This window comes from Sparus aurata, chromosome 11, assembly GCF_900880675.1.
Source record: "Sparus aurata chromosome 11, fSpaAur1.1, whole genome shotgun sequence".
Taxonomy (NCBI): Eukaryota; Metazoa; Chordata; class Actinopteri; order Spariformes; family Sparidae; genus Sparus; species Sparus aurata.
The window spans coordinates 13,843,358-14,076,775 of NC_044197.1; the positions used below are offsets into that span (position 1 = coordinate 13,843,358).

Below are 233,418 nucleotides of genomic sequence, written 5' to 3' on the forward strand. Positions count from 1 at the left end.
CTTTCAGGAGACAAGACATGGGATAATTTGTACAGAGGCCTTCTACAGGAACTCTTATAGTTGTCTGAAGATCTAGTTTCATGTATTCTGACAATGAACATGACTCTGCAGCGCCGATTCGGAGGTGTCACAGAGAGCAGCGTCTGTTACTTTCTCATGCTGCAGGCCGGTGAAGACATTTTTAGCTTGGCGCTGTATTCTAGCAATTAAAATGCCTCCAGAAATGAGCAGCTAGTCTGTTGTTTTTCTCCTCCTCCCATTATAGACAGTAGTTGGTCTTCCCGTTCCATTGCCAAAAGTATTGCTTCTGCAGAAGAGGCCCACTAATCAACCCCTTTTTTATTCCGCACACAAACGTTCACACACATACCGATGTTATTAATGCAGGTTCGTCAGCCAGTGTCACGGCCTTGTGTAATTTGAAATAACAGCATGAATATGTTATTTTATAATTAAGCCCACCAGACTCAAATCTCATGGATTGTCTGCTCTAACCCGTCTGTGCAGAGGGAATAATTTTATGATCAGAGTTTTTGAAATCGTGCTGAGGTTCAATGTGTTACTCACAGACTGCATTTCAATGAGGCAGCTGCTACTGACCTTACATATTTGATCAGTTTAGGGCCCACATCCCCTGCTTTCTGAGCTTTCCTTTTAAATGTTGTGCGATAACATCAACAGGAAACTGTCATTTTACAAAGGTACACATGTTTGTAGTGTGGGAGCGTCATCCTTCAAAATACTCAGCTCATTTTTTCTACAGCTGCCAGGTAGCCTGTTTACATATAAATGGACCATGAAGTTTGTTCCTATTAGACAACATTCTAGTTTCCCTTCCATTTACAATGAACTCACTGAGAGCATTTTATTTTTAGTTTAATTTTTCCTGCCAACTGACCTGCAGCTGTTTTGCCCTCGGAACTGATCCATAGATTTAATCAAATTGGACGTATTAAGAGTTTTTGTCCCTTTAATGACCTGACACCTGTGATTCATTTTCCCTTCCAAATCCATGATTAGTTTGTGGCACCTTTATATACACAACTTAGCTATGGGAGAGTGACGATGAAACAGAGGAAGATGAGGATGAGGATGAGGATGAGGAGACTGGTGATGGTGATGATGATGCTGATGTGTGTTGTGTCGTTGGGTGTGTGTTGATACCTGGCTGCAACTTAATTTCTCCCCCGTGGGATAATAAACTTTGACTTGGACTTGACGACCACAACAATGATGATGAAATAAACATTTGCACTTGACAGGCCAGACTGAGTTAACGGCAGTAGGACCTTATGTTAAAGACTTTGTGTTGCAGAGATGTCTGCTGAAGTTAGCAAGGTACTCAGCCAACCAGCTGGCCCCGGCAGTTCCTGTCCACTTGGAAAGAGGCGACAGTCTCAGGTGAAAGATGTAAAAGTGACTTTTTCACTACTTAGTTTAAACAAAATAATCAAGAAAATGATATATTTTTTGCACTTTCATTTTTAACAAAAATATACTTAACTCTAAAACAGACTTATAACGAACTCAACATGAACTAAATTAATCTACCCTCTGGTTTGGTCAAAATAAATCTTCAAATCACTGAGTAAAAAATGTTTTCACCCACTGCCACAACTCTCTTCCTCTTGCATCCCCACCTGCAGTGTCTTCTTGTCCTCAGAGACATAGTCCAGATCAGAACTACTGTAAATCACCTCCATGCTGTATCCCCTGTCGTCAAACTGACCTCAGTTGTCTCTAAAGCCATGTTCAATCCCAGACTGTTGTACAGCCATGTTCATTGGGAGGCTGGTTGACTGAGCTCATGGTGACTTCCGTCAGCTAATGGCTACTTGCTAACAGCCAGTCACTAGCCAAAGACAGGAAAAGCAGAAAGTACCTTCCGACCTTTAAGTTCTGGCGATTTCTTACAAATAACACATCTAATTCAATGAGAAGCACAAATCGTTTCATTTCCTTCTGACACTTTGAATCAAGTATTTAATTTTCTTTAGATGCGTTGAACCACTAAGGTACAGTAATTGTTGAATGATGAGTTGGGGCTGGTTCTTTGGGCCAACAAGCACTAGTTTGCAGATTGGGACCAAACCTTTATGAAGACCCAAGAATAGAGCCTGGATATAATCAAGTGATTATATCTCCCTGCTGCTGCCTCAGGAGCACTTGGGCATCTCCAGGAAGGATGAGGAAATTGTCGCAGACAGGTTTATTTTTTTTGATCTGCTGATTTTACTTGCGATCTAAGCTGTGACCAGGACAGGTGTCTTATGGCAATGTATTGAGAAAAAAATATATTCTTGGCTCAATGATAATGTCAGGCTTTATGTCATTTTTTATCAAAATCGGATTATAGTTTGGCATTTGACTTTTTGCTATAATGCTCATATCTGGAGCATCTCAACAAAATGAGAAAGTTATACTTCATTGTCTGATAAGCGGTGAGTCAGAGCAGGTGGTTGCTGCAAAGATTTTTACATTAATGTAACATCAGAAATATATTATTCAGTCTGTTGCAATTCTGTGCCTCCAAGAGTGAGCTCAGGAGATCCTTGACAGGACTGATGAGACCGTGCACACACACACACTCTCATAACGTCATTTTCTAGAGATCAGTCCAGTTTGGACTCATCATTGCCCACACAGCCAGTGTGTTTTGCAAGACTTTACACTCTCGCTTGCAATGACTGGCTGGAAAGAAAGAAGTAGTGAGTGAAATGTAGTGAGCCGCTCTTGGCTGTAGCAGAGGTGGTCATAAACAGTCTGAGGAGGTATCTGAAGCTCTCCCGTCTCCAGCTTCCAGTCTCCAGTCTCTTGGCCTTTGCATGTTGTCTTGGACAGCAGTTCTGTGCTCGGGGGCCCGGCTGTAGGGGCCTTGTCGGATAATGGCACATTTCTTCCAGGCAGCCTTGGGAGTAAGAGCCAGAGAGGTAGAGAGCAGAGGCAGCTTATCTGGCTGCGAGCCATCCTCACCACTACCACCAGTGACCCCGATGAGGGATTTATATATTTATATATTTACGCTAACACACCGCTCCTCTCGCCTCGGCAAGGGGCTTCACATCACCCCCCCTCAACCCTGCAAGTCATTCAGGACTTTATAGATTTATGGTCGAGGGAAAAATGTGGCCCGCTGTGGAGCAGCAGCGACACTGAGAGGTAAACAAACCTCGGGCACATCGCTAGAGGCCGTGTGTGACAGGGCCTCTGTTGGGAAACAGCCCAAGGTCCTGTTTCAGACTGGAATGATGTCATTCCAAAGGGACCAGCAGCGCATAGTGGAGGCCACATCGATGAATACAGGCTGTGGTTATTAATGCACAAGAGTGATAATCAAGAAAGGTGGAGGTTTGTTTCTGAAAATAATATACAGTAACAAGCCATAAAGCTCACATGCATGGGCTCATACAGGGACCACCCATCTCATCGGCCGCGGATGGTACGAGCCTCTCACACAGCCAGGTTACAGTTTTTAACTCCTGACACTTTTATAATGCTGCTCTGTTATGCTTAAGTTTCCAGAATTAGATTGCACAGACGTCTGTATTATCTTATGGGGCCAGAGAGAAGATACAGGCCTAGCATAACATGTGTATGTGGATTTAACCCATCGGCGAGCTCAACACACTCGATGCAAACCCGCTCGCTCAGCATTGACACAGTTCAAGGGATGGTAATTCACAAACAGCAACATGTTTTCCTAAATGACACTTTAACTACTTTTTTGTGGGACTCAAACTGAACAGCCTGACCCATTACTAAATCAGTTACATAGAATGCACACTCACTCACCCCCGGTGGGGTACAAAGTTGTTTTATATCAACCTGAACTTGTCACATAATACTCCTGTTTATATAGTTACTCCAACTATGGTCTGTCTTTGTGATAACATTATTTTCTGCTGACTCTTGGAACAGATATCATTCTTGCAATAAATGAGAGTAGAGGACACATATTTTTATTATTTTATTTTGGGTTACTGCTAGAATAGGTTTACATGCTTCAATACTCAAAAAAACCCAGCAGTCTCATACAACAGCCCTGTAGACCCCCTCCATTCTAAACGTTCTGTTTTAGCTCCTGTCTCTTTAAGGCCCTCCTGAACACTATGTCTGCTCTGATTGGTCATCTCACACATGCCTGAACCAGCTCCACTAACAACAACAGAGCAGCTTTGCAAAATCAATTCTTACATGCCAAACAAGCCACCAAGGATAATTCATGCAAGTGCGTGACTCTGTGATGTAGTGATGTCATGAAGTCACAGAACTAAAGGCAGGACCACTGATGATGCATTTCAGGAGCAGTGTTTTTCTGTGGGAGAGAGGAGCTTCTGTTGGTATGGACTTGGATATTTTTAACTTTCAAGATCGTTCACAGGCACAAGAACATAATAACACTGAAGGAAAGGAAAAAGAGGCAAAATTAGTTTTCCTTTAAGATAATTACATTTCTTTTTTCTTGTGTAATTGTTGTCCGTGTCGCTGCAGCTGAGAGTGAAGGACCACAAGGGGAAGTGGGAGGCCTGGGTCTGCACCGAGACCGCCAGCTGGTCTCCCCTGGAAAATACAAGATGCCTTCATGTGCCAGAAATCTGCAGATCGAGAGGGAATAGTGAATGAAAGAAGGGAAAATGTTAGTGTGCACACTGCCAGCCAAGAAGGAGAAGGTGGTTCATATTCCATCAAATTCAACAATCCTCTGAAGAAGGGAAAGCGCTGGCAAGAACTGGAGGAGGAAAAGAAAGGAAAAAAACCTGTATTTACCTCAATGATAATAAGGAGAAGTAAAGAGAGACAAACAAACATGTATGTGGCTGAGTTCTCTTTTTGCATGATAAAAAGCAGCGAAGATGGCACTTATGATATAGACACTTTTGCTTTCCTGGACTGTGTAAAGTAGATGTTACAGCTCAAAATTTCTCTGGCTGCAATTTGAACTGAAGTTCTCTGCAGTTTGACCTTTTGACACAGCAATTAGGAGGTTAAAAAGAGAGTGAGAGCAAAAAAAAAAAAAAAACAGGAATCAAAACTACAAGCTGGCCCCCAATCACAGAATGTGGGAACAAGAGTGTCACCAACTAGATCATTTCCATTGTTCAAAAGTGACCGAATACATTTACTCAAGTTCAGTACAGTACAAATTTATAGTAGTAGGCCAGTTTTCAAATTCCCCCTTCCTTTGCATTGTCCTGTATTAATACAGTTGACACTGTATAGCACAATGAAAGCAATGAACGAACACGGATGTCGAGTTAGCAGATTTATGCTACTTTGCATTGCTTTTAACACCACTTCTTTGATGCATAGAGTTGCCGGTAATTTCGCTGGTTAACACTTTTAAATGTCTTCACCTTTAATGGTGGAAAGAGTTAAAGGGGAATAAAAAGTGTCACACACATTGGTTTCATTATAAAGTGGACAATGAGCTCACTAGTTTGTGGCTTCTGTAATTTAAGAGTTCGCGCAGAGATAACTGTTACACACAGCTTCACGTTCAGATGAGAAAGGAAAGGAAGAAGAAGAAGAAGAAGAAGAAGAAGAAGAAGAAGAAGAAGAACTCCTCTGGGACAGTACCTAACAACACAGCTGCTTGCATCTCCAACGCCTGGTACAATGAGATATGAACATGAAGTTACAGGTCACAAGTTTTAGAACATTTTTGACAAAGCCATCACAATTTTCATATTGTTACTGATGAAAATGTATTATAGCAATAGCAAGTTGACCAAACCTCACAATAAACCAGGATAGTATTTTTCTATTTGAAATACAATGAAATTAATTCAACAGAACTTTTTTATATACGTTTTACAAAAGGCAGCTTTTAAATGTCAGCAATTTCAAACAAAATCAAAGCTGTAACTCTTCGTAACATGACAAATATGTGTGCAAATGTGAAAGTTTGAGGATCTCACTGGGTGGTACAGAGGTTCTATAAATCAGTTTCCATTTAAATTCTGGATATATAATCCTGTCCACAGGCACTACATGGGTGAAGGGTAACAGTGAAGGAGCGAGCTAAGATTTAAATTCTATTTTGACTGCTGTCATTTCTGAACTATTATTATTGTTATTTCATTAAATCCACTGGGGTAAATCCATCAGCGGGCTTGTTGTTCGTGAAAACACCTGAGAGTAAATCATATGATTTAACTGCACCTGTGCATGCGTGTGTTGACTTATAATTGGCTACATATAAACCTGCACACGTCACAACTCCACACACATAAACACTTTATGAACATGCACCTTCCTGTCACTTGAATCCTCATAGACTTACTGTCAGTTTGGCATTTACAGCATAATGGCGACACCAGGTGGTACAGAAGAGTAATTGCAGTGTGCTGCTGGATACAGTAGCCTTTAGTCCGACCGTAGAAAGCTTTCACTATTCACAAGTGGATATTAAATATGTAGTTAATCTGCAGGCACAGTTAGGGGCTGTTTGTAAGTGTTTCCTGGACTTTTTTTTTGCTGTGCAGCAAGTAAATAAAACAAGCAGAACAAGACGTTGTTGTACCAACATTTGAAGTCATATAACCACGGATTACAAGTCCAAATTGCTTCAGATACTGAATAGTTCCTCTCCCCTAGCTTTAATATGAAAGAGTGCTGACTGTGAATTATGAGGCTACCTGAACAGCAGCACTGTCCTGGTATCACAAACAAAAGAAACATTGTGCACGCTTCCTGACAGCCTTTAATCTGGCAGCAGTACCTCTGTTGAGCAGCAGGTGGCAGTATGGTGTAGTGATGCAGCTTGTCCGTCCACAGGTAGACACACACACACACACACACACACACACACACAGAGAGGGAGACTCTTCATCAGCACAGTGTTTGAGTTTAGATATGAGGGACATCATTATATTGGCTGTGTTGTGTCCTTCCATTATTTAACATATCGCTCTTTAAAAAATGTGACTTATTAGCGCCATTATTTCAGGGGAAAGTTCAGAATCTCTAGTGTCATTTCGTCAACCACAAGCACACGTTGACATCTATCTTTTATTCATCATCGGGTGCCCGTTTTTTTTCGGTTTTTTTTTGTTAAAGAACAATGCTTTTTGCTCTCAGTTTGAACATTCAACAAATCGTTTAATTCTCTACTACATCCCTTACCCTCCTCTGCATGAAAAAAGATAATTTATGTATTCTCCTGCCTGTTCTAACACACAAATTAACACCTGACCTGCACTCTCAGGCTTGCCAACACTCATGTAAAGTGGAATCCTGTGGCAGTAACTGCACACATTTTGCCAGAGAGCATCCCTCCGCTGTGTGAGAGATGAGTGACAGCACGCGCAGAGTGCTGTCAGTAGCATTTGCAAGTCAATGCTCAGATTTAACCTCTTCACTCTCCCTTCAGTGTGGCTTCACTGCCTGAATTCAAAAACTCAGCCACCGAAGAGATGCTCTTTTTTCTCTCAGCGGCAGACTGTGCGAATATGAACCGTTGGGTTGACCTTGTCGAGAAATTCCACTGGCACATATGTAGTTTTTTTTTGTTTTTTTTTGCAACAAGACGCCATGAGGAAACTTTCCTAAAAAGTTCTCTTGCTTCATGGTTACATTTCAGGACTTCGGGGGCCAAATTGTGCAAGCTGGTGCTCTTTCACAGACATTTGGAAAGTCAAGGGGAGATTGTGTTCCACTTCACTGCAGAGACGCACAAATCATCCCATTGTTCTGACTTATTAAGAAAATATGCCAGTGAAAAGGAGAGGTGTACTTTCCCTCTTCCTGAGGTTACAACGGGACCTCTCTGCTAAAAGACAGAACTGTTTGGTAAATACCACAGATGCAGATGATTCAGTATTGATCTCCTCAGTGTTGTGTTGTGTGGCGCGAAAGACTGGGGGAGACTTTTTGAGCGGGGAGACAACGTTACGGCACGACACTGGAATTCCCAGATACACATGCCTGTGGGCGTAAATGTGTCAGCGTCTGTTTTATGTGTGTGTATGTGTGTCACAGAGGGTATTTATTTGTATCTGCCTGCAAGGAGGAGAGTGAGGTGTGTGTGTGTTACTACATCTGTGCGTGTGTGTGTGTGCGCGTGTGAGTGTGCGCATGTGAGCATAGCTGCTGCTGATGTGGGTCATTACTCCTTCCTTCTCCCAGGGGCCATGCAGCAGGAGAGGACAGAAGGGGAGGGGATGGATGGAGGGGTGTGGGGGCAGAGGGGGGATGGGGAAAATGGAGGGTGGTAGAGTGGGAGTTCAAGGAGGAGGAGGAGGGAGGGGTTTAGGATGTGTGTGTGCATGTGTGTCTGTGTGTTAGAGAAGGTGGGGATGGGGGGTGGAGGGGGAGGGGGGGTTACCCCAGAGGAGTTGAGACCAATAAATCACGGTGTGTCTCTGCGCTGACACCCTGCTTGTCTGATGAGGGACAGGGAATGGCTGGGGGGGGGACGAAATGAGGTAGGGGGTGGGGATGGCGGTGAGGGTCTGGGGGGGGGGGCAGCACTGTGACAACACTGTGGCCTTGTCTTCATGTCACTCAAGCCCACGCTGGGCAGGAGCCATTCCCGACCCCATCCCGAGGCACTGGGGGAATTGGGGAGAGGTAGCGGTGCCGGGAAGGGTGGGGAGCAAATAGGGACGCCACAAAACCAGGAGTTTATGACCCCAGCAAAAGCCCCATCCTCCAGTACGATCCTTTATCCCGTGGGATGTCATTTGATGAATTGAGCAAAGTAAAGGAACAATCCCCTCTTTAACTTGCCTCCAGGGCTCCATTTAATCGTATTCTATTGCTTATTTTGAAATGAAATGTCTTTTTTTTTTTTAGGTCTGTTGTACAGGATTTAGAGGGGTCTATCGGAAGAAGTTTAATATGGTATTGATCATTTTATTTTTCATTAGAGTAAAATCACCTGAAACAAAGAATCATTGTGTTTTTGTTACCTTAGAATGAGCCTTTAATACCTACAGAGGTAGAAGGTCCTCTTCCAGGGAGTCACCCATGTTGTGGTTATTGTTGTGGGGCAGGTGTGGCTCAGGGGTAGAGACCACAATCTTGTTATTGGAAGGTCGCTGGTTCTATCCCCCTGGTCTGCATTTCGAAGTGTCTTTGGGCAAGATACTGAACCCCAAACTGCTCCTGATGTGCTGGTTGGCACCTCTGCTAAATGCCCTAAATGTAAATGGTTGCACCTACTTCAGATGGGTAGTGTAGCAGCAACAAGCAGCCTTTTCAGCTAAATAACAGATTAAATTAAAGTATTTTCAAATCAATTTGAGATCTTGGGGCTTCCATAGAAATGTTTTAGGAGCCACTTGATGTTTTTCTTTTGGTTGTTTTCTTACATTTTAAAACACGTCTCCATCTACTTCTGTTGTTTAGGAGAATGCTGCAACAGTGATTTGCTGTGAAGCTCCAGAACTTTTTTGTGCGACTACAAAACTTAACTCCACTTCCCAAGACACAATGTAGACGCAATCTCAAAACACAGCATGCCTTGTAGCTCCAGTGCATAGCTGATGCACAGTTACGGGTCTGGAGGGATGGTCTCTGATTCTGAAGGGCCGCGTCCAATACCTGATGTTTACCCTCAGTATTTAACATAGTTGAACGCTTTCTGGAAAATCAATAGTACAAGTAGCTCCAGATCAAATATGCTGAAGTTATAGGGGAATAAACGCACCAGCAGCAACACCACTGCTCATTCTGCTGTGGTTCAAGTGTATTTTTCTTCCGAGCTTGATTTTTAGAGGGTTTCTGCAACTCATACTTTAGTTTTTTTGTTTTTTTGATGGGATTTCAGAGTACAATCCCACAAGCATCAGACAAGTGAAGCGTATTGATCCAAACTGTCTCGTGGTGCTGCCTTCCAATGAACAAAAGACATCATCAGTTCATCATCTGTCCAGCAGACCTTATCCTCTGTTATCAGGGCATCATCTAGTGCTAATACCATCCTCACGTGTTTGTCGGCGACCGCAAGGGGATTACGTTTCGTGGGAAGCAAACTTGTTTTTCATCACCTCATTTGAAAGACACTCCCACGATATGTTGTTTTTTTTTTTTTTTTTTTTTTTGCCACTTGGTAATAATTTGACTGCATGGATAACTGGTGGTTGTGGTTGGTAAGAGATGCTGCTGCCGCTCCCTCGGGCCGTTTTCCACAGCCTCGCCCTCCGAGACAGGTGTGCGTAGGTGAGCGTGTGTTTAGTTACACAGTTGTCTCTTTACAACCCGCACACGGCCGAGCTGAAACCAAAAGCTCCCGCAGCCTTAAGACCATTGTGTCCTGTCCCTACCGTGGGGCCACTTTGACGTCCCGCTGCTCTGAGAGAAGGGCACTGTGGACCTGGTGTATTTAATCACTGGAGCTCAGCCAACACACACACACACACACACCCAGCACACTCCTTCATCTGACCTGTCAATAGCAATAATATGTGTCCTTCACTTATCATTCTCTATCATCTATATTATTATGCCTCCCCCCGCGCACGACGCTGCCTCATACATCCTGTGCACCCCCAGCCAGGCAGGAACCCCCACAACCACCTCCAAAACACACACACACACCACCATGAAACATCTCCCCGTGCAGCAGCAGCAGACTGCAAAGCACTGCATTCCTCATGACTTTCTTTTTCTAATAAATGTGATCCCAGAAATCCGGGAGGGAGACCAGTGCTGTGCATTAAAATTCATGGGAAAAAATGGCAATAAAATTTTTTTTTCTCTCCCTCTCTCTCTCGCTCCCTCCTTCCCTCTCCCACTTGCTCCCCTCACCCTTCCCTCTTTTTCATTCCCTCACTTGTCTGCTCACACGCGCGCGCACACACACTCTTTTTTTTTCATCACCCGTGTGCACTCTCCCTCTCGTTCAATCTCTAACCCTCCTACTGGCTCGTCTTTCTCAGCATCCCCCCTGCTGTCCTTCATCCTTTATTCTCTTCCTCCTCCCTCCCTCCCTCCCTCCCCCCACCTCTCTGTCTCTTTCTCACACACACACATATATCCACACAAACACACACACACACACACCCATCTATATTTTCCAACTCCACCTCTGGCAGGTTGTGATTTCCACTGTCAGAAATTGCTTTTTCAATATCTCTCTCTCTAATTATGAGCCCCGCCAAAGGGGTCGTGCCACCAGAATACCAATTTTTCCACCATTTCTCCCTTCCTCTCCAGAATAATCCCCCCCCCTCCCTCCCCCACCCACCCTTTTTTTTGTATTCCAGGTAACAACAATGCACAGGTTCAATACATGGGCCATGCAAGCATCATCACTGCAGTTTGTGTGGGGTGTCTGGCGTGTTCTGTCTTTTCTTGTCCCGGTCAGTTCCCCTGTGATCATGATTAATTTTTTGACTTCCAGAAAACGAGCAGAATGATGCAGAAGTTAGAGCTCAAGTCTATTTATTTCCACATCAACGAAGACAAAAAATGATGGTGGTGGGTGGGTGGGGGGAGCGTGCGATTTTTCTCAATGCATTGACGGGCTTGTGGTGGAGAAAAAGGAAAACCACTGAATCCTGATACAGCCACCACCAACACCAGCCCCTCAATCACTCCCTGTGCCCAGGAAGGGGTTAACCTCACACAGCAAGTTGTAGCTCCGCTTGATTGACGTGCGGAGAGCTGTGCTTCCCGCGCCCGCCAATCAGCGAACGGTCAGCGCGCCCCACGTGGGTCCCCCTCGACGCTCATTGGCCCGCTTTGGCAGTGTTTACTGTGCCGAGGCCGAGCCCCACGTGGAGATTTTTCATTCAATCACTGAATATTTCCTCTGCAGCCCTTCGTCCTAAACACATTTCTGTGCACTTTCCCCCCCCCCCAAAATTAAAATTAAAATTCCCCCCTAATGCGTGGATTGATTTAAAAAAAATAATAAAAAATTCAATTAGCCTACACGACTTCACGAGGATGAAGCTAATTACAATGCAGCAGCAACGAGAGGTTTTCCCCCCGCAAACATCATGAGGCTATTTGAAGAGCAGCATTGTGTGATATTCTCTCAGCATTAAGGCTGGATTCGATTCTTCATGATACAAAAAAAAGGAAAAAGAAGCGCATTAGGTTACTAATTCTGATAAAACAAACTATGGAGTGAGTGGGGGGTGGGTGCTAAGCCAGTGTCTTTAGCTGCACCCCTCCCTCCTCCTCCTCCTCCTTAAAGAAAGCTACTCATATGTTATGTCCCATTGAGGATCAGAGAAGGGGGGAGTGAGAGAAGTGAGGGACTGGGGAGTGTTGTGTGTGTGTGTGCGTGAAAAGAGTGCAGAGACAAAAGAGGCTGCGGCTGCATTCAATGTGCCGGTGGTGTGTCCGTCTCCGAAGCCACAAGCAGAAACCACATCCCCCCCCGCTCTCTCTCTCCCCCTCTCTGGCCCTTTTTCATGCTACACACGGCGGCGACGAGGAGGAGATACCGGAGAGGGGAAACCGACTGCGTTATTCGCTGGAAGTTGAGGACTTGGAAGGGAAAAGCTTCCCTTCCTTAGGACCGGGTGTTCCTCCGCCGTCGTCGTCCCCCCACACTCACTACTACACGTCGAGCGGTGTGGCGCGGTGCGGTTTTGGGGTTGGAGATATAACCCAGAACAAAGGAGTGTTGGAGCGAGGAATGAGCGAGCCAAGACTAGCTTCGCCTCAGCCTTTGAAAGCGGGCCAAATGCCTCTCTGAAACCGACAAGAAGCGCATCGGCGGCCGCTCGCGTTTCTCGACGAAGAAGCCTTTTCCGCCCCGGGAAGGGAGAAAGAAGAAGGGCGAATTCGAGGGAAGGGACACGCAGAGAGGGAGACGCACAAGTCGGCGGCTACAATGTTCCCTCAAAACCGACCACCGGTGAGTAAGCTACGCTACTATGAAGCAGTCTAGCACGCCTTTTTTTATTTTTTAAAGACGGGTTATTGTTTCAAACCCGGAACCTCCGTAGAATACGACGTGTGTGTGGTGATTATTTAAACCGTATTGGAGCTCTAGTTATAGCCTCAGTGAGAAAGTACAAGCCGGAATTGTTTGTCTTTGTCATCCTTACTCTGTATTTCCGGGGACTCCTTTTTGTGTTGGGGGCTCCTTCATAGTCTCTAATGTGTGATCTGTGTTTTCATGAAGGTCAGGGAGGTTTATCTTTAGTCCACCTTTAAACGGCGTCCAACTTTGCTGAGTGGCTTTGTGTGTGTGTGTGTGTGTGTGTGTGTGGACCTCATGTCCTTGGTGCCCACCTCTGCCGGTTTAGAAACATGGAGCCTCCTTTCTATTTCCACACTATTGTGGAGTTGACCCAGATGATGAAGTGTGTGTGTTTGTTTGTCCCTTTTCCTCACACAGGAGGGGTGAGGAGGGTGGAGGGGGGGTGAGTCAGCTATGGCTTGTTGACACCTTCACTCAATGATCTGCCCCTCTCAAGCACCACTCATCCCCCCCACCCCCCCAAAAAAATCTGCCTCCTTCTTCTTATTCCTTCTTTTCAAAGGCTGGAAAGATCGGAAACTAGAAGCTAATCCAGTATGTGGCTGTAAAAAAAAAATAAATAAAAAATAAAAAGGAGAAGAGAGTGGACTGAAATCAGCATGCTGTCTGTGTTTGGAGACAGATCTCCACGAGAGAGATATTCATGCTGCACGGCTTTAATTTGTTTTAGTCGAGTTAGGTGGAGAGCTTTTGAGCGGACTGAAATACATAAACACTGGTCCTCCAGCTGTGTGAAGTATCAATTAAGACCTGCTCATTTGCCTAACCCTCATCCACATCCCTCCACCCCCACCCCTGACAGTGTTTTGACATTCATGTCCCATGCATTGGAGCCAGATTAAGCCCACTGTGACGTATAACTTAACGTGAATGTGTGTGTGTGTGAGAGAGAGCCACTTTAATTAATTCTGCATTGTTAGTGTGTTTGCACAATGCTTAAATTGCACTACCATGATGCATTGCAACTTTTATTTCACCCCATACTTCCTCAGAGTGATAAAAGGATCCTGTGAATCCCCTCTACGCAAACATACAGCACACACACACACAGCACACACACACACAGCACACACACACCAGCAGCAGCTGTGTATGTAGTGTAGTCGACTGCAGGAAGGCAGGGCAGGAGGCAGACTGTGGGTCTGTGGTTTGCACTGTAAACCCAATCCCTCTCATCCAGCCTCTCCTCGCTGTGTTCCTGTGAGAGCTCCAAACCACATCTTAATGTATGGGCAGGCGTCCCAGGGCGAGAGGAGCAGACTGCGGCGGGTCTGGGTGGAATGTTTAGGCCAGCGGCCTCGTTTCATTTCAACCTCTCTGCAGATCTCAGCAGCACCGTCAGGCCATCAGTAGATCTTGTTTGCACCTCGGAGTGAAGGGCCACTCAACCCGGCAAACTGTTTAATCTCTGAAATGTAAGACTGGCAGGAGCCTGTCATCACTGGCTACTGGTCTGCTGTGAAGGATGTGACCCATATATTACATAAATACCTGACCCATATTAACAAATGTATAGCTGTTCTTCATGTTGAAAATTATTAGGTGAACTTTCAGATCTTAAACAAGAGGTTGTGGCATCTAGCACCTAATGTAACTTGCATGTTTATCAATTCTGACAACAGATCCTCTCTTAAGATTGTTCAGGTAAAATATGAACTTGGTGATAACTTTTTTTCTGGTCTAAACTGTTTCCACCACATACAGCACATGTATAGTCATCATTTCTTTTTATATCTATGGTGTGAAGTTAGGACTGGAAGAAAACATTGATTCTTAGATGCATCTCGATTCTCCTGAATTGTCTCAATGTGAAGATGGAAATTTCCAAACCCAGGTCTCAACATCACAATTCTCCACAACAATTTTGTGCTGAGCGTTTATGTTTTTCTTATGACTGAACGAACTGGATGATGAACTAGGGTTGCAACTAATGATTATCTCCATTATAGATTAATCTAGATCTTCAGTCAATACAATGTCAATTAGGAAAACAATCTTCCTCCCAGAGTCCAAAGTGATGTCTTCCAAACGATTCTTTAATCCAACCAACAAACCCAAAGACACATAGTGTCATAAATGACCAAGAGAAGCAGCAAATTCTTATATTTATGAAGCTGCAACCAGCGATTGTTTTACACGTTGGCTCAAAAATGACTAAATCACTGCTCAGTCAGTTATTAAGATTATCAGAGTGGGCAATTCATTTAATTATTGCATCCTTTGTTAACCCATAGCTAACTTGAAACGTGTAATTTTTAAGTCGTCTTCAAACCTCACACAGCTGGCTTCCATCAGTGACCTGTAGCTTATTGCTTCGTCACTGGTAGTCTTCACACATTATAAACTAGGCCACTTCTTGAGTTTTGGTGAGAATGACTGAGCATGAGCAAAGATAATGGAAAAAATCTGTTTATTTTAATGATGGCATTTAAACAATGTTTTACAAGTACTAAATGAGAACATAAAACACAGAAATTATACATTTTTAGTTGCTTAAAGATGCATCAAGTATTGTTTTTATAAACGCATTGTTACTCTCTGATGAGGTGCCTAGAAATTACTATCCCTTAAAGTGCAATGCAAACATCTGTAATCAAGCATCTTGCAAATTCAGTTTATGTCCTGACTAAATACAGAAACATGCCCAAGACTCACAAGAGATTCATAATCTAATTATGTGAACAGACGCAATGACACTGTGGTGCCTACACGACATAAACACAACAGAGGAGCGTTCTTGAAAATGCTTCAGGCCCTCGTATGTGCTCAGATGGTTTTTGGGATTTTTGCCAGATAAAGTAAACTAGCTGAGAAGTGTATAGGACATGGCAGGCATGGCCAGCTGTCTTAAAGCCTTAATGTTCCTTCAGTTCCACCACAGTGACAGAAACCTACAAGGCTGAAAGTGGATGAGGAAGAAAGCATCCAAGCAGAATATATAAAATTATAATAAAAATCAGAGACTACCAACTTGTTTTGATGGCCTGTAATGATACTAACCATTGATTTAAAGATCTCTTTGTTGCCAAAGCGGATCTAATCTGTGGGAGATAATTTAATTGTCAGTGAGTGTTCAAATACATCCAACCCTCTCCAAGGTCACAATAAGATTATTCATAATATTAGCAACAGCCCGCTACAACCATGTTGTCCCGAACAGTACCCTCGGCTGGGGGAGGGGTTTGTTTGAAGGCTACTAATGTGGGTGAATCCTGGAAGTTCTTGCTGTCATTCATACCCATTTCAATAATGTGTTTTTAAACTATCATGGCAAACGGTGATCACACAGCGCTCTAAGACGTCATATCATTTTAACCACTGATTTGGTTGCTACCCAGACTGTCCTCTGTAAACATTCATTAAACTTTTCAGAGCTTCTTCTGGTTCAACATAGACTTAGCTGCTATATGTACAAATGGTAACTGTAGAGGTTGGTACACACAGTTTGGATGTGTTTGCTTCGGTCTTTTCTTCCAAATGCGTTGGATTGGATAATACACTTCATCTGGATTTGTTTATGACTGATTGTCTGACTGTTGCTCGTGCCTGTCCCAGTGGATTATCTTGAAAAGCTCATTTTTATGTAGCTCAGTCCCCAGGGACTTAAACACATTCAAATGCCAAAGTCAGACATTTGGCTTAATATTTGTCTTTATCAGTTCCTGCTCTAGCATTGTAGACCCTTTCTTTTTTATCGTATAATGAGTTGGCTTCACCTAAGAAGTGGAATCCAAAACCAAACCAGCAGTGCAATATTACAAATTGACTGTTCGCTGTCGAACAAATCTTGGTGGTAGTTTGCCGTTGTCCATTTTATCTGATATTCAAAGCAACACCTGGGGACTTTAGGCCGCATGTAGACCTTGGAGCACTGTCACTGTACTTATTATTGCAGTACTGTAACAATTAGCCAATGATGAACAATAAATATATATATTTTCTTTACGATTTATGACATTTCTGCATTAAAAAGGTTTAAAATCCACAAGACTGGTAAACTGTTGTGTACATGGATTATAAACACAGAGAAATTGGTAATTTCTTTCAAGGCAGTGGTGCCTTTGATTTGGTTGTGGTCGTGTAACATAAACATTTCTCCCCCAGTCACGTCATATAGATTTTCATTGACAATGGCAGCTTTTTAACAATGATACATTAACTTCAAAATGTCATCATACTACGTCTTTTGTTTTCATTGTTTTGATTGAGAGGCACTTAGCCGACCTAACAAGTTCTTTGTGTAAAGATCCAAATAGTTCAAAATTCTGAACTTAACACAGTTCCAAGTTGAGTTTCCAAATGCTGGTAGTGTTGTAAGCAAGACCACCTAAGAGTGTCATTACCAAGACCAGAGTGTATTGAAACAGAAACAAGACCAAGACTTTGATAGGTTGAGACCAAGTCGAGACCAAGACTAGTGCGAGCCCCATACTGCTTGACACGCTTACAGTAAAAAAAGTGAAGTGTAATCTATGTGTCTCCTCTTTTCCTCTTATCATCCCAATAACTTCAAGGATGGTTCTTCTAAATAAATATCTAATCAGTGGAGATAGATATGGTCAGGTAGGAGACACAGGCTGTTGTGGGGAGAGCACTTTAGTAGCTGAGATGAGATCTTTTCTTCTCTGTCCTCAAAGCGAGCCTCCACTCTCCCAGTCCTAGCATGCTTTTAGCTCTTTATCACCACTGTTGTCCAGCGGTGAGAGTGTGGCTATCGATCAGGAGCCCGCCTGCTTTGCTCAGCCACCGATTAGATTGGGTGAGTGTGAGAGAGAGAGAGATTGGGAAGGCAGAAGAAAATGAAGGAAAAGAGGCTGAAGGGATCTCGCGTTTACACAAGCTGTTGTGGAGTTGTGTCTCAGTGGAGGGAACAAACGAGCGGAGGGGGTTACCTAATAAAAGAAGGCACCTCCAGCAATTAAGCCAGCTGACAGGCAAACTGTGGCGCTTCGCTAATGTGGGCTGACAGCAGGGAAATTTGAATAACGAGGCTTGCGGGAGGAAGGAGAGAGGAATGAGGAGGTGGAGGGGTCGGTGGGGGGACTGAAGAAGAGAGATGTGTGGCGCTAATGAAACAGGTGCTTGGCAGCCCCTCCCCTCTAAGTGCAGGAATCATTGAGAGATTATCAGCATGCTTGAACCAAGCCGATAGCCACCTGATGTAAGGTGGGAGGATTGAGGTGGGGGAGCGATGAACCTGCGTCTTTTCTTCCTGCCCGCATGCCACTTCAGCGATCCAAATCACAGCTGAATGTTGACAGTTGTGTTTGAATGATTTGATATAATCTTTAACTTTGAACACTTTTGAGGAAGGACAGTGTATTGGGCTACATGTCTCAAGGCCCCTCAGAGACGGGGAGGTGCGTGTTTTTGGCATGTGGGTGGATACTCAAAGATGCACATCCAGGAATGTTATTCTGGGTTAGACCTACTGTCACTGTGTCCTTGGTGGTGGTTGGATGAGAGGAGAGTAGAAGAGGGAGAGCTTGGTGGGTGTTTACTCTGATGATCGACTCTGTGGGTAAGCAGTGTAATTAGTGGCCTGACTAATGAGCTATATGAAGGGAGGCAACAGCACAGCATCTTCCCAGCTAAAAGAGACAGACAGGGAGATCCAACTCCGATTAAACAAATAAAAAACTGTGATCTTAACACTTGGCACAGTATTTTTTTATTTATTTTTTTCAGCTCTGTTGGCAGCATGACTCTAGGGATGGCAGTGAGTCAGTCGATCCCACGCTTTGGTACAGACCGTAATATCTCAACAACATTTGGCTGGATTGACATGGAATTTTGTATATGCGTTGATGGTGCCCAGAGGATGAATCCTGAGTGTTGGCACCTTCTGTGGCTCCAGCAAGTCAGTTTCAATTAAAATGCATAATATTTCAACAGCAGCTGTACGATCAGCTCAAAATTGGAGGATGAATGTGGTTAATTTTAATGGTGCGTCTGACTTTTTATCCAGCGGCAGAAAGTTAAAATAGACATGCAGTCAAAATGACCTTTTCTACTGTTCAGTTGGTTTTTATTTTAGGACCAAATACCTGCAGAACTAAACATCTTTAAGATGATCAGAATTTAAATTTGGTTGCAAGAAAGCAAAATTTAGCTCAGTGCCAAACTTTATACATTAACGTTTACATGATTTTTCAAAAACAACCATGACATGAGCTGAGAGGGCTTTTGTGAGTTTGTATGGAACCACTTATACATTTTTCTGTTACGGTATTTATTAAGGTTGGTAATCACCAGTTTCATCATGATACCATTTCTTTGGATGACTATGATATTTGCTGGTGTCATAAAGTTTGCCACGATGCAATTTTTTCATGATTTGTCATATCATCATTTAACTCAGCCAGTTATAGAAGAAACTGCCACCACCTTTCTTTTCAGATTTTGGTGATAAAAGAGAAGAAGATTAATAATTGTGAAGCAAAGTTTATGTAAATCCACAAAATTGCATTTTACATTGCATAAATGAGCTCTGCGGCAAAGTGACTTTCATGCAAAATAAACTCACTGCTGGTTCAAATCACCACACCTCCTAGAAAAAAAACAAGATAGTACTGACATTAGTCATCAATCAGCTTTTTCCTGCTCCAATCTATCGTACCAGCCATCCAAAATCCACTGTTGGTCAACCGCTAGTTAGCTGTTACGATGTTGGCATTTAGCTCAAAGCACCACTTTGCCAGGACAGTCTCAAGACGCACTGGCATGGCTGTCAACTCTTTATTTATTGTTGGGAACAGGCGAAATTTGATGTTGAGTTTAAACTTGTTTTGCCACCAGTGGAGTGGAGTGTTGGTTTCATGCTTGGTTTTCTGATCAAAGCCGAGCTAGATCAGTGTGCAGCAGGATCTGTAATGAGGGACGCTATACAACAGAAAATAAACAACAAACATTACAAAGTAGTGGGAGCTTCTTGTATGAAAGAACTTGAAAGAGTTGTCTTTTTCTTCTTCATTGCTGCATGTGAAAAATGCATTTTCAGTGGTGGAAATTGCAAAAGAATGATGGGAAAATGTGAGAGGTCATCCAAAAGAAATCTACTTCCCTCCTCAATCCCCTCCAGCCATACGAAGAAGACACAGAAGGAGTGTTCCTACATGAAAACCTCATATTCCTCTGGTCACAGAACCACATCATAATGGTGATGGCCCCTGCCCTGCTCCATTAGCAAATTATGTGTAACTATGGGTCAGTGTGGCTAGTGCGGATTGGGACACATCTTGCGGATTCCCATTAATGTTGACGTAGGACCTGCAGTCGTGTGCGAATACAATAAAGTGCATGTGTGCTTGTAAATACTTGTGGAAAACTGTGTCGTGCACAAATCCACTTAGTGTTTGTAGTGGGCATGTGTGGGCGCGTAGACGCGTCTGTGTGTGTGTACGTGTGCACATGTTTTTGTGAGGGTGGGGGGTTGGAGCAAGGATGTGAGGTCATAGTGGTTTGATGCTTGCGGTGTAATTAGAGGTAACTCAAATGAAAACAGGAATGATTTCATTCAGTGATTGCCACACTGTTAACGGTCCCTTCATGTCACCCTTCAACATGTTTTTCTGCTCCTTTTTTTCATAAGCACACAATTTGCTGTGCATTCACATCGAGTGTTTCCATTCATGGCTTTGTGGCCTTGGATATAATGCATGTGAAGAACATATAACCTGATCTGTAGTTGCTGTTGAGCTGTTTCTCATCGGTTGGCACATGTAAAACAGTGTACTGGATTGTTTCCTATCCTCCACCACTAAAGGGATGTGAGGTCTGATTTAAATCATTTCTATTCCCGTAGATGACTCGTTCACACTCTCTCTCTCATCCCCTCATCATCAGGGCTTCATTTAATCATTGCAATTGACTTAGGCCCTCCAGGGCTGAGAGAGAGATTAGTGTGTGCGTGTGTGTGTGTGTGTGTGTGTATATGTGCTTGCCTAAACACCTATACATCTGATGTGACAGGGTCATATCTGGGATTTTCTTCATTTAGCTTGTGCAGTAGGTGCCCTTAAACCACAAAATTTAGCCTATAGCTTTTTCAGCTGGCTCTCAGGACTGGAACATGTCACAGTGGTGATGCTAGACTGCTCAGGGCCTGTAAACACCTCCCTGTTGATTACTCTAAACCGATGAGTAATCAGATGATCTCTAATCATATCAGAGAAAAGCGTATGCCGTCCAACCTCATGCAATCCGTCCGTAGTATTACAGAACCTGACTCTATGCCTGTATGAGCGGCAGAAGATGTAGCCTGTAATTGTGTAACAGCGATTTTCAGTCCATGTAAGCTTTGTTCAAGGGCAGACGGCATGTCTCTTGTTTGCCTTCGGGCCGGGACACGGCCAAGAGGGACGGAATAACTGAGTGTTGGATTATCAGGTGAGGCTCCCAGCCTTGATCCATTCCCAGAAGTCACCAGGTCAGCTCGACGACCTGACCTCTCATTTTAAAGCCTGCTCAGCTGTTTGCTGGATCAGAAGTCGGGGCAGACTAATAGCTGTGGTTGGTGGGAGGAAAAGGGCTATAAATGCTGGGATAGGTTCCATGATTTTCCTGTGTTTCAGAGATGGCATCCGTCACATGCGTCCAGTCTAGTCTGGTGTGATTCATCATAACAAACCTAACCAGCAGACTGGAGTTGTGCATACGGTCCTGAGTGGCTGAGCTAGCAGAGAGACAGTGGTTTTTCCATTACCTTTTAAAAACAAAAACCTGAAAATGGACTATTCGTGCCTCCATTTATTTTTTATTTTTTTTGAGGAAGATGCTCTCTCTCCTCTCACCTGTCCTCTGGAGATGTGACCATCTTAAAAAAGAAAGCCATGAAAAATGAGGGAGTGATAAAAAGGAGAGATGGGAAGGATGGTCGCCTCTTTCTTCCTCCTTCCATCCTCCTATAAAATGGCCTTGGTGCTCTTTTTTTCCCCTTGTGAAGAGTAATTGCTCTGTGTGTGCGTCTGAGTTGTGTGAAACAGGAGGGGAGAGTGTGTATGTGCGTGCATGTGTGTGTGTGTGTAATCATGGGTTTTTGTGTGAGGAAAGAGGTGTGCATGTGTGAGCAATACAATAAATGTGTGTGTGTGTGTGTGTGTGATGGTTGGTTTTGTGTAAAGGAAAAGGGGTGTGTGTGTGTGGCTGTGTGTGTGGCTGTCTGTGCTCTAGGAGGGGATCTGGCCGACAGATTGAGAGCAGCTTGTTAGAAAGAGGAACAATGAGGCCACAGCCCCTCTCCTATCTTCTCTTTTGGTCCTTTCTTTTCTTCTTCTCTTCCCTCTCTCTTTTTTCTCTTCTGTTATTTTAATTTCCTTTCAAAATAGATTCTCAGTCTTTTCGTCGTTTTCTCTGTATATTTTTCGACTTTTGGGTTAAAACTTGTTAGCCTAGCCCATATTATCTTTCCATTTTTACTTTCTATTTCATCTATCTTTTATTCCCTTCCATCTCGTCTCTTTATTCTACTCGCGTCTTTCTGTCTTTTTTTTCTCTCGGTCTGTATTTTCTTTGATAATGTTTGACCTGCTGAAACACCTTCTGCTATTTCTTTGTCGATGCATCTCAGACTGTCGCTTATCAAACTGTAGACGCTGGCACGCTCTGCTCTCGTCATGCCGACATGCAAATGCCCCAAACATCTTTCATATCCCCCCCCCCCCCCCCCCACGGCATTCTTTTTGGCACTGGAGTTGAGTGATGTTGTGATTAACTTGTTCATTAAACATCATTAACCCGTGACAGACATCGTTGATGTGAGACTTGTGTTGTTGCTGTCGTTCAGGCCTGCCCACATGTACGCCCACTGTCTTTGAACTCTGAAGAGTGGGCAGGTTGTTTTTGTGGCCATTTTATTCTCATCATCCCTTTTTTTTTTTTTTTTTTAAGCATTATGTCCTTAAGGACCCCTTTTCAACTAAGATGGTTCAGGTGCTGGTTCGGAGCCAGTGCCTACTCTGGGACCAGTTCTTTGTGTTTCGACAGATAAAGAACTGGCTCTTAGCCAGGACAACAGGTTCCAGATTGACTGGTGGAGACTGGTCTTTGCTGGTCTAGAACAAAGAACCACTTACTTCAGGGGCTGGGGGTTGGGTTATCAAGACCAAGGACCAACTGAAACTGCACATAGTCTCCATTAAAAACCAGAGATGGTGTATCTTGTTCTGACTTTGGGAGATTAAACCAAACATTTTTTCTCTGGATGCCGAATCAAAGCAGCAGCGATCTCACCATAGTTCTTCATAGCAATTCTAGGAAATTGGAAGACTTATAAAGTGAATGAATGATGTGACTATACAGTTGCTCTCATGCTGGTGGAAGGACCAACTCTGAATCAGCACCAGCCCAGAACCAGAACATGATTTGCCTGAGTCAAAAAGAAGGGGGGTAATTTCATAAATTGCATTGAATCAGGTAGCCCATAGGTTGATAGAGCTCCACTAAATGAATGTAATTAAATTGAAGTCTCTGTAGGAGTCGGCATGTGATGTATGAAAATGAAGGTGCAAGATGAGCAGAGGCAAAAGTCTCCATCTACTTCAGTTGATTAGTAAAATGCTGCAACCCTGTTTTGCTATGAAGTTCCAGAAATATTCTCTTCCTTCAAAACTTCAACGGCTGAGGTAACTTATTCTTTAAATAGGACAAACGAGCTCAAACGAAAACCAGTACCATTACCATTTCATTGTCTAGTCTGGCTACTTTAGTGTTTCATAACCTCCAAACAGACTGTTTGACAATGCTGGAATGAACGTCACTGCGGTGATCAATGTCTAAAAATTACAGGGCTGTATTTCTTGATTTATCAAAGTTGCACAAATGTGATTACAGCATGCGAACCTACATGTCTACAAGGTAAGGAGGCACATTAGAGATAAATTGGTTATGTCACCACATGGCAGAAGTGCGTGTGTGTGTGTGTGTGTGTGTGTGGGGCACTGGAATCTGCTTGAGTTCAACAAAATGCAGCTGGATTGTAACAGTGTCCACTTAACATGAGGCTTTAACAGAAATTTTGAAAGGCAAATGTTGAAATCTGTAAAAATTTAACTCGATCTGCATCATAAAAAGCCACCCGATTTTCATTTGCATTACAGGCTTATTCTTAGAACTTTTGATTATAAACTGTTAGGTAATACTCGCTATTTGGGGTTGTTATCAGATCAAGCAATCCCACTTGGCGTAGCATCTGACTCTGTCCTCTCACAGTCTTCACACCTCCCATCACAGGCTGGGAAAAGAGCACAAACTGTTTGAATCACCGGCAAGAATTTGGCCTCTAATAAACTAACGGAGCCACATTAAAAACCAGTTGGCGCTTCCCTGTGAGAAAATTAAAGTATATTACTATCACTTAACCTCACCGTCATACTTGACCATCATGAAGCCTGTGAACCGGCTGTCCCGGGCCCCTGTTGGCCTCTGCACTGTGTTATTTTGACAAAGATCCAAGTAGACTGACAGACGGACAGCCCCCCCACCACCCTCCTCATCCAGCTCTCAGCCCCCTTTTGTCTGCCTGTCCTGCAGCATTACCCCTATGGTTGTAGTCTCCTAATTGCTCTGAACCCTGCAGAGATGGGAAACTAAGCACAGGGTGGGGAGGGGTCTTCTTCAGCCATGATGGAGTCCCTTTTTTTCGCCCACTTTTCTCCCTCCCACTGCTCCATTTCTCTCTTTATTTCTTTCTTCTACTCAGACTCGCAATTAAACAAAGTGTGCTCATTTGGCTAAGAAGCTCTTGTACCTCTCAGCCCTCCCATCCAAAGCTCGGTAACACATTCACATCTGGCTCTGCTTCCAATGAGTGTCTCTGTAACAGCCCCTCACTATAGTTACACACAAGCATGATGGCGTGCATGTGCAGATGTGGTGCTCATGTTTACTCTCTATGGTTGTTTTATATCCTTCTCAGATGGAGCCTCCTGCTTGAGTGAAGCTTTTCTTTTTATAATATTGCACATAGATTTCCCAAGCCATTGGCCCAAGGATTTTGACACAGTTTTGAAGAATTTAATGCAACTATCATGTACTTTCAAGTCAAATCTCTCAGTCAGCTGCCTCCTTTTTTCCCAGGCACCTCTTCAGCCACCCCCGGGGTCCTCGGCTTCCGTGGTGGCAGCTGCAGCAGCGGCGGCGGCAGCAGCATCGGGGACACCCCAGTCATTGAAACTAACCTACCCAGAAACTTTGGACCGGATCAAGGAGGAGTTTCAGTTCCTTCAGACCCAGTACCATAGGTGAGTTGTTTTTGCAGCTTGTGCGCTGACGTTTCCCCTCAAGTATCATTTTTCGTGTCACTGAGAAAACAGTACTGTGTTAAAACAAAATGGCAAAGGTTGCTTCAGCTGCAGTTAAGACAGTGAGATACGATACAGGAAAGGCGGTTTGGGTTATAGATCCGTGAGTTTAAAGGCTTATCAGATGTTTATAATACAAACAAACGGGAGTTTAGAACTCTGCAACAAATGTTTTACACTCTGTAGTGGATTGACCCGAGTGGTTCACGCTAAAAAGAAACCTACTAGGAATGTGAACTTGCATGTAGTGGATTGACGAGTGCAGTGTGTTGTGAGATGACTGTGCATTGAGTCGTTGCCAAAGTTGAGCCAAGTTCAACTTTTTTTTTTTTTTTTGGACACTTGATGCAAGACTATGTGATGTTTTGACTAACCTTCTTGGCACAGTTTCGGGACCAATAGTTGTATAAAAGCTGGCTGTTCTTTTTGCATTACTGTACGGTGGGCTTGATGTGCAGGAATGTGCTCAGAATGCTTTTTGAATGTGGGATTTGGGCTGGCTGTGGAGGCCCCGCCTTCCTCCCCCTCCCTCCAGTCTCTGTTCTCGTGGCACACCTTCACACGGTCCCCACCCCCTCACTCTTCTCCTCTCATCCTGCTTTGATTTGTGCTGGCCAGAATCTCCCCTCCCTCCCTCCCTTTCTGTCCCACTTCAAACTTCTTTTGTACAGCCCTTGTCCACAGCCCCTCTAACCCCTGTGGCTACTGCTGCTCCTCTGTACACACAAATGCCTGTGTATGTGTGTCTGCGTCTGTGTGCTCACTCATGCTTCTGACTGTTCTGCTCACCACAAGCTCAACAGTCCAACTGAATCTAGAATTACTGAACCAACACATTCAGGTACTTTTGTACGTAAACAACTGAGTGACTGGACCTCTGTATCAAGATATGTTGCCAAGTATTTTTCAATGCGTTCTTGTTGAATTTTGTTGCTATTCGGGAATGCAATAATTTTCAAGAGAACTGTTTACTGACAACAGTTTCGCAAAGTGTTCCCAAGCCCACTTATTAATATCCTTTTACACAATCAACCTCGCCCCATCCTTGCTTGTGAATGACTGAACCTTTAGAAGAAGCTCCTTTCATACACGATCATGATACGATCACCTGTTACCACTGAAGCTGTTTTTCTGTGGAAAGTTCCACACAGGTGTTTTTGGAGCATTCCACAACTTTACCATTCTTTTGTTGCCCTTGTCCCATCTTGTTTGAGACATGTTACTGCTATCAAGTTCAGAATGAACAGATGTTTACAAAAATCAATGAAGAATGGAGAAACATTAAATATTTTGTCCTGATATTGTATGAAGACAGATAAGTAAGAAAATAAGCAAATTATCTAATTGTTTAATTGTGTTTTACACAATGTCTCAACTTTTTTGAAATGGAATTGTGTTTATTGAATATTTCAATATGTGGTCATTAAGGGTGGTAAGTCATTTAAAACAATTCATTTCATGGTCCTAAAACTCTAAACAGTATTTGCACACTATCTACAACCAGTACTTTATTCAATATGGATATGACAACTTCTTCACCGCAGATGATGGAAACATGTTAACCAGAGTGGTTTGAGGAAGACCATTTGTGGTCATGATGAGTCGAAGGCAACATGCACACCTCTTTTTTTTTTGTTTTTACTGAAATGGTACATTCTGCATGTGTTTTCTTTACCTCTGCATTGATTTTGATAATTTTTTTCTTGAGAATGTCTGAATGCCTTTGAGACTTAACAATGACCTTTTTTCAAAAATGAAAAATATAAGTCAATGCAGAGATAAAAAATGTGTGCAGGAAGAACTATTTCCATTGGAATTCACTGTTGTCATGAATGATGAAACAACTGGAAATGGAATAGAACCTGAAGAAAAAATAATGGTGAAACACGACCAGATTAGGTTATCACGGGCTGCAACTAACAATTATTTTCATTATTGATTAAACCGCTGATTATCTTCACGATAAATCCATTAATTGTTCAGTCATTAAAAGACAAAACATTGTGAAAAATGTTATGTTAAAATGTTACAATTTAAGTGACGTCTTCAAAATACTTCTCTTGTCCAACAGACGGTCCCAAACCCGAAGACTCTTCATCTGCTATCATAAATGACAAAGAAAAGCAGCAATCCTTACATTTAACAAGCTGGAACCATTGTTGCTTGAAAAATGAATTAGTTGTCTTTCCATTAGCTGAACGATTAATTGAATAATCGTTGCAACTATAATTAGACCCAACATGTTATGATGCTGACCACATCTCTACCATGATATCCTTTTTGATATCCGTTTGAATTTTGAATGAATGTGGGTGCGTGTTTTGTGTACTCTGTGAATCAGAGGAAAACCCACCATTATCACCCTGTGAGCTTGTGTGAACCCCCTTTGAGCAGCACTGACCCAGACAAAACAAGCCATTCAGGGAACATGAATCACCCCTGGATCCGTCGTTTGAGACGGCGTGATCAGCGCTTCTGGCAATGTTACACCTCATGTTACAAAACACCTGGATCGTTGCCCTCTTGCCAAGCACTGGTACTGAGAACTATCGAGCAGGATGAACAATAAAAGAATGATGAGATTAAAAACACAATTGGCAACAAGAGCGAGCTTGTGATCCTATCATCTTCGTCCAGTTTTAATATGACAGTGCGCTGTTGTAGCTGGCCTGGATTAGGTTTCCGTGAAAGATTTGTTTAACCTTCCTACAGGCTTCTCCAGCAATCGTCATACTGCATGCAGCCACAACTGAGAGCTGATTGTGTCACCGTGGCTCGTAACAATAACAACAGTCTTCATCAGAACAGATTGTGTAATCAGACTTCTTTTCACATATCTAGTGATGCATGTTTAACCTGGCAGGTAGGTTTGTGGGTATGAACCTTTTTAATTGGACTGACTGGCGTTTTTTCTCGCTGATAATTGGCATAGAAACAGTGCTGCCAATGTTATTTCAGAGAGATGGCAAGAACAATCTATGAGCTTCTATCACATAAAGGTACTGAGGTACGACTGCACGATACTATGTTATTATTTCTTTCTTAACAGACTTTTAGTGGTAGTGGGATGATATGATCACATAGTCTTCATCATTCATGAGATTTGACTCAAGACTTTTACATTTCATTCCATGTAATGTCGACTTTGCGTAATGTTCCGTGTGCTCAGTTGTAAGTTTATAACACCAATTTCTCACTGGACAGAAATCCCGACATCTGGATTTTCTTTTTAATGTGAATGAGTATAATCAGCATTGACTTCTGAGTCAAATGACTCTGCAGTATACTCAGATGTTTATCGGCTTCAGCACCGGTCGGCTGTGATGGAAACGCAAGACAGAGGTGGACACACTTATTTTCACCCCTAAAACACATTTAAGATCTGGATGCTGAATTTTTGATACTTTGGCATTAGTGTCTGTTCAAGCAGAGCTCAAACATTGTTCAGTCAAAACTGAAGTAAATATATTTAAAAAGAAAATACTGGTGGCCTCGATGTCACTTCCAGAGCCTTGTCTGATGCCTGATCGGTCCTGCTTGTGCACCTCTTAACTAGAGATGGGTCATGATTTTCAAATGTGGTATGGTTTTGTGTGGAAAAAAAATGTTTCAGTGTTTTGACCGGCACCTGGCATTTCTAGGCCTTGGTGTAATGGAAATTATCATCACCAGCCTCTGGTAAGATATTTGTAGCATGGTCTTTTCCACACAAGGTCGATAAAAGCATGTGTCACTATATGCTTTAGTACATACACAGCAGATCAATGTGTCTAATTCAGAATCTAATTCAGAAATATTTGTTTAAGTTTTTTCTGTCCTCTCTTCTGGATGTAGTCTGACGAGGTATATGATCAGCTGCTTTCTACTATTCCTTGATTTCTGTCGTGTTCTTGATGACAAATGTGACACACCAGGTGTATTCGGTGCAACTAGCTGAAAAATTAATGCCCTCCAAGACAACAGTCCTGCACTAAATCCTACATTAATTAAGGTTGTAACTATTTGCTGTTGATACAACTTTATGGGCATTGTTTTCATGCTGCTGTTCAAATGTGTTGCATTATTTCCTTTTGGAGGTGCTTCTAGTATTCTGTCCACCTGAAAAATTAGGTGGACTAAATATCAGCTAGGTATACCTAATATAAAGTGACAACTGAGTATATATGCTAATAACAGAACACATTTTGATTAATGGATTGACCCATTCATGCTGATGCTACTTAAAATGTGTGGTAAGATGTTTATATTACTTTATTTTTTATGCAGGCCTCTTGTTTATGTTAAAGTCAATCACCAAGCAGCCCAGTCATGCATGTGAACCTCTCTGGAGTCAAATGCTACTTTCACATCATAAACCCACCTGTAGAGATGTCCTTAAACATCACGAGCAGCACAGTAAACCAACTTTGGTGAAACCCTGAGAAGCTGTTACCTGTCAGGTTGCTCGGCGAACATAACTGTTAAAAACTCAGTTTGGCAGCAGTTTTGGAACGGTCCAGCCAGTGGGATTAACAGTGGCGTTGTTTAGTCCTGCAGCAGACAGTGCGGAGCTCAGATCCACATGCAGGCACCTTCATGTAATCAGAGCCTCTGGTGCACTATTCACACCGTAGGGAGGACGTGACCTGGACGCCCACAGAGCCAGACGCAAAACACACTGATCCATTCAGAGAGACTCCCAATCTGATGCATGTGCTTAACACACTTACACATATGCTAGGGCGTCCCCAATTACCCCCCCCCCCCCCCCCCCCACACACACACACACACACACACACACACACACACACACACACACACACACACACACACACACACACACACACACACACACACACACACACACAAATAGATGCTGTCCAGAAATAGCAGGGCTTAGTTGTGTATTTTGTCTGCAGAGAAGGTGGCTGGATTCTCATAGATGTTGGATTAGACGGCAGGAAAGAGACGGAGGGAAGGGATTAGAGCTGATGAGCTGCAAGTGTGTGTGTGTGTGTGTGTGTGTGTGTGTGTGTGTGTGTGTGGATGCGTGGGTGGCAGGGTGTGATTCTAAATTTGTGTGTCTCTTGTCTCTTTGGTGGCGTGTGTGGTTGGTACGAAGGGATGAGAAAGATTACTGAGGAAGCTAAAGAAAGGGAAGGGTTAATTAATTAAAGGGTCATTGGTTGGTCAGCTGCTCAGGTTTTTGCTGTGTGTGTGTACGTGTGTGTGTGTTCTAAACTATCTAAAGGGGCTGTAATCAGCAGACTAAAGGGAGATGGGAGGAGCTGCTGACACAGGGCTCTCATTACTGTAATTCTCTCTCTATAAACACACACAGCCATATATCAATCGTGTGTGTGTGTGTGTGTGTGCGTCTTTAAAATACTCAGCAGTCACCTTTAGCTGCTCCAGTTTGCTACAAGGGAGAGTTACGATATTAGCCAGATGTAGAGCACACATATTCAAAGTCAATCATATACCATAACTGTCACAGGTTACTCTCTGGTCGTCATTGTTCACAGTAGTACTGAGATAGTTTGTCCATTGAACAATTCTTTAAATGACAGAAAAATCTTGTCTGTAGTTTGTCGTTTGTCAGTGCTCGACATCAGCTAGTTCACTGTTTTTTATTGAGCACCTCTGGACTGTCAGCCGAACCCTTAGACGTTAGTTATCAAACACTTGTGACAAATATGTGTAATGGAGACAGAATATTTGCCAGTAAACCAATAAACTTTATCGTCTTAAAGGACATGAGTGCACTAAAACTGAGTTCAATGATAATACATACTCCCCAGTGTCTCTTTCTGCAATATAATATCAATTTTAAAAAGCTGTAGTGTTGGATAAAGGCAGACTGATACTTTTATTGGGCTCTAATTATAGTAAATCTAAATTCTTTAGGCTTTGGACTGGGGATGCAAAATGTGCATTCTTTTACGATACAAGTAACCAATAATTACCTGCTTCTTGCAACATGCAACATTTTTTTTTTTTTTTTTTTTTTCATTTTTGTATTCCAGGCTTATAGTTCATGTTCATCTGAGGGTTCAAAGGCTTCGATGTAGTTGGTAAAGATAATTAACTTAATATGCTAAATGTCTTGCCATCTGACATCACTGTTGCCCACAAAGAACAGATCGGACTCTTTAAATTTTGATTTATTTTCATAGTAAAACATCTTGAAAAATGTCAAACATACTAAAGCTTTTATAGAGCATTTTGCTCTTTTTGAATAAATGCTTTGACAACATCTGTCAAGTGACACATCCGTTGTTTTAAATACTTACAAATACAAAAGAGACTTTAACAAAACAGAGCCTACGGCTACTTTGACTGCAGATAAAACCATAGTAAATGGTAAAGATTTGGGATCAGGTGTAGTGCATGAGGATGAGGTAGCGAGGGAATACCTGGGTTTCGACTGTGCCATTAGCCAGAGAAGTCCTTGGTCCACAATCATGCACATGCATCCAGAAAGGCTGCGCGTGTGTGTACAGACGTAATTACATAAAATAGTCATGAATCTTCTAATTTTAGCTGCCTGTTTGTCACTCACCAAATGATGAAATTTATATTTGCTTTAGGGAGGCCTGAGGGTTAATTGTTTGCCTATAGTGTGTGTGTGTGTGTGTGTGTGTGTGTGTGTGTTTAATCATAGGTTTTTTTGTGTGAGAAGAGAGGTGTGCATGTGTGTGAGCTGAGCAACATTTATTACAGTGAGCCTGGCAGCAGAGAGGACTACAGTTGGCCTGCTGTTGTGCGACGAGATCCCAGCTCTGTTTTGTGTGTGCGTGTGTAGGTGTGTGTATTTGCTCTTGTACACACCCTTGAGAGATGATGAAAGAGCACACAGGCGAGTTGGGTGGGTCCCTGGTGTGCATGTTTGAGTGTGAGAGTGTGTTTAAAGAGAGAGAGAAAGACTGGGAGAGAAGCTGAAGATTTTTTCCAGCGGAGCAGCGGGGAGGGAAAGGTTGATCAATAGTTAATGTGATGTAAAGTGAACAGTCACATACCTGCAGGCGGGCGGGCTAAATGGTCCTGACACTGTAAAGGCACAACACCAGGGCAACCACTACATGGTGTGTGTGTGTGTGTGTGTGTGTGTGTTTTACTGGCTAGTAGCTCTGTATTTGTTTAGCACGTGTGTCACTTATGATGTCTGTTTGCCAAAGACAGCGCTGAGCTCCAGACGGCAGAACAAGTGATGGTGGATCCACACTTGGTAGCAGCAGCCAGGATTAATAAGCATCAGTAGCCATCGGTAGGTGTTGGCTGATCTGCCTGGTAATGTTTTCACACTGAAAATGTTCCTATTTTCTGATAATTATGTTTATCGGCATGTATGCTTTATTCTGACACAGTTGGTCCCTTTTTAATTGATAAATCATCAACAGAAATTGATACATAATAACACTGTTGGTAATCACTTGTTACTCATTAAGCAGAAATAGAAAAAAAAGATCAGTCTCTAGCTGTCAAATGTGATTTACAGCTGTTCTTTCTTTGTATTGTTGAAAATAGAATATCTGTATCAGCACCAAAAATTGAGTATTGATCTGGCCCTACAAATCACCAAAACAAAACCTCTGCGAGTGCATGAATATGTCACTAGGTAAGCTTGACACACAGTAAAGGGCCCCAGGTTGGGATTCTTACCCGGGGCCCTGCAACGAGGACAAAGCCTCTGTGCATGGGACGCTTGCTCTATCAACTGAGCTAATGGGCACCCTATTATGTGACTATTTACCTTTTTTTTAAATAACAACTTAAAACTCATGTTGATGGTACAGAGCTGTAACAGGGTGAATGGTGTTTCTGCCTGTGCCCCCATCACTTGTTTCTGCACTAATGTAGATTTGAATTTGAGTGTAACACAAACAGTTGTGTTACACTTTTGTTAAACTGTGGGGGGCTCCAAATTGCACAAGATGCCAATTTCTAGATAATGTTTCTTGAATGCCAGCTTCAGGGCTACACACACTTTCCAGTCCCAACTCAAAAAAGCATTATGTTTTTAGAAATGCAAGTTAATTATTTTTCCCAGTGATTAATCTGCTGATCATTTTTCCAAGTAGTAATTCTGGGGCTATGAAATGTCAATGAATTACCGAAATGCCAATCCGACATATTTTGATTGCAAAAATTCACATCTGCAAAGCTAAAACTACGACGTCTTTAACATTTTAGTTTAAAGTGAAACTCTTGCCAAAATGTAAGCTAGGGTCTTTTTGTGAATGTACCCGAGTCAAACATTAGTTTAAAAGCATAATTGCGACGAAAGCTCCACTTTTAAGATTGACTGTATTTGTGTTATTTGGGTCAAAACTCTAATCGCTTTCTGCTGTGTACCATATTCATCATAATTAGTTTGATGTCCTCTTTAATTCTATCTGTGTAAAATATCTGTTTTTGTTGGAGAAATATCCAACAACCAGAAGCAACGGACAAATGTTTTTATAGAACAGGAAAAAAAACTGAGTCTTTTTTCCTTTTTAGTGAAATAATCAATGAGGGAATAGTGAAAGTAAAAGTATTGTGAAGAAAAAAAACAAGCACTGGGAGGAGTTGACATTTTTACAATACCCAGTAGCCCGTTTCAAACGCGGAGACTAAAAAGCCAGTCGGCACATTTCTACAAAGTGCAGGATCTTAATTAGATGCTTCAGTCTCTGTAGGCCCTCGTTAGAGTGTGTGTGTTCTGCCTGTGTTTATTTAGCAGGTTTGTGCGTATGTGTGGGTTTACATACTGCACCGTGCGTGTGCTCACACGTGTGGGTTTTGTGTGTGTGTGTCACACACACACACACACACACACACACACACACACACACACACACACACACACACACACACACTTGGAGCATGTGCATGGCATTTAGGTGTGTTTTTGTGTGTGTGTGTTTTCAGTAGCAGTGCAGCACTGACAGAGCTGTCTGAAGGCTGGCAGGCTGCAGATTTGTAGCGCATTCGGCTGATCATCTTATCTCCTGTCACCGCCAGTGAAAGATTGGAGGAACCGAGCCCGACTTGACACGCGTGCACACACGCAAGCGCACGCGCACACACACAGTCATATCTGCTTTTTTTTTTCTTGCTGCTTCTTTCTCTCTCGCTCACTCAATCTTGTTTTTTTTTTTCTCTCTCTGTCTTTCTCTGCTTCCTCCAAACCTCCTCTCCCTCTCTCTCTCTCAGTAAATGGTGCTGAGCCAAACACTAATTATTACAGGCAATCATTTCGACATGAAATACCCACTTCCTGCTCACCGCTCTCCTCCCCTCTCTCCCCCTCATTTTTCTCCCTCCTCCAACTCTTTTATGCTCCTACAGTCACATAATGGCACACACACACACACACACACACACACACACACACACAGTAATTTCATTCCTTGAAGTCCATTTTGTGGGGAATGATTATTTCTTTCTGAGTGCGACCTTGGGGTCTTTCCTGTAACAAGAAGTGTCTGCCTGCAGTGTGCGTGTGTGTCTGCACAACAGCATTACAAGGTTGCAAAGCAAAAGTACACTCTCACACACAATTTCAAGAGCGCAGCGCCAAAAACAGAACTGATTTTAGAGGTGATTTTAGAGACATTGATTTTTTTTTCCTGCCGCTCTTTAGTTGTATTTAATAGAACTGCTGACTGCTACTCATTTGCTCCAGTAGAATCTTATGAGCTGAGGTGGTTTTGGGGATGTGGAATTTCCTCTCAAAATGGCCTGATGGTGTATGAAAGCATGCATCCATAAACCATAATTTGGAGCTGAAATGATATGTTGAAATGTGAGTTGATTAGTTGATCTGCACTAAATTAATTAGATGATTTCTTGTATATGTGTTGGCCATTTTATGGCTTTGTTAGATGAATGAGAATCTAGAGAAGAGAGGGGGAGACTAAGAGAGAATGGGTGTCGACAAGTAATGTCGGGTCCCCAGCTGGACTTGAACTAATGGGGGACAATCTTGACAATCAATTAATCATTACAGTTGTTTATCACATGAAAAAACAAACATTGTCTGGTTCCAGCTTCTTTAAAATGTGAGAATATGATGCTTTCCTCTGCCTAATAAACACAAACTTTGATTTTTTTTTGGACAGTTGGTCAAAGCTGTCACAATATGCTCCTCACTTTTGTGAGCATTTTATAGACTTGAGAATAAATATTGGGCAGCTCTGCAGTTGTCTCACAGCAAGAAAGTCTTGGGTTCAAGGGTTTACATGTTCTCACCAGTGCTGAGTGGGTTCTCTATAGGTACTCCAGCTCGCAATCCAAAGACATGCAAGGTTAATCAGTCACTCTACATTGCCTGTAGTTGTGAATGTGAATGTGAGTGTGAATCGTTGTTTGTCCCTGTATGTCAGCCCTGTGATGAACGGGCGACCAAGAGGTAAATGAATAGAGCCTATGACTGACGGCGGCATTACAGTCCATCATGTCAACTGTGACGCATGGTGTTTTTATTTATCACAACAATTCAACTTTAACGTGAACTATGTAGTTTGGAGGAAGAAGGGAACATTTTTCATTGATCGACTTTTTTATGTAAAGAAACAAACTCTTCATTTTCATGATTGAATAAACAAACTGACTTTAAAGGAAAACACAATTTCAAACTGTTCTACTTTGAAGCACTAAAGTTGGCAGAGTCCAGCAAATATGAACAGTGTTCTCCTCGGAAGACGGCTTGTTTATATAGTCCTGGAAATATAAATGTCTGATTGTGTATTATTACCTTATTAGTATTGTAAATATTACATTTCTGAGTTTGAATCACATTTCCAAATTTTGGTTTAACAACAACAAAATAATAAAATATGACTTCAGCTGAGTGAAAATGTAGATGGGATGCAACAGTTGCAACGAGAATCCCTGCACCACCTATGGGGCTGAGCTAATTGTCTATCCCAGGGCTCCTGCTAACTAGCCAGATGTTGCTAGTTTCTCTCCACCTAACGTTAACATGAACAACAAACGCTACTTCAGACGGTTGGCACAAATCAAACTGGTTGAAGCTCATATGCTAACGAAAAGTGATTAATCAAAAACAGTAATCAACTGATTAATTGCTTTTTAAAATGATCTTAAGTACTTATTGCAGCATTTAAACATAGGAATTTCACAACAGTTATTCTTATTGTCCCAATCAATAACTCTGTGTGTGTGCATGTGGGTGTGAGGTCATTTCTTCTCCGAGCTCATCCCAAGTTTGTCGTGATGAACACACCAGCAGTTGTGCGCACAAATACACATAGTCGAAGTATTTCACAGCCCGGCCGTGAGTGACTTCTGCCGAGAGGCAATTCCACTGTAATAAAATCTATAGGGTGGTGGGGGGGGGGGGGGTTTAATCCTCACTACCCTCCTCTCTCCTCCACCAACACCACCACCCTCTCCCACTTTTCGTCCTGCTTCTCTCCCTCTCCTCCCTCGTCCTCTTCTCCTCAACTGGCTGGCAATGATAAATGAGTCAATTATGTGTGTGTGTGCACGCAGCACTGGAGAAGGGGAGCGGATGGGACCGTTATTACCTGTTGCGGCTGGGGGTAATGTTGCGATATTAATCATATTCTAATTTTCCTCCACCAAACGACCCCACCACCCACCACCACCTCCCTCCAACATCCCACCTCACCACACAGCTAACCCCCCATCAATCTATCTGCTGCCAGCAAACAAGTCGGCGGAAAAAGCCAAAGGCCCAAAATATACAACCTCTCTTGGGAGATGGGAGTAGCAGAGGTAACAAGCGAGGTTTGAGGTTTGTGTGCCTGGACCTGATGTACAAATACATTTTGGAAATGGAGGAGTACGTGTGTGTGTTTGCAAATCCAGCCATTGGCATTATCCAGTTTTAGAGGACACTGGGGACTGGTTTGGGTGCGAGGACAGAGAGGCAGACACAGAGGACGGAGAGAAATATAGGACATGTGGGAGAGGTGTTTGGCCGCTATCACTTCAGAGATGTGTGACTCTGTGTGTAAGAGAGAGCTTCCACCCCAGGCCTCACTGTAGCTGTGGTAGCCTGACATGCTCACAGACTGAGCAGCGGAGACCATGTCTTGCACACAAGAACAGAGAGAGAGAGAGGCAGGTAACAGGAAAAAAAGGCAGATTTATTACACATCCAGACAGATCTGGCCCCCTTTTGACCCACTTAAAGCAGAAGCTTTGACTTCAGTGAAACTTGGCGAAGTGTGCTGCCGAAGGGGGAAAGAAGGTGGGGAACGGTCAGACAGACAGAGAGACAGACAGAGAGAGAGACAGATGGACTGGCTGGTAATTGGGGAAGCAACAAAATGAGGAGGAGTGGAGGGCACCTGAATAGATTGAAAATTGTCCAGAGAGAGACACCTTGGATGTGCCTGCCTGCAGTCTTGGCTGGGTTTCAGGCTCCGAGCGTGACTTCGTCTATTTCTGCTCTGCTCTGAGGTGATAATGGGCTGTCAGCACCCCAGTCACCCTGCTCCCTCCTCCCCCACTGAGTGTGAGGGAGAAGGAGAGGAGGCAGAGGGAGGGGGTGAGTGTGTGAGCCGAAAGTAATTTGTTGTCATGTTGCTAATTGCATTTTGTTTTGTTTTTTATATTTGGGATATGATAAACATCTAAACTCTTCTCTTTCTTTCACTCTGTTGCAGTTTGAAACTGGAATGTGAGAAACTGGCTACAGAGAAGACAGAGATCCAGAGACACTACGTTATGGTAAGAGAGAGAGACACACACACACACAGGCCATGTCTATACGCATTCACTCACAACAAGTGCAGTGCCAAGTCCACTGAATCCCTTTCATCTGCCAACAGCTGCCAAACAACACCCACCAAAAAACCACCACACAACCACACACCAGACCACACACACGACCACACACACACATAATACGGGACTGCAGAATAAACAGCACTTACATGGGCGTGCGATCTTGTGCATGCAAGTGTTTCTTTTTGTGTCTGAGAAATGTAGTCCCAGGCTGTGCTGCTGATGTGTCTACATTTGTAGAGGCCTGTGTAACCAACCAACTGTATAATACAGTTTTATGTTCAGGACCCAAAAAAGAATATAAGCCCATCCATGTGCTTTTGATGGAGATCCTTAAATAAACATAAACATACACAGTCTTTGACACTTTAAACTCTGTGGTTTGGTACCAAAGTGCTGAACGCTGGCATTCAATCTCTGCTTTGACTCTTACTCTTCTCTATACTTTATAGTGATCACGTTGTTGATTTAAATAACATTTCACCCTATTTCATAAAGAGGGGTCCAAAGAAAAGTGTAAGTTTGATATCTGTACTGAATCATAAGTATGACATGTTAGAACTGACATCAGCCATCTTTGAGTGTCTGTTACAGTTGGCAGCGGGGGCAAACTGGGATAATAAATCAGGCTGATAATCTAACATCAATCCAGGCAAACTCCACATTCAGTCCATTCACAACAGACCACTTACACAGCATTTTTGTCATTATTCTTACTAGTGCATTGCCCGTAGGAAGTATGTATTCCTATAGAAAAGTGGGAGGTTAAGTAGCTTTTTCATGGATGGTCAAATGAGGCTGTGTTTAAAGGTGAGACGTCAGGGATATAATTTGACTTTTTTTTATTTTACCAATATATTTCACCGTAAAAACTATTTACCTTGCCTTGTTTGGTGTCATTATTTTCAACACAACCTCACATGTGTGACTGTACAGTTATTTTTTCCATTCTGACATACTGTATTAACACAATGGACCTAAAATCACAAAAAACAAAATCCTAGTAGAAAGTTAGATTTTTTACTGTGAAAACCACAAATATGTTTAACGTACCATTTTTATTACTTATAATACTAATTTAAATTGTTTGCTAAATTTGTGCATACATTTTTGAAATTTACAACGTTATATGTAACTATTTACATTCAAATGCAGGCAATGCCTCAGACTCAGGTCTCTCTCAACTCCTCCCTGCCTGCTCCACATTCAACAGTCTCCTCATTGTTTAGACTCACATCACAAAAACGACTCCACTACACACTAAACACACCACACCAAACACTACAGAACACACTAACTATACACACGCTATATGTCACAAATTTCTCAACTCGCAAAACTCGCGATCTCTATTGCGGACACTTTTGTGACAAAAGCCCGTTTTTACCATTTCTTCCTGCACCAGACACAAAGCAAACGTGACCGCAATGTTCATGAAAAAGCGCGGCGGACATTATTTACCCTAAGTCCGGTTTTGGACGTGCCAGTGCGTCCGATCCGTTTACTCGGGAGGTGGGCCGATTGGGTGGGCTAGCAGCTAGCTACACACGAACATCCACAGATTCCGATTCCACTTTGTTGTCCTCGGCCCGAACTCGTTTAGTCTCATTAATCCACAACAGTCAGTTTAGATGGCCAGAACGGGACCGTACCGCCGGCAAATGCCAGTCCAGCTCACACCGCTGTAGGTATAAATCCGCTTGTTTCTTAAGGTGGGGGGTGGGTTTGAGCTCTGCAGCGATTGGCTCTGGTGCGCTCGTGGCTGTGGTGGCTACGGTTGACAATGCTAGCTGAATTTGTAAAGCATTTATGAAATACTTTATTAACGGTGTCATTGCAGTCCAAACAAATCCAATGTCTCAAACCCATAAACCAAGCAGCAGCCATGTTGTAAGTCTCAGGTCAGTCTGATCCTGATCCGCAGAGATATTTGAGACACACACACACACACACACACACACACACACACACACACACACACACACACACACACACACAGATTCCTTGCTTTTATAGCGAGATGGTCCTTGCATGCATAGTATGCACTTAAAAAAGTACCTCAGAAACTACACATGCATTTCATCATGGTGCACTGATGGCTCAAAGTATGATTTTCCCAATTCTTCTGCAGCCCACAGCATGATTACATTTTTTTTTTTTTTTTTTCTTTTTCTAATATCACTGAATCAACTTGGTTAATGTAGCTGTGATATGACGTGTTGAAGGCTGCCCTCCTATGTTTTTTCATTTTTTTTAAACACTAACCATATCCACTGCTTGTGATATCTGTAATTTTAGCTTTTATCCTGCAAACACACTCCTTCTTTTCTCTTTGTCCATTTCTCTCTTTCTCCTCCGTGGTGTCAACGTTCTCGTTATATCGCGGCCACCATCGCACTCCTCATTGACTGAAAGTTGGGTTTATTGATGCATATGTGTCAGTAATGTGCCAGCAATGGCAAAGAAAGGGAGTGTAAGATGGTAAACATTGATGTAAAACATATAGGAGTCAGAATATAGAAACTTGGATAGAAATTGTTTTATGAAGATGGATTTGTGTGGTTGTTTTGTTGAATAACATTGAATTTAAACATGTTTTATTTGTTTACCAGAAACTGCACAGATTAATGAAAGTTTCCATACAGTCATACATTATCTACAGTTGAGCCCAGTGGGAATCAAACCTCAAACCTTGGCAGAGTTGCTGATGAACTCTATCAAAGATGTAACCTGAGTTTCAAGCAAAAATCAGAGCCTTGAATTTTCTTCTTTTTCTTTTTTTTTTGCTGGTTTTCTTTGTCCTCTTTGCCTGTGCCTTTGGGTGTTAGACTGTTTGTTTGAGCTTTTAGAAATCACTGTGGACATTTTTCTTTAATCTTCATAATGTTATAAAATAATCTGTTAATGAAGACAATTATTGATGGTGAGAACTGTTGTTGCAGCTCTTTATTTCACCCATGGAGTGATGCAGACTTGTAATTGTTTTACTTGCTGTCTCACTGGTTGTCAGTCATTCCCACCCACACTGCTCTGTTAGAGGTTAGTGTTCACATGGTGTTTTCTCTGAAAACTGCTGCTTGATAGATGTTCCTCTTAAGTTTAGGCTTTTGCATCTCATCACTGAGGCCAGGAGACGAGCTAGACGCACTCTGTGTGAATAATCGAGGCTTTATAATCAGTGAAGGATACATTATCAGTAAAGGCAAAAATTCTTTGTCTGTCTGTAAACCGGCAGCCTCGATTTACCTGTGATCAGAGCCACACACAACCACAGCTGACTGAGTGGAGGCTGCCCAGAACCTGCTGAGCCAAAAGAGAGCTATGTGGCAATCTTGGCACAGAGCGGGGACTTGTGGGGGGATTGAAGTTTTAGTGATGGTTGGAGGAGGGGGTGAGGACGGGGGGGAGGGTTGCTGGCATCAAGCACAGACCAGGTCTCCTTTCCTGGCTGATGATTTGGGTTTGGATGAGTTTGGATGTTGCTAAGCAACAGGCAAAACTTGGCACAACGACTGCCAAGCAGAGCTGCCAGCTGCCTGGAAAGGCTTCTTTTATGGTGGCACACACACGCAGAAAGAGGAGCGTGTGCACACGCACAAAAAACACACACACACACATAAAGTACATAGATACACACGCCCACACAGTTGCAGGCTTGTGCCGCAAACACACACACCTGCTCACACACACAAATGCACACACGCATGTTAACTGCCAGGAGAGATGTCTGGAGAGAGAGGACCCCTGCCATCTCCTCTCCCGTCCTGCCAGCCTGCTCTGGCTGCCCAACTGCCAATCTCCTCTCTCCACAACCAGTCACACTGAAAAGCAAATGTCAGCCTGTCACTTTTCCGAGGCATCTGACTTTAAAATGGTCCCCCTTTTTTTTCAGTCCATCTCCGAAGGTAGAGAGAGGGAGAGACCCTCACCTGCCTGTCTCTCTCTGTGGCATTCATCTCCTCCCGCACTCCTCACTGCTCCTTGTACTTTTGGGTAAAAGCCAGGGTCAAATAGCTCGCATTAGACATGATTATTGCAATAGTCTGTCACCTTCCTCTGCACGGCGGCAATTTTCTCTGCCTCGCTTCTGGTTTCCGGCCCCTGAAATGTGCCTCAGGGTCAATTTAGAGCCATTGACTTTCAGCAGAGTCAAGGTGAAAGTAGTGGCGATGTGCTTTTAGGGACATCTGGGCACTTCAGAATGAGCAGGCGGGGGCTGGCATCATCTGACGCTGGGAGCAAAAAGAAAAGCCTGTGAGTGGTTCAGGGCTCACACTGTTGAATTTATGTGTAGAAACAATGACTGAATTAACAGCTTATGTAAATATGACCTCACACACGAGTTACAGCAGAAATGAGATGCTTCAATTCAAGTAGTTCATCATCTGCCCTCGTCTGGAAGAGAAATTATTTATCTAGGTGTTTTTGTTTTTTTTTTGTGTATTTTTAAGGTTGGTTTTCCTGGCTCACTTTTCACACTGGTTGCACAATTTAGGTGCACCCAATAATACTTTAATGTCTTGACAGATTGTTTTAATGATTAATAGGGATAAAGGTACAAATACATGTTTTTTTTTTCTTAATTGAAATCCCAGCACACTCAACAAGATATCACAATGACCTCAATAGTTGAAAGATTTGTGTTTATTTTTAGACCAATAAAAATGTTTAGTCACACCTGACAGATTTTTGGCTGCATATGCGTCCTTGAGGCCCTGATGGTGTTACTTATGTTAAAAAAGGCTTGCAGTATTCAAATTTCAAACCACACAAGTATTTTAGCCGCCAGGATACAAATAATTCCAACCATTATAGCAGATGTAGGTGTTCTTGTGCTTCAGGTGTTGTAGTCACTAAAGTTTCAATTTTGTTTGATTAAAAAGACGGTGTTTGCATATGTTGTCGTAAGGTATGTTTTATGTGCAATATGTATTGAGTATGTTTTTGTTTTTATTCTACACGAGTCTACATCCCCTTATATACCCATTATATTACAGTTTTAAAAACGCGTCCTTATATGTAGTTTGTGCAGGTCTTTCAGCTGATATTCTTGTTTGTGTATGATCATGTATATTAACTGACGCTCCGCTGTGTTTCAGTATTACGAGATGTCCTACGGCCTTAACATTGAAATGCACAAACAGGTAAGTGAGCGCCCTCTCTCTCTCTGTCTGCCTCTCTTTATGTCTCTCACCCCTCAAACTCCAAAATCTTTGCATTATCCTCTCGGACTATCCCTCGATCAGCTTTACTCAAAGTAACTAATATTTCTCAGGGAAGCCTGTCTCTCTCGCACTCTGTTGTTTCTCTCTGTGTCTCTCGACCACTGTGATGTCGGTCCCCCCTCTGATGGATCTATATGGCGACATTATGCTGTGGAGGCGTTAATAGGATCCACAAACAGAATTCATTTCACCACCACAGACAGACAGATGAGAATACTCTGCCCTTCTCCGAGCCTCCACAACAGCCTCCCCTCTCACCCGTCATAAATCCCAGTCTGTTACTGCCTCTGTGACCCCCACCACCACCACCACCACCACCTCCACCACTCCTGCCCCACTCCTCCATCCTCTATCCCTCTTTTCTCCTCTACCCTCAATTGCTGTCTTACTATGTCTTTTTTAATGCCCCCGTCTCTTAATCTCCATTTCTTCACCATCCCTGTCTCTGTGTCCCTTCCTTCTCCATTGATTTCTCCTTCTCTCTCTTTATCTCTTTTTTTTTCTTCACACACCCTCCCTCCACCTCTGTCTCCTCGCAGACATACAGTCCACGCTGAATTTCATTTTAAATCAGGTCACTGCCTTCCTGCTGTCTACTCTACCTTTCTCTCTCTCCCTCTTTCACCCTCTCTCTCTCCCTCCGTTCATTTCACCATCTCAATCGCTTCGCTTTTGTCGTGCGGCTGCCGCCACTTCACCCCCTCACCACCACCACCACCACCCCCCATCCTTATTTTCCTCCCCCGCCTTCCTTCTGTTTCTTCTTTCTCTCTTTCTCCTCTCCCTCCCACATCCTTCGTTCATTGGCTGTCATTCCCTTCAACCCAATCTGCCCTTTTCCTCCTCCTCTGCCTCCTCTCCTTCCTCCGCCTCCTCTGTTCATTTCCCAACTCCCATTTTGTCCTCCCTCTTTATCCTCTGTCTCCCGATTGCTCATGTTCTCTCTGTTTCCCACTCTCTCCCTCTCTCTCTCTCTCTCTCTCTCTCTCTCTCCCTCTCTCTCTCTCTCTCTCTCTCTTCCTCTCTCTCTCTCTCTCTCTCTCTCTCTCTCTCTCTCTCTCTCTCTCTCTCTCTCTCTCTCTCTCTCTCTCTCTCTCTCTCTCTCTCTCTCCTCTGAAGATGTCATTTAGTAGTTGGAGTTCTCTAACAAGAAATCATTGTGTCTCCCTAGGGGTGGGGGGTGATGGATTCAGGGGATGGAGGGAGAGGAGGGAGGGGAGGGGGGGCACACTGCCTGGCTGAAAAATGGAGAGTGGAGGGAGGGAGATGTGTGGGCAAGGGAGAGGAATGAGAGGGAGAGGGCGAGGAAAAGGAGGGGGTGGAAGTTCAGTCCGGCATCAATAAATCACTTTAGAGAGAGAGGTGTGTGTGCGTGTGTGTGTGTGTGTGTGCTGACTCATCTCACACACACACACACACACACAGCAGAGTCTAGCTGTCAACAAGACAAACAGCCTGCGGCCATAATGATGTTGTCATGATCTCTGCATGCATATCATTACTGGCCCTAACGGCCTTGTTGGGCCTGCCACTAAACATTTTTTTTTTGTGTGTGTGTGTTAGTGCTTGTTACACTGATTACTGCACTAATACTGAGAAGGGAGAAATGGAACAAGGGATGGATGGAAAGAGCGATAAATGGAGCGAGATGGAAAGAAAGGTGGAAAGAGAGGTGGTGATGGTGATGAGGAGGGAGGGAGCGGGGGTGAAGGGAGGGAGGAAGAGTTTGCTGCTGGCTGTGTAGTAGAGCAGATCGAGACAGACATACACCCACAGCAAGAATCACTGACCCCCAGCAGGAAACATACACACACTCAAGCATGCAAAATGCAAACACACACACAGACAAACAGGCATGCAAGAACACCACATGCACACACACACGCACGCACACACACACACAAGCACATGCACACAGTGAGATAAGACCGTGAATCTTGCATCTCCTTCTAACACACACACAATCTCACACACACACACACACACACACACACACACACACACACACACACACACACACACACACACACACACACCACACCACCACACACACACACACACAGTGTGGGCTGGCTGAGGCCACAGCAGATGCTGTCCATGAATATTTTAGCCAAACTCCCTGGCAGAGTTTCCATTTGCATGGACCAAATGTAAGCAGCTGAAATATTTACCACACTGGCCCTGAGAGAAGCAGGCCACAGTGTGTGTGTGTGTGTGTGTCTGAGCGAGCGCGTGTGTGTGTGTCTGAGCGAGCGCGTGTGTGTCTGAGCGAGCGCGCGTGTGTGTGTGTGTCTGAGCGAGCGCGTGTGAGAGAGAGGGAGCGTGTGTATCTCTTTTTGTTCACGCTCAGTCTTGGCTCTGTGTGTGTGTTTGTATATGTGCGTGTGTTCATTCATTCATCAAAGTAACAGTATCTTTTTTTCTCTCTTTCAGACGGAGATTGCCAAGCGGTTGAACGTGATCTGTGCTCAGCTCATCCCATTCCTGTCACAGGAGGTGACACACACACACACACACACACACACACACACACATACTGTACTGCTTCCAGCTCTCTCTCTCCCGCCTGACAGCAGCCCACACATTGGGCGTGCACATGCATACACACAATAAGCTATAACCCTCACACACGCAGAGCTGAATATGGACAGAACTTCAAAGCACATTCCTCGATTGCCCAGTGTTTGCATGTGCTCACATGACTCCCAGAGATAAAAAAATCTGTATTTCAAATGTGCTGTTTGTGAGAGTCTGAATACTTTTTCATCCTAATTAAGAAATGTTACGTGTCATTAATATTAATTCAGTTACCAGAGGACAAAAAGAACATTTGAATGTTCAGTTTTCCTTTCTGAATCCACCGGCCCTCACTGACCTCTTGGTTTGTTCCACAGCATCAACAACAGGTGGTCCAGGCCATGGAGCGCGCCAAACAGGTGACCATGGGGGAGCTAAATGCTTCAATAGGGGTACGTGGGCTCCCCCCTCTGCCTCATAGCGTGTGTACCTTATCCTCCCATTTATTTATACTCCCTCCTTTTTCTTTTTTTTTTGAGGCAAACATCCCTGGGCCCTATTTAATATTTACACATTCATTGGCAAATCTTTTGAAAAATGGATTAGGATTCATTGGATGGATCAAGAATTGGATTTTTGGGCCTGAAAACTATGCAATTGTGGGCCCTACCAAATTTTTTTCCACAAATTTGAAATGCAAATATGATTCATACAGAATTTAAAAAAATCTTTGAATGATATTGCAGTTTTAATTGTCACTCAATATCCCTTCACGCTGATTTGGCTGCAGAGCTTCCCCTCCCTCCCATCGTGCACATCGCAGCACTTAGTTCCCTGTCTTTCCTTCCACTTGATCACTTCCTGGTGAGCCACTTCCTCCAGTGCTTGTAAGTCACCCAGATCTTTCTTCTCTCCTTTCTCTCTACTATATCTTTCCTCTCTACAGCAACAGCTCCAGGCCCAGCACCTCTCCCAGCATGCCCAGGGTTTGCCAGTGGGCCCACACCCATCAGGACTGACCCACCCCGGCCTGGCGCTTGGCGGAGGGTCTGGACTGTTGGCCCTGTCCGGGGCTCTGGGGGCTCAGCTGGCTGCCAAGGATGAGAGGGCTCACCTAGAGGCAGCTGCCGCCGCCGCTGCTGCTGCAGAGCACCACAGAGGTACAGAAACACTGTAAATGACACCTGTGTACTTAGTTTGTGTCTCTCAAAGAAAAAGGAGTGTAACTGTAGATGAGTTTAGGGCGGGTATGAGGGTTGGATTGCATTCTTAGTGATGGGAACGTCTCACTGAGGTGGGAGTAGAGAAAACACCAAAGCTTGGCTCGATGGATCCCGATGATTGGCTCTGCTTTCGAGTTTTGGCAGGGCACTAGAGTGTTGCTGATAATAACACTCCTCAGGGATATTTTTCCACTGAGTCATCAGCTGCAGAGGGTTGTAAAGTGATGGCAGATAATCCTGCATTTATGTGTGTCTTTCCTTCCCTGCATGTGCTGTCCTGTGGCTGGTTACCTGGATGTGTTGGACACTTCTGCGTGGATTGAACAGACCGAGAAGCAGGACCAGTGAGTACAGACAGCAACACACTGATCGCTTAATATGAAGTACACTTACACTTGTCCACCTATGTGTTCGACCGTTGTTGATATTGTTGACAAATTTGATGTTTTACAAGAATCCACAGAAGCTTTAAAGTGACATTACGTAACTTTTTTTTTTAACCTAAAGCTAACAGCTTCAAATTCATTTTGATGGTACAGTGTCTTGTAATAGGGTGAATGGTGTCTCTTGCCGTTTTTCCACCAGCACTTTTGGCCGCGCTGAGTCAAACCGAGCCGCGCTGATTTGCTTTTCCATCACCAGTTTTACTGCGCTGAGTTGAGCTGAGCCGCGCCGGCGATGGACCTGCTCCGGAGTAGGGCCAAGCCGGGCCCGCCCCGCCTCCAAGCGGGCTGCGGTGAAGTCTCGCCACTGTGGCCAACCCGTAACAAGCACCCGTCTCCCCCTAAAATCGATACTGAACTCATGTCTGTGCAGGAAGCCTGAGAGAGAAATTATTTAAAGTCTGTGTGTTCAGCTCTCAGTACTTTTTGTAGCTTCTAACTGAATCTCTCTAGTTTCTCTCGTCCTGTTTGTACTTAAAACATCTGCTGTGTTTTACTGTTTCGTCGTGTTCGCTTTCAGCTGTTTCAGGAGTCATGTTTAGTTACTGCTGGTAAAAACACAACGTTTCCTGTAATGCTGCTTCATAATAAAAGCTTTTAAATTTCTAAATAACCGGAGACTTTTGTTGTGAAGAAGTTAAAGGAAATGAAAAGTGTTTTGCATCTGAATTAGCGGAGCCACTTTGTTAGCGGTGATTCTTCGATAGTACTGCAGGGATCGACAAGTGCGTCTTCAAGCAGATAGCACAGTTGTGGTGGAAATGCAAATCCCGGCCGCGCCGATTCAAACCAAGCCTGCAGATGTCATGGAAAAACGGCATCTGTTTCCCCCCCCTATCACTTGTTTCTGCACTATGTAATTTCAGTGAGAGGGTAGGATCACAGCGTTGCATACATGGTTACTTCAACACAGTTTGCAACACATAGCATTGTTATAACATGGTGAGTTTTGTTTGTAGTTAGCACCTACATTACATCTAACAGACTGTTACAAAAACCTGGGATTTTTTTATTTATGACAGAGGTGTCTACATACATTTCTACATAAAGTTGCTTTAATATCAAGTATAACTTACACATGTCCACTTTTTTGTTCAGCAGTCTTTGATATTGTTGGCAACATCGGTGTTTTACAAGGAACCACAAAGCTCAAAACATAAAATATAAAAAAGTATATTAAAAAAATAGTTTAATGTCTTGCAAAGCAAAAGATAAACTTTTGCTTTGGGGGGTGGTTATTTTTAAGTCCAAAGAATAAGCTATTAACTTTGGTTATCAGGCATCTTATCTTTTGTTAACACTCTATATTATGGGTTTTTGATACTGCATTGGACATACAGTCATACAAAAAGAAACAAATGATTATGTTTGTCTTTTTTTTTACAGGCGCATCATTTCATTTCATTTTTTTTTTTAATATTCTCAAAATATGTTTCCTGGGTGGACAGACTAATTACGGAGAAAATGAGAATATGGAAATTTCTCTAAAAGAAGTGCTGCATAGAACTAGAGTAGAAATGTATTCATAAGTTAAATATAGCTGGAAACTTTAATAACCATATACTAAATCTTATATTGTATGCTTGCCTGTAGACAGTTCAGAATTTTTTTGCATTTTGCATGCTGCATTTTCCGTTATTATTACCACTTGAGATGGTTATTTGCAGGAAACTTGCTCGAAAAACTGTATGAGCAGATTCGACATAGCAAGGTTTACTGAACTATAGGTAAACCAAACTGGCATAAATGTAGGCTTCAAGAACATTTTCTAGCTGTGATGAGTTGAATATTTGCTGGTTTTGTCAGCTTTTATCACTTTCTCTGGTTTTAAAATTGTCCCACAACCATAAAACTTACAACTTCTTAGCTTTTCTACACTACAATCACACTCACTGGTGCTAGAACCCTGTATGACAGCACTTCAGCTCTCGGCACTACATCACTGCCACTGTACATTTGTGACTATACTGGTTTGAAAAAACGTGCATCAGTGCCAAAGTCCACTCCGGCAGCTCCTCAGTCTTTTGTGCTGCCTTTAAAGAAAACTTGAAGCGTTCTCTGTCTTCCTCTCACTCCTACAGCGAGCCGGCCGATCGATGCCGCCTGATATTCTTTCACATTCATCTCTGCAGCTTATGAGCCTGACATGATTTATGCAGTCCCTCTCACCTCATTATCACCCTCTTCCGTCCTCTCTGCCTGCACTCCCTTTTTCCTCACTCCTCTCCTCCTCCTCCTCTTTGTACCCCCGTGCACACCACCGCCCTGCTCTCCTCTCCTCTCCTCACCCCTCTCTCCTCTCTGCAGAGCTCTCTGTCCAATGGGGATAAGGGTCGCTCAGCAGACTACCTCAGCAACGGCAAGAAGAGGAAAGCTGATGAGAAGGAGTTCATGACGGACTATGTGAGGCACTTTCATATCACCGTTAAATGTCTGAGTAACTGAAGTTTCACCGCAACTCTGCCAGTCTTTGTCACGTAAGACCAGCGGTGTCCATCCAGTGGAGAGCTGCTCTCTTTATAATTGAAATATTCAGCCTATCTGCCTTCATCGCTGTATCACTGTGGAGAAATGGATATATTAAGCATTGCAAGGGATTATTTTTAGTGAGAGATAAATGAATCGCGGCTAGTTCATCGTTATCGCTTTGATCGAGAAAAAGACCTGCAATATTAAAAACAGCGGCGCCTTAGAGGATTTCACCTCTCCAAGTTAAAGATCTGAAATTAATTACATTTGTACTGTCCATTGCATTTACTCAGAGCCATCTCATCTCAGGCAATAAAATGTCAAGATACTTAATTTCCTCTATTTGCAGGGTAACTAATTACAGCTGTCTCTCTCAAGAGCTTTTTTATAAACCTCTTCAAACACACACGCTCTGTTTGCGTGTGCATGCCGTGTATTTCTGCATGTAATGTACAGACATCAGACAACAGCGCAGGAATATCTAATCTCTCTGAATCTCTCTGTCTCTCTCTTCTCTCACAGGGCAGTGATGCGGATAAGAGCGATGATAATTTGGTGGTGGATGAGGTTAGTAGTCGGCCGTCGGCCTCTGTTGGCCTCTCTTCACTGCCTTCATCTGCATACATCATGTAAACACACCCGGCAGGACCATCTGAATAATGATAATAACAATAATAACACCACCCCCCCCATCCACCTCTGCCTGCCCTTATTCCACATCATCCTCCATAAATTACACACACACACACACACACACACACACTTTCTCTCTTCGTCTTTACTGTATGTGCAGCTCTGTAGGTGTGACTGTTCATGTTTTAATGAGTGCGGACAAAAGTCAAAAACGAATCGGCTCCATCGCTACAGTTTTTCTTAAGATTGTTTCCTCTGTGCATAAGATAATAGTAACTGAGGCTAAACCCACTTCCTAAATGCTTTCACTCTGCAGTGTTTGGTGGGTCTTGTGCTCGAAACTCTGGTGCCTGGAAGTGATTTACTTTATGTTCTGTTCTGTTCTGCTGTGTAGACCGTAAACCTAAAAAGAATGCAGTGGCTTGGAAATACTTTTCAACCTACATTCGATTGAATACAGCACAAAGACGAGATGTTTAATTTTCAAACTTTGATTATCACAACTTGCAAAGTGAAAAGAACCACATCGTCTCAACCTGTAAAAGAAGCACAGCAGGTAGCAGTTAAAGGACAAAGTCACAGTTTTTCTGCCTTAAACAAGTGTCAGGTGCCTTTCTGAGCACTGACGGAGTTTTTTACCATCTTCTGGCCGTTAATTTGCCTTCAGTGTTAGTGATGGATGACTAAATCCACAGTCTTTGTCGCGTGCAGTAATGCTCAGAAAGCTGATGTGAGGCTTTGTCAGACTGAGTTAGGCCCTGATCACACAGAGACTCCTCACCGCAGGTATGGCTGCCTTGGAAAAGCTTGTTTTGGACAAAAAAAAAGGCAATCGGTTTAATTAAGGGAACAAAAAAACTTCCTGTAGAAAGATGGGCTTTCCGATCAAAGCCGCCAACCCATAGCATCAGTATTTAACAATCGAGATGAGATTTAACGATCAACTATATTTGTTTGTTTGTTTAGGAAGTCACATTTTGTTGCTTTCGAGCAGGAATGCAGACATCTCAAATTAACTTCATACAAAGATTTGGCTGTATTTACTTCGAGTGGAAACACATTAGAAGTGATTCCTTAATGCAGAGTTTAAATATGCGGAATACTAGCAAACAAAACTGGCTTCAGTATTCATATGACTTCAGCAAAAAATCAGCATGGCTAAGAAAAGAGGTAAACAACGTGAGCCGTTGATTGATTTCCAGCTGTTCTGTGTCCTTCAAACACTGTAGAATGCTTTAACACATCACCATAACTTCTTACGGTCTCCTAATAAAGTTTTATGTGTTTTGAATCCAGGACCCATCGTCCCCCCGCAGCGTGCAGTCCTACTCGTCCAGGGAAAACGGCCTGGACAAGATGCCCCCATCCCGTAAGGAGGGCCCCCCACAGGCCAGCCCCACCTCCCTGGCCTCCTCCAGCAGCGCTGCCTCCCCGTCTCGTGGCAAAGAGCCTCCGCAGGTAGACGCACACATCTGTATGAGCTCACGTGGACCACACAGAGACATAAAGACAAATATTTGAATGGTTTTTGCAGTATTGGACATCAGTGTTTCCACGCTGTCAGCACATGCTGTATTCTTGCTGCTTTGTTCAGGTCAATAGTTCGTCTCGGAGTTATTATGCTGTATATTCAACATCCCACACAGTCAGTCTGGGCTGCTGACATCCCACAGAGCTCGTCAGGTCCCGTCTGCCCTCAGTCATCCTGTCATCCTCTTTTTTTCTGTCTGCTTTTTCGTCTCCTTTTACATTTTTCTTCTTCTTGCTGGCTCCATCTTTCACTTATAAATTGTTTTTCCCTCCAAATATCGAAGTCTAAAGGCAGCGTGTTTATTTCCCTTTCATTCTTGTTTATTTCTTTTCCGTCTTTCTTTTTTTTTTAACACCTCTCCGCCCTTTCAGAGGGAGAAGTCCAGCACTCCGGGTATGAAGCCAGGGACCCCCATGTCTCAAGAGTCCAACACTCCGGGACCCAGCGGACCTCCACAGTTCAGACCTGTCCCTGGCAAGCCTGGTGTTGACCTCGGTAAGGACATCCCAACACCCAAAGCACACATCGTCTGTACTTTCATTGTCTAAGGAAAGAATATTTCCACGTTGCTCAGGAGACCAAACGACAAACCTCTCCATCCCTTTACACAGACATGTTTTAAGCCTGTACCCGCTTTTGTTATATGTAGCAATTCTATAAACATCGGGCCGCAGTAGTTGGTATGGGTATCAGCCAGCTCCCCACCACCATCTGGACTTAATAAGCAGCTGTGGGCAAAAATATTCAGCGCCCCTCACTTTTTAAATGGAAAGATTAGGAGAGGTGATGGACTGTGACTGTGAGCTGCTTCATAATGAGCCTCCATCTATTCCAGTGTATCTTTCTTTTCTTTTTTTTTCTTTTTCCTCGCATCACCTGTTATCCTACGCTCTGCTTTCACACGTACACGCACTCACACACATGGACATACACATTATGTATGCATATGCTCGTAGATGCAGCTACATGCATAGTAAGAGTATGTAGAGGATGATTACGGGAACACACACACACACACAGCCACACACTGTCTTGCTGCAGGATGGTGCGATGGCCAGCAGGGGTCAGTAGTGGTCCAGTGCTGCAGTGTGTGTGATGTCCTGCCTTTTGTATGGCAGGCGGCAGCTTGTTCACAGCCTGTCAGTCACATCTGTCTCTCACGCTGAGAGGCTCTGCAGAGGGAGTCACCTTAATAGAATGTGGAGCAGATTCTGTTCTATGCTAAAACGAAAAGATGAAACTCTCTCGAGTTTAAATTAATAATTTCTTCTTTTAAAATAAATGAGTTCTGTCTCATCTGTTCCTCCAGCTCTGGGTCTAAGAAATCCCCTGGCGGTGCAGGGAGCCTACCCCCCAGGGGCTTTTGGCCTTCCCCCTCCAGGGGTGAACGGGGACCTACCCGGGGCGGCGGGCTATGGCGCCGGCCTCCACTTGGTCTCCCCCCAGATGAACGGGGCTGCAGCTGCAGCGGCGGCAGCTGCCGCAGGCTACGGACGGTCCCCTGTGGTGAGCCAGCCGCTCGGAATATAATCTGTCTTTCCAGTGTCACTGTCATGTGTAATACGTCAGCACGTAACCTCGTCAGAGAGGGCAAGAGGAGAGATGGAGTATATACGGAAAATATGTGAGAGGGAGAGCAGCTGCACTGTCGTTAATCGTAACAATCTATGACCTTGACTCTTGAAGAATCTATTTGTTTTTATATGATCTCATTTTATTCGGATCCTTTATCTGATATTGTCTCTGTATTATCTGTTCTTATGAGTGAACCTCCTCCTCTCCCCTCCTCTCCTCTTTCCTCCTCTCCTCTCCCCTCCTCTCCTCTTACCTCCTCTCCTCTCCTGTTTCTCTTCAGGTGGGCTATGAGTCTCCACACCCACATATGAGGGTCCCTGGGCTGCCTGCCAGCCTGCAGTCGGCTGCCTCCGGAAAACCGTGCGTTTCCTCTTTTTTGTTATCACTGAAATCTTCACCTGTTCACTATTAACTGCTCTGAGGTCTTTCTCACATTTCAATTACAACCATAGAATAAAACATAAACTATGACAGATGTTGCAGGGGAAAAAATAGAATAAACTTTGCACCGAAGCAACATTGATTAAGTCAATAGTCTGTGTTCAGCTATCAGAAAATATTTACGAAAGTATTCCCCCTCAAGGCACCTGAAAAATTAGACTTCCATTCCTTGGCTCTGCCTTACGTTATGTTTTTTGGGGTATTTTTCGCGACATCAGTGAGCAGCTTCAGAAGACTCGAGCAGTTAAATTAGGTGTTTTTTGGAAGGCAGAAATCACAAGTTGAAGTAGATATTTTATTTCTTGGTCTTTTGTTTATAAAAAGGACTCTGAACTACGAAGAACAACAAAGGATAATAACATGAAAGTGTCTCTTTGACAAGCACATTTAATGTTGTTTGCCCTCTCTCCTCTCCTGCTACGAGCTCATTCATTCATCCATTTCTCTTCTCCCCAGTGCCTACTCGTTCCACGTGAGCGCAGATGGGCAGATGCAGCCAGTGCCCTTTCCTCCTGACGCCCTGCTGGGCCCAGGTATCCCACGACACGCCCGTCAGATTCACACCCTAAACCACGGAGAGGTGGTGTGCGCTGTCACCATCAGCACCTCAACGCGCCACGTCTACACCGGAGGAAAGGGCTGCGTCAAGGTGTGGGACATCAGCCAGCCAGGAAGCAAGAGCCCCATGGCCCAGCTGGACTGTCTGGTGAGGCACAGCATTTAGATGGATGTTTGTAGACCCGTATTTAAAGTTTGTTGTGCTTTACTACCAAGTGATGCTCTTGTTTTTCTGCACATAAAAACACACTTTGGATGATGAATCACCTTTGCGTTGCTGCACTAAAGCCAACTCCTCCAGCATCTTTATTTCCTGCTGTAGCAGCACGCTTAACTTTGCATCCTGTAATCAATTACAGAGCACTACAACATATATTACTGTATATAAATGCTTGTATTTGTTGTTTTTATTGTGCCATATCAGAACAGGGACAACTACATTCGCTCCTGCAAGCTGCTCTCCGACGGGCGAACCTTGATTGTTGGCGGTGAGGCCAGCACGCTGTCGATCTGGGATTTGGCCACGCCCACCCCTCGCATCAAGGCGGAGCTGACGTCGTCCGCTCCCGCCTGCTACGCTCTGGCCATCTCCCCAGACAACAAGGTCTGCTTCTCCTGCTGCAGCGACGGCAACATCGTGGTCTGGGACCTTCACAACCAGACTCTGGTCAGGTAAGAGGAGAGCGGCAGGAGACTGCCTCGCGTTGACGTGTTTTAGTTGATGGATTCAGGGAAAATAGACGGAATATGTTCAAATGAAAAGACAGGAGGAGACGAGTAAGAGAAGAAAGTGAAAAAGGACAAATTATAGAGTAGTCAATGAGAAGAGAGAGATGGCTGCACAGGGAGACGGAAAGAACAGTGCAATTTTGATAATCTCCACTGTCGGTCATCAAGTAGAGAGAAGGAAAAGCAAACGGTGGAGGATGAACATAAAAGAGGACGACTTTAGGGAAGGACGATGCAGCTGATATTTCTGGCAGTCTCTTTTTTTTAAAGGAGATATATTGTGCTCACTTTCAGGTTCATAATTTTACTTTGCATTACTACTAGAATAGATTGACATGCTAGTCAGCTCACACACACCTGAGCCAATACCGCTTCCTGTGTTGTAGTTAGCTTCACCTTTATTGTGAATATAGGCATTAATTATGCAAATGTGTCACATGGTGACGTAGTGTGTTGTCACAAAGTTATAGAATTAAATGCGGGACTATTGAAGGGGCATTTTAGGAGCTGTGATTTCTGTAGGAGAGAGGAGCTGCTGTTAGTGTGGACTTTTCAACTTTCAAGACCTTTTAAATGTATAAGAACCTTTATAACACACTGAAGAAGAAAAAAAGGGTGCAAAAGCATAACGGGTGTCTTTTAAAAGCATCACATCAGTTGTGTTGCAATATATTGTTCAGATAATAAACCCAGCTGAGAATTCAGTGCTTGACCAGCTAATACACACATGTAGGTATGTGTGTCCACACACTGCAAATAAGCTTCAACTATAAATATTGAGGTATGTGGTGCTGCTGGTGCTAAAACATACATGGTGACACTTTAAGTCCCATTTTTATCAAGTAACTATAAAAATAAAATGTAGTCGTTTGAAGTTGTATCTTCTCTTAAAGCTGCACTATGTAGGTTTGGAAAACGAAAGAAGTTCAAACACATAAAGGTAATATTTCCTAAATGGGGAAGGTAATAATTACAAACTCAGAATTATTTTATCGGATGAACGTCTTTCCATAACCGAGTTAACGAGCTTTCCTCAGAGTGAAACAAGCTCCCTAGAACACTGTTTGAAACTATTCAGGCAAGAATAAATCTTAACATTAAAACTTCTTTCCCAAGACTACACAGGGCATCTTTAACCTCTCCTATAAAGACATGTATTTATATTATTACAGTTGTGTTGTACAATATTGTAACTCATTATCTGTTTATACAGCAGCCACAATTTATGGGTCCCAATAGTAAGAGTCATGTATCTGCTTAAAACTACATTAACGTGTTATTTTACACACTATTGTTAAATATTTATTTATATTGAAAAGGCAGTTTGAGATTGTGTTTTATTCATGTTTTCCTTTTTATGTCTCTTTTATTCACTCTCGTCTTTTACTGTAGGGTCTGCTCTTGAAAGGTGCTCCTTAAACTCATTTCTGCTTCTGAATGCTCAACAGGGAGACAAAGATTGAATAGGAAATCTGTATTTTTAAGTCACCGTTTTTAATGTGCTTGGACTTTTTTGCTGAGACTTTCACGCAGAAAATAAGAAACTTGAGCAAAAATTGGAGAGGACGTGTTTCAGTTCGATGCATCAACAACAGTATGTCAGGTATTTTTAGAGTGAGGAGGTTGAGCTCTTGTGCATCTCCTCTCCGCAGGCAGTTCCAGGGCCACACAGACGGGGCGAGCTGCATCGACATCTCCAACGACGGCACCAAACTGTGGACGGGAGGGCTGGACAACACTGTCCGCTGCTGGGACCTCCGGGAGGGACGGCAGCTCCAGCAACACGACTTCACCTCGCAGGTAAGAAAACACACGCAGACTAAAAGGCGTTAATGTGCTAACAGGCTGCTGATGATCATTAACGGTTCTTCACTCTGAACCCCTCGTTTCTTTCTCTCCTCCCCCTCTTTGTCTCCCAGATCTTCTCCCTGGGCTACTGTCCGACAGGCGAGTGGCTGGCTGTGGGAATGGAGAGCAGTAACGTGGAAGTCCTGCACGTCTCCAAACCTGACAAGTACCAGCTGCACCTGCACGAGAGCTGCGTTCTCTCCCTCAAGTTCGCCTACTGTGGTACGTACACACACACACACACACACACACACTGGGGAAGCAGAACAAATCTCCTGCTTCTCTCATTATACAGGAACAGTTTCTTCCTGTTCTTTACAAAAGCGGTGCCTCCTCTCAGGCTTCTCTATATCTCACCTCCCTGGAGGCTTTATCTGTTGACGGCTCTGTGTGTTGCCTCCTGTAGGTAAATGGTTCGTGAGCACAGGCAAAGATAACCTCCTGAATGCGTGGCGGACACCCTATGGATCCAGCATATTCCAGGTAGGCCAAACACACTGATTTTAAAACACATTGTTCTCCTTTTGTTTCTGGTGAGGAAATAACTAAAAAATGGAGATGGGCTTTTTCCATCATTGTGTTTGAATATTAGTGGGTTATTTTAAGATACAAGTACATCGGCATGTGAATTTCCACATTTTGTTTATACAAAAAAATGATCTATTAAGTGTCTGTAGCCAACATGTCTTCCTCTCTGTCTCCCCGTTCAGTCAAAGGAGTCTTCGTCGGTTCTCAGCTGTGATATCTCCCCCGATGACCAGTTCATCGTCACCGGCTCCGGAGACAAGAAAGCCACAGTCTACGAAGTCATTTACTGAACTGTGATTGGCTAAAAAAAAACAAAAAACAAAAAAACAACTAATAATCAGGGGGCGGGGCCGAGGCTCCCTCCTGCACCAGTGACTGTACAGAGCATCGGTGGCATGGAAAACAAGAGACACTCAACTCCTACTTTGTTGTTTTGTTTACGTCTGTGAAAGAATTGAGAGGGAGTGAAGGGAAGCAAGGGGGCACAAAGTCACATCTCTGGAAAAAAAACAAACTGTTTTAAACGCTCTGAGAACGCTGGTTAGGTTAGAGCTGCGCAAATGTGGATTCCTCCAAAGAACTTTTGTTTTTGTTCCTTTTTTTCCCCTTTTTTTAACAAAATAAAACCTCTGTAGTGAACAAGAAATTAGCAAAAAAGAAAAAAAAAAAAATTATTTTTTTAGCCTTTGAATTTTTCGCAAACAGTTGGACCACATCAAGTGGAGGACGACTTGAGAGATTGGGAAGGTTTCGGGGGGAGGGCTGGAAACTCTTGATGGAAAAATACGGTCCATATTCTGTGTTGTGTTAAAAGGTCCCAGCCTGGGTCAGCTTGGCCCAGATCGGCCCGGTCCGGTCCGGCTGAGTCGGCAGCACGTGGCTGCTCCTCGGGGCAGCAGATGCGCAGCAGATGGCGGGATGGCGTGCTGTGAAGTTCCAGCTATTTTCTTTCTCCAGGTTAAGTTTCAGCAGCAACATGATTGTATCATCTCCAGTACAGACATAACAGAACAGGGCTCGGTTTCTCTCCAGCATCTTTGTTCCTTTTTATTTGATTTGTTTTTCTTTATAAAAGAACAGAGACAGACTTATTCTGGAGATGTTTGTGAGGAAACCAGCCTGGAAACCACAACACAGAGGACAGAACACTGAAGTCAAACAGCCCACAGGAGGGACTCCCCGGGGCCTGGGGACGCAGCCTCTGCTACATCATTGTCATCCTTAACGCTCAACATTAAATGTTTTTTTTCTATTGTATTTGTTAGGGCACATATAGGCAGACAGGTATTTTCACAACTGCATAATGAACCTTCAACCTTGCTATATATGGACATGTAAATAAAGTTCTCTAAAGGCAAACGAGAATAGTATCTGTCACTTAGAAACCTGATGAGTTTTTGTCTGATCTGCAGTTTATCGTGTATGTGTGTTATTGTTTTTTCATGAGCAGCTTCACTCCCAGAAAAACAGACTGGTGTGTGTGTGTGTGTGTGTGTGTGTGTGTGTGTGTGTGTGTGTGTGTGTGTGTGTGTGTGTGTGTGTGTGTGTGTGTGTGTGTGTGTGTGTGTGTGTGTGTGTGTGTGTGTGTGTGTGTGTGTGTGTGTGTGTGTGTGTGTGTGTGTGTGTGGTCACATTACTGGCTGTTTTAAAAGGTGTTTTTCAACCACAGAACCAAATCAGGTTCTTGCCAGGTTTGACTTGGATGTTTTAAAACTGAAGAAGAAGCGGGGGAAGAGAAGCAAATCAAAAGAAGCATTTGTTGAATATTTGTTTAAACCACAACAGCCAGAATAGTGTGTGTGCTCACTGGGAGGTGCCAGAAATCGTCTTAGAAATATTTTCGTTTTTTTTTTTTTTTTTTTAAAGGAAGGATGCAACTCTGCCCGCTCTGCTGTGATGGAAACATTTCTCTTTCACTGAGGGGGGAAGACGAGCACAACGCTTCTTCCTCTAGTCAACGTCTGCATCCTCGCGCACACACAAACAAGAAAGTGTCTTGAGATCAAAAACCTGCAGCATGAGCAGGTTAGAATTCTGTGACGCTGTAAAATGTGGCAGGGTTGTGCAGTGATGCTTTTGTGCTGAGCTGGCTCGTAGTGTGGCGAGACAAAGGTGATCTGCTGTACAGTCGGCTGTGGAATGGATTATTACAGCAATAATGACCAAAGTGTGTGTGTGTGTGTGTGTGTTGGGTTGTGAGGGTCCAGCTGAGACAAAAAGCCTTAACCATGAGGGAAGCTAACAGGAAAAAATGAGAGTAAAGCATTAATCTGCAGCACAGAGTGAAGGATTATTGGCGTACGCGTGGCTGATAAACCACTTAGCTTCATTTCTTTTGAGTTGTTCTTCCCTTGACCTCTTTTAAAAATGCACAGTCCTGCTGTCAATACTCATGATCAACGCGCTGAACAGCCTCAAGGCCACTGGTGCTTTCATACACATGCCGTCTAGTGTGAGCAGTAGAGAGAGAAGAAAAAAAGCACAAATGAGTGAATAAAGACAGGTCTCTCTGGCTGCTCTGCGATCCTGCTGTAGCCGATATTCTAGCAGGATCACATCGCCGGAGTTTGTTCATCTGCTGCATCGAGATCCTCCACAATCTCCCATGCAGCAGGTTTCAAAATGCAAACTTAAATGAGAATCTCAGCTGCCAATTAAACAGCACAGCCTTTGAAGATGTGTGGCGTTTTTTTACATTTTTTTTTTTTTTTTTTACGTATTTTAAATTTAGGCCCACCATGTCGGCGTCTTTTAAAAATTCCACTCATATGGAGATGTATTTAAATGAGCTCCAGTATCTCGGCTTCATTTGATGTTCTCCAACTTCTGTAAAGAGGCGAGAAGACCTTCAACCCTGGTCACACTGCAGGAAGCGTAATCCAGCTGGTCAGCTCGAAACCAAGCAATTAAAGGAACAGTTTGTCCCTAGATCGGAAATGCACATTTTGCCTCTTTTAGTACTATCCAATCTTTGGTGTGTTGGAGATGTTTGCATTCTCTTGAATATAAATGGAACTAGATCGCAATCGGCTCGTGGTGCTCAAAGAGCCAAAGAATGCATTGGAAATGTGCGACAGCAAAGTCTCTTTCCAAAAATCATGACCTAGTTACTGACCTGGCTAATCCACCGACTCATGCAGGGACTGTTTTCTCTCTACTAAACCAGAGTTGCCACCAAAATCACTGCACAGAAGGAAGCACACATCACCACTGAGCTACCTAAGTGGCCAATCACACCGGAATGCATTGCTAGTGTTTTTTCTAGCAGTTTTTAGAAGACCTTTCTTCCCGAAGGTCAAAGTCCCACTGCTCCTTCCATTAATTATACATAGATGGTTGCAAAAGTAGACAGGCTTTGCCCAAAAAATATGTTTCCATACATTTTAGCAAAGGAGACAGAAACTAAAACCAAAACACTTCTTTGAATAGTTTTCAAAGCGTGACTAGGGCAATAGGTCACAGATCCAGCCATTAATGTTTACATCAAGTGCTAGCATCTCGTCCATGAGGCTAGCACACGTGCATAATTTCTAGAAAGAGATGTTGAGTTCTTTTTTTTCCTTGCGCGGTGAAAACAAGCCGACTACCACGTTGATCCATTATACTGAAGAGAAGACCGACATCTCTACAGCCGATATCTGCGATACTATGCACCTCCAACCACAATAATCTACATGGATAAATATCACTACAGCTAAGAGGGAAAATACGAATTTTCATTTCCTCGTTGGGAGCGGATGAAGGGTGTTGAGGAAGAAATATGGGCGTTTAAAACAGATCCACGCGGCAGACACCTGAAAGGATGAACACAAGTTTGGTTTATTTTTCACACATAGTATTTCATGTACAGCACATTGGAAATGCATCAGGAGGGAATAAGACACGGTGCATTTAAAAAAAAAAAGAAAAAAAAAGGAAGGTTCCTTGGCTTTTTAAAAGAGAAACCAAACATGGGCTTGTAAAACAGAAATGCAAACTTTTTATAGTGTTGGAACAGAGAAAGCACAGGCAGAGGGGGGGGAGAGACGCTACTGACAGTTGAAGAAGAGTATCAAATACAATGTCCCAAATATTCACACTATACCATCGAATGCATAGCCATTATACAGCATCGCTCTGAGTAGTATACAAGCTTATTCAGGTCTGCCTGTGGCTGACTGGCAGAAAGGGAAAGAGGCAGGCGAAGGCATTGAACTGTACAGATGATCTCTGACTCCTCACTGGTACAGTAGCCATTGTCGGAGTCCCTCATGATTCTTCTGTGCTGCACTAGCGCTGCAGTGACCAACATGACACATCTTGCTAAAAGTTTATACAACTGGAGCTAATTTGCATACTGTAAAGTAAAATTCATCCCTCTGTCACACTGCAGCTGTTACACCGTAGAATGATTTGTCTTGTTCTATCAGCACGAGTGGAGTGTTTGCATGCAGAAAAAAGTGGGACCTCTCCGATGGCTTAATCTGTATCGTCACGTCGCAGCCGGCGCCCGCTGTACACTGACCACACACTCAGCAGAGACATAGCTCAGTTGCACGATAAAGGACTGAAAACAGACTATAGCACATTGACTAGCACAGTTGAAATGAAGGGAATAAAAAACAAAAACAACAAACAGAAGACAGAGGATTTCTTTTTCTTTACATGGGAGTGCTGATGTTGGACGCCCTCTGCCTGTCACCATCACCAAGGATAAAAAAAAAAACATACAGTTTTGAAATTTAAAAAAAAGTTAAACAAACAAAAATATAATCCCCCGTCTGTGCTCCACTTGATTTTGTATACGTCACCATGTGTAAGTGCTTCCCTCTCTGTTTGCTGCCCCCGAACCCGAAACGCAGTCATGGGCAAACCGCCAATACATAAACATATCAGTACATAAGACGAGCAATCACTATTCATAGAAAATACTGAAATAAATGAGTAATAAAAGAAAAGCTTGAAATGTGCCTTTTTTTTTAAGTCTACACATCGGTGACGCATGTTCTATAGAAGCAGAGCGCTCTGATACACAGTTTGCCTGCTGGTTTGGGATATGATACAAGGAGGGGCCGAAAAGTAGGAATCTGGTTTGAAGGAAAAGGGTTTGACATTTTGGAAAAAAATCTGGAAAGCTTATTCGCGTTCTGCAGAAAGTTAGATGAGAAGGAGGTTTCCACTCTTACCTTGGTGGAGTAAAGAGAGCGACAGCCAGCTGCCGGTAAGTTTAGCTTAGCATAAAGACTGGAAATGAAGGAAAGCTCCCAGCCAGAAAAATAATGGTTCCAGTAAAAGACCTTTTTGCTAAATTCAATTGGCTTACGGAACTTATTGTAACTAAAACCATTATCTTTTCCTAAACCTAACCGAGTATTTCAGGGTCTGAACCTAACCAATTAGTTTAAGGTCTAAACCTAATCGAGTAGTTTTGGGTCCTAAACCTAACTGTGTAGTTTTGGGGTCTAAACCTAACTGAGTTGTCTATAGGTAGATCGAGTAGAATAAACGAACAAGATATAACTAACTAACTGGTAAACTTTCACTGTGCCGGTAGGTTGATTTAGTTACCGTTTGCTTCCTTTCAGACTTTATGTTGAGCTGGGTAAGCATGCGGCTGCTGGTAGCTTCATACTCAACCTACAAACGACAGACTGGAATCAATCTTCTAATCTAAGCATCAACAAGAGGGCTGATAAGAGTTTTTTTTCCCAAAACGTCAAACTTTTCCTTTAAGGTGTTTAGCATCTCAATTAACAGCAATCAATAGCTTACCGAACAAGATTTAGCCAGAGAACACTAGCACATCAGCAGGCAGGCAGAGACGGAGATAATGACTCCGATAAACATGTAATCTCATCTGCTTTGCAAATGAAAACAGCAACTGGTTGCATAAAATTTGAAAGGATTCGGATAAGTCGCTGCTTAGTCGGCTGCTGATGGCGGCGTAATCGGTCGGTGTTAATTTGCCCTCGTCTGCCTTACAGTGAAGTTGGCGTGCTGCTACTTCATCTAGCTGACAGTGCCTTTAATGAGAGTGAGTGCAGCGCCCGGTGTCAGGAGAACAATCCAGAGGAATTAGAGGGAACAGCTCGGCTGATGTTCTCTGTTTGTGTCTGTGGGCCCTGGGAGAATCCCATTGACTTGGCTGCTCATTATACGCTGCCTTTGTCAGACCAAAATAAAATAGATATTAAGCAGTGAGACGGGGAGCGCTGCGATGAATGTTTAATTGGGTGCTCTGTGTGTTGTGTGTGTGTGTTTTTGTCTTCATAGGATTACCTCAAGGGGGTGTATCCGTGTGTGTGTGTGTACTCTCGCCTGATGACGTGTGCCTTGTGTGTGTAGCTGCGTGTTTGTGAGCGGGTCTGCGTTTCATGTCAGTGTGTGAGGATATCTGAAGCGGCCCCCTCCATCTCGGAGCGTCATCGTTCCCCAGCTCCTGACACCTCTCGCTGGGGAGAGCGAGCTGCGGCGTCAGCCTCATTAAGGCTTCCACTGTCTGGCTAATGAATCGATTGTGTGGTATCAGTGCTCCTGGCTGGCGCTCCCACAGTGCCGCTCCGCGCCTCCTCTGGGGGCCTCCCTTCCACTGAGCTCTTAATCAGGAAACAGCCCTAATTACCCTGCCACCCTCCACCTTCCCCTCCCCCTCTTCCTCCCTGTCATTTCTCTTCCTTCTCGCTTTCTCTCCTCCTTCTTGTCTTTCCCTCTTTTCGCTTCCTGACTTTATCTTTATGCTCCACCGCCCTTTTCCTTTGTCCTTCTTATCTCGCTGCTTCCCTTTCTCGCTCTCGCTGCTATCATGCCTCATCCTTGGGCTGAGAGTGGAAGGGGGGGAGGAGGGAGGTGGCATTTGGGAGCCTCCACAGTAGCTTATATCACAGCAAAAAAGGGGGGAGGGGGGTGATGTATTAGGGGTTAGGGTCAGGAGGACTGAGACGGGGGTGCTGCTGTTGTTGATGTAATGAGGATCAGGAGCGGTTGGCAGGCCAACTGGTCGCCCGCCCCCATCCTGCGAAACAAAAAAAGAAAAAAAGAAACACCCCAAAAAATCCCCGTCCTGTCTCTTCCCATCTCGTCCCGGCCCTCAGTACACCACCTCGTACACCGTGGCCTTCTTGTCCCCGGAGCCTGTCACTATGTACTTGTCGTCCGGGGAGACGTCGCAGCTCAGCACGGACGAGGACTCCTTGGACTGCGAGCGAGCGAGCGGGGCGAGAGACAGACCCAGGAGGGAGAGACGGAGGGAGAGGTGTAATGATAGATGGACGGAGACAGATGGAGAGACACAAACACAAAGAGAAAGATGTTAGAAAAGATATGACTCATCACTTAATACTCCATCATACAAGACATATTTGCATTTCAAAAAACAGTCGGCAATTATTTCCAAACAGACTCTCCACAGCTCCAGGATGCTGACTCACTCGTCTGCTTCGCTGTGAGACACGCTGCACTCGCTCTCCTTTTTTTTTCCCCCCTCTGGAGAGATGCAGCCTCATTAACTGCAGGTTTAAGCGTCACAAGCAGCACAGGTTCGCTCGTCTGCATGAACCGGCAAAATGTACAATCCTCTCCTTCCTCCCCTTTCTTCTCCTCTGTGTCTGAGAGCCAGACCTGGGCACCTGGCTTAGATGATCTAAAGCTCTTTCTACTCCCTGTCCACCTCCACCCTCTGCCTCCAACTGCTCTATCATCATTTATCTTCCTTCCTTTCTTCACAGACTCTCCTCCTCCACCTCCTCCCACTCCATCTTCTTAGGCTTTCCTTTTTGCTCCGTCCACAACTCTCACGTCGACCCCTCCTCCTCTCTCCTCCTCTCTCCTCCCTCCCTCCCTCCCTGCTATAGGGCACAGCAGGGCTGTCAGTCACGAAGCCACCGGTGAGTTTGGACGAGCCAGAGATGAAGTGGGACAAAGAGATATGAAAACAAAGGGACATGGAGGAAGACTTGACCTGATACTCAGAGACTTAACATCCTCTCATGTTACAGTGTTTATTAAGTGATTCTCTGTGTGTCTGTGATACTTCCCATATTAATTGCGTTCTGATTAAAATGTTATCTATTGTTTATTCTCTTGTTCTTCAGAAAACATTTCTTCAGAAGTCTCTGAAGTCTCTGTAATGATGAACTGTTTAGCTGCAAGGATTAGTCGATTAATCAATCAATCGATTTGTTTTATTGAATTAAACTTTTCTGGTCAGTTTTTAGTATAAAATATTCAAATGATCTGATTCCAGCTTCTTAATGGTGAATATTTTCTGGTTTCTTCCCTCCTCTATGACAGTAAACTGAATCTCTTTGGGTTGTGGACAAAACAAAGACATTTCAAAATGTCATCTTGGCCTTTGCAAAGAAAGTGTTGGACATTTTTCGCTATTTTCCATCAATTTATGGACCAAACAATGAATTGATTACTTGAGGAATTGGCCAACAGATTAAATCAAAAAATTCAAATGATCATTAGTTGCAGCCGTAATCAACTGTACTGACGTTAGGGACAACGCTAGGAATAAGTGCACCTCATTGTTCCACCCCTGATGAATCTGTGATGTTGTATTTTTATGAACATATTAGATTCTTTTCATTAAATCAAACAAAACACTACCGGGGACCATCAGCAGAGCATCAATTTAAATTACAACAAACAGAAATCTAAAGAAGACAGACTGTGTTCATACTGCTATCTGCACAGGGAGCTTCTCCTCTTCGCCAATTACACTAACTTAAAAGAACAATATTTACATTTTAGAAAAAACAGAGAAAAAACCTCTTCTGGTATCACATATGTGTGCCAAAGAGAAACCTCTTTATTCTTCTTTGTTTGAATGTTTGCCGTCCATCTACGACTCAGTAAGCCTATGATGGCTCACTTGCTACATAATTGATTGTTACTTTATCTAACCAACATTCCAACAGATTCTTTGTTTACCACCACATGAGACGGAGACTCAAACTGAAGAAGATTTGACACTTTTGGTTGAGCAATGATGATTGACTGTTGCAGATTATATGAACACCCGTGAGCATTACAAACACCATGAACCATCTGAGCACCAAGTGTCTCGGTAACTTGTAGATTACCAAAAAGGAAAACCAACCTGACTTTGTGGAAAGAAACAACTAAAAAACCACACAATGTCAGCTGTTATTTGGCCCTGTGATGCGAGGTGATGCAGCCTGACAACTGATGCAGGCAGACAAAGACGAACTTGGCAACTCTGTGTTCTTTACGCAAAGCTTGAATCATATGTCCTCAAATTTGCATCATAACTGAGGGTGAAATTACAAAATCAACAAATCAGCTCTTTTGGCTGTAAAAACACACACACACACAGTTTCTGCAAACCAAGAAACAAGGACAGAGAAAAAAGTGAGGGTAGTGCTACAGATAGAGTAGGAGACAAAGATAAAAATGATTAAGCACAGAGAGGGAGAAAAAAGGACAACAACAAACAGAGAGACAAGGAAAGAACGAAAGCAAGAAAGGAGAAGGAGGCCGAAGAGGACAGTGACAAGCCCGGGAGGAGGAAGATGAGAGAGAGAAAGCAGCTCTGTATAACACGGAGGGAGCTGCTTGGCAGGGGAAACGTTTGGCATTTGGATAACAAAGCAGATAGCCAACATTCTCCTTTCAGTCCACAGGGAAAGAGACAGGAGCCGCCAAACCTGCTGCCCACTGTATCTTACAGAAACATGACACACAGGCACACACAAAAAACACCACTCACCTTAAATGTACCATACTAGTTTCATTCACACCCAGATGAACTGGCTCAGCTAAAAACATTGCACCCCTGCATATTCATGTTTCAACATTACCTCAAACGGAGCGAGTAAACGCGGAGGAATTATTACATTTGTTTTGTGTTTTGCAAGTTTGTATGTTTGTTTGTGCGTGTTTGGCAGCCTGCACTCTCTGATAAACCTCTGCAAGTCACTATGGATCAACAAACCTGGAATAAAAAAAAATTTAAAAATGTTTATCGTTCGCTTTCTCCCTCTGAACTCCCTCATCTTTTTCTCTCTTTCGCCTCCGGGGCTCACTGTGTGCGTGAGTGTGTGTTTGTGTGTGCACGTGTGTGTGTGCGCAGTACCAGAACAGGAAGCAGAGATAGCTTCAACAACACTATCCACAGCGACTAACAGATGACTCTGCAGCTCCAGATACAGATACACATGCACACACATATATTTATACGCAGGCTCGAATATGTTTATACAGCGAGCATAAACATCCTCAGAAACGATGCGCTCATCTCTCACCTGGAAAATACTGGCTCCATATGGTGTCCTCCATGCATTCAACAGATTGTCTTTTCCTGTGCTCACAAACCACTTGCCTGAAATAACACAGACAACAGAGTACTGCGTGTTAAATAAAAGAACAAAGGGGGGGGATTTGAGGCACACCGACTGTTTATTAACTGCATAACAATGTGTGTGTAGTGAGCAGTGAAAAGCGCTGAAACCAGCCCAAGTTGTTGTGCGCATGTGTCCATACCGCAGTAGGCGAACTTGAGGGAGAGAACGCAGCTCTCGTGCAGGTGCAGCTGGTACTTGTCAGGTTTGGAGACGTGCAGGACTTCCACGTTACTGCTCTCCATTCCCACAGCCAGCCACTCGCCTGTCGGACAGTAGCCCAGGGAGAAGATCTGGGAGACAAAGAGGGGGAGGAAAGAAATCAAAGAGGAAGGAGTGGAAGTAAAACGGAGAGGGGGAGAACACAGAGGAGGGGAGAGCAGAAGATAAATGGCGCAGAAATGAAAACAAAAATGGGGAATGGGGGATGAGGGAGGAAAGGAGATAAGGTCGATGAGAGAAGGAGAACAATGGAGGGAAGTAAGGAGGACAGATGAAGGAATTTAGTAGGAATGAGGGAACGAAGCATATCGAGATGAAGATGATGATTGAGAACGAAAAGGAGAAAAGATGGTGGAGAGTTTAAAAAAATGAAAGAATGGATAGAGGTTAATATAGAGTGAGTTAATAGATTGGTAAGAGAAAGAGAGAAAGAGGGGGAAAGTGGCGACGAAAGTCATTACACGCCGGATCGAAACAGTGGTCAACTCCGTAGCTGTGTTCTGACGGTGAGGAGTGAACGAGAGGGGCAGTGTGTGTTTGAGAGGACGCCTGTGAGGTGAAATCACGTTGGTGTTTGTCGATTTGTTAACTTATGAGGTGAGCTCTGTGTAGATGCACTGTGACGACCCTGTAGTGTGCTGTACCTGTATGTGCGTGAGACGTACGTACTGTTTACGATACGTGTGGTGCAGGTGCGTATAATAGAGCTGCAATCATCGGTCGAGTCATTTAAAAGAAAATTAACCTCCTAATGTTTTGAGAATAGATCCATTGTTTCAGTCACTTTTCAAGCCAAAATGTCAAACATTTGTTGGTTCTAGCTTCTTAAACGTGAGCATTTGCTGCTTCTTTTGGCCATTTATGGGTTTTGGACTGTTGGTTGGAAAAAGGAAGCAATCTGTTCCTGCTGCAGTTTGTGTTTGTGTTGAGCTGTATACCTGAGAGTGCACATGTGTATTTTACCTGCGAGGTGAAGTCGTGTTGCTGGAGCTGCCGTCCCTCCCGGAGGTCCCAGCAGCGGACAGTGTTGTCCAGCCCTCCCGTCCACAGTTTGGTGCCGTCGTTGGAGATGTCGATGCAGCTTGCCCCGTCTGTGTGGCCCTGGAACTGCCTGCGGAGAGGAGATGCACAAACACTCTACAGACTCTGCATCCTGTGTGTTTCTTTGTTTCTTTTTTTCTCCTGGAGGTGTCAGAACAAATATATTTGAATCCTTCCCTCCCTGTAGCATCTACTGCCTTCACCCCACCTACACCTAATTCTCCTGTCTCTCCTCTTCCTCCTTTGCTTACCACAGTATTTCCCTCAATTCCACTTTCTCCTACCAAGTAAGAATTTGGATGCTTCATCTGACCCATATCTCCTAAGGCTAGTTCACCTCCCCCAACACACCTTTACCTTAGCCGAGGAAATCCCAGACTGCAGCGATTTTCCCTCCCTCCCTCTTACATATTTTATCACCTTTTCTCTCTTTCCCTCATCTCTCCTCAAGAAGTTACTGAAATATTTCCACATCCTCCAGCCTTTCACTCCCTCTCTCCTCTGTGCTCTCCCCTGGCTATAACCTATTTGTGGAATCTTTTTTTTTCTTTTTCTCCTTCCAGTGTCCTCTCCTCCCCCTCTCCTCTTACCTGACCAGAGTCTGGTTGTGAAGGTCCCAGACCACGATGTTGCCATCGCTGCAGCAGGAGAAGCAGACCTTGTTGTCTGGGGAGATGGCCAGAGCGTAGCAGGCGGGAGCAGACGACGTCAGCTCCGCCTTGATGCGAGGGGTGGGCGTGGCCAAATCCCAGATCGACAGCGTGCTGGCCTCACCGCCAACAATCAAGGTTCGCCCGTCGGGGAGGATTTTACAGGAGCGGATGTAATTATCTCTGTTCTGATTGGACAAGAAGAAAACACAGTTAGCTTACACTTGACGTGGATGCGGGGGAAAATGTGTTGATGGCACAGATGGTAACGTGATTGGGCATATTAAGGAAATTAATGTGGACATTTTGATGTCAGTTTGCGAAATTGGGGAGGAAAGATGACACAGGCAATAAAAACAAATGAGCTCAGTGAATATACTAAATGTACACGTTTGTTTTGCATTGCCTGATGTGAATGTTTCCCGATGTACCCATGTCTATTTTTAACACTTGTGTGTTTGCCTGTTTGATACCATTCCTTGTGCCTCACCAGACAGTCCAGCTGGGCCATGGGGCTCTTGCTTCCTGGCTGGCTGATGTCCCACACCTTGACGCAGCCCTTTCCTCCGGTGTAGACGTGGCGCGTCGAGGTGCTGATGGTGACGGCGCACACCACCTCTCCGTGGTTCAGGCTGTGAATCTGACGGGCGTGTCGTGGGATACCTGGGCCCAGCAGGGCGTCAGGAGGAAAGGGCACCGGCTGCATCTGCCCATCTGCGCTCACGTGGAACGAGTAGGCACTGTGGAGGAGAGAGAGAGAGAAGAGAACAGAAATATTTCAGAACTGAACAGCCAGAGCTAAAAATAAAGAGTTTAGAAGAGCAGAAACTGCAAAGGAAATTAAAGGACTGAAGAAGACAAGACAGAATCAACCAATCAATGAGCAAGTGAAGCAGGGGAGCTACAGGTAAATATACATCCACACACAAGTCAGAACGCAAAGTCGTGAAATCTGACGACACCCTAATGGCCTTGCAACTCTAGTGATATTTGCCCGAACTCCGGCAATTACTCAGTCCACTGTAGCTGTGGGCGGGAATGCATAATGGCAGATTGTGTTACAGGGCAGAGTCAGTGTGGCATTGCTAATGGCCGATCAATACTGGAGCGGTTGGAAGCCAAGGCTGTTTTATGATTTCAAATTAGCACCGCAAGAATGAATTGCTACTCTGCAACAAATGACAAAAACAACACAATATTCTCAGTCAGCAGAGCCTGTGTGGACTGTGTGACACTTCCACAGTATCTACAGTGTTCAGGGTCAATGTGCAGCACTGAAAGGCCAAACTGCTCTATTTTTACATATTTCATTTATTATTAATCACTATTAATAAAAAAGAAAACTAACTATTTGAATGTCTAACAGTGGAATATATTGCAAGTACACATAACCTCCCAGTTTCATTCCAAAATGTATTATAGACAGAGGACACTGCATGATATGTTTTCAAATTACATCCCCATACTGGATGCCTGCAGAAACACAAACTCACGGTTTGCCACCGGAGGAACCAGGCAGAGAAGAGGACAGCCCGGGGGCCCTCAGGTGAGACCGAGAGTCATACGCCACCTGGTGGGGACAAAAGAGCGGAGACGCAATTAATGGCTTGACAAGAGAAAACAAAAACAAAACAAAAAAAAAGCAGCAACTGTTTATCAGCCTGAAGGCAGAATCATTAAAAAAGTGTAGCAAGTAAATACAAAACTTATGCAAATTAATTCAACAGAATCTATTTTTTTAAAAAGATAACAGGAACAAATTTCATGTGGCTAATAACAAATCTATGTAGACAGAATCATTCTACTATGAAGCAGAATTAAAACAATGGGGCGATCAGAGTATAACACAAGTCTGCACTGTGAAAACTGTGCCGAAGTGTGTGAGTGTGCTGACACTGATATGTGATGTTGTGAGCATACTGCCATTCCCCAGTGTGATGACAGGGTGGTGAACAGGGCACTGCAGTGAACATCCTGCCTTACGGCTGAATTATGTGGAAGTCTTGTGGGAGCTACGTGCTGAGGCTACATTACACAACAGTCCCGTGACAGCTCACATGCACATCAACAAATATGTAACTACATGTCATTGCTACATGGGCTCCAGGAGACAGTAAATTAGACCGCTTGGCTGCTTTGTGTTTTAGTTTCTGCTTCTGATGATCATAACTTTGAGTATGATATGAATGTGCAACACTACCTGATAATGCAGAACACATTCATCTAAATTTCAGCAGTGCTATGACAGTCTGAGGGTTAGATCTGATGCTCAACTATAAATCAAACCTTGACAGGGAAGAATAATTTGGCCTTTACTCACCATGGGGCTCCGGGAGTAGGCGTTGGCTGCTGCGCTGATTTGTGGGGAGAGAGTCAGAGCCCCGCCGAAACCTCCTGGGCTGGCAAGCTCCCCATTCAGTCCTGCGTGGGACACCACGCCAAAATGAGCCGGGTATGAACCGGGGGGCACAGACATGGGACTGCGGAGAGCTGGGGAGGGAAGGAGAAGAGGAGGGACGGATTGAAGAATGGAAATAAAGAGGGGAAACAACACACACGCTCCGTCATAGAAAGGCTGAGAAGAAGGTAAATTCTTTCATCAGAGTTTATTAGTTTTAAGTTTTGGGCCAAGGAGCTGTCAAGCACAACCATAGTTTTCGCTGTTGGTCACAGCAGTAGCAGGTAGCAGTTAAGAGCCCTGCTCAAGAGCACTATGGTAACAGATACAGTTGGTGGATCTCACTTGTTAATCTTTAAATATTCAAAATGTCAGTCCTGTTTGTTGTGTTTTACTTTGCTCTATTCAGGGATGAGATTTTGGCAAGAGAACCATAACTCACAAGGCAATAGTGATGTCATTGCATAAACAAATGAGGAAATGGAATAAAAACAGAGGGTCAAGAGGACATGGTATGAGGGGAAGAGGTAGGCTGGGTGCAAATCCCATCAGGGTCATGACAGCCAATTCAAGGAGTTCTTTGGTCCAAGAGATAAACATCAAGTAATAAGTGATGTCATGCTGATTAACTTTTCGAGTCAGTGGTTACACAAAAACGTAATAAATGTTTATAACAGTTAGAATATCAAAAGTATCTGTTTTCAAGCTTGTTTAACAGTCTCACCGAGGGGGTCTGCACTGGATGCTGCTTTGCTGACTAGACGAAGGCAGGAGGTGCTAGGACCAGGGGCTCCTGGTGCTCCAGGGGTTAGGGCCTCACGGTGGGATGGGGAGGGGGTACCAGACTTGGACAATGGTGACTGGGACTTATCCATCTGTAGAGAAGTCATACGAGATATATAATAAATAAAACACATGGCTGATCTGTCATGGGACCTTTAAGTTCTTGTTTATTAGACTAAGTGTCAGCTTTTGACTGATCTTAATGATAATAGAAGAATTTGTCTGAGTCCTACAGCCACAGGTATCTGTGCTAGTGATCCATGTAGCTGCTCAACTTAGTTTAACAGGACAGGGATTAGTAACTGTACAAGTGTTATGGGTTGTGCAGTTTTTAAGTGCTTTTATTCCCATAGTTAAACACCATAAATGATGGCGTAACATGGAACAGGAATGGACAACCTTAGGGTACAAAGTGAATAGACAGAGTAATTCCTAACAGTCTATCTATCTTACCTGTGCAGGGTCCTTGGATTTCCCTGGGGTGGGGCTGCGGGGGTTTGGGGTAGAAGGGGCCTCTCCTGTGCTAGAGGAGCCCGGGAGCTCTTTCCTCAGGGTCGGAGCTCGGTCTAACCCATTGCCGTGGGGGGAGTGAGGAGGGCTGCCCACAGGAGAGTTTGGCTCCTCAATGACAAAGAGAAAGGAAAAACTTATTGAAAGTGTAAACTGGTGCTCATCTCTCTTCAGTCTCTGAGGGTCACAGTGCTTCAACTATTATATTTTTCAGAGTTATCCTCAAGTCCGTTTGACAGCACTTCATCATGATGACATTCCCTGTCGATCCCTGTCCTTAAATTAACATTTCAAAATAATTTTATTTACATTGAATTTACATTTTTGAAGAGCTTTACTACAGTGTTTTTATACTCTCCTCCATATACTTTGCTGCCTATAAAATATGTATATCTATGTGTATAGTATGTAATGCTGTTCAGACTAGCATGCAGCCACATTTTTCTGTCTGAAGTAAGAGAAGTAACCAAGAACGTCCTGAACCCGACTTTAGCCTTCCACATTTTGCCTTACCCTGCGTAGTTGTTACCATGGTTATAACTAGCCTGTTAACCCTAATTTATTCTTTATACACATGTACATATCACACACATTACATATATTTATTCTTGCACCATATTTTTAACCAAAAGAACTTGAAAGCAAGTTTTCAGTTGAACTGACCACATCCTACCCAAACCCGGAAATCCATTTCCTGGAAGAATCTTTTAGTTTCTGTGTGAATGATGCTGCCTCGCAATCAATGCAACAAATAGGTGAGATGTTTGTTACCATGATAACTTCCCACTGAACAATCCTTCCTGATAAATGTATAAATCACTGTGCAGATGAGTGATACAACTTTAGAGATACCACCCTACAACACCTCCAACTGCAGTTCCATATTTAATGTCTCACCTGAAATAATATGCCCCTTACATTTTGTACACACTTATTGCCTTTTTCTTTTTTGCTCTTCTCCTTTCTTTAACTATCTACTTCTATATATTTTTTTTATATTTCAAGCCACCACGGGAGCTTCCCCGTTCTTCCTCTACTTTGTCTTTTATTTTCTGTAAGTCAAAAAACTGCAGTTTCTACAGCAAAACACGTCTCTTCTGTGGGCCAGCATAGTTTCAAAATACCAAATACATAAAATGCTGCAGATTCTCACTTAACGGATACAGCATAAACTCTCCTGTCACAGTCTGTGTTCTGATTTGTAAAGGAGTTCAGGGCTCAGGGAACATTTACATGAAACAGTAGAGATTGTCACTGTCGCTGGTACAGTAGTGTTTGGACCTGGAGATAATGTTGCTGTTACAGCTGCTTTCATCACTGGAGCCACTGTTGAGCCAGCGCTGCCTCCCCCAGAACAGAGCAGAGTGCTGGAGTAAGCACTTCTCACTGGGTCACAGTGATCAGCACAGACATTTTAGTGCTTAGTACGCACACACACACACGCACAGACACACACACACGATCATATACTCAAACAACCACACACATAGACACACTCATGGGCATAAAGAAAATGCACACATGTACGCAGTGGCTCCGTGTGAGTTCAAACACATGCGTATACATTCCCTCTAAAGCACACACATGCGCACGCACGCACGCACGCACGCACGCACACACAGACCAATCACAAGAGAAATTCCCTCCCTTTTTCTGCCATTACCCACATTTGTCACATTTCTCTTCTTTCTTGCTTTTGTACCAGTTTCTAAATCACACAAGAGACCAGCTCTGCTTTTTGTGTGCTATATCAAAAACAGAGAGCTCAGATAAAACATATTTTGGTACACTGCGTGAAGTATTTAAAGAACTAAAATATTCCAGGGACACAAACGGCTTTGCATATATTACACAAACCAGACTGCATTTATTTAATGAAAGACAGGAGGAGAAAAGGGGGGAAGGTGGAGCAAGGTGAAAGAGAGGGGAAAGAAAACAGACAGTGAAGAGATGGAAGAACAGAGGCTTGAAGAGGTCAGAGAGAGAGAAGTGTAGACCAAGAATTTGTGAATGTGTGTGTGTGTGTGTGTGTGTGTGGATGGACACAATTCGCAACACAAAAAGCAGCAGCTTATCATGAGCTTACATAGGAGCTCTTCCTATTTACAAGGAAAGTGCAGCGGAAAGCTAAACTAGCTACATATCTGCTGACTCAATTCACATTTCACAGATCTAAACAAAAGACACACACACACAAACAGGCATGCACACACACACACACACACACACACAGATGAGCCAAGGTTATCATAGAAGACATTAAAACACGCAATATAACAAGCAAGAAAACAAAAACTATAAAATACAATGCTGTGTGTGTTCATGCTTGAGTGTCAAACTGAAACGATTAGTTGATAGTCAGACAATCAGGCTATTCTGTGGATATTTTAATAATTTAGTTGTTTTTTAAGCATAATACCGAAAGTTCACTAGTTTTCAGCTTCTCAGATGTGATTATTTGTTACTTTTCTTTGATGATATGAAAACAACTCTCTCCATGGATTTTTTTTCTGTTAAAACAACTATTTTTTGACATTTTACAGACCAAATTATTTATCTCTTAATCTGAAATATAATACTAATAGATTTTTCAATAATGGAAATAATTGTTAGTTGAAGCCAAGTCTGTGTAAAACATTTGGAGTGTATGAAGTAAAATAATAATCATTGCCTGCAAACCAACTGAAATAAAACAAAAAAATCATCAATTAGCAAATTATGACATTAAATCTATCCAGTGTTTTACTTAAGACAAGGGACTGAAGACTTTCTTCAGGCAATTTTCCAATTAGGTTTATTTGTGGCTTTCTCTAAATGTGAAAAGTAAGTCGGGATGTATGTTCTTTATCAAAGACTGGTAAAATACTCAAAGCATTAAACTAAATGAAATCAAAAAGAAACATAAAAAGGATTAAAAAAAAAAGATCAAATCTTGCAAAACAATTAAAGCAACAATGAATGAGTCAAATCAAAATAAAACATATAAAAAACTGACCTCACACATTTACACTCTGCACAAAAACCAAGATCTGCGTGTGAACTGAACTATCGACAGCCAGCCACACAGACAGGCTTATGGAGAGGACAGAGGGTGTTTCCAAAGCTGTGGCAAGTACATCTATAGTCATTCCAGCGAGCAATACCGGTCTTCCCAACATTGCATTCATGCTTTATTCATGTGTGGGCTGCAACACAGTGTCAGGGAGCTTGTGTTGGATAAAGGCGGCTTGTAACTTGTGGCTTTGTAAGGAAATCAAAGATATTTTCTGACAGCGATGCACAGCAACCCTGCACAAGGATGTAGCTGTGAGGAGGCTTTTGGGAGAGAGAGTGAAGTGTGAGTTCTGTGAGTGACTTAAGATATTTTCCAGACGTAGAGATGGAAAATTGTGAGTAAACATTGGTAGTGAAGGTGGAATATTAATTTGAAGTAGTCAGAAGAAACTATTGACTATTTTGTGAGTATGGTCACCAGTGGATGAAGTTCCTGGGAGGTTGGCTCATTAATAAACTTTTCCATTAAGCAATGACTGTACAGAAAATAACCCATACGTCCCTAATGGGTCACTTTCTTTATTATAATATTGCAGGTAAGATACAAACATAATCATTTTCTACCAGCTTTGCTTGCTAAGGACTTAAAAGAAACAACCCATCGCAGTTAAAAAATGTGTTTACTGTGTGATTAATTTTCATCTACAAGACAAATGTTCTCCTTTACAGAAGGCACAACCACAGATTATGCTGTATAAATGAGCACTTAGCTTTAAAGATGATGCAAGCTGTTATTTCAGCAGCTCTGAAATAAATTTGTTCAAAGAATAATATGAATGAAATCATATTATCAATGAATAATTCAGTTTTTAGCCTATTGTGGACTGTCTAAACAGAACACTAACAGTAACATTACAAAAAGAAACTCTACCGTTGTTTATTAAAGGGTGTTTACAGGTCTTGGGGATAACTGCTATAAATGTGACAAAAGTAGTATAAGGAATTTGTGGCTCCAGAGGAAACTGTGTAATCTGATAAATTGTCTCCAGTGATGTCGATCAGTGGCTAATTTGCATTGTGGGTGAGGCACCCTTTTTTGCTGATATGGCAAATTTCTTAGCAAAAACTAGTCTATTTACATACCCAGCAGGCCCATTGGAGTAGTTTGTAGTCAGGTTTCTGATCACTGTGCTAATATGATACCAATATTTACACTCCTTTTAGCTCTGTTTTGGTCTCCTGAGGGAAATATCTGGCTCTTTAGCTTCATAATGCTGCACAACAATCACCAGCCTCTTGCTAACTTTGCCTGACTGCCATTTGTTGCTGAGCAGGTAGTGTACAGCGGAATTTATTACATGTTTTTCACTGAAAACAGCTGCCTGCTGTCGCTTAGCACAAGGTTGATGAGAGTGAAACAAAACTGTAAAGTTGTGGGCTGTGAAATCTTTTTTTTTTTTTTTAAGTCTGCGAAAGTCTGTAGTGCTGAGGAGAAGAGCTGAGTCAGGTGATAGCTCTCAGTTGATTTATCACTGCAAGCTACAAGCTTCACATGTAAGAAGTCATGTGATGCATTATTGATTATAGCCACTCTGAGCGTGAGAATGTGAACGGCCACTCACTTCATTGGAGACGTCCACTACGAGATTGTCTTCGCTCTTGTCTCCATCACTGTCCTGCGGAGAAAAATTAAGATGGCAGCATTAGTCGCTGTTCTTTCTCCCTATCACCCACACAGACACGCACACACATATATATATACTGTACGTGTATATATTGAGAACTTTAATAATAAAGCTGGCAACACACACAAGTCCACACACACGGATCGATATATCAATATCACTAGCTGCTCTTTGCTTCCTTCCACTGGCTGCCCACCATGCAACATTTAACACGGCGATACCGTACCACTGTGTACCATATATTCTCACACATCTCCTTCATACAAACACTGTTTCGATCCGTCTCTTGTTCACACACACAGACACACACTGTTGCTCTTTCTCCATCCGTGGCACATTTTCGCTCCTCGTCTAGCCATCTCTCTATATCTATCTCCCTCTTTTTCTGGGGTGAGAACGATGGCACTTAGTCACCATGGCAACAGCGCTTTGATGTGATCATGGCCTGATATTCCTATTGACATCAGCGTGGAGTGACATCAGTACCTAATTATACAGAACCAAAACAGGGCTACGTCTACAGTCTATTCCGAGAACAAAAAAACAGAGAGAGAGAGAGAGAGAGAGAGCAAGAGTGCGAGAGAGAGAGAGAGAGAGAGAGAGCAAAAGAGAGAGAGAGAGAGAGAGAGAGAGAGAGAAAAGTAAAAGGAGGTAGACAGAGAAAATGAGAGACAAACTAAAATTGAAAAGAAAACAGGAAGAAGACAAGGAAGTGAGAGTGAAAGAGGAAAAGTGGAGAAATTGAGAGCCGGGGATAAAGAGACAGAGAGAGATACAGAAGAGCAAAACGCAAACAGAGAGAAATGGGGGCTATAATGCTGCTCGACAGACAGAAAGAGAAAAAAACATTCAGAAAGTGGAAACTACCCATGCTTGTTCTCGCTCGGAACTAATGGGAAGATTTGGACTGTGGTTGTGGATGCCAAACTGATTTAGCTGGAGGCCATCTTGCGCAGATGGACACCCAGTGTCAATCAATCCTCCAGACTGCAAACACACAGCCATCTAATTCATTACAGCTATCTGCCTTGGCCGTCTCTCCTCTGGCATTGTATCGCCTATGGCTCCCTGCTCTTCTTCACCGGACCCATCCAAACCAAACACTGCTCTAATTGGCCACAGGCCCCCGACCCCTGTGTGGGCTGTAATGTCATGGGTGATGCCACATATACACGCAACCACCCAGACGCAAATGTACTTTCTGACATTACTGACGTCATTTCTATGTTCATTTTTTCTCGCTGTATCCCACATGTGCTGTTAAAAAATTACTTTTCAGTTTCTTTCCATGTATCACTTCAAGCTAAAAATCTTTCATCATTGTTTAAGATTATTTGTGGAGCATTTTCCAACCTTATTAGGCCCAGTGCACACGTATATAAGTCAGTACAGAAACAGGGATTTAAAAGAGGGACAAATGTTTTTGCCCGCTTTCAGAAATAATCTTTGTCTATACCAGGAGTCAGCAACCTTTAATATCAAAAGAGCCATTTATAAAAAAATCTGTCTGGAGCCACAAGTTATCACCGAAAAAGTCTAAATTGGCACAAAAGAGCATTCATTAATATTTTCACATGTGGCTACTCTGCAGTGGGCTATTTATTCTCATTATTTACTTGGGATTTCCAATACAACAATACCATGTTTTGGTGCAAAAGTTTAAATGTATACTGTGGAATAAAGTAGCTAGCTTTAAAAACATTAAAAGTAAAAAAAAAAAAAAAAAAAGGAAAAGAAAGGAAAAAACAGGCTACTGTAATTGTCCATCTCAATGTGAAGTAATGCTCTTGTTATTTTTCTTTCCTTACAGAATTCAAACTGAGCCCTGAGCATAAAGCACAACAATATCAGGGTCATTCAATTCACTGACAAAATCGCAGCTTGCTAGAACAGATACTAAACTGTGCGTAGGCTATGCATTTTCACAATCAATGAACGCAAGAATTACTCTGGGCCTACAGCAGTGTGTATAAAAATAACCTTCATCATTCATTTTCATGTAATTTTTTGTCAAAGTCACAGGGACCTGCTGCAGAGGAGCAAGAGAGCCACTTGTGGCACCAGAGCCGCAGGTTGCTGTGTCCTGGTTTATACTAATACACCTTAGAACACATGTGACATAGCCAATCATGTATACTGGGCATACTATAGGGATGCCAGTGTAAACAGAAAACAGATTGTAAACTCTGTGGTGGTTTATAGAAAATACTATGAATGAGGAGAAACATGACTGCTCTTCAAAGAATATGAAGAGATAATGCTATTTTTATTAACATTGTCAGCAGCCTTTTCTTCAACTCGTTTGTATTGATTGTGTTATCAATGTCTGCTTGTGTCTGTTTCCAAAATTATAATAGATACTCCAAGTTCACATTTTCCAAGATTTCCAGACACTAATAAATAAAGCCCAATTAGGAAGCAAATGTGAGTGTCCAGTCATTGTTTTCAATTAGCTCCGTTTCTGCCAGCCCAGACGTAAATACAGAAAATGACGTTTCTGAGTACCTCCACCTGGGAAAGAGTTTTCCAAAAGTTTTCATTGACCTTTAACAATATTTACGTGAAAAAGAAAGGCAGAAAAGGCATTTTTAGAAATACCCTTGTTCATTTAGACAGGCCCTTAGACAGCAGAAGCAAACATGAAACAGGAGAGAGACAGGTACAACATTAACAAAGTCTGTCGGCTGGAAATGAACCAGCAACGTTTTTTCAGGCCATGCGGGGAAACCATGTGGCTACAAACCAAATCGTTTAAGGACAAGGACACACACATCACGTACATAGGAGTGTGGCGCAAGCGGCTCCTTGTCATCACAGCGCCTCCTCTTTGCCTCAGCGCCTCCCTGAGAGGAGGAATAGCCTCCTGACGGGCCCTGGCGCTCCTCAGGTGGCTGACTGTCTGTCGATGATGCTGACTTACTCTGGAGGAAGACATGAAACATCTTTTTACTTGCATAAACACATAAAGCACATCCACATACGTCAGTGTACTGGTCACAATGTAGATATAGGCTTGGATAAAGCACACGAAGCAGGAACACAAACATTCACAGAAAGCCCCATAAAAACCCACATGACAACATTACACACACACACACACACACACACACACACACACACAGCAAGAACAGCAGGCGTAAGCACAGGTGAAGACGTAGCCATGGAGGCACACAAGTCAGCCTATACAGCTAATTAGTGCCCTCCCCTCGACACACCAGTCCTCATGTAAAATATGACTCTCATTATTGGGCAATAAAGCTGTGCCGGCATATTTACAATACAGCCCGTCCTAGTGCTCAGCACTCTGAAAAGCCCATCAAAGCATTGTGTTGTGTTTGCTCTTGGGCAGGGGCCAGAGGTTCGGTGAGGGCCACTTGTCATTCTCCGTCCCCTGCTGTGGGGAGGACAAGAACAGTGAGGGTTTAACACACCAATGAGTCACACAGGAAGGAGCCCACGGGCCGACAGGAAAGAGTGCTGGACAGAGGAGAGGAGAAAAACCACACAATGGACCTCAGTGCGGCTCAAACAAAATTCCCTCTCTTCTTTCTTCTCCTCCTCCGCAGCCTTCTTCCCTCTTCTCCTGACTTCCTCTCTCCCTGTCCCTTTTTTCCCCTCCATTTAAAATTCCAACATGTTTTACTCTGACAAATGCCAATTGATATGCATCTCTCCCTCCCCTCCCCTCCCATAACGCCGTAATGCTTGGCTAAGTTCACCACAAACCTTAACTCATAAGAGAAATATTTTCCCGGTGCTTAACAGTCAGCATTGTGTTTAGCAATTAAATTATGCTAAGGGTTTCATTGCAGATAGAGAGAGAGGGAGAGAGAGAGGGAGGGAAAGTTAAGTCAGTAGCCCTCTTAAATCATTTTCATTTCACAATAAAAACCAGAACAAAGACTTGCTGGTATTTTTTAACAACCTTCTCTCCCTAATTTTCTAGTTTTTATTCTTCCTCTTTAGTGTCTCTCTTTTTCCTTTTCCAATTTCACTCTCCATCTCCCTCTAACCCCCCACCCCCCACGTGTTATCAACAGTTACACTGATGAAGCCCAGCTGCCCGCTGCAGCCAGTACAGTAAAGGAGTGTTCACACGGCTACCATAAAGCATCCACAGAGAATAGGACAAACCATGGACGTCCACTGAATTTCAATCAGGCCATTTGCACTGCATTAATTCTCCAGGCGATTAACAGGGACTTCTAACTACAGTGACAGAAAATATGTGCAAAACCTGTGAGGCAAAATGAACACTTGTATGCACTTAATCATTAACTGCATGTTGCATTAACTTGATTTTTCTAAAGATGGATTTTGTTTTGCTTTGTTTTCACCATCACTAATGTACATGTCACATCTCAGTCACTATATAAAGTCCTTTTACCAGAACTTGTATAAGATGAAAAGTTCCACTGATATTTGCAGCAGTTGCTGATATTGATACAAGGGAGTAAAACAATTCTAACATTAATATATCTCAGTCTTTTACACTATAGTCAGAGGTCAGGGTGCATGTATCTGTCAGACTCATCAAATAATTCTTCTATTAATGTTCAACAACATTGTGTTTTTTGGTACAAGTTGTCACCAGTTGAGCAAAGACAGAAGGACTCCCCCTCCTCAGCCCTTTTTGTTCCTAATCGCTTCTAGAGAAGAGGCAGTTGTGCAATTGTACACCAAATATTAACTAATGATATCACAGAGCAGGTTCTGTTGGGAAACATCTTTTCAAATGAAGTTCACTGGTGTGACCTGTTGAGTAACATTTGGTGGTTCTTTCACTTGAGACATTAGGGAGCCTCCTGTAGATTTATATACTGAATGCATCTTAAACTCAAGTCAGCATTTTCAAGCCAGACTTGCTCATTTCTACAGACACTAACTGGTGTGTTTTGGGCAGCTTTTGCTGGGTTTTAATCCTGTCACTTGTTCTGTAAGTCCTGTAGATTACCAGAACATTTGTGTCGCTGAAATACAAGCAGTTGCTTGACCATCCATTCATTCAATTTGTACTTTCTTCCAGATAACAGTGAAATGCTGTGAACTCAGATATAAGTGTGATGTAGAAAACCTTGCGACACTCAAGGTTGATAGCGCAGAGTGGCTAATATGCTGGTGTTGAGCTGTGCTACTACTGGCGGAGCTCCAGCAGTACGGAGCCGTTTTTAGAGCCCTCTTTACAGTGCGTCTCCATTTCCATCAGTTTATCACTGTCTCTCTCTCTCACACACACACACACACACACACACACACACACACACTGAACACACTACACAACTACTCACCCTGCTGGGTGCTCCCTCTGGGATGGGGCGGAGAAAGGTATGAAAAGACAGCAGAGTAGAGAAAAAGAGAGTGAGAGAGGTGAGTAAAGGGGAAAGAGAGAAAGTTTGACGTCAGTCCTGATAATAACAACAGTCCCCCAGTCAGCCAAGGTTAGGCTGAACCTCGACGGCTCCTCTCTAATAAAGATACAGACCCACTATTGTGCCTGATTCCAGTCTCCTCTCTATCTTCCCCTCTCTCTGTTCTCCAACCATACAAAGCACGCTGTCTTCCCCTGCTGCCTCTTTCAGTGCTCACTTGCTTTTCACTCATTCTTCCTCTCATATGCAATAACTGAAACACACACAGCTGCAGACATGCATAAGCTCTCACACAGATGCTTAATGCTGCAATATGAACACATTGATCTCTCTATCTCTTTCTCTCTTTAGTCTCACTTCTTTCTTTACTTTTTTTCTTCTAGCTCTCGGTTTATTCATGAGAAGTCTCTCTTGGTTCGGTGCCTGAAACAGAACGCAAAGATAAGATATTCTATTGGGGTGAATGAAAGTTCGTCGGTAGAAAGCATTTCTCCTGCATTTACTCAAGTGCTATGAATACGTCTGTCCACATTATGACAGCAATCTAAACAACAGGGTTCAAATTCAGTCCAAAAGGTGACTCACTGTACAAATGATACAAAAGCCTGACACAAATGGATAGTGTATAGTACTGCTTTGCATTTTATCACGTCTAAAATGATCTATTTCTTATTCTGTAGCTGTGGTCATTTCATTTGTCTGCCCATTTCTACAGAATACATTAAATTGAACTAAACATGCAGAAATACAACTATGTAATGAATAAACAATAACTTTTGTGTATGTGATATGTGATGATTTCTTTCTAGAGTCTATTACCCCGCCTCACTTGTAGTGAACCTGCTCGACATCTTCTCAAAATATCCAATAATGCCAACGACTCTCAGTAATGAAACCCTTTTGTTGTGCACTAACCTGAAACAAAAGCATTTACACATATTTTTTTTTACAATATGATATAGCAGAGGACTACACAGTCAAAAAAATCAGCATTAACTACAAATACCACAGTGTTTCTCTATTATCAATCAGAACAATCTTACTATAAAGTTTGGATCTTTAAACTGTGACTCTGTCTTCTTCTATGACATCAGGATGCCACTGACAGAAAGTTTTAAGATATGAAAATATTTTAAGAGACACAACTTTTTCATTTCATTCATGTATCATTTATTTCAGTATTAGACTCAAATTAATAATTTAAGATTGACACTTCTTTACCTCTGAGATGTTCAGGGTCAAGGTGGTTGCGCTCATCTTTGGAGGCAAGGTGTGCCGAGACCCCCAGGGCTCCTGTCAGCGCAAGAAGCCCTGAGCCCCCCGCGCCCAGGGACAGGCCGGATGGGTGTGGCGTCAGAGGGATGCCAGGGGCGTGATGAGACAGGTGCTGGAGCTGCTGCTGCTGTGGCCACAGGGAAAGAAGGGAGCGGGGAGGGAGGGTTTGAAGAGGGACGGTGTCATACAAGGGTGGATGGTTAGAAAAAAAACAGGTAAGAGAAGACATGGATAGAAAATAAGAAGGAGAAAGTGACAGAGAACAAAAGAAAGAGTGAAAAGGGTAAGAGGAAGTGAGGGTTGTGTTTGGAATAAGTTGGGGGGAGACACAGAAAAGGGAGGAAGTAATTTAAATCAAAACCACATACAGAGAGGAAAACAAGATAAAGGAAGAAAGGATGTAAAAGAGATCAGTAGATGAAGAGGTGAGAAAGATGGACACCAATAATGAGAAAGAGGAAGAGGAAAGAAGTGGAGAAGAAGTGAAATGATCAAGGTAACAGGAAGGTGAAGTAGGTGAACAAGGAAGCAAAGAAGCAAAAGAAAGACAGAGAGACAGTGAAAAGAGTGAGGTGATGAAAGGGATTAATTATGAAGGAAAGGCAGAGGGAGGTAGATGGAGAAACAGGTCAAGGGAAAACACAGGGAGGTTTTAAAGAGAGGGAAGAAAATGTTTGAGTCAGAGAGTAAATGATGGGGAGCAACAGAGGGGAATCATGGAGGAAGAAGTGAAAAGTGAAGGAGAATTAGATGAGCAGGCAGGAGAAAATAAGTGGAGAGGGTAAATGAGCACAGGAAGAGAGAGGGAAAGTGTGCAGCACAGAGAGCAAAAGATAAGATATAGCAAAAAATAAAAAACAAATGGGAGAGGAGAAATTAGGACAGGGCCATAGTAAGAGGAAGAGAGTGATAAGAGATTACAAAAGGAGAGATGACTCTGGGTGAAATCCAGAAGGAAAATGAACAGAAAGACAAAGAGAAAGTGTGGAGAAAAAAATAAAGAGGATGGTGGAGGACAGAGAGAGTGGAGAGCAAAGGAGTAGCTGAAGATAAAGAAAGGCTATTATCCTGAAGGGAGCATTATGATGTGTTTGTGCGTGTGGTTGTCGTCTCGAACTGCTGTGTTCGAACACACATACACTCACATGAGCACACTCTCTCTCTCTCTCTCTCTCACACAGACACAAACACACACACACACACACACACACATACACACACACATACATACACACGCACACACCTTAGAGACAGTAGTGTTTGTAGTGCTGGGAGGAACAAAGGGCTTTAAGTAGACAGTAATGTGATCAGTGCTCAGACAAGCTCTGGAAAGCCCCGTCTTCCAGAGCACTCAAGACCATCACTGTGCCTGTGTGTGTGTGTACACATAAAAGCATGTGTGCACACAAGCAAGTGTACATTGCAAGCGTAGGTGTAATAATTTTCAGTATACCTCATATAAAATGTATGTTCTCCAAAAATCTTGAAACTGAGCTGTAATCAGTGCAGTGTAAACCATACACTCTTAGTGGACACATAAGAGACACGAAAGCTATTGACATTAATTGTATTTCTCAATACGAATTGTTACGTCAGAGGTTGAAATATCCAAGGTGAAATTTTTTTAACTTTCGACCTCCAAGCATTCTAGGTACACTAAGCCAAAAGTGGACCTGACTGACCGTAACAAAACTAGGTGTTTTTTTGGCAAATGCAGACAAAAACCAATGCCTTCAGCAGCGCAGCCTGCTTGCATTATTAACAAAATAGAGGACCGAAAACAACACAAGGTGACAGATGCCATTATACATAATTTTTTAATGGCACATATATACTTGGAGACGTATCTATTTAATTCACTAGCTTTACACAAGTACTGTGGTCTACAAATATACCCTATCCCCTCTCCATGGTTGGTGCAATTGTTGAGTGATGTCAAGACAACTGCTCCCTCTGACTTCGAGTGACGTTCCACTGTACATTTTCTAGTAGGAAGTTGGAAATTCTCTAAACAAGAACAACCAAGTCTTTGACTGGGAGCAGTGATTCATTAGAATTTGGTTATATTAAGTTGTATCTTCCAAAATTAGTCCAAACTAATATAGGACATCGCTACATCGCAGGTGTTGCTGATCATTATGTTGATACGACAGAAACACACTCCACACTCTGGATGTGATGCCGGTTAACATCTGATTCAAACAGGTTGGCTACAGAAAATTTCAAACACACATACTTCAAAAATAATCTCTTCAAAGACCAATTTCCTATCTGAAGATCAATTTTTCTGATCTACATGTTTACAGACCAGTGATGAAAGAATTTAATCAGCTGACTGTCAGATCGGTTGGAACATCCTCAGTTAATGTGTGTGTTGTGTAGGTGTGTGTTTGTGTTGTCATGACGAATGGAGGTGACTCACCCCGATAATGGCGTTGAGTTCAGCCATGGTAACCTGCTTGGCCCTCTCCACTGCCTGGACCACCTGTTGCTGGTGCTGCACACACAAATTATATACACACACACACATACACATCAAACGCCATAGAAAGACAGTAAGGAGACAGGCAGGTTTTTTCTGCTTTAGTGTATATGTTTCAGTATAAAGTGTAAAGTAAACGAATAATGAATACAGTAGGTACACAGCAGGAACCATTACATGAGCTAAAGTTGAGGAAGGTGTCACAACATCTAAACTCTGCTTGTACTGGGTGTATAAACGTAAATGGATTGGGCAACCATGCATTCACACACAGCTCAAACACTAACAAAAAAAAGTCACACCAACAGAAACACACATACAGCCAGATACGAACGCACACTGACACACACAGATGTGCTCAAAGCCACACTGACTGAAACCTCAGTTCTGTTTACACAAAATCCCAATGTAATCAGTCACGCAAACGCAAATATGCATGTGCAACAGTGCTTGTGTACGCACGCACGCACCCACACACGCAAGCACAAACACACACACACACACACACACACACACACACACACACATACAAACACACACTGTCAATATTGATCAAACTAACAGAGCTGTGACCATTCTGTCTCCAGGGAGCCCACTCATCAAAGCTCACTCACACTAACGGACAAAAAGAAGTGTGTCTGGAGGTTTGTACTCCCATCTACACAATCGTACATTCAACCAACACACACCAAAGAAAGAACAAAAAGAACACTACACTTACACACGATGCACATGTAAACACATACACAATAAAACAATAGTATCTTCAATGATCCTGCACCTCTTACTTCTTTAGGTTGTATTAAGCAAATTAAGTAAAAGCCATGACATGTACAAACATTGGATAGATAATGATGTTGCTGAGTAATAAGACTATGTGAAGTAAATCTTTAAAGAGTTGTTTATATTGAATTTAAAGCAGCATTATGTAGCAATTGGCATTTTGTGTGATTTTGCATCTCCCACAGTTTCTGAGTGCAACACCACTCACGTAAATACAAATCACAGGTCTGTAATAATTTGTCAGACGTAATGTAGGTGCTAATTACAAACTCATTACGTTATAACAATGTTGAAAACTTGTATGTTAAAGTAACCATGTAGGTAATGCTGTGATCCTAACCTCTCATTGAAGTTACTTAGTTGAGAAGCAAGTGATAGGGGACAGAGTGGCTGAGACAGACACCACTCACCCTATTACAAGACACTGTACAATCAAAATTATTTTTAAGCTATTACATTACGGTAAAAAAGGTTGAATAATGTTGCTTTAAAAATAATGGGATCTAAAAGTTCAGAAAATAATGTAGTTTATGAAAAATTAAAGCCTACATGTGTTCCTTATGCCTACATTTTCTGTATTGTTTTACATCTACAGGAATTTGTTTTATATAAGTACGTTTTGACCTGGTACACATCATTTGGACAAAACCACATGACAACATACTATAAAAATTCAGCACACAACATGATTAGGCCATTAGAAATCAGGGGATATCAGGTGACATGAGGATCAATGTTTCTTTGACTTTTTCCTTCATTGTTTTCAATCTGATTTGCACAAAACACAAATAATTCTCTCATTTAGATATAAATGAGATTTAGACTCCTTTGTGCCCTCCCTTTGAGAGCACAAAGGTATTTTACTGTGCAAACAAAATTAACCACAAACTGTACTAAGCTCTTTCATGCTTATTCAGAATGTTTCAAAACTAGTTTTTACCCATGTGACATAATTAACTGAATTTACATATTTGCTTGGATTTGTTTTATTTAATGATAAGCCAGATGTTTTGAGTTTAATGAAGATATATTCAGTAAATTGAGGGTTTGTAATACATCAATAGAACTGCTGATTGATTTGCTTTGAAAATACATAGAACAACTTGTTGAGGCAGCTTGCAATAATAGGGATGAGCTCTCAACAGAAACAATTGTCAAGAAAACGTCATTAATATGCAGAAAACTAGTGCATGTTAAATGTCTACACCTCAAACTGTAAAGTATTTACTGTAACACAACAAACCCACAGACTCAAAGTGGTCCTGAACTAGACAGTCACCTGAACCCAACTTGAGCCTGATGTAGTTGTCTGAGCTGGTGAACTGAGCTTGTGTTAGCCTATTGTGCAGTTGCCATAGTTACAACTTGCGTGTTTAGATATGTACAGTGTGGACGACTATGAAAAGTCTTTGTTTTATGAACGTATTAAAGATCCATAATATAGTCCATAATATAAAGGCCTATATTTTACATATATGATCATGTACATAATCATACAGAACTAGTAAATCATCAATTGGCGACCAAATCTGACCCAAAACTGGTTATAACTTGTTCATTTCTGTCCTAGCTCAGGTCAGGTATCCATGTTCTTTCATTATTGGACTATAATTAGTGATGCATTCATGTGTTCACTGTTTTAATGTTGAAAATGTAAAAGTAGAGGATACAAGTATAATATTTGGCTCTTATTGCAGTATAGTATAAATATAAATATAATATATCAAGTATAAATAAGCAAAAAAAGTTCTTGAGTAAGATACAAGTACGTCAAAGTTATACTTAGGTAAAACGTACTTGAGTAAATAGATAATAAAAAGTTACTTTTGGGTTGAATCAACTCATATCGGAACAGAAAACTTTTAAACAAACAGATGTATTGAATTGTGAGTACGGTGAAAATTGTATTTCTTCAATTGTAACTTCTGAATTATTGTTTCGTCTTTAACCTTGCTTGTAATGCAAATGCATCCATTCTGGGTTATCTGTTATTACGAATACTAAGAAAATATGATATAGCACTGGAAATGTGACTAATTGACTCCTGATTATGCAAGTTTTTTGTTTATGTCTGAGTGTGTCTGGTGGTGGTGACACTTACCTCTTGAGAGAGGAAAGGGATGATCTGAGCACAGATGGCACTGAGACGCTTGACAATCTCCGCCTGCGATGGAGAGAGAGACAGAAGGTTAGAGAAATGGATATATGATTGTGCTGCATACGGTACGATAATAAGTACACAATGAAGGGAGAAGATGATACACATTAACGGCACATTAAGCCTCTGCAGCATTAAAACACCTTTCTAATGAGCGCCGAGTTCTGTTAGTGACAAGGAGAAGAGTGTGGGTGAATGTGGAAGTGAACAGCAAAGGTGGAAGAATAGAGGCAGCACTCCAGTCATCATCTGGTCTTTTAGTACCATCACACTCTCATTTAGCTCGGCCTCACACACTCTTATCCACTTCAGTCTTCCTCTCTCACTCTCTTAGTCTCTCTCTCTCATTCTCTCTCTCTCTCACACACACACAAACATATGAGCGAACAAACACACATTCACACAAAGCAGAACACATCTAAGATTTCTCTCTCAAGCTCTCTGCCTGTCACAGCCTGCTATTCAGCGCCATTACTTTTCTCCATTTCCGAAAAACTCGTAAAAACCATAAAAATGCTCTTTCTTACCCCCAGCCCACACACACACACACACGCACACACACAGAAACACACATATGCACACAGAAACATCTCGCATACACACAAGCACACGTGGCAAACCTTGTAACCATCCGCAGAATAAAGCAGCCTGCGCACAAACACATAAAAACATGAGCACACACTCTCTCTGTGACACATACATGCACAAACACTCGCACGCACACACACACACACACACACACACACACACACACACACACACACACACATGCACTGAACCTCTGCGGTGTGTCTAATTCTATCTGTCTGAGTGCCCTCAGCCTCATTTTGTTCTCTTCTTCACTCAGCCGTTCTCTCTTTTTCTACAACAGCTCTCACACTGAGCCATTATTACCCTATTCATCCTCTTCCTCCCATCCCTCTGCTCCCCCCTCTCTCTCATCTCTCCCTTGCTCGCTTTGTCTCATTTTCTCCCATCTTTCTATTTTTCTATATTATTACTTTCTCTCCATTCTAATTTATCCTCCCTCCTTTCTCTCAGCTGCCCTCTTTTCTTCCTCTTACATCAGTCGCTCTCTTGTGTTTTTTTCATCTTTCCTTTGCTGTCGCACATTACTGCGGCCATACTACATGCATACATTTTTATTTTTCCCTCCCTCTACCCTCCCTCTCCCTCTTTCACTTTTCCTCTTTTTTTTTCTCTGTATCCTTCTATCCTCACTAACACATGTTTCTGGCACTTGAAGATACTGTAGGAGAAGAGAGAAAAAAGACAGCAAAAGGGCGATGGAGGGCAGTGCAGAGACTGACAGGGCTGTATAAACCATCATGCAAAGTCTCTCCCTCTCACTCTCTCACACACACACACACACAAACACACACACAGCGGCTGGCCTGTCACTTACAGCCAGTCTCATCATGACTTCATAAACTGGCTATCACCAGACACACAGCTCTGTTCCAAGGACAGACACAGACTTATCACATCACACATGTGTCAATATATGCAGGTGTGTGTGTGTGCAATAGTGTGAGTGCGTGTCGATGTGGGTGGCTGTGCCAAAAGCTCAGAGTACTTTACAGAGTTTTTACATAAGGAAATTGCAACATTTCTTATTTTATTGCTGTATACAGTATTTTGATTCCATTTCTGTAAAAAAAAAAAAAATACTGTATATTCGTCTGCTTGAATTTGACTTGATAATTTTCTTTGCTCTCTATTTTTCTCTAACTTTTCCACTAAATTACAGCAGTAAGTAAAATGGCATTATACCCAAACTCATTCCTACCTCTGATAATGATCCCAACAGAGTCTAATGGTGGATGCACGAGCTGGCATGTTGGCTTTGTTAACAAGCAGCCTCAACAGGGTCTGTTCACAAATAAATATCTAAGTTTACCTGTTTGAATTCACCTGGGTTACAAGTCTTGGAGTAACTTGTGAAATGGTTAAGATGGAAAAACAGACTATGGTACATCTTTTTTCCTTTATGGTCAAATACTTTGTACATAAAGGGCAAACATGTCATACTCTCATTCAATTAATTTAAATATACTGGGGTTGCAAATAACAGTTATTTTATTATTGATTTATCTGCAATAGGAATGTAAATGAATTAATCACTGTGAAGAATTTAACCAATTAAAAATAACTATACATGGGCACAAATACAGCAAAAAATATCTTGTTAAAATCAGAAATACTTTCTTATCAAACATATCAAGATAAAACACAGAATACTGGTTTCAGATGTGTATTGAAATAAAATACAATTAATTTGTTATTCAAAAAATCTAAAAAAGACTGTACGAACTAATATTATTACATTTTTCCATTATCTGTTCTTTTTTCTCTTAAAGTAGCCTTCTTCATCATGTTAATAGTTAAAACAGTTTTCTACTGAAAAAATGTGCAGCATATTTCATATGTTGTTAATGATTAACCAATAATCAATCGTTAAAGCAGCCAACTATCCATTAATGAAACAGCTTAATATATACACCACCCTAATTATTTTCACAATCAATCTTTTAATCATTAAATCTATCACATGAAAAAAAAAAAAATCCCAGTGTCACAAATGGCATAGAAAAGCATCAAATCCCATTTGAGAAGTTGGAACGAGACATTTTTGTTTGAAAAATTACTGAAATGATCAATCAATAATAATAATGATAGCTAGCAACTTTCTTTCAGTAGAATAATCGATCCAATTTGCTGCAGGTGTAAAACATACTGTATCATCTATGCTTCATGAACTTTCCTGCCCTTAGTTAAACTTTTCAGCTACACCACATTGCGGCCTTACGAACAACAGGTTGTCCTCAGGCAACAGATCAATGGAGATAGGGCCAATCTGACAGGATGGATGCTGCACCATAAGTCTGAGCAGAAAAGGACAGAACTGACCTGAACATGGTCGATCTGTGAGGTTTCTTTCACTGACTATTTCAAAGGGGGCTGTGAGTTTGATTGAAAGATTTATCAATAGATGCAACTGAATAGGAATAGAAAAGAGACACCTTTCTTTCAGCACAGGTTTCAATGAGGAATGGCTCTTTTCTATGTTACGACATAAGAGAAATCAGTGGTTTTTGACGGCCTTCACAGCTAAATATAATCTAAGGACAAAGTACATTTCCTTAACCAAGTTCAGAAGCGACTGGTTGATTGATTAACGCATCTCTAAAGGACCAATGATTATAGTGATGAATGGTTTTAGCCACATAAAGCTTCAGATGAATTTTTAGATTAGTTTCCTCCTCTGTGTTTCATATGTTAGAAATATGTTGGTTCTCTGGCTACCCACAAATAGGTAGGAGGGTATTATGGAAACATTTGATGAGCACCATTCAGACTGTAAACCAATAGCCACCTTACATTGCATAAAGCTGTAATGTTTAGTTCTCAGTAGGTTTAGTGCCATTAGCAACGCTTTCATTTGTTTGATTCATTGGTTTTGACAGCATCCCCCCAACTCTGCGTTCTGGCTTGGAGGCAGAGGATGGTGTTATGAGTTTAAGGCGACAATCAGCCGATGGGTTGACAACAGAGTGAAAGTGAGCCGGGCTGAAGCAGGCTGAGCTGGGCCAGGTGTCAGAGACAACACGGCACAGTCTTGTTCCACAGCCATGCCAAAGCACAGCCATCAGGGAGTACTGGCAAAGACTGGCTGGATGGAGGGATAAACGGATGGAGGGATGAATGGATGGATAGATAGAAAGAAAGAGAGGGGGCTGGTCAATAAACACCTGAGGGCAGATAAGCTGCCAACTGGCAGAGGGACAGAGAGGCAAAGAGAGAGAGGCTTTAAGTGAAACGGAGATAAAAAAAAAAAAAATGTAGGTGAGAGAGACAAAGAAGGATGCAAAAGCTTTTCATTTAGAAGAGCAGAAAATTCACAAAAGTTATTCCCCACAACATTCAAAGAGACGGATGAATGCAAACTAAAGGTTAGAGGAGAGGAGAAAACAAAAAAAGACAAAGAAGAAGAAGAAATTTACTGCAAGGACAGCCTGTTTCAGAGGCTGTGGTGCATGTTTGCCTGTCAGGGCCTAAGACGCGCATGCGTGCGTGCGCACACACACACACACACAGAGTGGCAGCGTGCTCAGACTTGTCATCTCGTCAGATCATTGACAGGATGATAATAACAGCCAGCAAAACCTTTATATGAACAGAGTGTGTGGTTGCTGCACAATTATACAACCTGAAATGTGTGAAAAGGTTACACACACACACACACGAACACAAACACACACAAATACAGTACATCAATATGACACCTAAATAAAAAATAAAAATATACTGTTACCTATTCTAACATCATGTGCACACATTTTCTTTGGTGACTGAGTTGGGTGAGTCCTCCAGCTGATCAGATTGATGATGTATTGAAAGTCATACCAAAAGCTTGTAAGATGCCACCTGTTTACACCAGCACTTACAAATTATGACAAAGCAAACTGCACTGATATTGAGTGGACACAACAGACAAGACAGTCACAGCCGTTAAAGAGATCTCTAAAACACCAGTGATGGTTAAAGCCTATTGAAGGACAGGTGTGTCCTTCAAGTCTGTCTCTACCAAATAAAAAGGCAAAACAATTGTTGCGGATCCTGAAGAACAGCGTATGTCCAACAGCATGGACGGCAACACCTTATGAAGAGAATGTTACCAAGGAATATGGAAAAAAAATAAATTCTGCAATAACTGGTCTTCCATAGACTAACTGACCAGATGTAGACTGTGGGTATAAGGCTTCTTTTGGTTGACAATTTTTTCGCTTGCATTCTCCTTCCTTGCGCTATCTGCATGTCATGGTTTTAAAAAATCCCTGTCCTCTCCGAGCTAGCAATCTGCATGCTGAACAGTCCAAACGTAAACAAGCTAGCAGTTGTTACCTTTTCTTTTGTAGGGATTGAGTAATTTCAATGCCAGTGCTCTTCTTCCCACGAGCCAATGTGTTGTGCCACCAAAGATGATTGTACTTGGTTCAAGAAAAAACAAACAAGCAAGAGCACTTTTTCCCTTATGGCATAATGATAAAAGGTGGAAAGGTCATATTTGGTGTCACTGCACCTTCCTTGAGCCAACATTTTGTATCTGCATCCAACTGTCAATCAGGAAGAAATCCGTCAAAGAGAGGCAGTGGAAACTATTTCTACACCGACACTCAGCTCAGTCCAGAATGCATTGCAGACACCAGAGTTGTGCTTTGCGCAAATGATGTAATTTTCAATTTTTCTTGACAAGAAAAACTTTGCAATTGGTATCGCTATAGTTGCAGCTCTCTCTCCACCCACATGTTTAACCCACGGTGCCAATGCAACACGTTCCTGCCTGTTCTAGAGCTGTCAAAAGGCATTCTAGGAAACGTATTGAATGACTAACTGAAGAAGAAACAGACGAGACAGGTGGGTAGATGAGGCGGTGGGTACACTAGAAAAGAAAATAATAACGCTCACTCACAAAATAAGCCATCAGAAACTGATGGTGCAACAGTGTATCTGCATGTGGAATTTTCTTTAATGAGCCGGCGCCTGACTGTTCTGACAAAGACAAAGCTTGTTTGAGGGAGGGGGCCTTTTGGAGTGAGATCTGCCCCTGAGCTATTTTTCTTTCAACTGCTTGGAACGACAAGGCGTTGTGGCGTTGTGTAACCGTAGCATATCTGCAGGCTTGTGAGAGGCAGCAAGTGATATAAGGAGGTTCATATCTAATGCATTCTCATCAAGACCAGAAGAAAAAAAAGGGGGAACAGGAAACAGAAAACATGCTCACGTTTTTCTTTGTACACTTTTCACTCATGACACCAAAATGAACTTGAACTGGATCAACAGGGAAGCCACTTTCCTGTGAAAGATCAGCTTTGTATTTGTTCTCCCAGCATGACGGCAAGCAACAGTGACCGCGTTCATCTTGCCAATAAAGCTTGGTGAATTTGAATGTGATGAGCGTGGGTTGAGATTGGCACAGGAGGAGAGAGATTGTGCCCAGTGTGCTCGGGCACTGCCAGCTGTGCCAGCCTCAGAGTCCCACTACGGCTGAGCAAGCCAGCGTTAGAGGGGGGGCCTGTGTGTGTGTGATACCCCTCTCCTCTACTCGCTCTAATTGCTCTCAACAAAAATCTCTGCCCATGTCTTTTAGCTCCCATTTTATTTTCTATTCCTAGCACCCCTCTCTCGATTTTTACCAAAATAGTTGCTGGTTTGAATCCTTGGATGTAGCTGAAAGAGCATCTTAACCTCCAACTGCAGAGGACACCAGTTACAATAAGCAACTTCAGACATGAATGTTTGCCACAGAGAGAATGAGATGCATGATGCTGATGGACAAAAAGGAAACATGCCCAGTCTACGTTCCCTTGACAGAAAGAAGGTTATACACTGTATAATGGTTTTGTGGTGACAGAAAGTGGTGACCTTCATACATCCTACTGTATGATTGGTTTTTTGTAATACTGTTGATCCAGAAATTATGGCTTATTCCACTGTGGTCTGAATAAATGAACACCTTATAATTAGGGATGCCTGACGTTTAATTTTTGCTGATATCTGATATGCCAATATTGCCCAACTAATTATCCTCTGATGGAATTAACATATTATTATGCCTACTCTCATTGTGAACGCCCACTAGGGTTGGGTATCGTTTGAATGTTATCGATTTCGATTCCAGGCCCGATTCTACTTATCGATCCCAAGTTTCAGTTCCAGTATTGGTTGTTCTATGGTAGACAGGCAACATTACAAAAGGAAATCCACACATAAAAATTCTGGAAATAAAGTGCATTCAGTGGCACTGCACAGCACCGAACTGCAACCAAATATAGTCATTATATAAAAACAGAGGGACTGGGTATGTTTAAGATGTATAGACAGAGATGCTTGTGCATGGATATAGATGTGCCGGTGCTGGCTGAGGCTGAAACACTCCGGAGGACATCAAACACGGCGCACTCATTGACATCAATGCCACGCTGCCTTAAATGTTTCGTCACATTTGACATGCTGACTTGCAGCTAATGAACTTGCACTTTGCCTTGTCGTGTTCTTCTTTTACAAAGTGAAGCCACATTTTTGACCGTACCCTAACCCTCCAGTAGGCGTTACAGAGCACAGTACGCCAAACGACGAGACACAGAGACAGTTTCTTCCCCAGTCACTCTAATGAACACTTAACGGTCATAAAGTGTGTCATCACTTACAGGTGTCCAAAGCATCAATTTATTTACTGTTTTTCTGTTCTATTTCTTAGCTTTTGTCTATTTTCTACATTCTGTTTAATGTCACATATCTTTTTTCAATCTTTATTATATTGTTTTTTGTACCTTGACATAATGACAATAAAGAAAACTGCATCTTGAATCATTAGATTGTAGGCCTTTAAGCAAAAAAGACTGTGATAGGGTTTTTTGACAGAGTGCATGTTACACTGCCTCGTGTGTCTGTGTATTGCATGTGTACGGCTGTAGATGTATTTCAAGAGTCAGAGGGTTAGTATATTTATCTAACACACACACACAAGCACAATCCTGAGCTTATCTGTGTCCCCTGCTTTCTAATTGGACTGCTCTACCCTCTGTGAACAGTTTAAGGTAAATATTTGTAGCCAATGACGTACTAATCACCCACTGATTGGGGTTGCAGGCACAGAGCTGTTCAGTGAAAACAGCCATTCCTGCTTCCTCTCTTTCAACCCCCCACCTCCTCCTCTCTTTCCTCTTTCTCTCCATGCAATCAGCCTTCTTCTTTCTCTATTCTGCCGGCTCATTTTTCCACTTCCACAGTATATCTCTGTCTCTCTCTCACTGTCCTCGTACTCCGTTTTCCCTCAGTGCACTTGGCCGCGCTCTTCTGCTCTCTCTCCCTGCCCTCCTTCTTATTCTCTTTCATTTTTTCCCCCTCCCTCTTGCTCTATCTCTCTCTGCCCTGCTTCTCTCCCAGAAATCTCCCTCCGCCCTCCTCTCTTTTCTTTTCTTGCTCAGTCTTGTTTTCCTCTCTCCGCCCTCTCTCTCTCGCTCTTGCTCTCCTCTGGGCAGCATGCCAGCTCCTCTTCCCTGGCGCTGAGCCAACTCCTCTCCTCCACTCCTCCACTTCGCCTCCTCCTTCTCCTCCCCCTCCCTCCCTTCCTCTATCCCCCTTGCCTCTGATTGATGGCCCCTCTATTCTGGAAGGAGAGGAAGGGAAACAGAGAAAGAGAGGGAGAGGAAGAGGAGCAGCAAAGCACACACAAACACCGAAACATACACACAGTCACACACAAAAATACTAAAAAGGCACACACACATGCACACATGGACTCTCTAGATAGTGCACGTGAATACAAACAGTTGCGCGCACACTTGTGTACACACACACACACACACACACACAAGCAACAAGGGTACACAGAAAAACCAATCCTAACAAAGCAGAGGAGAGCACACATACAAGAGCTGTGTGCAGAGCAAGCAGAGCCTCCCAGCATGAGACCAACAAGCACATACGGGCACACACACACGCACACACACACACACACACACACACACACACACTTACTCTTCCTCAGACACAGATTCAACCTTCAGTGCAGTAACAATACAAGATAGGCAGCAGAAACATTTAGAATGAAAAATACAGACAGACGTCTCTCTCTCTCTCCCTCTGTTTTCACATACACACACACACACACACACGCACACACAAACACACTCGTGGATATTCATCACAGGTACCAATATGTACTGTCAGTGACACGTATAAGCTTGTATCTAAGGATACAGATGTACGGTCCATACACATCTAACACACAAATACACATGCACTTTTAAAACACACACACACACACACACAAGTAATCTTTCTCAGGCATGTGACTGTGACACATAAAATCTGTAGCTCACAGTTGGGGTTGTAGTTTTACAACCAACTAGAACTCTCTCTCCTCTCTCTCTGGCTATATTATACACTAAGCTATTAGTCATATTCACACTGTGCCAGCTCACCAGCTTGCATTGACAGACTGCATACGGCTTCAAACTCATGTCGGCCGCAATGCAATCAGACACAAAGTAGCCAGAGTAGCAAAGCTGGCCACACAGTATGCATGCAAGCAAAAATGTGCACATAGCACACAAACATCCATATACACACAAACACACGCTAATAAATCTTGGTGTTGCTACACATTTAATTGTTGTTTGTGTGTGAGGGATACTGGAGCATGCACAGAATGTAGTGCAGGACAACACAGACAGTGCTTGAACTGGTTCATACTGCCAACAACAACGTCAGACTTTTACCAACAATAGCATTGTATGGTGTATCTTAATGTCCTGGTTTAATGCTGGCACAGTATCATAGTTTAAAAAGTTTATTCAGCTGTTGTTGTGACTTCAGCAGTGTAAATCAGATCAAGAGTACAGGTTGTACAACCTGTGATAACACTGAGCCTTCCCTCTTTATGGTCACCCACAATTCTTCAATTCTATTTTGCCTTCACTGTTAGAATCTCACATAGTATGGCCTTGGCTATGGTAGCAATTGCTATAATAAGTATAAGTACTTCTAAAACCAACCAATGTTTGAAACTAAAATATACATTAGGAAGACCGGGTACTATTACAGCCATGCTAGAATTCTGTACTAGGGCAAAGTCATACTTAATGGTAATGTTAGCTGACAAAGACAAAGTTTGGAAGTTATGTTTACCATATTCCCCAAATCTAGATTAGCAAGTTAAATGCTAAATTAGCACTAGCAAACATAGTACATCTGATGTGGACCAGGTTTAACAAATTAAATGTTTTACAGAGAAAAGTTAAGGGATTACTTGAATGTTGGAACCAAACTTTGTCACAAATAATCCAGTAGTTGTCCAGACAAAATACAGTGTGCAAATCTCATGTTGGCACAAGACAAAAAGTTAGGAGAGCACCAAATTCAGTTCAAGACAGCATGTGATAACCACTGAACCAGTCCATTGAGTAGATATTGAGATAGTTCAGGGAGGATCAGTGAAAAGTAAGTCAGTAGGATTCACCCTCTATGGGATATGAATATCTATACAAAATAACATAGTTGGTGAAATATTTCAGTCTGGACACTCTCATCTTAACAGCCACACCACAAGCTCAGTGAACATAAGCTCTTCTTTATTTTACTCACGATTTTTTGCATTTCACAGATTTCCAATGGTGCGTTTAGCAGTCATACCTGAATGAAAACCGGCAGTGCAGCTGCTCCATCAGGGTACCAGCATCTAATTTTTTCCAACTCTAGCTCAGGTCACAGAACATGGTGGCATATGCAGTGACTATCACACATATGTGCACATACAGAAACACGACACTCAGATGAGCCAATACAGTATGTAGCTACTCAGAGCTCTTCTGCCACACTGACAAAGCCATTACGCTAAAAGGGCTAGCTCCCTGGGAATTTAATCACTTGTTTTATCTCTCATCTCATCTTTCTCTCTTTTCTTTCTCACAGTTTTTCCTTCACTTAACTTATTTTCTATCATTCCTAAAGGGTTATATCACACTCTATCCCGCACTCCATGCCTCATTATTCACAAATGAGCGTTGTTACACATGTATACACAGGCATTCACACACGGTATGAGAGCGAATGAGAGGGAGAGAGATCAAAGCTGCACACATACAGAGCACAGATGCTACAACATGTGCGAAGAGGGGCCGCATACATCAACGATCAGAGAGAGTGCAAACACATACCATAAACACACACACACACAAAAAGTCATTTGACCTCTCCAAAGCTTGTTGTAGTTGACCCACATATGAAGACTCGCCCTAATCCTGCCCATAAAGTAAAATCACACAAAAAGGAAAGAAGAAGAAAAAACGTGAACCACAACCGCAGGATTATCGACTGACTGGGTGGTGGGAATGACAAGGAGGAAAAAAGATGAGGCAGAGGGGATGGAAAGAGTGAGATTGAGAAAAAAAGGGGGGGGGGAGAAAAAGTGAGAGAGAGAGAGAGAGAGAGAGAGAGAGAGAGAGAGAGCGAGAGAGAGAGAGAGAAGCCCAATCCTATTACGTACCAAAGCAGTAAGTTGAAAATGAAGGCATCTCTCGCTTGCACTCTTTCCCCCACTTTGTTTCTCATTCTTGTTCACTTTCTCTCCCAGATGAAATAAGGATTCAGGTCACAACTTCAGCCAAATATACCAATGCGTGCACGGTCGCACACATGTGCACAAACACATGCATAAAAAGGCTAGACAGCTCGGGCTAATTAGGTGGGAGGATGAGCGCATGCACACACACACACACACACACACACACACTCATACAACACAAACAGATAAACAGTCTCTCATCTGATCTCCCTCTCCTGCTTGTTTGTACTCTGTCTTAATCTTCCTCAGTCCCTCTTCCTGTTTTATTCATTTTCTAAGTTTATTTCTTCACTCTGTTCACACTCGTTGCCATCTCTCAGATTTCCCCCTTTTCTTTTTTAGCTCGATTCACAGATGTTTTTTAATTGTGTGACTCCTAAAAATTCAAATAATGTTAATGTTGCTTGCTATATAACACAACAGAAAGTGCAGAAGCGAGACTAGGCTACTCTTTTCTGTCACACACACACACCCTCAGCCTCATACGTGTATGTGTGGTGGTGAAATGAAAGGAGAGAGCAGGAAGGAAGGACAGCCAGCTGCTTCATCTGTCCTCAGGAGTCCAGAGGGGAAACCGTCTGGCTGCCGAGCATCCTGACTATCACACACAGCTTCCTATAATATCCTGCCTGGTGTGTGAACCACGTCGTCTCTCCATCCAGCATTGTGATACAGTATGTATAGTCTATATATATGCTAACACTGATTCTTATAATATCTTCCTGTCCATGGTGTGTGAGCCTGGCCTTTGTATCCCAGTGAAAAAGGAAAGTGTGAGTATTCAGTAGTATTTCAGTGACACAATGTAGGTTAGGAGCCAAGGTCTTGCGAAGGTAAGGAGTCTGGCTACCAATCAGGTGTATAATGTGTAGTGGCGTGTTGTTGTTTGATATTTGGCTTACTCGGTCCCGAGCTGGTAATTTCTTTGAAGCTTTTAACTCATGCTGCTTTTATTCTAAATGGCTTTAAAATCAGTAACAGGCTCGAAGGTTCACCATCAGTTCAAGGACACAGCGACACACACTGACACCTTTCACTAATGGGAAATTCCCTCCCACCACAAGGCCACCTCTCTGCTTGTTAGCCTTTCTTAATTGTTGTGGAGGACATTTAGAAATATTTCATATTTAAGGTAACAAATTTTAACTCTTTTTTTCCAGATACAGGGAGGCTTTATTCATTATAAAAATATTTAAAAAGGTAGGGCTGTGCAAATATGGCCAAATCCAAATCACAGAGGCTGCAATTATTTGTAAGTAAAATGTGTGAGAAAACCAGGGTTACAAATCTGGTACTCAAAGTGTAAGAAAACATGTTTGTTTAGTAGTGAACCTCCATAAATACCACATCTTCATGATTTTGATGCAAAATGTATCATTCCAGCTAAGCACAGATCATATTGCAATCAAAATATCTATCAAAATGATCAAAATAGGTTGGGGTTTTTTTACCATATCAAGAGGGTAATGTCAATGTAGAGCACTTATGACAGTTATGGAACAATGACTTTAAGTTTTAGATTAAAATTAACAAATGTGTGCAAAAACGTAGAGAGATGAATGTAAGAATAACAAGACTGCCCAATTGTGGACATTACTGCATGTTTATAATTCAAGTGAGAAAAACTTATGTTGAAAATGTTAAGTGGACTGAACAGTACAAAGGAAACATTGTTAGTAAACTAAATTTGACCTTCAAGTTTGGCATTAAACTTTAGTTCTTAATGGATCTACCATGACCCTCTACTAAAGGACACACCGATCAGCCACACCGTTAAAATCACTGAAAGGTGATTTGAGTAACAATGATCTTGATACAATGCAATGTTCTATTGGGAAACATTGGGTCCTGGCATTCATTAGGATGCCACTTGAAACACACCACCCATTAGAAACACCTTTGTCAAACCCCCATGGCATCCAATGGCAGTGCCACCCCCAACAAATATCCCGAGGCGTTGACTGGACCTCTCTGTTCCACTCTGTTCTCATCCTCCAATACAGTTTGTTTATGTCCTGACCACCTGTTAAGTTTGTATCGATCTATTATAAAGATCCAGTTGTGACCCTGCTTTCACACACACAAGCCCCTCCAGGTTCTTGCTGTCTAATCTCTCATTAGGCACCGTCTCTGCCCAGGAGCCTTGTTGCCTAGCATCCTGCTGTATCAGACTAGTAAAAAGGAAACAAATATGCAACAATTCCGGCAAACTATCGAGTACTTCTCCCGGAAACTTGGTGTCACAGCTCAATGTGAAACCTTATGTGAAAAGCACAACTTTGAAGGATTTTATCCTTTGAGTCGACAGTATTTCAATCAGCAACCACGCAGTCCTGACTCAGACAGGCTGTTGCTTGGTTCCTTCGTATATTGATTTCTAAATAAATCAGGGAGGCATTTATACACACCTAAATGCTGTAATGGTTGTACATAATGTACATAATCATAATAAAAAAACAACAGTGAGTCATCCAAATCAGAGGATTTTCCTGGTTCCAGTGATATGATTGTGCAGTGACTGCTGAGGAGGAAAATAAACAAATGATGTAACATAAGCTGAGGCCATTTGTTTTTTTTTTTAGCAACGCTGTTTCTTTTCCGGGTAAAATTTAAACAGTAAAATGTGTTTTTTTCTGATAGGGAGTAGCAGTGTGAGGATGAACCGTTACAGTCATCGTTTTCGTGATGCACTGTCAGGTCCCAACCCAGTCATTTAGAAACACTTACCTAGGCTGTTATTGAAATGCTGCCACAGTAGCTTCCCTGCTGGCTCCAGGGGTCTACTGGGGGACACTATCAAGAAATAGTGGACCCTACTGATAAAATTAGCCATTACCATACTGAAACTGTGGAGATGCAGGAATATATGTGCACATGACAAAATATGCATTTCACTGCATGACGGAAGAAAGAGAAATGTGGCCATTTACAGCTCCAAGGTAGTTTCAGTTTGCAAGAACATGAAGCAAAATAGTGAGCATCTTACATGTCCAGTACATACAAACTGTTGTTGTTGTTTATTGCCTGAGAACATTTGGTTTCACTGTAGAAAAAAAAATGCAACCCGAGTGGACAGCAAGGCTTTATTTTTTATTAAATACACTGGAACAAAACATACTGTAGTTTGAAATCATTTCTGCTTTCATTTCAACCAAGATTTACAGGCCCCGCACATCCACACTGGTGCTTTTAATTACTCTGGCTGATTTGGTCTCTAGTGAGGCTGAAGCTGGGTGGAGCTGTACTGGGAATGACGTAATTCAATAATAAAATGAATAATAGGGTAAGCTGTCTTGCTCAAACAGGTGGCAGCAAAAACTGGAGAGTAAAGAAAATGTCACATGCATGCATGAGACTGCAAACATTTCATCATTTTATCTAGAAGGCCCACAAATAATCATGATTTAAATATCATGCAATGTATCGATTATGCAGAATCACTGTATTGCGATACTATCGTTACCGTGGGCAACGTATTGTGAAATGTATTGTGAGTTACTGTATGAGAATCCCACGTCTAGAAGTTTAGGGTCTCAACGATAAATGGAGGCCTGACTTAAGTCTGTCCAGCAGGTCTAAATTATGTTCAATCTAATCTGATCGGTTCTAATGTTGCATGGACTCGCTATCAGTTTCTGATCAAAGTCCATCACACTATTCAGCCTGGTCTGAATATCCTCGGGCCCCATTGCATCAAGTTTGCTTTGTTTGCTAGAGATTACTTTTATGCATGACCGCACTTTTAACTTGGGGCAGGTTCTGAACCAATATTTTGAACTCTGAGAGTATGTGCTGTGCTTTGTTTAATGGCCCTTTGAAGTTAACTGCTGATGGAAGGAAAGGCATATTTCATTCACATCCTGCCTTCCATATTTTCACATTTTCCTTGGCTGCGCTCTGGTCACAAGCTCTTGCAGGACACACAAGTCTAACAAAGCGCCTTTTCTTCTTCACCTCCCGCCATCATCCTGTTGTCCCGCTGCTAGAATCAGCTGTCAATACAAAACCTGCTTCAAGGCATTCACCACACACACCTTACACCAACACATACAGCCCAGCATCATATCTGGAGGCTGCCCTAAGCCAACCACTGTGAGTCCATACTATATGACTGAATTACAAAGTCACTGAATATACATGTGGAGCATCTGCACGTAGCGGGGGATACAGGCAATAACTATCCAGGCCCCAGAAGTGCTATATCAATGAATATAGAACAACCACAGAGAGCAGTGTAAAGTCCTTATAGCCTCCATTGCTCCTCCGGGGGATACAGCCAGTATATATATGATATGATATGATAATGGAAGTGAACTGAGTGAGATAATGTGACAGCGTGTGCGTGCATGTGTGTGTGCTTCAATGCATCCATACAGCTTAGACGAGGAGGAGGAGGAGGAGTGGGGGGGGAGATGTTATCTTTTCTGTGCCTTCATATAGTTCAGATACAATCATCTGAGAAAGAGAGACGCAGAGAAGAAAAAGAGCAAAAGAAGGGAGAGTAATAAAATGAAAACGAGGGCGATAAGAGGGAGGGGGGAGGGTGAAATGTAAAGAGCGAAAAAAAGGGGGTGGGGGGGACAGAAGAAGCTCAAAGGAAGGGTAGGAAGGCATGGGATGACTGTTACAGCTCTATTAATGCCGGGACATGAGATGGCCCTGCCACTGATAATGACAGAGCGTGTGCTCGAAGAGAGAGGGAAGAGAGGCAATAGCAGTGATCTCGACAGGATGTTGGGAGGAAGCTGGAGGGGGGAGAAAGAGGAGGAGGAGGAGAAGGAGAGGAAATAAGAGCAGATACTGTTAAATCTATTCATGATTCATTATTTCTCACTGCGGCTCAAAGCCTACCCTCCCTCACTTGATGTCTCTCTCTCTCTCTCTCTCTCTCCCTATCTCCGTCTTTCTCTCCACTGCCCTCCCCCTTTCTTTCCTCTTCCCTCCGTTGCTTTTTCTTTTCTTGGCTCTAATTTTCATCTCCATCTCTTTTCTCCCCTCATCTGTTCTCTGAGGTCTTTATCTGTCTCTTCTAAGGCTCCATCCTTCCTGTTTACCCTCTCCTCTTTCATCCGTTCAATTAATCTCCATCCCCTCTTTTTCTTCTCATCCCGGCTCTCACACTTTTTTCCCCCAAACGTTAGTTCTCCCTGCCATCTCCCTCGCCGCCCCCCCCCCCCTCCTCTATCTCCCTTACTCTCTTAACTGCCTTTTTTTTCTCCCGTGCTCTATCTTCTTGTACGTTCAAAGTCCTAATTTTTCTAAATTATCTTACTCTGACTTTTTTCTAAAAACTATCCCACTCACTTTTCCCTCCCCTCTGCCTTTGTAACACCATCTACTCTGCAACCCCTCCTTTTTTTGTTTCATCCTCGTCCACTCTCTTTTTCTCTCAAATTCCTTTTGCTATCTTTTTTCTATCGCAGTGTCTCCTTTTGATAGTCTTTTTTTTTACACCAGATCCTTCATTCTACATTCAATGACACACACTCTCTCTCTCTCTATTCCTTCTTCTTTATATTCTATTTCTATCAATCTCCACTTCTGTTTCCTTTCCTATCTGAGCTACTGTACGTTCTCTTTTACTACCTGGCTCTTATTTCTCTCTCACTGGCACGCCTACCACCTCTCCCTGTTAAACCTTTTTACCAGCTCTCTTGTTTTTCTCTCTGAATCACGTTTTTTTTCTCCCCGTTGCTCAAACATTTACTTTTTTTCCTCCTAACTTTTCTATCTCTCATATTCCCCCCGCTCACTCTTCTCAGAGCCCCGTTCACCAGTTCCTGACACCAGACCTCTCCCTCTTCATTTGTCTCTCTCTTTTTTAGTCACATTCGCCTTTGGTCCCTTCTGTCATCTCCACCACAAGCTCCTTTACCCTCCCTCTCTTCTTCCTCTCTCCCTGTTTTCCACCCTCTCCTTTCCTTTTTCTCCCTCTGTCATCTTTCCCCCTCCTCCTCCTCCTCCCTCTCAGTCCATCTCTCAGAGGTGCAGCCAGCACCCCAGTACATTTCTCCTTTTTGGTGACAAGAGGCGACAGTCCAGATCTGCCCGGCTTTGTTGCCAAGTATCTCCCTCTCTTTCTTTCTCTCTTCTCTGCCTATGACTTTCATCTTGTATTCTGTCTTCTCTGTATTTTGTTTGGCTTAAAACACATTACAAAAAAGGATAGTGCTTCTGCCATTTTATCTCGACATAAATGACTACAGGTGGAGACCGAATCACTATTTTTTACAAAATACAGTAGCACTACTATTTCATAATAACTTTAAATGAAACCTGAGTGTATCTGTACCGTAGTTCAACTTATTTCAGTATGAAATGATGACTAAAACTGCACTTTCCTATACTCTGTCCTTTTTCTCTCATCTCTCTCATTTTGTCAGTCTGTCTCTCTCCCCCTCTTTCTGATTATTGCCCTGTCAATAGTTGTGTTTGCCATGGGGAATTATAAATCAATCTATCCCATCCATCAGTCACTTTTATTGTTCACATGTGTCTTTTTTGTCTTCATTTTAATAGCACAACAACTCTGACATAAAGTCCCACTGAGGTTTCCTGCTCTCAAATGTGGTTCACATTTTTGGACCATGAGGAGAGGGTTGAAATGGACTCTTGGAAGAATGCAGAGTAAAAGATGAGGAGCAAAGGGGACCATTCACAAGCAATTTAAGTTTCCAACACAGTATTTTAAAAATAGGTTCCATTTGGGGCAGAAAAACAAACATAAAGGCAATTTGGAGCTATAATGGTTATGCTGACATATTTTGATCTTGTTCCTTTTTAAAGTTAAATGTTACCTGACATCGGTGAAAGTGTGAGCCGCAGCCAACTGGTGGGCCATGAAGGTACTGCAGGTGGGCCGCGAGAGGTCATTGACAACAAATAACATTTTAAATGTTAAATTTGGTAAATAATTTTACAAATCCCATTACATATTTTGATGTTCGTTCGTTCGTTCGTTCGTTTTCTTCCGCTTTATCCATGCGGGTTGCGGGTGATGTTACCGCTTTTATACCACCTTATTCAAGGTGGAGCGGGGGTTACTGGGGCCAAATCCAGTGACTCTATGGGCGAAGGCCAGGGTACTCCCTGGATGAGTCGCCAGCTCATCGCAGGGCCCTTACTGATGGCAGTGGCTGCCATGAAGGTGCCAACTGCACATCAGGAGCTGTTGTTGTTGGGGTTCAGCATCTTGCTCAAGGATGCTTCGGCATGTAGCTCAGTCCCGCCCCGGGGAGCCAGGGATTCGAACCAGCGACCTGTCCGGTCACTAGTCCTCAGCTCTACCCACTGAGCTACATATTTTGATGATTAAATATATTTAAGAAGTTTATATATACATTATGAAATCTGTTTCTCGTTGATTAGAGTGCCTTCTAATGACCTTAACCACCATTGGGAGGCATCGAAGGAAATACACTAAGCAATATTATTTGACTTGGTAACAGACTTTAACACATCAAAATTTTTCTAATAAACTTCAACGACGGGAAGTTGTAGCTGCATGTATTGAAAGATATGCATTACAAATTGTTGTGCATTGCATTGCCTTAGGCCTGAAATAATAGTATTGTTCTGTTTATAAACAAAATACAGTTTAGGGAGATCTTTTCCAATTAAAGTTACATTAAATTTGGGAATGGCTGCCTTACATCAAGGCGTGAAAATAATCTTTTCCAGATATAATGGTTACTATTCATCTTAGCAAAGTAAAGCAGACAAGCAGATGCTGTCTGTTGTCAGGTGCACATTGAATCCTCTCACCTATACCTACAGATGCTGCCGTAAGACATTACAATCACACTTATTTGATTAAATGGAGTCAATTAGGATTTAAGTCTGACAACAATGACCAATCCTTCGCTTATAATCCTGCACAGCTGACTCGAAATTGGTATCCACGCTGATTTATACAGTAGCAAAGGAATTCCTACAAGGTGATCTATAGTGTTGTTTAATGTTTTGTGTAGTTTATATGTGTTACTTTGAAGATCTGAGAGTAAAAGTATCAGGACAGACTCATTAACGCCGTACAAATACACCTTTCAACTAACAGCAGCACTTTGGACGGAAAGCATCAGTGCACAGAGACAGGAAACTTCACTGGGAATGTAATAATTATAAATAACCTAATAATAAATATAATAATAATAACAATAATAATAATAATAATAATAATAATAATAATAATAATAATAATAATAATAATAATATTAAAAATAATATTTTTTAACCAACTTTTTCTGCAATACAATCTATCAAAAAAGATATAATATTGGTGCTTAAAATATGCAATATACTCCGATACCAACATATTGATGACAGGCCAATATCAACGCACAGTTTGGGTCAACCAATACATTAGTGGGCTCAACAAAGGGAAACCTGGAACTTTTTAAGAAATAATAAGAAAGAGATAGTTGCTGCCATGTGGAAACTGTTGTCTGCTACAGTGTATAATTGTTCATGTCACACAGACAAAGGTGAATGAAGCCAGCACGTACCAGTATTTAAACAGAATATACAGTATTAAGGTAATTTTGACAGCACCTTGACCTGTAGCACAATAACAAATTATCTGGATTTAGTATTCAATAGATCTTATGCCTGTCATTAAAGTATGCCCTGATTGGCTCAAAAACTTGCATCATGTCTAACTTAAATCATTGGACATAAGTTCAGCCAGTACTGGAGTAAGTATGTACACTGCACTGCAAGTATTTGGACAGAAACCAACTGTTTGATGTCTCCATGCTATAATTACCCTGCCAGTGAAATGACAAAATGATTATGAGGTTAAAGTGCAGAGGCTGTCATTTGAAGGCGTTTTCAGAGATTGTTTCAAACAATGAGCTGCTGTCTAAATACATGTGCAAGGCATGCTGGGTACTTATTGTAAAATGTGAAAAACAGACTGTGCCATGGTATAGAACTAGTTAGCATGAAAGATAGAAAGATTGAGAGCGATTCGGATACACAGGAAGTCACCTTAAAGAAAGATGCCACTCAACTTGGTAATGCTTGTGTCTATCTGTACATGGGTCTGTCAACACGGAGAAACATATCTCATGCCTACGACCTATCTCCCCTTCTGCCGGTCTTTAATTTGAATGTCTTCTTTTTTTGTAGTGTGACCCAGACAGCAAATTAGCAGTAAGTATGAGGACTGACAAGCAGTCGCCGGCTACTTAGAGCACACGCTGCTCATGAAGAAACACATTTTCATTCAAGAATATCGGATCTCGGTGAGCATAAAATAAAATGATGCACACTTTACACGGACCTTCTTTTATCGCTTCCTACCTGGTATTTTGGTCTTTACATGGTTGAGAAGAATGATTGAGAAGGTGATTAGATCACTATCCCATGCTGCAGATAAAAGCTAGGCCTTGTCAACATCTAGTGTCAGTTAGCCTCAGTCCGTCACCACCAGTAATTTTACACATTTGCCATTTCTGTGGTCTGCAGCAGCCGATTCAATAGTCTTATTATTCTCTGATTCCCCGCAGGTCATCTGGGAAAAGTTCATTCTGTGTTTCTAGGATCAAAATCAAGCAAGGTAAAACAAAACAGAAACAATATCCTGAACTCAAATCAGGGCTCAAAACATAAGTAAGGCTTTCCAACACATAACTACTTTTTAATCTATCACTATTCATTTTCTTGCTTTTGTGTTATTGTCTTTATAAGTTGAGTTTGTGTTTTGTTTTGTCTTTTAAATGCTTATTTGAATGTTTTCTGAATGTCTTCTCTTAATGTACTTCTATGCCCTTGTAAAGCACTTTGAATGGCCTTGTGTAGGAACGTTGCAATACAAATACATGTGTCGTTGCCTCGCCTAATTCTCACTTTTGCAATTGTTTCCTTTCTTACCTACAACAACTGTCACTTGCTTCACTTGATAATAACAAAAAAAGACACTGTCCACACAAAAAATAAGTCAATATGGATACCATGACTTATTGTTTCATGCAGCAGTACTTAGGTTTAGATTACATATGGAGACAGAAAGTTCAGTGTTGTGCAGTGACCGTGATTAAATGAGTAAAATCAATCTGCAGCATTTAATAAAAGATGAAGAATTTGTTAATCTTTTTTTTTTTTTTTATTGTTTAGCTTATCTAAGAAGGGAAAGTGAAAATTAAAAAAACACAATGTAAAACAGAATTAGCCAAGAGGCTATTTTTCATCTGAAGCCCACTGGGCCAAGGTTTTAAAAGGGCTTCTTCAAACAAAATAAAAAAAGAAACAGCATATTTATGGAAGTAACCTGGCATAAATACTAAATATAAAAGAGGATAGGTTTGAGAAAATATAATACAAAGCCACCCACACAAAATGACACAGTGGCATACAATGTTTGTGAGTGTAAAATACCACATTGACCTCCTGCCGCCTACTCACTATAGAAAGCTTTGGCAAGAGAAAGAAAAAAGAAAATATACTAAATACAATCTTTCTTACCTGTTTGTGCATCTCAATGTTGAGACCGTAGGACATTTCATAGTACTGTGGAGACAAACACAAACAACAGAGCTTTCGTTAGGGCTTTACACACAGCACACGCCAACGTTCGGTCGACTCACTAAACATCTGTTGCTCAGTGTAGCTGCATATCCTGCTGTTTGTCGCTGTGAGAAAGAAAGAGAGTGTGTGAATGTATAGTGTGTGTGACTGTGTGTGTATAGATAATGACATATTTGTGTCTCTATGTGTCTATGCATGGCTGCTAAATGAGCATGTGGTGTGCGTGCTGCATATTGTGTCTGGTGCCAAAGAAGACCTGCACTGTACAGTGTACTGTATATGGTGACTACAAGAATAATAAGACTATGTTTAAATGTGTGTGTATGTGTGCTCTACTGTTATTCTGCACTTGTGTTTGATAAGTGTGTTTCTACAGTATGAGTCTACACCTGCAGGAGCATAGGTCCCACTTACAACTGGATCTGTACATGGCTTTCTCATCTTTGCAAGGAAAGACACATGTTAATGGAAGACATACATGCATGCGGAAGGCATTTCAAATTTTAAGTAGTTTTACTTTTATTTAACCTTTATTTTACCAGGGATACTACCATTGAGATTCAAAATCTCTTTCACAAGGGGGTTCTGACCGAGACAGTAGCATGAATCAAATTTAAGGTGTCTCTGTAGCTCACACGGAGATGAGGGTGCAACAACTTTAAAAGAACTTCACCTACAGTAAGAAAGTGCAAGTACGAGGGATGACATACATCATTTGTCCACATAATTTGCAAGTGTAAAGATCACAAATAATGTTACATTCTAGGGTTGTATGAGGAAGACCAAACCAACTTGCAAGCTAAAAAATACATGCTGCAGTGATGTCTGTGAAAACCTGAATCAGACAAATCACACGCCAACAGGGACACTGAATCTAAAAAGATTAAAAAGAAAAGATTTAAAAAGATGAATTTGCATGCATGTATACATTATTACCATAACACATTTCTGATAAAAATGCTGCTTGCTTTTCCCATAACAGAAACCCAACTTTACCCTGAGCTTTTTAAGAAGACACTCAATGTGATGATTAAAAACAAATCTTCTTGTAAAAAAAAAAAAGATTCCTTTGTTAAGAGCAATCTCAATGCTATCAAACAGGCCAGTGATCTAGCTTTTCACATCCCTGCAGTAATGTACAGGTGCAAACAAGTACACCGTGACATTACTGTTGGGTTTGGTTAAAAGTCCAATAAAGCACATTTCTTTCAGAGCTGAAACAATGAGGAAACTGGGCAGTGAAGTATTTGAGCAAGAAATTTCAAGTTTACTGGTTCCTGTTTCTCAAATGTAATTAGCTATTTTGATGAATATCTATGAATATTCTTGGATTTTTAACTGTTGGACAAAACAAGCAATCTGAATAAGCCAACGTAGGCAGAAAAGTCATTAATTAAAACAGTCATTAATTGTAGCCACATTCCAGATAAGATATGCAGATCATAATAACAGTGACACAGCATATATATGCCAAGAATGTCATGCTCCTATCTGAATGTCTGCCTGTCTTTATGTGACACCAGCACATTAAATATACCTGTGTGTGTGTGTGTGTGTGTGTGTGTGTGTGTGTGTGTGTGTGTGTTCGCTTGCTAAAAACCTTGTGCTACCACCGCTGTACGCATGTGAGTGCTTGTTAAGTGTGTTGTTCTCTCTGCTCTGTGTGTGTTTCCGTGGGTGAGTGTGTATGTGTGTACATCAGTAATGTGCTGTAATGTTGTTGGTGGCGAGCGGCAGAGAGACAGCGAGGATCCGTCATGGTGACAAAGGCAGCCTCTGCCACTGGATGAGCAACGCTCTGACTGATGAGAGCGAGACACTACTCTCTCTCTTCCTCTCTGTATTCTCTTGCTCATTTTCGCTCTATCGCTCTCTCCTCTCTTTCTCCATTCATTCCACACCACATTCAACCCCTCCCTCTCACACCTATCTTTACCTTTCAGAGGCTGTCAGTCTGCCTTTCACATTACCCCTCCTACTCTCGCTAGCTATTCTTTTTTCTAGCTGTCAGATGTTCTTTCGCTCTCCATTTCAGACCATCTCTCCATTTCCTGTCTCAATTTACTCACTTGCTACCATCGTCTGTCTGTTTCTACTCATGTATGCATCTCCCTATCTAAAGCCAACTCTGCTTTATTGGCTTGAACATAATTAAATATGTCACACTGTACAAGGTTGACACTGTATAGAAAGTGTAATAATTCAAAAAAAATTGTTTTCCATATTGCTACATTATACAATTTATATATACATATATATATATACACACACACACACACTATAAATATATATATAATCACTCCATGTATACAACTCTGCTACGGATTATACAGTGAGACCTATTAAATAACACAAGATAAAATAAAATCATGAAGGAAGATTTGAGTGTTCAGTACAGTTTCATGTGTTGTTTCACTGCTTCTCCCTGAGGCTGTGACATGCTCTGGCATTATTTTGCTCCTTCGGTGGCAATGTCACGTTTTTTCTCTAAGTACATTAAGTTTTGTTTAGAGAAAGAACTTATTTTACAAATTGTTGAAAATGACAACATCTTACCTTTTAAAAATCTTTAAAAGTCCAAGTGGGCTCCAGACTAAGTCTTTTTCGTCAACGTCCCGAAAAACAATTTAAACCCTCCTGAAGTGAGTGTAAACTCTTTCAATCAAAATGTTGCTTCTTTACTTTGTTATCATCATCTACAGTTGTTCATTGAAAGTCTTAATATTCAAAGTACTTTTACCACAAAACTAAACTTAGCTGAAGTTCTTGACAACATTTATTTACTTTAAACTTGTTGTTATCCAGACACTCCATAGAAGGCAAGCATTTGACTGAGTTATGCACATTGTAATAAACTAGGAAATTTCAACACGTAGTGATAGATAGCACTTTGTGTTCCTCTAAAAGGAAACTCAGTCCTGCTGTGTGTTTAGCTCTGTTCGCCAAACGCACCAAAGGACTCACACTGCCACCCACCTGCTACTAGTTAATGGCTAACTAGCTTTCCTCCTGCCGACTTCCAAACAGATTCTTTGTTCACAATGAAGAAGTCTGCTGATAGAGTTAACCACATCCTTTGAGACGTGTCATATTTTTATTTTTTTCTACGTCTCTCGCAGAGTGACCAGCCTATGATTGTAACTCGCACTGATACACAGCTATGGAGGGATAACTCTGGTATCAGCACGAGCAGATGTGCTCTGTTGTAGTCAGCGCTTGGTTCGGTTTGTTATTTGCTAAGTAACAGCCATACATACTGTACACAAACAAAACTTCCCAGAGGCCGACGGGATGCTTTTTGTCGTGACCCTGGATTCCAGTGAGCTCCACCAAGATTTTTTTTTATTCGGGAAAAAAACAGCTGGATTGGTACTTGGTGTCTGCAGTTACAGTATCAGTATCAGAACAGTAAAACTCAAAAATGGTGCATTTCTTCCGCTAACCTGCCTTCGATTCCTAGAGGCTGTGTGAATTATTACTAATTTGTCACGAGCAAAGGCAGGTGTAGAGTGATTATAGTATAGTATCGCAGCTAGACGTAGGCAAGCGCCTCTGACATGACCATCGATCTCTTCACCTCTAAATCTATCCATCCATGCATCCAAGCTTTACTTGGTGCTGTTCTTATGTTGTCACCGCTTGTCCTGCCTCTGCTCTGTCACTTTCTTCCGTCTGTGCTTTCTCTCCCCCTCTCTCCTCTCAGCACCTTTGCGGTCTTTCTTGCCAATTATCCTTCTCTTTTTTTAAACCTCTTTACCCTTCTTCTCCCTATTGCTCTCCGTCTCTCTTTTATCTCCCCTTGTTTTTATCTATCTGCTGTATCATTTTCTCTCGCCTCTGTCCTTTACACCCCGTCTCTTTTCTACTCTCTCATTCTTTCTCCTCTAAGTCATTTCTATCAATCATATTTCTCCTTTATGTTCTCTTTCCATTTCATGCTCTCTTTTTCTCTATTGCCATTTTCTGCTTGGCTTACTCACTTTGGGTATTTGCTCTCTCTCGTCCTTGTCAAGAGCTATATCTATATTCTCTGCTTTTTCTCCCCCCGTTGAGATCACCTCCACTGTGTATTTCGCTCTTTTATATTTCTCTCATGGACAGACTGACACACAGGAAAAATGCGTTTTCACGCATACACAATCAATGCATGGAATCTCTTTCACATTTAATATGCACATGTACTTCACACAAGCAGTGAAAGTACACATGAACATACTTTAAAGTGCGCGCGCACACACACACACGCATACACACACACACACACACACACACACACTTCAGCTGGCTCTTTGTGTTTCCATGTCTGCCTCTCCTCCAGCCCTCTCGACATGAAAGATATGTGACATCTCTCTTTGTTCTCCCTCTCTCTCCCTCCATCTCTCATCAGCCTCTCTCGTCACCTCTCCATCATTACACCTCACCTCGGCCCTCCCCATCTTTTTAACTCAATTCTCGTCTTTCTCTCCTTATTAATTCTCCCTCCATCTCTCACATCAGCCTCTCCACCTCTCTGTCATTACACTCGGTTTTCTCTTTTTCACTCGCTCCCCTTTCATTTTCCCCTCTCTAAAATCCTGTTTTAATTTCGTGTTTCACTTTTTTCCCTCACTACACAAACAGCTGAGTGCATCAACCGGGGCCTCGGTATTTGAATACAACCTTGCAAGTAATGACATTTCAGCAGGCGGCCCTCAGCAAGAGCGCTCTACTCTGGACTAAAATGAAGCAGATGACTGGATGACTGGATGTAAACAGCACAACATTATGGAAGGAATGCATCAAAGATTTGATGGGAATGTTCCTCTGCAGCGACAGTAAAATTCAACGAGCTTTGATGCTGCCACTGTGCATTTCTGAGCATCAATAGCCTCAATGAGAAGGATTTCTGTTCACTTCTGTCAAGTTCCATTGATACTGATTGATTTTTTATTTAAAGCATTTTTCAAGTCTCTGCATTCCACAGCCATCACATAACCCTTTTGTTACTTATGTATTCTTCAGTTCTTGAAAATCCAAGGTGAAATGCAAAGAATCATGCTATATCACATTCTTAACACAAATCTTTTACACAGTATACCCACTTGCAAGTTGTTAAATGTAACCAAGTACATTTATGTAGGTGCTGATGTAGTGGTACTTTACCTGAGTATGTCCACAGTCTGCTACTTTCTACTTCTTCACTATATTCCAGAAGAAAATATCGTACAATTTACCTTGTTCCTATTGACTGTACAGCTAATGTTACTACTAGTTACAGAACAGATTTAAATATTTACAAAAGTTCTAAAAATATTCACATTACTCTGGATAAGTAGTTTAACTTAGGTTCACCTGTACCAATAAAATAACACTTTGTTACACAGAGCCATTTGGGAAGGTGCAGCCAGAAACTGTTTAGAAAAGAGCATTCACCCTCAAAAACACACGTGCCAGGGAGTGGACAAACCATCTGTCAATCACCTTTGCTAACTAACAATCAACCAGATCAACAGTAGCAGAGCGTTTCTACCAGCAGAGCCCATTGGTAAATCTATCTCTTACCGAAGCCAATTGAGAGAAGAGCTCAAACATGTTTTGCCTTGCTTCATGTTTCTTTCTCTACTTTTAATGAAATATACTCCAGGTCTGATATAACGGATGCTAGCAGTATCCAAGCTAATCTCTTCATGAGCTGTGATTGTTGTTTTCAAACGTTCAGCTGCTTCTCTCACTGGTTGTCACACCTAAACCCACAGCCCATGTGTTCGGTCACAATCGCATAGCTTGAAGCCTCGTTAAATGGATTTGGGAGATCACATGCTACGTGTTCTCGCAAATCCAGCTGCCTTGCGCTATAACCAAAAAAAAAGGCTTCTGACATATATCAAATGTATTAATTTTGTTTAACTGATTTTTTTCAGTGTGTTATCACTAAAGAAAGACAAGGAAAGAAATGTCATCCTCCAAGTAGCAGTGCTTTATTTACTGGATTATGTATGAATACCCCTTGTTGCACGTCCACTACAGCTGGAGCACAACCACAGGTAAAAAAAAAATTGTGACAGTTTATTGGTCCCTGCAGGATCACTTTCAGGACAGCTCAGAACACTTTAGAATAGGGCTGCCTGAAAAATCGAATTTTCATCGTCATCGCGATATGAACATGTGCAATAAACACATCGCAAAAAACTGCCTGACAGGCAATGTATACGAAAAATCATTTTGTTTGCATGCGCCATGCATGCACCTTGAGCATACCAACATTTAGCCTATCAGACGGAGCCCTGGATACAAGGGCCAATCAGATGAAGCCCCAGCTAGCCGTTAGCTACCCTACCCTAACTGATGACAAGTTAATTGTCATCAGTTCAGTGGTGATTGCCAGGTTATGATGGCTGAGGGAGGAGAGAAAAGTGATGAAAATGTGGTTGACGAAGACTTGTGGTGAAGAGAAACAGCACTTCTGCCTTATGGACTTATTTTGGATTCAGGAGAGATGACGTGTTACAAACACAGGTACTGTGTAAAACATGGCGAGTAGTTGTTGCAACTTCTAGAGGAAATACAACCAACCTCCATCACCACCTGAAATATAACCATAAATACCTACACGAACAATTCAAAACTAAGGTCAGCTATCATTAACTGTATAGTTAATAATATGCAAACTTCAATATTTGTTTATTTATTGCAAGTTATATCATCATCGCAATATTATTATATTGAACAGTGTTATCGCACATCTCAGATTTTCCTCATATCGTGCAGGCCTACCTTAGAATGCTGTTTATTTGCCAAGACTTAAACTGGAGTCATTTAGTATAAATACAACAAGCAGTGATTATCAGGCAGAAAACAGTCTTACAATCTCATGACTTTAAACACCAATCTCTGACAAGAAGCTCAGAGTTGATAATCTGTCCAAAAGCCACGAGGTCATTTACAACACTGCTCACTTACAGTATTAAAGAAGTCGCTCTAGTTATAAATTTGCTCCTTTAACTGTGCAACCAATCTAGTTCCACAATTAACTGGTCCAGTCAGGGTTTCCTTTGAAGAGGCAGAAAGGAGAAATGACTGAAATGTGGTGGCAGTTGTCCTGTGAGTGTAGGCTAGACAGCAGTGAAGTGACTACTGTACTATTTGTGTAGTCTGTACAACACTCTGGTGACAAAGCTCCATGGGAGTGTTGTCTGGTGTGTAGTGTGCTAACAACTGTGCTTTGTAGTCTCTGGATGTATTGAAGTGTAGTATGGTGACAATTCATGACTGACATTTCATCTTATAGTGTACACAAGTACAACTATAACTCCTGTATAGTCACATTTATATTGAAAGTAAACACCTGACAGGCATGTTCAAGTATAGTCCACACACATAAGTGTGAAAGAAATATGATGATTTCAAGATATTGTACAGTATGTGTTTGGGGGTAAAAGTCAGTTTTTTAATAGGTTCATCGTCTCCTCCTCCAATTACCCCACAGCCCCTGCCTTATATAATCCCTCTGTTGTGTCACTGCGCTCTCATTCAGCACTCTGTGTAAGATTTCTTGTCATCGTGGGCAGATTGCAAGGCACATGTAGTGTGTGTGTGTGTGTGTGTGTGTGTGTGTGTGTGTGTGTGTGTGTGTGTGTGTGTGTGTGAAAGCGCGTGCACGCTAAGCCTGGCAGAGGGGCACTAAGCCAACTGGCTGACGTCGCTTACCAAGAACACCCAGCACTGCCCACCCAGAGAGCAGGGAGAGAGAACAGTGTGTGTGTGTGTGTGTGTGTGTGTGTGTGTGTGTGTGTAGGTGTGTGTGCGTGTGTGTGTGTGTGTGTGTGTGTGTGTGTGTGTGCGTGTGTGTGTGTGTGCACGCTTCATTTAATTTTTTCAAGTGAAATATGAAGAATACAATGTAAATGTCACCAGGAAATGTGCTCATACATGTACATGTGCATCAACGAGTGCAGTGAAAATGAGATTACTCATATAATAACAAATTTCCGCAACCTTACAATGAGGACAGTGAGAAAGTAATTTGCTTGGGTTATTGATGTATATTCCCTATTTGTTACAATAGATTAATACTATAGAAGGGCTAGCTATCCAAAGAAAAGATGGTGCTCCTGCAGTCTAAAAAAATGCTCACCTGGTGCATACACCCAAGACATTTTTAACCTTCAGGGTTTGCGCCCCTGGCCCTGTGCACTACATATAGTTCCCACTAAGCCTATAGATTTCATATTGTGATGACATTATGGATTTTTTTAAGACCCTTTCCTGGGCTCGAGGAAAGTTAAACAAAGAAAGTGCACATTGTTGTGATTGATGGCCATAACTCCATGAAACTGAATTCTTCCACTACACAACACATAATAGAAAATAAAAAGCTGTAATCCATAACATTTTGCTGATTAAAACCACAGCAAACAGAGCCCCACAGGCAGCTTTGAGAGTTTTTGTCACCTTGATAATGTCAGTATGCAGGTCATGTGCATCCAGGGCTGTGATCAGCCGTCAATATCAAATTGTGTTATTATTGGACCGAAATCTGTCAAAATCTTGATTCTAAAACAGAAATTCAGAAAATCAGTACCAGGATATTGAATTTCAGTCATATTGAAAGGTCTGCATTAACACAAGTATATCATTTACTGTACAAGTCAGATAGCAATAACATCTTCCGTATGCCTGAGACTATTTCTCCACATAAATATTATTCTATCAAAGTCTGAGATGAGCAAGCAATTATGCTCTTTAAATATTGTGTTTATGTAATACAGAAATTACCATTTACATGAACTGAGTTGCTGTTATCTTTATCTTTATCTATTCTGCTCTATTCTCTACCAAAAAAGAAACTCACAAACAAAGGGCAAGTTTCAGCACTTTTTTTATAATGTTAACCACAAAACTGAAAGCCTTTGTGTCCTTTTTGAAACATTGGATCTCTGGAGTTGTAAATTGTTTTCAAGTTTATCTACACACATGTGAGATTACAGCCGAGTCCCCATCTCTCTCACTTTTTGGCTTGTTATGTCAGTTCAGCAGATGGGTTACTTTAGATAAATGAGGTTGCGGTGTAATTCTTGTTTATCTGATCGCACTGTAACATTCCACTCTTCTGAACATCCTAGCTAATGTCTATCTGCTGCTAATAACAAACACACTGCACTGTCATCATCTGGCCAGGACAGACAGAAAGCATTCCTGCATTTCTCTCAATGAGCTGCTCTCTCCCTCTTCCTCTCTTTCTGTTTCCGTCTTCCTCCACTCTTGTGTTTCCCTCCTCTTTCTACTCCTCCATTCTTCTGGGAGTGTTTGCTCTTTCATTACCCCCTCCTTCCCTCCACCCTCATGGTGTTGAGAGAGTGTCAGACGATGGTGCCAGACTTACTCTCTCTCTCTTTCTCTTCCTCTCTCTCTCCCTCTATCTCTTCTATGCATTCTGCAAAGAACACTGGCAGACTTAAAAATGAGCTTTAGGAAGTGGGTCTAATCCAAGGTGATTTATCTAAATGGGACATTCATGTGCGTGCGTGCATGCACATGTGTGTGTGTGTGTGTGTGTGTGTGTGTGTGTGTGTCTTTACAACATGTTTGAATTAACACTGCATGTGTGTGTGCTGTTTACAAGTGTGTGCAAGCAGCTTGTGTTTACTCCTGCATGCATTATTTGTGTGTTTGCGTGTGGATGTGAGTGTAAAAACCTTAACAAAAGCATTGTTCATCGGTGTCTCTCGGGTGAGCTTGTCTCTTTCATCTGCCCGCCCACACACCCACACACACACACACACACACACACATACACACAAACACCCTCACACTCATACACACACACACAACAAAGATGTTAAAACATTTATTAGCACGCTGCGCTAACCCACATCAGAGGTTAGGTTAGCAGGCTCTGACTTCTCCATTGTGCCCTGTCAGCAGGTGACGACTAAATCAGTCACGGCATACATTCAGCCTCACTGCAGCTTCTCTTGCAGCATGTTTCATCAGAGGGAGAGCCACAACAACTACCGGATAGGACTGACCTTGAATTTGAGAGGGTTAACTATCTGCAAGCACATGTGTACAGTATGTACGGCGGGGGGAGTCCCAGCACATCTTTATGAACGCTCCTGCCCTGTTTGCTTCTCCCACTCCAGACAGTTCTGACAGGTTTAAGACTCTTAAAACAGACTCAATCCTTCCCTGCATCTGGCCCAGCTTAAATCCCCTCACCAACTATCGGTTGGCAGAGCAAGTTTCAGTTCAGAGAGGAGCAATCCCTATTCAGATTCTGCCCTATTCCTTGGTGCTATCTCACATCAGTCTCAGTTCTGCTTTTTTCTGGCCTTTCTCTTCATCTCCTCTGTCTGTCCAACCCTTCCCTTTATCCCCCTTCCTTACTCTATCACACTCATACACAAAAAAGATCACCATTTTGTCACAGATGTGTTTCTTCTCTCTTTCTTTTTGCCAATGTCCTTGTTCTGTTTGTTTGTTTTTTTACTTTCTCCTCTCTACCAATGCCCTTGTGCCCCCCCCCCCCCCCCCCCCGCCCCCCGTCTCTCTCTCTCTCTCTCACATTTCTCTTTCATCCATGTCTGCTCTGCTCACTTTGTCCCTCCGTCACTATCCCCATCTCTTCACTTCCCTTATTGCTTCATTTTTCCCTTCCTTCATCCTTTTCTCTGACCCCCTCCTTCCTCACCCCCCCTTTTCTCAAGCAGTCTGTGACTGTAATGTTGCTGAAGAGAACACAGTGTGTCAGCCTGAATCAGACAGATGAGCTGGGAGCAGAGTAAGAGGCTGAGAGCACCGCATTAATCCTCACACACACCCTAACACACACACGCGCAGAAACACACACACACACACACATACACACACTTACACACGCATGCGCGCGCGCACACACACACATACACACACACACACACTTCATCTCTGCCCAAAGGGCTAAGATGAACGGACGATGCACACTGATACACACACACACACACACACACACACACACACACACACACAGACCACAAACACACATGCTTACAATGTTCCAACAAACGACCACATGGCAGGCATGAGACGAAACACAGAGGCCATGATACAATCCTGGTACAGGCTTCACAATTAAATATTTAGACAAAATTAAAAAAAACAAAAATGACAGCCTTTACATTTAATTAAGGGTGTAGTTTAAAGTCAAATCAATGTAATACTAACACATTAAATAAAATATTAGTGTCTATCAGAAGACTTTAAGGCTTTGGACAAGGTGCAATACTGAGGCACTAATGTCCACTGGAACAACACATATTTCATTCTAATGAATTGGATTGCAAACCATGTTGCCTAATCCTAAAACATATTGTAGGATTGACGATGATCAGATGAGTCACACTGCCTCAGTTAAAGAATGTTCAAGTTCAAGAACATTATTAAAGGTACGTGAATAAAGATAAAGTACATGACCCTATCTGTGAACATTTCTGCCTGGGTCAAGTCCGAATTTTATTGGCAGTTGTGGTCGTTTAACAATGAAGACAACACTCAATTATCCCACGCCACTCACATCTTCTGTTTTGTTTTGACTACGACACCTGTGGCAGCAAAAACTACATGATGTCCGTTTAGTGCACAGTATGTCATTTCTGCCACTAGGGGTCTCTCAATCAAAACAATGGAAACAAAATGTTCAGTCATGAAGCAGCGCGAGATCATTGAGAGTTGTTGTCTTCATTGTTGTTGTTGCCATTACAAACTTGACATAACACACAGATGAGATAGTGTCAAGTTTTATTCACGTTACGTTTGTCGCGTACTGGCTTCCCTTCCTCACTCTCAGACGTATCATCTGATTTTCCACCTGAAGTTATAGCGACAGGCTACCTACCAAAACACACCGTTACCTTGAACAATATCACGTATTTCTCTTAGTTTAAACATTCCTGGAAACATGCGGAGTGTTACATATTATACAACACACATACTTAGCAGGGTTGAAAATATGGTCAAATGTAATGCAATATCACACATTTCATTTTGTCATTAATTTCTATATTTATATCTGAAGCAACAATATTTTGTCTCTTTTGGCAGCAGCATGTTCATTAACACCAGACCCCTGCAGGGCTTTTGTACCTCTCTTTCACACACACACACACACACACACACACACACACACACACACACACACACACCACACACACACACACACACACACACACAAACACACACACACACACACACAGACAGACAGACAGACACACACACACACACATCCACAGCAATGAAAGGCCCCCTAATGTGATTCCTGACTGTGAGGTGTCACCCTCCAGTAGATATGTCTTTTTTCATACTTTTTATTATAGGGTCCGGGAAGTCCACTCCCCCATAAGACCTTTGTCTTGTGCTTGACAGTAGGAATGTGAGGAAGGCTGCAGAATACTTAAGACTGTTTCTGAAAAAAAAAAGGTTTCTGAAGACATTTAATCCTGGAAAGAAAAAAGGGCAGCTGCTGAACTACAACATATATTTGACTGTAAAACCTTCAGTACATCATTGAGGTTTTCTCCGGTTTATGCCAGCAAGCCTTAAACAGTCCACTACATTAAGATATTAGCTTTTCAAGTTTTATGATGCAAGACTTTATCTCCTCTTCTTTCACAATCCACTGAGCCTCGTGCTGGTGTATCTGTTCATTGCAAAGATTCAACCGCAGGCAAGTAGAGGTTGAACACGGCTCTCCAGGCGGGAGACTTGCCGGCACTGTGTGTAAGCATGTGACCAATACGCCTACGCCCCCTGATTAGTCAGGGCTACAATGCAACCTTATTTAAAAATACACAGTGGAATTCCAGGAGAGCAGTGAAATCTGAGAGCCATGAATTATAAATACAACAGGAGGAGAAAAAGCAAGACGCCCACAGACACTCTTAATGTGTGCTACTTGATGTTTGTGTGTTTGCAGCAACCACTCAAGTTACACTTTGCCAGTGTCTCTTCACATACAAAGAAATTAGTCTTGTAGAGCATCCAATATTAAACATATACTCCATCCAAAAATACACAAGAGAGCGGGTCTGCCAAACATACAAACAAACTATATCTAAACCTGGCTCTGCCGTTCACTGCAAGAAACATCACGGACGAGCAATTTGAGAGGGTTATGGCATCATCTCTCCAAGCGTGAGATTTGTAAATCACTGCCATTGCCAGCTATAGAAATTAAGTGGCAAATATTAGGAGAAACAACCTTCCAGATAGCATGCCATAAGGAGATATGAGCACGTTAAAACTTACTCCGTCTTTGAAAACATGATGGCTGGTGGAAATGTACAGCTTTTCAGCCACAAAATTACCACAGTTACAGGCTCTCTACAGCCTATTGCTTTTTGCATTGTCACGTCCGTTTAAATAGTTAAATTTAGCTGTGGCGTTTTGAGTCTAATAGACGGTTTCAGTACGTGGTTACTGAAGTGGTCGCCTCAGGACATTTCTAGAAACACCTGCACTGTCACTACATTGAAACTTAATGTGCTTTTCCCACAGAGGGGAACTGACAAAGAACTGTACTTGAGTAGATTTTGCAGGTATCTGTATTTATTTTTCCAACTACTTTTTTACTTTTACTGCCTGAAAACACAAATATCTGTACTTTCTACTTCTTACATATTCAAAACGGATTCCTCACTATAGTTTTAATGCAAATGAGGGTAAAATGGTTTACAAACAATGCTTTACCAACACAAAATGTTGGTATTTGACATCCTAGGAATGAGAACCAACAATCAACTATCTTTCTGGTGCGTTTACAAACAGCTTGGACAAATCCCTCTCATTCTACCTTTAAATATAATAGTCTTTGAATTGTATTGATATGACATGAGGTTCAGATAGTCTTGCAAAGAAAAGGCCAGTATCCGGAAGGACATTTCTTACTTGTACATTGCAGAGACTGTACTCTCTAACTTCAATTTGAGTCCGTCAGAGGTATCTGTACTTCGACTCTGGCTTTCCCACAAGTATAAAAATGTATGTAGTAATTCTGTTGTGGTGGGTTGGTTTTACTTACAAACAGATTGTCTAACTCCGGAGCACATGGTTACAGCGTTTTTTTAAGTTGCGGCAACTCGTGTTTCAACCTAGATCATGTCTTCATCAGATTTTCATGTATTTGCCTCTGAGGAACGTATATTCCTCAAGAATGTACGGTTTATTTATATTATATACAAGAATACTGCGTTAGTAAGATGATCATGCTAAGAATTGTTGATGATCAGACAAGAATAACATCGACACGCTACCTAGACAAACTGAAACTTATTAAAGAAAATTCTTTCAAATAAATGTCAAAATACATCATTTGCATTTGCTGTCCAGCACAACACATGAAAGCATTTTCTAATATAGGAAACACATTTTTTTCCTGATGTGACACAGCTATAGTTAAGTTTTGGTTAGGTTTACACACAAAAATGGCTTGTCAAGGGTTTGGGAAAGATCGTGGTTTGGGTTAAAATAACTACTTGGTTGAGGAAACAATCATGGTCATGGTTAGAAGAAACCAGTGTTGAATGAATGTAGTAAAATTGTCAAAATCTATTGTTTTATTGACCCACTGTGCCACCCAGAACTCCTTCCTCAGCAGACCTCGTGGCTCTATAACAACTTCACACTGCTTCCTTTCCCTCTCAACAGCCATGAGAGTTCAATGTCACTTTTAACGTAAACATGTTGTATTTCAGGATTTATGTTGTGGTTTCCTTTGGGAGTACAGTTAAATAAAGCATTCAAACACTGCCACCTTACAGAGGAAAAAAAAGCATGTTTTCTTAACTGTCATGTTTTTTTGGTGTTCCTAAAGAGTTCCACATGCGTGTATCACCCTGTATAACCATCTCCCTACTTTCCAACCCCTCGCCCTAGTATTTAAAGAGCTTAAAACTGATGAATAGTAAAGGCAGGAGCAGTGCAGCGTGGTGAGCAGAGCCCCAGCCTGTGGAAACAGGCCTCAGTGTGGATGACAGGCCTAACGAGCTAAATATAGCCTTCTGGGTTATCTCCTCTGTGGGCGCAGTGAGTCCGTTGTTGCTTCACATTATTTACGTGTCTGTGCGTGCACCCTCTCTCTCTTCCCCTCTCTATCTCTCTTTCTTTCATTTCACGCCCCCCCACACAAACACATCACTATCTCTTTCTCCTGCACTCTGTGCTACATACTACTCTTTTTTTCTCCCTCCCTCTCTCTCTCTCTCTCTCCATTTCATCCCTTCACAGCATCTTTTTTTCACCCTCCATCTCTCCTCTCTGCAATTCTGTCCCCTGGTATCTCTCTTTCCTCATTTCGTCTCTCTCATTCCTTTTCAGCATTTTTTCTCTCTCTCCTTCCCTCTGTATCTCTCTCCTGCCTCTATCACTCTCTCCCTCTCCTCTTTTATTCTCTTTATCTCTGCCTCCCTTTGTATCCTTCCCTCCCTCAGCAGCTCCCAGTTTTTTTTTCTGTCTGACACTCGCTGAGCCTTTTTTCTCTCAAGCTATCTTTCCCTTTGAGCCTCTCTTTCACTCCCCTCCCTCTCATTTTCTCTCCCTCTTTCCCTCCCTCTCATTTCGGAGCCATGCCTACAGTACAGTATGAAGTAGTATAGCACTGTGTTAGCCATCCACTACACCACAGTGAGCCCTAGTTCAAATAATATAGCCTGGAGTGCTAACCATCTGCCATGCTAACCTACAGTATGTGGATATGTCCTCTGCATCTGCAGCTCCCTGACTTCCTGCCATAGGTAACAGTTAAAGCCGAGTGTTGAACTTGAATATATAGCTGAGGACACTCCTCCTCATTTCTCTGCTTCCTTAGCTTACCAATAGCTCAGTGGTCACAACGGCCTTGACATGTAATATGCAGAAAGTTTGATCAAATGTCATCCACTGCCCCCGTCAACTGAAAGAAGGGAACTGCATCTACACTGGCACGCCACCTCTGCGTTTGTACAAGACTGGGTGGTGGTGATTACAATGGAGAAGGTGGATGTTTGTCCGGGCTCTTTGTTCCACACAGTAATTCTGTGAAACCACAGCTAAAATGGGGAGTGACTGAGATTAGGAAAGTGGGTGTTTTTGAAAAGTCTGTGGTTTGCAGAGGTTTTTCTTTGTGTGTGTTCTGCACTGTATCATATTTATGTGCACATGTTTCTTCTTGTATTTTTCACCACTTTGAAAAACACAGTGAGAATATTTTTATAAAATGAGGTCAGTTTGAAAATCCCTCTGTGACCTGTAGAGGGGGTTGGGGTTTGGGTAGTTTAAGGTCCTACACAAACCACAACAAGATTTTGGCTTTGCAGTTGTATGTTATTATATAGTATATGATTTATTCAAAGTTGTTTTGTATTTATGTGACTGCCAGAAAATGTCATAACTTTAAAATGCAATAAAAACGTCTCTTATTTGGGTCAAGGATGTGACTAGGAGATTATATCGTAACTTAAGTATCCAGAGTGACTAATTAGAGTTTATGTAATTTTTGCTGAATAGCGGCCACTTTGGTCACAACTGACAACTGAAGGACACTGGAATCCACATCACTATTCAAGGTTGTCATGAGCCACATGTTTTAAAGACATCATCATAAAGAGACTGAACAAGCCAAAAGCAACAAACAGATCTCCTGTGTTAACTACTTGTTTTATGTTTTTTTTTTTATAAAGCTACTGAAATGTTGAAATTTAGTACAGTGACAGTAGCAAAAGCAGAGAAGATTCATAAACTGACTCAGCAATGTCAGCAACGCAGCCATAACTACCTGTGGTTTTCTGGCCAGCCTTAGTCAACATAAGCCACAGTACTGGTCATACTGGTCCACGTAAGGCTGTCGTTGCTGCAATTTGAGGAGGAGCGAGAAGTGGTATGCCATCCCAATGCATCTCCCTTGTTAACCAGCCATCTCCAAGTAGCAGAGAGAGCAGGGGCAGAGGGGTTGTTTAAACCAATCTATGGTCCTGACCATGGCTCTAAAATATCAGTAGCCTAACTGTGCTGTGTATTGATAAATCCATGGCGCTGTCTGTGGCGTTGAAGTAGCAGATGGTTTTGTATTTCTGTTCTGTATTTAAGCCAATCTACTCTGTAGAGTAGGGATGGTTACCTCCATGATCAAAGTTAAAGGTAGCAACATGTAGTGGTAGTCTGTAGTATTCCTACAATTTCAATTACAATTTACAATGAATATTCCTGTAAAACCCCCCAACCCCACGTTATCATCGACTGAGAATAACTCCTACATTCTCACTCCTTCCCTCAAACAATGAGTTGACATAAACAGTGCTGCAGTGTCCACATAGGCCCTACTCTTTGGACTATGGTCAGAAGTAAATTAGTTACTTAGATGCTGAGTCTAAACCCACATATCAGAAATAAGGCCCGGACATACACACACACACACACACACACACACACACAGCAGTGTGTGTGTTTATCCATGTTTTTCCCGCCAAACTGCTACATGCAAACAACAAGTAGAGGGAAGGGGGTGTGTGTGTTTCGTCTGTGTCACTATGCGCGGCCTGATTGACAGCTCAGGAGTGATGACAAGTTTGTGTGCGTGTGTGTCACACAGACTTGGTCATTGTTTCAGAAAGGAGCATAGACTTTAGAGCAGCAAAAAAGAGCACAGAGCCCATCCTGACCCGAGCCCTAATTATGTATTTGAGAGGTTTTTATATCATTTTTACTTTGGCAGTTTTACAAGAATTAGAGCTAGGATCAGCAGGAGCTTTTTAATGGAAGGTCCTCACAAGAACATTAGAAACAAGGATGTGTAAGTGTAGAGTGAATGAATGTGTGTATTCTGTTTCTCTTGTTTGTGTGTGTGTGTATATTTTTATCTGTTTATCATCTGCCTGTCTGTCTGTGTGCCTCTATATCCATTTGTGTGTTTCCCTGTCTGCCTGCTCTCTTTTCTCTCTCACACTCTGCCTGTCTGATTCTTCCTCTCTCTCTGTCTCTCTCTTTCTGTCTATCCATCTGTGTGTCTATCTAGCTTACGGCCCTGATCCTGCCTGCTCTCCCAGGTTTATGAAATGCGAGCAGCTTAGCAGATGGTGCATATCGTATTCTGGTCGGCTCTGTGTGGGTTTTGTACCACAGACGAAGGCTTACGATACATGTGAGCCTTTAGTAGCACAGACACACCGACACAGAGGGAGCTCAGGCTGTTAGCGCACAAGAGAAAACAGAGAGAGGAAGAAGAGACAAGAGAAACAGAGTGAGGAAGATACAGGGTTTGATGGGGGTAAAAATGGGGGGAGATATGGGAAAGTACATTTTAGAGAGAGGGCAGGGAGTAGGCACGCTACAGAAAGAGAAACATATCATTCTGATTGGTAATGGTTTGTACAACTTTTGGACATTTTGAACTATATTTCATTATTAAAGGTGTTCAAGATTATGAAGCCAAAATAATTATGTACTGCAAATAACATGGTTTTCAAAGTAAATAATGATTTGTAAAGATAATAAAGATGACAAACAACTGATCTCAAAAATAAAAGTAATTTCCTTGACATTACCTTTGTTTTATAAACAGCATTTTGATTTAAATGAAATGATTGAAATGGTGAAAGGTGAAAACAGAAAGGAAAAAATCTTGAGAGAAAACATGAGAGGAACACAGAGAGGAAAACAGCAGAGAAGTAGAGAGACAAACAGAGCTTTTACTCTTGAATGATCCAAACACAACAAAGTCAATCCAGCTAATCAAAAGCACAGATACAACTACCCTGATTGTAATTCCTATACAAGAACCCATCAGACTCTTTTCAGAGTTTCTAAGTGCCACAGTCAGACTAGCAAATCACGTACAGCTCTGCTGTCCTGATTGGACTCACCATGATGTAGTGCCTCTGCATCTCAGTCTTCTCACTGGCCAGCTTCTCACACTCCAGCTTCAGGCTGCACAAGGACGGAAAAAGGACAAACAAGGATTAAATGGTGTATTTTGCATCCACTGAAATGAATTATAATTTCCACAGGACTTAGATACTGCAGAGGTCAAACATAGTTTAAGGCCGAGTAAGGATACCACAAAATGATTCTTAGTCACGCAGGCGAGCTACCTATTACTGCTGAAAGTGACACTGAAAAATATCGCCTACGTGGTAGCAACTGCCAGCAGAGTATGTTTTATTCACTACTGCAATTTATCATACCTCTGTGTGCGTGGGAGTGTGGCTAGTTATATACATCATGTGTATACTGGTGTGTTTATGTTAGAGTCAAATAGGTGCTGACAAAGTATCATCAGTGTGTTTGTGTCGAGTTTATGCATTAGTCAATAATGGATGAAACAAAGACAAAGGAAAGTCTTCATTGCAGGAACATTATTAAAATGTGGTCTGTTCTATTCTAACCGTCGAGCTGAGGTGGGAATGAGTCTATGAGTTTAACAGCTACTTTATCAGAACAATATTCAGAAAAGGTTAAAAGACTGACAGGTGAGTCTGTTGGTTTATTAATTTCTACAGCTACAGCATCTTGCTGTTAATTGGCTGCATTTTGTGATGCATCACTGCAACTTACCATGTAAACATTTAGAGAGCACATGGATAGATGTTTGTAGCTGTCTGCATCTTTGTGTGTGACTAAGATCCATCAGTCTAATGCCAAAGCAGTAAAGTGGTGTTGCTATATCGCAGCAGGGCATTCAGCCTGCCCACTGAGGTGTGAGCAAGAGGCTGGATGTTTTAGCCTACAAAGGTTTATCTCTCTTGGCCAAGGTCATTTCTGGTCAGCCATAACATAAAGCAACCTTCAGTGACCTCCGGCTGTAGAGAATTACACAAAAAGACTTTAATTGCATTCCAATTTGTCTGATATGTTGGAAACTAGAAACTTGGTTATTCACAACTTCAGTTAAACTGTAACACAGTGTGAAGGCAAGAGGAATGAGCAAAAAATATTCTCAACTGGGAACAGACAACTTTTTGCTCTAACTTATCATTCTGAAGCAGTTGCTGATCACATATTGCAGCTGTTCCCTGTAAACCTTGCTTTCATTATGCTTTTCGGCCCGCCACCGGTAAATCAGAAATTATTTTTTTATAAATAAAGAACAAATTATGGCACATGGATGAGTAAGGCTCCAGGTAAAGGTGGAACAACTGGAATTACAGTGGAAACTCTGCACTGCAAAAGAAAAAGAAGCCCGCTGATGGAGGAGGCTGGTGTTGTGTCAAAGTCTGTTCCCTCGCTGATCTGTGATTCCACTGAACAATGGAACTTGACACAGTTCAAAACCAGCATTCTTTCAACAAGATCACAATGTAACATAACCTGCCTATTTATTATTAAAATCAGGTATTTTACTCTGCTTTTGCATAGCACTGACAGAGGAATTTTAAGGTCAAATCGGTATTCTTATGGCTGTCTTTTACTTTGGAAACTAGCTAACCCTGTCTTTTTCACAGCGGTGCCAAATTTAATGCTAGGAGGAGGCAATTTGAAACATTGTCCATTTTCTCTAAGATAAGAATATTACTTGTAAAATTCTGGAAATCTGACTAATCACACAGAAATATAATTAATGCAAAAAGAACTGATAAAGTGAATAGTGGCAGAAAACTATGAACCCTTATAATTTCTGTAATAACTGCAAATATTCGTAATAAAGAAGAGGGTGCATACATTTAAAATAATGACTCAGAGAAGTTTGTAAAGATGTGATTTGAAACTAGATTCAGTATGAAGGGCTGCAATCTCAGTCTACAGTATTTTGTACATTCAGTGTAATAAGATTAAAAGGACAGCACACAGCACACTGTCATTTTAACAGTATTGGTCCAAACGTTAAAGAATTCAACACCCACTTCCAAAGAACTGAATATGAACTGAATTTCAATGTGGTGTTTCTATAATTATTTCAAGTAATGTAGAGAAAATACAAAATCAAAAGAGTATCAATACCATACCATTCATAGCAGTTTCTCTTGATTAGAAAGAACTGAACTATGTTAACCAAATTTCTGACTTTATTCATAATACCATATGGACATTTACGTATGTGCATGCATGAATGTCTGTTTAACATCTGTGTCAGGCTTGTGTACCTGTGATACTGTGCCTGGAGGAACTGGAATTCCTCCTTGATACGGTCCAGGGTTTCCAGGACTGTGAACTTGAAAGACTGGCCAGGCTGCAAGGGGACCTGCACAGGAAGAAGACAGAAAGAGAAAGAGGGGATGAAAAAAGGATACTTAGGTGCAAGTGTGAGTGTGTGTGCATGTGTACGCATTGCTTGTATGCATCGTGCCTCTAATATATTTGTATAGGAACATGTGAGTGTGTGTGTGTCTGTGCGTGTGCTTGTACGTGCGTATGTGTGTCAGGGAGCAAGTCAAGGCGAGAAAAAAGCCAAGATGAAAGTGAGAGGGAAGGTCACTTCCCCTTCCCACACATCATAAAGCCGTGTCCTCTCTCTCTCTGTTCTCCTCCTCCTCTAATGACTCCTTCCCTCCACTGCCCCCATCCTTTCTTCCTCTCCTCTCCCTCTCCCTCTCTTCCACATTAGCATCCTCTCCACTCTGCCAGGTTGCTAATGTATTCCAGCCTACAAAGAGCTGAGAAGGGAAGAAACGTCAAATGAATAACTTATAGGGAATCACGGCACCGCCTCTCACCTGCTAAAAGCTAAAGAAGGCCCAACAAAACAAGCACCTCTCTGGGGTACACCCCACCACCACCATCACTGGCCCTCCATGTCTGTCTTAAACGCTTTCGACAGCCACCCTCCTCCTCCATGGTCTGCATACAGTTTTAGAAACAAGGAAAATGTGGATGTTTGTTGATGCTGTGATTGTTCATGTTTGAGGACTGGTATTAGTTTGTAGGCAGGAAAATCTAGAGAAGTAAAAAGAAAACATCTTTCTTCATTCTTCTCCAAAGAATATATATAATTGGATTGGCTGATTTTCCCTGCACGGGGTAACTCCCGCTGTTAGCCTGGGGAGGATGCGGCCTGCCAGGTGTCTCTGCCACTTCTTTTCAGCCACTTCTCATCACCTGTCAGTGATCAGCCTCAACAGGAGTATTGAGGTTCACACTATCACATCTAGATGGCACCTCTCTCTGCACAAGTGCTCTGACCCTACTGGTGCAGAGACAAGGACACCTCATCGGCATCCAACCCTGTAAACGCTGCACACGGTGTTAATACCGTGCCATACCCAAAGCACTACTGCTGTGGACTGAACCCAGATCCCTACAGTGGTGTGTAGAGCTGCAACTATTTTTTGATTATCAGTATTTTGAGAACTGTTTAATCAGTTTATAATCAGCAATTATTTGTGCTCTGACATCAGTTTTTTAAGTGTGAATATTTTCTGGTTTCTTTACTCTTCTGTAACAGGAAACTTAACATCTTTGTCTGTGGACAAACTTTCATTTTTCCTTTTTTACATTTAACAGATTTTATAGTCTATAGATTTATTGATTAATCTAAATAATATCTGACTGATTGACAACATTAATAATAATTAGTTGCAGGTTTAGTGGTGGGGGAGTGATTCTTCCTCTGCAGAGAAAAACTGAGCTACTCTAACCCTGTTCAAGTTTACTGATATCATATTACATGATTTAGGCTACTGTGGTCCAGTGCACGCGCTACAGTGAAGCTGGGTGGCTATCGGCCTGTAGCTATAGCTAAAAGATTGGCGGTTTCAGTAGCGGGGCTTCATTAGTCTAGACAAGCACAATTCAATTAGATTTCAATTAGTCCGACGGTGGAGGTCAGAGACGCGGTGGGTTCCCCAGTAATTAATCCACGGAGCCGAGCTGAGCTAAACTGAGCTGAGGCAGGCATAGCAGGGACATCTAGATGGCTGGATGGGCACAACACCCTCTGGGGGTGTGTGTGTGTGTGTGTGTGTGTGCGTGTGTGGGGGGGCAGAGGGAGGCGCGGAGGTGGTGGGTGGGATAGATGGGGGGTGTCTGCCAACAGATCCCCACTGACCTTGATTCACACCACACACACAGCGGGGGAGGGGAAGGGAGGGAGGGATAGGGGGTAGATAGTGATCTGGCACGCGCAGATAGATACACACACACACACACACACCCACGCACCCATGAGCGCATTGAAAAACACAAACACACACTCACACATCCAGATTCACACGAACACACAGTGGCAGGATGGAGGGATGGACTGATGAGGGAGAAAAGAGGTGGAAGAGAGATAAATACTCATCTGACAGACAGAGGGATGGATGGACTGAGGGATGGAGGGAGTGATAGACTGGTCTGACATCCTTACAGAGGAATGAAAGAACGAGCAGAGAGACAGATGATGAAAGAGCGGCGTGGCTGCTGACTGAGAGAGATAGCCAGCCATTCATCGGTCTGACACAGAGGGGATGGAGAGAAGATGGAGAGAGGGAGAAGGAGGGAGAGAGGGAGAGAGAGAGAAAGAGAGAGAGAGAGAGAGAGAGAGTCACACTGTCTTTGCTGTCGCTCTGCCCTGCGCACTGTCCATCGGTCTGTGGTAATACTGCTCCCACCATCTGCTGCCATGAACACATGAGAACACAGACGCATACTCACGCAGACGCACGCAGACAAAGTGCTGCTGGCGGGTTACATCAGCAGCACTAAGTCATATAACAAAGCCCACAGTCACAGATCAGGCTTATACAAGAGATCCGCGAGTGACAACTGTCAGCGTCAACATGGCGTCCTCTGTGGTGTGCTGATGACAGAGATTTGAACTCCTTTCATCTGCTGGACATAAACTCAAAAATGTCTTCCTTTCAGTTTGCCAGTTGCACCTTTATTTGAATGAGTTTCATGGACCCCGGAGCGATAAAACTTCTTATGAGCAAAAAGGAAATGAAAAATACACACACACACAAAAAAGAAGTTAAAAAAAGGTCCTCAGGCACAAGGAGAAATATTCTCTGCCTGTGCAGAGCTGTGTCTGTCAGGAATAGGAGTCAAGTATGGGAAGCTGCTATCAAATGACTTCATGCTTATTAGTAATAATAGGAGTGGCAGTGTCTTGCTCAAGGAGACTTCAGCAGGTAAAAATAAAACTGAGCTGTAAGTTATATACAATGCTATATGTGCATCTCTCTGTAGTGTTTACAAAGATGGAGGCATGAGCAAGTCATGCCGTATGTACACCAGAACAAACATTTGTTGTTGGAGTGTGTCTGCATGTGTGTGAGTGTGTGTGTGTGTGTTTGGTCTCTCCTGTATTGTTGACAGATGGCAGCCCAGACTGTTAGGGGTCCAATAGCGTGTCACGAAGGGCCAAAAAAACAGCCTACCGCCTGTGTTTTCATGTGTGTTTATGTGTGTGTGAGCACCGTAGCAGCCAGCATAGGGGATCCTGAAACCCAAAACTGATCCGGTTAATCTGGGAGGTGGAGGTGGAGGGAGGGGGGAGAGGAAGGGAGGGAAGGGTCATTTGTGCACAAACACACACACACACACACACATACACAGACATCATGTGGGACAGCAGTCAATCACAATTTGGTCGAGCTGGCACAGGCAAGCAGAGAATTAGGAGGGATTATCTATAGTAGGGGGGAGGGAAGGAGGGAGGGAGGTGAGGCGAGTGGAGGAGTGGCAGATGAAGCCCATTGTGCTGTATCGCATAACATGATGGAGGTGGGACCCACTGGCCGTAACCATCACCTGTCTGCCTGCCTGCGTGTTCAGCTGCCTTTCAGGCTGTCACCAGTTTGACTGCACGACTTGATAAATCAGCAGTTTCAGTGAGGTAACAGTGCGGTAATCACATGAAAACACATTGATGGGATAAAATGATGAAATGACCCTGATATCAGACGGGAAAATAATCCACCATTGACATCACCAGAATCTTGTCTTGCTGTTTACAAAAAGTGTCAACGGTAACAATCACAACCACAACCCAATAGCCAGAATAAAAGGAAGCAATGCACTTTTCTGCAAACCACGGTTATAATGAAAGTTCACATTTCCTTACGTTGCAACTTTACTTCAATTTTCAATTTTATCTTGCGACAACGCTGTACTAATGCTATCGGCTAGGGTTAAAAAAAAAACAAAAAAACGTTATGTTAAACATCTTCATAATATGCCCACTTTGGTTGGAAAAACATGTTTGGAGATGGCCCGACTTCCCATCAAAAAAGTATGTTTTTTGTCAACACAAACACAGCTGGAAATTGTCCCAAGTTTTTTTTTAAAAATATCCTGTCGTCTCATGTTTACAAATGTTGAAACGTTGGCCTGAACTGCAGCCAGTGGCTTGGAAGCCTTCTCACCGCTTACACCACCACTATCCCCTGAACACTGTTACTTTGATTAATACTGGACATACTGCAGTACTGTTATATTGGACTACACTGTTCACCTGATAAAATGTCCACTGAGTGTATAAGCCTATACCAATATATAAGATAAGATCATTTCTGATTTATGGGCCAGGATTTTGTCACAAACCTTTGCTCTGATATAGATGATGATTAAGTTCCCGAAACTTACACCCCAAATTATTTACACATGCCGAAAAAATTTTAACCTTGATGTGACGTTGCAATATTCTGTCTGACTTCTTCCAGTGACTTGTATTATTTATTGTCAGTCACACTTCAGTGTTTTCCCAGTCTGTTGGCACATTAGGTCACTCTGGTTCTGTCTTTCTGTCTGCCTGTCCGTCTGTCACAAGGAAGTCTACTGTTCAAGCAGCTGTCTGTTTTTCCACCACTGGCAGCGTTTGCATGAAAGAGACAGAGACTGTAAAACAGATGCAGGTCTGGGAGTGATTGGGAAATAAATGATTCTATCTATCTGCTTGTCATCTCAGTCTATCTGTTTAGCCCCTGGCTCACTTTCTACCAGTGCATGAGTATTCACGCAGTGTAAGCAGGCATGCCTATGCATGGATGCATTCATTCGAACAAAACAAACAAAACATTTTCTCCTTTTTCTCTCCTTTCGTTCTTTACGTCTCCTCCCTAGACCCTTTGTTCTTCTTTTTGCCTGAGTGTCTCCGAGACAAGCAGAGACACATTCAGATAGCACATGAAATAATAATTGGCTGGTGAAATATTTAGGAAAAAAGGCAGAGTGTGGCAGAGCAGTGTCAGTGCCCCTTGTGTACATGTCTCCCAGTGTGTTTGTGTGCATGTGTCTGCTGAAGTGAGCGGCAGTGAACATAAGCAACAGCTCATTGGTTCAGACAGTGTGGATGAAAGAGTGAATAAAAGCTGCAGGGAAGAATGGAAATGTGACTTACATATCAGCCACCTTTTTATCACACCCTCACATTTGCCCCTTTCTCTCTGACAGTGTTGCCCACATTTCCACAGACCACTCAAAGGTTTTGATAACTTGGAGAGAGCCATGCTTCCCAAGAAAAGAGGCTCATTTAGAGTTAGAAGCGCTCTCACGATGAATCTTTACCACTCACTCATTCTGCCAGCTGGGCAGTCAGTCATTCAGTTTGACAGTGAAATTGACAAGCCAACACTCAGTCATCCAGTCAGTAAAACCAAAAGTCAGACAGTGAGTCAGTCTTACCAGTTAACTAATAAGCAAGTAATTCAGAGTGCTCGTCAGTTAATGCTGCAGCTCAACAGACAGCCACTAAGCCAGTGGTGGATTACAAATCAGGGAAAGATTGGCAGCCAAAAGAGTCTCTGGACTCCATCCAAGCCTCGCTCTGATCACTTCTTTTAATGACAAAGAAAAGAACACAGAACGCAGGATTTGAGGATAGTATACTCAAACAGACAAACAGAGAGCAGACTTAATCTGGGCGGCTGATGATGGAGTTGTCGGTTGCTTGTGCTACTCTCTGCTTGTTCAGGGGGTCGTCTCGCCACAGCTGTATTGTTGTTACTTGACTTTTCGCAATTTTACAGGGCTGCCTTTGAAATGCTGTATGAAATTAAATGTAAACAAGACTAGGACAAAGGAACAGGGGGGAGAATGTCATCCGTGGGAGGTGACAGCAATCCACTGTGCTGTTTACCGTACATGGCTTATATTACAGCCACAAATGTTGGGGAAAAACAAACTGCCTGACACAGCTAGATGCCAAAAACAAAAAAGTCCAGTGTGCAAGAAAGCAGATACAGTTGCATATCAAAGGCACTTTTCAAGACGCAATTATAACTAGTTAAGCACTTCCTGCAACTGCAACTACAAAATCAACTCCAAATTTCTATCTCATGCACATCAAAATCCAACTTTAAGACAAACACAAACTGTTGGAGTGGCTTTGCCCCCATTAATAGAGTAGATGTGATTTCTGTGGCCACATATTTGGTATGCGTTCGTTTATTTGGCCATAAAAATAAAGTGTTAGTCTTCTCATGGCCAAAGGAAAATGAAGCTCTCCCCGTGTATACACACACACACCATTATACATGCCGGTTGCAATGATTTTCCAACAATTACATTGTACCACACACACTGAAACACTTGTGTGCTTATTTATCCCTCAGATTTTACTCTTCTCTTTTTCTCTCTTTGTACCCCCAAAACACACTCACACATACACACACAAACACTCCTGATAGTGCTTCAACAGATGTTAGACTGTCATGACAAACATTTCCACAGCAGAAAGTGACTGAATGATGTTCCAGCATGGTGTAATAATAATGATCAGAGTAGATTTGATTTGATAGAGTACCATTGCATTAAAAGAACAACAATCAACACCTTCAGTCCAACCTTCTTTCTTTTCCTCTTCTACACGCTTTCTTAAGAAAACTGTCTGATCTACACCAACTAGACCACAGCCACCACAACTCTTAGGTGTGAGAAAAATGTTTTAGTGACGACTTTAAGTGTACACTCATGCAAACTTTCCAAGCCCTTTGGGAAATGTGTGTGCATGTTTGTGTGAGTCTTAGCGCTGATCAGTCCTGTTTGCAGGCTAGCAGTTATAGACATCTTTCTTAACCATGAAAACACACAGTAAATTCTCCCTCTTACTCTCTCCCTCACTGGGGTGTGGCAGCCAATCAAGGGCTTGTACATTCACAGCAACAGTCGAGGTCGGACTGGAACATTATTTATTGTTATTGTTGTTGGCACCACAGTGAACACGTGCACACAGACACACGCACAACCACCGCCGCTCTACTTTCCCCTTCTCCTCCAAGATACAAACACACACGCACTTTAACAGCTGAACACACAAACACAAGCACACACAAGGACAAATACAAACACGTACATGGTGTACACACACGCACACGCACACACACACACACACACTCCCCTACACGAACATGTACATATACTTGGACACAAAGATACTTATCACTATAGAGCAAATGCACGCATGAAAGAAAACTGAAACCTCACACAGGAGATGCACACACACATTTTCACACATTTAAGTAAACAAAAAGGGCAAACACACACAGTTAATACAAAATTGTCAGGACACACAAAGCACTAAAAAGGCAAAGACACATAAAAAGAAAACCAACACGGCAAATACAAAAAAAAAAAACACACTTACACAACTCACACATATCCACACACACACGCATTCACACACTTCTGATAACGCTTGCCACAAAAATCCAGTGGAACCAATTACAGCTCCGCTCGCCTGGCAAATCAGCCCTCGGTTTTAACCTTTTCCTGCCGGAGAGTGAGGAGAACAAAGTCAGACTTCTTCTTTGATAGAAGAAAAATAACACTGCTCTAACCTTGGATGTCCATTTTATCTATTTATACTGAAGACACCTTTCTTATCATTTCCAAAAGGGGCACACAGAGGGGTTGAAAGGAGCGGCATTCAAGGCCATCTCTGTCCTGTCTGACGGGAAGTACTCCATGATGTTTGATTGACAGCAAGGCTACATCAAGCCTACTGAGAGACAGGATTCAAGCCTGTTTACTGGGAAGTCACGTACATGAGAACTTTGCTGATTTTCATCCAGCTCTGTAGTACTACAATGTTCATGTAAATCAACAATTGTACATTTTTCACCATTTTGCCTGCACGCAGGGCCTCCCCACTTTTTTGCCATCAGAAATCCTCCAAACATGTCACCTGGCGGATTTTAGGGCTGTTCCATCAGCTACAGATTTTACTTCCACATTTTTGGATTGAGTGAGGGGTGTCTCACCAAACTTTCATCAAACTGCCTAAACTATGCAGCGCTGATAAACTATAAATTAAGATTCTGTTTCAACACTCCATAGTTCTCACTTTAACTAATGTCAGAAGCATATTTTAGTTTACAGATTGGCCGCGATTTTGTTAGTTACAAACTGTAACTGTACTGTTTCCTGTTTCAAAATGGACAAAGAGCCCATAACAAGCACCACCAAACGGTGGTTTTTTTAACTTTTGAGTGCAAAGGAATACAACATGGTTTCTGGGTTTTCTCAGGATATGCAGCACCAATTTCTTATGCAAGGACTCTCTCTTTCTAGGAGTGAAATCATTCTTTGGTAACAGGTGAGTAGCTGTGCATTCACACAGTAACAATGCCAAAACTCTGTAAAGGAGTCATTTTAAAGCTGATTTTTGGCAGCCAGTTGACCAGTTGATCACGGTATGAAAACCAACTTGAAAAAACTAAGTTTGCTTCAAATTAACACTCAGTGAACAGTTCATCACTCTCACTTTTATGCCAAAGTTACTCTATCGTCAGTTGCAAGAGGAGACTATTTTAAAAACTATTGGTGGAGTCAAGAACAAGTCAACATCTGAGCTGAATCAACTTCTGAAAGGCCTGATGCACCAAAGCCCACGCTGCCCATTTCACATTTTCCAAGTGTGCTTAAGGTTTGGCTTCTGATTTCCTTTTCTGGCATCATTCTTTCTAGCAGCCACCTACATTTTTTTTAAATATTCTATCTTCATTGAGTTGCACCAGAAAGACAGCGTTTTGACAGGGGTTATGTTCCAGCTGTGCTTTTGATAAAACAGGAGGAAATACATATTTCACAAGTAACCCCGTTCTAACTTTGAGGACAAACACACATGTATGTAAACGTACGCAAGGACATGTGTACAAGCAGTCTTTAGCCACAAACACATTCATGCACACGCACTCCCCCCCACACACGCACAAAACTGTTCTTTGCACCCTCACACCTCTCCACAGATCACATTTCACAGCAACACCAGAAATAAAGTTCCACTGGCAAAGGAGAGCTGCAGAGGAAGAGGGAGAGAGAGGAAAGACAGAGAGGGGGAGAAAAACAGAAGAGAGACAGAAGGAGAGAGAGAGAGGCTATCGATCGGTTGGAGTTGGCTCAATCTGGGATTGAACTTTATCACAAACGCAGAGCATCGCAGCAGGAAGCTCTCTGATACGCCTCTAAAGGAGAGAACAGAGGAATGTTCACACTCTATTCTTCCTTTGCATCTCTCATTCATTTTCATTTCTCTTTCCACCCCCGGCCGTGCCTTTTTAAAGAATTCTTTCTCACTCCTTCTTTTTTCTTGCTTGGCTCTTACATCTTTCACTTTCTCCCTTTGTTTTTCACTTCTCTCTTGTTTCTCTCGGCATCTCTCTCTCCCTTCTATTCCAGCGACTGGCTTATTAGCATTCTCTCTGTACATATAATTGATTCCTCATGCCTTCCTCTTGTGAAAATGTCATTCATAATTCTGTGTGATAGCTAGCTGGCTGGCTTGCTGGCTGACTGAGTGGTTGGCTGGCTTGCTGGCTGACTGAGTGGTTGGCTGTCTGGCTGGCTGGCTGGCTGGCTTCAAGGCAAAGTGGCCACTGACCCATTTGTAGAAGATACAAAGAGACTGACAACCAAATCTGATTATAGCAACCGGACCGGGGCCCCAGTGAAACGAATGGCCTAAGCCAAACTGAGCCTAAGCTGTCATTCATCCTCCTGTGCTTTTTTACTCTATGTATTTAACCTTTATTTTACCCGGGCAGGTAAATTAACTGCAAATTCTCACTACTGATGAAGAGTGAGACTGAAGGAGGGAAGGGACTTTAAGGAGGTATTAAAGGGGAAGTGCTTGTGCACTCACGACCTTTCTTACTAGTAATGGAAATGAATTAAGTGGAATTTAACTATCAATTAAACTGTGTGTGTGTGTGTGTGTGTGTGTGTGTGTGTGTGTGTGTGTGTGTGTGTGGCTGTGTGTGTGCAAGCATTTGCTTAGCAACAGAAAAGAGCAAATGGACAGCTGACACTTGTACGGACCAGTTCACACACACACAAACACTCATACAGACGGGTCTATTCCAACACACGTCACCACACATACACACACCTAGAGACAACCAAACACTAATGGATGCACGCAAACACAGGCTGACAAGTGCAGATTCAGTTATATGCCACCTACACAGCTAACCATCAAGATCTCAAAGGCACCTGGTTGCAGCTGACAGAGAGGAAGGAGGTGGTGGTGTGTGTGTTTGTGTGTGTGTACACATAACAGGGAATCTCTTAGCCTAGACAACCCCCCCCCCCCGCCGTCACATCTCACTCCTCATGTTACAGTACAGTCCCTATAACTAAACAAGAGAGAGAGGGACAACAGAGACAGGCTGAAAAATACAAGACAGAATGACAGAAGGACACAGACGAGGAAAAAGACTTGAGACTTCACTATCACAGAGGAAGTTAAAGGAGGAAAGAAACAAGATAATTGAAGAAGAGAAATATGAAGAGACAGAGGGACATAAGTGACAAGTTACATGTGAGGGATATAAAAGCGACGGAGAGACAGAGTTGAGAGACGAACAGAAAAAGAGTCAGACAGGAGAAAGAGACATAAGGAGGTACTTACCGGATGCCTGCCCTGAGGGTACATGATCCCAGGAGAGGAGAGGCTGCCAGTCCGTTTGATGGCCAGGTTAGTCCCCTGGCCCTCCACTCCTCTGCCCTCCACCGGTTACACAGCCACACACACACAGCCACACACACACACACACACACACACACTCAGTAAGTCCAGTCCCTGCTCCTTAGCTGGGTTGAACACAGCAGTCTTTACTCTTCCAGAGTCCTTTTCTTCCTGGCTCTCCTTTTTCTTTCTTCTAAGGCGAATTCCTGTTGACACACAACTGAAGCGCGCTCAATCCGTTGGCTCGTTTATCCAACAGTGTCATGATGGAACAAGACTTTACCTCCTTCTCCTCCTCCACCTTCTCTTTCTTCTTCTTCTTTTCCCAGTGCACCCCAAGTCTCAGTTTCTCCACCTCCTCGTCTTCCGCTCAGCGTCTCTCTCCCTTTTCCCTCAACCTGTGATCAGTCAAGGTCCACGCGCAGTGACATGACACAGAGAATTTCATCCAGGCAGGCTCCCCTCTTCTCCTCCTACTCCTGCTACTCTTCTGCTTGTGCCCCTTCACCCAGCCGTCCAATGGCGAAACATACAAACATGAACACACACTCTGCTCCGTCCAAACAGTCTTCTCCTCTGCTTTTCCCCTCTTCACCCTCTTTCTGATACACTGAAGCCACTGCCTTGACTGCTGCCGCAGAAAAGAAGAAGGAGAAGAAGGAGAAGAGGAAGAAGGAGGAGGGAGGGGGAGAAGAGGGAGAGTAAGAGCTTTGTTTTTAATCTAAATGTGGAAAAAAAAACGCGAGAGGAAAGCAGGAAAGAACAGCAGGTCAGTGGAGGATCCAGCGGGCTTTTCAGCAGCAAGCCCTAGACTGTAATATATTGTGCCTGTTGGCTTCAACACAAACACGACAGGCTGCTAAAGCTCCTCTTAAGGTGGAACTGAGCAGATAGAGACACCCAGTCACAGAGGGAGAGAGAGAGAGAGAGAGGCGGAGGGAGGAGAGAAAGGCAAAGGGAGAGATGGATCTCTTTTCAGTTGTGGTCAGACAGACAAAGCAATCAGTCATGCACAAAGACTCAGGCTCAAACTGATATGAATCGAGATTCACACACAAATGCTCCGACACTCATACACAAATGCATGACAGCGGTGTGGACACACTTGTTACGCAGCGCAAACACACACACACACATAGTTGCACACACACATGACAGTAACCCGGAGTGATAAGTTTATTACTCAGTTTGCAAGTTGCATTAAAATGCGACTTTGATGACTGGCCAGTCATGCTTAATCACATATTAATCCAGGTGTAAACACGCACTGATGAATGCTGCAGATCCGATTGCTCAGACCTCCTCAGGAAGCGGTCAGAGACGCATTGCATCCAGATGTTAAATGCAAATACATCACCATGCTAAACCACATACGTCAACCCGTAACTCCTCAGAGCAACTTTATCCGAAGAGCAACAGAAATGTCACATCCCTCAGTTAATCTAGTTTAGGTCCAAGCCTACAGCTCATGACAGATCTGTGCCACAAACTAGGAGAAATGAAACAGATGCACTCATTTTGTGTATGGGGTTTTGCATGGATTATTTGACGTTTAAGCCACACCATGCTGTTTGTGTTTGAAAAGAACATAATGCATCCAGATCACTGTGTCACGTAACTGGGAAAACACAGAAAATTCAGATCATGGCACAGTCATTAGAAATAACAGACACAGGTCACAATGATCTGTTAATGAAGTAATGCTCCATCAGTTGATTTAACCTACCTATTGTTTTAATCCTGTTAAAACTAAGTAGTTACCATACATTCTGCTTAATTTGAAGATCAGAAAAAAAAACCCACATGTGCATGTGCCTACATCTCCAAATGTGCATTGTGTGTGAATGAGTGACACATATAAGTAAAATGGTTTGGTTATTTGTCGTGTTTCAGGCTGTCTTGTGGGATCTGTTGTCATTTTTAGCCATACTTACTGTACCATACCGTACTGTTTAAAGTATGTATAGTATAGTTGTATAGTAAAATAAGGTGCATTTCCTCTGTGCTTTTATCACGTACTGTATAACATTTTGGTATCTACTCAACAATAAAATCTCGGTTTTAACTCCTACTTTGGGGTAAACTCATGTTCTTTTAGTTCATGAAGTGTATTTCATGATGCGGGGATTTTCAACACACAAGCGTTTTAAACAAAAGCATATGGTAACAATACAAAAGTAAAAAATAAATGTTTTTCTTGCTGGTCTCTTCATGCCATATGGATATAACTCAAAGATTGTGTTGCATTTAAATGTTCTATTCTAACCATTTGCAGGTAGGTGGTCTTTTGGGGAAAAACCACTTGGCACACAGGATGCGTTTCATTTTGACTTTTCCCTTGGCAGCAACAGTGGTTTGTTTTCGAATAAACAGAGAAAATGGGCAGTAACCCCAAACAAGAGAGGATCAAAAGCACCAGAAAGTGTGCAACTGACAAAAAAAATTCCAAGGAAATGGACATTAAATCAAGGGTCACACAATGTGTAATGATATCTGGCAAGAGTGCAGTGCAGAAACACACAAGCAACGTCTACTTACTGCAAGTCATCAAAATCAATAAGTCGAGTGTCTTGGGGATTACCAATGTAACACCCCAGAAATATCCCCACTATGGTGAGATAAAAACGTCTGCCTGCCTACTTCTGACTGCTAGCTCCAGTGCACATGTTATTTACAGGACAACCCAGAATGGACCTGGATCGAGTAAGACCTGGTATTTAAAGGCCTTCCATGTACAGTGCACCAGTCTGGCCAAGCAGTGTTTTGGCGCTGTTTATAATGAGTTTATCCAGGGCAGCTCTTCCTTTGAACTTGATCAAACAGCCATTAATCCGACACTGTAAGATCGGACATAGTCAGTCTTGGCATCTGTGGAGGGTTTCCAGTAAGACAGAAACTGCATTTGATAACAAGCGGGTTAGCCAGAGGGCAGCCCCAAAGCCTCAATTAAGGTCACGTACAGACATCCTATTATCCAATGGAGTCTATTACCAAACACTAACCTATATATAGTGTTGGATCCTTTTGGGGAAGCCTAATACTGGCTAATGTTAACCTTGCAAAGTTTGTTTCCCAGGATCTGATCTAATGATAGGAAACCAGTGTGCTATTTTGAGTAAGATATAAGAGGACAAGGGCAAAGATGAGCAATTTTAGTTCATCTGGCCCAAAGATAAGTCTTGGTCATTAGTGAACATTTCAAGGAAAACAGAATTTATACAGATATGCATCAACTTGAGGTTGTGATGACAGCAGTGATGAAGGCCTGGAACTTACAGCACTTAGCAGGTGTAAACTATTAACCAGCAAGAGTCCATTGCCATGAAACAACAAGAGGAGTAAAAGTGAAACTGGTGATAAAATAATCATGATATATGTCACTTAATAGTTCTACTTCCTCATTTTGATGTCAAATAATGAATGTAATTAACTGACAATTGACATACAAATCAGTATATTAAATAGATTTTAGAAATGGCAACATATGACAATTGTCTTGTCAATGTCTTCATCATATTACATCTCACAGTTAATTTGTTTTGTGTTTTACTGTACTGAAACTGTATTTCATATGCTCTAAAATATGCATTTGTTTAATTGAAAGCTACACTTCTACTGTTAAAAGAAGGAGTGGCACATCCGTCCTTCTACAAATTAAAATTTGAATTCATAAGTAATGATACACATCCTTGTTTAATTAAATACACTCAAAGGTTTTGCCACTCATTGGTTTTGTAGGATATATAGCTTATGTTGGCTAATGTTAGCAAACTTTTACCATATATAGCTGTTCAAAACATGTCACTAAGTCCATTCACTCACTTCAAACGGACATGTATCTGCTTGTGAAAACAATTATCCTATAATTATCACTCATGGTCAGAGTGGGTGCTGTTGTGCCAGACGAAAAAATAGAGAAAAAATAAACAACCCACAGGGCAGTAACAAGACAACCACTGGCTAGCATTATTCTCAGTGTTTGCCCTCTGTAACCTCCCTCCGTGAATCCTTCACCACTTCAGCCTTGTCTCAGACTACAAAAGTCAGAGACAAAGTGGAAATAATGTGTGGAGTCGGAAGCCACGATTGGCAAAAAATTGTGCAAAATCAGCACCACCATCTGCCTAAAATGTCCTTGTGTAAACATTGACCCGGCCAAATTACTCACATCCAAACCACTTAACCTGTAAAGTGGAGCCTGCCCCAGCACACACTGGTAGAGAGCTCGACCCCAAATAGGTCACCAGAGCACCTTCACGCCTACAGTACAAAGCAATTTTACCCGATCTGCATGTCTTCAGACTGTGGAAGGTCATTCTTACAGACGATGAATGACAAAAAACTTCACACAGAAAGTCTCAAGCTCTCTTCAAATCAGCACAGCAACTTTGTGCTGGGAGGCAACAGTCAAAATGGTCATTACGGTCCAATTGATTGGGCTGATTACCATGAAATTTAGTGAGGAACTCTGAGCTTCCCAGAGGATGAGTCTTCTAAAACCTTTCTGTACATACTTTTCACTTTCTGTGTCTCTCGTCCTCTTTCCAGCTCTTCTTCCAATCTGCTTTCATTGAAAATCTCTTTCAGACCCAAACACAGACAAACTGTACATTGTCATTTAGTGGCGCCACCACCACCACACTGATCATTCCCCATGTAGCCTATTGCACTAATACGCATTATCTAATTGTCTAAAATGGATTATGAAGCTAATTATTCCCCCCACTACTCACACTGGGTTTCAGGGAGACAGATGGGCAGGCAAGCATACAAACAGACGTCAACCCAGTCCAGAAGTTACATAAGTTCAGATCTTGCAGTTGTGTTTACAACGAGCAATTCATAATAGAGCACTGATTGATGTAAATTCAGCAACACAGTACGGGATGAGCATTTTTTTGTTCGCACCTGCCCATGGTGACAAAGCAAATACCAGCTCCACCATTTATAGTTTACATAAGGGCATAGCAAAGCACATCTCAGATGTAAAGTGATCATAATAAACTACATCTGGATTTTGGATTGGACAAAGCGCAGTGAAAACTTGAGAAACAATAATGCACACAGTGAGGGCAAGTTCACCTTTAGCCAAGCAAATTAACTGCAGTTCTCTATAGATTTTGAATGCTTTAGAAAGAGTGCCTTTTACTGACCTCTGCCTTTGTAATGCATGAGGAAGTTCAGGGATAAAGGCTGAGGGGATGCACAGAGGAGAGTCAGCACCTTCAGAGTGATGGTCAGCATCTGAAACACAGGGGAACAGATTCTGCTGCTGGCACATATACAGTAAAGACACTATAACCTCAGCTCTCAAAGCCCTAAACAGCAGTAACAGACAATATTGGACTACTTAAAGCTGTAGTAAACCTTTCTAGCAGAATACCAGCACTTACTTGCATCACATAGCATGTACAGTAGATTAGATAACCCCAAGTAGTCTTCATGAGTTTAAGTTTTGACTATAACAAGATCATTTATTTGAGCACTACTGAGGCTCAAGTTTTGAATCTGCCCTGTAGCTTTTTCTGCATGATGTAAAATTTGGCTGTCATAAAAGTCTCTGAAATAAAAATCTCGAAGATGTTTATGTAAATAGATATCTGTTTAGTCACTATACATCATCGCACGAGGTAACACAATGATGATTGAGTCTATGGCCCACTGATGAAAGCCCTTGCGTTTGCTGTAATACCAAAGATGTACCCTGGCTGTCAGTGCCGACTTTCCCATAAAACATATCAAGCAATATCCCTTTGGCTTTCGTGTGGTGTTGTTTTGGAGGTGCGGCAAGGCTTCCAACTGACAAATGTATGCAGTTGCCGCTTCTGGGAAATCTTCAAGATTGCCAGTTCAACTTTAAAACCACAAGTAATTCTTTAGACGTCTGTAAATGAAGTTTAAAAATCTTATTTTGAACCTTGTAAGGAGATGACACATCAATGGTGAAGGTTGAAAAAACATTAATTCTAGCTCTGCACTGGAAAAACTTTCAAGGTCAGCACAAAGGGTGAACAGACTTCTTTTGAATAGTTTACTGTCAGTGGGACAGGATCACTACAACTACATGAGGCAGTTTCAATAAGCTAATATCTACAATTTATTTTAAAAATGACTCTTCTGACTGTACCAAATGCTTCAATTCTTCAAAGGTTAGACTGTAAAATTCTGTCTCAATTAAGTGATTTAAGTGTCAGTGAAAGATCATGCTATTACGCTAGCTAAGGTCTGTTAACTAAACTTTAGTCTAACTTGCTTACAGAATAAAGGGGGTTTGTTTAAGCTCTGTGACAACTCATAGCATCATTTTATTTTTATATATTTCAACCTCGTATTTCATAATTGAAACTGTACTTTGGCAAAATGTAAAATGTCATGCAAATAATCCCTATTAAATAGCGGGTATTTTCCAAATACGACCAGAGCAACACCATTTGTAGCCTACATGAACTTCACACCAGAAACGGCCGTTAGAGACGATGTAACTTACATTCAAACGCTGTCACCTGCCAGTTAGGTAACTGTGCCTGCCTTCTACTTTTTCTAACATCAACAACAAGCTGTAAAGGAGAGGAAACTCAAGTTTAATGCGTACACATCTCAATTTGGACTGGAGAGAAGTAAGCCGGCAACCGCTCGGTTCCACCTTAAAAGCTGTTTCTCGTCTCTGGCCCTTCTCTGCATTCTGATTGGCCAGAGGTATGCCTCGTTCCAACCAATCGTTTCAGCGGTACCCCACGTTGGGTCCTGATGTCAAGAGGCAATCAGGCCAATCGCGAGCCGATCCGGCCGCTGAATGGGTGTGGGCGGCCCAGGGGGGGAGGGAGGCGGAGGAGTCTGTGGGGATTGTGGGCATTGAAGTCCCGATTATTCTGCACACACACACACACACACACACACAAAAGCACAAACATGCGCGCGCCCACGCACGCTGTCAGTCACGCTACATAAATGCTCAGTAAATTCCGCCGTTAATTTCAATCCCGCTATTTCTACAGCACACACACACGGGCTACAGTGTACACACACACACACACACACACACACACAAACAGTGGGTAAACCCCTAGTGAGTGAGGTCCGGTTCAAAATTAAAGATTTTTTTTCTTGCCAGTTCCCTTTCTTTGACTTCAAACACTGAAATCAAAATAAGTAAATGGGTGGCCCTCACATGCCTAAATTAAAATAATGAGGTATATGCGACAACACCATAAATCATAACCTACAGACCTGCAGTTTTTGTGTTTCTGCTTTGAAATACTGCAGCACACTGACACCTATAATGTTTTGTTTGGATCTTTCTTTCTTTCTTTCTTTCTTTCTTTCTTGCATAATAATCGCACTAGACTGTCATTGCTTCCTATATCCCCCCCCTCTCTCTACACATATAATACGTAACCTCACGCTTCCTCTCTGAGCTCCTTGCTTGTTCCATACATCTCATTTCAGGGTGATATTGTGATATTTGGTGTGTCTCAACATGCCTCACCGTGAGAGCTCCCCTTCGCTGGCCACATTTTAAAGGGGAACACCACTGCTGCAGGATAAAAAATAAAAACCTGCTGACTCCCATTTTACTCACCCCCTCGTCTTTTCTCGTAGGCTGACGTAAAGCTTTGCAGACGGGGGTACATGCATTTCTCTCTCAAAGAGGATACTGTCATATTCATGAATGTATAGCTGTTTAATGCAATATGCATGGTGGGGGAAAAGGTCCCCCTGACTGTATCTACTTATCAGAGGAAACATCCATGCAGGAGCCCGATGAGATCATCACAGACTGCGACAATTCAGTGCATGAATATATAATTGGTATTTTCTGTAGGCTTCCTGCTTCTCCTCAACCTGCCTCACCCACAGTAGATCTTCTTCACTTAGTGATTTTGAGTGCCCCTCAATGTTGGTGACAGCGTGAGTGTTTTTGACCCGATATGAAGTGAGTCTTTCACCACATGGTCTGTTAAGGCTGCCGTTAATGGAGAAGCTGTCTTCTCCTGCAGAGGGTTGTCTGGAAACATTCACCCGCTCCTTGAAAGTCTGACATTCACCATCACTGCTTAAGATCTTTCGATTTGGGATGCATGTAACTGATGAACTGCTTTGCATGCCAATAAAATTGTTTTATTCGAGGTGTTTTATTTAAAAGTTTCACGAAAGAGCTATGTCTGCCCACACTGGTTCTGATTTCCATTCATATTATATGCTAATTAACTTTTTTCTGTATTTTATGTTCAAATTAATTATCTTGAATTCAGCTCTATTTTCTCCCATCTGGCTCGATTTTATTCTGGGTGGGAAAGTTCATTCTTGACATTGGAAAAACTATTTCACCTTAAAATAACTGCTTCAGAAACATTTATATTGGCACAGTGATCCACAGGGATTGCTCTTATTATCATTAGAATTACTGGGGGGCTTTTTGGCCTTTACTCGATAGGATAGCTGGAAAGATGACGGGAGGAGAGGGAATGACATGCAGCAAAGGGCCATAGGTTGGACGCAAGGTAACTTTAAAATACATTAAAAACAAGCAAGAAGGCATCAAGAAACATAACATTAAAAAAAACAGATAAATACGCTCAAATAGAACAGGTTAAAATGAAAAACGGCACAGTGGGAAACCCTACTGCTATGATGTGGGACTCTGGATAAACTCCGGTCTGGTTTGATGGCGGATAAACAGACGCCTATTCAAACACTGGCACACACACACACACAGACACAAACATATAGGCCTCACTGTGCACACACACACATACAGGCAACCGCTCAGTCACACGGGGCGAATAAAGCTGCCATGTGTATGTACCTGCAGAGTGTTACAAGTCCCTGAGCACCTGCAAACACATGTGATCCTCTGACCTTGCAGTGCAAACATTTGGCTATTCAGTATATGGATATACGTGCCTGTGTGTGTGTTTTCCTTTGTGTGTCTGCCTGTGCGTGCATTGACGTGTCTGGGTGTGATTGTGTATGTTTTTGCAAGATCAGTGTGACTTCCTGGCTGCGTGCATAGCGAGTCCGTATGTGCGGGACATGTGCAGTAACACTTTATGCCATAATTAGCCTCATCCAACTTATTTCCTGCTCCTGGCTGCAGGAAAGAACTGTGTCAGTCTTGTGTGCATGTGTGTGTGTGTGTGTGTGTGTGTGTGTGTGTGTGTGTAGACAGTGACATAGTTCTGTATTCAGGCGTGCTGTCTGACAGTTAACAGTGTAGGACTTTTTTTTAAATAGCTTTTTACAGACATTGTACACCAGTTTTAGGACAATGCAGCAGGGTCATGATCCTGAAAAGGAAGCTAAAGCAGCCAATGATTTCTTCAGGGAAAAACAGTTTAATGTTATCGACTTACCACGGCAGTCAGCAGACCTTAGTCTAACTAACTGTTTGTTGCACTCACCCCATCACCTGACACAGTTGTTGACATAGGACGATTCTACGAAAACTCACTAAAGTTGCAATTACGAGGTATTTTTAGACACAAAAACCCACAAAATGTTGTCCTGGAACATAACAATTACAGCTACCTGTAAATGTAAATAATATCTCCAATATCTTCACATGGTTTATACATCATAAAGCGCAAATAACTTAACAGTAACTAAAAGTTACATTTTGCAGGTCTGTGACAGAGGGCCACCATCCCAACCTCCACAAGCTAACTTTCCTCCTTACCACATTAGAGGCCAACCGTTTTCTGCACTGATAAAGAACTTGTGCATCGGACAGAACAAGCTGGGAGGGGCTGACTCACCCAAAACAGGTGTAAATCTTCGGGATGCTGGGCTGGTTGCACACGTTGAGGAACAGAATGAAGGCGAGAAGGTTCTGAAGCAGGCAGGGCATTTATCAAGCTTCAGTTCAGACACTGACAAAGGATCACTAGAGAAGATAAGAAGCAGGTGGTGCGTTTGGGTCAAAGACATATCAGACAATTAGATATTCAAGATGATTTTTTTAGACATGGCAAGTTTGTTTGAATAGACACAAGGCAACTCAAAGTGCTTTACAGGGGCACAACATTACATTAAAATACATACAAAAATTGTATTTAAAATACATTAAAAACAAGTAGGAAGACATCAAGAAACAAAACATAAAACAAGAAATAGGTTTCAAAGACACAAGACTAAAAAGGAAAAGTCACAGTGCAGTCAAAGCCTTGAAATGTCTTCAATGAAAGGCTTCAGCAAACAAAAAGGTTCTTCAGCCTTGATTTAAGAGGTGAGAGCTGGAGCAGACCTGCAGTTTTCTGGGAGTTTGTTCCAGATATGTGGCGCGTAATCACTGAATGCAGCCTTAATTAAAGACCAACTGCATATAATCTGGCGCGTGCTTTCAACTAGTGGAGAAACAAACCAAGCAATGCCTTTCCTTCGTACAATAGTGTGCAGTACTGTTTAAAGGAGACCTACTTTGCTCATTTTCTGGTTCATGATTTTATGACTGTGTTCGCCCTCTGTCTGAAACGCTCTGTTTTAGCTCCCGTCTCTTCAAGGCCCCCCACCTCCCGAACACGCAGTCTGCTCTGATTGGTCAGCTCCGGATGGCTCTGTCGTGTTTTCAGCCTCCAGTTAAGGTCAGTTCTACCGTGAACATAGGCATAAATTATGCAAATGTGTGACATGGTCAGGTAGTGTGATGTCACTAATTCACAGAATTAAAGGCGGGACTAGTGACGAGGCATTTCATGAGCAGTGTTTTCTGTGGGAGAGAGGAGCTTTCAACTTTCAAGACCTTTTACATGCACAGGAATGCACACCTTAAAATCTACAGAATATCTACAAAAAGGGCTACAATTGTTGGATTGTTCATCTGACGTGGATGCAATTACCCTTGAATGAAAGCTAAAAGATAACATTATAACCTCATAGTCATAGTTGTTTGATTTTGAGACCAGCAGGAGTACAGAGACACACACCAGGAACTGTCTACCCATCCTGCTAATGAACTGTGACACATCAAGATCGAATCTCCAGGAAATAATGCGACTGAGCATAATGAAGTCAGTGTCAGTCACTGTCTTATTCTGACATACATGGACGGAGAGAGAGAATCAGAGAGGCAGCTGCCCGTTTGGTACATGCTCAGCCAAGTAGACCTGTTCTGTGAATCAAGGCAGCCCAATGCCATTTACATTTATGTGTGTGTTATGTGAGCTTTTTATTTCTTCTGTTCAGCCACACACTCACTCACAAACACAGATCAGGTTCGATGTGAAGATGTATTAAAAGCCTTTCAGGTTGTTATGTGCGTGTTTTAGATTCCCGACTGTCGGTGTACATCTAATGAGCTGTAATGTGTGTGCTTTCCTGTGGACACCATGTTTTTTCCACAAATGAGTGAGTGTGTCGGTATGTGAGGATGTGATGTATGTGTGTAAACACATGTGTGTATGAGTAAGCGTTTGTGGGTGAAGTATATCAGTATATTGTGAGTGTTTGTGTGAATCATACATGTGCCATGTGAGAAGGCTCTGGGCTGGATTCTGTTCCAGTGTTTGTGTGTGTGTCCATACAACCAACAGGGTTGGTCGGTTGGTGTGTGTGTGTGTGTGTGTGTGTGTGTGTGTGTGTGTATGTATGAAAGTATGACCTATTCTAAGAGCAGTACAGTGTGTGCATTTTTCATGTGCATAATTTACGGGTGCCAGTGTGTGTGTGTGTGTGTGTAGAGTCCCTCCAGGCTACAGTAGACTGTGCTGTGATCAGCCTGCCTGGCATAGGACAATTGTGTGACTAATAGGGACTGAGGCAGACTGCAGTGAATAAAAAACCTCCTCTTCTTCAATCATCACCACCATCACCTCTCCCTCTCTCTCTCTCTTTCTCTCTGCCTGCATTTCTCCGGAAAGTGAATAACAACATTTAAAGCTGGGGTTTCCTGAGATTGGAGAAACCAGCGACAGCAAGCTCAATTTTTGAAAGTATCCAAGAAAAAATCCTACACACTCCCTCCAAAACACTCCTCCAAAGATCGCTCACTGGCTGACTACACAGACACCGACTGCCCAGTGGCTCTCGCTCGCTAGCAGGGAGATATGAGTTGGCGGCTAGCTCACTAATATGCTGGCCACATGGAATGCTTGTCTGGTGTGTGGCGGCGGCGGCTGCTGCTCACCCGCATGTTTGTGTTCACATAGGCTGAGTTGATGCTGCAGCGCGGATCCTGCCTGGCCCATCTGCTTACGTGGAGTTTGCCTTTGATAATTATCAATAATTACGATGACATGAATTTCCCTTATCCCCACTGAAAGAGCGAGAAAGTGGGAGGGGGACAAAGAGCGCTAGGTGAACTACCCTTCACCTGTTTTGTGTATTGTCTTTCTGTCTGTCCTATATTCTACAGATACAGACATTAAACTGTAGTAAAATGTTGGTATGCTGTTCATTTGACTACAGGTGCTGTTCAGGTCTATTTTTGCAGAATCTGAATCTTTAAACGAAGCAACACAGCAGCCTTGCTTGACATGCGTGTGAGAAGCGCAACTCATGCATCCAGGGTGGCCGGTCCAACCTGTGTGTGTCCAGCCTGTAAGTTCGCCAAATTCCTCTCTTAGATTTTGATTCTAATAAATAATTAAATAAGTAACTCTGTTAAATGCCACAATCATATTAACGCAAGCAAAAATAACTTCATGAACGTACGTGAAGCAAAAAAGCTACAGCTAGTTACACAGTACTGCTCTAAGTTTATGCTTTGTGCAAACATTAGCCCCTGAATGAGTCTGTCACTGCTCCATCAGCTCTATTTTTCAGCACAGGGGCTGTGTGCTTTGTGTTAATTGGGTTAACTTGGCCCGGGGTTGTGTGCTTTGTGCTAACGTTTGCCATCTCTTCTGCCACCATGGCTCTGTTTTGTCTTTTTTTTGCTCAGGGGCTGTTTACTTTGTGGTACTCAGTGAGCGGCTGAGAGACAGTCTGTCACTGCCACTGCTGCTCATTCAGTCTTTTGCTCATTAGCGGTGTGCTTTGTGCTACTAAGTTAGCTAGCTGCTGAACTACAGACTCAGAGACCGTGCACTGCGAGCACAGCATATCATTGTCAGTTTCAGATAAATCCAATTACTGTATGTCTCACCCACGCGTAAGAAATCACAACATTATTATGATGGACTGAAACACAAAAAGAACATAGTTATTGTGTGTACGCACTGCTGTCAATCTAGCATGTCAACACAGTGAATTTTGGCCATCTTGTACCACGAGCCAGCCAAAAGCATTAGCAATACATCCACCTAGGTGTGTGGGAGACTCTTATGTGTTCAATCTTTACATACAGACTTAAAGACACTATTAGATGAGCTTGTTTGAGTCCTGCAACAGCCACAGTTACTGGATTTTGTCCCTTTCATTTGCGGGAGCATTTGAGTTACTGATTGCTGTCGGGATGTTCAATTATTAATGTTGATTTGTTAAACAAAAAATGTGTCTAGAATAACTTAAGAAGATTAAATAAATACCCTTTATGTCACACACGTACACATTCAAGAATCAAATGTGTCTTTCATTCACCGTGGTGCTGTGTTTTCACAGTCAACAGTGTCAAACAGAACCCTCCTGAGCTGATACTTTCAGTGGAACAGCGACGTTTCCTGTGCGTGAGACCTCGTGCGCTACTTCATTCGTGCCCCTGCGTTTTCTTGATCATTTCCACCGGCACCTGGCAAATAAATCGGTGCGGCTCTTTACTTAGCGATAGCCGGTCGTTTATCCAGCGGCAGCCGCACAGCACAGGCTCGCTGCCTTTTGTTTTCCATCCCTGCACGTTGATCTATACATCCTGCATACCAAAATGCTTTCCCTCAATTTCTCAGACTCACACCTCTTCATCCGACTCTCGGGTCTTTTCTTGAACTCAATATGCCTCAGCGGAGTGGAAAAAATTGTTTTATCCATATTACTAATCAAACAGGAAGATCAATATTGTTCTCTGCCTCCACCCCATACTTTCTTACTTTTTTCCCACTTCTCTCTACCTGCCTCTCCTTTTAAACATTCTGACAGTAGAATGCATTATGGAGGTATAAAATGTACTGGCAGGGGCTCTCGCGACCAGAAGAGAGAGAGGTGAGACAGACTGAAAGCGAGCAGATGCATGTATGCGTGTGTGGAATGCTGGATCGTGTGTGTGTGTGTGTGTTTGTGTGTGTGTTGGCCAAGGTGCAGATGGCGGATGTCAGTGTTGAAAAATTCATGATGCCATGTTTGGAGATTCCTGGGGGATATCTTCTTGTTCAACTGGCCTTACAGAGCAGGCAGGCACTATACACACACACACACACACACACACACACACCAACACACATACACACACACACACACTTTACACAAAACACACTGGACCTGTGAATCCTGTGTGTGTGTCTGTGTGTGTGTGTGTGTGTGTGTGTGTGTGTGTGTGTGTGTGTGTGTGTGCCCGTGTTATGTAGAGGATATAGAGTCAAAGAAGGAGTTAGATGTTCAGGAGATAAGGAGAAACACTGATAAAGACACAAAGAAATGAAAAGTGTCTTTGTTATTTTGATTTTTCTCTTTCTGGAGAAGGGTTTGTCAGCATCTTGGGTATTTCTTTGTCTCGCCAAGTTGCCAGATCCATCCGACTGTCAACAGAATAATATGCTAGTTATTTACATTTCCAACAAACACAAATACATGGATTTGTTTAACTTCAGCCAAAGTGTATTCCAACAAGAGGAGTTCATTAGTGTTGGGGTAGTGTGCTGGTTACGTTTCATCCAGTACACGGAGGCGACAGTAGGTTTAACATGTTTTGTATTTCATGACAAAATGTAATGAAATGTGACATTTCTCTCTTCAAGCGGTATTTTTTTTGTAGCTGCAAACATAACTGGATTGTTTTCCGCTGTCCTTGGAGCTCAACTGTGACCACACACTTTTTGGACTGCTCTGTTTATGGAAATGAAGTTCCCATCCGATCAAAAATCCCTGCATAAAAAGTTTGAAGCCTGGAACCAAGCCAACGGAAAACGGAAAAAAAAGGGAAAGGTAGAATACTGTGTGCATCAGTTCAGCTTTAAGGAGTTGCAGATGGTTCCTTTCCTACGACTTTCAACTTGCAGACACTTGTACTTATTTGCAGTGATTTTTTTCATGCCTTTGGACTCTTTTCCTCATCTCTAAAAAAAGAAATGCAGAATGTCACGAAGCAGACGTCACTGTTGCTCTATGCTCTATGCTCTACAGTTACAGTGGTCGTGGGTGGGGCTACACCCAGGATGCAGCGATGGTGCCCCTCCGAAATACAGTTAGGGTGAACTTGTTTTGCATGTGAGCAGATGAGTCCTGGCAAACTCTATATCCCTGCAAAAAAAAAAAGGGAACAGCTGCTAGCTTATTTACGTTTGTGACCAGGTGAGCGTGAGTTACTCACCATTTTAAGCGCGTAGGAGGAGAATGCGGCTTGAAAGAGGCACCCAATGACATCCGGTGAGTCAGACTGCTCTTCAGTAAACATAACGTAAAAAATCTAATTGTGCTAGCGGTGACTTGTTAGCTGACATGACTCTCACAGGTGTGGGCAGTGTATTTCGTTTCCATGAAATTCCGAGTGAAACACATTTTTCCCAAAAACTAAGTAGATACCATGCAGCCTTTTTGCTTCTACGGGAGCACATGCCAGCGTCTCACAATCTTGTAATTCCTATCTTGGATGGTTACAAAATTTAGCTAATGATCAATGTCCATCATGTTTTATTTGCGAGGACAGTTAATAATTAACAAATATGCTAATGGCTCTGTGAGGCTGCACATGAGGCATGTGACATTACTGACATGCTAATTTCACAAAGGACAGCCGGGCCCAATGGGAATGCTATTAGATTTAGAGGATTGGGTCAGAAACCAAAGCACTGAACCACTGATCTGATGATCCCACACAAAAAACAAGAGGATCACCATCATCATTACATTTCATCCTGAGAGGGAAAAAAATGTCAACCTTCCCAGGTGCCAGAAGAAAAGTCAGGGTATTACTAAAGTGAGTCAATTCATCGTCTAGGCAGTGAAATTTCATGGCAATCCGTCCAGTAGTTGCTGTGATATTTCAGTTTGAACAGAAGGGGTGGTCGAACCGACAGACATCCTCAGAGCCATACTGATAGCATGGCTGAAAAGCCGCAAACAAAGTGCAGAAGAAGAGACAGAGAGAGAGTGCAGGAAAACTAGGAAAGAGATGCTTTCTTTCTCATGACATTCCAATGGTCGCACTTTTCATTTTTAATGTTTGTATTTAAATGCATGTAATAAAGATAAATCCAGTGAGAGGGAGGGAGAACATGCGTTTCTTAAGTATGAACGGCGCTATCGTAACTTCCCCTTTACACACATTACTCCATGGCTGCTCCCTCGACACAGTGTTTGTTGAGTGAGGTGTACTACACATTAGCGTGCCAAGACCATTTGAGCAAACGTAGCACTCCAGGCCCAAGTGGAGCAGGTTCGGACTCTGCACTAGGTAATGGAAACTGGCAGCGGCTGGCGTTGCAAACCCAGAGCTTCACACAGAGCTGAATATGAGCCGGAGTTCTCATTACTGCCCCATTCTCTACTTGATTTCTACTTTTCTTAGTCAGCCACTGCAGCTTTGTGTGTTTCAACAGAGTTGTTTACAACACATGGGCTCAATAGTACCACACAAGAGTCAATATATAGTTATTTGGTCTGGATCTATATGCGTATTATTTATCTTGTTTGTCAGTGCATAGATCATAACAGGGGTTATGTTTCTTTTCTTGCTATATTTGCTTTATGTTTTGTTTCCTGTGTTTTTCAATAATGTATATCAGAGGTTAAGCAGGATGTTTTGTTTCTGAAATGAATCCATAAAAATGCACTTTCATGATTATGTTTCGTCACGGAAAACTGAGGCTGGAATATTTCTGTATGTTGTCGGTGGAAGGCAATAACAGTCAGCACAGTAGGTGCGGGTCTCAGCACCAGGTTCACAGACATTAACACATCACTTTTCAGCTGACTTGCTGTGCCATCAAATGAGTGACCTCATTTTTTAAGTGAAAGATCGCTCTGACACGAGGAGGATAAGCTCACTCAAAAATGTAAACTCAGTTGCTTTAATCTCACCCAGCCCGGTGAAGTTTTGCAGTCCAAAGAACAGTTCTGCAGCGTCGCAGGAAAAACAGCATCGCAGCGTTCTCCAGAAGAACTGAAGCAGATGGCGATTTGTTTTAAAATGTAAAAAAAGAAACATGAAATAGCTCCAGACAGCATCATTTCAGTGATATGAAAAAGACGTTATTTGCGCTTTCTTTCCTCATTTTAGATGCTAAGGTAAGTCTGATAGCACACAACCCGTCTGAAGTGCACAGGCCTTTTTCACTTTTGTGGACGTTGAGGGTGTATATACTGTCTATTCAAATACATTTTGGGCTCTCGCGGGGCTTCCGGAGACTTGGATCACCCTAGATGAGCTTTCTGGAGCCATTTTATATTTTCTTTCAGTTGTTGCACGTCTACTCGAGTAGGTTGGGAGAATGCTGCAACAGCTTTCCATCGGCCCGGGCGCGTTTTCAATTCAATTTTTGGGTTAATCTATCCTTTGAGCTGGAGTTAAAGCCCCTGTACGGAGTTTTTAACTGGATATAGAAAAGTCTCTGGTTTCTGCTGATGTGTCTCTGTTACCTACAACAGCAAATGAGCCCATCAACGTGAAGATACGCTATTTCTAAGTAGTCTAATTCTATACCTCTGAAAGGCCTTGGTCGGGTCGGACCACTGACGAAACGATTTACGGCAGTCAGACCGGAACTGACGACATTCAGGATACGGCATAGCTGTTTTGTTGCTACGCTAGCCAGTGCTAACCGAGCTAAAACTTTTGTCATGGCTGATAATGAGACAAAGAAAAGAAAAAGAATTCGAACCGAAGACCAACGAAAGGCCAAGAGGGAATCCGATCGAGCTAGGGCTAAAACACGGATAAACATTGGCGATTCCTTCCAGAGATGGAGAGAGTTGCGGGGCTTGAAAATTCTGATCCAGAATTTGCCCGATTCCTCCTAGACAGGTTTGTACATTTTATTTCATTTATGAAATGTAATGCGGGACGTAGTTTACAGCAATACATGAATTTATGTTGTTACAACAAAGCTGGCTAACGTTACCACTAGATTAGCTCTAGATACTACACTCGTGAAAACGACAACAAACGTCTTAGATCACGCATCCTTTTCAGCTGTGTGATCAGCCCAGCCGACCTGCAACGATGCATCGGTAATATCCTCTGTCATTATAAATGATTCAGTTTCTTACTTAGAACAAAACATCCATCACAATCACTGTGACTTTGCTGTAACGCTAGCTCTGTAGCACCGTGGGTAATATATATAGCTGGGAAATTGCAGTGCAACAGCAGCATTACTTTGTTTCACCGGCGGCATATTATATTAAGTAGAAATACAAATAGACACATTACCTCGTCCATATGCACGCTGCAGGTAGCTGCTAAAAAAAAATAATAATTAAAAAAAAAGTTTTCAAAGCAAGTCCCGTCGTCTTTCCGACGTTTCCAAAACAAATCTACACGCGCCGGCCAGACAAACGTCTTCACGACAGTGGGCGCCAGAGCTCGTGGGAAATGCAGTCTCCATTCCGGCAAAACACTACCGCTTTCGTCCAGCGGGGCCGCCAAAATCAACACTAAATGAAAAGTCTGTACTGGGGCTTTAAAAAAAAATCTTCCTTTCCTTCTCTAAAGGGGCTTATAGAGTAGCTGATGTGCACAACTCCAAATCTCAAAGACTGTAAAGATCTGTGCATCAAGCAGGTTGATTTGTTGATCGGGATTGTTGCAGAAAAGACGAAAAAGCATAAAAGTTGTACGCACATGTATAGAGTAGTGATTGTCTCTGATCAGCGTTTTCACACTGAAGAAGCCCATGTCGGCCTTTCAGCCCCGCTCTGAGGCCGTTCTCTTTGTGTTTGCTCTACTTGCAGAAACGTTCGTGCTCTCTGGCTACAGCTCAGCTCTGAACTGACCGTAGGCTGTGATAAAGACATCAGATATTGTTTCTGCTTGTGGCACCGACCGCCTCGATATAACCCGCCACGCATGTCTGCACACACGGACGCACACATAAACGATCCATGCGCGCAAACACTCAAACTCTTGCACTCGTGAATGGGAGCACACAGATAAATGTATACAAATGGAAGCACAAATATGTACACACACACACACATGCAGACGTGAGCACATATGTTTGTGTCACTGCAGGCAAATGTGCGCACATATCTAAGCAGCTAGGTGCACACATCATTACACACATGAACACACACACACACTTGGCACGTTGCCCGGGCCATGTCACGGCAATTAAGTTCAGAAACTAAAAGCGTTCCACCTGGGATTTCCACCCCTACCCACATTATTAACCCTGTCCTGAACTGAGATCAAACACACACACACACACACACACAAACGCACACACACACACAAGCCCACACGCACACCCTCACATGTAGTTTAACCAGCCAACACTGACCTTAACACTAACCATCTGAGAGACAGATCCAGACCAAGCAAACCAGCCATCAAACTCACACGACTTACCTCCTCAGACATTAACCTAGTTTCTCTGCCTCTCCTGCCTCACACACCCCCACCCCGCTAACGTCCCCATTCACCGTGACAACCGTATCTCTGACAGGGGAAAATGAAAGGAGGAAGAGCATCATCAGGAGCTAACAGATACGAACTGAAAAGGACATGAACACAGAGGAGAAGCAGGTAGCTGGAGGTGAAGGGGAGTGCAGGGAACACTGACGGGGATGTCCGTGGACGCTGAGTTGTACAAAGACATGCGCCTGTTTTAAAATGTACATTTGCCACAGCTTTGAAGGACTAAATCATTTTGGGTGAAGTGACCCTTTAAATAACTTGTAAGGGTGGACGTTTTTGCAGGCAAGTGGAGCAGAGTAACCTTGTCTGGCCAAATGACACCATCTGGCAGGAAGCTGGGACAACATGGTCAGCAAGGGGATGTGTGTGTGTTTCAAGTTTGTGTGGGTGTGTGTCTGCATTATTGAAATTGCATTAAAAGGTATATGTGCAAGTGTGTCTGTCAGAGGAATGAGGTCAGGAAAGCGAGAAAGAGGAAGAGTTTATGTGTTATTTGATTTTTATATAAACATACAGAGTGTGTGTGTGTGTGTGTGTGTGTGTGTGTGTGTGTGTGTGTGTGTGTGTGTGTGTGTGTGATGGAGCGCAATGCTGTGCGTCTGGCCGGATGAGTTTCTGGCAGCAGACGCGGGACATTCAGCTAAAAACGGTTGTGCAATATGTTCCACATCCATCACTTTGAAAGGGGAAACTATTAACAGCTCTTAAAAGAGATGTAAACTTGGGATTTTACTTTCAAACAGACCAGAAATCATGAGACCCAACCCACAAATGAAAACATTACTATATAGAGTGTGTATTGTGTTATTGTGTGTGTGTGTGTGTGTGTGTGTGTGTGTGTACACTACAGAGTAAACTTGCAAGAATTTGCCTCCATTTTATGACACATCGTCCTCAGTGACAGCAGCGTTCCCTGGGAGAGTAAATGTCAAAGTGACATTGAGCGAGCATCAAGCCAGTGTCTGGGCTGTGTGTGTGTGTGTGTGTGTGTGTGTGTGTGTGTGTGTGTGACCTAGTCTGAGCATCCCTCTGGACTGGAGTTGGCTGACTGTTCCCAAGCTGTCACCAGACATTGACTCAGAAGGCTACACACTCACGACACACTGACTCACCAAGCTCCATCCATCCATCCACGCATCCATCCATCCATTCATCCATCTACCATCCATCCATGCATCCATCCACGCATCCATCCATCCATTTATCCATCCATCCATCCTTTCATCCACCCATCCATCCATCTACCATCCATCCATCCATCCAATCATCTACCATCCATCCATCCATCCATCCATCCATCCATCCAATCATCTACCTTCCATTTATCCATCCATCCATCCACCAATTCATTTATCCATCCAATCATTTATCCATCCATCCATGCATCCATCCATCGTTTTCCTTCCTTTCTTTCCTCCTTCCATCCATCGCTTTCCTCCATCCATCCATCAAACAAACATAAACACTTTCAGACGAACTTTGAATCCCTCACTGAGCTGAATTCAATTCATTTCCCTCAGCTGAGTTATGTTAGAGAGTAATATTTTTCACATCTCTGACTTGTTACGCCTGGAATTGGATTTGTTTTCAGGAAATATTTGCTTATTGAACTCTCTCGCAGGAAGCGTTTGGTCCTATTAAAGCTTCAGTGATTTCACTGATACATTCAAGCCCCATCAACTACACTGCTGCGCTTCTGTTCTCTGTGTGTGTGCGTCTGCTCATATGCTACCTGCTGCACTGGTGGAGTTCCAGGGTAGATAATACATTGTGTGAAGTTACTGACTGGCTGCTAACTGTAACACAAACACTCATCATTAACAGCTGATGTTCTGCTTTGTTCACCCTCCTGTTCTCTGTCTTGCTTTTGGGTGTTAGTACGCTTCAAATAAAGTGCGAGTAGGGCATTCTTGAAATGAGCTTGTGCCATGTGTCATCCAACCACGTCTATGAAGCAAAACAGCCGCAGGTGGAGTGAAAAGCCTGCTGTTACAACCTTCTCTTGGCTCCATCCCACTGCCTTCCTGACCTCGCCTGGGTTCAGGTAAATAGGAACAAGGGTTCACACTGACCATTTTTCTGATAGTCCCTCACTTCTGCAAGTCGCTGCGTAACAAGTGGCACTTTTGGAAGTCTGCAAGATTGTCTGCCCCAAATTTCAAAGTCAGGAAAGTATTGTTGGAGGGGATTTCAGACACTGTTAGGGCCGCTCTTTTGCTTCAAACAAAAGTGCTTGTTGGATCATCTTAACAGCGGACCGAGAAAACCTTTGAAGGACCGACTGAGAGCGACTGCTGATGTACTTTAACAACAAGCTCAAGTCTGCAACAATAGGGGACGGCGTTCTCTGTTACCAAAACTGTCCTCACGCCACGAAACAAGCATACAACATAACTTAAAAATAAAAATAAATGTTGCTATTACATTTGATGATGCTGGTTATCTCTTCTCGATCAAGTCTAAACACAATATATGCTTTCTCAATCAAAACAAAACAAAAGGCATAAGCGTGGAATAAGTGGAGCAGTTGTCTTCACCGTCAAACAACCGCCATTGCTGATGTGACGCGACTCGGGGAGAAACGTTCTCACGCGCGATAACGGATTTAAGTTTTTCTCATGTTATGTTCAGTCACATTTGACTTCCTCCCTCCCTCACTCTCTGACTCTGTCCTAAGTTATTAGAAAATAAACAAATTGTCACATTCAATAAAATTTCAGATTTTTTTTTTTTGGGGGGGGGGGGGGGGTTCAATATGGTTGGAAACATCCGGGATAAAGTCAGTACATGCGGATTAATTTAGGTATCCGTGGCAATGGATACATCATAAAAAACAGACAAACAGGGCTAATCTCCTCAATAACTGAGTGTATCCGTTTTAAAAGTGCCTTTCGGAAGCCTAATCCCAGGCCTCCCGCTCTCCCAGAAATCTGTGTCTGTGTTGTTAAAACTCTGCAGACAGCACTGTACAAATATAGCTGAGTAACTAGGCCTACTGCAAATAGAACAGAACTGAATTTAATCAAATCAACACAGCATGCTCTATGTTCCAACATTCACCCTCTGGCAGCACCCCTCCTCCCGCTTTCTCTCCCTGTCTGCTCGCTGTCTGACTCGCTCTCCCCTTCTCTTGCCTCGTCGCAGACGGTGAAACACACATTTGGGCAACAAACATTACTCGCGCTCACACCTCTCGCGCTAACTTTCCCCCTCCCTGGATTTGAACTGTTCCATTTTTCCGTGCTCCGTCTCTTTTTCTACCTGCCTAATAGCTACACGTAAGCTGAGCACACACTCTAACCAACATTACAGACGCAGACTGTGCCTTGTCGCAAATATACATCATAGTCGCCATCAGCCGGACGACCACATAAAGTCCCGTGAGTCGTCGCGTTAATCATTCTCAGCCTCGTCACCGGCAGGCTCTCTGCAGGTTGCAATTATCCGATGATGAATGGTGTTTGGTGGTATTGTCAGAGTATTAAGACAACAGGGAGCACTAAGCAGCAACGGGACACTGATGGCTGCCCTGTGTCTCCAGCGACACACCAGGATAGTTTAATGCAGGCTTGTGGTGGTGTGTATGTGTGTGTGTGTGTGTGTAAGCATTTGTGCTACCGCCTCAATTACGCAGCAGTCAGTCAGTCAGCCATCGGGCCGGCCAACCAGGCAGCCAGCCGGGTCCAGACAGGGTGAAGCAGCAGGCTGGTAAGCAAAATGAACCGCAGTGGCAGTGCAAACAGACCACAGAGAGACCACATCACAACCACACAGCAGCCTGCCATTTACGGCGCTGCACATGGCTTTCTGCACGGAGGAGAGGAGGGGTGGAGGGATGGAGGGAGGGAAAGCAGTGAAGAGAGATGGAGAGAAAAGGAAGGAAGAGAAGGGAGGACCGACGGGGGGAAAAGGGAAGGACACGAAGGTAAGAAAGAGGAAGGAAGAAGGTAGGAAAGAGGAAGGGCAAGGGGAGGAGAGTTGGCAAGAGCGACGAAGCGCCGTTAAGAAGGTATGAAAAGACTGTCGAGGGAGAAGAAGAGCAGGAAAGACAAGCAGAAACGCTAAGACGAAGGAGGCAGACGTTTACACAGACCAAGAGCCCAATTTAGGTTTTGTCAAAAAATGCAGCTTTCCGTCATCAGGCCCTCTGCGTGAAACCTGCTATATATACTACTGACAGCTGAGTAATTCAGCTGACAGAGGATTCACTGTGCAGTAGTGATTTATTTTAATAGCTGCCTACGTGCAAACCTTACTGTTGTGTTGCACAGGTAACCAGGGAGAGGTACGCACGCACGCTCCCAGCACAGAAAGACTATTTCTGTTTTCAGTCACATGTTGAAACAATGGTTTTAAAAAGCAACAAAAGGCAGAGAAAAATACAAAATAAGAGGTTCGGATTTGGTTTATCACAGATTTTAAAAGACGTGTGGCAGGGTTATGTTATTTTACACCTCTGTATCTGTGTATGCGTGAATTTAGAACTTGTTTAGCTCCCTCATTTCATTCACGTATATAATATGACAAATGACTAATGATATCAGATTTAAACAAATACCATCTCTGTTCAGTCACTATTCAGACATGACTGTAACAGGGCAGGGCTGACTTGTATTAAAGAGGTCGTATTATGTTCATTTTCAGGTTTATGTTTTTATTCGGGGGGCCTTGTAGACTAGGTTTTGATACTTTAATTTTCAAAAAACACATTATTTTTCTCACAAGGTGCATCGCTGCAGCGCCCCTTTCCACGCCGTCTATTAAACGCTCCGTTTTAGCTACAGAGTGAGACATCTCGCCTCCGTTCAGTCTTTGGTGAGAGTTGCACCAAATACTTAACAGGCAGGATGTAGCCAATCAGAGGCAGAGTAGGGCGGTTAATGTGGAGCAAAGGTAGTGTATCCCTAGCTGCCTGTTTGAGCAGAAAACACGTAACTGTGCCAAAGCAAATTAGCACATGAACTGTTTCATAGGATCTTTGACCTCATGATGGCCCACAGGGGATAACCGAAGTTATGCAATTCATCCTGATGGTGACATGAACGTATGCACCAAATTTTAATCAATACATGTCAGGAGAGCTCACGTTTCACTCTGGACCGACGCTGTGGACGGAGAGACCTCGACAATCCCAAGAGCCCTGCCGCTGCAGCGTGGATTAGAAACCAGAGTGGACAGACTCAAATGGATTTGGGATGTGGCCTGGCGCGCTAACTCCGGGTAACAAATCACAGATGACAGCTGAAAACACTTGTATCACCGAAAAAAAATCAGCATAGCAGTAACGGAGCAAACAGAACATTTTACAGCCCGACAACCATGTATTTACCAAGTCGTATAAAAGACTTTGAATGCTCTCCACAGACTGTAAAAAAAATTACTCTTTCGAAAAACAGTGAAGAAATTTCTCCTGATGTGAAAAAGTCTCCCCCCCCCCACTCAAAAAATAAATAAAATAAATAAATCCAAACACAACTAAATGCCTTCCACCACAGTGAGCAGCGGCTCAGGCTGTTGTAACCTTGATCCCTGCGCAACACTGCTGCAGAAGAGTCGTATGAATTTTTAATACGAACAACAAAGGACAAAATAGAAAACCAACAAAATTAGAATTCTGAAGTACGTGTGTGTTGGCAGGAATATATTTGTGAGGCACACAGAGGAGCTGAGAGGATCTAACATTAGCATTACTGTGTTTAGGAGAGCAACTACAAACACACCATTATCGTGTCATTGGCACTCGCTGTAATCTGTGCTTTTAGCAGCTAGAGAAGAAAAAACAGGAGGGATGGGGGGGGGGGGTGAAGAAAATAGTGTATGGAGAGAATATAAGAGGCAGCAAACCAGAAAAGGGAGACAGAAACAGAGAGGCAGATGATGAAGAGAAATTGAAGTGAAAAAGGTAAAATAGGTTGTTTTTTTTTTTTCAGGTGTATCAGAGGAAACAAAAAGAGGCAGAGTGGGTTTCATGGCGTGAGGAGGAAGCCGGGGCACTATTGTAGTGAGTTAGCCCTGAGGTGTTTTTCATACTTGAGCTAGCGCTGATGGATGGAGGTCGTAAGCGGATGAATTAGTGATGAGGATCGGGATGAAAGTGCTTTCCAGAAACTACAGAGCCGACCAGACAGAGCCGGCACGCGCGGGACGGGTCGGTACGCCCGGGGTATGAGGCCGGAGTGATAGACGGGACACAACCCAGCCGTGAACCCGTGAACTGTCAGACACATATCGTATGGCAACAACACTTCAGTGCAATCTGAACACCTGTCAGTTTGAGTGCCGGCTTCTTTCAGCACAATCTGTATTTCAGTCACAGATCTTTTTCGTTGTTATACTATCATATTCCTCGATTTAAGTTTCAGTTTCTTCAGCTTCATATCTGGCAGTTTGGTGTTTTGGTGTTGTTGTTTTTTTTAGCAGTAGAGAAAACAATCTAACAAATGAAAACCAGCTCTAACGAACCCGTTGTGACAGCAGCAGTAGCAGGACTGAAGAATCACGTTTCGAGGATTAAAAGCAAAATTGTCCACAGAAGAGAGGAAGGCAAAGAGTCATTCAGAGAAGCCATTAGGATACGATTTAAAATGATGGCAGAGAGGAATTTATGAAAGAAGCTAAAATCCTGACTATCCTTTTCAGAAAAAACGACAGTATAGGTCAACTGTGAAAGCAGCCGCACCCCATTGTTACATTTTTAGGGGGCAACAGCTAGTGGTAGCTAGTGGAGGAAGTCATGCAAAGTCGTATAAAGACAGAGAAGTCTGCATGGTGGAGGAGATCAGGGTTGATTTTGTCATTCAAGGCTGCTGTTCGAGTCCAGTGTTACTTTAACTTACACATGCAAGTACCTTAAATACATAACGTAGGTATTTTATAGACAAAACAAGATATTTTCCGGCATCTAATCAAGTGTATTTGATGCCTAAACCTAAACCAATAGTTTCAGCGTCTGAACCTAACCAAGTTGTTCCAGTTCCTAAGCCTCACCAAACTGTTTCAGTGTGTAAACACAACCAAGTACTGTTTGGGTTTTCTTAGATAACCAAACTGTGACCGTATGACGATCTTCTGTTTGGTGCCTGACCACAGACCAGAGTCCTCTCAGCCCCGCCGGGCCACAAGAAATGAAACCCTTCTCCTCATAGTGTGTAAAAAAAGTACAGCAATGAGGAACACTTAGATTTGTAGTAAAACACTCAATTAACTCAGACTCACACAAAAGTCTGTGATTATAACAATACCAATTTGTGACTCCCGGGGAGTCATTGTGGGAATTCAGTTTATGTGTTTTCAGTTTTTGACAGAAGAATTAAAAAACACTCAGAGGACGGGGCAGAGGGCTGCTGATGACTTGTTCTGGTATGCATTTATTGCGTTATGGCCTCAAAGTGAATGAGGCAACATTGTGTTCTGGTCCTCCGAGGCTACTGTCAAGAGAGAAAAATTCTATCCTCCTCCTCTGTGATGAATTCTCTCTGTATGATTGTTAAATATTGGCATCAGCTCCTGAGCTTTGACCTCGCCCATTGATTAAACTCCACTGGCATCAAGGCCTGAGGTTTGCCGTTGACATTTTAGGCAGCTGAAAAGAAATGCGCCGTCAAACTTCGTAGCCACACTAGAAATGTTCATAGGGGAGGCACTGTTGTTGTTGTTGTTGTTGTCTGCACTCGGCCAGATAGCTGCAAACATTGGAAAATGTACCAAAGCAGCGGCAATAAAAAAGAAAAAAAAGAACCAGAAATATTTATTTTTGCATGAAAGACTGATTTAAACATGCCGTTCATGTTTGTTGCCAGCGTATTTCCTCTCAAATGTAGGAGTGAGTTGACTGTCAGCCGTAGCCTTTTGCGGTGTGTTCAAGTGCGCTTGAGACACAAGCGACATGAGGCGACGCAGCGGAAGGATTTTGCTCGCTACAGTCTCCATCCTGTGTGGACGACCTCGAAACACAGCTGAAAGCCTCAGCATTTGCCAGTGAGCGGACCGAGTTATCACTTTTTTTTAGAGAATGAGCCCTCACAGTAAGTTTATGAACACACGATGATACACAGAGACAAAAAAAAGAGTGCAAAATGAATGAAAAAAGGCAGTGAGAGTGACGGACAAATATGTGTGTTTGGGGTGGGGGGGAGACCTGGTTTCTCCTCTGGCAGCCGGGAGACAGGGGAGGAGGAGGAGGAGGGGGGAAGGGAGGGGGGAGAGGAGGAGGAGGAAGAGGATGAGCAGTGTGGCAGTCTGCAAATAGAGCTGGAGAGAGAGAGAGACAGAGAGACAGAGAGAGAGAGAGGGAGAAAGCAAGGGCACTTTCTAAATGAATTTGGCTTTCAGCGATAGGGAGTCTACTCAACTGCTGTGCTGCTAATGTGTGTGTGTGTGTGTGTGTGTGTGTGTGCGTGTGTGTGTGTGTGTGTGTGTGTGCGTGTGTGTGTGTTTGTGCAGGCATATGTGCTTGTGTGTTCATATCCTCATATATACACATGTATGACTGCCAGCGTTTGTTGGAGTGTTACCTCTCAGTGTGTGTGTGTGTGTGTGTGTGTGTGTGTGTGTGTATCTTTAATACACAAATGGTTTTCGCAAGCATGTGTGTGAAAAACATTAGCGTGCGTGTTTGTGCATATCTATCGGACAGGCGACTGCATAATGTTCATAAACGATGGTGTGTCAGAAAAAGACGAGGCGAGGGTGTGTGTGTGTGTGTGTGTGTGTGTGTGGTGGGGTGTTTTAGGCACACTGTCACCAGGATTGGAAGTGACAGGCAGGAAGTATCAGAGGCAGCTGGGTAACAGCCCACTAACCACACAGGGGAGGGCTGTACACTGAACAACATTACCAGTGGGAGAGAGACTATAGAGGGAGGGAGAGAGAATGGGGAGAGAGAGATGGAGAGACTACAGCTAAGAGATAAAAAAAAAAAAAATCAAGGAAATAAAACAGAAAGTAAAGAGAGGACATTTGAGAAAAAATGGAATTTGTTCGCTTTTATAAAACCAAGAAACTTCAGAGGATAAGATAACATATTCATTATACAGACCTGTTGGGAGTTAAAGGAGTAGTTCAGCTTATTTGCTTTGCTTCTGAGAATGAGATGAGAAGATTGATACCGATGTCATGCGTCTGCTGAACATAACTTGTGGTGTACAGATTCCTTTTGACGGCTTTGGGCTGGTCCTCTGAGTGACCGTTGGGAAAATGAGCCTGATACCTGGTAAACGTGGACGGAAAAATGGATGTAAGGTTTCAAACATGGGCACATGAGCACACGTCCGCCTTCTTGGACAGACGACGCGCAAAACTGCAGTAAAAAACTGAAATTAAGTTTAGTTTGGATGTGATTATGATTTAATTTGCTTATAGCTGTTATGGTTATTTTCCAACATGGAAAATATAAGAAAACTTTTTACAGTTTCTCCAAATATCTGGACAATAACAGCAATTCTTACACCGACAAATAAGAAATGCTACGACAGGCATACTCACTATGTAACTCGACAAGTTTCCGGTTTTGCCACAGTTTTGCATTTGGCTTGTCTAAGTGGTGTTGCCGTACTCAGCTGTCCAATATGGCGGACACGCTCACGCATGCGCTACCCAGCAAGGTCGGCTACTTGTATCGCGTGGTGACACAGACATATCTCAGCATTTTCAGAAATAATTCTTGCTCAGGTTACATGAAAACAGTGATATCAGCTTCCGTCCAGTGCTTCTAAAACCGACGAGTAAAAGTGTGCCTGTAAAATCACAATTTCTCTTGTGAAGGTTACATGAAATATGAGCTGCTGATTACTGACCCTCAGACAGAGCCAGGCTCGCTGTTTCCACCTGGTCCCTATCTTTGTGCTAAGCTAAATGTGTGCTAGCTGTAACTGACCGCTAATCATACAGTAATCCCACATAGCACACCATGTAAATTTAACTTTTAAGATTCCGGCAGGTAGGTACGAACTTTGGAGAGAGCGAGGTGAGTGAATCTTCCTGTTTCTCATCTTTTTCGCTAAGCTATACGCGAAACAAAACATCCTGGATAGACATAAAAGCAGAAAGCAAAGACGAGCCTGGTATTGATCTTCTCGTCTTCCTTATAGTATTTAATCTCATGCTCAAACTCAAGGGTTCAACGGAAGTTTAACAGCAGGAGGAGAGAGAGTAAGAAAGAAAGAAAGAAAGAAAGAAAGAAAGAAGGAAAGAAAGAGCCATTGGCCGAAGAAAGCAAAGTCATTAGGCAGTCGAGCAAAAATATTCCGAGACAGAAGCAAGCGACAGAGATAGATGGTGAGTAATAGAGATAAGGCGATGGGGCCGCTATGAGTCAAACGTGAAGACAGGATGGGAGATGAAAAGACAAAACTAAAAAAAAAAAGGGGGGGAGTGAGAGGGAAAAGAGGTTGAGATGATGAAGAGAATAAATAATGAGCCACGCGGGGAGAGAACAGAGGAGGAGAGACGGAAGGTTAGGGCGGATTTAAAATGTAAAAAAAAAGATGAAAATATCAGAGGACGGGAAGAGACGGAGAGAAAGGAGGAGGCAAGGAAGGTCAGTGAAGGAGAGGAGGAGACAGATAGAGTGGCTGACGGAGGGAGAGAGGAAGGGAGAGAGAGAGAGAGAGAGAGAGAGAGAGAGAGAGGTTGTTTGTATCTCATATGAGTCCATTAAAGTTTGAATAGTTCTCATCTCTCTTTCTGTTTCCTGCTGTTGGAGGAGAGCAGCTGCTGCACACACACGCACGCACGCACGCACACACACACACGTTCAGATACAGTATGCACACAGCAGACATGCACGCACACAAATATGTCATGCAAACACATAAACAAACACACACTGAGGTTGAACCGTGTGTGTGTGCGTGTGTGTGTGTGCAATGGGGAACTGCACAGAGAGAGAAGACGAGATTAGAAAAGCAGGCCAAGAGACGGTTTCCCATGGTGCATCTCTGGAAGCATCTGTATTAGACCGGGTTGTGTCAACACTGACTGCTCCTCCAGCTGAGGCCGAGAGGGAGGGCGAGAGACACAGAGGCAGGCAGACAGAGAGAGAGAGAGAGAGAGAGAAAGAGCGGGGGGGGGGGGGCATTTCTGAGTGTGCCTGACAGACACACAGGGAACGACGGATCGCTCTGAATGCAGAGGAGGGGAGGAAAAACGAGGGATGAAGATAAATGGAAGGCCTTTGAAGAGAGCAAGAGAGAGAAAATTTGTGCATAAAAGAGTCTCGGGGAGAGAAAGGGGGAGAAAACGAGTGACAGTGATGGATGAGAGAGAGATAGAGGGATGGATGGAGGGAGAGGCAAAGGGACAGGCGGAGGGTTAGAGGATGGAGAGGCGGCAGACGGAGATTGACAGCCTCCTTTCCCGGGGACGGATGAATAAACCGGCGTGGGGGGGAGGGAGGGAGGGGAGAGAAAAGACGGAGAAAAAAGGAGTGAGGGATGGAGATGGAGATGGCGGGGGGGTGAGGTAATGAGAGATAGAGTGCGTCTCCGTAATCAAGCCATAAAGGAAAGCGCGAGCGAGGGAGCGAGGGGAGAAAGACGAGAAAGACGAGTGGGCTCTGAATGAGTCAATCATGATTAATCAAGACGCTTTTCGCTCTCTCTCTCTCCCTCGCGCTCTCACTCTGTCTCTCTCTTTTCGCTCAGACTCATCATCATCATCATCATCATCATCAACACCAGCATCACCACCACACAGCCACACAAAACGTTGCTTTCCACTGCAGCCCCGTCAGGACGCATGCATTCATGTTTCTGATGTCTTCTTCTCAGGCAGGAGGTTTGTTGCTCTGTGATCCTTTAAAAAAAAATGGAACTCAGTCCGCCGCCTCAAACTGAAGGAGCCGTAACAGCAGAATATGGAACAGTATTGATATTTGGTGTCTGGACTCTGAGCTCAGAGCAGCCGGCTCAGCACAGCAGGGGGGGGTGTGACAATAATACTCAGAGCCTACAGGTGGGTGGATGGATCCCGGGGAGTGTTGGCAGCAAGTGACAGCACAGGTCTCAGGCGAGCGGTGGGAGAAGATTGAGCAGGGCGGTGACTGGCTGTTGTGGACATGGATACGCTCAGTGAGAATGAATGAGCTCAAGGTTGGGCATCTTGTGACCACATGCAATCCAGCCCCCAGACTAAACATTTAAGATATGGATATGTTGACCCTTGACAATTCTTTTAAGTGGAGGTCGCCGTTGTGACACGTACCAAACGCACAACTAAGTGTATCCTTGGTTTGCAGCTGCGTAGAATACCATTCCGCTGACATTTTAGCGTGAAAGAAACTTGTGAAACGGTCGCCCCTTAATGGAAATCCAGCCATTATCGACTCAGCCTTGATGCTGATGGGATGTTTCATCTTACACAAAACATTTCTGAAGCTTCACAGCAAAGAAAGCGTCGCAGCGTTCTCCTAAATAATTGAAGCAGATGGGGACTTGTTTTAAAAGGTAAAAAAAAAAAAAGGTAAAAACAACAATCGGAAACAACACAAATGGCTCCAGACTGATTATCCAGCATATTGTTAGGGTTAGGGTTAGGGTTAGGTAGCCCCGACATCCCAAATTGATTTGAAAAGACGTTATTTACACCCTTTTTAAGCCTAGATCTTCACTGTTGCCGGTACACCCCGTCAGATGTGTCAAGCTTGTATTCGCAAATCATTCCAGAGACTTGGATCACGCCGGACGAGCTGTACGGCCATTATGTGCTTTCTCTGAGTTGTTTCTTTTCTTCTCCTTTCTACTTGCCGTGGAGCTCCAGAAATGTTCTGTGGGCTGCGAAACTTCACTCGACTCTGCATCGGCTTGATGCTAAGCAGACAATGACTGGATTTTCATTTTCGGGGGAACTTTTCCTTTAAAAGTGATTTTCCCTGAAACTATGCAGTGTGTCACAAAGAGAAAAAAAAAACAAAAGGACAATAAATTACAGAAAAGATAAGAAACCCTGTTCTTTCTGATCAGTTTACTCGTCTGACGATCCCCCACTCCTTAAAGGATACTGCATATTTAGGTTTCAAGACTGAGGAAAAGTGTTTTTAAAAAGTCCTGTCACAGGTGGGTGATGGCGAGGTGAGTTCTAGCACACTGAGGACTATTTATCGATGTTGAATAAACAATATTTGGCAATGTATTTCAAGTTGGTGTGAACGTGGCTGACCTGAAGTGAACCTCAGTGTGTGTTTATCTTAGCGATGGAACGCGTCGTGTCACTCGCTGATGTGTCTTTAAATCACCTTTTGACCTGAGTCGTGAAGAAATATCAGGCAATGATCACCGTTAGGAGAAATTCATCGTCTTTAGTCCTTTCTTGGGGCTTCGTCGACAATGAGGAGAAAAAAACAACCCGTAATATCGTCTGCGTCATCCTTTAAGGTGCGACTAATTAAACAACTCGAGTGTGATGGCGCCACTTTATCTTTTTTCCACAGGCTCTAATGTGCTCTACAGAAGGAAACAAAAAAAAAAAAAAAAGCGGATGAGAGAAAAAACCTTCCCCTCTGCTGCCTCGGCGTCGCTGCTTTGCGAGGAGTGTGTGAATCCTCAGACAGAAAGAGGAAAAATAGGGCACTTTCATATTTATTCAAGTGTCAGATCCAGAGCTGTCTGTGGGGAGAAGGGGAAGAGGGAGGAAGGGAGGAAGGGAGGAAGGAGGGCCGCAACCACAGGAACTCTGAGGTTTCACAAGCCTTCCTCCCTCTCTTCTCTATTTGTGAACACACACAGAAAGTGAGGCACACACACACTCATCAGCCTGCATGGACACACGGGGGGGGGGAGGCAAACAGAAGAAGAAAAGAAAGTTAGCAGGAGATAAAGGAGGAGAAAGAAGTAAGGTTGGCTGTCAAAACACAACCACTGCATGTGTGTGTGTGTGTGTGTGTGTGTGTGTGTGTGTGTGTGTGTGTGTGTGTGTGTGTGTGTGTGTGTGTGTGTGTGCCAGCTGTGAATGCAACAAACCAAGTTATGTCCCAGGTCTTAATAGACAGAGCAGCTAAATGAGGATTATGCGCAGGTGCCAAACAGGCCGTGATCCTCCGTCTCAGAGATGTCACATCAATCCCGGGTACATGCGGCGCTGAATAGATAAACCTTCATCAGCGCAGCCAAAGAGAACAGGAAGCGGCTCCCTGTCGAATGTGACACACCAACACGAGAGAGAGCAGACCCGGTAATACCTCACTGCAATTACCTGCCGCCACCTTCACCTCGGCTGAGAAGCGTAAATCAACACTTCCTCCTGGTGGATCTGCTGTGAACTACAGGAAGCCCGAGGCAGCCAGACGTTCCTGTACCTCTCCAACAGAACCAGTGAGATTGTTGGTCTGAGGACTCTGTAGTTTGTGACTCCATGTCAGTCCTGAAAAAGCTGAACTAACAGACGTAGGAGGGTTAGACTTAAAGTCAGCATGGATCCAGGTAGAAGACACTTCTGCGCTCTGAGGAAGTCACACGACATCGTGAAAGATCTTCAGAGTCGTTTCATCCAGAACCAGATGTGACTGTGGGATGTTGATCCTCGCCAGTATCTGTGCTAGCTTCTGGTCCTGTTGATCTCTAACTCAAGAGGTTTTCTTACTTTCAACAGACTAATGTAATAGAAAACTGCAGTACCGTGCTGTGAAGGGCAGGTTTTAATGTCCTTTTCAGTGTTTTTGCATGTTTTACTCAGTTAGCTACTGTAAGTGTAATTGACTGTTTTTGACAGAAGTAATTGTCTGTTGAAACATTACATTTTTTTCAGATGTAAATAAATGTTTTTATGGGTAGTTTATCATTTTGTTTCAATAGAATCCAACTAAAAAAACTGCACTCCTCTGGAATGTTAAGCCTGATTGTTTGCATTACAGTGGTATCAGACCATATTTAGGCAATTTCACTTTTTTACACCTAAATATTCTTAATCAAACAGTAAAGGGCCACTGTGTAGTTTTGGAGAAGAAATTCCAACTCACAATTCTAATATTTACAATATTTATGAGACAATAATACAAACACAACTTTTTTTTTTCATAACTGAATAAACAAGCTGTTCTCTGAGGAAAATAAGGTCCCAAGCACATTGTTTGATGCTTGAAAGGTGGCAGGGTCCGCCAAATATAAACAAAATGAAACAGTATGAAACTGTGTTGTCCTACAGTGCAGACAGCATAATGAAGCCAATTTTACTAGAGTTAAGTAAAAAGTATAAAAAAAAACTGGATTCTTGCACAGTATATAAATTGAAGCACTGTCAATGACCCAGGACTTCAAACAGGATCTGCTGCCTGTAGCTACAAACGTAACTGACCGTCTGTCAAAGCAAACTTTGCAGGGTTCCCTCACCCTCTAAAACATGAAACACAAGGAGAGCACTCCAGACCCAGTTCTCTCAAAACCAAGAATCAAAGACAGCTTGGTTTGAGATATGGATGAGGCTTAATTTCTGAACAACACTGCAGTTCCTTACGGTGAAGACTAGCAGGCTTTTTAGAAGCCGGCAGACCTCAGTTAAAAAGAGACAGACTTGACAGGCTTCTCAGTGGAGCTGCTTGTTACAGTGATGAAAGAATACTTTGGGAGACACGTGCAAACAGCAGAACACAGCCTGTTCACTAATGTTAGGTTTTAGAAAATATAGAAAGAATTAAAATGTTTATTCTTGCACAGATATATAATTCAAACAACTTCAAAAACACATTTCTATCTACTATCTTTCCTTGATTTTTCCTTCAAATTCACAAACAGACCCATGGGAATCCTGACTTTAAGTTGCGTTTAAGGTTCATTCTTTGAAGTTCAAACAAGCATGCATGACAAGTCCTTAAAGGATAAGTTTGCCCAAAAATAAAAAGATTTTTCACTGTATTTTTCTCTGTAGATTTTATCTACAGAAATGTTTTGTGGACTACGAAAACTCTGCTCGACGTTCCTTCAACATCGGGGTCAGTAGATAGTGACGGAATTTTCATTTCTGGATGAACTACTCCGTTAAAGGGCCAAGATCCTGCAAACAAGTTTAGTCGGTATGAATAATGAATGGATGGTCCAATGGACTAATGTGTTATCATGTTTTTGAACTGCGACACCCATGGTTTTGCAAAACTAAAACAAGAAAAACAAGCAAACAAGCAAAACATTTAAGGTGCAATATGTAAGAATTTTAGTTCAAAACCACCAGAAATTAACAAAAGCTATCAAATGGAGTGTGACGATATATCAATTTGTGATGTTATGACCTCAATATATTCTTAGAAAGATATTTACGGAGGTTAGCATGCTAACCAGGTAGCCCTGACTTGTCACAGTCCAAAGCTCCCACTCCGGACCAATAGCTAAATGGCCAACTAGCTAATGGCAGCTACAGCTAGCAGCAGTTGGTGTTTGCTTTGGTGATATACTGCCCTCTATTGGTTTGGAGTAACAATGCGACATGTAGCCAATTCTTACATATCGCACGTTTAATGTTGCGAGGACAATGTGAGTTTGGTTGTTTACAGCATTGCTCAGCCAACCAGTGAGCTCGTAAAACTAAAGATGCTGGACTTTCTTGAACACCGAAAAACTGAAACAAATTCCCATGTACTTACTTTCATTAAGAGTACATAACTCCAACAAGAAATGAAGGAGGAGAAGTGCTTACTGTGAAGGATCCCCTACTTAATCCACATTTTAGAACTCTTTTCATAGCTTGATGAGATTAACTGGAACCAATCTCATCAAGGTATATGTAACAAAATCTTAAATGGGCTGCTTGGAAACAAGTTTAGAGGTGCATCTTAGTTAAAAACTGGATTAGAATGCTGCCACAGAAATCAGATGTGGCCACCAAACCATTATCCCCGACCGGGAGATGTTGAAAAAGAGTGACAGAAGAGCAGGGAGAGTTTCTTATGATTTGATTGACTTTATTTGTAAGGCACCAGAAGTCCTTCCTTACTGCAGAACATTTCATATTATTTATAGTAAATGTTTGTACTTTTTTTAATAGTTTTTTTTTGTTTTTGTTTTTTGTTTTAATGAAGCTATGATTTCAGACACAAAACACTTTTTTTTTTTCCGCCAAAGTACACACTTTCAGGTTTTACATTATGCACAAAATAAGTATTTAAAAAAAGACCTTTACAAAGCTCAAAACGCTTACAATGCTTCACGCTATGGGGGCAAAAAGTTGGGGAGGTGGAATGTAATATGGGGGTAAAGAGTCAGGTCAGAGAAGAAGAAAGGGGTCAAGGGGCAAAACGTACTGCAGTGTCCCCCCTGGTGTCACATCAGTTTTGTAACACAAAAGCACAGGAATCATCCAGAACAAACAAGAAAAGATGCAGCTATATACACATAAAGCTTTCTATGTATAACTGTATACAGAGGCGAGCACCTCCAACTACTTTTAACAAATACATAGAATTTCATTTGTATGTTTATAACGTCAGCTTTGTAATTCTCACTCTAGTTCATATCGATTAATATCTCAAAACAAACAGGAGGAAAAAAGAAAAACAAGTGCATTGATCACAGAAAATTTGGACCGAACATTCTTTAAAAAAAAACGTTTCCATTAGAAAGAAATCAATCTCGTTTCCCCTGCAGACATGCACTGGTGTGTGTGTGTGTGTGTGTGGGGGGCTTTGTCTACACAATCTGCATACACTACGATGAGTACAGTATGTAGCGACATACGTACAGTGTTGATGAGAGGTGATGTGCTGCGAGCTTAATTCACAAGCAGAATAGCATGTTAGCTTTAGCCTAAGTAAGAACAGGAATGCATTTTTATCTCTGTGGTTCATCAGCAGCGACCAAACCTGTACAACTGTTTATACACACCGTGTTAATGTATTCACATACATACATACACAAACAACGGGCATCATAAAAGGAACAGTTTGTCATCTCCACTTCCAGACACAAGATGGGTGTTTATTATTCTGTTTGCTTTCTGAATGATTCAACAATTAAATGTGCTTTATCATCACCGTCATGCTAAAGAGTGTTTACAAATCAAAAGTGTGTTTGTTAAAGTATGAAACTCTTCATATAGATTCATTCTCACAGTGTAGCCATTAAAACAGGGGAGGCGAAGTAAGGTGTGTGTTCCTGTGCCTGCCTGTGTGTGTGTGTGTGTGCCAAATGTTGAACTGCACAGAGAGAGAAGACGAGATTAGGGAAGCAGGCCAAGAGGCAGTTTCCCGTGGTGCATCTCTGGAAGCATCTGTATTAGTCTGTTGGGTTTGTAAAACCGTATCAACATTCAGACAAATGCGGGCCGCCACTGTCGACTCATTTAATCAAACAAACAATCTTTGTGCCATGGTCAGAGGTTCGATCACCGCTGAGGCAACCTCTGCTGGAGATGTTTGCGTTGGTGGAACAACTTCAATATCTACATTTCATCTTGGTGTGTAGAGAGTGAACATTTAGTCCTTGTCCCCACGTATACAGATGATTTGCAAAATGAATATTTTCCTAGGTCACTAGAACTGAGATCTTTTAAAACACCCTCCAAAAAGGTCCACAAAACCATGGCGTCATTAAGCTAATTTGAGTACGCCCATCGTTGTTTTGTGTAATGAGCCTGTGCCTGAAACTACGACTATCACTTTTATCTATGTTCAGTTACAACTTAACTAAACTGTTTTGGATTATTCTATTTGAGGCAGAAATAGACAACTTTTCAACTACCCACCCTCCTCGAGTTTCCTGTGGTAGTACTGTTGGCGCATCTGTGGCAGGACGTTAGCAACATGGCTACTGCTAGCAGCCTGGCTACTGTCCAAAGTAAGGATCCCTTTTTAACCTAAAAACCCAGATCTCAGTGCTATAAAAAGTGTCAGAGTTAAACACCCGGTTATATTAGTAAGTAGGCAGGTTTCGTTACTGTCTGATCTAATAGAAAGATGGTAACATCAACAGGGGAACAGACTTTGACAAGACCAGAGCTCTCTCCAGCGATCAAATGCCCATCAGTTCACTCTCGTTTTACCTCGGTTTCCATCACTCTTCCTCTTCACCTCTGCTTTGGTTGCGCAATGCCAGACGGACTTGCTATGTAATGTACTTTAAGCATGCTTGGTATTTGGAAACATTTTTGTAGTCTCATGTGCCCAGAGATGTTTTATAAAATGAAGATTGTGGGGACAGAATTTCTATTTAAAAAGAGGGGGAAATATTGATTTAGAAAAATATACATAAATGTGTGGACAAGGCCTTAACGGGGCCATTTTTCCTGCTTCTAGCCCCGTTAAAGCCCCTACACACCCATAGTCCACCCAGTAGGCTGTCTTCATTCATTTTGCCTGAATAGACCTCCTCTCTCTTCTCCCTCACACTGCTAGTGGTAATTAGAACTGGAAAACTCAGATTTCTGTGAAAGCTTTGATATATCTGACATTGCCCTTAATTATACAGAAGTGCCTGAAAGCCAAATGAACATGGATGCCTCATGTCAGCCAAAGTTCATCGTTCAGCAATTAAGCTCAAGTAATTAAATGGGGCATTAGCCTGCAACAAAGATCTCCTGCTGGAATCAAACTGGGGGGTGTTGCTTTTCGTGACAGTTTGGACAGAGATTTTGAACACTGACAGAATTTGGTGACATCGCGTTGTTAACAGCGTAGTTTCACCCAACTTCCACCTGACGAGAGGCCTGATCGGACAAGGTAATTGAAAACAGCTGAGTAGGTGTGCGGGGCCTGTGATGGTGAGGGGGAGTTTGGGTTTTTGACTCATCAGAGCAGTTGTGGAGGATGCTTGTGCTTCATCTGTGAGATCTGGAGAGTCGTGGAGACTTTCAACTCAAGAAATCATCTGTATTATGTAGTATGTAGACAGACCTGTGAATCCAAAAGTACAGTATCCAAATTTACAGGCAGGATCAAAAGAGTAGGCCTAGCTGTCTTTCTCACTGAGGTGTTCGTTAAAATAGACCGAAAAACTTGATCATGACACGGACTGGGACCGACCGCATGCAGAGATTAATGTGACAGGTCTAGTTTCTGTTTACCAAGTTTGTACACAGAATGGATAAATAAGACACTCCCCTTGTGACACAGTCTGCACTCTGTCATTGTCCTGTCCTTGGTTTTGCTCAGGCCTGAACCCAATGAGGTGGAATTCCTCAAAGACACACACTGCCCTCTGCTGTCAAACACACAACATGCACACCCTCTCCCCTCTGTGAAGGAGGGCACAGGAGTCAAGTAGCATCTTTGTCCTTTAATGATGAAAACGTTGCCTTTCTGTTAAAGTGCTGGCTGGATTAATCTGATGGGGGATTGCTTACGAAGGTGAGTTTGTTATGTAGACTTACAGCTCTCAGCAGGATGTTTGTCTGAGAAGGTGCTTTTCCTTTTCTCCATACAAATTTAGGATTCTACACAACATCAGTCTGCTCTAAAAGCAGCAGTTTTGGTTGGTGTGTGTGTGTGTGTGAGTGAGAGAGAGAGAGAGAGAGAGAAGCTCTTGGGATATTTCTATCTTTAGCCGGTGCACTACTATAACACCTGATCTGATCCAAGACAATCCAACACTTAAACTTGACGCTAACTTTGAGCTGTGAATGAATGCATGCAATAACTGCCAAAAAGTATCAACGATACTGATCTCTGCAGGACCTCTTTCTTAGCAGAATGAAGTTTTTAAGAATGTTGTATTGTGTCTGCAAGTTTAACAGCTTGCCAAAGATTCCCTGTGTTTAACATTAAGCCTGTTTTAACACCTACAGTATGGTGTGTTCAGTCTCACAGATCAGTCCTGTGTAACACGGACACCCGCTTACAACACAGGCGAGACGTGAGGGGAGTGGGAGGAAGAGAAAAACAGAAACTGAACAGGGATAAGAACTGAGAGGCAGAGCGACAGGAAGGCAGGAAGGAACAGAAATAGAAATCATGATAATAAAAAGAAATAAACAAACAAAAAAGAAAACTGAAGCTTAATCACATAAAAGGGGGACAGCGTCTGAGGAAAACACACAGAAAAGAAATATAAGGAAACAATCCAACATGGTAAATATGAGGAGATAGGGACCAGTCTGACATGAGAGGCAGGTGCCAAAGCTCGCCCAGTAATGGGAGTTGGTTAGGGGTTTGTAGCTGGAGCTGTGGTGATGGGATTGAAACCCGTGTTAGCTAAGGTCAGAGAGAGGGAGACCAGGGGAGAGGCTGTAGATCTCTGGATAAAAACAGAGCTGAATGGGGGACACCATCTAATCAGACTTGTCTCCGTCCTCCTCGCGGTGGCTGTCGACTCCGTCACGTGACGCTTTCTCCTCCTTGGCCAGCTGGGCTTGGGAGGCCAGCAGGGAGGAGAGGGAGAAGAGACCAGAGGAGGTGGTGACGGCGGGGAGGGTTGGCTGGCTCAGGCCCAACGGCAGAGGGGTCATGGGCAGGGCCAGGCCCTGGAGCTGAGACAGCTGGTGAGCCTGGAGCTGCTGCTGCATGGAAGACAACCAGACCAAGTAAGACACAGTGGGATAGACCCAGCACACAAATCACTGCAAAACACAGAGAGAAATGCAAAATCTGCAATGCACAGACCTATTATACATCACAAATTATGTTTAATATATAACCCCTGAGGCACAGTGCTAATAGCTCAGGCACAATAGGATAGATGGATGGCTACAACATACGCTCGGTAGGAGATGGAAAATCTGCAGCACACATAACTTATTTATATTAGATGCAATTTTCAATATACACAACCAAGAGAAACACAAAAATGGAAACATTGTCTCATAGAGGACAGAGACAGTCCACTATAAAATCTAAAATCACACATGAGTAAATACCACGCTTTTCATCTTAATGTAGAGGAAGAAAGATTGTTACTGCCGAGTGACTGCATTTTCATCACTCCCTGTTGGACACACACTCACCATGATGACACATCAGTGATTTGATTTTATGACAATCCTGAGTGACTTCCCATAAACAGCCTCAGTCTGCACAGACGACACCTGCTGAGTCAACAGCTCTACTTCACATTCAGAACCAGAGCTCAAATTCTCTACGTCTTTATATAAGATGTATGAAGTATGATATTAACTGTCAGTCAGGTATTGGTGGGCATCTGCAGACCTATGCAGGGCAGACTCCTCTGTTATCTAAAGCAGCACACACAAAGAAAAAGACAAGGCACCTATTTGAATCCTGTATCACAGTGATGGATAGGCTAATGTAGCTAACACTAGACCCATAGGAAAATGATGGAGAGGTTCTATTAGCTAACACTAAAGCTCTGGTAAAATGATCAAGCAGCTTAGCCAACGGTTGTCAACCTGGGGCTCAGGACCCCTGAAGAGGCTGAAACATAAATTCCAGGGGTTGCCAGATTTTTTTTTACATTACAGTACCAGTGCAAAATTTTTGCCTCAAAATAGATTTAATTAAGTGCAACCACAAGCTCATCCCAAAATCCTACTCAGGCTGCATGTGTTCATCTATTCTGGTCACTGTATGTCATAATGTTTTTCTGAGAAAGATGGGCTGATAGACATTTTTCTATCACTACCGATAACTCCATTTATTTTAGTTCGGAATCAAGAACAGGAAAAAATACAGGACACTAGTGAAAACCACACACCAATTGGTGCTAATGATCAGTAATTGCTCTTTCTAGTCCTCATAAGACCCTCAAGCGGGGTTGGAACGTCATACCCTTATGATGGAGTTCATCTCTGGGGGGGTGACCTGCTTGGCCCTCTCTATGGCCGCCAGGACCTGCTGCTGGTGCTGGAGATGGTGGGTGAGGGTGGAGGGGGTGAAGACGAGAGAAGAGGAAAGTGAGGGAGACAATAAAAGCGAGACAGAAACAAGTGGAGGAGAGTTGGGGGGGGGGGGGGGGGGGGGGGGGGGGGGCGGGCGGGGTGGAGAGGTTAGATCAATATCAATAGTCCCAACAGAGAACCGACAACCCTCTCTGGCGATGCATCCCCCCCTCCGGCCATTCAGCTATTCATCCAGTCATACACAAACACACACAACCACACACAACCACACACATACAAAAGCCTTGTGTGACACCGGTGAATGGATGGCTGGCTGGTGGGCTGTAATGGGTGGAGGTCAACGCCCTGGTGGGCAGATAAGAGCATGGCTTATCTGAATCACACAACCATTTATTACGCTGACACACACGTATAAAGGAAAAGAGGAGTGGGATGGAGGTGGGAGGGAGGCATAGAAGGAAGGAGGGGGAGTGGAGGAGGAGGTCAAAAGGGAGGGGGAGGGAGAGCTGTGAGGACAGATTGAATATGACACAGGAGAGTGGGGGAGGGAGGAATAAAAGCAAAAGTGAGGGGGAAAGGAACACGGGAAGCGAGTGATGATGAATGATGTGAGTAGGGAAGTGGAGATGAGGGAGGGGATGCTGAGCGAGGGGTCAGCAAGGTGGAGAGGTAATGAGGCGGGAATGAGGGTGATCTCATTCCAGGATGTAAGGAATAAGGCTGAGGGTCAGAGGGTTAGTGACGTGTTTGTGTCTGTGTGTGTGTGTGTGTGTGTGTGTGTGTTCTTACCTCCTGAGACAGGTAGGGGAGGACTTGTGCGCAGATTCCGTTCAATCTCTTCACTATCTCAGCCTGTAGACAGATTTATATCAGTTAAAGAGTAATACTGTTGTTACTATACATTACTAAAACCAACAGTGTGTTAGTCAGTCTTTCCAACATCTCTGCCCTGTCTGTGGCACACACTCAGTCCTACTTAGGATGTTAAACATATAAACCAGTCAGATGAATTTCTAAACAAACATAAAGTAGTCAAAGTAGCCTACTAAAACAGCAGGGCAATGTAATTTTTAGATTACACAAACTGGAGTGAGGAGTCCATTTTGTTTGGGACTATTTTCAGATGCAGCTTATTACACATTTGGTGCTCTTGTGAGTATTTATAGCAGCAGAACACCGTGCGTGGGACTGACTCAAAAACTATAATGCGCACATTCCTTTTAATGTAGGAACATGTCACACAGTGTACACAGTGTAGTTTACTGGTGTGTTTTAAAGCCTCTACACACCCTTAGTTCATCCGCACAGTTTTTTCACTGTGTTTTCACTCATGCTGCCTGATAAAACCCCGCCACAGTTCTATGTCAGACAGTGGTTGATTGAAGGCTCCGTCTGTCTCTTGTTAGATTTACTGCACAATTCCTAATGACTATGTTTACATGCACATCAATATTCTACAATTCTTCCAAATATGACAATATTCTGCCTTTCACACAGGTCATGCATACAGCACTACTCCTTTGAGAGAATTAGGCCTTTATTCCAAATGTAGCATTTTCCAATTAAGACATGCGGGTTATATATTATATATTTATTAATTATTATTATTATTATTATCATCATTATTATATAGCACATTCAGAATAGGCTTCTCAAATGTGGGTCTTATGGCAGTTTGCGAGACATGATTTACCATCAGCTCTGTGTGTTGCCTAGCCAACACTTTACATGGTAATGGTAGAGAAGGATGCAAAAAATAAAGACTCACAATACCCTAGAAATGTTTAGAGGGAGAAAAACACCTGCTTCTTAACATTATGAAAGACTTAGATATCCACGGATTTCTGGACATGTACAAGTATGGCAATGTTGACCTTTTCCAAAACAAATGGAAGAAAGAGGAGAGAGTATGCAGGGGAACATGGTAAATGGAATATTAATGGAATACTCATTTAACTAGAAATATTGTCTTTTTCATAAAAAAAAAAAGGAAGGAATATTTGGTTCTGAAGCACAGGGGGGAAAATAAATTAATTTAGCTGTTTCCATTCCAGCGTCCTTGTGCATTGTGCATGCAGGCTCACTGTTGCCCAGTCTCGACATACTGGGACACTTAAATACAAAAGAGCCGTCTTTAACTGTTATTAATAACATGTTCTTTTTTTGCTACTAATATAGCTGTGAAAAAGGCCTATTTATTAAAATATGTAGTAGTACTTTGATGATATCAAGGTCCTGTCATGCATACTAAATAAAAACAGCTGTGTGGGTGTGCAGGGTCTTAAACTGAGGTCTACTACAACGAGGAATAAACTACACCACAGTTTGTCATTTGTCATCTTTTCGATGGTAGAAAAATATAGTATCAAATAAACCCTCATGATTTGAACACCACTCTCACTGGTATGGGAAACGTCTGCTGTGACCTTCCCAAATTTGGGTGCACATATCATGCATTACACACTCACACGTCAGACATATCAGACTCTTTTTATTCACCTCATTAATTAAGTTGCTTGTACTTAATACTTTTTCTCAAAACTCTTGGACGCACACGTGATTTTGCGCGCGCGCGCGCGCGCGCACACACACACACACACACACACACACACACACACACACACACACACACACACACACACACACACAGTTTCGTCGTCGGGCACATACCCTATCTTTCTCACATACAGGTCTATTATCACATTTGGTTGGTAATCATCCAATCCGTCTGAGATATGCAAAGCAGCAGTAATTGTGTTAGAGCGTAATTTGTGGCGCGATGAGGAGAGAGGGGCCCTCCTAACAGTCATTAGGCATGCAGAGCACAGCTTCCCATCAAGCGCTTCACTCCTATCCGCTCATCATTACACATACACACTCACTGACATATCTAAAATGTCTCTCTAAAATGTCTCTGCGGGACTTGCTCCATGCTAACTATGGCTCTTCCTCTTTTTCAGTGCCCTTTATGCCGTCTCTCTCTCTCTTTTTTTCCCAACGCTGCTTCTGTCTCTTCTTTTATCTGTGCTCTCCATTATCCTCCTCTGTGTCTCTCTGAACACCTCTTTCTCTCTTTTGTCCTGTCTTTACATTTTTACTCTGCCTCTTTCTAGCTTTCCTCAAGTGTCACTGGAGCACACATTCACTGACAAGAGCATTTTATGTGTGCAAATAAAAATGTAGGTAATATAAAACTGGTCTAATACATCAAGGATTTGTAACTGACTGAATTCATAGCTGTTGGAGATGTCTTTACTGCTTTTGGAAAATTTAAATATGCTTTCTCTTTTGTAATTTGAAAAATGTAGACGCAAAAAGGAAAAGCCAACACAGAGACAAAAATGTGTTTAAGTTGATTTAAGGAAGTGTGGAAGGCAGCCTAAACAAAACTAACATTTCACAGACTTCCTCAGAGTGTCCCAATTTTGTCCCTGAATGATCTGTGTTACTGCTTCCTGCCAAGAATACAACAGGGCATGATACTTCATACATCATTTTATACACAATTTAAAAAGATTCTTCAATGAACTTTCCAATGCCACAACTGAATCTAAACTGAGAATCTACTTTGTATGCTCCGCCTCAGTGTATTTCTACTCTACATTTCAGAGGGAAATATTGCACTTTCACTGCCAAACATATGGTATATGTGCCACTATATTGAGTAGTAACTTTGAAAAGATGTTCCATACAAAACATACGAGGATCTTTTCAAAAAATGATCCATTATTAGATATACGAACCACCCAGCTGTATTCAAAGTAATTCAATAAGCTCCATCTCAACCAGCTACGTAATTCAATAGCTCATCATAATATATATAACTTAAGTTATTTCCTTTTTTAGTCTATAATAGAATAGTTGGCTGAATGAATATTGCTAACTACTTTGATAATCAATAGTTCATTTTAATTGAAACGACAAACATTTACTGGCTCCAGCTTCTTCAATGTAAGGATTTCTTTGTCTTTTCTGAAAGTAAATGAAGAGTCTGTTTGTTGGACAAAAGCAGACAAAGCAATTTTAAGACATCACTTTGGGTTCTGGGACATTGTGATGGGCATTCTTCAAGATTTCTAAACTAAATGATTAATCATTTGACTGTGAACTAAAAGCTATTCAGTTCACAATCACATAAAACATTTTTGGGCATATTTGCTTTGAAAATGACATAAACTTATCATGAATTGGTAAAATAGTTCCTAATCAATTTGCTGTCCATCAATTAATGACATTAATGATATCAGCTTTATTGCTGAATAAAGACTAAATTAATAATAGACTTTGCAATAGCAGCAATAACAATAATACCACTTTGAAACAATAGTTGTCTATTGCCACTATAAATAAAGCAAATAGATACTTCTTATTCCACACCGAACAAGTATAACTCACTCAGTTCAACCTATAGACATGAGCCCCCCTAACATAGAAGGAAGCATCGGGAATTGACTTTATTGTACAGTACGATCGAGGACGAGTACCTGACTGGAGAACATACATTATTCAAACGCAAAATGGAAACACCTACATTATATACGATATGAACAAAACATAGATGCTGGAGTTATGTTGTCATGAGGGAGACACACCGGAGACTGAACATAGAGGAAGAAAAACACAGACAGAAAACAGAACAATAGAACGACAAAGAGGACCTGGCAACAATGCAGCTTCATTCAACATATTCCCAGTTCAATCCACAACTCAACCTTGCTTTTCCGCACCGAGACAAAACAGAGAGGAAACAGAGAGAGAGAGACAAAACAGATAGAGAGAGAGAGAGAGAGAGAGAGAGAGAGAGAGAGAGAGAGAGAGAGAGAGAGAGAGAGAGGGGAGAGAGAGAGAGAGAAAGAAAGAGAGAAAAAAAGAGAGAAAAAGAGAGAGAGAAAAAAAGAGAGAGAGCAAGAGCAGACAGAGTGGAGAGGCATTTTTTGAATTGAGTGGGACAGAGTGATCAAGAGGGAGCAATTGAATGTGTGAGAGTGCGAGAGAAAAAGAAAGAGGGAAATAGAGACAGAGGTGGAGAGGGAGGGGGAGGAGGAGCAGAAGTGGAGGAGGAGGAGGTGGGGGATGGCTGTGCACAATAGGCCTAGACATGAACGCTCCTCGACACTCGTTTCCACACATCCCCTTTCAATTTCAACTCTCTAATAGAACTAGCGACTCTCCGCACCCACTCTCACTGTGCACAAAGAAAGCATGCACGTACACACGCACAAATAAACGAGCATATGCGCTGAGAGAGACACACAGGGGCTCGTGCAGGCGATGTCAACCCACCAACCCACACATTTTTAAAAACTGCAGACAACCAAAAGGAAAGGCACATGAGCAAATGTATAACACACACACACATACGAACTGCACTCGTGACTGTGAATTTCATCCCTGTCAGTTAAAGGAAAAGGGTGTGATGAACAGCACACACACAGCTGAAGTTTGTGTGTGTGCATGCTTGTCTGTAACAGCCTGTGTGTGTGTGTGTGTGTGTGTGTGTGTAATGGTCCCTATCCTGTGCTTCCTCCTTCTGACTTTGTGTGGCTGCATATATGTGAAGGTCTCTAAATCATGGAAGCTGCTACTTCTGTGTGTGCGTGTGTGTCCATTTGTCAGAGTGTGCTCGGCTCTCCCAATATGGCTGTCAGAGTGTGCCGTCAATCATAAGACAGTGTGTGTGTGTGTGTGTGTGTGTGTGTGTGTGTGTGTGCGTTTGTGTGGACGGGCAGCGCCAGACGAGGTCACCGATAAGGGCTGGCCCTTTGGAGGCCCATAGCTCTCTCCCTCCTACAGGCTGAGCATAAATTACTTCCCCGGCTTCAGACACACACACTGATGTATGATATCAGCTCCTCACCCCTCCCCTGCCTGAATGAGGGCTTCCTTTCCCTTTCTTTTTCAAAATGGCCAACTGATTCCATCTGTGCAGACTTCACTGGATGTTTTAGGAGAGGCTGCTGAAAAGTGTAGCAGAAGTTATGACTATCTATCCATTATAATTCATGATTTGTTGTCAGACAAATATCCACATGTGCGCAGTCAAAACTAAACTTTCCATGATTTGGTGATGATAAATTCCGTTCCTTGAACACGTCTATAGAAAACAGCGTATGAAGTGAACTAAAACTGATGTGGCAACAGCAAAAAAGCTAACCCCTCAGCGCCTGCATTTTACACACAGCCTCAGGTGGCATCATTCAGATATCGCTGAACACTACCAACGTGATGGGAGATTATCTCTGCAATTCACACCTGCCAATCAGTGAGCTGCAGGTGCACAGTGGGAGAATACGGTTGGGAATGCACAGCTGTTTCTACACCAACAAAATAACAAAAAGCGAGGAGTTATTTTGGATGATCAAGGTCCTGGAAATAGAAATCTTTTTTTTTTCTTTTTTCTTGTTTGCTTGCACAGACAATGTTAGCTGACTGGCAGCTGGAACACCTCCAAGGTTCAGATGGCCATGAAACTCTCCCCAGCAGATTCATCAGTATCAACAACAAGCAACTGCAATGATGGGCTTTGATGGAAGACCTTGAAGCATTTTTTGTACGTAAAGTTTAAAATGAAGCTGCCTACATTGCTTATGGTTGGCAGAAGAACAAAATAAACATCTTCTGTATTCTAAACCTCTAGATTCTAGATTCATGTCGGATGAATTCAACAAACTTGCTGTGGTGCTTTTTTCCTGAATGCGATGACAAACTGTTTTGTTTCCTTATGCACACCTGGTTTGAGTGGTGCAAAGAAAAATATAGCGATGAAAAAGAAAATAGTAATTACTCTTCAATCTCAGCACCAAGTTTAGTTAAAAAGCAATGGTTCACTTCTCTCTAGAATTCTCCTTGGCTTCTCTGCAGAATTTACAGCCATTTGCCACAGCAATTCTTTTCACAGAAACAAAGTTAAAATATTTATGATGGCCATACCAAAATCTCAGTGCGTAGCTTTATGTGTCTGGAGACTCGTGTTTGAAGAAAACATTCGAACAGGAATTTACCGTCACTCGCTCTGGCTACTTTACACTACTTTAAAAGGCCCAGACAGTTGCATCGCCTCATGTCCTGTTTGTCTAGGCCAAAAAACTGCACCTGGACCCACTGCAAATAGTGCAGCAGACAGCCAAATAGCTTCTAAGTTTTGTGCCTGCGTCAAAGGTAATACCTCTCCATGCAACCAGGTGGCAGTAGTCTGTGTTTGTCATTTTAAATGGGAAACCAGAAGACTGCAGATACAGCAACTGCAGAAACAAAGGCACTTCTAATTGAGAATATGTTTGATAAATGTTGCAAATAAGGAACAGGCAGAGGTAAACCAAAAATAAGAACCGTGTTAAATGGTTGAACTCATGGATACTTCAGCAACAGGCATTTCCCTCCACTGAAAGGCATACTGATTCAACATGCTCAATCAGCCAAAAAGCCAATGACAAGGGCCCACTAAAGCCAACAGTGCGAGGGACTCCGCAACACCCAGGGCCACAGACGTTCATTCTCGTCCTTCAGGGCTCTAGCAGGTCGAATTTTTTTAACTGTATGTTGTCTTTTTACAGCTTTGTCTTGTGAACCACACATTTGCTCAATAGGGGCTTTCAGCTTGAATATTTAATATGCTGCATACAAAATTCATAGAGAAATGTACAGAAACAAAAGTTTTAATTGTATTTTATGGGAAAAAGTCTCACAATCTACACTGGCACAGAGTGCAAGGACCAACAAATGTTATCAACTACAGCAACATAAAACCCTTTAACACTAACTGGCACCACAAGATTGTAACAGCAAATTTCCTCCATAAAAAGGCATGAATCCAGCTTGTCAAGCAACCAAAAAAATGCATCTTTCTGTGTTCCAGTATTTTTTGCATCTGCAATTTGCCATTCATGGACAAACAATTTGACATGTTATGTGATGGGAATAGATCAATGCTCACCTGTTTGTGCATCTCAATATTGAGGCCGTAGGACATCTCATAGTACTGGGAAAAAAGAGAGGGAAGAACAAAAAGAAAAAGTTATAAGAGGTCTTAAATACTCATTAATGCACAATTTGTGTGGTGTGCATTTCCTGTAATGGGAAAAAACATCTCTTTTTTAGCTGGCATTCTCAAGACAAGTATGATTTAGCAATAACTTAGACAAGAAAATTGTGCCTCATAATTCAAAATATAAAAAAATACAAAAGAACACATTACAGCAATCATAGACAATAAAATATTGATATTTCCTAGATTCCCTCTGTAAACAACTATAAATAATTGGCGCAATTTTTAAAATGTTTAATCACAAACCTAAAATTTAGGTGAGTAAAGTCCAGGCTGATAATGAATACATTTATCCATCAACAAGTAGACGAGGAAGTAGACGCTCAATCCACATCTTAGAAATCCTAATGACTCCCAAGATTCTAGATTTTGATTCTATAAAACTATTCCCACGATAATCACGCCTGCATGCACACACACAAAGAGGAAAGGAGACACATGGCTTCAAATAGGAAAAGGAACTGAGAGAGAGGGAGTCAGTAGAGAAAGAGCCTCTGTTGCGAATGTGTGTGTGTCTGTGCGTGTGTGTGTGTGTGTGTGTTCAGTGTTAATGAGAGGGCCACCCTCTAGGCGTCAACCCTGTTAATCACCCACTCTGTCTGCAGGGGGACTGGCTCTGTCACTGGAAAACAAACAACACACACACACACACACACACACACACACACACACACACACACCATTGTTGTTTTCTGTTCGGTCTCACACTGATACTACCTTGTACATGAATGCATGTGCACGCACTGACACACAAAGCGTGCGTGCCACACACACACACACACACACACACACACACACACACTTTTTTTTTCTGTAGCTGCTCGAGCCCACGCGGAAGCTCCCTAAAGTAATTACAGCGCTGGGGAAATGGAGGTGCTGCCGCTGGCCGGGGGAGTGGGGCAACCTGATATGCTATTAGAGGAGTGTGTGTGTGTGTGAGGGGTGGGGGGTTGTTGTGGGGATACAAGGCCGGGCCTGCCACTGATGGAGTGGAAGCGCAATTGAAAGTGTGTGTGTGTGTGTGTGTGTGTGTGTGTGTGTGTGTAGGACGGATAAGCCATATTGCAAACATAGTTCAATTTTATCGCTACATTTTGAGCTGAATCTGACGACAGTTTCGACTGAGGAAAATCTCTTTGTATTTTCAAAAGAAAATATAAGTAACATTGTAAATCAGAGCTTTGATAACACAATTTGATTACAATGAGAGTATAATCTGGGTTATACTGCTGTGTATTATCACAACCAAATGAGGGCAGTCAAATAGAAAAAAAAAAAAAAAACAGGTCTGCATAATCGCAGCAAACTTATTCATGGAAAATAGAGCTGCAGTGGTCCATTTGCCTCACTGACATCCTACCAGGTTACTTTGATGTTACTGTGGTAACTATGCTGCAGGTAAAAGCATTTTGAAAGGCAGAAACACCTTTATTAATGTTTTAATTAATGGTGAAATCCTAAAAGATTCTACACAATTGCTCGCAGATGTTGTGGATTTAGGACAATTGGCCACTATACTTATAAGGCAACAGGACATGTGAGTGATCAGAATATTTGATCATCCCCTCTATCAAACAGCTGTTGCGATGGGATCACACCAGCTGTGATGCCCGTCAGCATGTTCACGTTCCAACTAGGGCTGAACGATATATCGTTATCGTATCTATATCTAGATATGAACATTCAAGATATTCATATCGAAAAAGCAACGATATAAACGATATAGATTGCACGTACAGCTCTGGCAGTCACAACAAACATCCTTTTTACGATTTCCCTTGAATGCACCGCTAAGGCCAGCCAACCACAAACCATATTTCATGCTTGCTGTGGATCGACAGCTGAAGCCAACCAATGACAAACATATGAGGGCGGGAGTGAGGGAGACGGAGACTGAGACGCACACACAACTTGGCGACTTTCTAGCTAGTTTAGCGACTTTTCAGACCCTCTTAGCGACGTTATTTCTGAAAAGCGACTAGCAACTAATTTAGCGACTTATTCAGATCATCAGGGGAAAGGTGTCCTTTCCTGTCCTCTCACACGGCTGCGCAGGCGGCAGGCTGGTGTGTGGGGGGGGGCTGGCTGGGGCAGCAGGAGCGGACGCTGCGGCCGCTCGCTCTGTGGATTTGAGACCGTATAGCTGCCTTCTACTCTGTTTTGATCCGTTAATTCTCTGACTTCTTAGTCTTTCTAAATTCCAGCTTTACCAGCGATAACCTGAAGCTGCTGAGTCTCGATCTTCACTCTCACTCTTTCTCTCCAGATTAGGATGTCATCGTTCATCTTGTAAAAATGCACATAGTTCGTTTGATCTTCTCCCTCCCTTTACTGTTGTTACTTCAAATATATTTGTCTCTGTAGTGAGTTTGTGATTATTTGGTAAAGATTTCTCTATCAACCATCTGTATATGGCTTAAAATAATCTCTTTATTTTTCTGAAAAATGCTTGGTTTTCACCGAACCCGTAGTCATATCGTATCGTATCGATATCGAGATATCTGGCATGAATATCAAGATATGAAATTTTGTCCATATCGTTCAGTCCTAGTTCCAACCCATGACTACTCATTAATGATTACTACATTATTACATGAGTACTCAATGCTCATGGAGGGGGCCAGTCCCGTCTTTGGACTTTGGCTTCATTTTGATCTCAACAACACATGTGTAAAAATGTGTATCTCCTCAATAATATAATGACAACTACTCAGCGGGCTACATGATTGGTCAGCACAGTTGGACAAAAGTGGCAATGGAAAAGTCAAGCGTTGCTACAATGTTAACAACCTTTCAGTTACTCTTTTGATGTGTGAGGCTTTGTCCAATTTCCTTCAGTTTTCTGATTTGTTACATGCATGCAAAAAAGCCAGAATAAATACTATAGCTAGCAGTTACAGAAAAATAGTGATAATACCTCCCTGTAGACACATCCAGTCAGACATTTTCCCAACCAGCAAAGAAATCCTAACTTGGCTAATTGGGTACACTTCACTCAGTAAAGACAAAAAAATTTAATTGTGAGAGTCAGAGGTTAGATATTACAACGTTACACAAGACATCTCTGAATGTAAAAAGTCAGTTCGTATTATTGTGAGTTTCTGTCAAAGCGTGTTTTTGTGTGTGTGTTCTGCCACTATCGGGCTAACAATGGCCCTGCGTATGTGTGTGTGTGCATGATTGCATGCACTCATGCCTGCCTGAAATAAACAGAGAGGAAGTGTGTATGTGTGTGCGTGCATGTGTGTGTGCCTGCTGGCTGGCTGATGGTGGAGAGAGCAGTGCGGCGGCACAGATTAGATGAGATTAAAGCCAGTCAGAGGATCAATTAGAGGCAAAACATCAGACGGCTACACAGCCACGGCCAGCAACAATGAGATTAGCCCTGAGGTGGAGCAGAGAGCGGGCAAGCACATCTGTGTGTGTGTGTGTGTGTGTGTGTGTGTGTGTGTGTGTGTGTGTGTGTGTGTGTGTGTGTGTGTGCGTGTGTGTAAATGTGTATGTGAGGAGACAGAGAGATGGGGGGAAAGAGAGGAAATGAAGGGGGTTGGGGAAAGAGGAATCACAGATATACTTCCTCCAGAAGCACAAAGGAAGTAAAAAAAAAATCATGGACAAATCATATTTATTACAACTATGGTTGTATTGTTGCAGCTTTCGCTGGGTGTGGAGGGGTTAGGGTCGATTAGCATAAGACATAAACTTGTGATTCTCACCTTCAACAATTCTGAATTGATTTATATATCCAAAATTCAAATCTTACTTGACATTTATTCCATTATAGTTTCTACTTGCTATGTTGATGGGAAAAAAAGGATTTATTTTAAACAAAAGCTGTTAGAGCTTAGAGCTCTTGTAGGACTGTATTCTGTAACTGCAAAAAAAATCTCTATTTTCTTAGATGTGGGCTAAATGTTCAGTTATAATTATATAATATTTGAGATATTACAAGCAATTTTATTAAAACATACTGTAAAAATAAAATGCAATCCCGTTTCCTGTCACATCTTCAGCTGATCTATCAATAAAGCCATATAAAGGTAAAAATATACTAAAAAAAAAAAAAAAAAGGAAGTGTTTGCTTAAATAGACTGATGAAAACAGAGTGGAAACGCTTTGTCTCCCTAAATGTTGCAGGAGAAGCTGAGTGAGTGGGACGGAGGTTGCATGGAGAGTGTGAGAGAGGAGAGAGGAAAACTGGCATGGCTTTACAGAAGAAAAGGGTTATGTAGCGCAACAATACAGTCTATCAATATAAACTGTACTGTGTCTAAGTATATTTTGTTTGAAAATACACTCGATATATCTTAGAAAGTTGATATTAGCATTTGTGATCAATTTACTGATGCTGTTGCTCCATTTTTGTATGGACAGTCTCAGCAAGGGATGTCCCGATCCGATCACGTTAATTGTATTTTAGTGCTTCCTCTATTTTATATGAATATTATATAATATATTAATATTTTATATTAATATGCAGAAATTAGGATTTTTTTTCTGAATAGCTTCCATGTCATGTGGCCCACTGACTTCTGAAACAGATTCTGTTTCCATAAAAAAAATCTGTAACGATAAAGAAAATAATGGTAAAAAAGTTCTCTAATGCTCAAGAGGTTAGATGTGTGGGGCGAACTATTTCTTTCTTAGCTGAAGCCAACAACGGGACAAAATAAATGTAAAGAGAGACATAGTGGAGCCGTATATTTTCCTGCTTTTTTGTCCTTTGCCAATCACACCTATGATAAGTGGTTAATGATAAAATAAGGTGAATACAATTACGAATATGGGACATCCTGGATCTGTTTCTTCGCTCTTCTTAATTTTTTTAATGTATTATAGAAGTATCGGATCGGGACGCGGTTTGGCAGATACTCAAAATCAAATGACTCGGACCCGGACTCAAGGGGAAAAAAATCTGATCGGGACATCCCTAGTCTCAGCATAGAGTTACTCTGTCAAGAGACCACAGAAAGAATATTAATAAACAGAAGTGAGAGGGTGAAAACATAAAAACAACAGTAAGTCATTTATTTGCAAAGAAAAACATCTTGTGTGTGCCGTATTTGCAACAACCAGATTAAAGTTCACATGAGAATAAAATATTACATTGGTCAAACATACAGTGGCAAAATTACATTTAATGATAAACAAGTCATCAGCTCAACACACACACAGCTTCACTCACCATGATATAATGGCGCTGCATCTCTGACTTCTCACTGGCCAACTTGTCACACTCAAGCTTCAAGCTGGGAAGAGAGAGGAGCAATGAGTCAGACCTTGTTAGTCAGCTCGACAGTCTTCCTTCTAAAGTGCTGACACCAGGTGATTTCTGCCCCCTTCATCATCATTACCTCCGTTTTCACCGACGGCACTGTCATGGCTTTCATCATCACCTCAACCCTCATCACTGCCTCCACCTTCATCATCATCTGCAGCCCCTCAATTGTCATCATCTCCGCTGCCATTACCCTCTTTATCACCATCACTGCCTCCATCATCATCACCATTACCGCCGTCCTCAGCCTTAGCAGTCAGTGGTGGCGTTTTTTGCCGCACTTCACGATGTGTCGATTGACAGGAAGGAGGTCAAACTTATTCTGAACTCCAGAGATGTGTCTAGCCAAAATGTCTGCTTTCTAAATCAGAGAAGAGGCAGTGAAGTACAAAGTCTAAATATAGAGTCGGAGCGTTTCCCGAGACCCAGTCCCTGTGACAGCCATTAGCTGTAATCATGTCAGTGCTGATGTCACGCGAGGCGACAGGACAAAGGAGGACGCGTCAACAAGTCACCCTGATCGTCAAATGAAAAAGACAGAGGGGAAAAAAGGGAAAAGAATTCCTCCCGGTGCCTCTGATTGAAGCAGCCAGTTACAACGTGCCAGTCTCAGGAGGCATCACGCGATGTGAGGACGGGATAAGACTCCGATCAGATAAAGATATGCGCAGGCACATGGTGGATAGTTTCAGATTTAGGATAAGTCTGAAACCTGTTTGATGGTGTGTGTATATTTATGCTGGGATGTTCTTCTCAGCTGTCTGCAGGAATGACAGCTCGATTACAGTGAGCACTGGTTGAATACTCATCGCTGTTAGTCTTAACTGGCAGAGGGAAGACACTGTTACACACGGCCAATAAGCTTACTCATACACACAAGGTTGCACTTCTATAATTTTTGCAGTTTTGGCTGAATGTTCATCCTTGTTTGACTTTTGACTTTTGTTATTAATGGATGTTATGACAATAACATGAAGAACATTTAAAATTGTACTTAATGTTTAGAGGACCAGTCCTGTTTGAGTTTAATATACAGTACAGTGCCACTGTGCCACTCAGTTTAAAAGCTATTCCTTCACATTCTTATTAAAAAAATAAATAAAAGAAAGAAAGCACAGAGACTATAAAACATGTGCTGACCCAGAATTCTGTGTGCTCTCATGGTGCTCATTATTCAGTACACTGAGTAAACAGAACCCCTTTTTAAATGTAAAAGTTAAAAGCTTAATATCAGCATCCCCACGTCAGTGTGATCAATTACATTCACTGATGTCCCAGGAGCCATTTTTAATAAAACTTCTACAATGGAATGAAGGCAAGCCATGGCCTCATGTGCAATTATACTTTTTGAAATTATCTTTAATTGCGGAAAATCAGAGTTAAGACATTTTTAAACATTCTCAAATCATGCTGTAACTATTCCGCCAAGAAGTGATACACAAGGTAAATATTTAATGAGGGGCGACGTCATTGTTTTAAAGATGTTATTGGGGTGATGTCTCTGCATAGCTTTGGCCACGGATGAATGAGGAAAATGGAGCAGTATTGTAACACTATATGTGTACACCAATCAGCCTCAACATTAAAGGAGTCATCACCTGTTTTTTTACATATCCAGTCCCTCTTGGATCGCTTTCGATCAATTCTTAAAACTTATTAGAAAAAAAAAATAAAAATAAAAATAAAACATAGAGCTTGTTCTGACACTTTTTCATACCGCGACTTTCTCTGCGCGAGGTTTTGACCGGTCCGGATGTGCATTGTATTAATATGTAATGAGGCGCACGTTGATTGGCCGCAGGAAGGACAGAGCCGGAATGGGGGGCGAGCCTGCATGCACACACAGACTCCAAAACATAAACAGCCCCCTGTCATGGCGCACACACTAAATGACGAACCTTACTGAATTCAGGCATTTATGTACGAGCCAGAGTCGGAAACCGAACGGGAGAGGGAAGAGGCAGGGACGGTGGAAGAGACACGTTTACAGCAGGATGTCTCTGAATGGTAAATTCTTTTTTTTCCCGTCTTACTTTTCACACTCGTGTTTTACATGTAAGACCTGAGTTTTAATGCTGGCGGTGACGATGTATGGCGTGAAAATGACAGAGAAATAAGCAGATTCGGCGTGCTCACTCTGGCTGAGGACGGCCGTGAGCCGATGCATATGCAAGTAGCCTCCTGTGGTAACGTCAACACAGGAGCAGAGTCAAAATCTCGTGCTTTAGGAACGCGCACTACTGTGCGCTATTCCTGTTCGGAAAAAGAGCCAAAGCGAAAAAAATAAGCCACTTTCAGACTCCAGCTTTTCAGGCAAGTTTCAACAGAGGTCCAACACCAATATGCATGATTTAACGAGAGAAATTGCGATTTCCGGGTGATGACTCCTTTAAGGGACTATCAGGTAAAGTGAATAACACTGATCATCTTGTTACAGCACAATGTTCTGGGAAAACTTGGGCACTGGCATTTATGTGGATGCCACTTGACGTCACCACCCACCAAAACTTGTTCCGGCACATCCACAACTGCTCAATCTGACTCGGATCTTGGGAATTTGGAAGCCAGGTCAATGCCTTGAGCGCTTTGTCACGTTCTTCTGGCCATTACTGTTTTTGCAGTGTGGCAGGACACTTTGTCCTGCTGGGTGGCCCTCTACCCTCAGGGAGTGTACTTACAAAGAGGAACTGTGCTTGGTCTGGAACTCGGGCCCAAGGTTTCCCAGAAGAACATTGCAATGTAACAAGATAATCAATGTCATTTGCCTCACCTGTTCTCCTTTTAATGTTGTGGCTGATGGGTGTATATCTCATTCTATCGCTCATGTCCCAGATCACTTTTTCAATAGACACTGACTCTCAGTCTAGATCTGTGGCCAGAACTCAACTACTTGGATGAAGATGTGCATGTGACACGTGCTTAAATGAGGCCCCAAAGTCCAACACAATATAAAGGTGAGGATGTGTTCTGCTGGATTTAAGCCCTTTATAGGATGATCATGGTTGCTTTCATCATGGCAAGCAACAGATATCCAACCTGCTCAACAGTCATGGGGGTTTCTTTGTCAGGGTTGATTGGCAGATTTATTCTGCCACCAATCCTGTGTGTATGAGCAGCCTCCACTTATCCAAAACGCCCCCCTTCCTTCCTACATCAGAAACCTTCCTGCTATCCCTGTGTAAATGTGTAGACTGTGTGGTGGGTTGTCATGACAACAGGCCTCCCCGCTGCCAACCTACCTGGGATTGGCTTCGTGCCTCCTCTGATTGGTGCTCAGCAGCCCCCGGGCCTGCACCGCTGCTCTCAAACGACACTTTGATGGAGTTTTATTGCCGATTCTTCCGTCTCTAAATCGCTCCTGCTGTCATCTTTATTTTGATTTATGTATTCCCTGATCTATTTATGCATGTGAACGAGGGGAGGGGAGGAGAGGTGGCAGAAGAGGAGGGGGGAGGAAAGAGGAAGACAGCGACAGCTACAGTGCTTGCTACTATACCCAGGGGAACGCCTGCGGTACATTTGCCTTTTAAAGGCTTCAGCAACAGACAAGCACTGCACAGCAACAGAGTGCTACAAAGCCTTGTCTGTGGCTCCCAAGCCCCCCACCCAATCCCAGCCCCCCTCCTGAGTCAATAGACACTGTATGCATGTTCTGTATGCTCAGACAAAAAAGGTAGTCTTTCAACTGCGCCCTGGCTCTCTGAAGAGGGTTAAACGGTGCTGCTCACCGTTGTGGGAATTACAAAAACCAAAAGGCGAGGAAAAAGACACGCAGGGTGTTACTGCTACTTCAGAATCCTCCACAAAAAAGAGCGATCAGACCAGAGCAGGGATTTTGCACACAATTTGCTGGGCTTTCATCTGTCTTTGCCTGTTTCTGAAACCAGCAGAGGCGAGCCTCTGGAAGGTTCTGGGAGAACAGGTACAGAGAAACAAACCAACCTCCTCAGGAAGGAAGGCGGGCTTCAAAGACTCCACTCTCACAAAGAGAGGATCTCTCGCTGAGATGCAGACCCTGTGGCGTCCCCCCTCTTTTTAACTGCTATCAAACAGATCAGCTGAGGTTGAACCAGGCACTTTGGAACTGCCTTAGACTTCTGGCACTGTAGCGGTATTTAAGCAGTAAAGGGAGATCAATAGCCTAGGGTAAACGAGATTGATTTACGTATGAGTCAATAAAGGATGTTTCCTCAGAGTGCAGTGTGGCTGTGGAGTTGAGGTGAGTGGAACAAAGACAGACATCTTCATTTCATCACAGTTAACTATTGAGGCGCCTCCCAAGTTCAAGCTATGTTTTTTTGCAAAGCTTTATCTTATGATTCCATCATTTCCTAAAAAGTTCCAAATAATTTCTTTAAAATTCTTCAGAGCAAACAGACTTTATATAAACAGACTCAGTTCTGAGACTGTTATTTAAGTTGTCCAGAGGAATCTTCTTGAAAGAGTCCCATTTAAACTGAAGTAAAGATTCATGTATTATTCATATATTATTTGCAAATTTTATCTTTCAGAGTGAAGGAATTCTGTGATTGTTTTAGACACATTTTTGCACATCTGAGCTTGTACTGACTAATGTTACAGTCAAAGGCTTATAAACTTATATGGAATTTATTAATTGATATCTGCCAATTGTCTAATTAATGCCAAATGATATATTTATTCCCAGGCAACTTTACAGGAAATTATTATAAATTTAAAATCCAGTAAAACAAAAAGTTGGGTGGTTCCAGAGGGTAACCATATGTGACAATATGATGGGAAATTAAGTGTTCAAACAGGCCATACATTCACAAGATTTGGCAGGCTCCTGCAGCCATACTGCAGATCAATTCTACACTTTAACATTGTAGCTACTGTTACAAATGTGTTCAATAAAGAAAAACACTAAGTGATTCATGTATAGCCTGGAGATATACTCCTTATTACAAAGAGCTGCACTAAACAGGCTGGGGTATGCAACTGTTTCCCCTTTGTATTTCTGCATGTTTGTGTGCATGTCAGTGTTTCTGTTCGCACCTGTGGTATTGTGCTTGGAGGAACTGGAACTCATCCTTGATCCTGTCACAGGAGTCAGAGGTTGTGAATTTCAGCTGCTGCGATGAAGCCTGCCAAAAAAAAATCACAAGAGGACACAAGTTAGTAACATGTGGAAAGAGACAGTGTACGTCAACAACAGAGAAATAGAACAGAGTGAGAGAAATAATTAAAAACATGAACATGAAACCAAGCGGTTTTCAATTTGATGCAGTCCAACGGGTACGATATTACTAAGAAACTGGTTGCCAAGTATGGCAGCCAAATACAAAAAATTCTGTGTAGATTCAAGGCTAAAAGTGTGCATTCACAAAACTAACATGGATACCCATTGTTTCTGCCAGATTTTTAAACCCCTGCATATGCACTGCTCTGTTATGTATCTCAATCACTGTGAAATTATGCACCTAACCCACATAGCCACAATTAGCCATAAATGGATACTCACACACCCCTATTTAACCTTCTATTCACATATCCCAGACTGTTTGTGCCCTTGGTGTGGCACCAGCAGCGTCTTTACAGTGCTGAAGCAAACATAAGAATTATTATCCATGGCCGTTATGAACAATAGCACATGTTGTGAGCTGTAACAGCCTGTTGATTGATGACACATGACCGAGTCCAATTTAGTGTTTAATCTAATGTGCGTTATTATTCCAGCCCTCATTGTTATTCCAACATTCAATTTGGGCGACAATATGTAAACGTACTTACTGATGCTAGAATAAATCTAGCTAGTATAAACAATGATGGTAACACACATTTATAAATATTATTATAGGGAACTTGGTTGAGACCTGTAAGGTGTTAAAAAGATTAAGGTGCAAATAAAAAGTCTCTCACTGACGTCAGCCATCTCTTTGCCACAATGAAAGAATAGTCTCAACTGTTCTTTTGTAGAAGAGCTTGTACACATGTTGCAATGTGTGGAGTAGGGGCAGGTGATAATATCCCAAATAGCCTATATATTCAAATCATAAGTTTAAGTATTATCGAAACAAGGTCTATGAAACTTGTAGTCATTATCTACCTACATACATGTTATTTTTTAATTATGAGCAGTGATTCCGAGACATAGACTTCACTTGGGTGAGTCGCCCAAGTATATTTGGCAACCAGTTATAGCATTTTATCAAAGAGAACAACGTCATCCTCAAAAAACATCATAGAGAGGCTCCATTCAATTAATCATCAATTCAAGAAAGTTAATAATCATATCATTATCCCAAGCATAATTTTCTGAAATATAATCTCGAAAAAAGTTTTCATTTTGGTGCACAATGGACAAATTATAGGCCAAGGGCTACCTATCAGCACTGACAATGCATTGTCATGCACCAAAACACTGTCCTGTGTAAACAACACTAGCCTAGTCAGGCCTGTCATACTGTAAATGTTCACTGAAAGGCACTTTGGATACTACTGTTCACCAAATGCCATACAGGAAGTACATCTTCGTTCTTCAGCTAGCCTGGATGTTGCTATTAGCCCCTATTGTAATTCAGTCCACACAACATTCCCTAGGCAGTGGTGGATGGCCTGGTTGTGTGTTAGAGCACAGCAAGCATCAAACCCAAATAGGGACCAAATCTCATTATTTCTCAGCAGGCTGCGTAATGGGTCAGGTGGGGGAGAAAAAAAAAAAAAAAAATCGACATTTTCCCACTGTGATTGAGCAGGCATAAAAAACCATCAGAAATCTGATTGCAGCACTTACGGGAAGCTAGCTCCGCTGCTGTTGGGAATGACCTGACGCTTTGTAGCCTGCTCCCCACGGCATGTAGCTCAGCTTCATTTTTAACTACAAATAGGCTGCTTCGCATTCACAGAGCCACAGCCAGAGAATATGCTAAGCAACAGGATTGCTTCAGGTTGTAGGAATAGACCTGCCTGCTTCAGAGGCTGAATTATTTTTTGCTTTGTGGCTCAGTAGGTGGTGTTTGGCTCTAACCTGGTTGTGGGTTGGGGATACATTTTTACTAATGCATCCCATGGTAAAAATATATACATATGGTATTATGCCAGTTTGGAGATGTAACACTTTATATCTTGTATACACAGAACACCTCCAGAAGCATTGGGGTTTGAAGGAAAAATACAGACCGTAGGTTCATTCAAACTAAAAATAAAAACAAATCCTGTAAAACAGTGAAGCCACACACTGACCCCAGCCATTACAGAAATGTCATGAGAAGTGCTGACATTATATATGATGCCGCCATACACACAAAACTCCAATCCACACAACCCCAGCCACTGCTCGGAGACAGGGGCTCCAACTGTAAAGCAAAATAACCTTTTCCATTATCTCTCCAGCCACTATGGCATGAACGAAGCTCAGCAAACAGCAGCTCGGCTATATGGGTCTGTGCCACACAGAGCCTGTGTCAACAAAAGGTACTTAGCTACAGGCAGCCAGACAACTCACACTGCAATAACTGTGACCTGCACTGGCATGGTTTCTGTGTGTGTGTGTGTGTGTGTGTGTATGTGTGTGTGTGTGTGTGTGTGTGTGTGTGTGTGTGTGTGTGTGTGCCTACAGGTCACCCTCTGAGCCTCAGGGTAAACTTGTTGCCCTAGATCCATTTTCCTCTCTGTGTAGCGCAGTATGCAAACGTTTAAAAAAAACAAAGTTTCGCACAGTCAACAGCCTCAGGTAGGACATCCATTTCCACAGGGAGAGACAGAAACCCTTTGACACCTCACCTTTATGCAGCCTTTGTGCACACTGAACCAAGCAGCGGCAGCTTATAGCTCCTCAAGTATATCATTTCATACAGCATGCTGGTGTTGCAGAGCCAAAAGAGGCTTGACGGGACACATCATAACGTTGACATCTGTGGGGGTTTTTTGTGTGTTTTCCCCCCGTTTTCCACCTGTTAATCTAAACATGTATCGGCCAACTATTCATAAACATAGGGATGCTGTTATAATGTGTTGTGACTGAGATTCTGACCCACCATGCATCGTGGAAAGTGACAAAGTTGAGTTTTATGCTCCAAATGACATTATTGCCATCAGTTAATAGTTGACCCTCTCACTCGCGAAAAGGGGTCCCTGAAGTCTTGTTCGGGAGGGCTGACTGTCACAATGATTTTTTTAACAATAGTTGAAGGCGACAAAGAAGTTTTCTGCTCTGAATCACATCACATAATAACTGCCATTCATCTGCAGGAGCTGCATGGGACAGATGTTGTTTTTCGGGCAGAAATATGAAAGAGTTGGTAAGACAGACAGGGTGACAGACACTTCTCCATGTATAAATGCCTTATTTTTTTTTTCATACAAGATGCTGAAGACACTACCTGCTACCACGCAACTGTTGTTTGGTCTTGTACCTTTGTTTATGGTTTGAAGTGTGGGACACTTATTCGCTATTTGATGAGTGATGGCTCTGTTTAGTTGTCGGACTGTGAGCTCATCAGACCAACACACCCCTGTCCCCTCCATTATTAACTCTGAACTATAACTTTATTTGAGTAACTTCTACAACATTGTACAGGTCAAGTTCAATATGTTAAATGATTTTGGATGTCTAACAGCTGAGATGTTGTATGTGCACACAGACAATTCCGCTAGATCTTCACATTATCACACTAAAATGCTTAAAATAACAATGCCAACATGTTGATGTATTTGTAGTTATAATGTAAAACTCTTATACCATACTTACACCAATAATTAAAAAATATGCAGTTATGCAGGTAAACTTGCTGAAATAGGCGGTTGAGTGCTTTTTCATTGACAGCAGAAAAGTTTGCTTTTCTGTTGGTTTTTCTGGTGAATCACAGCTGACATCACAAACACGTCGGAAACACAGGGAAATGTAGAAAGCAGCAGATGTACCTTATCAGACTACATCCAAAAGATGTTAAAACTTGTTTTAAATAACAACTTCTAGCTGTTGATTCGTTGATTTTAAACAGACAAATAACAACTAAGGTTGTTTTAAGTGAATTGCCAAAATAATTATGATGCATCATCTGGAAACCATAGTTCTACATTAAAAGTCAGATATCATTACACTTCATCTTTAAGGTACTCCGAATACCCGTAGCAAATTTCATGACAATCCATCTAGTTGTTGTCAAGATATTTCACTCTAAACAACACTTTTTAACCTTATTTTTTTATTCATGAAGACGGCATATGGAGAAGCAGCAAACGAACAAAAACTCAAAGGTAGTCTTTGTTTTAGAGGAAAAGTACAATGTGTTACTCAGAAACCTGAGTTGCTTTATTTATTTTCAGAAAACACTGTTGCCCATTGTGTACCTGCTACTCATCAGCCCTGCTTTGAATCCAAAACTTTGATGCTGTTTCTCAATGTTGTTTGCTGTGGTTAAGCTTATTCAGTATTGGTAGATGTGTTTTGTGAATTATTAATGCTCATCAGTTGTCATCTGGTGTTTCTCTGCCCTTCAATTTTACTCTACACCTTCAGTTTAGATTAAATCATTTTGACAGCAGCGCTGTCATTCAGGCAGACGATTCTGCATTGAGGGCAACAGATACAGGGGATTTTTAAATGTGGGAATGGTTGCAAACATTGACAACTACAGTAAAAAGGAAGTGGTTGGAAAGAGAGTGGATGGCAGTGGTCAGCACCTGGTTGCCTGGGGCAACAAGATAACCGTCACACTTAACCTTCTACTTAAAATTTTTCACAGATTACCAACATAGATCAGAAGTCTGCAGTGAAAAGGATGTTGTTGCTGACCCTAGATCAAATGTTGCTATATTTGGCTGATGGCTGGCAATAATTTGTAAACTTGGCTGGAGGTGATGCTAGCTCGCAACCCCTGCTAACATGACGGGAAAGGGTTTTAATTCATGGTTTTATTAAAAATCACATTAAACAACTCCTGCACCCAGGAGGAAAGTCCACCACAAGAATCTTGCTGAATGTGTAACCAAGCACTATCGCAATCGAATAAAATTGTTTTGTTTCACCAATGATGAAAAATATGTTAAAGAGTACGGTCTTCCAGTGATTATCTATGAAGGTCATCATCAGAAGCCAGGATGCTGGATAAAACGTCCAGCAAAGTGCAGACGCCTGATACTATTGATACTGCACAACCACACTGCACAGTCCTCTTCTGGCTCCAGGCAATATACACAGCTAACAATGTTTATTATCTCCCTCTCTGTCAGTGACCAAAACAAGGTGCTCTATGGGGGCCTGAAAGCCCACAACAGATGGATGCCCATAATGTTAATGAAATACTGCCGTAATATTGTGACACGTGCCATCTGCTGTGACAAAAAAGGCACCTACACGCTGTGAGTGAAAATGTGGTTGTGCAAGAGAGAGGCTAGGCTAACACGTGTGTGCATGTGTTACAAAGGAATAGCCTATACAGTGTGAATGTGACAGAGAAAGATGTGTGTGTGTTAGAGCAAAACAGAGAGCCTTAAAATTGAATAGGTGTGTGTGCGTTTGTGCGCATCTGTGTGTGGGGTGTGATAAGCCTCTATGCATGACGCTTGGCTGCCAGAGGAACAAATATTCACTGCCATGAATCATACGCAAGGATACAACAGCCCACACACACACACTTTCTTCACATGCAAAATCTGCATAGTATGCGTGTATACACACACACAGGCACGCACGCAGGCGCACACAATCACACACACACACACACACACACACACACACACACACACACACACACAGCACCTAAATGTAGGACAATCTCTAATTTGATTCTGCCCTGCTCCTTTGAGACGTAATTAAAGCATTAAAAAGCTTTGTGCGCTGGTGAGGCAATTGAGACAGTCTTCAGCGAATAAATGGGATTCATCGTTTCAGGAAATTGCTGCCCCACCCCCATCCCCCACCCACCAACCAACCAAAAGCCCACTCATTGTCACCCCCACCACACACACACACACACACAGACACACACATACACACACTTCCTGGCCTCATCATCTGGTCCAATCCATGTGAAATCTACTGTGAACCATAATGTCTATTTTAAATAAGAATCAAGCTAAGGCTGTTTCTGCTCCATAGATCAGTCGACAAAGGCAATGGGAAGGGATGGAGATTACAGGGGGGGCTCAGCTTCACACACACAGAACACACTGCAGTGATTAGACACACCAACAATACATGAATACAGTACATATATCCAGTGGAGTATTTAGCGCACACACACATATAATACACACAGATACACACAATAACAGCAAGACGCATCGGAAAACATCCTTCTCGGTATAAATCCTGCCTGAGGGTAGCGGCAGTGTGGGGATTGTATTTCCTGGAGCACTGCCTGACTGTTTACATCTCAGTTGGAGTGTGTTTTTGTGTGGTATATGTGTATGTGTGTGTGCACATTGGGGGCAGGGATGAAGCTTTGGCATTGTAATCACTCACTAATGACTGGATGTTATCTCACTCCCACTTGTAAATGAATGCAGAAGATCTACAGTGATGAGCAGTTGGCCTATTTCTCAACGCCAGGCTGTCTGTTTGCTCCATAGCAACAGTCCCAAGGATGCCATTTGAGCCATCCACCTCCGCTGTCCATCACAGACTCCCGTTGCCCAGTTTGAGTGTGGAGGATCGACGCAGGCACATTATTATTCAAAGATAACACTAGAAAGAAGGGAAAGTGTTTCTGTGAAAGCTAAATAATCATTTGCCTTTTACAGCCAAGTTTGGTGGTGAGATTAGAAATCGTAGGGGTAAATTAAAGCCTGGATGTGAGTGCAGTATGTGTGTGGTTTAGAAAAAAGCATTTGTGAAAAGTGCTGAGAGCAAGTACAGAAAGTGATGTTTAGATGGGATGCATTATTGTGATACATTAGGGGTAATTCAACACAGCTCTGCAATGGGAATCATCAAAGATTTTTCTGGGCCCATTTCCTCTAAAATATAAGTTTTTACCCAAAGCATACACCGCTCTGAAGGTGATAATTATGTCCCTCTGTGTGTACTGGTGAATACAACACATGGGGTATATGTTTAACATGTAGGCAAACGTCCTCTCAGCAAAAATCCATCATGACATGATTCACCGACTGAGCCAGACGTTGAGGGCTTAAACTTTTTGCTAATACACCAGCACCAAACAAGATCAAATCCTCCATCTAAGAATAGCTCCAACCAAACAATTCCATCTAAATATCCTAGATTAGTGTTTGGACCAAAGCGTATGTGCCCAGTGATCTGAGAGAGGGACAGGGCTAACTGGCCCGCGTCCAAGCTCACCCCGGCTGGCTCTGTCTGGGCCAAGCGAGCCTTGCTATGTTAGCTGCTGAGCGTGTGTGTGTGTGTGTGTGTGTGTGTGTGTGCGTTTGTGAGTGTAAGAGAGAGAGGGAGAGAGAGCATGGGTGAGAGACAGAGAGAGAGAGAGGCTGAGGAATAGGATTGTGTCTTCAGCCGCTCTGGACAGGGGCTTTAGAGCGCAGGGAGAGCCTAATCCTGTTTGGGCCAGGAATTTGATTTTGATTATTATCTCTCACGAACCAAGCTGAAGCTTACCCCCATTTCTGCAGCGTTATCCCCACAACACACACACATAAACACACACACCTCCCCCTTGCAGCCCAACAGATTTGACCTCGTTAAGACGCTTTAAAGGGGATTATTCTACTTTTATCACTTTGAGTGAAGTGCCCTTGCTAACATAGGCTTGGCATGGCTCGGCCTCCCTCCCCACTCTCCAGAACTATCTTGACCCCCTGTGCAAGGCAAGCCAAGCGTGCAATGCAAACACACACAAACATGACACTTAAGGCACACTGCCCTGCAATGTGCAGAGATGCACAAAAATGTACTAGACTTTACACACACACACACACACACACACACACACACACGAAAATAGTACAGAGATTGCAAAGCCAAGGGAAATGGGCAATTTGTCAAGAGTGGGGAAAGTGGTGAGGCCGACAGGGCTGCGGGTTTGGAGACCATGGCTGAGATTAAAGCCAGCCTTGCAGAAGGGGGGCTTTAAGATTACACCCAGTACGGTTGTGCAGATGATTGATGCCTGCTTGTAAAAACCAAGGTTATTACCTACAACAGCCAGCGAAGGAGGGAGGAAAGGAAGATTAGTCCCAAAGTTCACAACAAATAAGTGGACAATGAAAGCAGAAAGCTGGAGCACTGGCATGTGGCTGACACAGGAAACTTGTTTTCTGACGTGTGCACATGTTAAAAGTTTTAAAATGTAGAGCTGTTTTTCCCCTGATTCCAATCCAAGTCAATTAATTTGGAGTGTCTGGTAATGAGTCCCCATCTAATCTTTATATCATGCTGCATGAAGAAATTTCAGCAGCCAGGCTCCCTATTCATTTCAATTACACTGATGCATTGACAGTTATCTCACTTTTACCCCTTTTCCACCGGTCAAAAATCCCACTTAAGCTCAAGCTTTTGTGATGGGAATGTGTAAACTTGACATTCACACCCAGGTCAATTGACTCTGCGGGAGACACAGATTTTTATCAACTCAGCTAAGCTCTGCTTTGATCTAAACCAAAGACCCAGGAGCAACACGCAAAATTCGGCCATGCAAAGTGATGACACGTTATCAACATCCAGTTGCGGCACGTAGATATTCTATTCAACAAAGTTTTGATACAGGACATTGTGATGGAGGTGGAGCCCCGTTCATTCCTGTGCAAGCAGCTCAGAGGTATTTTGAAGCCAAAAAGCTTGACTTCCTGGGTATTGATATACCTGGATTGCAGGCCGAGACAGCACACTTACTAATAAGTAAAACACTATAAATGACTTAAAGAGAAATCCCAAATTGTGAGCATTCTGAACGATAATCTCATCTTGCTCCCCTCTATAACTCTTTTATAGTTCTGGACCAAATTGCTAAAATTCTGATAGTAAAATTAGAAAATGTATCCACCATTTTACAGATGCTTGTTTCACAATGTTAGCTATGTACAGCCAAGTATTTTTGGGCTGCAGTATATCATGTGACATTGTAATGACACAATTTCACCACGATGAAAACTTGCATCTCTACCTGGGGCATTGAGTGAAGTGGCTAAATAAATGCAGCAACACATTTCTGGTAGGATTACCTTTTTATCAATTGTTGCGTTGTCACTGGGGTAACTTGCCAGGTGTAAAATGTCTTACCTTCACTTGTGGGTGTAACACATGTGACACATCATTGTTCCCTAATTCAGTAATTACATTACCGTTACTAATCAAATCAATTATGTTGTGACTTGCGTTACCTAAGTTGCTCACATTGCCAAAATTAAAGTCTTTAAAAAGGACAGGGCAGAAGCCTCGAGGACACTATTGACTCCCGAGTGGCGCACTTTCCCCATAGCAAGCAGGTTGCAACACAAAATACCTCTGGCCTCAAGTAGCCATTATTGACTTCTTTGCTTTCAGTAACGATGATACAGCTCCCCTTAGCTACAACACGTACACCATTGAATGTATAACGTTGGAGTCAGAGATGAAGACCCTTAATCATTTCCCTGCACTAAAGACTATGTCTATGAAAGTCAAGACATCAACATCATCTAGAGCACCAGTGGAGAGGCTCCTTGGGCTATCTCATCTTTAAATATGTCAAATCAACTGGACTAGTCTACTAAAGAGTAATGGCTTGATGACTCTATTTTCACCCTTAATACCCACTTACTCTGAGAAAATGTCATTAGCCTGCGTTATACAATCGACAAGGTGTCCTGTTGGAAATATCAAGCATGTTTAATAAGGATGGAACTGGTTGCACTCAGGACTAGCAGGGCGCCGACCTCACAGCAGGGTGGTGACAATACCTGCCAACATGTATTCTGAACAGTCCTGTCTCCAACTCCCCCCTCCTGGACAAACAGACTGAACGGGGGAGGTTTTCATAGCCTTGCTGTGAATCCTTATGGTGTCTGAATGAGACCTCAGAGGAGATGGGGTGGCATATTGTTCCAGTCCAGGCCGTCCTGCACTTAGGCACAAAAAAGAGCAGCTAATTCTCTTGTCTGAACTGGTGCAGCGTCTTGCATTTTGGCAGGTCTAGGGGCCACTGACCGGGCCAGGCCAATCAAGCAGCCCCCCGTCGAGCTGCTTTGTTCCAGCCCATCGCACTGTTCTGCTCTGAGGAAGGGCTGCCCCGCCCACCACAAATACCATCCTCCCTCTTTTCCACCTCCCACACACTCCTCATAGGGAGCAAGCTCTGAATACTGATGCAGCCGCTCCACTCCACACACCCCCCATCTTCACTCTTACACGCACAAACACACATCCTGATGAGCTCCCGACTGCGCGTGTCAACGTGCATGTAGACAAACACATGGAAAGACTCATTACCATTATTTTTTCAGATCTCACACAGCATCCGTCAGTGCATGCACAAACAAATGCACACACAAATCTGCACTTATGTGCATAAATGCCAAAGAAACACACACACACACTCTGGTGAATTCACATAGCTCCTGCAGACTTGAGCAAAACCAAATACATGGTACAACTTTTTGACATCCGTTTTTATTTATATTCATGATCTTTCTGTTAAATTTGCTGTGGTACTTCATGTAAGGCAAAGCGGGAGACAAAGCAGACACAGACCAACCGATACAATTCAGCTTTTAAATTAAATTTTCATCAAGGTTAAGATGGGAGCCAATAATTTTGACAATTCATGGCAAGGGGAAATGCATGACATTTAGTGTACATACCCCTCGATCCTTGCTCTAATTTCTGTTTCTAAAATACTAATTTACACCAAAAAAATACATGTAACCAAAATATGTATTTAACACGATGCGATAAACCACACAATAAGCATGCCTTAAATTATCTTAGCTCTGCTTGTACCCGATGAATATTCCCCTGCTTAATGCAGATAGATTTTCTCGAATTATTTCAGTCCACACAGTGAAGTTCTTTAACTGATTGAACCAGCGGGGGACTGCATCATTCCTAAAGTGATGACATGTTTTCTGTCGCCTTGATTCAGTATTTCCATCAAGCAAGAGGCTGCTCTTGTGAACGCTGTGAACTCCAAAGGGATGGTGCAGAAAGTGTATGTGTGTCTGCAAGACTGTTTGTTTTGCTGTAGCTGTATTGTACGTATGAGCTCACTTAAAGCTGTTTGGGATTAGGCACCGAACGCAGCTCACTTGAAAAAAGCTCTCCAAATAGAAGACATTTGAAATTGTTGACATACAGCTGTCACATATGGCAAAATTAATAGAATCCTCACTTGCGAGACACTAACTTCTGACTTTGTAAAAAACGGTTTACATTTAGCAAATGGTAACAGCCACAAAGTATAATTCATCTTGTAAAAGTGGGGTTCTTTTGTTTTGGTTTTTTTTTTGGAAAATTATACACTGAAAAGATCAAAACAAACCAAATACGAATATTTGGTGTTCCTTATGAGTCATGTAATTCTACATAATTCTGTTCTATTTATGCTATGTCTATGCGCCGTCTACTCATCTTGGACACAATGACATACGCAGACACCCAATAAAGTATAAACACAGGTGCAATTGAGGTCTGTGTCCCTTTAACTTTAAAAGCATGTGGAGTGCTTTAACAGTAGAGCATAAAAAATGCCAGAAAGTCAAAATATCACCAAAAAGGTTGACTGACGAGGAAACTGTGGCCGATGGATAAAAGTGAAATATGACAAGGTGCAAGTGAATCGACTGGGAAAAACATCATGTGATTTAAACTTACATTCAAACTTCCACTGAAGAGACAAAAAATGGAGTGGATGAGAAGACTGTTAGCAAACATGAACACAATATTCCATTATGTTATCAGCTTTATTTTTGTTTGTTTCAGGTTTGACTGGTGCCTTTTTTTTAAATGTTTGCCTTCTTTCATCTGTAAGAGCTTAATTGCACATGACTGGAAATATCTATCCACTCATCGTTGACCTGGATGTGTCCAACTCCTAATAATCACATAACAGTAGAAGATGGAATGCACAATTTTAATTTTTCTTTTGCAGATTCTCCAGAAATTTGGCTACAACTGGTGCAAAATTTAAATGGGGTTAACAGATTTGTGTTGCATTTCTTTGGTTATCAACACAGGTTTTCTGTATAAAAGGGGTTATAAGTTAGAATGTTTAATGTGTATTCACATGTATCCTATATGTCTACTTGAGTCAAAGTAAGTGTGTGTGTTCAGGAAAGAAGGGGGCTGTACCAGTCTACACCCCTCCCTTTCAACCAACCCCAAAGCATTTTGACAATCATCCACTGTGGCCCTTCACAAAAATCAACATCACCTGTGACCCATGGCCTCAACTCGGTCACTCAAAAGCAGGGCCTCCTGTGGGGTGGGGTGGGGGTGGGGGGGTGGAGGCTGTGGGGATCTGTTTGTCATGCTAATCAGCTGGCCTAACCTTAATGACCCAGACATCTGCTGCCCTGCATGTGTCAAGCCCCCACATTCAATTTGTCCCCCCAGATATAAAAAGCAGGTAAGACCCTTGAGGCTTGTAAGAATGTCTGTGTGTGTCCTTGTTGTTGACTCTGTATGGGTGAAAGGGAAAAAATCCTTTTATTTCAGTGCATGAACTAGAGCAATAATTACCAGGAGAGAAGAGAGCTACGTTTATGTTTGTGTGTTCAAAACCATACACATGCTTTCTTTTCTGTGTGCGTGTGTGAATACATTGATGTTTGGTAGCCCCTGTCAACACACACATGTGCATGCACACAGACACACACACAGACACACACACACACAGAACCAGACTTGTTGCTCTCTCACACACACACACGCACTACAAGCACGTGTGTGAGTGTGTATGTGTGTGTGCGCGCAGCAGAGCAATGGAGCAGGGGAGGGGGGAGTTTGTTTAATGGGCGAGACAGGGGGCCATGGGGATTACGCTCCCCCCAGCTGGAGGCTTTAGAGGAAAGGCTGGGGGCTGTCCTGTTAATTCAAGTGGGCTTAATAATGCCTGTGCACCCTCTGCCCCTGACCCTCCCACCACTACATCAGATCTGGGAGGAAACGCATGATAAAGGGAGACAAGCAGAAGGAGGAGGGAGGGAGGGAGGGTGTGTGTGTGTGTGTGTGTGTGTGTGTGTGTGAGTGTGTGCGTGCGTGCGTGCGCACAACCTGTGGCCATCTCTACAGTCGAGCATGGGCTCAGGGGACTTGAGAGATTTCGTCCTCCACATTACTCCCGCTACTTTCTGGTTTTGGCACCAGGCCTTTCTGTTGCTCCACTTTCACGCCACAGCCAGCTTTGTTGAAGCTGCATTAGGATTAATCAACACTCAAACAATATGGCAAATGCTATCAACTGGGTCAGGCACTGTGCTGCTATCAAATGAGGCTTTTTGCTCTTAAACCAAAGAACTGTGCCGATAACCTGTGGCAGTGGATTAAAATGCGATCATTGACATAACAAAAAAAGACACATGAATCCCTGTTAAACCATGGTCTTCTTCTATCTTGTCTAAATGGGACAGTTATCTGACAGAAAAGACTGTGGTTTTATAGTTTATGTTTCCCAGATAAAATAACAATATTTCTGTTTCACTCAATTTATAGTTTGTTGGGGAAATCAATTCCTGTACATATATGTTGCGCCATGAATTACACCTATGATAGTTGTCAATTTCAAAGATATTTTTCATCTTAAAACAGTCGCAGTTTGCCATAAAACGCATCAAGTGTAAAACCCTGCAGAGCCTGTCCTGACTAAATCATCACTTTACATACTTTTTCTGTGTTAAAATGACTGCCATTTTGGTGTTAGTGACATTTATTGTGCAAGACAATGCAGTTCACTGACCGTTTTCACACATATCAAATGATACTTTACGTTATTTACAACAAACTGCGACTTTCATGGCACAGATCAAAAAGGATGCACAATATCAATTCTTTTCGGCCATTACTGGTAAGTGTTAATTACCAGCTTCTCACGGACACTGATAAGTTAACCTATAATTTCACATGTTTTATTTTAGAATTTAAGAGGAGCATGCTCCTACAGTATCCAAGCATGTCGATGCTGCGCTCGTCAAGCCACTAAAAGAAGTTTGGCCACTTACAATCAGGTCAATTTATTGGCTTTAATTTTATCCAATATCCTTACGTGGTTGATTTCCCAATATCAGGCAGATAATTTTCAGGGCCGATATTTATCAAGCATCACTATTACCCACTATAGATATTTTTTCTGAAATAAGGTCCCACCCCTTCAGTTGTGCTCACCTCTTCAAATGCACACATGTAACCAAAAAAAGAACTGTGGAAGACAGGCCTGTATCTGGAAAGACAGCAGCAACGATCCAAATGTTGAAGAAAATGGCCTGGTCCAGAAACGTCTTCCTCTTGAGTTCTAAACATATGATTATCCTAAGTGTCCCAGCAAATGCACCCTCTTTCATGATTACACAGGAGACACCTTAACATCATTTTAATGCAATGTGACCACACATCAGCACCACCACGAACACGGCTTCCTCTGCAAGTCCCCTGCTGCTTTAAATTAGACACATTATACACAAGAGGATCCTTGATTGTGCATTTCCATAGTGGAAGTGGCAGGCCTTTGTTCACATCATATGCCAGTATGGAACTTTAACGCTAATGTTACTACAGAGTGAACAAAGGAAAATAAAGGGAAAGCAGATTCGGAGGTGAGCGAATCGGTTGGAGGGATCCATCATCTGTCATTATGAGGCAGCACTGTTACTCTCTCATCCTCCAGCTCCTTATCTTTGACACTCATATCTATATGGGTGTCACACATTCTCCCCATCCACGGGCCCCCGTGACAGCAGCAGACAGAGAGAGGGGATTTGATGAGGGAGGACGTGTGTGTACAGTATATTTATATTTAAAGCCAAAGTAGAGTGTGGAGGGTCTGTACGCAAGAGTATTTATGGAGGATTCAGAAATGGCTTGCTGTAGCAGGTTAAGATAGAACCAGCTGCAGCACCGGTGAAGAGACATGCCAAATTCCCAAACCCCATTTTTAATCCTGTGTTGGGTTTTAGTAGCCCAATCAAGCAGCATAAGGGCACTCAATTGGATTAGAAAAATAACCTCCTATCAGACAGAGAGGCAGGCAGGAGTGGAGTAGCCCAGCTGCTCTCACATTGGAAAGGGGACTGAGTTCTCACCCCACCAGGGGGTGACTACCTCACCACTTCACCTGCAGGAAGAAGGCTCTACAGAAGGGTCTTATAGTGTCGGCTTGTCCTAGTAATTCCCTGGAAATTGTTAATGGCCATTAAGAATGGGTGTCCCCATGTCAAGCTGTATAACAAATTAAAGATAAACCGTACCATTGGTTTCCTACAGTTGGGACCCACTGGTAGAGTTGCACGATACCCGCGGTACCCACGGTACCCCGTGGTGCCAAATCTTAACGGTTCCTACTATACTAGAAATTCTACACGACGGTACTACCGTGGATTACTATACTACCGGTGCCAGTTTCCGCTACATAGCGGCCGCCTCTACTCTCCTTCTCACTGCATGCTACTCCCTTGTAAACAAACCCACATGCTAACTACTGCAACCGAACTACACAGCTGCTGAATGATTGGCTGTTAGCCTGTTACTGGTGATGTCCGGGGATATGATAGGCTGTTTCCGCACGCTGGGTCCGCCCGTCTGTTAGCTGATTGGCTGTTCGTGTGTTTCTGCCGGCAAGAACGAACTCCGTGAAGACAGCTCCGCTTCGATAGAAATTCGCTTCAAAACAAACAACAAGCTAAAGTTCTGTCTCACCCAGATGCGAGCTTACAGTCACTAACACGAGACAACACACTCACCATGGCAGAAGCACCAGGCCCGAGCGGCGAGTCTGCCGCGGCGGCGTCTCAGTGGCACCACTAATTTTGCTCAAAAAACCAAACTCCAAAAGTCACATTTGGAACTATTTTAGCTTTAAACAAGGCACAGATGGTAAAGCAATAGACGATGGCCGTCCACTGTGCAGGCGCTGCCACCAAGCTATAGAAGCCAAAGGAGGGAACACATCCAACCTCATAAACACCTGCAGGGTCGTCACCCAGATTTATATGTCGAATACCAGGTTAGTATGCCCTGTTTATTTTCTCATTGGCTAATATTAGTCTATATGCTCCGTGGACAGGCTGAGGAATGAAGAGTTAAAGGATGTCAAAGTATAAAGCACCTAGAAAATGCATAAAAATATAGTTTTCACAGGGAATCAGTTCCTGTTTATTGTATTTTGTCCTCTATGGTTTATTATGTTATATTATTGTCAAATAGATATTTTTAAAAGACAGAGGATTTGTTATCCTAAATTGATTATTTATATTAGTTAAACATAAATAATGTGCAAAGGAAACTAAATGATTATATGATTTCAACCATATAAATTCTAACTTCATTTATTTGTTTTTTATTGCTCGTATGCTTTTGTTCATGTACTCTTATTGACCCAGTTATGAACTAAAACCATTAGAACCATTAGGCTAATTTGTTATGTATTTCCCACTCCCATTTTAGAGAGAGCCATCCAACCCAAAAGGGAAGCAACCCATGGCCAAGACCATACCTTTTTTTTTTAAATTTTAACTTTTTAATAAATGTTATTCATAAAAGTATTTGTTTCAGTCTAATTCATGCTTCACTAGTATTATGTTTATCATGCACCAAACAACATTATAAGTAATTAATAAGTATTTATAACTTGTACAAATACATTGCAGTTCATAAAAATAATGATAATAAAAAAAGGCTGCAGTATCGCGATAATACCCGGAACCGTGATACTTTGTCTGGTATAGTATCGTGGTTACTCATTTTGGTATCGTGACAACTCTACCCACTGGAGGTGCACATTCTGAGCAACTTCACCTCAGCCAGTGTCAGCCCTGACAAACGAGCAGTTAGCTTGCACATTGGAAAAATTGAATGATTAACTCTTTCCAATTATTGTAACATGTGACAACCAGTACTTTATGGTAGAAATATTATGTAGAAATGTCTATTGTCCAAATGTCTATTTTTGTTTTTTACGATTGAAGGTTCTTTTTTGAAAGATTTCTGAATAATCTTTAAATGGCTGTGGTTGTATTTTATGATGTAATTTGGAGTGTGACTCAGGCCGCATCTAACGAAACCTGACCCGAGTCCACGAGAGTAGTAATGGCGCCCAAACCGGACTCAACAGGTGTTCTGTTAAAAACATCCAGCCCAGCTCAGGTCCAACACAGTTAATGTAAGCTTAGCCTAAGCACTGGGTCAGTGTTGATTACTGCTTGCTTCTTTACCCTGTTGGTGTTTGATGAGCTCAGAATGAGTCCCTGCATCCAATCATGCAAAAACATACAAACAAACAAAAGCTGCGTAGCTTTGTCTAGGCTAAACTACCTTTTCAAACACTGAATCACTTGATCTAAAAGCAATTCAAAGCATCCAGTTGAATTTCACCCATATTTTTTTCACCTGCTATCCCACAGTGAACCTGACTTGTAATACGTTCAATGGGTGAACAGCACATTTTCCCAAGCAAAACATTGCAATTACTAATTGTGACACAAATCAAAAGAGTTCTTCAGACAAAATCTACTCTCACTGTTAAGATCATATATGTAAACTATGCAACTGTTAAATGTGAAATGGCTACGGTTGAATAGTTGAGCAGAGGTATGAAAAGCACAAAATGGAGTCCCTGAAGACTTTTTGTATAGTGTGAGTTTTCCCCTTTTACTTGATAGAAATGATAAGATTTCAGTATAGTGACAGTTATTTGATTGAAGATATGTCTACAGAGAACACCCCTAAAACTGCCGAAGGTCTTCAGATTTCAAGTAGTAATTGTTCTAAAAATATAAACATCCTTTTAGAGTACAAGTCTGAAATACTGCACACTGCAGGATGCACTGCTCGCACAGGATTTCGCTCATCCGACAATCGAGGCTGCGACCAGAGGCTCTCAAATCCTCACATCCTGCTCCCGACTCTGAGAACACACATCAGCAGCAGCAGCATCACCACGGTGCAATACAATCAGGCTGCCACACAGACCGACTGCCAAAGGGCAAAACATTCATGTCACAAAAGACATTCAGGTTCTAGCTTCAGCAAACAACTCTTTGCCTTTCAGCAGTAAAAGAACAACTGGTGGCGACAAGACGTTGCCATAGAGCAGCAGAGGGCACAGTGCCTGGCAACATCATAGCCTTCCTGCTGGTGTGTTTACCTGCGCTGCACCTACACAAGCACCGTTTTTGTTGTATTTGCTCTTGTTAGGACAAGGTGAAACGGCAACCAAAACTAAGAGGTGAAAAAAAAAAACGATGCAGCCCACTAAATCTGGGTTTCAGGCACGTTTGTTATGGCACTGAAAGAAGCCAATTCAGATGTTTGGTTTTTTTTTAATTTACATTTTGAGTCTGGATTCCAGCCAGAAACACAATTCTTTAATCATTGCGCTGAGGCAGTGCTGACACAACTGGATATTTCTACAGTGACAAGTAACACAATTCAGCCAGACACTTTACATAAATGTTTGACCAATGAACCGAGAGCCCTCATCACTGATGGATGCATGCCCTGGACTGAGTTTCTGTTACCATGGAAACTTGAGATTTTAGGGTAACAGAGGAGATTTGTGCTTTTTCAGTCATAAAAAAAAAAACACCCACCTGCAACATAATAGTGAACCGTGAATTTTGAATGGTTCAGGGACCAAGCGATGACAGAGACGAGACCACTTCTATTTTGGTCCTCTTAAACGGGACTACGGATGATAAATATCTGATATGGGCATTTTTGGAGTATGCAGGCAATTGACACAAAACTGACACAAGGGTGGAAAAAAATCACGAGGTTGTGAAATATGGCAGCATTCATTTGAGTTGTTTGATTTGGAAGACTTTGACTTATATGCCATCATCTGGGGGGAAAGTTGGGCAGTTTGAAGCCTGAATACAAAAAGGTTGTCTCTCCGTGCGGTATACTTTATTGTCTACGTCTCCAACCGCACATCCTCTGGGGAACTCACCCGAACTAAACACTGCAGTTTCTCTTATAACAGATCTATTCATTCTGTCAATAAACAAGTTGAAGAAATTATCTCCCTGCGTAAATCACTTGGTGCCTACTGTAACATCAAGTAACGTTAGTCTAATTCCTGAATAAATGTCAAATGAAAAAAATAACAAATCACTTACTGAGTGTCTTGATTGTGGAAACATCATGTCAATTCCTTGTTTGTTGCTGTCCTTCCCAAACACGACCAAGTGGGTGCCCTGTGTTTATATTTTTCCTTGCGTTGGTCCTTTGTCCAAAAGCTAGCCCAGCCTTAAACAGGAGCTGTCCAGCGCTAGCAGGATGACTAGCTAACGGTAGCTAGCGACCCCCCTCAAAAAAAAAACGAGGCTGAATATGAGTAACGCACTTTCCAGCGAGGTAACTAAAACAGTCGGCGTCTTGTTTGGGTGATGCAAGACCATTCAGTTGTACCTGTCCCCGACCCCGTATTTACTGCGTCTGCGAGCAGGAAACCACCATCAGCACTGAGTCCTCTCTGGCTAAGCTAGCTAATTCTTCAGAAGCTGTCAGTCAAAATGATCCATCGCTGTTGCGAGCTCTCCGCTTGAACGCACTAGCGGCAGCGATGCGAGCTCGACGCATGTAAATGAATAAACACAGCGGCGTTTGGACGAGGCGAGCGGCGGGTAATGGTGTCTTATTCTCCTTCCTTCGTCTTCTGGCCGTCCGTCGGAAGCTTTCAGTTCGTTTTCTCCCCGGCTAGCTGCGACTACGCTGGTGGAAAAAGTAAGATGAAAAAAAACCGGTGTAATTTCTCAGAAATAACAAAATGTCTGCGGGTTCGTTTAAGTTGAATCTCGTCCAACGGCTACAAATAAGTCTCGCGAGTGAAGGAGAAAAGAGACGTTAAATGCTCGCTGTGCTGCTGACGGCTGATCAACTCCGCGTTGAAAATGTGTCCAGGTCACAAACTCTGAACGTTTGTCTCTTCACAACCGAAAGACTGGAGGAGAAACAGTGGGTTTGCCGGAGCTGGTGAGGCTGGAAAGTCAGTCCATTCCTGGAGCTGGTAGGTAGACGCGACGCCGCCGAGCAGTCCGCCCCACACAGAAACGCAGAGGCTAGAAGAGCGTGCGAGAGCAGATCTACACGCCGTGGATCTACCTCATCAGCCGGGCTTGATGTCTGAGCAGAGAGCGCCTCGTGTGGACAAGTCCATCCATAGACAGACACACACACACTCCTCAGAAAAAGGTAATCAGGTAATCGGCCAACACATAGTTTACAGTATAAACACACATTTAAATATATGTATAGGTTACCTTCACTTGTACTTGGAACTTAAGTATATCTGTCACCATAAAATTACTTTTGATACTTTGGTACATTTAAAATCATACACTTTAATTATGGACAACTTTGTCTTTTACCAAATTAATATTTTGCACAATATCTGCAATTTTACTCAGATATAAAATCTAGGCACTTATAACACAGATCTCTTCTCAACTCATCTCAGAGATAACTGTTGTACTTTCTACTCCATACACTTGCTGTCCAATGAAAACCATGCATCTCCAAATTTGGTCAATTTGAATTTGTAAATTAGAAGTATTTTTAAACCCCCTTGGATGAGTGGCAAAATGCAATGCCACAAACATCCTGAAAATACTCCAACTAACAGTCATGATTTCAAAACCTTACTGAAATAAAAGTATGCAGGTCTTATCAGCAACATGTACTTGAAGGATAGGTCCACCCAAAAATGAAAATTCTGTCAATAACTACTCAACCTCATGCTGATGGAAAGTCGGGTGAAGTTTCTTAATCCACAAAACATCCAGCGTTCTCCTGAACAACTGAAGTAGATAAATGGATAAACGGACTAGTTTTTTTTAAATGCAGAAAAAAAACGCAGAAAAAAACATAAAATAGCTCCTTACAGCTCGGATGCTGTAATGAAAGGCTCCGGAAGCCCTTTGATTGAAAATATGTTATTTTCAAACTTTTAAGACAAAAGCATATTTTGTACCCAGTCAGAAGTGTCTGCACAAGCTCCAGCTGGCTGTGAAACTTCACCTGACTTTCCATTAGCACGAGGGTGAGTAGACAGGTGAGTGAAATTGCAGTACATACAGCTCACTGTTGCAAAAAGAAAATGTACAAAGATGCAATAAGAGAGTATAGGAACATATTTTATTCCAATTTAAAACATTTAAAGGAGAAGGCTATGAAAATCATTTTCATGTTTGAATGAGGTTCAGGCAACAGTGGTTGAAATGAAACATACAAAAGAGAAATATGGCTAAAATACTGTAAATCAATAACCATTAGGACCCTTTTCATGAGGGCGTTGCATGAATACAGTATCTCACCCACCCACTCCGTCCCCAACCTGACAAACACATGCAATTAAAATGACATTTATCTTAAAAACAGCAGTTCATTATTAATCTTAAATATAGAATAAAATTGTCCTTTTTTAAGTTAATTAATCACATACTTAAGTGTTTATTTGTTTTAAAAACTGGACCATGAAATTCACAGGCCCTCTGATTTTTCACAACATTGGCACTTGTTAAGAATCTGGCTTTACAAAGAAAGGGGATTGGCACACTCATTGTACATAATTTACATTTGGTATACTTAAAAAAGAAGAAAAAAATCAAACAAAAATACATTACTTTCAATTTGTACACCACTACACAAAGTTTATTTGAACTCTTTTAAAAAAGTCTGTCATCTTAAGTGGTCCTAAATACACGTATTAAGGTGTGTCAACCTTAAAAAAAAAAAGAAACAAAACAAAAAAAGATGCGAAGATAGCTTTTTAATATCACTGTATGTCCATCCCTCTAATAAGAATGGTTCTCAAGCATAAGCAATAGCCATCAAAAGTGTACACATACATACACACACGCACACACACCTCAGAGTACCAACGAGCGCGCTTGAACGGACATCTAAGTTGCATGTACGCAGGCCCATTGCAGTGGTGCAGTTTCAGTGCCTTCGACCCAGGGAAAGAACACAGTCCAATCAAGTACAGGAGGGGGGAGCGGAGAATGGCGGACATGTAAACACGCAGCAGATTCATTCACTCACTTTCTACTATAACCACCAAAATATCAGAATGGCCTCTTCAGTACCTTCACTTGGCAAGTCTTTCAATAAATACATTAATACTGAGGCTTAACACAGAAGCTTCAATTGGAAATAAAGAAACCATCCTGTAAAAAGTGGATCAAACTGAAGTTTTATCACAGAGATCTGGGTCAGGTCCAAATGACTTTCTTTTCTGTGGCTGATTTTGTTTGAGACCGTGTTTTGTACGGGATTGTCGTACAAACCTTCTCCAGAATGCTGAAGAAAATAGCAGAAGGACCTTAAATAACAGACCCAGCTCTGTTGTTGGCTCCAATCACTGGCAGTGCTGCCGATTGACTTTTTCTTTGTGAGGTGCTAACAAGACAAGGCATGAAGTACACATGTTGTCACTTGTAGGTGAAAACTGATTTTTAAAGAGTACGGCATCATGGCAACACTCGTCCCTGGAGTGGCCACTTCCATTTTATCATCGTCATAACTGCCCGAGAGTCCAAGAGACCACACGCCTGCACTTAAGGTGGTATGCCACAGTTCAGGGAGTTCAGAGTGTTCATCGTGAAGGCTCAAAACACAAATACACCCAGAACACAATGTTCCTTTACAAGTTCACTTCAAGTCTTACTTTATGTATTCATCTATTATAATATATGACCTCTTCATTAAAAAAACAAAAGCACGCTGAGCTGTGGCAGTCTCAAAATTATCTTCTGTTAGCAAGTCGGTGTGAAAAGCACCGGTGTACACACGGGACAAACGGATCAAGAAAAGGCCTTTAAATGTTGGTTGAAGCATCAAGGATGAACCCATTACCAATTCAGGCTGGAAAAAACAAGATCCCAGCCAAAAGAACTAGACGTGTTAAAGTCAGAACTCTGCAACATCTCGAACATTGTTTCAACTCATAAGAAATTTGTGGCACTTAAAGCAAATATATGTCCCTTTCCTTATTAAATGTCTACAAATACAAAATAATGGCTCATCAACATATGGGACACACTTCCACCAGAGGTGAGGAGGTACGCTCACTGGGTGCATGAAAGGCTTAGTAATACACAGGGTGAATACAATTTGCTATAACTAATAGATCATATTGCTTTTCTACAAAAAAATATGACTATTAAACCTTTTGGCAAACAATTAAAGACAAGGGAGTATGCCAGGATCAGTAATACTTTCTCTGATGTGTGCCCTGACCCCTCCAGCTCTGTCAATGTGCACAAAAAGGTCAAACTGTCCCGAGCACTCCTTTTTTCTGACTCCAACACAGCCAAATGCCAAAGTCGAACAAGGAAACACTACCAGTGAGAAGCCAAATGTGCATAACCACTTAGTGGAAAGTATTATAAAGCCAAGATCAAAACATAATTCATATGAGGGTGGTAAAAATGTGCTATTGCACAGTGGAAAACTTTTTTTGACGTTGGCCATTCTCCTCCTCTAAAGGCAAAATGACAGTGATTCACAGAGCCAAACAGCCACCGGACCTCCGTCAGGCGTGTCATGTAGGCATCTGTGGACTGCTGCATTCCTCCCTCGCTGAACCTGCGGCCATCACCCTCAACAGGATGTCAACACACTCTTGATTCAAAGCCCCCCTTGTTAATTAATTGCACCTTTTGCTCTATGCCATCCATAGAGTCCTTTCATTTCTATCAAAGCTGCTAGTAGTAGCCCTTGTGATGAAAAAGTTATGAAAACTTACCTGAATTACATTGTGAAGACAAAAATAGCCATCTATCAACTTTCAGCTTAATGGAATATTTAAACAACTATCAGGCAAGAGACACGATATGGGATTGGTACCAATAGCCAACACATATCCTCAAAAGTTACAAAAAAATGCAAGCATCCTTGAACAGTAAGTATTCAACCACTAAGTTTTTTGTCTGTTTTCATTTTCCTATTTGCATAAAGCACAAACCTGACATGGAAACAGTGTTGTCCATTGTCAGGCATTTCAAAACAGAACTGCAACAACTAAATATATGAAGTATCATTAGAAAGATAGAACACTTGTCCATAAAATAGTTTTGATATTTTACAGCAGTATAAAATCTCCTCCTGTCTCCTCGGCTGGAAAAACATTTGAGCGGAAACTAGGGAGGAAGTCTCATTTACTGTATCAACAATACGTAGATCTGTCTGATAAATTAGACATACAAAAAAAGAACTATTTACCCTCTCTTGCTGTCCATTACAGTTTAATAAATGTTGGCCAAATAATATGACAAAGTAAAGTTGATTACAGAGAGAAGCCATATGGATGATCAAGACCAACGTGTGACTTAAGCTAACTGGCAGCGCAAAAGCTTTATTTCATCTACAACTGACTATTGCACTGGACTAATCTGGTATCATCGTCTGCACAGGATTATTATTCTCACCATCAAGAGAAAAATAAAATAAATCACAGTACTAATACGTGTGTGTGATTCAGATAACGGTCGGCATGAAGGAATGCCACACAAAGTGAGTCGTTATGCCATCAACATCTGAAAGATCCATCCCGAGAGAACACTGAATTTTGGCAATACCAGTTTCCAAATAGGTTTTGTTGATATCTGAACCACTCGACGGATGAACAGGATACTGGCAACGTAATTATATTTACAGGAAAAAACTAGGTGGTTTTAATTTGGCAATGTGATTTAAAATCACAGGGGAGTTGATACAGTATGTAACTACCAGTAGTGTTGTGTCGCATCGTTTAAAATGAGGGGCAGTGTAAAAGGAACATACTGTGATTCTTTCTGGAGCGTTGCATTCCTTTGAGTAGTCATCTTCAATTTTTAATTGGAGAACAATAGCAGTCATAATAGAACCAAGAAGTTAACATAGCTGAGATTCTTAAAGTCTACATAGGACATCATCTCCGCCGAGCTCTCACATCCCTGTGAGCAGCGCGAAAACTTTATTTACATTCAACAGAGCTTCTGTGCTCTGATTTGGGGCAGGGTTAACAAAAAAAAAATAAAATTCAAAATTACAATTCAAGACCTGGGGGAACCAAGAAGTACCTCACTGCACCCCAGCACTGCCTGATAATATATTCCTATCATCAAAATTAGTTACCCTTCGCAGATGAGCAGAGTCCAGGGCCTGGCCTCGTGCCCTCATGCTGTAGTGTATCGCATGCATGGGTTAAATAAGAAGAAGGGGAGAGAGCCCTTTGTCCATAAAAGCTTACCAAGAGAAGGCCCTCTACCCACCTCAAACACACAAAGCACTGGTGATAATGTAGTGTAAATAAAGAAGAAATGTGAGCCAAGCCCGGGCCGACAGGAGGACCGAGAGGAGCCCCGGTATGAGATCACAAGGGGGGGACAAATGGAGGGAGTGTGTTTGAGTGTTTTTCTACAAGAGGAGGAATTATTGGAACCACACATTGGTAAGCCATTCTTTTAAAAAGAGGACAATCCAACAACCAGGAGCAAAGTGGACAGTAGGGACAGATCATGGATGGTTTTTGTTCTGATAAAGTATGTGGTACTGCTTAATGCTGTGTTTCATGCAGATGTGTGTGTTTCTAGACTCTGCATTGTGTGTGTGTGGGGCTGCAGGTTTCTTTCTCACTCTATCTCCCTCTCTCTCTCTCCCTCTCTTTCTGTTTCACTCTTCACACCAAGTTGTATTCTTTGAGGTTGAGCTGCAGGATGGTGTCTTTGACGGCTGCGAAGACGAAGCGGATGTTCTCTGTGTCAGTGGCGCATGTGAAATGGGAGTAGATGATCTTGTCACTGTCTGGGTTCAAGTCCACAAACATCTTCAAGATGAACTCCCGACCCGCTTGGGCGTCCCGTTGGGGACCTGAGAAGAGAACAGATCATTACCTTAGCCTGCATAGAGCATCTTACAAACATCATTAGCTTTCACATTGACCCTTTCATTACACTAATAATCAGAATAAAAACGCCTCATGTGACAACCCCTGTTGGAAGAGTCCAATCTGATACGGCCCGATCTGAATGAATTTTGTTTGTTTCTAGTTCTCTCTAATTGGAATTTATACATTTTTTTGGCATGTTTACCTCCCTTGGAGCTAACACTAGGTGATGTTGCTTCTTGGAGGGACAGATACATGGGGGCAGCAAAACAGAACTGGTCTGTGCCAAATTTGTTTTTGTCTGAGCCCTTAAAGGATTTAAGGTTAAGTTGAAACGTGCTGAAAATCCTTAAAATGATGAGTTGTTCAACAGGTGTTGAAAATATGAACTAGGCAAGGTCCATCTGGAAGTGTATACCAGGTGGTGCACATAAATGTTCTTCTTCCACTTTGTGCTTGTCAGAAATAGTTGTATGCCATTTCAGATCTCATTAAATCACTTTATTTAGCATCCATGAAAACAGTCTAGACAAAATCTCCAATCAGAATATTTCAATTGGATTGAAGAAAAATGTTGTCCATGTAACTAGATCTAGTGAGCTGTTGTTCGGCTTTATCGATCATTTTTGTCATTTTAATATCAATTCATTTCAGTATTTCTAAGTATGGTTTAAAATATGAGCACTTTTTAACAATTACAATAAAATAAACAATAAAAAATCACTTCTGAACGACTGTGATGAGAGGGGGAAGTGCTGCCATGTTCAGTTATGTACTAGTTTGCATTGTAGTACAGCATGATAACCACAAGGTGTCACTGTACAATTACAATTATAAGTGAAGGGTTCACTCTCACATAAAATTACAGCTTGAGATTCAAAAATAAAATACCCCGATGTGTGCAAATGATGGTACAGCTCCTTTCCCTGTTAAGATAGCAAGCAGCTACTATGATGCTCATATTGATAAAGGGCACTGAGACACAGTCAAGTTACTGGCTAAAAGTGAGATCCCTTACAGAACTTGACCAATGGCTAGACTTCTCCCCTCTATGAATAATTAAATAAACAAATCTTGGAATTGAATTCACTACTGAGGCTCAGCAAACTACACTGACCGTTAGTAATAGACTAAATCTGATAAAGCAGAAGAGCCAAAAACAAATAAATTAATAAAAACTCACCATCAAATTCTGGAAAGTAGTCAACCAGGTGTGAATACATGATCTTCTCCTCCAGCAGGTCTTTCTTGTTGAGGAAGAGGATGACGGAGGAGTTCTGGAACCAGGGATATGTGATGATGGTCCTGAACAGAGCTTTACTCTCCTCCATACGATTCTAACAAGAGCGGGGGAGGACAGAGACACAGCAGAGGAAAAAAAACACAACTTTAGGATATATTCAAAACATAGGACTTCTTCTGATTCTCTCATCACTATTAATGCAATTATCAAATGGTGGTTGTTATGTCTGGAATATAGACAGATGCTACATTAATATCAGTATTTCAAGGAAAATATTTGTTTTTCAGGATTATCTCTGAAAGTTTTGAGGCTAATATTCAATTAGAAGCCCAAACACTGTACAGGCCTTTGTGTTTGTGCCTATGAAACACAGCCAGAGCAGTGCTAGAAAGAGCCTGCCAGTTAGATTATGCCAGCGAGTCTGTGAATGTGATAAGTACAGCCCTTACTTCCTTGTTTATTAGCCATTTAGTCTTTAATCTCTTTCTATATGGAATGAAACTTTGCTATATAAGCTCTGTCCAGCTAAATCTTCAATGACCAAAAGAACCAAGTGAATTCCAGGTAGAAGGGCGAAATGGTCTCTGGATTTGTGTGGTGAGAGGACCCAATTCAATAATCAACTGTAAAAAACAATCAGGTTGCCAGCAAAAATTCTACTGAGGTGAATCAAATGCCGCTAAACAAAACAAACATTCAGTTTCCTTTCAAAGACAAATCCATGAAGGAAGAAAACAGTAGTTGTAATGTTACTTTCTATGATTGTATGGTTGCCAACATTGCTTGCATGGCATAGCTGTGATCAATCGTCAGCGAGCCATTGTTTCTTCTAACCCTTCATGAATACACAAAGAAGACAATGTTAGGTTATTTTTGTACCCTGTGTGTTTACATTTGTTGAGTGCCTTTTCTGACACAAAATATTAGCTTGCTAATAGTGATGGACTGTAGCTGGACAGCATCATACAGCAGCAGTTACTCCAGCTTTTACAGTAAAGACAGGGACTCGTAGTATGAGAAACAGTCAGGGGACATTTAAGATTGTCAAAACAACTACAAAAATGACACAAATGACTAATGTTAACTAATAAAGGCACATATTAGATTTATTCCTCCAAAACAAAACTGTCTAGAAAACAAAGAGTTTAAAACCTAGAGCTGCTGTCAAATACAACTTCTCTTCCTCTTTCTAATCGAAGCTCCTTGCAAGTATCACTCCCGCAGTTTAGTCTTGACAAGTCATACTATGATCCCAGCCAGACGTGACCTGATGAAATCAAAGATGTTTGAAAACAATCTTGTCAGGCTCTGGCTGGTCTGTAGGGTCAAAGTCTCGGTCTTGAGCCCGTCAACACAACAGGATAATCTCTTCAGACTGTGGTGCCGAAACGCCGCCCAGCCTCGTCTCAGCCGTCAATCAGAGCTCAGTAACAGCATCAAGACTGTCCATTGTGGCCTACTAGCTGTGACCATGTACGCATTACAAGCAGGAAAAGCAAATCAACAGCAACCTACAAAAATGAAAACATATTCCTGTCCCTGTGTGCTCAATAAGGCCCAACACTTGAACAGGCCTGCTGAAGACAAAGTACAGTATGTGTGTGCAGTTAACAAACATCGACACCGGTAAATTGTAGTAGCGATATACAGCAGATATAGTGAGTCAAGCTGGCAGCTGGGTCTGGTTAATGAA

The 233,418-nt window shown here is 42.4% G+C and overlaps 4 protein-coding genes across 11 annotated transcripts in view; 1 reads left to right on the forward strand and 3 right to left on the reverse strand.

The window, feature by feature from the left end:
- The first annotated feature begins 12,122 nt into the window (after positions 1-12,122).
- Positions 12,123-59,074, forward strand: tle2a (TLE family member 2, transcriptional corepressor a). 4 transcript variants are annotated; one of them, XM_030433631.1, is made up of 20 exons: positions 12,123-12,817; positions 25,034-25,185; positions 37,869-37,932; positions 43,089-43,133; positions 45,648-45,710; positions 46,109-46,213; positions 46,678-46,891; positions 47,282-47,298; positions 49,705-49,800; positions 50,389-50,433; positions 51,796-51,957; positions 52,402-52,525; positions 53,340-53,536; positions 53,886-53,965; positions 54,503-54,752; positions 55,029-55,276; positions 56,986-57,133; positions 57,253-57,403; positions 57,588-57,664; positions 57,892-59,074. In XM_030433631.1, exons 1-20 carry the CDS (start codon positions 12,794-12,796, stop codon positions 57,997-57,999), a joined length of 2,370 nt encoding a protein of 789 aa, XP_030289491.1. In that variant the 5' UTR covers positions 12,123-12,793; the 3' UTR covers positions 58,000-59,074. The 4 variants fall into 4 exon arrangements, with proteins under 4 accessions (XP_030289491.1, XP_030289490.1, XP_030289492.1 ...); XM_030433630.1 differs by having other exon boundaries at positions 12,124-12,817; positions 25,022-25,185; XM_030433632.1 differs by having other exon boundaries at positions 12,126-12,817; positions 25,022-25,185; positions 46,109-46,183.
- Positions 59,075-61,506: 2,432 nt separating this feature from the next.
- tle2b (TLE family member 2, transcriptional corepressor b) lies at positions 61,507-144,722 on the reverse strand. Of its 2 annotated transcripts, none has more exons than XM_030432812.1 (20): positions 143,808-144,722; positions 133,123-133,220; positions 130,906-130,969; positions 111,998-112,042; positions 90,346-90,408; positions 87,402-87,476; positions 84,926-85,106; positions 83,624-83,640; positions 81,116-81,256; positions 78,273-78,326; positions 73,600-73,767; positions 73,088-73,238; positions 72,286-72,455; positions 71,459-71,535; positions 70,456-70,705; positions 69,906-70,153; positions 69,238-69,385; positions 68,195-68,345; positions 67,957-68,033; positions 61,507-64,883 (listed from the first exon to the last, which is right to left on the reverse strand). In XM_030432812.1, exons 1-20 carry the CDS (start codon positions 143,829-143,831, stop codon positions 64,776-64,778), a joined length of 2,310 nt encoding a protein of 769 aa, XP_030288672.1. In that variant the 5' UTR covers positions 143,832-144,722; the 3' UTR covers positions 61,507-64,775. The 2 variants fall into 2 exon arrangements, with proteins under 2 accessions (XP_030288672.1, XP_030288673.1); XM_030432813.1 differs by having other exon boundaries at positions 84,926-85,103; positions 143,808-144,721.
- A 35,660-nt stretch (positions 144,723-180,382) lies between these two features.
- On the reverse strand, positions 180,383-224,688 carry tle5 (TLE family member 5, transcriptional modulator). 4 transcript variants are annotated; one of them, XM_030432920.1, is made up of 7 exons: positions 223,731-224,688; positions 204,567-204,655; positions 199,458-199,521; positions 194,162-194,206; positions 187,018-187,080; positions 186,158-186,232; positions 180,383-184,929 (listed from the first exon to the last, which is right to left on the reverse strand). In XM_030432920.1, exons 1-7 carry the CDS (start codon positions 223,755-223,757, stop codon positions 184,705-184,707), a joined length of 588 nt encoding a protein of 195 aa, XP_030288780.1. In that variant the 5' UTR covers positions 223,758-224,688; the 3' UTR covers positions 180,383-184,704. The 4 variants fall into 4 exon arrangements, with proteins under 4 accessions (XP_030288780.1, XP_030288779.1, XP_030288782.1 ...); XM_030432919.1 differs by having other exon boundaries at positions 180,383-184,932; positions 223,731-224,687; XM_030432922.1 differs by lacking the exon at positions 186,158-186,232.
- A 1,039-nt stretch (positions 224,689-225,727) lies between these two features.
- Positions 225,728-233,418, reverse strand: part of LOC115591176 (guanine nucleotide-binding protein G(q) subunit alpha-like) — a 41,773-nt gene continuing 34,082 nt past the window's right edge. Inside the window, exons 6-7 of the mRNA XM_030432933.1 lie at positions 231,666-231,819; positions 225,728-230,466 (exon numbers count right to left, since the gene is read on the reverse strand). Coding sequence (XP_030288793.1) covers positions 230,276-230,466; positions 231,666-231,819 — 345 coding nt within the window. The 3' untranslated portion in view covers positions 225,728-230,275. The remainder of the gene's footprint in view (positions 230,467-231,665; positions 231,820-233,418) is intronic.

Bases quoted from the DNA above. Each gene is read 5' to 3' on its own strand.
- tle2a (XM_030433630.1), top strand. From the start codon at position 12,794: ATGTTCCCTCAAAACCGACCACCG. The intron at 46,214-46,677 runs GTGTGTACCTTA...TCCTCTCTACAG, and splicing joins TCCCCCCTCTGCCTCATAGC to CAACAGCTCCAGGCCCAGCA. The intron at 52,526-53,339 runs GTAAGGACATCC...CTGTTCCTCCAG, and splicing joins CAAGCCTGGTGTTGACCTCG to CTCTGGGTCTAAGAAATCCC.
- tle5 (XM_030432919.1), bottom strand. From the start codon at position 223,757: ATGATGTTTCCACAATCAAGACACTCA. The intron at 204,656-223,730 runs GTAAGTGATTTG...TTTTTTTGGCAG, and splicing joins TTCCACAATCAAGACACTCA to GCTTCATCGCAGCAGCTGAA. The intron at 187,081-194,161 runs GTGAGCATTGAT...ATCTGTCTACAG, and splicing joins ATATTGAGATGCACAAACAG to GCTGAGATAGTGAAGAGATT.
- tle2b (XM_030432812.1), bottom strand. From the start codon at position 143,831: ATGTACCCTCAGGGCAGGCATCCG. The intron at 85,107-87,401 runs GTGAGTCACCTC...CTGTGGCCACAG, and splicing joins AACTCAACGCCATTATCGGG to CAGCAGCAGCTCCAGCACCT. The intron at 73,239-73,599 runs GTAAGATAGATA...ACTTCTCTACAG, and splicing joins AATCCAAGGACCCTGCACAG to ATGGATAAGTCCCAGTCACC.